The 226,962-nt window shown below is 44.3% G+C and overlaps 2 protein-coding genes across 6 annotated transcripts; one reads left to right on the top strand and one right to left on the bottom strand.

Annotated features, from left to right (window-relative positions):
- The first annotated feature begins 53,357 nt into the window (after positions 1-53,357).
- INTS6 (integrator complex subunit 6) lies at positions 53,358-163,927 on the top strand. Of its 5 annotated transcripts, XR_012900687.1 has the most exons (19): positions 53,358-53,912; positions 54,090-54,167; positions 54,884-55,033; positions 87,015-87,104; positions 102,454-102,637; positions 104,966-105,091; positions 105,703-105,857; positions 122,914-123,066; positions 123,243-123,375; positions 123,932-124,026; positions 124,478-124,588; positions 126,611-126,826; positions 126,937-127,063; positions 131,646-131,788; positions 132,491-132,725; positions 144,249-144,620; positions 150,406-150,499; positions 163,127-163,244; positions 163,330-163,927. XR_012900687.1 is itself a non-coding variant. In XM_075919089.1 (18 exons), the coding sequence occupies exons 1-18, from the start codon at positions 53,802-53,804 to the stop codon at positions 163,421-163,423; spliced, it is 2,667 nt and encodes an 888-aa protein (XP_075775204.1). In that variant the 5' UTR covers positions 53,360-53,801; the 3' UTR covers positions 163,424-163,927. The 5 variants fall into 5 exon arrangements, 4 of the variants coding, with proteins under 4 accessions (XP_075775206.1, XP_075775208.1, XP_075775204.1 ...); XM_075919089.1 differs by lacking the exon at positions 163,127-163,244 and having other exon boundaries at positions 53,360-53,912; XM_075919091.1 differs by lacking the exons at positions 87,015-87,104; positions 163,127-163,244.
- A 1,438-nt stretch (positions 163,928-165,365) lies between these two features.
- On the bottom strand, positions 165,366-213,040 carry SERPINE3 (serpin family E member 3). The gene is made up of 9 exons (XM_075919800.1): positions 212,308-213,040; positions 192,013-192,291; positions 185,745-185,978; positions 183,395-183,592; positions 179,825-180,023; positions 178,859-178,959; positions 172,818-172,904; positions 166,849-166,932; positions 165,366-165,471 (listed from the first exon to the last, which is right to left on the bottom strand). Exons 1-9 carry the CDS (start codon positions 213,038-213,040, stop codon positions 165,428-165,430), a joined length of 1,959 nt encoding a protein of 652 aa, XP_075775915.1. The 3' UTR covers positions 165,366-165,427.
- Positions 213,041-226,962: the final 13,922 nt, after the last annotated feature.

Here is a 226,962-nt window from a genome sequence, read left to right as displayed (position 1 = left end):
GGAGCTCGGGGGTTCTTCTGACACCGCAACCACCAGCGTCACTCACACGAACTAGCTGTTTGTAACGCATAACCCATTAGCAGGAGCTTCAGGGGGCAGCCGGGTGAGTCTGTACAGAAAAAAGCAACCCACGACCTGGTAGCACTTTATAGAGGTTCTCACCGGACTCGTTCAAAATTGTCAGGCCCGTTCCTAATGCCTGGGGCTTGTTGGCAAGTTGGATCTCCCGTTAAAAGGCTAATTCCTCTGAAAATTGCACAAAAAAGAAAAGTGTTTCCCCAGTTAGGGTCTGAGCATCAAAGTAGGTCAGGAAGATAATAAGGCAAGAAGAGAGGATAAATAGGAGAGGAGAAAGCTGCAGAACCCAAATTCTGCCCATACACAGTTGCAAAAATATTGGTAACAATATGCAATAATGGCAAAAGAATGATAAAGTGTTACTGTTCTCCAACCACAAACAAAGAACTTTCTGAATAAATGATCTTGAAGATTATACACAGCAGCCTACTGAGTTTGGAAGCTGCTGAAGAGGCCTTTTAATTTTATACGGCGTCTCACATCAATTAGGATCAAAAGTTATCGCCCGTAACAACAGCTGGGGTTGTCTAATATTTCTCATAGTTTGTCAGGATTGGTTTCCCAATGCAGGAAAGCACTTATGCACATACTTTAAGAATGTACTTTAGCACTCTTTATGAATAGTGATGCATTCCTAAAGTGGGGCCTGGGTTGTCTGGTTTAAACTGGGCCTACATTTTACATGAGTAAAAGAAATCTTGAGACCTTTTACCTTTGGCATCGTTTTTCCTCAAAGCTGACAAACTGTAGCTTGTTGTAGCAACCAATAGGGAAACTAGATAGACATGTCCCTTTTCTTCAGAGAGGTGCCAAAGGTAAAAGATGTTACTCTTTTCTAGTGCTATTAGCTAATTTAACAGGTATGAGATGCTTGCTGAGATATTTTTTGTGCAAATCTGCAAGTGTTTGTAGAGTAATATGCACTTCTGTAAGGAACAGGGAGGACAAAGACTAGAGGGAGATATTTCCAGGGACTCTGTGTTTGTATTAATTTTTCCTTTCTTATTTTATGCTTGAAAGTGTAAGTTTGAAATAATGATTAGCAGATTTAAAAAAAAATTGGTTTGATAGCTCTCTAAACTGTCAGTCCATATTAAATGGACATTTATATTAAAATTATTTGTGTATTATTACTTTTCTGCATCACACAAACTTGTCTTAGCCACAGTTCTTTACTACCAAAGTGTTTTTCAGACTTAAGACACAACTGTGGCTGTAAATCTGTGTAACATATCAGAGCAGAACAGTCAATGGGCCATCCTGGTTGCACAAATCGCACCCATGCAGAGGTGGTCCACCTGACATTTGGGCAGTGCTGCACCAGTGCTGGCTGGTCCCCAGCAAGCTGCCAACTGTGCTGCCGGGCGTACTTTTCTGACATGGCTAGAGCTTCCACTTCTGAGCTGTCTAATTGCGCAAACCCAAAGGCCCTTGTCTTGCCTCTTCCCTGGGGCCACATCCTTGTGCAATCCCTTCACCAAGGCTCCACCCCAGATCACTCTATCCCTTCTCCCTCTGTCACACTCTCTCTTCCACCTTCACTCACTTTCAATAGGCTGGGACAGGGGTTAGGATGCAGGAGGACATGTGAGGTGCAGGAGAGGATTAGGGGGTCAGCACTTACGTCAGGCAGCTCCCAAAAGTGACTGGCACACTCCTCTCACAATGGTTGCTAGGTAGGGGCTTTCTGTGTGCTGTTGTCCACAGGCACCATTCACGCAACTTCAATTGACCACAATTCCCGGAAGCCTGCCTGAGTTCTGCTGTACTGCCAGGGGCCCCTTTAAATCATCTGGGCCGCTGGGCAGCTGTCCAGCCCCATTGCAGGGCCAGATGTAGGTTCATCCATAGTTACCACCAGACAGCAGTTTCCTTATGACTAGTGTGCCTCTATCTCATAAGCAGAAGGGTGGGGAGAAATATTGGATCTAAATCTGAGCACCACTGGTGGCATATTTGCTTAATATTTCATGTGCATATTCCTAAAAAGCATGTGCACTTGGAAAAAAATGTATGCCTCTCTTTGCAAGCACTGAAACTTCAGTATTCTTTTTGCATCTGATCTCCGAAAGCACAAATGGAGAGAAATGAAACTGTAGTTTTATCCAAGGGTTTTGTTGTTGTTAATGTAAATTATGAAATAGCAGGAAGCCCAGTTAGCATGATATTCTTGGAAGGAACAGAGAGAGAGTGGGAGAGAGAAAGATAGAGAAATAATTTCTTCATTGGTCCTTACTATTCAAAATCCCATGAAAAAATCGTCCATATAGTACAGATTGCCTCTGAAAAATTAATCCTTTTTATCACGTCAGTATAACTTGTGTTAATCAATGAGAGACAAGATGGGAGAGGTAATCAAAGGTTTTCTGATATACTGTCCTGATGTGTGTACTAGGAGATTGGCTCAACTACTTGTAACCATCTTGACCTTAAGGCCACCATTGATTCCCTGAGTTGTGCTGACATCATCAAATATGTGAATCCAGAAACAGTACTGTCATCAACAATCAAGTTAATTTCATTCCTACTAGAGTGAAAAGGAGTAAACAGAATTACATCAAAAAGGAAAGACCACGGAGGGACATTTCTGTTTACTAACTAATACAGCAAAATTTAAAATAAAACTAAGATCTTTGCTGACTAAAATATCCAATCAAAGATATTCCTCATCTGCAATCCTGTTTGGCAATCCAGAGTTATAGCAGAGAGAAATTCCCCACCTACTACTGCTATCATTTTGCTTACAAACTTGCTCTCTGGGTCCATCTTCTGGCTTCTTGAACAATAGAGTGGAGTGAGAATCTGGAGTTTTAAAAGTAGATGTCATCAGCAGGTAATCACAGACTAAGTCAGATGCGTCTACACTGCACCATAGTTCGAAATAAGATACAATTTGCGTATCTTATTTGATCTTATCTCAAAATAGCTTATTTCGTAATTTGTCGCTGTCTACAAAGCACCAGATTTTGAAATAACCCACTGTTCAAAAATGTTCCTTACTCCTTGTGGAATGAGGTTTACAGGGACATTGGAATAGTGAGCCAGTTATATTTCAAAGTAACGGACTTGCTGTGAAGATGTGGGCAGGGCCGACCCAAGCCATTTGTGCGCCCCGGGCCCTGGGAGTGTGGCGCCGCCCCCAGGAGTGCGATTCATGCGTGGCCCCACCCCTGGGCACCTGGCGCATGCGTGGCACCACCCCAGGCGCATGGGGTATGTGCGGTGCCGCCCCCGCCCAGCCCAGCAGCCCCACGTGGCACCCCCTACAATGGGGCGCCCCGAGCGGTAGCCCAGTCAGCCTGTAGCTTGGGCCGGCTCTGGATGCAGGATAGCTATTTTGGGATTCTCCAGTATCCCGAAATAGTGTTGCAGTGTAGACATAGCCTCAGTGTTTCTCAACCAGAGTCACATGTATCTCTCAGGGGTGCAAAGAGGTCTTCCAGGGGCTACATCAACTCATCAAGATATTTGCCTCATTTTACTTCAGGCTACATAAAAAGCACCAGTATAGTCTGTACAAACTAAAATTTCATACAGACAAAACAAGAAAATACGTATTTTTTCAGTAATAGTGTACTGTAACATCTTCTATCTTTATGTCTGATTTTGTAATCAAGTAGTTTCTAGTTAGGTAAAATGTACGCCAAGGGCCGCAACTTAAGTGTGGTTGCATATATGTGCAAGTATATACACAAATATATGCAAATAGCTTATTTCACACTGACGGGCATGAATACAAAGATTAAGGCAAGATTATACAACACGCAGGCCACATTTAAGTCAGTTCTGTTGATATCAATAAAATGCAATATTTATCCAATTTCCACCCATATGGCAGCACTTTTAATGAGCAATGACAGTCCAGGAATTTTACTACTAAAATGCTTATCAACAGAAGGCCATTCTATTGACTACTTTTTTGTTTTGGCCTCACAATTTTAACAAATTAATCAAAAACTACTTCTTATTAAAAATAAAATTGTATACCAGTGTCTTGGGTGTTTAGCTTGAAGCTTCAGATTGTGCATTTCTTGGAGGGATTTTACTGTAAAAAGAAAAGTTTCCAAGCCAGAGCACTCCAACCTGCGGCAGGCGGGAGCTGGGCAAAAAAGGCCGGACACGAGAGGCAAAAAAGGAAATGTGCCCGGGAGCCGCGTCCTGGGTCCGCATGTGGGAGTTGTTGCTCCATGCAGGACGGAGGCAGGGCTACCTGGCCGTGGTGCCGGACGCAAACATGGCCAGTGTGAGCAAGTCAGCACCTCTCAGACTCTGCCCACAAGGCTAAGCAGCTGGCACTTCCCACAATGCCCCAGCACTCCTGGCACCTCCTCCCTGAGGGCTACAAATACCCTGTATCCATCTGTTCCAGCCAGCCCGTTTGCTTGAGTCTGTCAGTGTTCACCCTGCCTGGGAGACGCTTCGTCATTGTGGAGTGTGTTCCCAGTGGAGGCCATGTTTAAAGGATCCCACCCATGAGTTGCATGTTAGGCCCCGCATAAGCCCAAACCACACCGCGGGCTGCAAACAAACGGGCCGCGTGTTAAGTAGCCCGGATGTAGGGTATGCAAGACAAATCAGATTCCCTAAAGGGATACAGTAGATTGGAAAGATTGAGAGCCACTGGCTGCAATGAAAGTTCAAGCGGACAGAAGACAATTAGAGAAATGGCATAAAAAGGTGAAAATGGAGTGGTCTAAGATGGAAGGAGCTGGATGGAGTCCCCAGTCCTTTTGTGATCATTTTAGTTAACTATAGCTGCAGACCTTCTACTTAAATTTGTGGAGGCATCCCTCTCCCACAGAAAATGGTCATTTAAAAAAGTGCTCAACAATGAAGGTTTCTATTAATTACAATAAATATTTAGCATCCTGAGACTAGTCTCTTAACAAATTAGGACTGTTTTATTACTGGTCAGTTTTTGGGTCACAAGCTCATCTGAAGAAGCGGTGTTGCCCATGAAAGCTCATTATACTATATATATTTTGTTAGTTTCTAAGGTACCACAGAGCTACTTGTTTTTAAAGTTACAGACTAACACAACTAACCCACTGAAATTTCTTAACAAGTGCACCTTTAAGCTGTTATGTAATCTGATCCCAGTCCCTCTCATTGTACAAGAAGGTGACTAGTGTGGCAGAGAAATTGTACTTTGCTTGAGTACTTAGTTGACATGAAGCTGGATTTCAATATTTTGTAGCCTCTCCAGCTCAATCACCCATATGTCAAACAACTCTCACTTTAGACCTGGCAAACTTGTCTTACAGGAAACTTATTCATAAAGAGTAACATGTAAGGCATCTACAGAAAAATTCTAACTTGTCAAGACAGAACCATTGTGAGATGTATATAAGGATAATATTTAAGGAATAATGTATTTATATTGAAAGCATACTTTATAAACTTAGAGTAGACATCAGTCTCCAGCAGGTAAGATCATAAGAACAGTCATTCTGGGTCAGACCAATTGCCCATCCAGCCCAATATCCTGTCTTTAACCAGAGCTTCAGGGGGAGTATTCAGTACAGGGCAAACAGTAGAACAGGGAGCAATCCATCTCTGTATTCCCCTCCTGTCTTCCGGCAGTCAGAGGTTTAGCGTAGCCTCAAGCCTAAAGATACATTCCTGATTATTCTGGATAACAGCAATTCATGGAGCTATCCTCCATGGACTTTTTTTTTTTTTTTTTTTTGGTAACCCAGTTACATTTTTGGCCAACGCAATATTTTATGGAATAAATTCCATAGGTTAATTTGTTTTGTGTGAAAAAATACTTCCTCTTGTTTGTATTAAGCCTATTGACTGTTAATTTAATTGGATGTCTCCTAGTTCTTGTATTGCAGTAACACTTGCAACACTTGTATTGTTAGTAACACTTCTGTGTTCATTTTTTCCTCACCACTTACGATTGTATCCTCTCTTATATTTCCCTTTAATTGCCTCTTTTCTAAATTGAACAGCTCTTACCTTTTGTCTCTCCTTATATGGAAGTAATTCCATAATCTTGATCATCTTTGCTGCACTTCTGTGAATTTTTTTCCAGTTCCACTATATCTCGCGTAACTCGGGGACTACCTGTACTCTCTCGTTCCTAGTTTAATATTTATTATGCCTTACATTTTTTGTTTGCTTTATTATAAATGCTTACAAGTGCTGTGTGGCTTACAGGAGAAGTAGTTTAAGGCATAGGCACCAATTCTGTGGAGACACCAGGGCTGGAATACCCAAGATAGGCGAACCAATGGGAGCAGGGAGGAAGGGGGCAATTGCCCAGGGGCCAGGGTGACTAAAATCCCCACCAGGCCCTGTTAAACCTGTGGGGCATGCTGCAGGAATGGATACATGAGTTGAGGTTGGAACCTCCATTTGAGGGAGGCTAGCCCCGCTCCTCTCTTTCCACCTGCACCGTTCCCCCTTGACTGGCACCATGAGACTCTCCCACCCTTGGCCAGAGCCATGACCTCTGAGTCCCCCCTTGCCCTAGCCAGAGGAAACTCCTGGGCTGCTTGCAGGGCCTCCTCCCTGCCTGGAAGAGCCCCAGGCCAACTGTAGCCACGCCTGCCTCCCTTCTGTGAATAGCCGGATTTCACAGAGACATGATTCAAAGGGATTTGGGAATTGGGGTGTGCCTATTGTTAACTTGCAAGGTAAAGGAAGGGCTGGCATAAGCCCAGAACTGTGTGTTTGAGTAGCGAAGGGCTAGCAGTGTCAGGGAGCTGACACCTAACTACCACAAAAAGACTTCCTTTTGCTGGAAGTAAAGGAGTAGCAAAGTGACTCAGTCCTGAGTGACCCAAGAACCATCAGACCATGCTAAACCAAAAGGAATTGTATACACAAAACCATAACAACACAAAAGGAAAAACACTTAGCATCAAGCAAAGCCACAAATGACCATTCAATACCCATCAATTTCAGAAGCCTCTTCTGATCTCTTCAATGTCCCCCAACTACTGCATTTTCACAAACTCAATATAAATCATACATTGTATGGTAGGAAACAAATCTCTGAATCAAACATCACCAACTGAGCAACTGCAAATGTGTGTGGTTGAAATGTCCTCCCATGCACCACACTTGTTTTCTTTAGAGGTGGTAGTCTTGATAAATTTACTGCAATTTTTTAAATAAAATGCTTTTCATTTAAGATGATATCAACACTAATATTTTAAAAATGAAAGTTAATGATTCTTCAAAAAACTAAAGCAAATCAGGGGGAAAAGAATATACCACTGTATATAAAACATGGGCAGGTAAGACCAAACCACTTCATAGTTTATGGAGCACTAACTTGTCTGAACTTGTTTTTAAAAACGGATTTCTAGAAAACAAATTTCATAAGAAAATGCACCCTCACATTCAGCCATTCTTTCCTCTATTTTGTGATTTTTGTTTTGTTTTGCTGGCTTTAGCATTCTAGTAGGGAATAATATTGCTTGATATGTAGCTTTCTAAAAATAAACCTTCACATGCTCTTAATGAGATGTAAGCCTCAGTTTTCACCCATATTCCACTATTTTTTATAAATTTGGAAAATACTAAACTTCTGTAATATATGTAGAAACTGATGCACAGCTGGAGTCTCCTGAGTTATGAATTATGAAAAAATATTTAAAAGGATACTTGTCTTCCATGTCAGCATACAGCACCTCATCTAAAACAAAGACATTAATGTTTAGCTACCATGCAAGTGTTGTTGTCTCTTAGACTGTGAGAACAAAAAAGAGAGATGCTGTGTCAGTGTGTAGGCTGCAAATGAGAAATCCTAGCTCACATATTTTGCTCCATAAGCAGTTCTTGCATGGAATGCAGTCTTATTCCTGTTTTCTCTGTCCTCACTGACATCTTCATATATTTTCTCAAATTTTGGGCCTCTAACCTTGTTTACTTTAGAAATTTTTGTTAGTAATTCCATTATATTTTTAGTGGGTCTCTCCACCAATTATTCTTCTCTGCTCTTTACTCTTGAACTTTTCCAGGCCTGCTATAAAGACATGACAAATGTTGATTTTTTCTTTACATCTTCCTTTTCTATTTGCTCCTGAAGATTAGGATATCATTAATAAGTGCATCAGTGTATCTTCTGTTTGGAAAGCAAAGCAGGGAAATGCATGCAAAATCTACTTGAAAAAATAAATTAATTTCCTGCACACACAGCACTGAGTATATGAAGGTTTTGAAGTGCTAGGCACCTGATCTAACTATAACAATTAAAAACAATATTCCTCCAAGGAGCATCAAAGGACCTTTACACAATGGCTTTTGTCTGCACATTAGATTTCTGTTCTTGAAAATTTTCATTTTTGCTATTACTCATATGGTCCACCAGTGGGAGCTCGTAGTTTGACATGGTCCTGGCAGCCACTGGAGTTTCAACTACCAAGTTATTTAGATTTGCTGTGAGCTGTGTTAAACAAGATTATGATTAAAATACTGGTCTTCATTAATGCTAACACTCCCACTGCTCCTAGCTCACTTGGGGACATGTCTACACTAGGAAATTATTTTGAAATAACTTATCCAACTCCTGAAATAACTATTTTGAAATAAGCATATTCCCCAAAGAAAGCAGGAGTACAGATTTCAAAAATAATCAGCCCATTATTTCAAAATAACAGTCTTGGTAGTGTGGATGCTCCACTAATTATTTTTTTTTTAAAAGTGGGTTATTTTGAAATAACTCCAAGTGTAGACCAGGGCTTGATGAGGTACATCAATGGTAAGAAAAAAGTCTAGTGCAGGCACAACTTACAATCAAAATTTTAGTATGGTTATTGCTAACACAATTGTATCGTAATTTCTGTTACCAGTGTCGACAGGGATTCCTGTCTGCAAATGTTAGCCAAACCACCCTGAAGATTAATGCAAGCGTACAGAAAGCTTTATACCACACAAATACAATTGCCTGTCTACCTGAATGTGTAAGAAAGATGGTAGATCCTCAGTAAGACTAATTTGATCATATAGGAATGTGGCAGGCAATCAATTCCAACTGCTTATGGTTCCTCAATCAGAGTATTGTCCTCTTTTCTGTGGGAAAGGATTCCTTCAAAGAAAGCATGGAAAGGAAGCTTGAGAGTAAAGAGTAAAAGATTTAATATGCATGGGAGGCTTAGGACTTTGTGACACAGATTTATTCTGGATGTCAGAATGATGCTGGATCATCCAATCAAGCTCTTCCACACTTTATTCCCTTGAAGTCTCCTTCTCTTTTAATGATGAGTCAGCATCCCAGTCCCTCAATCAAATGAATCTATAATCAAATGTGAAAGTATCCAAATACCTAGCTAATAGGTAGCAGTGTGACAGTGCCCAGTTAACACAGACTCTCTTAAGCAGCTTAGTCGCCTGCAGTTTAGGTTGTTTGGTGCCAAAACAGCCTCCCTTCTTCAGGCTTGATATAAACATAGGGGAAAGGCAGACATTTCCTATACATAGCCCTGAGTCATAACAGAGACAAAAGGATGCTTTAAAAGGTCCTTTTTGAGCCCAAGCACTGCTCTGAGGTCAAAGCAACTTCCTTGATTGGAAAAGTTTTCCACAGCTGCATGGAGTTAAGCGGTGCAGCAGACTTCAAAGCAGCAAGATGCTTTATGAGAGATTTCTAGCATCTCTCTTGGCTGAAAGGGTGCAGATGTAGGGGCAAGAACCCTTACCATGTAAAACCCCTCCTGGCCTACAAGATGGGAGCAGGAAATGAGTTTTCCATCCACCAATTCTCTCTTCTGTCAGTAGCCACAGAAGAGGGAGAGGGTATGTCTACACAGCAAAGCTATTTCGAAATAACAGCCCTTATTTTGAAATAACTTTCCTAGGGTATGTCTACACTACAGCGCTAATTCGAACTATCTTAGTTCGAATTAGTTAATTTGAACTAAGCTAATTTGAACTAACGCAGCTAGAACTAAAAACTAGTTCGAATTAGCGTTTTGCTAATTCGAACTAGCGCGTCCACATTAAGTGGACCCTGAAGCGGGGTTAAGGATGGCCGGAAGCAGTGCCGGCAGGGCATCAGAGGAGGACTTAGAGCGTGGAGATGCTTTCTCAGGCTAGCCGAGGGCTGTGCTTAAAGGGTCCCGACCCCCACCCCGGACAGACAGTTCTCAGGGGTGCCCCTCTTGAAAAGCAGTCCTGGCTTGGAGTGCCCTGAGTGCCCACACTAGGCACATCACAGCACTCGGCCATCAGACCGGCTGCACTCGCCGCAGGCTGCCATCTGGAGAGAGGGGGCAATTGGGGGGCTGCAGGAGAGCTTCCACCCCCAGAAGCCCGCAGAGCCAGCCCAGTCCTCCCCATCGGGGGCTCGTGCCCCATTCCTCCCTCATCTCCTTCCACTTACCCTTCCCTAGCCCCTCTTCTTGAAGTACAAAATAAAGATAACGTGTCTTCCAAAATGGAATCTGTCTTTATTGAACAAAACTGGGGGAGACTGGGAAAAGGAGATGGGAGAGGGGAAGAGAGAGGCTGGGAGAGGGGAGGGCAACTAAAATGATCAGGGGTTGGGAACAGGTCCCATATGAAGAGAGGCTAAAGAGACTGGGACTTTTAAGCTTAGAAAAGAGGAGACGGAGGGGGGACAGGATAGAGGTCTCTAAAAGCATGAGTGGGGTGGAGAGGGTGCATACAGAAACGTTCTTCATTAGTTCCCATAAAGAAGAACTAGAGGACACCAAAGGAAAGGAATGGGTAGCAGGCTTCAAACTAGTAACAGAAAGTTGTTCTTCACAAAGCAAAGAGTCAACCTGTGGTACTCCTTGCTGCAGGAGGCTGTGAAGGCTAAAACTAGAACAGAGTTTAAAGGGAAGTGAGATCAAGTAATGGAGGCTGGGTCCATGGAGTGGTGTCGCTGCCCAAGGTTTGTGGAAGGCTGGGGAGGGATGGCACAAGACAAATGGCTTGGTCACTGTCTTCGGTCCATCCCCTCCAGGGTCCCTAGGGTTGGCCGCTGTCGGCAGACAGGCTACTGGGCTAGATGGACCTTTGGTCTGACCCAGTACGGCCATTGTAAGCTCAGGGCTCAGGGTCGGGGGTCTCAGTGGACCCCCTTGATTCTCTTGCACACCTGCTCCTCGGAGGCCAGGCTGGCAGCTCTCCTGCCCTAGACAGCCACTTTCCTGTGCCTAGTGCGGAGATCGTGGACAAGGTCCACGATGTCCGCACTAGCCCAGGCGGGTGCCCGCCTCTTGCGGTCCCGGGCAAGCTCCCGGGAGCCGCCAGCCTGGTCCCGGGAAGAGGGGGAGGGCTGGGGGGCAACGCGGGTGGCTCGCTCGATCCGTGCCAGGTGCAGGGTCTGCTGGCTGGGTGCTGGCAGGCTTGCACCTGGCACGGGCACCGTAGCCAGCCCGTGCCCCTTTAAGGGGTCCGGGGCCGGGAGGGGGGCATAGAGTTTCCCTGGTGTTGGCCAGAGTGGCCACCAGGGAAACCTGAGGAGGGCTAGCCTCCCACTCGTTCGAATTAAGGGGCTACACACCCCTTAATTCTAACTAGCTAGTTCGAACTAGGCTTAATCCTTGTGGAATGAGGTTTACCTAGTTCGAACTAAGCGCTCCGTTAGTTCGAATTAAATTCGAACTAACGGAGCGCTAGTGTAGCACCTATGAAAGTTAGTTCGAACTAACTTTGTAGTGTAGACATACCCCTAGTGTCTACACAGCCAAACTGCTATTTCAAAATACATTTCGAATTTGGTATACCTCATTCTATGAGGAATAATGCCAAATTCGAAATGGCTATTTTGAAATAAGTGCTGTGTAGACAATTATTTCGAAATAGGGGGCCTCCAGCCTTCTCGAGGTGGCCACTCCAGCCTCAACCAAGAACACTTCTCTCCCTTCCCCCCATCCCCAGAGCCCGTAAAGAGGTAGACCAGTGGTCCCCAACCTTTAGAGGCTCCCGGGCACCCGGGGGGCGGGGCCACTCACGCGCCGGGCGCCTGGGGGGTGGGGCCGCGCGTTCTGGGGCACGCCAGGGGCGGGGATGCCCTTGCACCCGGCGCCGGCATGTGCCCCAGGACCGGGGCCAGGGCCGCCCTTGCACCTTGTGCCGTGGGCCCGGGGCTGGCGCCGCCGCTGCCCGAGCCACGTGCCTGAGGCTGGCACCAGCGCCGCGCGCCAGCATGTGCCCCGGGGCTAGGGCCGCCTGAGTGCTGCGCACCAGGCACCGGTGCGTGTCGCGCACCTGGGGCCGGCGCCTCCAGTGCGCCGCGCGCTGGGGGCGGGGCCGGCCCAGGTTGTCAGCGGGCGCGCACAAATGCCCCGGTGGGCACCATGGCGCCCGTGGGCACCGTGTTGGGACCACTGAGGTAGACTCTGGCCACAGTGCTTGTGCCAGCTCGAAACCTGCCAGCCCCTGACCAGTGGCCCCAAAACATGAGCTAGCAAGCCACTAGCAGCCAGCCCTCCACCACTCCCCAGGAGCAGTCTGCCAGCTCCCAGGAGCATGCCAGGGCCCAGAGAAGGCGGGCGCCTTCCTGGTCCAGGGTGGAGATCACAGTCCTTATTCAGGTTTGGGGGGGATGCCCCCAACGTCCTTGATCTCTGCACTAGATGGAGGAATGTGGCCATCTATGGCAGGATAGCTGCCAGCCTGGCCACCAAAGGCCACATGTGAACCCAGGAGCAGGTCTGCATGACAATCAAGTTGGTCCGGCTAGACCCTCAAGCCTAAGCCCTGATCTTCTCCTCCCCCTTCTTCCCTTTGTTTCCCCCTTCCAGCTCCTTCCTCCCAGGTTTTCCCCTCCCTTCTCCCATCCTCTCGTCTCCCCTCTCCCACCTCCTTTCCCCAGTCTCACCAGAGTTTCATTCCCCCCCAGTTTTGTTAAATAAAGAGAGTTTGTGTTCATGAAAATACATGTATTTTATTTGACATCAGGAAGGGAAGTTAGGGAGGGGTAAGCGGAAGGATGTGAGGGAGGAATGAGGCATAAGACCCCAGTGGGGCAGACCAGAGAGGCTCTTAGTGCTCCTCAGGGTGGAAGCTCTCCTGCAGGGCCTCCTGGATACTTACAGCCCCCTGATGGACCTCCCCGATGGCAGCCTGCAGAAAGTGCAGCCAGGCTCGCAGCAACGTGTGCAAGAGAAGCACTAGAGTGCCCAGGGGCGGCTCTGGCTCCATGTTGCCGAGTGCTATGGTGTCTCGAGTGAGGGCAACCAGAGCACGCAGAGACAAAATGCTTTTCTGTCCCTCATCGAGGTAGACAAGCAAGCAGGGAAACCTGAGAACTGGCTGTCCAGGGGGGTCCCTTTAAGCACAGACCTCAGAAAGCCTCAGACAGCAGCCTCACACAGTAAGTTCTGACCTGGTGCCCTGCTGGAACTGGTTCCGGCCAACCTTAAATGCAATTCAGAGTCCACTCAGTGTGGACATGCTATTTCGAAATAGCAAAATGTTATTTCGAAATGCATTTTGTGTGTAGTTGCATTATTTTGAAATAAGCTATTTCGAAATAAGATATTTTGAAATAAGACTGTAGAGTAGACATACCCAGAGAGTCCGATCTCCGGAAGTCAATGACAGCTACAAAACTTTGGCTGCAGGTTTTCCCCTCTCAATGTAGAGTGAGGGGGAGAGAAAAAGGGATGGGAAAGGAGAAAAAAATGGTTACCTACTTCTCATAATTGCTGTTCTTTAAGATGTGTTGCTCATGTCCCCCAGGTGTGTGAGCATGCTGTGTTCATGATAGCTGGAAAGATTTTACTCTAGTGGTATTGATCATGTTGGGTTTGGAGCCTTCTGAAGTGGCGCTGCCATGGTGGTACATATAAGACACTGCCAACTCCCCCCACCACTCTCAATTCCTTCTCGTCAGAATAGTCCGATAGAGGGGAGGTACGTGGGATTTGGAATGGACATGAGCAACACAACTTGAAGAATAACATGGGACATGAAGGTATCTATAAGTGCCCATGTCTCTGCCTTACATATGTCCTGTATGGAAATGTTCACAAGGAACGCAGCAGAAGCCGCCTGTTCTCATGAGGCATAAAGGATCTGATGACAAAGGGTTCTGGGTTCGGCTGATCCCCGTCTAGATTACCACGCTGTGCCGACAATCAGCTGATCGGCATAGCGCAGCGGCCATTTTGATGTAAATGAAGTGGCAATTATTTAAATCGCCGGTTCATTTCCCTTTTCCGAGTACACTCATCTACATGGCTCCATCAACGGAGCCATGTAGTCTAGATACACCCTTGCAGAATGTGCCATAAGAGTAGGGGGCGGGTGAGGGGAACCTTCACCAGATTATAGCATGTCCTTATGCAGGCCATGATCCAATGAGAGATACGCTGAGAGAAGATGGGAAATCCTCTCATCCTCTCAGTGAGGACAATAAAGAGCTCTGGTTACTTAAGAAACAGCTTTGTAAGTTCTGTGTATAAAGCAAGTGCACGTCTAACACCCAGGGAATGTAGCATGCACTTCCTACCACTGGCATGTGGTGTAGGGAAGAACACAGGCAAAAATATAGTCTGGTTCACATGAAATTGTGAGATGGCCTTTCATAAGAATGCTGGTTTTGGGTGAAGCTGCACCTCATCTTTATAACATACCATGTACATGGGCTCACAGGTGTGTGCCCAAAGCTCAGAGACCCGCCTAGCTAATGTTATTGACAACGAAAAGGCCATCTTCCATGAAAGGTACAAGAGGGGACAGGTGGCCAAAGGTTTGAACAGTAGGCCCATGAGCTTGGTCAGTACCAAGTTAAGGTCTCACTGAGAGATGAGTTGTCTGAAATGGGTATAAACTTTTCAGCCCTTTCAGAAAGTGACTCACTGTGGGATAGGTGAAAAGAGTTTTTCCTTGGGCCCCACGGTGGAATACAGAAATGGCTGGTAGGTGCACCCCTCTGGATGAGAGAGCAAGGCCTTGTTGCTTCAACTTCAACAGGCAGTTTAGAATCATGGATATGGGTGCCTGCTGGGGTGGAAAGCCTTTCTGCTGGGACCATATAGCAAACCATTTCCACTTTGCCAGGCATACCCTGGTGGACGGTTTCCTGCTACCCATAAGACTCGCACATACTGCGCTTGAACAGAGCAGTTCTAGGGGATTCAACCATGAAGCATTCATGTGGTGAGGTGGAGTGACTCCAGATTAGGGTGATGGTGGTCCTGTGTAATGAGGTTCTCACACAGGGGTAGGCCTATGGAGTGGCTTTGGATAGGCTCAGCAGCTACATGAGCCAATGTTGCCTGGGCCATGTTGGTGCCATCAGGATGATGGAAGCCCTGTCCTGCTTGATCTTCAGAAGAATCCCATGCATGAGGGCAAAGGGTGGGAAGACATACAGCATATTGCCTGTCCATGTCAGAAACGTGTCAGACAGGAAATCAGGGCACTGTGCAAGGGGCATGCAGAAGTTAATCACTTGCAATTGGCTCTTATTGCAAATAGTTCTGTGTGAAGAAATCCTCACCTTTGGAAGACAGAAAAGGCAGAGTCCAGCCTGAGAGCCCATTCATGGCTGGAGACCAAGTGACTGAGACAATTTGCCAGCCTGGGCATACGGAATGGGAGGAATGAGGCTTGTAGGACTATGATGTTTTTGATACAGAGCTCCCATAATGTTAGGGCTTCCTGGCACAGGGGAGAAGAGTGAGCACACTCCTGTTTGTTCACAAAACATCACTATCCTGTTGTCTGTGAGCACGGACACACAAGTGCCTCCCAGGTGGTCCTTGAATGCTTGGCAAACTAGGTGAATCACTCACAACTCCCAAAAATTGATTTACAAGCAGAGCTCTTCACTGGACCAGGGGCCCTGTGTCCACAGGTGGCTGAAATGCACCCCCCCCCCCCATCCAAAGGCAGAAGCATTGGTCATTCATGGATCACAGCTTGGATAAGGGAATCCCCACCACAAACTATGTGCTGTTGTAACCACTACCATAAAATCTCGAGTATAATGAGCACTTTACTTTTTCCCCATTTTTTTTTTAGCATCAAAGACGGGGTGCGCATTATCTATAGGAGGTTTTTAAAAAAAGTTTTAAACTCACCCTCGGCAGGCATGAGCTGGGCCGTGGGGCGGGGGTGGGAAGGCAAGGACCTGGACGGGAAGGGGGCCCCACCCGGTAGGCATGAGCTTGGCGCACAGGCATCTGGGCAGGGCAGGCTCCCCCAGCAGATGCAAGCTCAGTGCGTTGGCAGCTGAGCGGGGGAGGCTCCCCCGGCAGGCGCAAGCTTAGCGCACCGGCAGCTGGGTGGGGAAGGCCCCTCCCCCCTCCAGGCACAAGTTCAGCACATGGGCAGCTGGGCATGCCTTCCCATTCCTTCCCTCCCATTCTCCTGTATAATGGGTATGCATTATACATAGGAGTTCAGATTTTTCATGATTTTAAGAGTCTAAACTCAGGGTACACACTATACATAGGTGCGCATTATACTCGAGATTTTATGGTAGTTCAGCATGTATAGGAAGTGTGGGGGCAGAGCAATTATCCTATCCAACAGATCCCTGCCAGGTTTGTATACTTGTGCCAACTAGGCTTGGAGGGGTCTGAGACAAAGGCAGATGTGCTCGACCACATGTGTGCATGTTGCTATGTGACCCGGTAGCCTCATGGGCTGTCTCTAGACTGACCAGTTTTTCTGGAAAATCAGCCGCTTTTCTGGAAAAACTTGCCAGATGTCTACACTGGCCACTTGAATTTCCGCAAAAGCACTGACTTCCTACTGTAAGAAATCCGTGCTTCTTGCGGAAATACTATGCTGCTCCCGTTCGGGCAAAAGTCCTTTTGCGCAAAACTTTTGCGCAAAAGGGCCAGTGTAGACAGCTGAGATTTGTTTTGTGCAAAAAAGCCCCGATCGCGAAAATAGTGATCAGGGCTTTTTTGCGGAAAAGCGTCCATGCCAGTCTAGACACGCTTTTCCGCAAAAAGTGCTTTTGCATAAAAGTGTCCGTGCCAATCTAGACGCTCTGTTCTGGAAATGCTTTTAACGGAAAACTTTTCCGTTAAAAGCATTTCCAGAAAATCATGCCAGTCTAGACATAGCCATGCTGTTTCTGCCATCGTGGTGGGGAATTGCCTCAGGTTCTTGAATAGTAGGCAAAGGGCCTGGAAGTATGTTTTTGGTAGGGATGCCCTGGTGAGTTGTGAGTCCAGTAGAGCCCCAATGAACTCTATCCTCTGTGTGAGGACCAGTATAGATTTGGGAACATTCAATATAAGACCTAGCCTTTGGAACATGTGCACACCAGGGCCACATGTTTTGCCACCCACATTCACAAAGTGACTTTAAATGAACCAATTGTCCAGCTAGGGGAACACCTGAAGCTGGTGTCTGCAGAAGATTGCTGCCACAACTGACATACATTTTGTTAACACTTACAAAGGCCAAATGGGAGCACTTCAAACTTGTCATGCTAGCCCCTGACTGTAAAGTGAAGGAATCGCTTGTGGAATAGTCTGATGGAAATATGTGTCCTTCTTGTTGAAGGTAGTCTATCAGACCCTCAGATCCAGGGAGGGAATAATGGTGGCTAGTGATACTATGCAGAATTGCATTCTCAACAAACGTACTGAGGTTTCTCTGGTCCATACTGAGGGTTCTCTAGTTCCCCTTTTGCTTTGGGGACTAGAAAATATTTGAAATAGAATCCTATATTCCTGCACTTCTAGGGGACCTGCTATCACCCCTAAAACTAGGCATGATTGCACCTCCTGCAGCAGGAGTTGCTCATGAGAGGGGTCCCCAAAAGGCACAGGGGAGTGTAGTAGGTAGACGATAAGGAACAAAACTGTATAGAACATCCCCCTCGTATGGTGTTTAGGACCCATCAGTCTGATGTAACGTATCTCCAAGCACAGTGGAAGTGGGATAGATGATTCCCCAAAGGAAAAGAAGAATCCAGACTGGGTTCTGGCACAAATCTGGATTCAGGTGCACCTTCAAAAGTTGGGCTTTGGACCCGCAACTGCTTAGTGGGCCTTTGTCCCTGTTCTCAGGATGAGTGTGGTTGGCATATCCTATTGTTTCTCCTTCTCTATCTGCTGGGTTCATTCCATTGTTGTGAAGAGTAGAAAACTGGAGGGAGGCTGAAGGCTTAAATTGCTTTCTCTGTGGGGTTGGGGTATGAATCCCTAGGGATTTTAGCGTTGACCGAGTGTCTTTGAGGCTGTGCAGACACGAATCAGTGTTTTTAGCAAATAGGCCTGCACAGTCAAAGGGCAAAATCTGAATGGCAGCCTGCATTTCAGGGGGTATGCCTGAGACTTGGAAACAGGCACTGTGATGTATGGTGAATGCTGTGGCCCTAGTTCTAACTCTGTCAGCAGAATCCAAGGCAACCTGCAAGGATGTCTTGGACACCATCTTTCCTCCTCCAGAAGAGCTGAGAACTCCATGTGAGTCCTGTAGGAGCAACTCCCAGAATGTAGCCACTGTGCTCCAAAAATTAAATGTGTATCAGCTAAGCACAGCCTGTTGACTGGCCACACGCAACTGCAGCCCCTCCCGCCACATGGCATAAACTTTACAGCCAATTAGATCCGATGTTTTGGCCTCTCACCCTTAGATGCAGGCCTCAGCTGATCTCGGAGTTCCTTGTGGTTTGTCACATCCACAATGAACGTGCCAGGTTGCAGGTGGGTAAAAAGGTGCTCATAGCCCTTTCTTCGGGACAAAATATATCCTTACAGCCCCATTTGTAGTAGGAGGCATGGAGGTTAACATATGCCAAAGCATCCTGGTGTTAGCCTGAATTGTTTTAATAAGAGACAGACCCACTCTAGATGGATCTTCAGCAATGAGAATATCCACCACGGGGACCGACTTCTCCACCACCTCCTCCACCTGAAAGTCTAACTTCTGCCCCACACATGAGGAGATGTTGGTGGGCTTTGGTATCCAGGTTGAACAGCATGATCATGGAGGTGCTTGCCACTGCCTCATCAGGGAATGAAGATGAGGAGGACTCGGTATTGGGACAGCATTCCTCAACGTCCTTATGGAGCAGCTCAGTGCTTGGTTCCACTTGCATAAAGGATTAAGGAAAAATAGTGGTCTGAGATGCAGGCTCAGTATGGGCCACAGTCGAAGCTGGTTCTTCATTTTGGTGTTGCTCTTCTTCATACTCAACATCAGTACTAGGGACGGCATCATGGTGGCTGAAGGAGGGTCTCACGATTCTGACACCACCAACACAGTTCTTGAGCCAGCCCCATGGAACTGGGGGTAGGACCAGGGGGTCCAGCAGGGACAATTCAGTGGATCCTGCTATTGAGAGGGTCAGGAAACTGGTAGTGCCAGTACCTCTTATGGTCTGTGGTGCCTAGAATGGTGCCAAGACCAGGATCATACCAGCTATGAGAGGATGCCAAAGATTTTTCCCTGGAGTCCGAGGAGTACTCTGTGCTGGATCATGGGGGTGCCAAGCCTGATGGTAATGGGGAGCAATACCATGGTGAGGTGGAGTCACGGCGCAGCATTAGGGTATGTCTACACTACAGCGCTAATTCGAACTAACTTAGTTCGAATTAGTTAATTCGAATTCGCACATCCAGACTTAAAAACTAGTTCAAATTAGCGTTTTGCTAATTCGAACTAGCATGTCCACACTGAGTGGACCCTGAACTGAGGTTAAGGATGGCCGGAAGCAGTGCCGGCAGGGCATCAGGTTAGGACTTAGAGCATGGAGCTGCTGTCTCAGGCTAGCCGAGGGCTGCGCTTAAAGGGACCCGACCCCCACCCCAGACAGACAGTTCTCAGAGGTTCCCCGCTTACAAAGCAGTCCATGGCAGGAGCCCACACTCGGCACATCACAGCACTCGGCTATCAGCCTGGCTGCACTTGCCGCAGGCTGCCATCTGGGGGGGGGTCAATCGGGGGGCTGCAGGAGAGCTTCCACCCCGAGGAGCCCACAGAGCCACCCCAGTCCTCACCAGTGGGGGCTCGTACCCCATTCCTCCCTCACCTCCTTCCACTTACTCCTCCCTAGCCCCCCTTCCTGATGTACAAAATAAAGGACACGTGTGTTCAAAAATAGAAACTCTCTTTATTGAACAGAACTCGGGGAAACTGGGAAAAGGAGGTGGGAGAGGGGAAGAGAGAGCGTGGGGGAGGGGAGGGCAACTAAAATGATCAGGGGTCTGGAACAGGTCCCATATGATGAGAGGCTAAAGAGACTGGGACTTTTCAGCTTAGAAAAGAGGAGACGGAGGGGGGATATGATAGAGGTCTATAAAAGCATGAGTGGGGTGGAGAGGGTGCATAAAGAAAAGTTCTTCATTAGTTCCCATAATAGAAGGACTAGAGGACACCAAAGGAAAGGAATGGGTAGCAGGCTTCAAACGAATAACAGAAAGTTCTTCTTCACAAAGCAAATAGTCAATCTGTGGAACTCCTTGCTGCAGGAGGCTGTGAAGGCTAGAACTATAAAAGAGTTTAAAGAGAAATTAGATAAATTCATGGAGGTTGGGTCCATGGAGTGCTATTATTCAGGGGGTAGAAATGGTGTCCCTGGCCTCTGTTTGTGGAAGGCTGGAGATGGATGGCACGAGACAAATGGCTTGGTCATTGTCTTCAGTCCATCCCCTCCAGGGTACCTAGTGTTGGCCACTGTCGGCAGACAGGCTACTGGGCTAGATGGACCTTTGGTCTGACCCAGTACGGCCATTCTAAGCTCAGGGCTCAGGGTCGGGGGTCTCACTAGACCACCCTGATTTTCATGCTCCTGGGTGGCCAGGCTGGCAGCTATCCTGCCCTAGACAGCCACTTTCCTGTGCCTAGTGCAGAGGTTGTGGATGAGGTCCACGATCTCTGCACTAGACCAGGCGGGTGCCCGCCTCTTGCGGACCTGGGCAGGCTCCCGGGAGCTGCCAGCCTGGTCCCGGGAAGAGGCGGAGGGCTGGGTGGCAGCGGGTGGCTGGCTTGTGCCGTGCCAGGTGCAGGGTCTGCTGACTGGGTGCTGGCAGGCTTGCACCTGGCACGGGTACCGTAGCCAGATCGTGCCCCTTTAAGGACTCCAGGGCCCGGAGGGGGGCAGAAGAGTTTCCCTGGTGGTGCCCAGAGTGGCCACCAGGGAAAGCTGGGGAGGGCTAGCCTCCCACTAGTTCGAATTAAGTGGCTACACAGCCCTTAATTCGAACTACTTAATTCGAACTAGGCGTTAGTCCTCATACAATGAGGTTTACCTAGTTCGAATTAAGCGCTCCGCTAGTTCGAATTAAGTTCAAACTCGCGGTTTGCATGTGTAGCGCCTATCAAACATCTGTTAGTTCGAATTAACTTTGTAGTGTAGACATACCCTTACAGACTTGTCCCTAGGTTGAGCCATTGGTGCAACAAACACTGTAGCAAGTAGTGTTGGCATCGGTAGCCCATGAGTCAATGCCTTAACGGTGTCTGGTTGTGCCGGGGACTGTGCTTTTAAGTCTATAGGATCCCTTGTAGCCTCAAATGTGACAGATGTAGAAGGGAGACTGAGGTCTTCCTTCAATTGCTCTTTAGCTCAGGAGACCAGGAAAACCAAGTTCAATGACAGAGACAGAGCAGATGATACCAGGAACTGCAATATAGACTGTGGGTGCCCCTGCACCAGGCACCCCACTGGAGTCCTTTCACAGTGCTCTAGCAGGTGACCAGCCCCTATCCGTCTTTTTCCTCTTCAGTGGCACCGGAGTTTGAGAGTGGTGCTAGACACTTGACCCTACATGGTGAGCAGGGGAGTGGTGCCCATGGGCAGAGTGTTCCTTTGGCACCAAGGTACCATGTATTCAAGCTGGAGCTCTACGCAACATTGGTGCCGAGGCTGACTCCAGCGCTGGTTGAGGTCAGAGCGCTGTTTCCATCAAGAGGAGCTTGAGACAGTGATCCTACTCCTTAGTTAGAGGGCAGCTGCTGCAACAAATAGGGTACTTGTCAGTTTGATGTCCTTCACCTAAACACTTAAGACATTCAGCATGAGGGTCACCCCTGGGCATGTTTGCTGCAGCTCTTCCATGTGAATGCGGCATACTCCGATAAGAGGAATGAAGTTGGGGGGGACCCAGAGCAAATAACTGCTATACAAATATAACTAACTAAAACTAAGATACCGAGATGCCTGTGAAGCAAGAGACCAGAGCTGCTCCAGCAACCATTATGGGGAGTAAAAAGGAACTGAGAGAGGGGGTTGGCAATGTTTTATATGCACCAACATGGTGGTGCCACTCCAGGGGGCTCCCTGGTCAACCTGACAGATACCGCGAAGGTAAAAGCTTTCCAGCAACCATGCGCGTGGTGCAGGCATATACCTGTTGGAATGCACATGAGCAATCACTTGAAGAAGAATGAAAACTACTACATGGGAAGGGGTTGAAAGGGATATTTCTTGCATGCTGTGAGGCCCACATCCAAGAGTGGAGAGGAGTGATTGGAGCAGCTCCATCTTCACAAGAAGACGAGACCAGGCCCATGTACCTTCCAGCTTGTGAGTTGAGAGTCTCAACTCTAGCTTTTAAATTAATCTTTTCTTTCATCCAAATTCTTTTTTATTTGCTCCAGATTTTTTCACTCGTCTCCTTTCTTCTTTTGCCAGGAAAAAAAAAAACACATATACAAAACATGAGGACCAATGCCTGGTTTCCATGCTTATAAGACAATACATCTGGGGAGTGGGAGGACGTGGATGAGTCTGACTACATATAATCACCCTGAGGGAAACTTTTATGCCCATTGCACTTTTGCATCTTGGTAAGTGGACACATACCACAATAAGTCTAATTTATTATAGAAGAAGAGATAAAAATTCCCAGACCATCTATTTAGGAGCAAGAAACCCAAGGTCATTAACTATCCAGACATCTATTGGATAACAGTAACAAATACTATTTGCTAAACATGTATCATTAAATGGTTCTTAAGTTATGCAGAGAACAATTTCACAAATCCAGAAAACAAAATTCAAACAGATAAATTGGCAGTAAAGAGGAACTGACCACAACATGAGAGTTATATGAAAGTTTAGTACGAGTGACAATGGACTACCTGAATGCTATATGCAAACAGACTTGAATACTTTATTACAGCAGACTTTTCTATATTAATATTAGAAATACTGTGGTTATATTAAATGGACACAAGCAAAAACTATACTTTTAATGGCAAGTACTATAAAATACACTAATATAAGTGTGATATACTTCAATAAGCAATTGTTGGGAAATTAAGAAACCATGAGCAGATGCAGCAATGGAAAGAATATGACCAAATGTGGAAAAGGCCCTGTGCATTCAAAAGAACAAATAGTTTTAGCCCAAGAGACTATAGTTCTTCTACAAAGAAAAACAAATGAACCTATGGAACATCCCAACTCTGATTGCTTGTAAATTGTTATACTTGCTTGGCAGAAGGATGTGACTAAGTCCTACCTCTGTTGTACTGGGTCTTGATTAGGCTGAATGGTTGTCACTTGACTCTGATGTGACAGCTGAGAGCGGAACACAGTTCATTCTTTGAATACAGTAATTCTTCATTTAACACATGCCTGCTTAACACGATTTCACGATAGCACGATTTTTTTTAGGGAACATTTTTTGAATTACATGACCGTCCCTGGAATAACACGATTTCCCCAGCCAGCCGTTCGCCGGCGGCTGTGTGGGGCTTCCCCTGCCTCCCTGCAAAGCGGCAGAGGGATCGTTGCTCGCTGCGCCGTTCCCTGGTGACCTCCCCTTGCCAGACGCAGTGCAGGTCCTGGCAGACCCATCACAGGGGCATACTCCCAACCATAATGTTTTGTTCAGTTATGGACATTTTGGAGTTAGGAACAATCTGCATTCTGAAGGTGTTTGTAACTCTGAGGTTCTACTTTGTATTTTACATAGTTGAGAGTGAAATGGGTTTAACAGCTGAAGGCCTGATTCTGCCATCTTCATGATGAGTAGTACCTTATTCAAGGAGTAGTTTCTTTTTGCATTAATGTTAAAAGTATTCCTCACATGTAGTATGCCAATATCAGACCCTAAAAATACAAAATATGAATTTAGCTTAAAGTAGGGAAGGAGCAGAAAAATCGAATGGAAATTATTTCATTAATCACAGAATACATTTATGAAATATACAGAACCAAAAATGGAAAAGTATATATTTGCAATGTTTATTAGCCAGGACATGGATTGTGGGATGTGCTAATTTGCTCTCCTGAACTTTAAATTTTGGATTTATGCTTGGAAAGTAACCATGTGTTGCCTTTGAGAGAATGGTTTATGAACAGGTAAAGATCAGAACCAGTTCTGTAACAATCAAGCCTCTCCAACTGCAGCATCATGAAATTAAAAGCAGTTTCTAACAACTGAAGAACTCATGGCTAAATAAATGTCAGGCCATTATTATGTATAGGTATACAGTAATAAGAAAACATTCTGACATAGGATAGTTAGAAAGTAGTAGTGTATTCCAGCAGATTGGACTTTGTAGTTTCTACTAAAGCTGAATGGAAAATGAATTTTCTTGACTCATGAAAAATTGAGATTTTGTTCCAAATTGTCCCAAAGTTAAAATTTTTAAAAATTCTGTGAAATAAAATTCCTATTTGTTTTGGTAAACTGAAACATTTCATTTTGTTTCATTCCTTTACTTTTAATATTTTAAGGATATATTTTTTTAAAGTCAAATTGTTTTAAACTGAAATATTTCATTCAAAAAACTAAAAATTTGACATTTTCAAAATTTAATTTTTGTAATTACTTCACCTCCCTGGGAAGTGCTTGCTTTTCTTAGATGAATCTCTGATAGCTGTAATCAGATTATGCTCCAAATTGGCTGTGACTGAAACAAATGTCCCTAAACCAGTTGGCGGACTACTTAGTTCTGCAAGCCAGTATTTGGCATCCATGTTAATGGCATGTGTCTTTGGTTCCACAAGAGGGTTGTTATGCTAGGAAATGTGTGAGAAGGTCTACCAATCCAGGAAGGACATGATTTCCTGAGCTACTGAAACTGCAATGTAGACAGGAAAGAATGCTTGCAAGAAAAGACGCTAGAAACTTCCGAAGCAGAAACAGATGATATTGCACAGGTCAGCAGATCTTTGCAAGAAACTAGCATGTCATAGAACAGGGCAACTCAACACATGTTTGTTTGCGGCCCATGGGTGGGAGCCAAAACAAAAGAGTAGTCAATATAATGGTCTTCTGTTGACAGGAGTTTTAGTAGTTAAATTCCTAGACTGTCATTGCTCATTAAAAGTGCTGTCATATGGGTGGAAATCAGATAGGGTATGTCTACACTACAGCGCTAATTCGAACTAACTTAGTTGGAATTAGTTAATTCGAAATAAGCTAATTCGAACTAGCGCATCCAGACTTAAAAACTAGTTCGAATTACCGTTTTGCTAATTCAAACTAGCATGTCCACACAGAGTGGACCCTGAACCAGGGTTAAGGATGGCCGGAAGCAGTGCCGGCAGGGCATCAGATGAGGACTTAGAGCGTGGAGCTTCTGTCTCAGGCTAGCCAAGGGCTGTGCTTAAAAGGTCCCGACCCCCACCCTGGACAGACAGTTCTCAGGGGGTTCCCCGCTTGCAAAGCAGTCCTGGCTTGGAGTGCCCTGAGTGCCCACACTCGGCACATCACAGCACTCGGCCATCAGCCCGGCTGCACTTGCCACAGGCTGCCATCTGGGGAGAGGAGTCAATTGGGGGGCTGCAGGAGAGTTTCCACCCTGAGGAGCCCGCAGAGCCACCCCAGTCCTCACCACTGGGGGCTCGTACCCCATTCCTCCCTCACCTCCTTCCACTTACCCCTCCCTACCCCCCCTTCCTGATGTACAAAATAAAGGACACGTGTGTTCAAAAATAGAAACTCTCTTTATTGAACAAAACTTGGGGAGACTGGGAAAAGGAGGTGGGAGAGGGGAAGAGACAGGGTGGGAGAAGGGAGGGCAACTAAAATGATCAGGGGTTTGAAACAGGACCCATATGAAGAGAGGCTAAAGAGACTGGGACTTTTCAGCTTAGAAAAGAGGAGACTGAGGGGGGATAGGATAGAGGTCTATAAAAGCATGAGTGGGGTGGAGAGGGTGCATAAAGAAAAGTTCTTCATTAGTTCCCATAATAGAAGGACTAGAGGACACCAAAGGAAAGGAATGGGTAGCAGGCTTCAAACAAATAACAGAAAGTTCATCTTCACAAAGCAAATAGTCAACCTGTGGAACTCCTTGCTGCAGGAGGCTGTGAAGGCTACAACTAGAACAGAGTTTACAGAGAAGTGAGATAAAGTCATGGAGGTTGGGTCCCTGGAGTGGTATTAGCCAGGGGGTAGGAATGGTGTCCCTGGCCTCTGTTTGTGGAAGGCTGGAGAGGGATGGCACGAGACAAACGGCTTGGTCATTGTCCTCCGTCCATCCCCTCCAGGATCCCTAGTGTTGGCCGCTGTCGCCAGACAGGCCACTGGGCTAGATGGACCTTTGGTCTGACCCAGTATGGCCATTCTAAGCTCAGGGCTCAGGGTCGGGGGTCTCAGTGGACCACCTGGATTTTCATGCAGATCTGCTCCTGGGTGGCCAGGCTGGCAGTTATCCTGCTTTAGACGGCCACTTTCCTGTGCCTAGTGCGGAAGTCGTGGACGAGGCCCACGATGTCTGCACTAGACCAGGCGGGCGCCCGTCTCTTGTGGTCCTGGGCAGGCTCCCGGGAGCTGCCAGCCTGGTCCCGGGAAGAGGGGGTGGGCTGGGTGGCAACGGGTGGTTGGCTCGAGCCGTGCCAGGTGCAGGGTCTGCTGGCTGGGTGCTGGCAGGCTTGCACCTGGCACGGGCACCGTAGCCAGCCCGTGCCCCTTTAAGGGCTCCGGGGCCGGGAGGGGGGCAATAGAGTTTCCCTGGTGTTGGCCAGAGTGGCCACCAGGGAAAGCTGGGGAGGGCTAGCCTCCCACTAGTTCTAATTAAGTGGCTACACAGCCCTTAATTCGAACTAGCTAGTTCGAACTAGGCTTAGTCCTCGTGGAATGAGGTTTACCTAGTTCGAACTAAGCGCTCCGTTAGTTTGAATTAAGTTCGAACTAGCGGAGCGCTAGTGTAGCGCCTATCAAAGTTAATTCGAACTAACGGCTGTTAGTCTGAATTAACTTTGTAGTGTAGACATACCCATAAATATTGCATTTTGTTAATATCAGCAGAACTGACTTAAATGGGGCCTGTGTGTTGTGTAGTCTTGCCTTAATCTTTGTATTCATGCCCATCAGTGTGAAAGAAGCTATTTGCATATATGTATAAAATCACACTTAAGTTGCAGCCCTCGGTATGTGCTGTGAGTATCATTGTGGTTCCCAGGGCTTCCAAAGTTGAATAGCCCTGCCATAGAAGTTTCTCTTGGGAAAGATATAATTGGCTTCCCCACACCCCTGATGATTGTTAAAACCATGTTGCTGGAGAAATGTTACACATTTCCTAGCATAACAACCCTATTGTGGAACCAAATACACATACTATTAACATGGATGCCAGATATTGGCTTGCAGAATGTGACATGCCTGAATAGTTATGTTGCATAGAAAGAAATGTACACATGTTCTCTTCTCTTTCTGGAGCAGCTATCAGGATCACTATCATGTCAGTGAATACACTGGGTAAAACAGAAAGGCAAAATGGTAGTACTCTGAACTGACGGCAGTTTGCACTAAAGCAGAAAAAGAAGGGTTTTCTATAGGAAGACAGAATTCAGATTTGGAGATATTTCTCACAGGTCTATGGAGTTACCCAAAGATATGGCCAACAGAATAGTCTTCAGAGATTTTATCATGAAGAGTGATTGTCTCACTGGATTCCTTCAGCAGCTCAGGTCTAGAATACTATGTCCTCCAGAGCTTTTGGAGATTAGGTAGAAAGCAGAGGAAGATTACCAGATGCTATTCCTCATTTGGGACCGGCTCTGTTTCCCTAAACAGAACCCCAACAGGGTATCTATAGACTCCTCCACCTCCTTTTCTGGGAGGTCCAAGTTCACAGTCACCTGTTTCAAAAAGTCTCAGTGTGCTCTATTGTCAGCCTGTGGGATCACTGGAGGAGGAGGTGCCACTATGGCCTAATCTGGTGCTGAGGATGAAGAGGTCTGGGTGGATTGTTCCATCTCAGGCAGTGGAGGCTGATCCTTTCTGTCTCCCTCACTGTTGGAATGCCTGGCCTAAAAGACTCCAGTGCTGGAGGAGTGGCTAGCAGATGACCCCAACTGAGCCTTGGCCACTCCAATCACTGAGCATGTAACTTATGGCTGCATGGGAAAATGCCACAGAGTCCAGGTGCACCATTGCAAAAGTGTTGGCTACAAGGCCATCTGTGGTGCCAAAGTGGGCAGTACAGGGTGCAGTGCCAATGACTGTGCCAGTGGGTAGAAGGAGTATTCTGAAGGGTGCTGGCTGATCTAACACTGGCCAAGGCCATGGATGGAGAGACTGGGTACTGTGGCCTCTCAGGTGCCAGGAGCTGCCAATTGAGGGCAACTTCGGAAACCATGGAGAGCATCCATGGCAGTGGGCTGAGAACCAACAACAGTCTTTAGACCTACTCCGAGGCAATGGGGACTGGCAGCAGGGAGACTATAACCAGTGCTGGGAGAAGGATTAGGACTTGGACACCCTGCGCTTGCGTCCTGAATAACGCAATGCCAGTAGGTAGTAGCAGTGTGGGGAATGGTGCTGTCCATATAGGGATACATTTAGGGATCTGCATGCTGTCCCTATGGGAGCTTGAGTATGGTGAGCGACTGGCTCTAACGTGCCTTGGCTGATGGAAGGGAGCGTGCATGCCTCCAGAGGTCTATGCCCATTCTTTGGTGACGCTTGGACTACAGTGTCCGACCCCCGTCTCTTTCTCACAAACCATGCAGGGCTGTGGTGGACTCTTCTAACTGACCTTGCAGGAGAGCAGAAATGCTGTGTACTTGGTGACTGAGGCACTAAAGGGAAGTTACTCACTTTGGTGCAGTAATGACACTTCTTAGAGATGTGTGTCCCTGTGGGTGCCCCACTGTAGGTGTCGGGCTCATCCCAGCACCGCAGGTTGGAGAGTTGTAAGCAGTAGTCTGCCGGACCACTCGTGCGCATCTTGAATCTTGTGTCTTTCGTGCCATTTCTAATCACACATGGTCCAGCTCCCGCCAATTCCTCCTAACCGCCAAATATCTGAAAGACAGAAGAACTCTGAAGCGGGGTGGAGGGTGGGTCGTGGAGCACCCATGGGGACACACATCTCAAAAAAGTGTCGTTACTGCACCAAAGTGAGTAACTTCCCTTTCTTCTTTGAGCTGTGTCCCGTCCCCATGGGTGCTCCACTATAGGTGACTTCACAGCAGTACCCCGATGTAAGGAGGCGGGATTCAGAGTTAGGATATACCAGCGGTAGAAAGTACCACTGAGGCCACTGCTGAGTCATGGATGTGAATGTTAGATAGGGCATAATGCTTTGCGAAAGAGTAGCCAGAGAACCACATGGCTGCATGGCAGATGTCTGCAAGGGAAACTCCCTTTAAAAAATCTGTAGTAGAGTGAGCTCTGATGTTGTGAGGGAGACGTCTGCCCTGTAGAGAATAGCAACACCTTATGCAATCGACTGATCTTCAATATGCATTGTACTAAGATCAGCTGGCCCTTGGAACGATCAGCTGTGGAGAGAAACAGGCATTGAGATGACCAGAAAGGTCACGTCCTGTCAATATAGAACCCCAAAGTCTGGCAAACGTCTAATGTGTGAAACCGGGCACGCTCATGAGTGGAGTGTGGTTTAGGAAAATTTTTTGGAAGAACTATCGGTTCATTTATGTGGAATTCTGAGTTTATCTTAGGTAAAAAGGTGGGCTGGGGGCAGAGAATGACCCCCTGTTATGTGAACATCGTGTAGAGTGGTGCTGCCAAGAGGGCTGCCAGTTCGCTCACTCTGCAGGCTGAAGTTATCGCTAACAGTAGTATTGTCTTCATAGGGTTGGCAAGTTGCATGTGGCCAAAGACTCAAAGGGAGATTTCATCAGTGCGTCCAAAATCAGTTCTAAGTCCCATGGTTTGGGAGGTTGTCTGCGATGTGGAAACAGGATTGTTGAGCCCTTCATGAATCTTTTAGTAATTGGATGGGCAAAGATTGAGTACCTGTCGATGGGAGGTTGAAAAGCTGTGATCGCGGCTAGATGGACCTTAATTGAAGAGAGCGCAAGACCCGTGCTCTTGAGATGAAGTGCGTAGTCTAGGATCTGGTGTAATGGGATGGATACTGGGTCTAGGTTGCTGTTAGAGCACCATGAATGGAAACAACGCCACTTCTGAAGATAAGTTGACCTAGTCGAAGAGCGCCTGCTATATATGAGAATATGCTTTACCTCCTAGGAACAGAACATCTCCGCTTATTGGAACCAACTAGGAACCATGCTGTGGGGTGGAGGCAGTTGGGCTGAGGGTGTATCAAGGCTCCCTGGTTCTGAGTGAGTAGATTGAACTGGTTGGGAAGGTGAAATGGGGGGTATAGGGATAGTTGAAACAGGTACGCGAGTCACAGTTGTCGTGGCCAGAATGGTGCTACCAGTATTACCGTGGCCTTGTCCCTGGCTACTTTCTCCAGAACTCTGGGAAGTACAGGAGTTGGAGGAAAAGTGTACAGGAGGTGCTGGTTCCAATTGATTAGGAGGGCATCTCCTAGGGACGACGGTCCTATTCCTGCTCTGGAGCAATACTGTCTGCACTTCGCATTGAGATATGTAGCAAAAAGGTCTATAATAGGGGGGTTCCGCATCATTTGAATATGAGTCATATTATGTTGTGATGTAGCTCCTACTCATGTTGCTCCACGAAGTGCCTGCTGAGGGAATCCGCTCTAATATTTTCCCTTCCTGGGAGATACTTGGCTGTTACTAGAATGTTGTGGTGTATGCACCAGTTCCACAGCCGGATTGCTTCTGAGCATACGGAGTGGGATCGTGCTCCCCCGTCTGTTTATATAGAATGCCACAGTGGTGTTGTCAGTGAGTATTCGTACCGTGTGTCCCTTGATCAAGGTATAGAAGTGTTTGCAGGCATTGAGCACTGCTCTGAGTTCTAGTAAATGGATGTGTTGGAGAGTTTCTACTGCGGACCATTTTCCCTGGGTGTGGTGGTTCCCTAGGTGTGAGCCCCATCCTGATAGGGATGTGTCTGTCGTGATTTCTAGGGTGGGCTGAGGTCTGTGGGAACCCCCACTAATGTTGCTGGGAATCGTCCGCCATTTGAGTGATCATACGATGTTGCGTGGTATGGACACCATCTTGTGTATGTCGTGCTTGCCAGGTATGTATACTGTGGCTATCCAGTGTTGTAGCCAGCATAGATGTAGTCTGGTGTGGGGAACTACGTATGTGGTAGCTGCCATGTGTCCCATCAGTTGTAAACATGTAAGGAGGGATGCTCTGGGTGTCATGGAAAGGACCTGTATGAGGTCTTGGATGGTCTGGAACCTGGCACAGGGCGAGTAAGCCCTGGCAGTGGCTGAGTCTAGGTGTGCACCTATAAACTCTAGAGACTGCTATGGTGTGATTGCTCATTATGAGTCCTAGAGTTTAAAATATGTCTGTGGTTATATTGATGGCCCACAGGGCATCGTCAAAGGAAGATACTTTGATGAGGCAATCGTCGAAGTAGGGAAATATCATTATTCCTCTGCTTCTGAGGTATGCTGCCACGACAGCGAGCGTCTTTGAGAAGACTCTTGGTGCCAAGGAAAGGCTGAACGGGAGGGGCCTTTGTATTGGAAATGATTGGCGCCTACTACAAACCGAAGGAAGTTCCTGTGCGCAGGGTGAATTGTTATATGGAAGTAGGCATCCTTCAAGTCGAGGGATGCAAACCAATCCCCTTTTTTGAGTGCTGCGATGATAGCAGCCAGTGTCACCATCTTGAATTTTTGCTTTCGAACGTAATGGTTGAGCCTTTGTAGATCCAAGATCGGCCTCCATCCATCTGACTTTTTGTGGGTCAGAAAATACCGAGAGTAAAACCCCTGCCCTTGAACTGTTCTGGTACTCTCTACCATGTCTATGGTAAAGAGGTGGAAGACCTCTTGTTGTAGGAGGGTCTTGTGACAGGGGTCCCTGAAGAGGGACGGGGATGGGGTGAGGAAGCGAATTGAAGGGAGTGATGTAACCTTTTGCTACCAATACCAAGACCCATCTGTCAGTGGTGATAGAGGCCTATTGATGACTGAATGGCCTCAAGCGATGGTGAAAAGTTTCGCCCGTGGTGTATTGATGGGTGAGTATGGGGATGGTATACAGGCCCTCAACAATTGTGTCAAACCTGCTGGCAGTTGTTCAGCTGATTGGAAGATCTAGTGTTTGTGGGCGTTGCCTCTGGGAGCGTTGCCTGGGACGTTGCTGCTCTTGTTGCCTGTATTGTGGTGCACTGTATTGGAAAGGCCTCTGGCTGTGGTAAGGCATGTAGCGCTTCCGGCAGTACGGGGGCGTATACATGCCTAATGTCCTTAAGGTGGTTCTGGTATATTTTCCAGAATGCAACACCTGGTCTGTCTTGTCTGCAAAGAGGCTTTTCCCGTTGAAGGGTAAATCCTCGACTTTTGGATGGAGTTCTTTAGGTATTGCTGCTAGTTGTAGCCATGATGCTCGACACATTACGATTAAGGTGGCAGTGGCCCGAGATGCGTGTCTGCGATATCGAGCACAATCTGAAGCACTGTTTTAGAGGCAGTGTAGCCCTCTTGCACCTCTGCTTTAAGTATCTGACACTTAGTGTCCGGCAGATGTTCTAAAAGAGGCACCAGCTTTGAATAATTGTCAAAATTATGATTTGTCAATAAGGCAGAGTAGTTGGCCATGTGGAGTGCTAATGTGGCCAATGAATATACCTTGCATCCAATTAGATCTAAACATTTATTGTCCCTGCCTGCGATTGTGTTCTTGTATTGGGGTGCCTTGGCCCTCTGTTGAGCAGCATGTGACAGATGTCACATGCTACAGATAGCTTAGAAAAAAATGATTTATAAGAAATATTACTAGAAATACATACATGTATATATATATTATGACAAAGTGGCCAATATGGGTTCTGTGCTTTTCCTGGCAAGAGAGCGGGGGCTAAGACATCACCCCTGTCCCCTGCTCTTGGGGACTCACTAGTGGCCCAAGAAGGTGGCAGAGAACAGAAACAGAGAAGGGGTCTTGGTTTGCTCTTCACTCTGAGCCCCACCTCTGCTCATCCCCTCTGGATTTCTTACCCTCTTCCTCCTTGGGTAGGATTACCCCTAGTCCTTGATGCTGGTGGAAGGAGTCTCCCTGCTCCAGTTATCTGGTCTTTCAATTCTTAGTAACACACCTCTAAACTCCAGCCCTCCTTCCTCACTCCACCCTGTCTACCTGAAGTGTAGTGATAGAAATGTAGCCGTGTTAGTCTGGTGTAGCTGAAACAAAATACAGGACTATGTAGCACTTTAAAGACTAACAAGATGGTTTATTAGATGATGAGCTTTCGTGGGCCAGACCCACTTCCTCAGATCAAATAATAATTATTAATTAATTATTTGATCTGAGGAAGTGGGTCTGGCCCACAAAAGCTCATCATCTAATAAACCATCTTGTTAGTCTTTAAAGTGCTACATAGTCCTGTATTTTGTTTTACCTGAAGTGTGTGTGTGGAGGGTGGAGGGGGTTTAAGTTCCTGGCAGGGCCTCAATTGGCTACTGGTGCTCCAATTAACCTGTAGTAACCTTCCCTAGTCTGCAGGGAATCATGCCTTAATTAGCCTAAGGTATCTCTTTCTCCCTTCTACCACTCTCCCACTGCTCCCTGGCCCTGCTGTACCACAGCATAGATATATACACAAACAGAGAGAGAGAGAGAAAGAGTCCACATAGGAGCAAGGCTCTGAAGAGCTAGAATAACTACCAAAAGTGTGTAAATTGGGATTACTGTATTTAGAGTGGTCTAAAAGAATATACTGTAGTTAGGAGGAGCTGGATAAAATGAAGCAAAGGAAAATGTAAGCATAATCCACTCCACTGTGAGAATTATGGAAATTTCATCTTTTGTTATTAATTAACCAAAATCCTGAAAAATATTCTATATGGAAAAGGAAAGAAACAAAATCAACTTGCCTTATTTCCATCTCTAATTGCTTTGGTCTATGTAGTCTCTTTCGTAGCAGAACTTCTATTCAAGATGGTAATAGATCACAAAATTGTAATGAGAACATACTGCAATTTCATAACAGGATCTATCAAATAAGAGAAACGGGATTGATTGTAAAGTAAAATTTATTCAACAACAAACCAGATACCAAAAATACCATTTTCAAGTTAACATAGTAAAAAAGACTGTAGAGAATCAGTGTACAAAGATAACTTTATTTCAAAAATGTATCTCTAGATTTGGTAGGTGGTTATTTTTTTGTTGTTTTTTTTAAATTGTCATACCTCTTTTTAAATTTCCATAACTCCCACAATGGAGTGGATTCTATATTATGCTTCCATTTTCCTTTGCTTCATTCCTCTGTTTAACCACAATCAAACACCACATTTCAGAAAACAAATTACATAGCTTCAGATACTATAGCTGCTGCTCTATTTCCCAGACAAATGTTGTGATTAAGACTTCTTTCCTCCCTGGCTGTTATGTGAAAGAGTCACAGAAACAACTAGGGAAAATAGCTCACGATATAGTGATAATGGTGATCCTCATTATATGCAAAATGTTGTCAAAAATATAAAGTTAACAAACAGAAAAATAAACCTGAATTTCTTTTTCTAGTTTTTCCAGGTATAAAGTAAGTGTTACTTGTCATAATATGTGCGACATTCTCTAGGTACAAGGAGGACTGTTGAGCAGCTATGTCCCCTTATTCTTTAATCAAGGGTATCTTTTACACTTTCAAAGCCTCCCCTCCCTGGTTCTCCTCATATACAGACGTTAACATGTAATTTGCTCCCAGCTACACAGTATTGAGTTCTACTAGTTATCCACTCATGAATTGCTTCCTGGGCAACATCAGCAAATTTTTAATTCAGCCTTGTTCCCCAGAAATGTGTATCTGAATTGCTCAGTACCCTTCTGAACAATACAACCTCATAGAAAGTCTGTCATTTCATCAAAGGAAAATGTCTATGCACCAGCCTTGTTATCTCAAGGTGAAGTTTCCAAATATTTCAATCCAAGCACACACTGGTATAGATAAAATAATAAAACAAATGTATTATGTACAGAAAGTAAAAGTTTAAGTGATTACAAATAATAAGGCATAAATGTAAAAATTAGTTACAAAGAAAATAAAAGATGAACATGCAAGGTAATACCTAAGGGTACGTCTACACTACAGCGCTAATTCGAACTAACTTTGTTCGAATTAGTTAATTCGAACTAAGCTAAGTCGAATTAACGCGTCTAGAACTAAAAACTAGTTCGAATTAGCGTTTTGCTAATTCGAACTAGCAAGTCCACATTGAGTGGACCCTGAACAGGGCTTAAGGATGGCCGGAAGCAGTGCCGGCAGGGCATCAGATGAGGACTTAGAGCGTGGAGCTGCTGTCTCAGGCTACCCCTTAAAAATCAACATTAGCATACAAACAATAAGCAAAATTGAGCACTTTTATGTAACTATGAATCAGACTCTCTGACTTTAGAGATATATAAGTATTGTCTTAACATAGAAACAATATATTTATCTTTTAGAGCTACAGTTATAATGTCTTACTATAGAAATACTGTATTTACCTGAATGTAGATACAATCATCTTTCCCTTTGGGTAGTGTAAATGTCCACAATATTTTCTGCAATCAGCTTTGCAGTTAAATCAGCTTCTATGTGTAATCCTTAATCCTTCTTCTCCCATGATTAAACACAATGGCTGCGTCTAGACTGGCAAGTTTTTCTGCAAAAGCAGCGGCTTTTGTGGAAAAACTTGCCAGTTGTCTACACTGGCCGCTTGAATTTCCGCAATAACACTGACGATCTCATGTAAGATTGTTAGTGTTCTTGCGGAAATACTATGCTGCTCCCGTTCGGGCAAAAGCCCTCTTGTGCAAATGCTTTTGTGCAAGAGGCCAGCGTAGAATACACGGTATTGTTTTGTGCAAAAAAGCCCTGATCGCGAAAATGACGATCGGGGCTTTCTTGCGCAAAACTGCATCTAGATTGGCATGGTCACTTTTCCACAAAAAGTGCTTTTACAGAAAAGCGTCCGTGCCAATCTAGATGCTCTTTTCTGCAAATGCTTTTAACAGAAAAACTTTTCTGTTAAAAGCATTTGCGGAAAATTATGCCAGTCTAGATGTAGCCAACCAGTTTCTAATCTGTCCCAATGTGGCCATCCTGGCTGGCAATGTGAAAGCTAACTGAGTGAGTTTGTAATCATTTTGGGTATGTCTACACTACAAAGTTAATTCGAACTAATGGACGTTAGTTTGAATTAACTTTGATAGGCGCTACACTAGCGCTCCGCTAGTTCGAACTTAATTCGAACTAGCGGAGCGCTTAGTTCGAACTAGGTAAACCTCATTGTACGAGGACTAAGCCTAGTTCAAACTTACTAGTTCGAATTAAGGGCTGTGTAGCCACTTAATTCGAACTAGTGGGAGGCTAGCCCTCCCCAGCTTTCCCTGGTGGCCACTCTGGCCAACACCAGGGAAACTCCCCTCCCGGCCCCGGACTTCTTAAAAGGGGCACAGGCTGGCTACGATGCCCGTGCCAGGTGCAAGCCTGCCAGCACCCAGCCAGCAGACCCTGCACCTGGCACGGCTCGAGCCAGCCACCTGATGCCCCCCAACCCTCCCCCTCTTTCCGGGACCAGGCTGGCGGCTCCCGTGAGCTTGCCCAGGACCGCAAGAGGCAGGCACCCGCCTGGTCCAGTGCAGACATCGTGGACCTCATCCACGAACTCCGCACTAGGCACAGGAAAGCAGCCGTCTAGGGCAGGTGAGCTGCCAGGCTGGCCACCCAGGAGCAGGTTTGCATGAAAATCAAGGTGGTCCACTGAGACCCCCGACCCTGAGCCCTGAGCTTAGAATGGCCGTACTGGGTCAGATCAAAGGTCCATCTAGCCCAGTAGCCTGTCTGCCGACAGCGGCCAACCCTAGGGACTCTGGAGGGGATGGACCAAAGACAGTGACCAAGCCATTTGTCTCGTGCCATCCATCTCCAGCCTTCCACAAACTTCGGGCAGGGACACCACTCCTACCCCCTGGCTAATACCACTCCAGGGACCCAACCTCCATGAATTGGTCTCACTTCTCTTTAACCTCTGTTCTAGTTCTAGCCTTCACAGCTTCCTGCAGCAAGAAGTTCCACAGGCTGACTATTTGCTTTGTGAAGAACTTTCTGTTATTCGTTTGAAGCCTGCTACCCATTCCTTTCCTTCGGTGTCCTCTAGTCCTTCTATTATGGGAACTAATGAAGAACTTTTCTGTATGCACCCTCTCCACCCCACTCATGCTTTTATAGACCTCTATCATATTCCCCCTCCATCTCCTCTTTTCTAAGCTGAAAAGTCCCAGTCACTTTAGCCACTCTTCATATGGGACCTGTTCCCAACCCCTCATCATTATAGTCGCCCTCCCGTCTTCCACCCTCTCTCTTCCCCTCTCCCACCTCCTTTTCCCAGTCTCTCCCAGTTTTGTTCAATAAAGAGAGATTCTATTTTTGACCACACGTGTCCTTTATTTTGTACATCAGGAAGGGGGGATAGGGAAGGGTAAGTGGAAGGAGGTGAGGGAGAAATGGGGTATGAGCCCCCGATGGGGAGGACTGGGCTGGCTCTGTGGGCTTCTGGGGGTGGAAGCTCTCCTGCAGCCCCCCAATTGTCCCCTCTCCCGAGATGGCAGCCTGCGGCAAGTGCAGCCAGTTTGATGGCCGAGTGCTGTGATGTGTCCAGTGTGGGTACTCCGGGCAATCCAAGCCAGGACTGCTTTGCAAGTGGGACAGCCCTGAGAACTGTCTGTCTGGGGTGGGGGTCGGGTCCCTTTAAGCACAGCCCTCGGCTAGCCTGAGACAGCAGCTCCACGCTCTAAGTCCTCATCTGATGCCCTGCCGGCACTGCTTCCGGCCATCCTTAACCCCAGTTCAGGGTCCACTCTGTGTGGACATGCTAGTTCGAATTAGCAAAATGCTAATTTGAACTAGTTTTTTAGTCTGGATGCGTTAGTTCGAATTAGCGCTGTAGTGTAGACATACCCTTTGGTACATAATCAGAGATGTTTATAAATTATAGGAGATTGCCAAGCTTTTAGAATGGGAAGGGACCTTGAAAGGTCATCAAGTCCAGTCCCCTACCTTCACAACAGGACCAAGTACCATCCCTGACAAATTTTTGCCCCCAATGGCCTCTGCAAGGATTGAACTCACAACACTGGGCCAATAGTCAAACCACAATAATAGGCCAATAGTCAAACCACTGAGCTATCCCTCCCCTTTTGTTTTTGAAGTCTTTGTAAGGTAACAGAAGATTCCATGCTGATAAAAATGTCCATTTCTCCAACTGTAAGGTGAGTATTTATGTTGAGTAGGTCTGCATATTTATACAAGAGTGGATGAATGCAATTTTTGTCACACCACAAGGGTGAGTCACATGCTTCAGCAATTTCCATCAATTCGTTTGAGAGTCATCTCTCTAACTCTGCTGTTAGGCCATCCAAAACATGAAGATCCAACAGCTTATGCCACCTGTCCTGGTTTTTTTTTTCTTTTTCAGATGCAGTTACAGTCTTGGGTATTTCACATACATTTTTGCCACTTTTACACACTCTCTTTGACCCAAAGTTATTGGGACAATGGCGTCTATAAGAGATGTCAAGGGTTTTACTACTTTTTTTTTCTTTTTGGTGAGTGAAAAGCGTGTCTTCATCTGGCACTGCAATATTATGGTCTTAACAGAATTCTGTACAGTCTTTCCAGATTTCATTCCAGCCTTCTTCACTTCTGTGTTTCTCACAGTATACTTTTATTTTCTCTATGAGAAAGCTTTTGAAAGTGTGGTTTTGATGCCTTGAAGTCCTTTGTGAGCAACATGAACAACTTTCATAAAATGTTGCAAGATAATCAAGCATGTAGTGAATGAAATGTCCAAAGCGTATCACTGGGCTGCACAATATCTTACTGCCTGAGACCCAAAGCTGTCTGCATGTCAAGAAACATGTGATGATTAGTGAGCTCTGCAAAGATCAAATACCGTTTCTCATGTATAGTCAGGAAACCCACATCACAACAAATTACAGCATTCCATGAGGATGAGGATGAATTTGTGTGCCATGCAATATATATATATTTATATACACACTGTAAACAGAGGGTCTATTTTCACTGAACAAAGCAATGTGTCCTGACATCATAGAAATACGTACCACCCTAATATTTCACAACTATTGGCACATTTTGCAAGCCACATGTCTTCAAAGCTGTTTTTATGTCAGTATAAATGCCATTTGCATTTCAAGAAGACAAGCAATTGATGAAACTCACAAACCTTTCTTTATCTCTAGGTTTTCTGAATGTCTCATATGAATTGAAAGTTGCTGTGTTTTAAATGATCTAGCCTCATCTACAGTTACAGAAAAAAAAAGTCTTTTTCACTGCCTATACAATTTCTTTGCAAATCGGAACTGCACGCATTTGTAATATTTTGTTTTGAAATTCGGGGCTTGTTAAAAAACTTGCCTGCATTTTCTTCAAAGTATGGTCATACTTTCAAAAAAAATCATAATAATGGAAGTTTCCTTTCAATTTAGATTTGTTTCCCTCATTGTGCCTTTGAAATGGTAAACTAAGTTTTGAAAATAATTTGTCAATGTCACAAATGTTAATAAGGTAATTCCAATTTCTCTCAGTGGTACTTTTATGACTTGCTGAAATCTTCACTGCTACCAATCCACTTTATTTTCTATGTTTAAAGCATAGTCACTTTTCAATACATTTCACATGAACCTAGAGAACAGTGTACTTACACAATTTTTCAGAGAGTCTCATCTAATCCTGCACTCCATTTTTTATAAATGTGCCATCCAGATAGACTGTTTCAGAGTGGAAGTGATGGTGGGCAAAGCAGAATACAGTATCTTGTTGAACAGAATGAAATTTGTGGTAATGGACACCTAGAAAAGAAGGGTTGTGTTTTCCAAACATTCTCCATGAACAATCAAGCAGATGTGGTTGATTAGTCCAGCTGCTTTCTTCTCCAAGGTCTGTAGGAACAGTTACACTTCTCATATAATCATCAGCTTTATCTGTGCTGAGAGAACCTGTACTCACTACACCAAAAAATTCAAGATCCTTTTGTTCTACCTGCAATGATAAGATGTCCAGACCCAAGGCAGGCAGTGACAGGGCCTGGTCTGAAGGCACTATAAAATTCTTCAGCAAATCAGCTACCAAAAGTTCAACAGTCACAAAAAACTTCAGAATGTCCATTTTAGCCTGTCTCGGTTTTAGGTAAGTCCATTGAATTATTTTATTACAGTTAAAACTTTAAATGGTTAATTTCAACATTTTATGTTAGTGTTCACTGCACTATTAGATTCAACTCTCGCTCAAAAGTGATTGTTCCTTTTGTGATCCATGATTGTTGTTTGCCTTATATAAAAACATCATGGTTTGTGGCTATGTGGTGCGGTGTGCTATTTGACACAGAAAGCACTTAACAGAAAATTCAATGTATCAGCAGTGCCTTTTACATGCAACTTTTTTCCCTCCCCAAACTCCAGCTATGCTTCAGCCGGTTGTATGCGTGCCTCATTTATACATCTGTCTTTCTTTTATTGCCTGTTAGTTCTTCCTAAACTTCAGAGCACAGGCAATGCTGTATTTATTGTAAGAGAAAACAATGTTCACAGAAGAACTGTTACCAACCAAAGAAACCTCTCTCCTTTTTTTTTTTTTTTTGGCTACAAATACATAAAATCAGATGAAACTCTATTCAAAATTCACAAGAAGAGAAAACCAGGAAAATCCCATTGGGAGTAGGTGACCCATTATTAATAGCTCCTTTCCCTAATCAGGCAATGATTGGTGGGAGACCTCTTCATTGTTCTTCCCTAATGGTCAAATGCTTGGAAGAGATTCATCTACCTTTGGACACTCCTTCACCCTCCAGAGTTCATCCAGCTGAGTTCCAAGTAGTGCTTGGGGATGCAGAACAGGAGTGCCAAGGTTGGGGAGGGAGATCTGGCTGCACTCTCCTTCCACCACACACTGACGGGACTCTGCTGCAATGGGTAGATCCCATGCACACCACTGTGAAGGAGTGAATGCCTCTGGCAGATTCTAGAGTGCTGCACTAAAAGCTTCCACAGCTACCTCCGACCTTCCCCTTTTCTCTGCAAACATTGCCCTCCTCCCCACACACACCTGCCCCAGCAAAGTGACTGCAGCCCCAGTACAGAAAAAGTGCTCTGTGCCCAGCATGAGTGTCCTGTTGCCTACCATGGGACTAGTGTACAGTTGGGGGGCAATAGGAATTGTCCCTGCATGCCTGTCTTCCCTGCCTATGCCATTCCCCCTTTCGACTACTATCATCACTAAAATATCAGTTTTCTGTTCCTCCATAATAGATCTTTGGACAGGAAGATTTATAGATATCATTGATGCTGGTGCTAGACCTTGGCATTTTTATATCTATAAAGTGCTACCAGACCATTTGTTGGGTGTTTTTTTTTTTTTTTTGCTCAGACATCTGTTTAGTACAGACTGTATTGCTTGTTTTTTAAGACTTAAGTTGATTGCTTTGCATTTAAATTTTAAAAGAATGTATCAAAAAGCATTAATACCTAGTATAAGCAAAATATTACTATTTCTGACCCTAGAAAGGGTCTAATGGGGTAAATCAAGAGACAGCAGTATTACCTGACAGACTTGTAGGTGTGAGAGAAGGGGCCAGCTAGCTGACTTCAGTGATATTAGCACTCAGTGCTAGCATCACAACTAGGAATGTGAACAGGTAAGTGGTTAACTGGTTACCCAGTAAGTATCACCCTTAATTGGTGATGTTTACTGGGTACCCATTAACTGGTACCTGTGCGCAACCCCCCAGGTGGTTGCTCCAGCCCCACAGCGGGGCTGGGAGAAGATGATGGCTGCCCTGTGTGCAGCAGGGTTTCGAGCTGCAGCCCCACACATGGGAGGGGGCCGGGAACAGAAGCCACCCTCCCCGTGGGCTGGACCACCAGCTTCTGCTGCCAGCTTCCCTGAATGAGGGGCAAGTGGTAGCAGGATCCCACTTAATCAGTAAACTCAGTTAACTGATTAACCAGGATTTTACATCCCTAGTCACAACAAGCACATATGTGTATATATCAGGGCTGGGCAAAATACGGCCTGGGGGCTGGTTCCAGCCCGCCAAGCCACAGGATCCGGCCCGCAGACCGCCTTGCAGGGACCCTCGGGCACACACAGCTGCCGCGTTCAACACAGACCTGCATTTTTCTGTTCTGCAGGGAGGAGGAGGCTTTGTGCAATCTCCCCACCCCTAGCCCAATCCTCAGCTCCTATTGGCCAGAAACAACCAGCCAATAAGAACTGACCTAAGCCAATCTCTCAGTTCTTATTGGCTGGAAACAGCTAGCCAATCAGAGCTGAGAGATTGGCCAGCGAGACTGGGGCAGCCAAGTTGAGAGCCACGTGGAGGGAGCAGCATGTATTTTCAAGCTGGCTGGGGCTTCTGGCCAGGAGACAATTAGGTAAACTCCTCACATCCAGTGCCTGCCTCTGGCACCCCAACCCCTCCTGCACCCCAACTCCCTTCCCCAGATCACCATCCAAACCTTTTGCACCCTCCTGCCCCAGGTGACAACTCCTTCCCAGATCCTGTACCGCCTCCTACACCCCTCCCCCAGTCCAGAATCCTCTCCTGCACTCTCACCCCCTCCGTGACCCTACACCCCAATCCCCTGACCCATGTCACAACCCCCTCCTCCACCCAAAGACCTTCTGAGATCTCACATCATCTCCTGCACCCCAGTCCCTTACCCTGTGTGACCTTCTGCACCCAACCTCCACCCTAGACCTTGCACCCGCCTCCACAGAAAAGTGTGGCCCTTGACCACTTACCAAAACGTTGGAGTAGCACCCCTCAAACAAATTATTGCCCATCCCTGGTATATATGATTCTTCAAGTATTAATTCATATAGGTTGCATTGTAGATGCACATGTATCCCACCTACATGACTGGGTTTTCTTGGCTAGCAGCATGTGTTGGGATAATTCATGTGGCCTCCATGACCTTGCCCTCACCTTGTCATGAATAAAAGGCGGAATGGGAAAATGCTTCTCAGTTCTGCTTCTCACCTGTGACAATCACACAGAATTGAATCCACATAGCTCATAGCTCTCACTTGTTACATTTAGGAATAGCATTAGGTAACTCTTAGCATTAATTTTAAAATTAATATTTTATACTGTTTTTCTTGGCTTACTGGCAATAAAATAAAATCATAGATAACATTAGAAATTCCAAGACCCTCAGTACTGGCCACTAGCCCCAGCTTCCAGGTTCCCATTCTGTCCACTGATCCTGCTGTCGGCCCTGGCCACTGGGTTCCACTGCCAGCCCGGTTGGACTTCTGGCCACTGGACCCCTTGGCTTGGGCCAGGAACAGAACCCAGTGGCTAGGAGTGGGGGGCCAGCTGGGAGCAGAGTGACAGAGAGGCCGGCATCCATGGAGCTAGTGTCTGGGAGCCTGGCTGGGGCAAGGAACAGAGCTTGGCCAGCAGCTGGCATGGAGGGAGGGAGGGGAAAGCTGGTGGCTGGGAGTAGGGCTTGGGTCAGCATCTGGGAAGAGAACCTTGGGAGCTGGTGGCTAGAAGGAGAGCCTGTATGGGAGGTTGGCAGCCCCCTGGGAGAACTTGGAGGCTGGCTGCAGAGAGCCTAGCATTGACCTCCCCTGGTCCAGCAAAGTCCCTCATTTAGGACCAGTCAGGTCCTGAGTGTGCTGAACCAATGAGATCCAACTGTATACATGACTTAAATTCTGCCTTTTATTTAAGACAGCAATGCTGCTGGAATAATGGATATTCTAAATGCCCTTTTTTGGACTTAGAGAAGGTCATATTCTTGATAAATACTCCATCTGTAGATTGCTCCCCAAAAAGATGCAGAAAGCCTAGATGCTCAAAGTTATTTTTACTATAATGGTCTATGAAGTGTTTGTCTGACTTGGAGAACTATGAGTTGAAGTGTGTCTCATTTGTTCACAAACTATATATTTGGCCAGTCCTCTGGTAACCAGAGTTATCTCTTCTACTCAAATTTCCATGGCTACCAAAAGGCCCCACATTTTGTGCAGAGGTAGTGATTGTGTAGCATAGACCTCAATGGGTCACTCAGTTGCTTCGTCTGTCCATGGGAAAGGACAGCACTAATCACCTTTCTTAGCACTAAGAAGAAATTGAAGAATCATCATACCTCTAACTTGATCACAGTTCTTCCTCCCAAGCCTGACATGCATTGCAGTTCTGCTCTTCCCATGATGCATGCTCTTTGACACCAGCAATGTCCCATCTGAGCTTGGTTACCACTGCCAACCTTTCTACATTGCCATTATTGTTATTACTCATAGACTCATAGACCTTAAGGTCAGAAGGGACCATTATGATCATCTAGTCTGACCCCCTGCACAGTTAAATTACCATTTATCCATCTATTACATATAGGGACGTAAAATCCCATTTATTAATTAACCCATTAAATTGGGTGAGAAGGGGGGGCCACTCTAGTCCAGCTTAAACAGGGGTTGCTCTGGCTGTGCTGGAGTGCTGCCTGCAGTGAGCTGAGATGGGCGTGTTGCCGATGAGTTCTGCTATGGCTGGACTGGCACACTTCCCATCCCTGGTGGGCCTTGTGGAGCTAGATCAGCCCCCTGGCCACAGTGAGTACAAACTCCTCTGGCCCCCACCAGTTAACCATTAACATCTCTAATTACAGACATTTTGGCATCACAACTCGAAATGAGAACTTTATCCAGACTGATCTCTATAGTATCAATATTTCCATTATTGTCTTCCCTGTTACCAACTCCTTTGATACTAGCAATCTCAGCTCCCAAAATATTTAAAACATCTTGGCTGTGTCTACATTGGCAAGATTTTGCGCAAATACTCTTAACGCAAGAGTTTTTGCGTTAAAATATTTGTGCAAAAGAGCATCTACACTGGCATGTGCCTTTGCACGAGATGTGCTTTTGTGCAAAAGCATCTGTGCCAGTGTAGACGCTCTCTTGTGCAAGAAAGCTCTGAAGGCCATTTTAGCCATCGGGCTTTCTTGCGCAAGAAATTAACATTGCCTGTTTACACTGGCCTCTTGCGCAAGAACAGTTGCGCAAGAGGGCTTATCCCTGAGCGGGAGTGTCAGAGTATTTGCACAAGAAGCATCGATCTACATTAGAACGTCAGTGTTCTTGCGCAAGTACTCGTGGCCAGTGTAGACAGGTGGCAAGTTTTTGCGCAAAAGCAACTGCTTTTGCGCAAAATCTTGCCAATGTAGACACAGCACTTGGGTACATCTACACAGCACCCTAAACTTGAAATAAGATACACAATTTGTGCTATTTCAAAATAGGTTATTTTGAAATTTGGTGCATCTACACAGTGCCAAATTTTGAAATAATGTGCCATTTTGAGCCCTCCTCTAACCCTTGTGCAACAAGATTTACCGGGATGCCAAAATAGTGCGCCTTTTATTTCGAAATAACAGGTGGCTTGTGTAAACCCAGTGTAGTTATTTCGGGATACATCTGATGTCCTGAAATAGCTGTGCAGTGTAGACATAACTCTACAGATTTAACTAATCATTGGAATCAGAATCTTCTACTGTACCCCACTAGACCCTACTTCCCTCTCAGAGCTGAAATAGAACCCAGGTCTCTTACACTCTCTCTCTCCACAGAGATAGTAATGAAATAAGAATATACATTAAAATGTTAAGCCTAATTGGTGTCCTTTAAGTGACTTGCCTCGTCAGAATATGTTAGTATTAGAGCTGAGTGGGTCTAATAATTATTTTTCTTTCTTTTACATAGGAATTAGATACAGTGCTCCTGTCAGCTGATTGCTAAGTTATCTGCCAAAAAATTAGAGCTTCCAAGTGCCTTAGTAGCTCCTGGGAAGAGATGGTGTGTGTGTGTGTGGGAGGCTGGACAGGGTCATTCTTTCCTCTCCAATTTGCTGCTTGGCTTGTACTGAGCATGTTCAGTAACACTGATGAAGTCACTGTTCTCAGTTGGTCCCTCCTATGCTTTCACTTTGCTCCCTCCCCCCCATATCATGGCATGCACAGGTCACCCCCGCCCAATCTGAAATAGCACCCCTACAAAGAAGGTTCCAAAGTGAGATTTCTAAAGATAGCTATAGCCTTGGGCTCCAGTGTTTAAGAATTGAAATGTCTTTCAAAATCTAAGAGGGATAAAATGTGGAGCATGCTTATGAAAAGCAACACTCCATAAGCTACAGAGCCTGAACCACCAAAAAAAGAAAATCACCCTTCTCCTGGTGGCATCTGACTCATACGATGAAAATGAAAACGCATCATTCCACATTGCTTTGGATCCTTTTTAAGCCAAAGTGGTCATCAGCATGGATGCATGTCCTCTGGAATGCTGGACAAAGCATAAAAGATATGAATCTTTAGTGCATCTGTCCCATAAATATCTTGCAATGCCAGCTACAATAGTGGCATGCAAATGCCTGTTCTCACTTTTAGGTGACATTGTAATCAAGAAGCAGGCAGAATTATCTCTTGCAAATGTAAACACATTTATTTGTCTGAGCGTGGGTGTGATGTCCCTGCACTGAGCAGGAGGGGTTAAACCAGCCCTGAGGGTTGAGAAGGCCACACCCCCTGGGCCTTACTGGGCATGCTGGAACTGTACTGCTATAAAAGGGAGCAGCTCAGCTCATTTGGGACTAGGAGCTGGATGGAAAGGACGTGCCTTGCCAGCTCCAGGCAAACCACAGAGAACACCCAAATGCTGAGGTGCTACTACTCAGGCGGGAGGTCAGATGTGTCTAGAGACCTCACAGGTTCCAGATGCAAGCAGAAGCAGACTGGTCCCAGATGGAGGAGAGCTGAAGATCCATCGGTGAGCTACAACACCTGGGCTGTGTCTAGACTGGCAAGTTTTTCCGCAAAATCATCTGCTTTTGCGGAAAAACTTGCCAGCTGTCTACATTGGCTGCTTGAATTTCCTCAAAAGCACTGACGATCTCATGTAAGATTGTCAGTGCTTTTGCGGAAATACTATGCTGCTCCTGTTCGGGCAAAAGTCTTTTCCCGAAAAACTTTTGTGCAAAAGGGCCAGTGTAGACAGCAGAGATTTGTTTTCCGCAAAAAAGCCCCGATCGCAAAAATGGCGATTGGGGCTTTTTTGCAGAAAAGTGCGTCTAGATTGGCCATGAACGCTTTTCCACAAAAAGTGCTTTTGTGGAAAAGCGTCTTGCCAATCTAGACTCACTTTTCCGAAAATGCTTTTAACGGAAAACTTTTCCGTTAAAAGCATTTCCGGAAAATCATGCCAGTGTAGATGTAGCCCTGAAGCAGGAAGCAGCCCAGGGATGGTGACAGCTACAGGGTGATTGAGCTGGTGCCAGAGACTTAATGTATTGTGATTGGAGCCTTTCTCCACTGAATCAGTGACTACAGAAAAGTAATCGAGAGGTAGCTATGTTAGTCTGATCTTGATAAAACAAAGGCAAAAAAATTATGTAGCACTTTAAAGACTAACAAGATAATTTAAGCCACTAACAGGGCCTTGGGCTGGGGTCCAGTGGAGTGGGAGGACTGGACTCTCCTGCTGGGGGATGTAAACCTTCCCCTTATCTACTGTTCCTTAATAGACACTGACCATTGGGTCACATTAGGACTACTGAACTGGGCTGTCCTGCCAATAGGGGCAAGTTAGTCTCTTGACCAATTGGGCCACCCTGCCCTGGATACTAGGGGGAGGGAGTAGACAGACTTTGGTAGGTGAGATTAAAGTCACTGAGGGTATGTCTACACTACCACCCTAGTTCGAACTAGGGTGGTTAATGTAGTCAACCGAAGTTGCAAATGAAGCCCGGGATTTAAATATCCCGGGCTTCATTTGCATCTTGCCGGGGGCCACCATTTTTAAATCCCCGGTAGTTCGGACTCCGTGCCCGCAGCTACACGCAGCACGGAGTAGGTAGTTCGAATTAGGCTTTCTAATTCGAACTACCGTTACTCCTCGTCGAACTACCTACTCCGTGCCGCGTGTAGCCACAGGCACGGAGTCCGAACTACCGGGGATTTAAAAATGGCGGTGCCCGGCAAGATGCAAATGAAGCCCGGGATATTTAAATCCCAGGCTTCATTTGCAACTTTGGTTGACTACATTAACCACCCTAGTTCGAACTAGGGTGGTAGTGTAGACATACCTTGGCTGAGGAACAAAGGTGGAGAATATGAGCATGACAGGTGTGAAGTGGGCACCCTCACCGCACCCTGAATGGGGTCTCTACCAAAACTACATGACACAGGGTTTGCCAAACTTTTTTGGTCATGGAGCCCCATGAGGTCATGAAAATTTGGTGGAACCCTTAAAATACCATGATTTTTAATTCAATCGGTACCCAAATAGACATAGTTTTGAAATTCTATTTTTATTTCTTAAATTTTATACATTGTTTACTTGTCAAGAAAACTATCAGAACATTAGTAACAAAATAACAGGATCATTGTAACTGGAGATACAATTTTTTCATATTTGAATGGGGAGTGTGTTTGGGTTTTTTCTTTGCAAATCTGTTTAATATCTGGAATTATACTGGAAAGTTGGATTCTTGTATTAGGTGCAGCATTGAGTCTGTTCCTGTCTTTTGTTTTTGTTGCAGCATATTACAATCCAGTTTCATTCAAATATATTGTAGCAAATGGAAGGCATTCACAAACTGCATATTTCGCAACGTCTGGGTACTCTTGAACAGGTTATTCAAAAAAATTAATTAGTGGAAGTTTGTTGAAATTTTGAGCTGGTAATCAGAAGTCATATCTATAAAACTCTCATAATCTTGAACCCATAAACCAACTGTGTTGGCTGTTATTAAAAATGGATTTCTCACCTAAGAATTGTTGTTGTTGTTTATAGAAGGAAAGTATTCTGAGAGAAGTGCAAGTCACACATGTGCTGTACAAAGTCACTGCAAATATCTTTATTGAAAGTAGAGTTGATACACTGAACAACTTTTTCACTGAAGGAAAGCAGTCAATGTTCTTTTCTTCTACAGCAAAATGCAGGACAATGTAGCACTTTAAAGACTAACAAGATGGTTTATTAGATGATGAGCTTTCGTGGGCCAGACCCACTTCCTCAGATCAAATAATGGAAGAAAGTAATTCCAGTTTCTGCAATAGCGACAAAATTTTATCTTTTATGGTGAAAATGTTCACATATCTTCCTTGCAGCGACAGATTAACTTCATTCATCTTGGTGAATGTATCTGCAAAGTACAGCAGCTAGGAGTAATTTGTCAGACAATCAGACAGTCAGCGTTTGTGTTCTACAAAGTAAACTAATACTTTGTGATGAAACTCAGAAAGTCTAACAAGCACTTTCCCTTGTGATAGCCACTTCACTTCTGTATGTTGAAGGAAAACTATGTGCTGCCCGCTTCTCTGCACAGAATTCAGAATAATTTGGATTGTAGTGGTCGAGTTTGTATATAATAATTTGCACTGTCTTTTCCAGAACATTTTAAAGAGGTACAAACATATTCTAATGGCAAGAACTTGTCGGTGAAGGACATAGTGACTGCTGGTGCTTAATTCGCGATACAACTCTGGCTGTGTCCCCAACTATTGCCCTGGTGCTGCCACTACACACATCAACACACTTTTCCCAACTAATTTCATTTCTTGTAATAAAGTTAATACAATAAAATATTTCTTCACCAGCCATATTTTTCTGCAAGGATTCACATATTTGCAAGTCCTTTACAGTGGTTTTATCAAACATATAGGCTGTGTCTAGATTGGCCAGTTTTTCCGCAAAATCAGCTGCTTTTGCGGAAAAACTTTCCAGCTGTCTACACTGGCCGCTTGAATTTCCGCAAGAACACTGACTATCTCATGTAAGATTGTCAGTGTTCTTGCGGAAATACTATGCTGCTCCCGTTTGGGCAAATCATTTGCGCAAGAGGGCCAGTGTAGACAGCACAGTACTGTTTTGCGCAAAAAAGCCCCTATAGCTAAAATGGCCATCGGGGCTCTATTGTGCAAAAGCGCATCTAGATTGGCACGGACGCTTTTCCGCAAAAAGTTCGTTTGCGGAAAAGCGTTCGTGCCAATCTAGACGCTCTTTTCCTAAAATGCTTTTAACGGAAAAACGTTTCCGGAAAATCATGCCAGTCTAGACGTAGCCCTGAAGTTTTAAACTGTTTTATTTTTGAGTGCAGAGTTTTTTGTACATCCTATTTTATTAGTTAGGAAGGGTAATTAATATGTGCAGACCAAGGTTCGGGTCTTAAAATTTTGTTTTGTATTATCCATTTGTTTCCATCACACTCTCGTTGCTAATAGAATCTCTATATTCTCTTAAATATACTTTTCTTTTAATGTAAGTGCTCACAAGTTCTGTGTGATTTTACAGCAATAGTGATTTAAGATAAAACTAGAAAACTGGGGTACATGGTTGCTTTGGAGCAGAGGATCTGAGCGGCTAATGTCAGAGGCCAGGTAACAGGGAAAATGATTCATAGGTATATTAATGGAGGAGGTGCTAGGTCTTGGATGGAGGCTGGCTGCAGAAAGGAGCTTGGAATAGGGGACTAAGGAGTAGGAGAGGGTGTGGGGTCTGAGAGGAAGACTAACTGTTAATAAGGTTGGGTGAAAGAGGGGATTATTACGCTGAGCAGGGGATTTTTGTGTAGAGTCCAGGAGTGCATATGGGAACAAGAAAGGATTCTGACCTGGAGGAGGGGGCTGGAGAGTCTAGGAGGAGATTGTGACCTGGGGCACAGTTGCAAAGGTTTGAGTTGTGTCCTAGATCAGGAGGGAGTTGTGACCTAAGGCAGGAAATTGGGATGCAGGTCTTGGAGGGGGCACTGGTGCAGGAGTGGTGGTACAGAGGGTTTTGGTTGTGACCTGGGACAGGTTGGAGGAGTGGGAGTAGGTGAAGTCAGGTGTAGGCTCTGGCCAGTAGATCCTTACCTTAGATAGCCAGCAGCCCAGCCGGACCCTGAGGCAGGCTTCATGCCTGCCACAGCCCGTACTGGCACAGACAAGAGGGCTACGTCTACACTGGCCCCTTTTCCGGAAGGGGCATGTAAATTTCATGAGTCGTAGTAGGGAAATGCGCGGGGGATTTAAATATCCCCCGCGGCATTTAAATAAAAATGTCCGCCGCTTTTTTCCGGCTTTTAAAAAAGCCGGAAAAGAGCGTCTACACTGGCCCCGATCCTCCGGAAAAAGTGCCCTTTTCCGGAGGCTCTTATTCCTACTTTGAAGTAGGAATAAGAGATCCTCCGGAATAGGGCTTTATTCCGGAGGATTGGGCCAGTCGAGACGCTTTTTTCCGGCTTTTCCCCAAGCCGGAAAAAAGCGGCGGACATCTTTATTTAAATCCCGCGGGGGATATTTAAATCCCCCGCGGATTTCCCTATTCTGAAGTTGAAAATTAGCATGCCCCTTTCGGAAAAGGGGCCCGTGTAGACGTAGCCATACTGCTTGCTACTGCCTGGTCAGTAGGAGCCGGATGCAGCCCATAGGGGACGGAGTCTGCCGGAGCTCACACATAGCAGCCAGCTTGCATAAGGCACCATGAAATATGAGGCAATTTGGTACCTCAAATGTCATGGTGCTCCATGTCTGTGGTTATGTGTCTTGCATATGGGTAGAGAAAGCCCAGGTCCAGACAAACTGTAAAACATAATCTGTGCCTAATTTATAATTAGGATGTTTCTGCTTGTGCAATATTCACACAATTGTTCATACATTAAAAACCTAACGAAACACATTGGTCTGTAAATAATCAATCTTCTGGTGTGCACAGTAGTGTAACTCACCATCAAGTGAAAGGGAGTGTCACAACTTTGTTTCTGTTGCCTCTGATCTTGTGGCCCTATTGCCTGGCTTGGCCACCTTGACGTCTTTAAACTAAAGAGAGGCAAAATCTTACTAGTTCTTGAAGTTCTTTGAGTGGGTCTTGAGTGATTTGTGAGGTGGAAGTCTTGTTTTTATTCGACAAGTTAGTGTCACATTTCAGATCCAAGTAGGGGAGCTGGAACTATTTTATAGTGGAGGTGCTGAAAGCAGAAACCATGCATTTGGTTACTATTACTTTAAGGGGGCGGGGGAAGAGTGCAGTACCCTCAGTTCCCCAGGATCCAACTAGAAGAAAAGTGCAGTACTTTTAAGGTCAAAACCACAGCACTCCAGGCATGCAAGGCTGTCTCAATGTGAGACCATCCGAACTCGTAGACTCCCCCGCTGAAGAGAAAGACAGTAGCGCCCCAGCCACTAAAATACGGGCCCCGCCGTCCTCACACAAGGCATCCGTCCTGATTATCCCCCTCCGCTTCTCTCCCAAAGACAAGCTGCAACGCCCCACGCCTAGCAATTGCCTCTCCCTCGCCGGAGAGGGGGGGAGGGGGAGTCGCCCCGCAAAGCCCCCGCCCTTGACCCACTCTCCTCCTGACGTGGAGCGCCACGCACCCCGCCTCCCGTGAGCCCCTGCAGACCCGGGCTGCGAGCGGGCGGGCGGGCAGGCGGCCTGGCCCCCACTGCAGCTCCCCCGAGGGCCCGCCGCCCGCTCCCTGTTCCGCCTCCCCCCTGTTCCCGCCCCTGCCGGGGACCGCCCGGAGCCCAGCGAGGCCGGCCCGCAGCCCCAGGGAGTCGCCGGGCGCCTGCGTTACGGAAGAGGAGCGGCGCGCAGGCAGCAGCAGGCGCCGCCCCGTGACTCACTCGCGGAGGGACCGAGCTGCTAGGCCAGCGCGCAGGAGACTCCTCGCCGGGGGAGCCCGCCCCCGCGTCCCCTCAGGCCCTGCCGCCTCCCGGGCCCGCTCCCCTCCCCCACCCCAGCGATAAGCGGCTCCCGCTACACCCCCGCCGCCCCGCTCGGGCCTCATCCCCGTAGCCGCTCCCGCGGCCGGGCCTCCGGCCCCCTCGCGGGCAGCTTCACAGGCCTGTCCGACGGCCGAATTACCTCACTAGCAACGCCCGCGCCCCTCCCCCACCCCGTCTCCCTCAGCGTTTTCCGATGGATCCCTTCCTCCCTTCCCAGAACGGGGCAGCTGGGGGCGACTATGTCATTGCAGCAGCACCCCCACCCGGTCGGAGCAGCAACGCGCATGCGCGCAGCTGGAACGCGTGCTCGTCAACCGCCTTCCCTTCAGTGGCTGGATCCGCCTCGTTCCCCTTTTCCCCGTGATTTAAATATGCTAATGAAGGGTCGTCGGGAGTCCAATGGCGGGGCAGGGAGGCCGTCACGTGGCCCGTGGACGTGCCTTTAGGGGGCGGCTCCCGACCTGCCCAGGCTGCCTTAAAAGCGGGCTGCGAGCGAGGAAGCGCCTCAGTCAGAGAGAGAAAGTGTCGGGGTGGGTGGGTCGCGGCTGCTCCGCCTGAAACTTCTGAGTAACATCAACAGGGGGGCCGGCGGCGGCAGCAGCAGCAGTGCAGCCCCCGTCCGCCTTTTCCTTATAAACCAGCCTGTGCAGGGTCCTCACACAAAGGCGAACGGGGCGCGGGGAGGCGTCTCTCCCCGTGCAGCGCACTCATAGCCCCCACTGCCCGCCCGCCCCCTCGTGTCTGACCCCCGCCCCTGTCCATGTAGCCGCCGGCCCCGCTGCTGCTTCGCACTATGCCCATCTTACTCTTCCTGATAGACACGTCCGCCTCCATGAACCAGCGCACCCATCTGGGCACCACCTATCTGGACATAGCCAAAGGCGCTGTAGAGACTTTTATGAAGGTACCGGCTCTGCCTGCGAGAGGCGGCGGCGAGAGAGGGGGTGGGTTGAGGTGGGGGGGGGGAGGTCGCCCTGCTGCCCGGGGTTGGGGGGTGCGGACCTGCGGAGGCCGGGCGGGGGCTCGCATGCGGGGCGCTGCTGCTGGCTCCCTCGGGTAACCCTGCGCTTTGTGCCCGCAGCTCCGCGCCCGGGACCCCGCCAGCAGAGGAGACAGGTACATGCTGGTCACTTTCGAGGAGCCTCCCCACGCGATCAAGGTAACCCCCGCGAATCGCCCTCCTCCCCCGGGCCGTCCGCCCGCCTCTCCCCTCCCCCGCGCTCCCGGCGGCGCGGCGCAGCGCAGCTCGCCCCGCACAGGCACACACAGGCTCTGGCAGCGGCGGCGGCGCTGACATCAACATGGCCGACATTTTTCCTGTGCGGTGTGCGAGCAGCAATGGACTGTGGGGGATATTGATTCAAGTTAGGAGAAGTGACAGCAACTCTAAGGCGAGTTCGGCGGCGAGGAGCGGTACCTGCTTAGGGCCGGGCAGCCTAGGCTGGGCGCTTCGCCCTTGTTGTGCGTGGAGACCCGGAGCCTCCACATGACACATCAGAAGGGAACCTGCTGTAGGTCATTGACCGGCCCCGGCCGCTGCCGTGGACCAGGCTCTGGTTATTTCAGTGATCCTCAATAAGTTATAACTTATAGGCTCACTCTTTGCACCTCAAACCGTGAAACCAAGCACCGATATTCTCCTGCGAGGGGGACGGCTGCGAGCTGGGGGGTGTGTGTGAGAGATGGTATATGAAGTCTTTAGAACAGAAGGGGTTCTTAGTTAAGGCTCTAAGATGAGTTGATAGTTTGTGGGGGTATTTTTTAACTTCATACATGAAAGAGAGGAAGAAACCATTTTTGTAATCTGTAACAGAAGGCTCTCCATGTATACTGCTATCATCTGAAAGATAAGCATTCTTGCCTTTCTCTTTGCAGGCTGGCTGGAAAGAAAACCATGCAACCTTTATGAATGAATTGAAAAACCTTCAAGCTGAGGGACTTACGACTCTTGGCCAGTCTCTAAGGACAGCTTTTGATTTATTAAACTTAAATAGATTAGTAACTGGCATAGACAACTATGGGCAGGTAGGTTGAATATGAATAGGTGTAAACACTTTTTTAAAAAACACTTTCAGAGACCACACATGATTAGTTGACCAAAATAATAGCCTCTGTGAAATATGAAGAGTAAAACATAACGGAAACTATTTTACAAATAAACAGTGCTGAGACAATTGGGAAACCCATAACTAGGATGTAGTTTTGCACCCAGTTTTAATTCATTTTTTATTTCATATCTGTTTAAAACTTCTTGAGTTTTTTAAAACACAAACACAAGCATTGATTTACATTTTTTTTCAGTTCACACGTGTACATTTTTGGTATATTATGTTCAAGATAATGAAACCTTATATTTCAGCACATTACCCAATCGCATGCAGTGGTCATAAATATATTTTCTCTTACGTGTAACATAGGTGGTACCCAATCAGTTGGGGGGACTTTGGGGGTTTAGCTTCTCGCTGAAGTACACTTATTGTTAGCCACTGTGGGGACCTAGCTATTAGGTTAACTGGAACAGAGGTTTAATCAAGTATTGGTTTATTAATTAATTAGACCACTGCTTCTGTCTTTGCATATTCCTGTATCATTCAATCTCTTTCCCTCATATTAAAGCCCTGAAAAGCTCTGGCTTCGCTGACAACTTGTACTGGAGCTGCCATCCTTCTGGCTCAGAAGGATTTGAACAGGACTTCTTTTGGAGCATGTCAACATTATATTTAATCAACAGTGTGGGTCACTGTAAAACAATAAGGCACTTACTTGCATTCTTCCTTGGGTTGAATATATATTTGGAAACACTCTCAGTTGCTCCTGGCCTGAAGAGTAAGAGACTTGGAATATGAATCCAGCTCGAGTTTTGCATAGTAGTGGAGAGCATTGCTAATGGGTACACATATTAAATGTATATTTTGCACTTACTTGCCCTATTAGCCTCACATTTCCCCTTTTTATTTTCTCCTGTGATGTAATGCCCTCTGAGAGGAAGAAAGGCTGCTGCTGTTTGTTTAAAAAATAAGTTGCTTCAACCAAATGCTCTGAGACTGAGCATATATCTGTGTTGCCATGTTCTGTTTGTGTAGGAGGAAAATTCTTATTTCCCATGTTTCACTATGTTGCACTGCCAAGTCACCCTAAACATGTTTTTAAATGCAATCTTGGTGACAAAATTTTGAAATATACTAATTTCACACGTAAAGCTAATCTTTTTAGTCTGTTTCCATGCATGGCCCTCTTATACACACACATGTATTCACCTGTTTTTCTGCTTTCCTTCGTTCCTGTTTGACTTAGGTCAGCCTTACAAAGTTTTCATGAAAACTTACCATCACAGATTCAAAAAAATCCAAACCCATAATCCATCCTTTGCCTTAGCTATTGATAATGAATACAGCAGTGATATTCACTCATAAAACATCACATGCCATGGGTGAGTCCGCTTTTAAATTCAAGTGGGCAATTGAGTTGATGCCCTGGCTTCCCCTGGCTGGTTATGCTATGAAGAATGAATACTTTTCATTGACTTTCGAGCATCTGCATTGTTTTCATTTGTGCCTGGTTTCTCTAGTCCTTAGATCTTTGATTCCAGGTCTCTTTCTAACCTCAGAAACACCCTTACTCTTTTAGATATGTTAACTTTTAAACAAGGTTTATCAGGTACTTCAAACTGTTCCACATGTAGAATTGACAAAGGAGAATGGCTTATGGTATGTGCAGGTATTCACTCACATGATTAAACAATCTTTTCTTAACTTTTTTCAGTGTCTTTTACAAAAATAGGTGACTGTGTTAAATAGATTTGTTCTGCTAGGTCCTATGCTGCTGTAGTTCCCATTCAGGCATCCCTAATCAGGATAGAACTTTTTCATAAATTAAGCTAACATTTTGTATTACATAAATGCGCTGGAATCCACTTCGTGGACTGAACTGGTCCTTCAAGTTCACATTGGCCTATACACAGTATATATTGCCATCCTGTCAACTGACATCAACAATGTGAAGATCCACTGTAAAACAGCACTTCTGAAAATAAACATTAAAATGTACATGTTGCAAAGCATGTGGAAATAATTCAGGAAGATAAAATGGGTAAGAATATTCAATTGCTGTAGAAATATTGGAGATAGTAGAATACTTTTACTCATCTAATTTTTTTGAACTGAAGGCTTAGGGGAAAAAAACCCTTATACTGATGAGACCGCCTGAATATCTCAACCAGTCTAGTTCAGCTATCTAAAATAGAGTAGCTAGAGCTCTTCTTTCCTGGATTGAGAAGACAGAACAATTTATAAATAAATAATATCTAATAGGTATTAGATAAGATATAACATGCAACATAAATATAAACATTTTAATAAAGTATTTTTGGGGCAATTATATCAGGCTGTCTCTTCTCTCAAGTTATGTATCTGCCTCTTCCCCTTCCATTGGATTGGCAAGCTTCTAAAATACTTGATTGGATTCCTTTTGTTTCTAGTACTTGAGTTGTAGAACAAATTTGTTCTTATTAAGTTCGAAACATGTCTTATGAGCTTTTGTAAGATTAAACCTGGTTAAGCCATCCAACTTCTGAATTGTATATCTAAATGGCTAGGCCAATCATTATATTTGACACTTTTTGAAGTTGGCCAGAGTTTACCATGAGCAGGCTTCCTGGGTCAGACTGATAGCTGAACGTTTGTTCTGACATTAAATTTGAGGAAAACTTCTGATGTAAATTTCTTTGCATCACCTCTGCTTGAGCCTTAATACAAATATCCCAGTTTATTATTTGTATATTGCATTGATACTAACTCAGAAACAGATAATAGCAATGTTTGAGTTACCACTTGCATAGACATGTCATGGTAACATAATTTCACAGTCAGGTCTGAAAGGGGCTCTTAACCTAATTTTTAAAAATTAAGTTGGAAAAAAATTTCTAGTTTCTAATAGAAGAGTTTTTAAACATGTTTCCTGAGTTTATAAACCCCCTTCAAAGTGTTTTGACAAAGGTTTTTCTGCTCCCTTGTTTTTGAAGGTTTTTCTCAACACAGAAGAAACTGTCCTACTAAATGGGAACAGTGGATCTGCCTAGAGGAAAAACATTTTTCCTAATGGTAGTTATAACATAAGCGTTTAATTGTACCTACTGCAGCTGAGTTTTCAGACAGAAATGGGATTTTTTTTATATTGGCTGTGTCCCTTTCATTTGTGTAACACTTTACACTTGATGTTAAACTGTATATTATCTTTCCTTGGCTCTAGCAAAGTTCACAAAGTGCAATAGTTTGACTTATTTCACTGTGTGTGTGGCTTCCCAGATGAACCTCAGAGGTTTTTGAAAGAGTCTTTAACATTACCACTAAAAGGTACTGGTCCTGTACACCTTACTGTGGATCTTCATTAGTTAAGCTTTACTAACAAAAGACAGACCAAATAAAGATGTGTAGAATAGAGAATCTGACGAAGTGGGTCTTTGCCCACGAAAGCTTATGCTCCTACACTTCAGTTAGTCTATAAGGTGCCACAGGACTCCTCGCCGCTTTTGTAGAATAGAGAAGCCATGTAAATACATTGACTTTATACATTTACTGAATATTACATCACCTTTGTAACTTTGCAAGCCTAGCTTGCACTTACTTCATTTACTTGTTTTATAATGTTTTCTCTTAGATGGGCTTCTCTATCCATTGTCTACACTAGGTTGAATTGCTAGAACTCTCACTAGCAGACTTTCAGGTAGAGCTGGGAAAAAGCCATTTTTGATTAGTTTGCAATTTAAAAATTCAATAGAATTTTGTGTAGCGTTGAACAAAATATTTTGACAAAATTGAAACTTATTTCAGCTTGACTATTTTTAAATGTTTTAATATTTTTATTTGTTGAGAATTTTTAAATAGAAAGTGGTTTCAAGCCAGAAAATCAAAATGTTTTATTCTGAAAATGTTGAAACAAAATGTTTTGAATCTCTTGGATTTTTTCCTACCCCCTCTTAAACAATATGGTAAAATGACAATTTTTCAAAATTTTAGTATCCCTGAACCTATTTGCTGAAAAAAGTTTTGGCTAGTTGTAATTTTGAGCATTTACAAATATCTGGGTAAGAAACTTTGAGGCAGAAAATAACTTAAAATCAAATTGGACTCTAAACTACATGAAGGCTACCTTAAGCCATTTTGGAATAAGCCAAAGGCTATAAAGAGATTAACCATCCTATCCATTGAGGGGGTTTATGTATATAATGGGATTTTTTTTTTAGAAAATAACCCAATTGTCCAAATTTTATCCAATTTGCAATCTTTTTTCAAGTAGCCTCATTTTGGCTTCTTCACTACTTGAGTTTTACTTAGTTTTTCCTTAAAGCTATTTGTAGATTCAAGAGAAATTTTTAATTTATTCTGATCACTGGAATATTTACACAATCTGCAGAGGATCAGTATTTTTTAAATTAAATATATGAACTATTACTAATTTGTAGCACATTTACATTGTGTAAGAGAGGCAAGGCATCTTATTTATGCTTGTGAAAAGACTTATTTTATCCAATTTTATTGAACTAGTAATACATTTCAATCTATGGATCTTCACCTGTGTCAGAGTAACATAAATTAATAAAAATATTGGGTAATTGAGCTTGAACCTCGGTCATTTTGATTAAACGGGTGACCTATTTATATAATGCCACCTTATCTAAACATCTTTTGAGTGATGTGTTGTAAAGAGTGCCTCACTGTACCGTGTCATCTTAAATTGCATGTGTTATATTTTACACTAGTTGTCATCTTAGTTTGTGATGACTTTGAATAGTAATTTAAATAGTTGGGTTTACCTTAGAAAATTTGTATTAGTAGCTTTTTGACAAGGAAAAGTGAGTTTTGGCCAGATGTTTTAAAGTTACGAGCCTGTTTGAAGATATGGAACGTATTTCTGGCTTGTGCATCATGTGACCTGGAGCTCATGATTTTGGGCATGGGCAGAGAATGTAGTGATCTTGTTTGCAATCCCTTCCTTATTAAAAAAAAATCTAAATCTTTTAAGTATAAATCTCGTGGCATTCAAAGGTGAAAAATAGTGCATTGTAATGACCTGTGCTTTGACAGGTACATCCAGATTTGCAGCCTGAGTTTAGATTAACGTTCTCTGCCATGTCAGACTTGTACTGTTGCAGTGGCATTTTCTTTTTTTATTGCTTTTTGATGATGATAGAAGTTTGTACTGCCCTAGAGAAACTGCATTTTCTTTTTCTCTCCTGTCCCCCACTTAAAAAATTCTACTCAAAGCAATTCTGGACACAGTCCAGAGAGAATTTCATCCATAAAGAGGCAGGAGCACTACAGTTTTAGGGCCTGAAAGTTGCAAAAATAAGGGGGTTAATAGAATTAGAGCAGGCTACAAAATATATAATGTAAATTCATCATAAGTTTCCCATCTGTAACTGATTCTAGGTGTCCGCTCAAGAAATTCATGTAGAGGGCTTAGGCGAGTTGGAATTTTTGCCTTTCATACTTCATTGGATGTTATCACCAAGTTTGAGTATTTTGCCTTCCAATTATATGTTTTTGGGATAAGGCGTTACATTCTCTGATCTCTAGTTATGCCATCCTCTCCACTGCTTTCCTAGAATAGTTTAGATTTCTGGATATCTCTCTTGTTCCACAGTATCAGTTAAGAAACCATGCTTAATTTCAGATCTTTAGTTGGAGCTTGGGCCTTCCTCAGTGACCTCTTTGCTATGGAATGAATGAATGTCTAGTGGTCTTTACATTTTGAGACATGTTCACATCTTTAAAATCCCTTGCCTTATTTATCTAGCTTGGGTAGCTTAATGTATTTTTAAATGATGTTCTGAAAAGAAAGACTCATCTTGGTTAACAAGGTTACATGAAGTCTATCTTAATTTCACAGATATAAAACTTTCTTGTCCTATTCCATTAGTAGAAAGTAGGTGTCTTCTATTTGAGATATTTCCTGATATTAAAATACCAACAAAGCTTTGCTCATTTTGATTTTCAGGTATTCAAGTATATTCTTTTAATCAGAGGGAAAGCGTATTTTGGGATGGACAACTGAATTCCCTAATATTTATGTCTTTGACTCAAGTGCTGCTAGTTTTGCCTTTCACTAACCCGTTTTCAAGATGACATAGCTAATTGCCATCAGAAAGGCAGAAATAGGCTGTAGGAAAGGGGGTGGAAAGAAAAATAGTGTTTTTTTGGATTAAGCCTTGACTGGTAAGACTGCAATTCAGCGCTTACTTATACTCTCGTTTAATGAAATATTTTCTGAGCAGGCGTCAGGTAAGTAACAGTAACTTGCATAAAAGCAGTCAAGGGAGATGCTGAAAACAATTAATATACTTCAACTAAGTGATATGAATATATCCTGCTCAGTATTGTGCTTTCCCTTTCCTTGGGAGCTCAGAGTAGCTGCTACTATCAAACTTCAGATCTTTCCTGTCCTCGGTCACTGCTACCTCTTGTGAAACTTTGTGATTCCAAAGATTCTGTTAAAGATGCATCACTGAAAATTATTTTTGAATACTAGTGGTTAAGAGAGGTGCAATCTCTCTCATTTCACACAGTATTCCTATCTCTGAACAAATTTTCTTTACAGGAGCATGTTTCCAATTCAAGCTGTTGCCTCTTAGCCTTATGTTATCTGGGCACATTTTCAGTTGTTTACAGCCATTGTTCTGTTTATTCTGCAATCTTGAGAGCATGTTCAGTATGCTTGGTTATTTTAATAACTGGGTGATCCCCGTATCAAGCTGTACATTCTATATGCATTGACACGAGAGTGATAGTTAATGTTAGTTCTCCAAAGGGGGTAGGTCAATCTTCCTCTAATTTTAAGTATCTTAATTTTTCTTGAAAGGGTTAAACTCAAGGTGACTTTTCTAAATGCAAATCTTTCCTATATCTCAACAGATCTCTTATTTTAAATGTAACGTAACCCATGGTTATTCCATTATTTTTGGTCACGTGTTTTTTCTCTGTGGTATTTTCGAAGAATACATTCATATTAGTAGTCTTAACTTCATACAATCTTATTATAGCTATGCAAGTCTTTTTCCTCTGCTATAGCCCACCTCATTTGAAAAGTGTGTAGTCTTAGATTCCTCACTGTCAAAATATGTTATTGAAATTAGACTGGGAAATGTTTAATGAAATCTGTACTCTGACTTTGGTTCCTGACTCTACTGGGCTCTTTAGTAATCTATCGTACAGCTATTTCTCTCCTTAGCTATGCATATATTCCTCATTACTGTAATATCAGAGCATCTCACAATCTTTGATATCTTTATCCTCACAGCATGCTGTGGGATAGTTTGTTGTATAATCCCTGTTTTACAGATGGGGAACTAAGGCACAGAAAGAAAGTGATTTGCTCAAGGTCACACAAGAAGAATGTGGTGGTGCAGGGACTTTAACTCAGGTGTCTCAAGTACTGGATTAGTGTCTTAAATTGAATTATTACAAATAAATGGGAAGTCATTAATATTTAATTGCCGAGATATTAATATCAACAAGAAAAACTTGAGTCCTTATGTTTCAGAGCAAGGCAATACTTAATTGTTTATAAAAGAAAAACAATATGTAATGAGACTCTGGTGCAATCCATGTTACAAGCCATGACTATTCTAGCTACAATGGCTGTCCTAAAATGTTTGTCAAGCATGGATTTATCTGAGTTATGCTTGACAAACACCTTTTGACCATGGTGACAGCTAGCACAGTTACATGGTGTTCAGTATCTACAGGCTTTTTAAATAGCTGTGCTACCAGAAAGCGTGGCATATATTCTATTCCACTAAGTACTATGGTTTCCAAATATATCTGCGTTCCAAAAACATACAAGTCTGGTTGAAAATAAGTTTGGTTGTAACTAACAACTCAAACATAGTTGTTACGTGCCCTGTTGTTCAGACTTTACATTTTCATCTGATTCATAATATTTGCATTTTCTGGGCATAAAATAATTGCTTATACATGTTAAGGTTTTTTTCCTGTGTCCATCCCAGTCATCTCCAATTTACAGTATTTCACAATTGCCTTGATCTTTTATGGGGTTTCCTTTCTTTGTGGTATTAATTATTGGCTGCCACTAGAGGTAGCATGCAAATATAATATGTTTGGTGTGGTAACTCCTGTGGAGAGATCATCTTGAGGTGCCGATACATTGTGAACAATTGTTCCTTCTAGTAAAAGATCTATGTGGAACGCAGCTAGAACACCAACAGTTGAGTGATTCTACATGACTGACTACTATTTTCATGTAAATCATAATTTGCTGTTTAAATGACTTAGGGCACTAAATAAGAACATCTTCCTCATCTCTGCTTTTTAATGTGTTTGGAGTAGACCTAAAAGCATTTGGGTAATGAGTATATCATGTATAGCTCAGGTTCCAGATGGAAAACCTGGAAGACATTTGCTCAAAATCAGCCTTATGGTGGAGAACATCACCTCCTAAGACACTGTGGCTGATGTTACATTATTATACTTGGTTTGTCTACAGTGAATGATAATGTTCTGTAGCTACACTGTAATAGTATATTAGTGGTACAAAATTGAATATAATTGCAAAACGTAGACAATATCAAACGTGCAGAATTATGACAGCAATGGGTTTTTTATATTCTTTAAAAAATCTACCTACGTATAAAGTCATAAAATACATTAATTTCGAAGATGGGTCTTTGTAGCCACTCATGCATCCTTATTTCCTTTTCTAGTCCAATGCCTGGCCAAATGCTTCTGCTGTTGCCAGAGTGATTAGTTGGAAACAAGTCATACTTGCTCATAGTGTTGAGCAAGGATGTAATGCTTTGCATCTTACTTGATCCTCCACTTAAGCATGTCAAAGTGCCTTACAAACATTAAGAAATTGAACTCATAATATTCTGGCTTGGGGTTGCACAGGAGTCTTTGATTCAGCTGCAAATACAATCTTGATTTCTTAATTCCCAGTCCTGTGCTTAATCACTAGGCAATTTTTTAATCTTAGAAAATCAAATTTCTTCATGGACTTTACAAATATGGTTGGCTTTATCATATTGTATTTAGCTCCACATCATGCCACCACTTATTTTGAGTGGCACTGTTTAGCAATACTTTTGTTGGTCTCATTTTTATTTATTCAGTGTTGTATCCGTGACCTTAGTCAACTCCTTTGTGAGTCTTCCAAAAAACCCAAACAAACGTCAAATGGAATCTGTGTTTTATGTTCACCTAGATGAAAGGAGTGAGATCCAATTTTTATTAATGCACATTTTAAAGGGCATTGTTAAGATCTGAATATAGATAATTTTGCTCACAAAATCCTCCGTTTCATATTACTTTTTAAAAATATACTTAAGTATGGAAAGAATTATCAATCCAGTAAAATAAAAAGGCTGCAGTAATTTAGGATTTGATTTAAAGCCCAGTGAAGTCAGTTGTTTTTGGAATTGGCTCAAGCTCTCTACAGATGTATTTAGAACACATGACTAAAATCATCTTTGGATCTAAATTCCTTAGGATAGATTTTAAAAGTAAAGGTGCTAATATTTTTGCAGGAAGGGAAGATAAGTAAAAATACCTCTTACTACCCTTTTTCTAAACAGTTTAAGCCCAAAATTTATGTACAAACATTTTTGCTTTTTGGTATAAAAGAATAAAAATATAATTAGTTAGAAATATATTTAGATTCTAAATAACTTTTAAGTATATTCACTAGGCCCTCAAGAGGAGGTAGGGAATCACAATTTCAAAGTGATTATACCAGCATACGTGGGAGAGCTTCTTTATTAATCTGTAACAAGCTGTGCATACTTTTTTTTGCATTTTAATAAACAAGATTCAATACGACAGATAAGTTTTAAACCTAATACAAAAGTGCCATTTTTACAGTATATTCACTCACACATTGTTACTGTTGTTTTCACAAAAATTAAGCAAATTAGATATGGTCTCAGTAGCTCTCTAATATTTTCAGTGAAATTGACATTCTTGATTTCTAGTTGGCAAGCTTAATAACTTTTTATAGTGCAACCCAGTGTTGAACATCCTGGCAATAGTTTGGTGAGAATTCTGGATTTCAAGCAAAAGTGATACAAAATGAGTACAGCAGAACTGTTTGATAATTCTTATTTCTTGATCTTCACTAGGTGTAATGAGCTCAATGCTCTTGTAGTTACTTGACAGTGAATTGCAATATGACATTTGGCAACCTTTTAAAAGGTATTTAAGCATCGTCTAGAATTTTCAGAAACATCTCGGTGTCTAAAATCCATTGAAATGAATTTTAAGCATCTCAGTGCTTTTGAAAATCCCACCAGATGCTTAAATACCTTTTAAAAATTGATCCAATTATCACAGATTGCTCAGGATTCATGGATTTTATTCTCAGTTTATCAAGGAAGTAGTCTAACTTACAGCACTTTAAAGTTTACTGTCCAAAAAGTTCAAATAATTTATATAATCCCCTTTTAGAATTCTCTTCAATTAGTTCTTACATAATTTCTCTCTCGTGATCTGTTCTGATTTCTTATGTGGAAAGGAGATTTGTTTAAAAGTTTGTACTAAATGAATGCAAGGCCTATTGTCTTTTAGTGAGATGTGCTTCCATTTTGATTCAGATTTCTCTGTCTATACGTGCATGTTAACATGCTCTTAACATACTCTGAAATATGTTCTCCCATTTATATTAAATCTTCTGTGCGTGGTTCTTGGTTTGTGTTTGAGCAAAACTCATCAATATTGTTTGAGTTATTAGATGATAAACATTTTTCCAGTTTATGTAAAACAAAACAACCATCTTTCAAAGCATTTCTAAAGAGGCTAAAGTTTCATAATTGGTAGCTAAACAGTTTTAATAAGCATTACCTTCTTCTCTGAACTTGTGAGCTCAAAGTTTCTAAAGTTATGAATTTTTGAAAATGTGGCAACAAGCACCTCTGTTAAATGTAGTTGCACAGTTCAAGATAGATGTAATGTGCAGGTCATTGTATGATGATTTAGTTTTTAGAAATTTACAAAATTAGGCAAAGCTAGAAAATGTGGCAAAGCTAGAAAAATGTAAGCTTAAAAATGGCCTGCAGAAGGATTTTTGAAAACTGGCTTTGGGACCATTTTGCTGTTTTATAGAACATCAAAAATGTCTGAAACTTTTGGATATTTATTATGGAAGATTTCCCTGGTGTTGCGGTAACCGTGGGTTAATCAGAAGAAAAGTCTGCTAAGGTCTTACAAACCTTGATAGTGTCTCTCTAATTCTCATTTAATTTGGATAATTAATGATTACCTGTTCTGTTCGTTGCCTCTGAAGCATATTGGACTATGTGGACCTTTGGTCTGACCAAGTATGGCTATTAGGTTCTTATGTAATAAGTTTGAGACTATTAAAGTACTGTGTCAGAAGGATCAAAATGTTGAGCTATAAACATCTTACAGTGGTGGGGTGCTGTTTGTCACTTGCCAGTTTTCCTCAGACCTGGTAGTGGGAGGAAGAGAAGGCAAGAACTCTTTTTATAAGATGCTGTTCGATTTTTAAAGCATTTTAGAGTTTCTCTTTGAAAAATTGTCAAAAGTTTTATGTAGTGAATAGAGCAACCTTTTCATGAAGCTGTCTGTTTCAAAGCATAAAAACTAGGAGAATAAATGCTGCTACTGTAATTGAATGAAGTATTTCAGTTATGAGTCTGAATTCGTTATGACCGGGGATTATTAGAAGTCTCATGCATATATGCTTGGCTATGTAGTGCCCCTTGGGGACTCTTTCATGTCATGTCACTTTTCACTTATATATTTAATTGATCTAGCACTTAATTGTCCAAAGATTCTCAGTTACACTATAGAATGTCTATGCAGATTGCATATATGTAGATCATTTAATCTACTACTGAACTGCAGCTAACTGTAGGAAGTAAGTTGGCAGCTTTCGGAAGCACCCAGTAATTCTCTACAGAAGTAAGCAAAATGTACTGTATGCCATTGACATAAGTGGGGAAATATTTAGGTAGCTGCACTGTGTAATTAGCCTAAAGAACATTTGGTGAGTTCATTAAGGGTGTGTCTAGACTACAGAGTTTTGTCCACAAAAGTGGACTTTTGTCGACAAAACTATACCTGCGTCTACACTACCGCTGAGTTCTGTCGACCTAACGTCAACAGAACTCAGCAGTTTTGTCGACGCTGGTAAACCTCATTTTACGAGGCATAATGCCTTTTGTCAACAGAGTTCTGTCGACAGAAGGTGTTATTGCATCTAGGGTTGTGTCTAGTCTACAGGGTTTTGTTTACAAAGCAGCATGCTTTGTCGACAGAACTGAATGTAATCTAGACGCTCTTTGTCGACAGAAGCTTTGTCGACAGTATCTGTCGACAAAAGCCTGTAGTATAGACGTACCCTAAGACTAATGCTCCTACAGTACTGTATTTCTGAATGGCTGTCTCGTGATCTAGTGGATTGAACAGGGGGCATAGAACTCAGGAGATCAGCGTTCTATTCCTGATTGCTACTGAATCATTCTGACTTTGGAAAAGACATTTAATCTTTTTATTTCAATTAATGGATTGCTTAAAGAATGCATTAATAGATCTCATATGTGCTTTGAGCTCTGTGGAATAAAACTGCTGTATACATGCAAAATGTGCCCTTGATTAATTAAGTTCCTTATATAGGATGGTCAGTACTGGGGATTATTTATTAGCTTGTGCTCCCTCTGCTGTCTAGCTATGCAATTACAAAGCAAAATTAAATGTTCACTGCTATTGTATTGATATATTTTAAATTAGGCTACAGAAGTTTTTAGAGATATTGTCCCCTAATTAACTAATTATACTTTGAAATCATGAGTTTTGTTATGGGGTCAATACTGTAATAGAAAGCTTGTCTCACTTAATTTACTATATTTATAGTAATGTTTGATTTTAATAAGAGTACTGTAACTTGACTGATGTACAAAATATAAAAGTACTCTTTAACATCTCTGTGTTAGGGGTATAAATGGTTAACCAGTTAACTGGTAAGGGCTGGAGCAGCTCCCCACTGACACCGGCAGGGGGCTGCTACAGCCCCACAGGGCCCACTGTAGACAGGGGCAGCTCTGGCTGGCTGACTGGAGCAGCCTCTGTCTGTGGTGGGCCTAGCCTAGGCAGGGGCTGCTCCAGCTGGCCGGCCAGAGAAGCTCCTTTCCATGGCAGGCCCATCCCTCCTACCTGTCGCAGGTTACACGTTGGCTCCCTGGGAGCAGGCTGCAGAGCCCGCCGTGAAGCTTCCCTGGGAGCAAGGGCCAACAGCACCTGAGAATGCTTCACTGCGGGCTCTTCAGTATAAAGCTTTAATCTTTATTGATCTTTAATCTTCATATTGCAGGGCCTGTTGTGTGTGTAGTGTATCACTGCTAAGATTTTTAGTGGTTACTCAGTTACATTTTTAAATGACTTATGTCCCTACTCTGTATGTTTTTCTGTTAAATTTCTGAAACTAATAGATGATGATCATGTAAGATTAATCTGATCCAAGAAATGAAAGGCATAAACATTTTATTTATTTATTTATTTAAATATTTTTACTCCACTCTCATAAAACCTGCTAAAAATGTAAGATGTATTTTTTTGTAAGACAGTTGGTGTATCAAAATAGTCACTGCTTATTGTGCTATATTGACAATAACTTTTGGTGACTTTTGGTCACTTAGTTGCTTTCTTGAACCCTTGACCTCTGGATCCAGAGGCGGGTACCTTGTCCACTGGGCCACTATGGGGGAACCCCCCAACCTCCTCACAATCTGGGCCCCCCCTTATCCTTCCTTTGTTCCAAGAGTGCCTGGTCCATCCATCACCAAGCTGGCTTGATCCCGCCCCTCTCCACTCACCCAGGCAGTGGCTGGACAGCCAACACAGACTGCCCCAGAGTTGACTTGGGCATATCAACAGCACTTTTGTTGCCTATTTTTGTCAGTGTTCTTTTGCTACTTTCTCCCTTGTGTTGGCTCTGAGCCCGACCCTCTTTCTTTACTATATTTTCACATGTTATTTCACACATTTTTCACCCCTTCCTCACTGCTGCAGTCTTATGCTTTCTACTCAATTTTTTGGTTGCAGTTATACTTTTTCTTTCTCTAACTACTCAAATTGTACTCGGTTGTACAGAACCTTCTGATACCACCATTCAGTTCCTCTTTCTATCAGAGACCTACACTAAAACATTTTGCTGCATCAAAAACGGTAGCGGACAATAGCTCCTTGTTTTACTGAGAATTATTACAGCTTTGAACTTTATTTCACACTGCTTTGCTCTATTAAGTGTCATGTTACGGTGCCATCTTCGTCTTCAATCCTTTTGTTTCTTACTTGACACCTTGAAGATTGTGCAAGTTGTTTGGAACAGGGAGCTGTTCCCTTTATGTGTCTGTGTGATGCCTAGCACAAAAGATTCCTGACCTTTGATGTATTCCTAAATAGTACTGTGATATACCTGTGTGTCTTGTCATTCCTGCTAAAAGGAAAATTCCAGACTAGTTGGGGAAGCTAACAATATTCCTTCAGGTATTGGCTAACAGTAGGCAATGAGAGAAAAGCAAATATTAATGATTGACTTCCTTATTATATACCACAAATTATAGGGACAGTTGAAATGGTAGTCTGTAGACCACTAATTTGTAGCTAATCTGGCCATCTGGGAGGTATATTTTGGGAACCCTAGTTAGCTCAGGAAACTTGTGACAAAACAGCAGGCCGAAGGTGAACCTCCAACAAAGTCAGACGCTAACAACCTGATAGGCACCTACGTGACCTTGGATTGGAGCTGTTGTATGTGGAAATGGAGGGCATCCAGAGCAATCAAGTTGTTCTGATGACTACAAGATTTCTGTTGCACAGACTGATAAACTTATCAGAAATAAGATTGGGGCATTTTCTGATCTTGGAAGAGTGTCCTTTCCATCCATTAGTCTTTGAGTTTACTTTTAATAGACTAGTTTCTTTTTTGATGTAATCAGAATCCTCAGGTTAAAATCTGGCTCCTATAGCTTTAGGCATCTTGCATAGATACTTGTGGCTTCCTGATGGATTTGGCAGTGGAATTTAGATACTTCGTGCTTGGATTCCTAGACACTGAGAACTCTAATAATCTTGCAAGATGGAATATGAAAGGTGTCTTTTTTTACTTCATAAAGTCTTGCCCTTCCCTCAGAATCTATATAGGTGCATCTAGGTCTGCTTTCCTCAATCTCTAAACTTACTTGCACATAATGCTGAAATACTTTGTTACATTGTAAAGTTACTATATTCTCAGACATGCATCTGCTGAAGTGGGTCTTTTCCCACGAAAGCTTACGCTCCAATAAATCTGTTACTCTATAAGGTGCCACAGAACTTCTTATTGTTTATGCAGATTCAGACTAACACGGCTACCCCTCTGATTTCTATCAATACCTTTACTGATACTGTTTGTTTTCAGGGGGTTTGCTTTCAGGGTTCCTTTAAAAAAGTGTCATGTTGACCGAAGTGGTGCTAGATGGAGCTTCTTGGGTTGGCTAGAGGGAATTTCTTAATAGTTGTGCGAAGAGGTCCAGACCCAGCTTGATCAAGGAACCTAGGGATCAGTGGACTACATACCCCAATTTGGTAAAGTGGTAACTAACATCACGATTTAATTGCTTCATGAACTGGGACAAGAACATGACACTTTAACTACTCAATTTTGTGTTATGTGTTGGGATACTGTATTGAAAGTAATTAAGATACTAACTTTTTACTGTTTTTCTGGTACTTTCATTTTAAGAATTTGAGTGTATTCTCTATTAGTCTACAGGTTTCAAGTTTGCCTTGCTATTTATGCAAACTTGTGAACTAATGGAACAATGACCTTTTCTCTCTAGAGCACTTGATGGTGCAGATGAGTGAAGGGGAGAAACTTAGACTTCTACCACTTACTGTATAATAACTGCTAAATGAATAGAATGCATCATTCTGCCATCAGATGTTTCTTCGTTACTCCTTGGGTGTTGTCCTGTTCCAAACTAGAGGGCTCTAGAGTAGAAAGAAAATTATTTTAAAGAGGTTGTGACAAGGTAAGAATTCTAGTAGCTACTGAGCATTAGAAGGAATTGAATTGAAAAATGCCGGTTGACCAATTAGTTGTCTATTTGACACAATCAATTGAAATCCTTACAGGAGCTAGTTACCACCCTGAATTCATGAACTAAAATAATCAATAATGTACCATATATAAGGAACTTGTCTGTGAGGAATCCTATTTAGATAAGAACTAAGTAACTGTTCACTGCAGGCTGAGTAGGATTTTGCTGTTTATTGCCTCTCGCCAGCCTTATGTACAGCATTAACTACAGGCAGTCCCTGAGTTACGTAGATCCAACTTACGGCCCCCCAGCAGACCAGAGAGACGCGGAGCAAAGTCCCGCTGCCCGCGTCCTCCACGTCAAGAAAAGCCGCTCCGCGTCTCCCTGGTCTGCTGGGGGGGGTCCAACCTGGCAGCACCCCAGCTGCTCTACCCCAGGTGTCCCCAAGTCAGCTGCTGCTGAAACTGATCAGCGGCTGATTCCAGGAAGCCCGGGGCAAAGCAGCTCTGCCTCAGGCTTCCTGTAGTCAGCCACTGGTCAGTTTCAGCAGCGGCTGAATCGGGGACACCTGGGGTACAATATGTACCAGTTCCGACTTACATACAAATTCAACTTAAGAACAAACCTACAGTCCCTATCTTGTACGTAACCCGGGGACTGCCTGTATAACAAATGAGTTGTTTAAGGCTCTAGAGCAGAGGTGGAGAACCTAAAGCCTGGGGGTCAGATGCGGCCCTTGGGTTGTCAGCATCTGGCTCCCAAGGCTTAGGGCCTCCCCCAGCATTGGCAAGCCCGTTCCGGCACTCCAGCCCCCCGGCCATCTCCCTGCAGCCCCTGGACCCTGGGGCTACGTCTACACTGTGAGATCTTTTGGCAAAAAAAATGCTAGTGCGGGACTTATTTGCATGAGTTGCAATCTCATTAGCATATTTTCTGCCGTTTCCTTTTGCGCAAGGGATTTTTGTGCAAAAAGAAGCAGTGTGGATGGTTTGGGGTTTTTTTGCGCAAAACCCCTATGCCTTTCCCGTGAGAGGAATAAGGATCTTGTGCAAAACTGGGTTTTTGCACAAAAAAAACACACGTTCACACTACTTCTTTTTGTGCAAAAAGAAACAGCCGAAAATATGCTAATGAGATTGTGACTCAAGCGAATGAGTCCTGCATTAGCATATTTTTTGCCGGAAGATCTTACAGTGTAGATGAAGCCTGACTGGCTTTGGTGTCAGTGGCCCACGACCCAAAAAAGGTTCCCCACCCTGCTCTAGAGAGATGATATGCATATTCACCATCAGTGATCATAAGTATATATTAAATCTCTTAAGTCTGTTAAAGGTTTTGGTATTTTTGGGATACAAAAAAATGTATGTGTGACTTTAATACATAACTGGACAAAGGTCAATGATAAAATGAATTTGAATGATAGCTTTGAAATTGGAAAGAAAGATTTTTAGAAAGTTAAAATTCTACCAAGACATCCATGGAATAAATAGCTTGATATATAGCCTTCTATTTACATGAAAAAGCACTGAACTAAAAAGTTGCTAACTTCTGATAACTTAAATATATATAGTTTCAGAGCAGTAGCCAAGTTAGTCTGTAACAGGAAAAACTTAAAAAACAACAAATGGTCTAGTAGCACCTTAAAGACTAATAGTTACAAGAGTCTGATAAGAACCATTAGTTTGCACTTGGAAAGGAAGATGACCAGCACCAGATTCTACACAGACATCAAGAACCATTAGCACCTTCACAATTTGGTTGGTTGATAATGTGCGAGCCATCCGATTCATACCATTTGCTTGAGAATTAAACTTGTAAATGAAGTTAAGTTCCAATGCTCTGTGTATTTGGTTTTTGGAACTGATCTGAAACAAAACAGCGACTTGGAGATCTATTAATGAGTGTCCAGGAAGATTAAAGTGTTCTCCAACTGGTTTTTGTGTGTTGCCTTTTTGGATATCAGATTTGTGTCCATCAGTTCTTTCCCGTAGAGATTGTCTAGTTTGGCCAATATTCGTTGCAGGAGAGCTTTGCTGGCATTTGATGGTATAGATCACAGTGGATGTGCAATTAAATGAGCCTTTGATTTGGTGGCTGATGTCATTGGGTCCAGTGATGAAATTGTTGGTATAGATGTGTGGGCAGAGTTGGCACTGGGGCTGATTTCAGGGGTGGGTTCCTGGATGATTATGATGGATGTGTTTTGCATGGTTACTGGAAATAATTTGTTTGAGGCTAGGAGGTTGTCTGTAAGCAAGAATTGGCTTTTCCCCCAAGGCCTCTGAGAGGGGGTCATTTTCTAGGATAGGTTGTAGATTGTTGATAATACGTTGGAGGAGTTTAAGTTGAGGACTGTAGGTGATAAGTGAAACTCTGTTGTTTTCTCTTCTGGGCCTGTCTTGAAGTAGTTCATGTCTGGGTACTTTTTTCACTCTGTTGATCTGTTTTTTCACTTCATCGGGTGGGTATTTCAGTTATAAGAATGCTATATGTAGATCCTGTAAGTGTTTGTCTCTGTCTGAGGGATTGGAGCAAATTTGGTTGTATCTTAGGGCTTGGCTGTATACAGTAGATTGGGAAATGTGTCTGGAATCGAAACTAGAGGCACGAAGGTAAGTGTAGTGGTTGTGATAGGTTTCCGGTATGGGGTGGTGGACATTTGTCCATTGTTTAGTAGTACTGTAGTGTCAAGGAAGTGGATTTCTTGTGTGGACTGATCCAGGCTGAGGTTGATGGTGGGGTGGAAGGTGTTGAAATCCCTGTGAAATTCTTCAAGAGTTCCTTTCCCATGGGTCCATATGATGAAGATGTTACCGAGGTAGCATAAGTAGAGTAAGGATTTTAGGGGCAAGAGCTGAGGAAACGTTCAAGGTCAGCCATAAAGACGTTGGCATAAAGATGGTGCCATGCGGGTGCCCATGGCTGTGCTGCTGACTTGAAGATACAAATTGTCTCCAAATTGGAAGTAGTTGTGGGTGAGGACAAAGTCACAGAGCTCTGTAACCAGGTATGCAGTGCTGCCATCGGGGATGGTGTTCCTGATAGCCTGTAATCCATCATCATATGGAATATTGGTGTATAGAGCTGCTACATCCAGGGTGGCCAGGAATGGACGCACATCCAATATCCGAAAAGGCAACACAAAAAACAATTAGAGAACACTTTAATCTTCCTGGATGCTCATTAATGGATCTCTAAGTCGCTGTTTTGTTTCAGACCAATTCCACAAGCCAAATACACAAAGAAGGATTAGAACTTAAGTTAATTCACAAATTTAATTCTCATGCAAATAGTATGAATCGGATGGCTTGCACATTATTAACCAACCAAATCGTGAAGGTGCTAATGGTTCTTGATGTCTGTGTAGAGTCTGTTGTTGATCATCTTCCTTTCCAAGTGCAAAGTAATGGTTCTTATCAGCCTCTTGTAACTGTTTAGTCTTTAAGGTGCTACTAGACCATTTGTTGTTTTTTAAGTCTTTCCTGTTACAGACTAATTCAGCTATCCCTCTATCCCTCTGAAGCTTATCTACTCTCTGTCTCTTTTTCCTCCCTCCCCCCCGACTTATTTATTCTTGAATCTGGACTATCAACAATCCAGTCATCTGAAGAAGTGGGTTGTGCCCATGAAAGCTCATACTACCATCTATGTGTTTTGTTAGTCTTTAAGGTGCTACTAAACTGTTGTTTTTTATGTTTTATATATTTTTATATATTTTCTGTAGTAACTGATCTAAAGTTGCTTGTTCTGCCTACCTTCTTACAGATGAACTGAAGAGTAATGAGTAGTAAATCAGGATTTTCTGTTTTCAAGAGTTGATGACATCTTTAATTTCTGAAAAATAGAGACATTTCAGTATAAAGACACTTTGAGCAGAAATCTTTTCAGTATTTACTCATTGTAATATATAACTGTTCCTTAAGGAAGAGTGTTATAGTCATTCATGATATTATAAGATGCTGCATGAGGTACATGGATAGGGGTCCTGAACTCAGCTCATCTGTAGCCTTGTTCTGTGATTTCCTAGACAACTGAAGTGCAGCTGTTCGATTATTCTGTTATCTTATTACTACCAAAACATGTGGGCTACGTCTAGACTGGCATGATTTTCCACAAATGCTTTTAACGGAAAAATTTTCCGCTAAAAGCATTTGCAGAAAAGAGCGTCTAGATTGGCACTGACACTTTTCAGCAAAAGCACTTTGCAGAAAAGCATCTGTGCCAATCTAGATGTGCTTTTCCGCAAAAAAGCCCCAATCGCCATTTTCGCCATCGGGGCTTTTTTGCACAAAACAAATCTGAGCTGTTTACACTGGCCCTTTTGCGCATAAGGTTTGCGCAAAAGGGACTTTCGCCCGAATGGGAGCAGCATAGTATTTCCGCAAGAAGCACTGATTTTAGTCAGTAGGAAGTCAGTGTTCTTGCGGAAATTCAAGCGGCCAGTGTAGACAGCTGGCAAGTTTTTCCGCAAAAGCAGCTGATTTTCCAGAAAAACTGGCCAGTCTAGACGCAGCCATCCAGTATCTGAATTATAGAGCATCAGTTAAGCCTTGCAGGATTGTGTCTGGGTGGACTGGGTCTGGAGGCCCACCTCCTGGAGGCCTCATTGCCCTACCCCATCTTACTTTAATGTAGAGTAGCAACAAGTTCTATAGGTAGTCTAGAGAGGCTGTTCTGCAGCATATCAGAGAGGCTACTGGAGTGACCAATAAGGAGCCAGAAGGGCCAGATAATAGACAAGTAGCAGAGCAAAGTCTTCGGTTGCTGTGTGTAACTCGAGCAGGAAGGACTGGGTGCCTGGCTGGCTAGATGAACAGCAGGACCCATCAGCTCATCAGGTATAAGTGAGCCAGGGAAGGCTGCCAGGGATTATGTGCTTGACTGGCTGAAGAGCAGCAAGACCATTGAAATGTCAGTGTGGGCAGACTGAACCCAGGGGACTGAGACTAGAACTTAGTGATACCGGACATAGGTAGTGGGATGAGCCCTGCACATCTGTTTGCAGAATGAGCCTGAAAAGGGCACCTGCTGAGGGTACCAAGATGGGTCCTGGCTGGGTGATGTAAGAAGGCAGTGCCTCTGGGAAGAAGACTTTAAGGGCTATTTCAGTGGATTGAAAGATTGTTGTAACCAAGGTGGTCTCCTGGGATAGAGTAGTCATGCTAACTATGCTTGTATGCCTAGAATTTGCAGGGTGTGCTCGATTGAATCATGGCTGTGCTTTGATTGGTTGCATAGAGAGTGCATAATTCTCACAATGTTATATGTAGTCATCACGCACCTCACTTCATGTGCCTTTGCTTTAAGTGAGTGTCACTTTAGTCATACCGGTAAGAGAAAAACTGCAAGAAATCAGTGGAATATGGTAATCCGGTGCACAGGCGGCAGTAAACAAAATATCTCATGGGCCACACAGAGAACCCCAATGGGCCATATGTCAGAAGGTTTCCTACCACTGTCTGAGTAGAAACAAACTTTTGTAATAGTGTAATACATTGAATGAGGATTCATTCAAGGTTGCTGATCTGGAAGAATTTTCTTTCCATTGTTTAAAGTCACGAAAAAAACTCTGACCGTTCCCTTTCTTATTAATGCATTTTATTATACTGATTAGGTAAAGATATTTTTGTCCCTTTGCTGTATATATTGACATTATTCGTGCATCAGATGGAGTACAAATGTTTTTTACTAGTGATTGAGCTCCTTCTGTATTTATGAAATCTGACTTAAATGCATTGCAATATTGTTAGCTTTCAGTTGTTGCTTCACAGTTGCAATAATCTACTTTTTGACGGAATAACATACCACAACTGTTCCTTACAGCTTAGACAAGACTGGATGATCTTGGCAAACTAATAAAAACACATGGGATGCATAATCCTAGAGATGGGGGTTCCACAGCTACCACCCCCAAAAGAAAAAGATGGGTGGTGGTGGTCGGGGACTCCCTCCTAAGAGGGATGGAGTCATTCATCTGCCGTCCATACTGGAATCTCGAGAAGTGTGCTGCTTACTAGAAGCTCAAATTCAGGATGTGACCAAGTCTTCCAAAACTGATCAAACCTTTGGATTGCTATCCCTTCCTGCTTCTCTGTGTAGGAACTAATGATACAGCCAAGAATGACCTTGCGTGGGTCACTACAGATTATGTAGCTCTGGGAAAAAGGATCAAGGAATTTTAAGCGCAAGTGGTGTTCTCGTTCATCGTCCCTGTTGAAGGAAAAGGTCCAGATAGGGATTGTGGAATCATGGAAATAAATGCATTGTATGTAAGAGAGCAGTATGGTTGCTCAAAGCTCCAGTATTTAGAGGGAGAAAAGCCTGTTGAGTCTATGGGTTAAGTTTAGAGGTGGAAGCAACAGGGGTGATGATGTGGTTGGTGTCTGCTGTAGACCATCAGATTGGGTGGATGAGGTAGACAAAGCTTTCTTCAGACAACTAAGAGAAGCTTCCAGATCACAGGCCCTGGTTCTCATGGGGGCCTTCACTCTGACATCTGTTGGGAGAACAATACAGCAGTACACAGATGATCCAGGAAGTTTTTTGAGAATGTTGGGGATAACTTTTTGGTACAAGTGCTGAAGGAACCGACCAGGGGCTATGTGCAACTTGATCTGCTGCTCACAAACAGGGAGGAACTAGTAGGGGAAGCAGATGTGGGTGGTAACCTGGGAAACAGTGATTTCGGAATCCTGACAAAAGGAAGAAAATAGAGTAGCAAAATACACACCCCGGACTTCAGAAAAGCAGACTTTGACTCCCTCAGAGAGCTGATGGGCAGGATTCCCTGGTATGCTAACATGAAGGAGAAGAGAGTCCAGGAGAGGTGGCAGTATTTTAAAGAAGTCTTATTAAAGGCACAAGAAGAAACTATCCTGATGCACAGCAAGAAAGCAAATATAGTAGGTGACCAGATTGGCTTACCGGGAAAATCCTTGGTGAGCTTAAATACAAAACGGAAGGTTATAAGAAGTGGAAACTTGGATAGATAAGTAGGGAGGAGTATAAATATGTTGCTCGAGAATGCAGGGGAGTTATCAAGAAGGCGAAAGTACAGTTGGAATTGCAGCTAGCAAGGGATGTGTAGGCTAACAAGAAAGGTTTCTATAGGCATGTTAGCAATAAGAGGGTGTGGGGCCTTCCTGGATGAGGGAGGTAACGTAGTGACAGATGTGGGAAAAGCTGAAGAACTCAAAGCTTTCTTTGCCTCTGTCTTCACAGACAAGGGCAACTCCCAGACTGCTGCACTAGGCAATGCAGTATGGGAAGGAGGTGGGTAGCTCTTGGTGGAGAAAGAATAGGTTAAGAACTATTTAGAAAATCTAGACGTACACAAATCCATGGGTCCAGATTTAATACATCCGAGGGTACTGAGAGAGTTGGCAAATGTCATTGCGGAGCCTTTGGCCATTATCTTTGAAAACTCATGGGAAAAGGGATGCAGATTAGAGACTTTGGAATAGCAAAATCCGCGGGGGATTTAAATATCCCCCGCGGTATTTGCATTAACATGGCTGCCGCTTTTTTCCGGCTTGGGGATAAGCTGGAGAAAAGCGCCAGTCTAGACGTGATTCTCCGGAAAATAAAAAGTAGGAATAAGAGATCCTCCGGAGAATCACGTCTAGACTGGCGCTTTTCTCTGGCTTATCCCCAAGCCGGAAAAAAGCGGCAGCCATGTTAATGCAAATACCGTGGGGGATAGTTAAATCCCCCGCGGATTTTGCTATTTCAAAGTGTCTAATCTGCATCCCTTTTCCGGAAAAGGGGTGCAGGGTAGACACAGCCACGGAGATCAGGAGAGATTCCAGATGATTGGAAAAAGGTAAATGTAGTGCCCATCTTTAAAAAAGGGAAGGAGGACAATCCAGGGAACTACAGACCAGTCAGCCTTACCTCAGTCCCTGGAAAAATCATGGAGGGGATCCTCAGGGAATCCATTTTGAAGCACTTGGAAGAGGGGAAAGTGATCAGGAATAGTCAACCTGGATTCACTAAGGGCAAGTTATACCTGACCAATCTGATCAGCTTCTATGATGAGGTAACTGACTCTGTGGATATGGGAAAGTGGGTATATGAGATATACCTTGACTTTAGCAAAGTTTTGATACGGTCTCCCACAATATTCTTGCCAGAAAGTTAAGGAAGTATGGATTGGATAAATGGACTGTAAGATGGATAGAAAGCTGGTTAGACTGTCGGGCCCAACGGGTTAGACATAAATGGTCTTTTATTCTGGTCTGATACTACAAATCTTAGGGGTTTATCTCTATTATATTTAAACACTTTTCAGGTAAACTAAATCTGCACGGTGAGGTCCAGAGTAGTGTCATTGAATCTTTTGTTTGTCTGTCTTAAAACATACTTTTATTTATATACTGGTTATAGTGGAAATGATTTAACAATGAGGAGGTTCTTTGGGTGATGTCCCTGTTGGTGCTTCATGTAAGATGACAGGTCATCCTTGGAGCCGCAGAGTCGGAGCTTTTTCCTTAGCAGTTAGCTGTCAGGCCATGTGTACACAGCTGGTGTCTGACGCTGCTGGAAGTTGGATGTTTTGCATGCGGCTCAACTCCCTCCCATCAGTTTCTTTTCTACTGCCCTTGATCCTGGACGGAGCTGTCCTGCTGCTTGAGACTTTTGTCCCCTCATCGGAGCTTTCACTTTCTTTTACTAAATTTTCAATCTCCCTCAGTTACAATTCCTTCTGCTACACTCTTGCAATGCCATTAAAAAAAACAAAAACAAAGAACAGGACAAGCTGGTTCGACAGCTCCGCTTTCCTTTAGCTGGTTGCACTCTTTATAAAAAAAAGAAAAAGAAAAGAGAAGAAACAAACAAGCTATCTGAGAAGACACAAAACAGCAAGCTTTACCACAAATGGCTGTTGATTCAAATAAGAAACTCCCCTCCCCACACACCTCAGCCCTCAACCACAAGCATTAACTGTCTCTGCTATGCTGGGTTCTCAGGGCTTTAAAAAGTGCCACAGCTGCAATGATCCAATGCCAGCCTCTAATGGCCATAGCAGCTGCATAAGGTTTCTGGAGGAGTTGCACACACCTCAGAAGTGCGATCATTGCTGCAGTTTGACCGCCAGAGTGAGAGGGGATCGGGAGCTCAGACTCCGCATGATCTTCCTTGAAAAGGCTATGCAGCTGACAGGTCCACAATCAACGATTCTGTAGACCCCCGCAAAGCAGAGACCTGCCTCTTCAACTCCACAGAGGCATCACAAAAGGAGTGTCTCGCCAACCAGATTGCTGCTGCTTGATCCATCCCTCAGAGGGAGCAGGGGAGATGTGCCAGGCATTTTCGGCACCGCGATGCCGAAAACATCAAGCGCCGCTATGGAGGCACCTAAACACAATATGGCACCTGTGCACGCCTGCTCTGTAGCAGAGAGAGTGCTCCAACAAACCCCAGTGCCGAAACGAGTGCTTTAGTGCCCAGCACTGGTGAAGGACGTGGAACCGGCTTCAAAATGGCCCTGCAAATCCCTGGCATTACCTCCCAGCGTGCCAGTTTCCCTGATGCCTCCCCACGCGGAGGCTACTGACAACATGTAGCCATCCCAGGCTGACTGCAATGATTCACTCAAAACCAAGAAAGACTTGCTTACAACTGGAAGTGAAGAGAGGCACCCCTCCCTACTCCAATCAAAGGAACAATCGCTGGTGCCCTTTTTACCGTGCTCATCTCCAAAGTATAGGAGGTCCTCCCTGATTGCAGGGGCACCCTGAGGTAACTGAACAGAATTGGAGGAGCATGTACTCGTCCCAGCACTCATCTCCCACCATGCCCCGCCAGTACTATCATTACAGGGAATGCTGATATCAACCTGAGTGGCAACCAAACTGGCACTACCCACCTCCACATTACCCGTCCCACTGGGCACCCTGGGACTACTGGGGACCACCTAGACATCAACCCGTTGGCCCAGTGCGTTTGCCAAAAAGGCTTCCATCAGCCTCACTACCTCACACTCTAATGACCATGCCAGAGACAGAGGAGAAGGGCCAGCTCTCAGACGATCAGGATGACATTCAACTAACACAAGATAATTCATTCTCCACCCGAGGAGGCTATAGTACCTGAGGACGCATATACAACCGACGATTTGAAACAATTTTAAGACCTCTTTAAAAGAGTAGTCACTACCCAGGAAGTAAAGCTTCAAGAGGTGAAGGAGAAACAACATTGCCTCCTAAAGAACATTCATTCTTCGTCCCAGGGTAGGATTGTGCTGCCCATAGACGAGGCTATCATGGAGGTGTCTGACATCTGGTGGATGCCTGCAAGAATCTGCAAGAAGGTGGACAAGAAGTATTTTGTTCCTTCTAAAGAATTACTTACTTTTCTCCCACCCTCAGCCAAACTCGCTGGTAGTAGATGCAGCAAACCAACCGTCAAAAGTTCCTCAATTTAAATCAAACAGTGGGGACAAAACACAAAAAACTAGAGCAATTTGGAAAAGGGTGTTCTCCTCGGCTACCTTATAACTCAGAATAGCAAACTACTCTGCCCTTCTAGCCAATCATGACTTCAACTACTCTAAATTAGCTGAGCTTATGGAATACCTGCCAGAATCCCAGAGGTCCATCCTCAGAGCAGTCATCTGTGAAGGGCACACCATCACCCACACCGGGGTGTTCTTGGCAATTGATGAGGCTGACACGGCAGCAAGGGCAACCGCTACAACAGTGGTCATGAGGAGGGCTACAAGCTGCAGGGGACTCCAAACCGAAGTGAAGGACCTTCCCTTTGATAAACATGAGCTCTTTGCAGCCAACACTGACAAGTTTTTAAACGGCAGAAAACTCACGTATCACTCTGCACACGTTAGGCGTGTACACCCGATCATAGAGATGGAAGCGCTATACCCTCTACAATAGCAAGAGGGATGCATATTACAACCATCCTCAGAATAGACCATATGAATACAACCGTTCCAGACAGTGCAGCCATAGGAAGTGCCCACTACACCTACACACCTCTGGTATCTAGCCTTCTAAACAGCAAATTTGAAATGTTGGTCGAGCGTCTGCCCGACCTCCCTGATTATCCAGTACAACAAAATCATAGACTTCTATTCCACCACAGGCTACGTCCCTTTTTCCATAGTTGAGATGCAATAGCATCTGACCATTGGGTTATGGAAATCATCTGTATAGGATACACAATCCCGTTCACTTTTCTTCCCCCAAACCTCATCCTTTTCCAGCCCCTCTCAAGAGATACCTCTCAAGCAAGAGATAGATTGGCTCATCCAGCTGGAAGCTATGAAGGAGGTGCCCGAGCTATACACAGGGAGAGGGTTTTATTCAACTTACTTCCTAACCCAGTAATGCAGAGGGGGCTGGAGACCAATTCTAGACTTCAACAAACTAAACAGGTTCCTGCAAAAACAGTGCTTCAAGATGGTCATATTATCTTCAATCATTCCGGCACTGGAGAAAAGGGATTGGTTTGCAGCACTAGACATACAAGATGCATATTTCCATATCATGATACATCCTGCCCACAGACGCTCCCTAAGATTCACTGTGGGAGATGATCATTTCCAGTACAAGGTCCTCCCCTTCGGCCTATCCTCCACTACACGGTTTTTTTTTTGAAGGTCCTAGCAGTCATTGCTGCCTGTCTTCAACATCAAGGGGTCGTGATATTCCCATACCTGGACTGCCTAATAAAGGGTCGCACGAGAACGGAATCAGCAGAAATAGTATTAAAGACCAAACGATTCTTCAACTCCTTAGGGTTCCTCATAAACGAGCAGAAGTCAACCTTCAATCCTATGCAGGACTTATAGTTCATCGGGGCCTGGCTTGACTCCATATCAGCTAGAGTGTATCTACTGCAGCAAAGATTCGATATGCTACGCGGCCTAGTTGCCACTCTACTGGCAAACCCATCTACAACTGTCCATACTTGCCTCCAGCTGATGGGCCAAATGGCGGCCACTACTTATGTGGTTCAGTATGCACGCCTACACTTCTGTGCCTTCCAGTGTTGGCTGGCATTGGTTTTTATACCATCGCAACATCCGTTGCGCAAGCCTACGACTATGCCCGAGCGGGATTGGGCAGGGGACCCAGGGGAGGTGCCTTCCTAATCCCATGGGATGAACCGATCCACTATTCCTTCCCTCCAGTACCATTGGTGCCCAGAATCCTGCGCAAGATCCACTCGCAGCTCGAATCATTCTAGTAGCCTCATCTTGGTCCAGACAGATCTGGTTTCCCATACCTTCAACACGTGTCTGTCGAGACACCATATCCTTTCCCCCACCGGCGTGATCTCCTCTTCCAGAATGCAGGCAAATTACTTCACTTCCATCCTCAGACCCTTCATTTCCATGCATGGCTTCTGTCTGGCTTTGTGGCATCAAATCAGGCTGCTCTGATCATGTGAAAATTGTCCTCCCTCATAGAAGGAGACAATCTACTAGAACAACTTACCTGCAAAAATGGAAGTGCTTCTTATCCTGGTGTCTTCAGATGCCTGTTGATCCCAGCAAAGCCTCACTCCAGATGGTCCTGGACTACTTACACGGCTTGAAGAGTGACACCTATCTACTTCCATTAAAGTACACCTCTCAGCCATTATGTCCTTTCATGACTGCACTGTTGGGTCATCGCTGTTTGCGCATCCAGTGACTAGAAGATTTCTCAAAGTAGTCCAAAACCTCTACCCTCCTTTTAGGGCCCCACTGCCATCATGGGACCTAAACCTGGTTCTCGAGTCCCTTCTAACACCTCCTTTCTAACCTATGGCCCTCCTCCTCCTCCTCCTCACGATGAAGGTATTTTTTCTAGTGGCTATCACCTCCCGAAGGAGTGTCAGTGAGATAGGATCCCTAATGCTGGGCCCACCATACACCGTATTGCTAAAGACAAAGTGACTCGGAGTCCACATCCTGCTTTTTGGCTCAAAGTCAGTATCAGTTTTCACATCAATGCGCCTGTAGTACTACCTATATTTTTTCCAAGGCCACATGTATCTTCCAGACATGCTATGCTCCATACTCTGGATGTCAGAAGGGCTTTGGCTTTTTATATTGACAGAACTCAGGCGTCACGCAAGTCCCCACGTCTGTTCGTCTCTGTTCCAAACTACTCTAGGGGCAACCCAATTTCCACACAGCACATTTCCAAACTGATATCTGCTTGCTTACTCCAGTGTGCAACAAACCACTGATGACGCCATCAAGAGTACAGTCCACCTGTGCTACAGCAACATCCAAGGCACACCCAACATCCTCAGTGGTGTGCCTCTCAAAGACATTTACTGGGCAGCTATCTAGTCATCCGACCACACTTTCTCTAAGCATTACGCCATCATGCCTCAGCTGGTAGCAAACACAGCAGTGGCTACAGCAGTTCTATTTGCCATTATTAAGCAGTGACTCTAAGTCCCACTGGCTATAGTGAGTACTGCTATGTAGTCCCTTTACATGGAGCACTCATGGGGCTTCACCTGAAGAAGAAAAGGAAGCTACTCACCCTGTGCACTAACGACTGTTTTGCGAGGTGTCTCCCCCGTGGGTGCCTATACCTGCCTCCAGCTAGTCCCAACCCATTTAGGGCTTTATAAGTCATAACCAAGTCCTGGAAACCCCTCTACTCTGAGTTTGATGGCTCTGTGGTAGGTGAGGAACTGAGGGGAGGGAGTTGGGCTGGGCCCGAAACATCTAGCCACCGGCAGCGCGAGACGCTAGCTGTGCACGCACAGCTCAACTGCTAACTGCTATGGAAAAAGCTCTGACTCTGCGGCTCCGAGGATAACTTGTCACCATATGTGGGGCACCCACCTTGAGGAACACACACCTCAAAGAACAGTTGTTACTGCACAGGGTGAGTAACTTCCTTGTCTTGCAACATGCTCTGAGTGGTCAAATTATGGAAATGTCTAATATCTGGAACCTGACTGCACAACAAAACCCTTGGGCTGAGTGCCCTTCTGTCACTTTGATCTGAGCTTTGGACAAAATAGTTTACAAAAGAGTATAACTGTTTTGATGGCTTTTAAATGTCTGAGCTGCACTGAACAGTTAACTCAACATAGCTACATTTATCAAGGGTGTGAAAAATCCAGATTTTTTTTGTCAACCTATCCAGTCACTACATTGTGTCTTCACTTAAAATGCTACATTTTAAATGTAGGCAATAGCCAAAGATTTTTCAAATCTGTCAGTGGAAGCAGACTGGAAGCCATTGGGACAGAAGAGAGAACAGAGTGGTATGTTCCTGGTGCTCGGTCACAGGATTGCATCTTCAAACCTAGATACAGACAATTATAGTAACCCACTCTGAATTGGTACATCCATGACTCTAGCTTGATCCTCCTATTGTGGTCCTGGCAGGCTCATGGTCCAGGAGTGTCAGTGGCAATATAGGTCTCATTGTTAAGACTTCATGATGAACAGGACCATAAGACCTTGAAGCCACTTGGACAGACAGGGTCATAAAATGTCTTGTAATTTTGGATGCTATATCTTAAATGCTACTGTTGTAGAAAGCATGTCAAGTGTTCATAAACATTGAATAGTTATTTATTCTATTTATTTATTTATTTAAAATATTTTTACCCTGCCTCTCTATTTAAAATATTTAAGGCGGCTTACAAAGTTTAAATAAAATACAATAAATAATGTATAGACACTAAAATACGAGACCCCAAATGTGCGGGGGGACGGACACAAAACCTGCTAAAACACCTCAAAAGGAGGGACACATACACCAATAAAAGAACGGGTAAAAAGGGTGGCCTTGGCCTGGCACTGAAACAGTGCCAATGTTGGCACTAGGCGAGTGTCCTGGGGGAGAGAATTCCATAGCTAGGGGTGAAGGGAGAGAAGGCCCTGCTTCACATAGATGTCAACCTTGTCTCCATAACTGAAGGAATACAGAGCCAAGCCTACCCAGCTGACCTCAATCCCCGGGCAAGTTTGTATAGGAGGAGACAGTCCTTCAAATACCCTAGTCCCAACCCATTTAGGGCTTTATAAGTCATAACCAAGTCCTGGAAACATATCAGAAGCCAGTGCAGCTGCCAGAGCACCGGCATAATGTGCTTCATATAACGAGTATTAGTTAAAACTTGAGCAGCCACATTCTAGATCAGTTGAAGCTTCTGAAGACTTTTCAAAGGCAATCCCACAAAGAGCGCATTGCAATAATCCAATCAGGATGTGACAAGAGAATGGATTGCTATAGTCAAGTTAATGAAACAATGTGTTGGGTATGCATGCATGAGAGAGAGAGAAAATGCCTCGAGTTGAAATGTGACCCAAATAACTGGGTACCACCCACTTCTAAGTATCCCTCTTGTTTCTAGCATATTAATTTTCAACCCGTAGGTTATGAAGATGTTTTCTTGAGGTCATACTATAGTTTGAACATCTTAATTTTTGATCAGTAGTGGAGGAGGGAACTACAGGTTCTTCTGGTTATGAAGATAATGTTCTGCTTGTTAACAGCTGCACCATTTGGATATTTGCAATTAAAGAAATTCTCAAAAAGACTTAACAGTCCTTTGTTACTTTAACATTTATCATGAAGTCCTTAGTCAATAAATGTAGATGCCTGTTTTAGGTATATGTATAGAACTTTGCGTAGATACAAAATTTTGTATCCGCATCTGAATTGACAAAAATGAGCTGCAGATATCCACATCTGCAGATGCGGATATCCATGCAGGACCCTATATATGTGGCATATGTATTGGTTTCAGGATTACAGATGTAAAAGGTTGATGAATCTATTCATAGTGTAAAATATTGCCATGGAACAAACCATCTATCTAGGGCCCCAATCCAGCACCCACTGAAGTCAATGGGAATATTTCCATTGATTTCGTTGAGTGGTGTATTGAGCCTTTGGTGCACCACACTATGTTGAAGCAAGAAGCTTAAAAAATTGAATGTAGCATTTCTAATGGGAATTCACTTTTTTTTAGGGAAGAAACCCATTTTTTCTGGAGCCAGCAATAATTATAACAGTTACTGATGGGAGTAAATTAACTACCACAAGTGGGATACAGGATGAGGTAAGGTCTGATCCGTTTCTTATCTTTATTGTACCAGACTCTTATATAGAAGGTTTATAGGTTAGAATTGCCAGTTATTTTGCACATACGGGATGAACTTAAATGTTTCCTTGTATTTTATAGTTTGCGTTAGAAATGGTTTGAAAGCCTTTCCAGCACTAAAAACTTAAAAGTATTATTAAAAAGTATCTTTAAATAGGTTTAAAGAGTTTCTAAAATACTCAGTTTGACAATTTTATAGTCTGATTTAAAACACTGGCAGAGACATGCTTTGATGGATTCCCCTCCCCCGTTCTTTATTAAACTGGATTTATGGACACAAATATTTATAACTCAGAGATGGTTGGGACAAATTACCTTATGTAACCTATTAGTCTGGGTCTGTGTGTTTTGTTTGGTGTATGTATCATTCCTGTGTGTAAAGTTAGATATATGGAGTATGAAATACTTTATGGCCCTCAGGGTTTGGTCAACTCTAAACAACTATTTTGTCCTTTAAATAATAGGAGTGGTTGGTCAAAGGTAGTCACGTGGCCTTGCTAACTGGTAGGGACTGGCCAAGTAACTTCCTGTGTCAGAGTGTAATGTAGAAACAGAATTCCTGCCCAAAGGTAGAATCTGTAAAACAGTGGGAAGCTAGCACTTCCTTGTTCTTTGGCTGGCATGACACACCCAGGAAGATAACTAAAGACCCCAGGGAAAAGGAGGATTCCCTGGTTTGGAGGCTTAGCTGGAATAAGAACTATTTTTAGGGTGAATTTGTTATGTTTGTTCTGAGGTTTTAGTTTTAGAATTAGCAAAGCATTTTCTGTTACTTTAAATTTGTAACCTACTTTCCTCTGCCTGTTCTCACTTATAACCACTTAAATCCTACTACTTTACTTAATAAATAACTTTTATTTACTATCAAGCTCACTATAAATAATTGTTACCTGGGAGAGCAATCAGTGTGTACATCCTCCTTTCATTGTTAATGGGGGCTTACCTAAATAATTCATTTGGGGTTCTGATCCCATTTGGGGAGTGGTATCCAAAGAAGTTGGGCCCAAAACTGAATTTTCCTTGGACCTGAAGAGATTCAGTGTCTGTATTGCTCCTTGGGGTAGGGACAGTGATCTCAGCTCTATACCTCGGCTGGGAGAGACCAGGGAGCTGTCCCAGCAGGACAGGGTAAGTGAGAAGCCCCAGAGAGCAAGAAGGCCAGTGTCAGTGGCTTTGTCAGCACTCCAGGAAGCACCCCCACAGGGTCTTTTGTGACCTCACTCCATCACACATGCATCACCAATTCAGTTCATGGTAATTGGGGAATTCAACATAATTGTCAAATGAGTGTCCATGGCTTTTTAAAGGGCTTATCCGAATAAATGTATTGTACTCAAGCATATACATCTTGATAAAGTATAAGCATGCATAATTCATGTATAGACTTGATTTAATATATTGATCTTTCAAGGATGGGATCCATAAACCAGGAAGCAGGTTGGACACATGAAGTATGAGAGAAGAGATTACTTTTGGATTTTATAGCTATCTGTTTAGAATTACTGTTTGGAATCTTAAATATCCCTTAACAGTCCAATTAAACACAGAGGTGGGCTAAAGAGGGGTTAATTTCAAATTAAATTCATATGTATATCTTAGCATATTTAAGATCAGAAATACTGGGGCTATGCTCTCAGTAAAATTTGCACGTCTCCATAGCTAAAATTCTTGAGGCATTAAGCTGTTTAATTACCAGATGGTACAAGTCTCCTTGCTTGTGAAGTTGAAACTGTTCCTAACTACCTTGGTGAGGAGCTGTTTACTGATTCTGTGATTCTGGTTTGGTTTCTTCTGTGAACAGGTTTTGCAAGAGAAGGAAATACTGATACTGGCTGGTCCCTCTTTTCAGAAGAGACGGTTAATATCTGAACCCCTTTCATTGTTGCTTGTTTTCCTTTTTTTCTTCATTTTTTTTTGCTTGAAACAGATTCTCAAACATTTTTGTATGGTATATCACATTTTAATAAAGAGATTTCCTTTACAGATCACTCCTCCAAATTGAAATTGTGCAGACTTTCTCCTGTTTTTCTGGTATTACATTCATGTGGCAATTAGAGAAAAAGTGAAATATATTTTTAGCCTTTTTTTAATGTACTTAAGTTGGTAATGAGCACAGTAGGAGAAGGAACAAGGTTGCTTAATGTGATAAGCCAGTTTTCCGTGCATGACCAGCAAGTAGTCCATGAATCAGTTTGAGAATTTCTATTTGTTTTTAGTTTACTTTTTTGTGACCTTGGACTATCCCCCTGGCTCTCCCCACCCCCCTTTTTGAGTGATAAGTAATGAGGTAGTTTAGTACTGCTCCACATGTTCTCACATAACTTTCCTCCCAGGGAAACACTGATATTGTTGATTCCTGCATTGGCAATTATTCTGATGCATCTGATTGTGGAGTTGGCTTCAGGATTCGCAACCTGTCAAATACCTCTTATTCCTGACTTTCTATAATGCAATCAGTGCAGATGTTTTTAAAATTTTTAAAAGCCTATAGTGTGGCTATCGTGTAGGCAGATCATTTTTTATAATTGAGCAGTCTACTTCAATGCAAATACGATTAGCTTGTCTAAATATTAGACTAACGTTATACAGTCTGCAGATGTCTATTTTTCTACCATCCTCTGAGTGACGGCAGTACCCCAGCCTAGTTGTTACTAAGGCATCATGAATTTTTAAGGCCTGACTCTGGACAGCCACAGTCAATTTTCAGGAAAGCCATCTGTGACCCTGTGGATTTACCAAACTGCCACCTAGTATCCAACCTTTGTTCTCCAAGTAAATTAACCAGATAGTTCTTGCAAGTGGTTTTCAATTACTCCTATATGTTACAGATATCTTGGACCTTTCCCAGTTAGGTTTCATGCTGGGATGTGGAACAGGAACTGTATGCAAATGGGCTACCACTTTTTGTCCATTGATGAAGGAAAGACAATTTCTCATATTACTAGATCCTTATGCAACATTTGTTACTATTATCAACAGAATACTATGTCAGTTTTGAAATTTTAGGGCTTACTGGGGAAATGGCGCTAGATGAGTTCCTTCCCTTAGAAATGTGCTCAGAGTGGTGATAACTAACTTTTCACAGACCTCTCTTCCCTCAGTGCGCACACTATAATTTGTCCAATCCTGTTCTTGGTCTAATGGAAGCCTCAAGGGATGACACTGCACTGTGTTTCTTATGGTTAAACAAATCTTCTAGCTATACCAGTCCAGAAGATTCTGGATCATGCAGCACAAATGTGCCTATTTTTTGTCGTGCCTGCCTTCTAATATGATTTGCCAATTGGCATTTTGTATTTGTTATTCTCATTATAAGAAAGCAGGAATGGATACTACATATAAAACAGTAACGAATTGGATGCATGGTTTTGGTGCTCTATAACTAGGGTCCTACCAATTTCACAGCTGTGAAAAAAATGGAATAAGCCCTTCCCTGTGAAATCTGATGTTCCCTTGTTCCTAGGAGTGTACCATTAAAGGAGGCTTCATAGTTCTGATTGGGCAGTGGATGGACAGGGCTTGTCCCCTGCAAACTGCTCTGGCTGTGGGAGTGGTGGACCAGACCAGATCCACTTCGTGGTGCCTGAGATTGAGTGGCAGCCTGAGGTTCCTGCAGCTGATTGTGGGGCAGAGGGTGTAGCACTTGCTGCTGCTGTGCAGAGAGAGCTAAGTATTGTCCCTTCTAAGCCAGTCAGGACTAGCAGTGAGGAGCCCCTAGCTGGAGTGTTCCCTGCAGCACAGGGGGAGATAAGACCCACATGTACCTCTTGGAGCCTCCTGTGGTTGTTGCCTTCAGAGCACAGCTCAGAAGGCTACACAGAAGTGAGGGTGACAATCCCATGACCTCCCTACAACAGGTTTTGTGCCCCCCCCCCATCTTTTTGGGTCAGGACCCCCAGGTTACAATACCATGACATTTTAGGTTTAAACAGTTTACAAGCATGAAATTTACTAATTTTCAAATTGTATGTCTGTGAAATGGGCCATAGTAGATTGTGAATTTGGTAGGGCCCTACCTATGACTGATTTCAAGGGATGGGTTTTATTTGGGAAAATGTTCACTCTGGCCACTTGCAGCAGCAAAAGCAGATTGAAAGGGCAAGCATCACTTTAGCTATTGAAAGCATTTGCTTTTTTTCTTCTTTTATAAAACGTGAAGCAGAGGGTTATCTATCTATTCCATGCTTTCAAAGCTCCTGTGTAACTGCGTAACTCAGACCGTTTGTCCAGATCATTTTGAATTATGATCCTATTCTCTAAAGCTGTTGCAACCCTTCTCAGTTTGGTATCATCTGCAAACTTAATAAGCGTACTTTTTATGACAATATCTAAATCATTGATGTTATTGAACAGAATTAGTTCCAAAACTCACCGCTGCAGAACCCCACTTGTTATGCTCTTCCAGCATGATTGTGAACCATTAATAACTACTTTCATGATTGTGAACCATTAATAACTACAGTTATCCAGCCAGTTGTGCGCCCACCTTATAGTAGTCCTATCTAAGTTGTATTTGCCTGGTATATTGATAAGAAGATCACGTGAGACCGGATCACACCTTACTAAAGTCTAAGTATACCATGTCCACTGCTTCTCCCTCATCCACAAGACTTGTTATACTATCAAAGAAAGCTATCAGATTGGTTTGGCATGATTTGTTCTTTACAGATCCGTGCTGGTTGTTATCTATCACCTTATTTTCTTTCAGATGTTTGCAGATGAATTCCTTAATTACTTGTTCCATTATCTTTCCTGGCACAGAAGTTAAACTGACTGGTCTGTAGTTTCCTGGTTTGTTCTTATTTCCTTTTTGATGGATGGGCACTATATTTGCCCTTTTCCAGTCTTCTGGAATCTCTCCTGACTTCCATGATTTTTCAAAGATGATTACTAAAGGCTCAGATAACTCCTCTATCAGCCCCTTGAGTATTCTAGGATGCATTTAATCAGGTCCTGGTGACTTGCAGACAGCTAACTTTTCTAAGTAATGTTTAACTTTTTAAATTTTATCTTCTAAATCTACCCTATTTCCACTAGCATTCACTATGTTAGGCATTCCTTCATCATCAGACTTCTTGTTGAAGACCGAAACAAAGAAGTCCTTAAGCAACTCTGCCATTTCCAAGTTTCCTGTTGTTTCTCCCTCTTCACTGAGAAATGGGAGTACCCTGTCCTTGGTCTTTTTCTTGCTTCTAATATATTTGTAGAATGTCTTCTTGTTACCCGTTATGACTTAGCTAATTAGAGCTCATTTTGTGCCGTTGCCTTTCTAATCTTGCCCCTGCATACCTGTATGGTTTGCTTATATTCATCCTTTGTAATTTGCCCTAGTTTCCACTTTTTATATGGCTCTTTTTTGATTTTTAGATCATGCAAGATCTCCTGGTTAAGCCAATACTTTTGTCATACTTTTTATCTTTCTTGCACAGCAGAATAGTTGGCTTTTAGGCCCTTAATAATGTCCCTTTGGAAAACTGCCAACTCTCGCCAGTTGTTTTTGCTCTTAGTCTTGCTTCCCATGGGACCTTACCTACCAGCTCTCTGAGTTTAATAAAATTTGCCTTCCTGAAATCCATTGTCTCTATTTTGCTGTTTTCCCTCCTACCATTCCTTAGAATCATGAACTCTATGATTTCATGATCACTTTCAACCCAAGCAAATTCTCAAACAGTTCCTCCCTATTTGTTAAAATCAAATCTAAACCGCTTCCCCCCAGTAGCTTTCTCAACCTTCTGAAATAAAATGTCTCCAATGCAGTCCAAGAACTTACTGGATAATCTGTGCTCCGCTGTGTTAGTTTCCCAACATACATCTATATAGCTCAAGTCCCCCATCACCACCAAATTCTGTGCTTTGGATGATTTTGTTATGTATGGCCCATTCGTCTTGAGAGACGGTGGTAAGCAGCGGCAGTGACACTCTGAGTTTTGCCTGGATCTGCAACTTCTTTCATGGCTTATGCATCCAATATTGGATTTGCACAGTCGATTACAATAGCTACATGCCAGTCTACTTCCATTTCCATGAGTCTGAAAATGTTTCCTTCTGAGACGGAGTTCTTTTGCATGACTTGCACAGGTCCTATCGAAAAATGATGTGCCCTGTTGTAATAATTGTCACCAGGTGTTGTGATCTGATGACGTAAATTCCCAAGAGTTTGGATTGATGTTAACTTTTTCATAGTGTTTTTACATATTTCCTTGAATCTTAACTTTGGCTTTCCTCTTGTCCTTGTTCCACTTGTTAGTTCACCAAAGAGGATTTCTTTGGGAAGGTGTTTATCACTCATTCTCCTCACGTGGCCAAGCCACCGGATTCTTCTGTTGTTAAGGATCGTTATGAGACTGGGTATGCCAGCTCTTGATAGGACATCTACATTTGAAACTTTGTCTTACCACTTAATATTCACAATTCTGCAAAGGTGGAAACTGTTCAATTTTTTTCTCTTGGCACGAGTAGGTAGTCCAGGTCTCAGATCCATAAAGCAAAACACTTAATACGCACGCTTGGTATATCAGCATCTTTGTTTTCAATAATGATTTAGTTAGTTGTTTTAAAAAAGCCTCATCTACCTTTTCTGCCTGGGTAGGTGGTCTACTATAGTAGAATCCTAGCATGACATTACCCTTGTTTTTTACCCCTTTTAACCTAACCCAGAGACCCTCAACAAGTCTGTCTCCTACATCCATCTCCACCTCAGTCCAAGTTTATACATGTTTAATATATAAGGCAACCACCTCCTCCCTGTTTTCCCCGCTTATCTTTCATGTGTAAGCTGTACTCTTTTATACCAATATTTCAATCATGTGTGTTATCCCTCCAAGTCTCTGTGATACCAACTATGTTACAGTCACATTTGTTTATTAACACTTCAAGTTCTTCCTGCTTATTACCCATTCTCCTTGCATTTGTATACAGGCAGTCCCCGGGTTACGTAGAAGATAGGGACTGTAGGTTTGTTCTTAAGTTGAATGTGTAGGTAAGTCGGAACTGGCGTCCAGATTCAGCCGCTGCTGAAACTGATCAGTTTCAACAGTGGCTGAATCTGGACGCCAGTTCTGACTTATACAGATTCAACTTAAGAACCCCAGGCATCCCCAAGTCAGCTGCTGCTGAAACTGATCAGCGGCTGATTCCAGGAAGCCCGGGGCAGGTGCTTCCTGTAGTCAGCCACTGGTCAGTTTCAGCAGCGGCTGACTTGGGGACGCCTGGGGCAGAGCAGCTGGGGTGCTGCTGGGTTGGTCCAGTAGCGCCGCCTCTCCTCGGTGCTACTGGACCGACCCGGCAGCACCCCAGCTGCTCTGCCCCAGGTGTCCTGATTCAGCTGCTGCTGAAACTGATCAGCAGTGGCTGAATCAGGACTCCTGGGGCAGAGCAGCTGGGGTGCTGCCGGGTCGGTCCAGTAGCGCCAAGGAGCGGTGCTGCGGGACCAACCGGCAGCCCCCCACCTGCTCTACCACAGGCCCGGGGCTTTGCTCCACGTCTCCCTGGTCTGCTGGGGGGGGGGGCACTAGCTGCGCGGCCCCCCCCCAGCAGACCAGGGACACGGGGAGCAAAGCCGCAGCGGTGGCGGGGTGCCGCGCCTCTGAGACTTTGCTCCGGCAAAGCCTCAGAGGCGCGGGACCCCTCCGCCTCCCCGGCTTTGCTCCAGTTGTCCCTGGTCTGCTGGAGACGGTCCCCAGCAGACCAGGGGCACCCGGAGCAGCTTTTCTTGCCCCGGAGCTCGCAGGCAGCAGGGCTGCTGCGCTCTGGGCAGTCCTGCTGCCTGCGAGCTCCAGGGCGAGAGAGCCCCGTTCGTAAGTGCGGATCCGACATAAGTCAGAGCCGCGTAACTCGGGGACTGCCTGTATAGGCATCTAAGATACTGATTTGATTTTGCCTCCCAGGTCTCTCCATGTTCTTCACCTACCTGTGGGCTTTGGTCACCTGCCCCCGTCGAGCCTAGTTTAAATGAAGTTTAGCAATACCAAAATGAGATCCACTCTGACAGTTGAGAAGTGAGTGGAAAAAGCCCTGTGGAAGCTTGAAATGCCAGACAGCTATCAGTCAGTTGGGAATCAATTTAGAGTGGGTAAATCATGGAGGCAGAGTAGTGGGGGGTAGGAATGCTATGATCCAAGTAGCCAAGGCAATCAATACCCTTCTGCTAGAAAGGGTAGCGACTCTGGGAAATGTTCAGAGCATAGTGGATGGCTTTGCTGTGATGGAGTTCCCTAACTATTGTGGGGCGATAGATGGAGTGCACATGTCCATCTTGGCATCCAACCACCTTCCCAAAGAGTACGTAAGCTGCAAGGGGTATTTCTCTGTTGTGTTGTAGGTGAACCACAAGAGTTGTTTCACTGACATCAGTATGGGATGGTTGGGAAAGGTGCATGATGCATGCATCTTTAGGAACTAAAACTGCAAGATGGAACTTTCTTTCCAGACCAGAAAATTAACATCAGGCTGTTGAAATGTCAATAGAGTTAGCCTTGGAGACCCAGCCTATCCCTTCTGTGGCTCATAGTCATACATAGGCAGCCTGGACTGCAGTAAAGAGCAGTTTAACTACAGACTGAGCAAGTTCAGAATGGTGATAGAATGTACTTTTGGATATGTAAAGGATGTGTGTTGCAGTTTATTGACTACGTTAGACTTCAGCGAAAATAATGTTCTCATTGTTGTGGCAGCCTGCTTTGTGCTCCATAATATCTGTGAAAGTAAGAGGGGAAATTTTATGACAGGATGGATAGCTAAGGCTCAGCCCTTAGTAATTATGAATAGTCTGACACCAGGGCAATAAGGAGAACACATTCAGGGGTATTGCAAATCAGAGAGGCTTTGAAAAACAGGTTTGTGAATGACCAGTGATATGATAGTCACGCATGTTGCTCTTAATGAGGTGCCCCCTGCATTAAGTGTGCTTACCTCTGCCCTCCATGCAACACAAGCAATAAAGGAACTGTTTTTGAGAAATCATGCTTTTTTATTTAGGGAAAACAAAGAAGCATGGACAGAAAAGGAGTTTAGGGTGGGAGTTACCGGTGGGGGCGGGGAGAAGAGAAAGTGGCATATTACGATCCCCCAATTCAGTAATCACATAGGTGTGAGAATGACATCCTTTTGTTCCAGAATACAACCCTGAGGGGTTGAAACTGAGGCTACCAATGACTCACCTTCTTCCCCTCCCCACCAGCATTCTAGGGCTCCTGGGAGAGGAGGCTATAGAACTTGGTGAGGAGGGAATGTGGGTCAACATGGGCCAGAGGGGTTGTCTGTGATCTGGCTGTCCTGTGAGTTTACCACATGTCACCAGCTCTGACATGACCCTCAAGATGTTTTCTTGTGTTTTTACTTCACATGCTCTGCATGCTTTTCTGTCCTCACGTTCCACTTCTCCTGCAGCAACGTTTTCCTCCAGTCACTTAATTTGCTTAATTGTGCCATTGAATATGCCGTCCCTGCTACATTTTTGTCTTCAGATCTGTGATAGCCAAAAAATGGGAATAGCTGGACCTGGGGAAGTGCGCATTAGGCTTGCAGTTGCATTCCCTGTAATGTAAATGAAAGGCAGATTTTACAGGAGTTATATTGTGGAACACAGAACCTAATATCTTAGCATAAAGAAAGATCTGTCCAAGACAATAGGCATGTGTTATATACAAGGCCAGTTATGCTTTAAGCACTCACTGTGCATCAGGTACACCAAAGATCTTAAGGAAGCAGATGGACTCAGTTTGGTGGGAGGCATGGTAAGGGACAGGTTGGGGGTCACTCTTTTGCTTCCACTTTGAAAGCATGTGTGACACAGTTCTTGCAAATAGCAGCTCCCATAGCTAGGCAAGTGCCTATGTTTGCAAACTGGGACCATGGTGGTGTGTTACCAGGGCAGGGACTCAAACAATGCTTTGTTGGGGATGAGCAAATAGGTGTACTGCTGTGGTATCAGTAACATATCTTCCTCCACTTCATCCAGGTTGCCATGAACATTATCAGTCTTCTCTAGTCACACAAAGTGATAGGGAGCAAATGTTGAGTGAATGTGGCCAGAAACCTGGACTTTGTGCTGCAGTGATGCCAGACCACTTACTGCTGGTTTGTTGTGGAAAGGTATCCTTCTGGGGAGGAAGGCATAAGACTGGCCTTCCCAGAAACCTTGAGAGCGCTTTATGGAGATGTGCAAGTAGGATTCCCACTCCATCTCTAGGCACATTAATGAATAGTTCTGGGGAGCCCTCGCTGTATAGGCAGGGTGGCTGCCACAGATCGCACCCAATCACCTTAACCCACATGTAGCATGATTGAAAAGGTGAACTCACAAGAAGTGCCCTCCCTGCTGTCAAAGCCCAGCAGTGAGATGTCTTGGAAGGAGAGGATTGTCTCCAATAGGTCCTGGCTGTCAGTGAGATGGGATGTTCTCGCTTGCTGACCATTCTCCTCCTTCTCTACTTCCTCATCCACACTGTCCACTGTACTGCTGCCTGAGGCGTCCAGAGGAGTGTCTTGGGAGAAATCCATGGACTGGCTTAGGAAGTTGGTTGCATCTCCCCCCGAATCTCATGCAGCTGCTCATAGAAGTAGTGTGTTTGTCACACTGACTCAGACCATCTGTTTGCTTCCTTTGTCTTCAGGTACTTTTGTCTGAGCTCCTTTAATTTCACATGGCACTGCTGGGTGTCCCTGATGTATCCTTTCTCCACCATGCCCTTTGTGAAGTTAGGAGCTTCAGGGGATAGCCGAGTTAGTCTGTTACAGAAAAAAACAACAAATGGTCTGGTAGCACTTCATAGACTAAGAAACCACGTAAATGGTATCATGAGCTTTCGTGGGCACAGCCCACTTCTTCAGATGACTGGAGTTATGCTATCCCCTACTCATAACTCTGGTCATCTGAAGAAGTGGGCTGTGCCCACGAAAGCTCATGATACCATCTACATGTTTTGTTAGTCTATGAAGTGCTACCAGACCATTTGTTGTTGTTTTTTTTGTGTGAAGTTGGCATAGATATAAACATTTCTTTTGCTGTTTATATTTCTGTATGGACTGATTTCTCACCTCACAGAATGAGGTGCAGGGTCTCCTGCATGCTCTATGCTGGAATTAGTTTTCAACCCTGGGCATTCATGGTCAAATGTGCTGCCTGCTTTGAGATCTGCTTGCCATGCTGGCCTCTCAAGAAATGAAATTCATATTTTCCCAGGTCTTTTCCAATGTTCTTGGAGAGCAGCAGAGTTGAAAGTCCTTGCCAGAGCAGTCAAAGCGGAGCACTGTGGGACTCTTCCCAGATGCCAAAAATGTCGACTTTCACAGTGCTGCATCTGCAGTACTCTAAAGCAGACCTTGCTAGCTTAAATTTATCATAACTCCTTATGAAAAGCTGGAATACTGATATCGATGTAATCTTTAAAGTCATTGGAAGAAGATTGGTGGCGTATACTTATTGTTGAGAAAATTGACCTAATGCAGTTAAGTTTGACCTAATTTCCTAATGTAGATCAGGCCTGGGGCAGCACTCTCCTTTTTGTGTTAATTAGCCATCAGGCTTACTGATTGTAGACTAACTTTAGAAGTTCTGCAATGTGTCTTACTGCTGTTTCAATAAGTACTACATTGGATGTCCAGAATGATTGCACCTGGAAAGTTCTTTGAGCAGTGTCCTTGTTTGTCCTGGTGCTGCTTTTTGGAGAACTTCAGTAGCAGTGTCCATTGGGCCCCCATACATGTTGTCTCTCCTTAAGCTGCACCACAAGGCTATCGTGTGTGTGTGTGTGTGTGTGTGTGTGTGTGTGTGTTAGTTAACCTTTCTCAATTCCTCCTCAGCCACCCTGGCTAGAGATGGAGCAGTCCATTAAGACTATCATCTTAATTTTACTTACCTATAATTACTCTCTGAGTTATAATTCTTGTTGTTTTCCCCTTTCTTTCTCTATCCTTAAAAAAAAAAACAAAAAAAAAAAACCTTTATTTTTTTCTTCCCACCTTTTCTCCCCCATCCGGGGTCCTTTTCAGCAGCAGGCTATGCTTAATTTGCCAAGATTCAAAAAGTCCCTCACTTGTAAATAAGCAATCTTGATCGCAGATAGATCCTCTCAGCATTCAGTACCTTGACCAAGACCTCATATAACAAAAGCATGATCTTTGCTAATCACACTGGCCAAGATCCCACAAAGACTGTGCCAGAAGAATATTTTCGTAGTGGCAGCTCTCCAACCCTGATCATCTGATAGACACACGTCTTCCACATCTAAGGGCTGTGGATCAAAGAAGTAGGCTGTGGACTCCTCTCTCAGATCTTCTAAGAAAGCAGAATGCCTCTTTAGTGAGTCCCAAGATAATGAGCAAGATGGTTATTTCTTATGGCTATCTTCAGCACTGAGGCTATGTCAGTTCAGAAACCAACAATAACCAGTGTTGCTGAAAGGCACACAGACCTCATGGGCATGGGCGCTGGTTCATTGGCAGGTGTAAATGGCTTGATCAGGACAGTAGCAACCAGTGTTGACAAGATACCTGTCCCCCAGACACTGACATTGATGCCAAGATGATGGATACAGACTGAACTCTGACATTCAAGAGACCTCAGCATGCTAGATGCACTGGAATCCCTTCTTCTTGGTACTGAGCCTCTTCCAAGCACAGGAAATATCTCCACTGCTATGCCATGTTCCTCTGTTGTCTAGCAAAGGTTCAGACAGCAAGCCTGAGACAGTAGTGTTTTAATATTCTTCTCATCCTTCATGTAGTTTTCATTACCAAAGGAGCTCAAGGACACACCCACAGATGACTGCTCCACCGCCCTTCAGGAATGGCCACCCATGGGTACCACCACTGGGCTCTGTGCTGCTGCCACCCCAATGGCCTTATTGGGATCATTGGGTGGTGCACTGCCAGCACACCTCTAGAGCTCTGAGCTTCACCAAGAACCCTTGAGGGCATGCTCCCTTGGCCACACCATCCAGAGGTTCAGAAACATCTTGTTATTTAGATGAACTGGAAACAGGTAACAAGGAGAAAGTGATTCTGAAGACCATCTCCTCTCAATATGAAGCAGTCATGCCTTCTTCACCATCTTTGGCAGTCATCTTGCATCTTTTTCAGCAACTGACAAAGAAGATGGCAGACATTCTTCAGATTGCATTAGAAGAAGCTGAAGATACTCACCAACTGCTTAATATCCTCCTTTTTTGAGCCTCCTCAAAGATTACCATCCTGATTAATGAGGCCATTTTAGACCTGGCAAAGGCTGTGTGCCAAACCCCATCATCGGGGCCCTTACCTGCAAGCATGCAGACAAAAAAGGCTATGCTCCTACTATGGAATCTCTTATTCTCTCACCCATCACTCAGCTCCATTGTTGTGGGCTTTCTCAACTCTCCTGGTCAAGAACACTAGTCTAGGAGCTTATTCCTATGACAAAGGTTGGAAATGATTTGATATGTTTTGTAGAAAAGTATACTGTTGAGCCACTCTACTGTTTCTTAGCACCAACTCCTAGAACCTCATGACAAAATATGATTATATAAATTACTCAAAGCTGAATTACTACAGGGTATCCCTGATATGCATCCAATATATGTTACAAAAAAGTGGCCATATAGTGAAAGGATGTAAAGTGCATATCCCCCCCCCTCACTCCCCCCCCCCCCCCCCCCCGCGGCTGACTCACGTTTGCAGAAATTGGTCCTCTTTTTTTTGCACGATGGGAGGGCAGGGAATGGGAGGACTTAAAATGGAACAGTTCCCGCAAGTGTCAATGACCCTAGTGTAGAACCAACAGACACCCTCTTATTAAGAGAACCAGAACCAGAAGTACATCATAACTCATTCAAGGCCATTAACCAGGAGAGCCAGCTAGTGGCAAAGACATCACTACAATCTGCCCTTGAAGTGGCTGCCTGTCGTCCTGCTCTACTGCTGAGGTAATGCAATGAGCATTATGACATTTGTAAGGATTCCCTAAAGAGAAGCAATCCATGGTTGAGGACCTTCCCTTTTGAGGGTATGAAGCTCTTTGCTGAGGAGATTGACATCTCCCATTATATCCTAAAGAATTCCAGGGCTTCTACTCCAGTCACTGGGTGTCTATACACTGGGACAAAAAAGACAATTTAGCCTCCAATCCCAGCATAGACCACATGTCTCAAAATTAAATTCAGCTCCACTGTTAGCTGTAAATAAATGGAAATTCCCTAAATTCAAACCATCTGGCCCACAATCTTCATCCCTAGTCCTCTATATTTACACCCCACTTTTGATGGACAGTTTGAGGCACCATTACACCACTCCCCGACTGACACAGCCGACCATTGTTTCACATCCATTTGGCTGTTGATTGGCAGTGTTCTGAAGTGTCTGGGAAGGCACATAAGACTTGATGGGACCTAGTGATTGTTTGAACTGGATACTGCATTCAGTTTATCTCCCTTCTTCCTTCATAACACCCTTTCTCATTCCTCTTCAAGGACCTTTCTCACAAGAGTTACTATATGACATAAGATAGATCACTTCCTCCAGCTAGGAGCCATAGAACCAGTACCTCAACATCTACAAGACAAGGGGTTCTACTCTTGTTATTTCCTACTACCCTAAAGGAAAAAAGGTTGAAGAGCCATAAAAGGCTTCAGACATTTCCACAAGTTTGTCAGATGGAAAAATTAAAGATGGTCATGTCTTTGCAAGCATTACAGCATTGGAATAGGGAGACTGGTTTTCAGCCTTCAGCCTGCAGGACGACTATTCAAGTAAGCTGCTGTGGAAGCTGGAGAGCCTGGACCAAAGACTATCATGGGATCTAGATTTTGATAATGATAGCACTGAAATGTTTCTTGTGCAGGATTATCATTCCCACCAATATTCTGGTCTGCCACTTCAGTAGTTTTGTTCAGTGGTTTTCATTTATCTTCAAAATGAATACAGAGAAACACTTTCTGAAATGAGTCTGGATCCTTACATTGCTCACCAAAAACAAATTTGATTTTAGTACATTTTAGGCAAAGGAGAGTGTAATGCAGTTCTGTTTGTAGGAACTCTCAATAAAACAAGGTTAAAGAACGTAAAAGTAAATGTACATTTTTAGAAGGTATTCCCTATTTTGGTTTTTGGCTCTTAAGTTTGCTTTTTCTGTTGCTGTGAAATGAGTTTGTTCAATGCTGACCAAGTTATAGATTCCATATTAAATATAAAATATCTGATCTTTGTTATATTGTAAGCTTTTCTGGGTTACGTATCTTTGTGGTTGAATTGTACAATAAATTGTAGCCATATAGATACTTGACTTTTTGAATTCTCTATTTTGTGAAAAAAAAAAAAATATTTTTCTTTTCAGCTTCATTTACCTCTCAATTCTCCTTTACCTGGAAGTGAATTGACTAAGGAACCTTTCCGCTGGGATCAGAGACTATTTGCTTTAGTTCTGCGTTTGCCTGGCATCACAACTCCAGAATCAGAGCAGATAGCAGGCGTGCCAGTTGATGACTCAGCAATTACACCTATGTGTGAAGTCACAGGAGGTGAGTGCCTTAGCTCACTTCACAAAGTAGATCTTATGGAAAAGTGATCTAGCATATAGCTCACTTTGTATAAGAGTGTATTTGAAATTTTCTGACTCCTTTGTTTAATCTCTTTAAAACTCTAGACACACTACGGGTATATATTACAGCTCTGTTAGGACATATAAGTAGTAAAATTTCACATGAATTCATTTGAATTATCTTGAAAGGATGCGCATTTGCTTTCTTCGGCAGCTTTTCACAGAGGATGAAATATGTTTTTTATTTTAGGCACTCATCCAGAAGTCTTAAAAATTATGAAATCTGTTCCATAGTGAGAGAGCATTCAGTTTGCTGGCAGAGAACATGTCAGCATTTAAAGGCCATGGAATGTGTTTTCTTTTGAGAGCTTTTAAATATTTCTTAAATGAAGAATATTTTTTGAGAAAGGTCTGCACTTGCCCTTTTCTTCCATTGCCCTTTATGTATGTTTGTAATCTTTCATGGTTATCTGTCTCATTTAGATTGTAAACTTCTCTGGTACAGGTGAGAAGTTATGTCGTGTCTGTAGAGTGCCATAAACACTTTGTATCAGAAACACAATCCATGTAGCAGTAATTGAGGTGATGGAAGAGGGGAAAAAGGAAAAATTTAAAAGTGAAAGAAACTTCAAACAGATATGATCTCCAGCCACACTCCTCAGAATGTAAAGTAGATACTTCAGCCACTGGATTAAACAATGGTTAACATCCATGGGAATTTAAAAGGTGTTGAAGGAATTTAAAAGGGGGAAGGGATAGCTCAGTGGATTGATCATTGGCCTGCTAAACCCAAGCTTGTGAGTTCAGCCCTTCAGGGGGCCATTTAGGGTTCTGAGGCAAATCTGTCAGGGATGGTACTTGGTCCTGCTGTGAGGGCAGGGGACTGGACTCAATGACCTCTCAAGGTCCCGTTCAGTTCTATGAGATGGTATATCTCCATATATTATATTATTATATTGAAGTCTGCCACAAGGGGGAGCTCAGATTCCAAGAATGTGATAGATTGCAAACTATCAAAAAAAATCTGAAAATGTAAAAGGCTACAAAGTTAAAACACAGTATGTATATGTATATTAGTTGTTACCAAGATACATGAAGAAATTCATTAATGAAGTCATTTAATAGGCTGTCTTCATTCGACCAAATTACATATGTTCTCTTTGTAACTTGTTTATCTATTTCTCCGTAAATAGATCAGCAAAAATCATAAGTCAGCCTTTCCAGCTTCTCAGTGAGTAAGAATTAAAAGGCTAAATTTGAACAGCTTGGATGAGAGATGAGTAAGAGGGGACAGAAGTCTAAAAATAATTCCTAAGCATAATCTCCAAAATGGCAGAGAAAATACATAGTGATGCATAGATATATCTAAGAGTAATAAAATGAAATTATGGATGAAAGAACTCTTTTACAGATGTCTTAGACTGTGAATGTTTACTAAGGGAAGTTCTGGACATCCTCTTGGGAAAAAGACACTTAAAATATAGTACAAGAGGCAATCTTGCATTGATATGGACTATATAATCTTATAAGTCTTTTCCTATTGCTATTGTGTATGCACAATATGTATGTACGATTTTATATTCTGTTACCATGTTTTAGTTGCACTATATATTTTAAAGGGATTCAATGAAGTACTTAATTGTATTAAAGGCAATATCTCAGATTCCCCATCAGTACATAAGAAAAGTACTTTTTTGGTTTTGTGATATTAGATATAAAGATCATAACAGGGCATTATGTGACATTTGGATCATTTTCTTACATTGACAAATACAATCCTTACTTACATTGACAAAAGTAATCTATGAATTACATCTAGTCTATACACATACAACTTGTTACTTTAAATAGTTGTGTTGGCTGTTGATACTTTTTTGATTTTTCTGATTTATAACATGGTTGGTTTTATTATAGTTACCAATAAGCTATTTGCTAATAATAATCCATTAACATGATAGCCGAAGTGCTACACTATTTCTTTATAATATAGAATAATAATATAGCTGCAGTGCCTCACCTCAAAACACTTTATATGGTAGATGTTGATATATGGTGTTATCTGTTACTGCTTTATAAACAAAAATACCTGCTTGTACAGCCAGTGCAATTTTGAGAATGTAATAAACATGCAGCATACTGTGTCAGTTTTAGAAAACTTGTTACATGGAGAAAGGATGTTTAGATATCTTAAATCAAATGCATTTTAACTAGACTTCTATGAAATGGATTATCCTGAAGATATTTCATAAGGTGAAGGGAGAAATACGAAGTTGTAGATTTGCACGTGAGACTTTTTCTTTAATCCTAGGTCGCTCATATTGTGTGCATTCTTCAAGAATGTTGAATCAGTGTCTTGAGTCTTTGGTTCAAAAAGTGCAAAGTGGAGTAGTAATAAACTTTGAAAAATCTGGACCAGATCCTTCACCAATTGAAGGTATTTGAAAATATCTACATACTTTTGTATCCCATTAGATTTGCACGTGGTCTTCAAATTTAACAGTCGCCAGAAGTGTACATAGTTTAATTTGGAAGAAGCACTATTGTTCCTTTTCTAATGTAGTAATATAGCCACCTTCTTGAATGGTTTAAATTTCTGTAATTTTACTCCTTTTTGTTCTAAATATGAATAACTTGCCTAGTTCTTTTAGAACATGTTCATGGAAAATACTAGCTTTTTCTAACCCTGAAATGCATGTTAAAAGCTCATTAGTGTCATTCATATTAGATTAATATATGTTCAGTCTTTCTGCACCAGAAAAATATGAGTTCTGAAAGCACATCAGATAATAGAAGAACTGGGTTTTTTTCAGATTCTCTTTCAGTAAACATTTAAGTGTTACTCAACTCTAAATTAATTAGCATTCCTGCAGGAAAAAGCTAAAAATAAGCTAGAAACTGGTATCTACTATTATGGTTGTTTCTAATCTACTTTTAAGGATATCCCTCTTAAGTGTATAAAAATTCTTGCATATTTCATAGAATGTTTAAATAATTTGTAATACTATATAAAACAGAGTTAAGGAAGTAATTTTGTTTTTTGTATAGATGGACAGATGGACGTAGCTAGGTCTTTTGGACCCCAACCTTGGCACAGCTGTCACAAACTTATCTATGTCAGACCAAACCCTAAAACTGGAGTTCCCATAGGTCACTGGCCTGTTCCAGAATCCTTTTGGCCAGATCAAAATTCTCCGACACTGGTAAGTACTTGAAGTGAGGTAGAAGCAAGGCAAAAACTATAACTGCGTCCTATTCATGCGTTTTAAATCTTGGACTACCTTGTTCAAGTATAAGCATTGTAAAGGAAATTCAGACTAAAGTGTGAAAGGAAATGCAGCAGACAGATGTTTCAACTGCTGTGAATAATATACTGAGTGGCAATTAACATACTGTGTTCATTGTGGAATAATTGCGTGAGAGACATCTGTTTCTTTAAGAAACAGACTGCCTATAAGACTTTTATTACCGACATCTAAGCACAAAGCCATGAACGTAAACATCTTACTTAAATTTATCTCTTTCAAACGAAGTATTTTCCCCAAGGACGTAATTTAGAATGCAAATGAAGATTCTAGAACTGATGCTGGTTTCTCTCTTTATCTTGTAAACTATCACATGTAACCATCCAAAAGACAATCTATTGCTGGGTAGGAAGTGGGGAAGGACTTCTTTGTAAATATCTCCACAATTGGCAGACGGTAAAGCTAGTGATGACAGTATTTTAGTGCAGGAGTGGGAGAGTTGCCCCCTGTCTCCTGTTCAGTGTAGCAGTGCTTCTTCCACAAATAATAGAAACTACTTCTTCAAGTGGTTACTCATGTGCATTTAAATTAGGTGTGCACGCACCGCGTGCATGGTTCCCGGAGCACTTTTTCCCGAGCGGTACCCGTCGGGCTGGCAGGTCACCCCCTTCTTCTCATGGAGGCAGCTTTTCAACTGGCGCTGACTGGCCACTCCACAGTGAGCAGTGTGCCGTTGTCGATGCAGGACACCACACCCCGTGCATGGACTTTGGTACCAAGAGCTCTGCACCATTCTTACTTCCCGGAACCAAAGAAAATAAGGCTTCCTGCAGTAGGTCTCTGAGCCGGAACTCTAGGTCGGGCCTACTCCGCCGCTACGCCTCGCCACGCCAGGCATCTCCAAGTGCTGCTGTGCGGAGGAAGCGAGCAGGGAGACCATCCAGTCCGGGTCAGCTACCCTCGCATCGTCCCTTGATGCTGGAGACTTTTGAGGCGGCGCAGGACTTGATTAGCCTCACTACCTCCCCTTCGTCGTCTGTTGAAGCGGAGAGGTGGAGGTGGTCTTAGTCAGGAGCCATGTTGGCACCAGTTGGATCGGTCGGCACCGGTCATGTATGCAGAGGGACCGTCCTCTGTGGGACCAGTACCACTTGCCTCTGTTGTTGCCGGACTCGGCACAGGCTGCCAGGCCTCACCCAGTGCTCGGCTGGACTCGACTTCCCTCAGTGCTGGGACCTCTCCCGGAGCTGGTCTTGGCAGTGTTGTATTACTCAGGCCATGTGGCACCGTCAGCGGCACCGTCAGCAGTACCAGCACCAGGCCTCTTGCAGTCATCGGCACCGTCCTCTTCGGCACCGCTGCAAGTTTCGGCACCTATTCTAGTACCGGCATCGGCCCCCAGGGGCCGATGCCAGTACCACCATTGCCGACGCCGCTGATCCCTTCCACGGCAGCCACCATGGCTCCGGTGCCATCAGTTCTGCTCATCATGGTGGCACCGGTAGGAGCGCTATCTCTGGGGCAGTTGGACTCTGCAGTTCCACACCCGCAACTGGCACCGACCTCGGCACCACAGTCCACGTGCACCGTGTCGGCACCACAGTTGGGCCTGAAACCTGTCTTTCCGGTACCGGCTCTGGTATGACCTCACCGCACGCACGCGGGCAAGCCGGAATCCATGGCCAGGTTGGCTCCCTCCCCCGGTGGTAATGGGTACTCGTTGTTGGCACCACACTAGCCTGAGTCTGATTATTCGTCAGATTCGGATGTGGGCTCTTTCAGATCGGGATCCTCGAGGGCTTTGTCAGAGCATAGATCCCGTTCCTGGCACCGGTGTGATCGTTCGCATGTACAACAGACTTGGGCACCTCAGCCGCACTGGCCTTTCTGGACGCCATGGGCATACCATCAGTGGCAAGGGCCTGTGCCCTCGTCCACAGTGTCCAGTGTCTCCGGGCATCAAGCGCCCCCCTTGGCGTCCCTGTCGCGACCCCCTCCCTCGCCTTAGAGGACTGCAACCATAGATGCTGCTGCAGACCCGCAGGCTTCGGTTCTGGAGCCACTTCCGCACACGGTGGTGCTTTCCCAACTGGCGGCTCAACTGGGCCCTACGCTGGACCCGGCGCCATTCAGGAGGAGTTGTCGTCGTCTCCTGATGAGGCCTTAGCGGATCCCGCACCGGCGATGCCGACCATGGATGCTCGGTCACATCAGGATTTGCCCCGGCGTCTGGCTTCCAACCTGGGTGTCCCAGTGGAACCAGTAGTAGAGGACATGTTTCCAATAAGAGACATCCTGTCTGACGATGCGCCCTCCTGTTTGGCTTTGCCACTTAACTGTGGCTAAGATCACAAACGCCCTGTGGCAGACCCTGGCTTCCTTAACCCCTATCTTAAAGGGAGTTGAGAGGTGCTATTATATCCCAGTCGGGACACGAGCACCTGTATTCCCAGCCTGTCCCGGGGTCCTTGGTCATCCAAGCCATGGCTCAGGAGGAGAGGCTTCCACAGCCAGGGCTGTCCCCGAAGGCTAGGGAGCCCAAATGCCTAGATTTAATGGGGTGTAAGCTATATGTCACCGGTGGGGTGCAACTCCACATCGCTAGCCAGCAGGCAATGCTGAGTCGATACGCCTATAACACATGGGAGGCGATGGATAAGTTCAAAGATAAACTCCCCGCCGAGGAGTGTCAAGAATTTGGGGCAATGACCACAGAGGGCAGAACCAACACCCACATGGCTCTTCAGGCTTCCCTTGATGCTGTTGACTCTGCAGCGCACACCATGGCATTGGGTGTAATTATGCTCCGTGGTTCCTGGCTGCAGGTGTCTGGAATACCTCCTGATGTCCAGACTACTATACAGGACCTGTCTTTTGACAGCAAAGCGTTGTTCTCTGAGCATACTAACTTGATGCTCAAAGACTCGAGGTCGACTCTCCGGTCCTTGGGGATTCACACGCCGGCTCCTCAGCGACATCAGCTTTCCTACAGACAAGGGAGAATGTAGTCCCAGGTCCCCTGTGGGGATTACTGGAGACACCGTCCTCGCACTCCTAGTGGGGGTGCAGGGGCGGCCATGGCCCCGTCTTCGTCCAGAGCTTGTGGTTGCCGCCCGAGAGGGGACAACCCCCATGGGGTTGGACAGGGCCCCTCTCAACAGTCCAAGCACCCGTTTTGACGGTCCTCTAGAGCGTTACGCACCAGTTTCCCTCCCCGGCCCCCTGTTTGGGGCCAAGTTATCCCACTTTGCCCATGCCTGGGAGCCCACGAATGGTCCCTCGAGGATTCGCCCCTTCATAAGGTCTTCCACAGGTGGGGTTGTCCCCTAGTAGACCTGTTTGCCTCGGCACACAACACCAAGTGCTAGGGTTACTGCTCCCTGTTGGGGCTGGGGGACCACTCCAGGGGAGATGCCAAGACCATGCCGTGGCTGGCGGGCATCCTCTATGCATTCCCACCGTTTCCCCTAATTCCCAGGGTTCTGACCAGGGTCAAGACCTTCAGGTCCACGGTCATCCTGATAGCCCCTTGGTGGCCCAGGCAGTTCTGGTTCCCTATCCTGGTGGAACTGCTCAGTGAGGAGCCTATAACACTCCCACCGGTTCGGGATCTCCTGACCCAGCCTCGGGACGGGGGGCTCATGCTTCACCCGAATCTCAGCTCTTTCCACCTGATGGCCTGGTTTATCCGTGGCTGACGCAACCAGAAAGGGAATGTTCCCAGGAGGTGCAGATGGTGCTCCTAGGTAGCAGGAAGCCATCCACTAGGCTATCCTATGCAGCCAAGTGGCGGCGGTTCTCGTCTTGGGCGTCCATAAGGGGGTGCACCTGTCCTGTCCATTCTGGACTACCTCTTCGAACTCAGGTCCGGTGGGCTCTCTACCTCTTCTATCAAAGTCCATGTGGCATCACTCTCCGCCTTCCATGTTGGATTGTCAGGAGTGTCTCTGTTCTCTGATCCTGTGGCCAGGTTCCTTAAGGGTTTGGATAAGTTGTACAACTTGATTAAACACCCTCTTCCCGCTTGGGACCTTAACCTCGTGTTTTCTAGACTTGTCGCCCCCCTTTGAGCCGCTGATCACATGCTCTTTGAAGCACTCTCTCTATGAAGGTTGCATTCATTGTAGCCATTATATCGGCTCGCAGGGTCTCCGAGCTGAGGGCGCTAACTATCAACCCGCCCTACCTAGTGTTCTCGAAGAATAATGTGAGGCTCTGCCTTCACCCGGCTTTTTTCCTCAAGGTGGTGTCACCTTTCCATCTGTCCCAAGAAATTTACCTCCCAGTTTTCTTTCCGAAGCCCCATGCCTCTCCTAGGGAGCAAGTGTTCCACTCCCTAGATGATAGATGGGTGTTAGCCTTCTATGTCGATAGAATGAAACCCTTTTATAAGTCCACAGAACTGCTTGTTGCTTTTGCGGACAGAATGAAAGGGCTCTGTATCTCGAACCAGAGGTTGTCCAATTGGGTCACGGGGTGTATCAGGGAGTGTTATGTCTTGGCCGGGAAGGTCCCGGGTTACAGCACATTCCACCAGGCACAGGCGTCCTCTGTAGCCTTTGGGGCACAGGTTCCAATTACCAAAATCTGCAGGGCGGCCACATGGTTGTCAGTGCATACCTTTACAGCACACTATGCTGACACAGCAGGTCAGGGAAGATGCAGGGTTGGGCTTTGCGATCTTCAGCTCCGTGTTGTAAATGTGTTTATTTCTCTGTACCACATTGCACTTTTTTTTCTACAGTTCTCTGTGTTCTGTTACTTGAATAAATATGTCTGGGTTGTTCAACTTTCGTGGACTTCTCTTTCTGGGTGCTCCGACCCCTCCTCCATGAAGTGGGATTAGCTTGGAAGTCATCTCGAAGAAGAAAAGAACGGTTACTTACCTGTAACTGTTGTTCTTCGAGATGTGTTGCTCATGTCCATTCGATTCCCCACCTACCTCCCCTTCGTCAGAGTCTCCAGCAAGAAGAAACTGAGGAGGGGGAGCACCGGCAGGGGGTACTTAAGCTCCGCTATAGCGGCGCCACTCCAGAGGGCAACCTGCCGGCCCGACGGGTACCGCTGGGTAAAAAACGCTCCGGGAACCGTGCACGCATTGTGTGTGCACCTAATTTGAATGGACATGAACAACACATCTCGAATAACAGCAGTTACGGTAAGTAACCCTCTTTTTTCCTCATACTATAAAAAGTCTTCATTGGCAATACATTAGCTTTTTTATGCTCTTACTTAATTAAAAATAAAAGGATGTACCTGTGCCAACTTCTATTTGTAGCATAGAACACTCAACTTTGCTTGAAAATATTAGTTATACTGATGTAAAGTTTGTTCTGTTACCTACTTTATAAGAGGCTCTTCACTTATAGTCTTTGCGTCCCACATCTGATTTATAAAGTTAATACACTTATTGTGTTCTATGCATTTGGCTTGCAGAGAACATGAAGTGCTTCCACTGAGTATAGAAAATTGAAGATTAGTGTGGTGTGTATGTGTGACGGGGTGGAGCAACCCCGCCACTCGAGCGAGGCAGATGGGGCCGCTGCGGAGCCGGCAAGCAGCGCGGCAGGCCCGAGCGGGAGCGGAGGGACACGTCATCACGCGGCGCCGGGGCGCGCCGGTGATGACGTCGGGAGAGCAACGCCAGGGACGGCAAGGGGAGGGGGGATAAAAGGAGCCGGGGAGGCCAGGGGAAAAGGGGCGGAACCGGCGGGGCCAGCGGACCCGACTGGGCAGGAGCCAGCGGCGGCGGGGCAGGAGCCAGCGGACCCGACTGGGCAGGAGCCAGCGGCGGCGGGGCAGGAGCCAGCGGCGGCGGAGCAGGAGCCAGCGGCGGCGGAGCAGGAGCCAACGGCAGCGGGGGTGAGACCTGCGGCAGCCAAGCCAGCCGGAGGAGGGGGCCCGAGCGAGGGAGGAACAAGCCACGGGAGCCAGGCAAGGAGGCAGCCAAGGCAGCGGGGAGCCCGCAGGGACAGGCGGGTACCCGGAGCAGTGAGGGTCGGCGGAGTGGAGCAAGACCTAGGGCGGGCTGTGTAACCCGAGAGCAGGGGCGTTTTGGGGTACCGGCCCCCCCTGCTACCACTGAGAGGGCACCTCTCAGTGTCAGGGCCCTGGGTTGGGGTCCGGAGAGAGGGCGGGCCCGGACCCCCCACTCCGCCCGGTGACCCAGAGTCAAGTGGTATCCTGAGCGCGGCCTAGGGGCAACAGGAGGGGCGGCGGCCCGGACAGGCGGCCTCGTGACACGTGGTGGAGAATGTGGGCAGTGGCGGCCCTGTAGCGGAGGGCACAGGAGGAGAGGGGCCTCGTTTTTCTTTCGGTCTTGGTCCCTTCCCCCTCTTCCATTTCCATTGCCACCCCGAATAGGTTGAGGCACCATGGATGGGGACAAAGTCGTGGAGTGGCTGGTGGATAGCCAGCGTCAATTACAGAATCAACAGACAGAGGCATTGCGGCAACTGACAGCCGAATTTAGGGAGCAGCAGAAACAGCTAGTTCGGGAGCTGAGGGATGGGACAAGGCCGGCGGGACCCACCGACGAGGGGGAGGAGGACATGACGGGCCCAGTACGACTACCCATCAGGCTCGCCAAATTGGGGGAGGAGGACGATACCGAAGCGTTCCTAGTGACGTTCGAGCGGGTGGCCATAGCAGCCCGTTGGCCCCAGGAGCACTGGGCTACGATACTCGCCCCCTACCTATCCGGCCCGGCGCAGCTCGCCTACCGAAGCTTATCGGACCGCGACGCGTTGTGCTATTACAAGGTCAAGGAGGCGATCCTCGACCAGATGGGCATTTCCCCAGAGACGTACAGGCAGCGGTTTCGAGCAGCAAAGTACGGAGCGGGGGAGCGCCCCCGAGCGGTCGCCCAGCGGATCCGGGAAGCCGGGCTGCGGTGGCTGGAGCCATCTAATAAGACAGCAGCCCAGGTGGCGGACCTGGTGGTACTTGAGCAGTACTTGCAGGTGCTCCCCGCGGAGGGCCAGTAATGGGTACGCCGACACCTGCCCGGGACTATGGAAGAAGCCGTGACGCTCATGGAGCACTTCATGGCGGCCGAGGCACCAGTAGGACACGGCAAGATAGGGTCCGTGACCAACCCGGCGGGTCGGGGAGACCCCAGCCCCAGAGGGAAGGAAGGGCGGGGCAACACAGGGCCCAGGGCCAGAAGCCCCCCAACCCGAGGGCCGGAACGGCGATTAGCCCCAGTGTGGCGCGGGGCCGAGCACCGCGAGAGAGTGGAAGCACGGACCGGGGCCGAAAGGGGCACGGAAGAAGCATCGGGCCCCCAAGTAAAACCGACGTGCTTCCAGTGCGGCCAGGAGGGCCACTTCCGCCGGGAATGCCCCATGATGGACTGCACGTTCGGACAGCCCAAACCCCAGAGAGGGCCGCGATCGGAGGTAAGCCGGGCCCGTATAACAGGGCAGGTACGCCTAAATGGGGAGGCAGTGGAGGCCGTACTGGACTCGGGGTGCGGGCAGACGCTAGTGCGGCGAGACGCGCTAGGGAAAGGGGTGCGCACCCGAACCCCGGTGTGGATTAAATGCGTGCATGGGGACACTAGGTCGTACCCCACGACCTGGGTGAAGATACACGACGGGCAACAGGGCGGGGATCTGCGAGTAGCAATAACACCCCGGCTACCCTGCCCCGTGTTACTGGGCAGAGACTGGCCCGGACTGCGGCGGCTCCTGGGGGAATGGGACCCCCGCGACCAGGGAGGCACGCACGAGGCATGGGCCACCCAGGAGGAGGACGCGGGGCCGCTGCCCCCGCAGGAACCGGGGAGGGGAGAGTCATTGGCAGCCCTAGAGATCGATAAGGGCGACTTTCTAGTCCTGCAGCGGGAAGACCCGACGCTACAGCACGCATGGGAGAACGCACTGAGCACCCCGGGGGAGGGCGAAGAGGCCGAGCAGAGGCCCGGGCAAGGCCCATATTTCAAGATCCAGGGGGATCGGCTGTATCGGGTCCCGGGGCTAGGAGATGGGGCAACCCAATTGGTCGTGCCGAAGGCGTATCGGTGGCGGGTGATGGAGATGGCCCATAACAATCATTGGGCAGGGCACCTGGGGACCGAGAAAACGCAGCAACGGGTGCTCCAGAGGTTTTATTGGCCAGGGGTGTACCAGAACATTAAGGATTTCTGCCGGTCGTGCCCGCAATGCCAACGGACCTCTGGGGCCCGGGTACCCCGAGCCGCCCTAGTGCCCATGCCGCTGGTATCGGAACCCTTTGAGCGAATAGGCATGGACCTGATAGGACCCCTGGAGCGCACCCGGAGGGGGCATCAGTACATTTTGGTTGTAGTTGACTACGCGACGCGTTATCCGGAGGCCGTGCCCCTACGCAAGACCACTGCAGCCGCGATAGCCGACGAGCTCGTAAAGATGTTCGCCCGTGTTGGACTCCCAAAGGAGATTTTGACCGACCAGGGCACGAATCTGGTGTCGCGGCTAATGAAGGAGCTATGCAACTGGCTGCAGGTGAAGAAGATCCGCACCGCGGCCTACCACCCCCAGACGGACGGCCTCGTCGAGCGATTTAACCAAACTTTGAAGGCGATGCTACGGCGATTGGTGGAGGATGATCCACACGATTGGGACAAGCTGCTACCGCCCCTGCTCTTCGCGGTACGGGAGGTACCACAGTCATCGGTGGGGTTCTCGCCGTTTGAACTATTGTACGGCCGGCGGCCGCAGGGTATACTAGACTTAGTGCGGGAAGGGTGGGAGGAGCAGACGTCCTCCGCACTGGGGGCCGTCCAATACGTAATTAAGCTACGGGACCGTATGAGGACCATAGGGAGGTGGGCACGGGAAAACCTGGAGAAAGCTCAAGAAACCCAAGCCCGCCACTACGATAGGGGGACACGGCCGAGGACCCTCAGTCCGGGTGACCCGGTCTTGGTGCTGCTGCCAACAGGGGAGTCCAAGCTGTTGGCCAAGTGGCAAGGGCCGTACCGGGTCATTAAAAAGATTGGAGAGGTAGACTATGAAGTCCAAGTGGGGGGTAGGCACCGTCAAAGCCAGGTGTACCACATTAACCTATTAAAACGGTGGGTACCACGGGAAGAGCCCCTAGCAGAGGCCTTGAGTACAGAGATCGAGTTTGGGCCCTGGGGCGAGGAAGAGGTCACCTGGGCAGCTAGCCCTGTGGGGAAGGAGCTAAATCAGGTTCAGCAGGGCCAACTACGGGCAGTGTTGCAACGGGCGGCGGCCAGCCTAACGAGCCGACCTGGGAGAACGAGCCTAGTACAACACGAAATCACCACGGAGCCGGGAAAAAAGGTTCGAGACCCAGTGCGCCCCATCCCCCGGAAGTTGTGGGACACAGTCCAAAGGGAACTGCAGGACATGACACGGTGGGGAGTAGTGGAGAAATCGCGGAGTGAGTGGCGGAGCCCCATCGTGCTAGTGCCAAAAAAAGACGGAGCGACACGTTTCTGCATTGACTTCCGTAAGCTGAACGCCGTGTCTAAGTTTGACGCGTACCCCATGCCCAGAGTAGACGAGCTGCTGGAACGGTTGGGGCAGGCAGAGTATTTGTCGACAATCGACCTCACAAAGGGGTATTGGCAAATACCCTTAGCACCGGCAGCCCGAGAGAAGACAGCGTTCGCTACCCCGTTTGGGCTTTTCCAATTCGTCACCATGCCATTCGGGCTGCACGGCGCGGCAGCTACATTCCAGCGGATGATGGACGAGATATTAGAAGACCACCGCGAATACGCCACGGCATATATAGACGACATTGTCGTCTTTAGTAGGACCTGGGAGGACCATCTGCAACAGCTGGAAGCTGTCCTGCGGGCGCTCCAACGAGCAGGACTCACGGCAAACCCCAAGAAGTGCCAATTCGGAAACAGGGAAGTATCGTACCTGGGATACACGGTGGGGAGGGGGCGGTTAAAACCACTGCTGGACAAGGTACAAGCCATTAGAGACTACCCTCGGCCCCACACCAAGCGACAAGTCCGCCAGTTTTTAGGCCTCGCGGGGTATTACCGGCGGTTTATAAACCACTTTGCCTCACTGGCGGCCCCGCTAACAGACCTTACAAAGAAAGATCGCCCTCAAAGGGTGGTGTGGACGCCCCAAGGGGTGCGGGCCTTTGAGGCGCTCCGCCAGTGCCTGATGTCAGGGCCAGTGTTACGGCCACCTGATTTCGAAAAACCGTTCATATTACAAACCGATGCCTCCGAAGTGGGGCTCGGAGCGGTTCTCGCGCAGGAGGAAGAGGGCACGGAGTACCCCGTAGCCTACCTGAGCCGCAAGCTGTTCCCTAGGGAAAAAAACTACGCAGTGATTGAAAAGGAAGCGTTAGCCGTCAAATGGGCCATAGACTCTCTGCGCTATTTCCTTACAGGCAATGCCTTCACGCTGGTGACAGACCACGAACCCCTGAAGTGGATGCAGACCATGAAGGACAATAACGCGCGGATAATGCGGTGGTATTTAAGTTTACAACCTTTTCGTTTCGAAGTCAAACACAGACCCGGCAAGGACAATGAGAATGCAGACTGCCTCTCACGGTTGCCGGGTGACGAGCAACCGGGGGGTGTAGGAACTTTGCAAAGGGGGGAGGTGTGTGACGGGGTGGAGCAACCCCGCCACTCGAGCGAGGCAGATGGGGCCGCCACGGAGCCGGCAAGCAGCGCGGCAGGCCCGAGCGGGGGCGGAGGGACACGTCATCACGCGGCGCCGGGGCGCGCCGGTGATGACGTCGGGAGAGCAACGCCAGGGACGGCAAGGGGAGGGGGGATAAAAGGAGCCGGGGAGGCCAGGGGAAAAGGGGCGGAACCGGCGGGGCCAGCGGACCCGACTGGGCAGGAGCCAGCGGCGGCGGGGCAGGAGCCAACGGCAGCGGGGGTGAGACCTGCGGCAGCCAAGCCAGCCGGAGGAGGGGGCCCGAGCGAGGGAGGAACAAGCCACGGGAGCCAGGCAAGGAGGCAGCCAAGGCAGCGGGGAGCCCGCAGGGACAGGCGGGTACCCGGAGCAGTGAGGGTCGGCGGAGTGGAGCAAGACCCAGGGCGGGCTGTGTAACCCGAGAGCAGGGGCGTTTTGGGGTACCGGCCCCCCCTGCTACCACTGAGAGGGCACCTCTCAGTGTCAGGGCCCTGGGTTGGGGTCCGGAGAGAGGGCGGGCCCGGACCCCCCACTCCGCCCGGTGACCCAGAGTCAAGTGGTATCCTGAGCGCGGCCTAGGGGCAACAGGAGGGGCGGCGGCCCGGACAGGCGGCCTCGTGACAGTATGGAAGTATTTTATTCTTAAATTTAGTTTTTATTTAGTTTGTAATATATTTTCTCATTGTTCCAAGTTCACTTAAAGACATAGTCTTCTGAGTTGCATAGCAGCCCAGCCTATTCTGAAGAAAAATTAATCTCCTGCAGATGTTACAAAACAAAATCCAAATATTGTGTACTTTGGTATTATGGAGCTATTCAGTAGAATATCCATTCCCACAAATGAATTCCCTGTGCTCCACAATAAAGCATACCCAGGATTTGCCTGCCTTTGTTCATTTACCCGTGTATGGGTTTAACAGAGTTTGGTGAATTACTGTTCTAGGTCCATGGTTCCCACATTTTCTAGTTCTGTGGCTCCCTTACAGATATTTTAAAACTTGGTGTCTCCCTTAGCCAAGTGAACTTTTAAAATTACTTACTTTGGACAATAGAGTTTGGATGTTTTTGTGACTTGATATAATTAAATTTTTGGTACTTCAATAATCTCATCTAATCTGAGTTTTAAAAACTAATTTTAGAATATGGATTGCTTGGCATGTTTGGTCACAACCTAATGTTTTTTTCTCAGAGGGGTAGCCATGTTAGTCTGTATCTAAAATAAACCACCACCACCCAGTGAGGAGTCCTGTGGCACCTTAAAGATTAACAGATTTATAAGGGCCTAAGATTTCGTCATCCAACTTCATCAGATGAAGTGAAGTGGAAGTTACAGAAGTAGGAGTATATAAGAGGGAAATTGCTTGTGTTAATGAATCTAATCAAGTCAGGGTGGAATGTTGTGAATAACCCACTGTGGAAGGCAGCAGGGAGAAGGGGTGCAGGCAGCTCCACTTGAAAGCCTGCCCCCACTTGTAAAAGTGTATCTGCTAAATATCTAGTAGTTCTTCCTCGAGTGGTGTCCCTGTAGGTGCTCCACTCAGGTCTCTGTATGTCCTTGCATTGCTGATCATAGATTTTTGCCTAGCAGTGCCTCCTGCACCATGAATGCACAGTCACCACCTCATGCTGTTTTCGTCTGTTAGGTGTATGCATGGCATGAGCCTTCCTCAGCTCCTTTTCTACTATCCTCGGCAGATGATGGAGTTGCAGCAGTGCTCTCCTTTCTGACAGGAAATAGTAAAATAGTCTAGAAGCTTCAGGGTATAGCCGAGTTAGTTTGTACAGGGTAAACTTAAAGAACAACAAATAACTAACAAAACATGTATATGGTATCATGAACTTTCACGGGCACATCCTAAACTCAAAATTCCAGTCATCTGAAGAAGTGGGCTGTACCCACAAAAGCTCGTGATACCATCTACATGTTTTGTTAGTCTGTAAAGTGCTACCAGACCATTTGTTGTTTTTAAAATAGTTTAGTTCATTTTAACAGTTGTTCATAGTTTGTCAGTTTTTACTTAGTTTTACCTAGTGTTCTGTTACAAAAAAACTCAACAAAACCTGCTTCACCAGGTTTTTCCTTTTTGCCTTCCTACTCAGCTTTTTTCCCCCAATTTTTGAACCTTCACATTCCTTCAACATGCCAGGCTCTCCTGGTTTAAGAAATGTGATTGTCAGGACTCAGTGCTGGTTTCTGACAGACATGCCTCTTGTATAAAATGCTTAGGCAAAAGCCATGCAGCGCGGAAGTATCCGCATTGTCAGAACATGACAGCTAGAGTGAGGAAAGACCATGAAATGAGGTTGAAGAATCTTCTCTGGGAGAGATCCTTCCAACCACCGGGGGATAAGTGCCCAAACACACAGACACGCTCAGTGCCCCGCGAGAGGGCTAGCTCATCACCCCAAGAGGCACTTCAGTGCTTCATGCTTCCTCGGCATGATCACTGCCGGCCATGTCCTGGTCTGCTCGTTCCTCGGTGCTGTTAATTTCTGGCACCGTGGAGAAACGTAAACTGACCTCAGCAAAGAGAGCTGAGTTGCAACTGAAACAGTGAGCTGCCACCCCCTGATGCAATGACCAGCACCAACAAAGCCTGGCGCACACGCTGCCACTGCCGGCACCCAAAAACAACCTGGCACCAACTGAACAAGCCAGTTCCCGGCAGGTGGAGTTAAAGTGAGCTCTGGCACTGGAGCATAAAAAAGTGGTGAGCAAAACGCAGCACGTATAAAAAGACTCGCAACCAGACGCACTATCTCCATCGGTGTAGAGAGTAGCTTCACCATGCTCTCCTACAATACCTCACACTAGCTCGCAAAGGCAAATGGCAGAAATACTTTCTTACTCTCCCATATCAGCTTCACTGCAAACTGCACATGGCTTTGATCAGGGAAGTAGATTTTTGTCACAGCACTCATCCCCAACAGGATCATTGCCTTCCTGGTGCTCCACTCAGCTCCAACCTTTCCAACAACCCCCACAACTTCCATGTTTTACCAACAATGGGCCCTTATTACTACAGACAAATGGGTTCTCGAGATCATCAAATTGGGCTACACAATCTTTTTTATGACTATACCCTCTACCCAACCTCCTTCCCTGTCCCTCTTCAGGGATGCCTCTCATGAGCCCCTGTTACAAGCAGAGTTGCAAAAACTACTCATCCTACGGGCTATAGAGTCAGTTCCCACAGAGTTTCAAGGAACAGGGTTCTATTCCAATTATTTTCTAACTGCAATTATTTTAAAACAGGTGGTTGGAGGCCAATTTTAGATCAGGATAGTGACTATGGAGACTATTATACCTGCATTGGACCAAATGGGAGTGGTTCTCAGCCCTCGATCTTCAAGACATGTACTTCCATATAACCATACATTCTACCCATAGAAGATGTCTCCAATTTGTGGTAGGACAAGAGCATTACCAAAAATGAGTCCTTCCCTTTGGTCTGTCCACGTCCCCTTGAGTTTTTTCCAAGATCTTAGCCACAGTTACGGCCTTTCTCAGGAGGCAGGGCATCATTATTTTTCCCTTCCTTGACGACTGCCTAATCAAGGGGCCCACACATCAACAAACAATAACTAAAATAAACACTACCAGAGAGTACTTCTCCCACCTAGGCCTCCTCGTAAATATCCGAAAATGTACCCTGCAATCTAGTCAAATGATAGAATTCATTGGGAATGGGAAGTCTTCTAGATGCAGACACAGCCAGAGCCTACCTCCCACTGCAACTGTTCCAAACGCTATGCAATCTTATCAGGACAGTCAAACATACCTTCATTACTACAGCACTCACATGTCTCCAAATCTAGGGAAACATGGCAGCAACAATCTTCGTTGTTTTATTTGTGAGCTTGCACATGTTGCCTTCAGTATGTTAGCATCTATGTTCCCAACCGACACAGCCTCACAAAGCTCCATACATTCCCAATGGTAATATTACAATCTCTTGACTGGTGGACCTCTACAAACAACCTAGTAGCTGGCATATACCTTTCCATCACCCAGACCCATCAGTAATGGTCATCACTCCTGGGATGGGACCTACTGCAACACAAGAACAGTACAGGGCAGTTAGTCTCATCCCAAGCTGCACATCCATATCAATATCCTGGAACTCAGAGCCATCCGCAAAGCATGTGCTCACTTCCTCCCTCTCCTAAAGGGCAGAACCATTTGTGTCCTCATCAATGACACAATCTCTGTTTTATATCAACAAACGGGGGATGCCTGATCATGCTCACTCTGTGAAGAGGCAATCAGATTTTGGAACTGGTGCTGCAAGAACCAGATAACCCCAACTGCCGCTTACATGCCAGGCTTACAAAATACCACAGCTAACAAATTGAGCAGATACTTCTCCGAACAACACAAGTGGGAACTTGGTCTTAATATTCTCCCAATTTTCTGACAATTTGGGTCCTCACTTGTACATCTGTTTGCGACAGCAATCAACCCCACATGTCACTGATTCTGCTCTGAAGCAGGTCAGGGCAAGAGGTCGGAGGGAGACTCTTTCACCATCTGCTGGACTGCTCCCCTACTCTATGCTTTCCCACCAATTCCTTTACTCTCCAGAGTAATCAACAAGATCCGCTCAGACTGGGCCGCAGTAATTCTGATAGCTCCCTACTGGCCAAGACAACCTTGGTTCCCTGACCTACAACACCTGTCAGTAGCTCAACTGATTGCTCATCCTATGAGTCCCCACTTACTTAACCAACACCGGGGCAAGACTCACCTGAACACCAAAACCCTGAAACTTACAGCATGGCTTCTCTGTGGTTCCAAAATGAAGAACATACCTGCTTAGGGAGAGTTAAGCACATCCTACTGAATAGTTGACGCTCCTCCGCAAGATACACGTACCAAAACCAATGGAAATGTTTTCAGCAGTGGTGTAGAGTTCATCAATTACAACAGATGACCGCTCCCGTACCCACCGTACTGTAGTACTTGATGGATCTTAGTGACGCAGGCCTTTCCATCAACTCGATTCAAGTCCATCTCTCTGCTATCATGGCCTTCCATGAACTAGTTGATGATCTCTCACTCTTTGCACACCCCATGACGAAGCGTTTCTTAACAGGCTTGTGGAAAACGCGTCCAAATTTACACCCGCCTGTACCTCCTTGGGATCTAAACTTTGTACTTGATACATTCACTAGGCCACCCTTTGAACCACTAGGCACTACCACAGTGGAGTACCGATCCACAAAAGTGACTTTCCTAGTGGCAATAACATCTGGCGACAAGTGGGTTAAATTGCAGCTCTCATGGCTCTCCCTCTGTATTCTACCTTTACTAAAGATAGGGTCATGCTCAGACCTTATCCCAGGTTTCTCACTAAAGCTAATATCTTCTGTTACACTTCATGTGTCCTGAATAAGGATATCTTGACTCCAGAAACTTAAGATAAGTTTGTTACATCTCTGCTAAGAGCCTGCATTAAGAACTTTATGAATTTGTTTGATTGTTCTGAGAGGACCGAGATGACTCCTTCATTGGGGTATGAAGTAGGGATGTTAAACATGTATTTGTTTAAATGTGTAAGAAGTTACCCTGTGCAGTAATGATGGTTCTTCGAGATGTGTGTTCCTGTGGGTTCTCCACTCAGGTCTTGGTGCATCCTCATGCTGCTGATTGGAGATTTTTGCTTAGCAGTGACCATCGGGGGCTCTTGTGCATTTCAAAGCCATGGTGTCTGTGGTTAGCTGGGGAGTCCCCAGCTGATCCCGGGCTCCATGGCGCTGCCCCTTTGAAATGCCACCTCAGCATTTCAAAATGGCAGCTCCATGTGGCCTGGGGTCATCTGGGGACTCCCCAGTTAATCCCAGACTCCACATGGCATTTCAGTGGAACCCGGGATTAGTTGGGGACTCCCCAGCTGACCCTGGTTTCTGCACAGCATTTCCCCAGAACTCGGGCTGACCCCGGGTTCTGAATCAGTGATATGACTTCTTTGTTGTTTATACTCCCCAATTTTTGTTTTATCAGCAAACTTTATCAGTAATGATTTATATTCTTCCCAGCCATAAAGATGTTGAATGGAGTAGGATAATCTACTCCATTTGTAAATCATTGTCCTTGCCTGACCCCTTGAGTTAGCAGTTAAAATACTTGGCTTTTACTTTCTAAATATACTTACACTCTAAATTAAGATTTGCTGCCTATCTAAACCTAACAACTGTTCGTTCAGGTTTCACTAAGATAAAATACTTAAACAATCCATATTTCTTTATTTCAGACACATACTAACAGATAGTTAAGGGACAATTTTTCAAAATGCTTTTATATTGTTTTGGAGTAAGAATTAAAATGAATAGATCTGTATTTGTTTGTGCAGACCCACACTTAACAGCTGAATGTTTCTGTTTAGCCACCTCGCACATCTCATCCTATAGTGAAGTATTCCTGCACTGACTGTGAACCAATGGTCATTGACAAATTACCTTTTGATAAATATGAGTTAGAACCTTCACCGCTGACCCAGTTCATTCTGGAAAGGAAATCTCCTCAGACCTGCTGGCAGGCAAGTTGAATATGTGCTAACTGAAGGACATTTATTTGAGAAACAGTATTTTGTTAATAACTTGGTCTGAAATTCTGATTGTGTGTTGATTTATTGTAAACTACCTAACATCATACCTTTTATTTATAACTCACACTTTAATAATACATGAACGACATAAACTCTTCTTATTGCAGGTGTATGTGAGCAATAGTGCAAAATATAGTGAACTTGGCCATCCTTTTGGTTACTTGAAAGCTAGTACAGCACTGAATTGTGTGAACCTATTTGTGATGCCTTACAATTATCCAGTCCTCCTTCCTCTCTTAGGTAAATATAGCTTTCTCAGATTTTTCTGATGTGGTAGGCAGATGGGGAAATTGCTTCAGCTTAGTTAGTTTTTTGTGTTATTTATGCTACTGTTAATAATCATAAGCCTATACAAATCCAAAACATTAAGAGTATAATATTCCTATTGAAAAGAGAAAAAAAATTTGGTGTCTACTATATTCATGATTCACTTATAAAAAATTACTACCATTCCTCAGTCTGTGTATAAGCCTGTTGACTTTTAAAAATGAGTATTCAGATAGTATTACTCATCCTTCAATATGCTGCTGTTGCTGCTTTTATTCCCTCTGCTGCTGCTGCTTTTCCTACTCCTGTGGCTCTGATGAGTTAGATTTTATAAATAACACCTTACAAGATTCTGTTTTCCTTGCACACCTCATGAACTGTATCCCATAGTGATTAGCTTTGATTAAGCCTCAGTGCAGCATGCCACATCTTTAGAAGAAATGCTCTTAGAAAATGTGTGGGGAATGATGCCTTATATTTAGAAATGTACTTCTCATCTAACTTTATCTCTATTCGTATAACTTCTTAGACGACTTATTCAAAGTACACAAGGCAAAGCCAACCTTAAAATGGCGGCAGTCATTTGAAAGCTATTTGAAGACAATGCCTCCTTACTATCTAGGGGTAAGATGATTTATTTTATGCGTGTTTCAGAATTTCTGTTGTATCCTACAACCTGTGGTGGATGTGAAATTGCATCTTCAGTTATTAGCTTGTTCTGTTCACGGTCTTCTTTTGGGTTTATTTGATAAAGAATTTTCTGAACATAAAAATAAAAGGTTAATGTGTACAATCTAGGATTTCATATTTATGACATCATGTATGCCCCTGGAAGAATAATGTTCTTAAAATTTCCATTAATGCATTGACTTTTTCCTTTGACCTTAATGTAATAAAAACTTGATCAGATATGGCTACTATTTGAATTATACATTCACCAACATTTGTCTTCATGGGTTACAAATTCACTTTGAAATGAACACAAGTCATAGCGTACTTTAAACTCTTGCTACCAACTTGAGGATACAAATATACAATGTTATAAATATATAAATGCATATATTATTTGTTTCAGCCTTTGAAGAAAGCTGTGAGAATGATGGGCGCACCTAACCTTATAGCAGACAGTGTGGAATATGGACTTAGTTACAGTGTAATTTCATACCTCAAAAAGTTGAGTCAACAGGTAATGTTAATGCAAAAGAACAGTTAAAAAAAAAACTAAAATTGGAAAACATTGATATGCTAATGTCAGACTAACTTGAAAATATCAGAGGGGTAGCCGTGTTAGTCTGTAAATGCTATAAAACTTAAAAAAACAATGAATGGTCCTGCAGCACCTTAGAGACTAACAAAAAATGTAGATAGTGTTCTGAGTTTTCGTGGGCACAACCTACTTCAGGTCATCTGAAGGAGGTGGGTTGTGCCCACAAAAACTCATGATACTATCTACATTTTTTGTTAGTCTCTAAGGTGCTGCAGGACAATTTAAGTTTTTTGAAAATATCATTGAACCATATTGGTCCTTAACTTGAGGGTCTGTCCCCCTTTACTATATCTGAATTCCTATATGTGATTTCTGTTGGTACATTTTTCATTTCTGAATTAAGTTAAAAACTCTGTTTATAGACTAAACTGCAAAATATGTATACTGAAATATGGCTGGTTGGATAACTCAAAGTATATAGTATGTAAGCAGCATTTTCATATCTGCCAACTTTAATATATTTGTAGTTTAAAAGGCAATCCTTTCTGCTCTGAGTGTTAAAAAATCACATTACGCCTTGAATGAGATCAGGGATTTGAGCCTATATGTATTTGGACAAAATACAGCTTTTTTCATTTTTGGCCCATAATTTGTGAAGTGCTTCAGGATCCATGAAAAATGAAAGGTACTAGCTAAATATAAAACATAGTAAACAATGTCTTTAATCCACTTTGAAATGCTTCTTATAAATGGGGAAACTGGCACAGAAGGAACAAGGTTACACAGTAAGCCACTGGCAATGGTAGGGACTCTCCTGCTCTAGCAGCTAAAAAAACTATATATTTCCCATTATCAGTTACTGTTTATGTTCACAAACTTTTTTGGATAATGACAAATAGAATAGGTTGGACACAAAAAGATACAGAAATGCAAGCATTAATTACTTTGTATGTTAAAATTTCTTTAAGTTTAGAAACCTATAATATAGATCTTATTTTTAAGCTCCTAGACAAATCTAATGGAAATCTGTGATGAGTCTTACCAAATTGTGTGGTCATCTTGAACAAAAATCTGCAGAATATATCAATCTCTAGATTTATACGACTTTGGCTCAAAATACCTAAAATACATTGTTGTGTACAGTATGTTATAGCTATGGTATAGTGATCATTCTTAAAATATCTTTCATTTTGAAGTATTGTACCAGTTTGAGATTTATGTTCTGAAAATGGGAAATAACATTTAGATGTAAAGTATGGAAGGAACTTATGTGAAACCTCTGAATAAAGATTGTATGGCAGTTAGAAGTTCTCAAATGGCTTCTGGTTCATTGTTCAACTATATTCTGCCAAACTACTAGTGTTACCTTTCATAGCACATTTGATTTGGGGACATACTGAGCAGGTAAAAAATTACTGGCTATGGAGGACTGACTGCCAAATGGAGGAAGAATCAAAAGATTGCTGTTCCTTTATTTTGTTGAAGTTGAACTGTCTCTTCCTTGCTTTAATCTCACATTCTTTTGTATCTTTTGCCTTTTTTTTAAAAATAAATTGATATCATCGTATGAGTCCATAATAAATACCGCTAAATGAGATGTTACCTTCTGAGAATTCGCATAAAACTTCAGCTGTTTTCACAAAGTAAAATCCATGAGCACATGCAGAAATTGTGGCACATTTTTCCAATAATCTTAATCATGGCATTTTTCTGAAAATAAAAGCATTGCATGCATATTGGTGCTTAGATACTATAATAATGGGCACCCTAGAAATACATGGAAGAGCTAGACACAAAAACTGTTTACCATATTCTAATGATTTAGAATTGTAGTAGTACCTTCAGCAAACCACCGTAACACTCATACACATTATATTCTTGAATAGTATATTAATACATTGCCGAGTCTTCTAGGTAAGAATTAGAAATGAATTTAATATTCTGACTAATCCTTTTAAGAGTATATTGTCAATTTTATTTATTTATTTATTTCAAATTAAGGCCAAAATAGAGTCCGATAGAGTCATTGGCTCTGTAGGCAAAAAGGTAGCGCAAGAGACTGGAATTAAGGTCAGAAGCAGATCACACAACCTGTCTATGGCACATAGGAACGATTTTCAACAACTGCTACAGGGGATTACTGGGGAAATTCCTCATAGACTTCTAGACTTCAATATGAAGGAGTATGCTGGGTTCCAAATAGCTTTGCTGAATAAGGTAAGCACCATTATGTGTAATGTTGTTATTTTCAATACACTTCCATTGAAGTATTAGATGTTTTTTCATGTCGTATTAATCAAAACATTATTATATTGCTGCTACTGTAGGAATTGAAACCTCAAACCTTTAGAAATGCTTATGACATACCCAGAAGGAATCTTTTGGATCACTTAACAAGAATGAGGTCTAATCTTCTGAAGAGAACTCGCAAGTTTCTCAAAGGACAAGATGAAGGTAAGATTATTGGTTTGCTTGCATATCTTAAAGTGTGTAATATTAGCATAATTTTGTGTAGTTTGCTGAATGGAGTAAAGTTGATAGTTCTTCAATAGGTGCTTATTTGGAAGGTTTTCTTTCTGAAATAAACTTATTCTAAGACTTGTGCTGTTGCTCACAATCTCCAGTGGTTTTTCTTGTTTTTTTCACCACATGTTTATTGTAAGTTAGGCATGTTCTAGTGACTTATGGGAGAAAAAGCTTATGTCTTCCATCTAATTTCTTTATCCTTGTCTTAAGAACAGTTTTGTATTGTTCTGCTTTTGAACTTGTTTGTTTTTATTTCACTTTTTTCCAACTTTCTGGGTATATCAGAGGACAAATATCTTCTGGACAGTCCTGGACACTGAAGTTCTCTGTCCATATAATAGGTATATAATAGGCATTGGTAGAGCAAGTTACCCCACCCATCCTGCCAACTTGCCTTATGCTTGCCCTGAAAGGAGCACCTCTGAGTGAGAAGGTAGTTGTTTCCCTGCTAATTCAGTCCTTTTCTGTCTGTGGTGACTTACAGCAGGCAGTACAATGACTTACCATAGAATAATAGGACTGGAAGGGACCTCGAGAGGTCATCGAGTCCAGCCCCCCGCCCTCAAGGCAGGACCAAGCTCCGTCTACACCATCCCTGACAGATGTCTATCTAACCTGTTCTTAAATATCTCCAGAGAGGGAGATTCCCCCACCTCCCTTGGCAATTTATTCCAATATTTGACCACCCTGACAGTTAGGAATTTTTTCCTAATGTCTAATCTAAACCTCCCCTGCTGCACTTTAAGCCCATTACTCCTTGTCCTGTCCTCAGTAACCAAGAGGAACAAATTTTCTCCTTCCTCGTTGTGACACCCTTTTAGATATTTGAAAACCGCTATCATGTCCCCCCTTAATCTTCTTTTTTCCAAACTAAACAAGCCCAGTTCATGAAGCCTGGCTTCATAGGTCATGTTCTCTAAACCTTTAATCATTCTTGTTGCTCTTCTCTGTACCCTTTCCAATTTCTCCACATCCTTCTTGAAATGTGGCGCCCAGAACTGGACACAGTACTCCAGCTGAGGCCTAACTAGTGCAGAGTAGAGCGGCAGAATGACTTCACGAGTTTTGCTTACAACACACCTGTTGATACAACCTAGAATCATATTTGCTTTTTTTGCAACAGCATCACACTGTTGACTCATATTCAACTTGTGGTCCACTAGGACCCCTAGATCCCTTTCCGCCATGCTCCTTCCTAGACAGTCGCTTCCCATCTTGTATGTATGGAACTGATTGTTCCTTCCTAAGTGGAGCACTTTGCATTTCTCTTTATTAAACCTCATCCTGTTTACCTCTGACCATTTCTCTAACTTGCTAAGGTCATTTTGAATTATGTCCCTATCCTCCAAAGAAGTTGCAACTCCACCCAGTTTGGTATCATCTGCAAACTTAATAAGCGTACTCTCTATCCCAATATCTACATCATTGATGAGATATTGAACAGTACGGGTCCCAAAACAGACCCTTGTGGAACTCCACTTGTTATCCCTTTCCAGCAAGATTTAGCACCATTAACAACAACTCTCTGACTACGGTTATCCAGCCAATTAGGCACCCACCTTATCGTGGCCCTATCTAAGTTATATTTGCCTAGTTTATCAATAAGAATATCATGCGAGACCGTATCAAATGCCTTACTAAAGTCTAGGTATATGACATCCACCGCTTCTCCCTTATCCACAAGGCTCGTTATCCTATCAAAGAAAGCTATCAGATTAGTTTGGCATGACTTGTTCTTCACAAACCCATGCTGGCTATTCCCTATCACTTTATTACCTTCCAAGTGTTTGCATATGATTTCCTTAATTACCTGCTCCATTATCTTCCCTGGGACAGTCGTTAAACTGACCGGTCTGTAGTTTCCTGGGTTGTTCTTATTCCCCTTTTTATAGATGGGCACAATATTTGCCCTTTTCCAGTCTTCTGGAATCTCCCCTGTCTGCCATGATTTTTCAAAGATCATAGCTAAAGGCTCAGATACCTCCTCTATCAGTTCCTTGAGTATCCTGGGATGCATTTCCTCAGGACCTGGTGACTTGCTGACATCTAACTTTCCTAAGTGATTTTTAACTTGTTCTTTGTGTATCCTATCTTCTAATCTTACCCTTTCTCTGCTTGTATTCACTACGTTAGGCACACCTCCAGACTTCTCGGTGAAGACCGAAACAAAGAAGTCAATGAGCATCTCCGCCATTTCCAAGTTTCCTGTTACTGCTTCTCCCTCCTCACTAAGCAGTGGGACTACCCTGTCCGTGGTCTTCCTCTTGCTTTTAATGTATTTAAAAGGTCTTCTTGTTTCCCTTTATGCCTGTAGCTAGTTTGATCTCATTTTGTGCCTTTGCCTTTCTAATCTTGCCCCGCATTCCTGTGTTGCTTGCCTATATTCATCCTTTGTTATTTGTCCTAGTTTCCATTTTTTATATGACTCCTTTTTTATTTTGAGATCATGCAAGATCTCCTTGTTAAGCCAAGCTGGTCTGTTGCCATATTTTCTATCTTTCCTACACAGCGGAATTGTTTGCTTTTGGGCCCTTAACAACGTTCCTTTGAAATACTTCCAACTCTCCTCAGTTGTTTTTCCCTTCAGTCTTGCTTCCCATGGGACCTTACCTACAAGTTCTCTGAGCTTATCAAAATCTGCCTCCCTGAAATCCATTACCTCAGTTGTGCTGGTCTCCCTTCTACCTTTCCTTAAGATCATGAACTCTATTATTTCATGATCACTGTCCCCTATACTGTCTTCCACTTTCAAGTTTTCAACTAGTTCCTCCCTATTTGTTAAAACCAATCCAGAACAGCTTCTCCTCTGGTAGCTTTTTCAACCTTCTGAAACAAAGTTGTCTCCAATGCAGTCCAGAAACTTATTGGATAGCCTGTGCCCCGCTGTGTTAGTTTCCCAACATATGTCTGGATAGTTGAAGTCCCCCATCACCACCAAATCTTGGGCTTTGGATAGTTTTGTTAATTGTTTAAAAAAGGCCTCATCCACCTCTTCCACCTGGCTAGGTGGCCTGTAGTAGACTCCTAGACTTATGCTAGCTATAAATGATAGTATTAGAGCTCAAGAGAAGTACTCTGTTTCAGAATACTCTGCAGTTAGTGTTTCATTACACTGTGGCACCTGATGAGAAGAAGATAATAATGAAATAAAAATAGACAGAAAAGAGAAAACCAGACTTCTAACAACATTTCAAGATTGCAAATATTTGTTGGCCACTACCATCCAATGACTATTAAAAAACGTGTGGGCAGTTTCTGGAGAGCTGTCTGTATTACAACTGGCATGAATTCTAGGCTAATCTGCTACCCAACCTGTTTCCTTGCTGAGCAAAGGATTTGAGTGAAATGTGTCATGTTGTGAGGTGAGGTGAAAAACACATTAAAAACCTGAATCACAAGGCTCTTAAAAATGCTCTTGAAACTTGTACAATACTACAGGAATTTTGCAGCATGCTGACAATATTAGTAAGGACATTTATCAAGTTATTGGTGTTCAACTTCTGATGAAGTCTTCATATTTTTGGCAGGTGGGAAGGAACTTCTTTACATAATCAAAGTTCAGAGTAGGGTGTTGAAGTGGAATATTATTACACAGTTGTCTGCATCAGTGTAACAGTAACCTCAGTACATTTTACAATTAGTGTAGGGATGTTAGCAACTAGTCGACTCAACTAATCGCTTTCCCCCCCCTTGCTGTCTGTCAGAGAGAGGCAGCAAGGGGAGGGGAGGAGAAATAGGAGCTGGCTTAAAAGCTGGTTCCCTCTAGCACCATCTCTGTGGTGGGGAAGGGCAGGGGCATAGCGGGGAACTGGTGGCACTTCTGCCTTTGAAAAGTAGCAAGAGCAGGGCTCTTGCTACATTTCAAAAGAAGAAGCGCTGCAGAGAGCCTGGGGCAAGCTAGGGACTCAAAACAGTTTCAAAAGCAGAGAGCGCCGGGTCAGCAGGGCCCGTGCTCCCTGTGGCATTTCCACCTTTGAAATGTAGTAAGAGCCGGCAGGGCTTTTGCTACATTTCAAAGGTGGAGGCGCTCTTATCTACTAATCGAATAGTCAGTGCGAATTACATCGACTGTTTGATTAATTGATAAATCTAAATTTAACATCCTTAAATTAGTGTTTTCAGATAGTTGCCATTCCTTTCCATCCCATACTGTCCAAAAAGAATTGTGTATTATATTGGAAAAACAAAAACTGTACTCAGAAGACTATCACTCAATTCTACAGTGAGATGATGACAATAGACATTCTACATACGTTGATTTCTTCAACACCAAGGGAAGCCTTCCACAGTTTGTGAAGTAGTAGATTACATATTTTAACTATTTTGTTGACAAGGAGGAAGATAGGTTTTGAGCATTATCTCTGTATACTTTTCTGTTGACACATCTGGATGAAAAAGATGGAATAATATGAAAACTGGATATGTGAAAGGCATCCAGAATTAAATACTGATGAAATGAATAGTGTCATACTATTTCTACAGTCATAAAAATTATCTTCAATTCTAATAGATCAAGTTCACAGTGTACCAATAGCACAAATGGGAAATTATCAGGAGTTCCTAAAACAGATACCATCCCCCCTTCGAGAGCTAGACCCTGATCAACCCCGAAGGCTACATACATTTGGTAATCCATTTAAATTGGACAAGAAGGTAATTTCTCTTCCGTACTCTTTTTGTGTTAAATTAGTGCTATGGCATGTGTATGTATTGCTAATTATAAGCTTATCCAACTGCTTAAGAAATATAGGGACCTTCTTTTCCAAATTTTCTCAACCCTTTTTTAGATCCCTGTATTTTCATGGAGGGACAGACTTTTAATTAGAAGTCATTTATAAAGTTTCTGACTTTTTAATATGCTAAATTCATATGTTGTGAGATTGCCATCACTCTATTCTTTTTTATTCCACTCCCATTTATTAAATCCTTCCTTAGCAAAAAGCTTGCATTAACTTGATGGCTTCTCTAGTTTTCTACTTCACAAATCCAGGTCTTTGACTTGACTTGAGCGAATTACCAATATAGTTGAATGTATAACTGATTAAAAAATTACATTGTGTGTAACTCTAGTTTAAAGGTTACATTTTACCTACACAATTTTATAACAGTGGTCACCATTCTTTCTTTGCATATTGTTTATAGAGTGGTCTTCAACACATTAGTTCCCCAGAGTAAATAATTTGACTTTTTTAAACTTGACATCTAAGAAACCAAGTCAAGGTGGCTTATTTTACCTGATTGGATTGTCTAATACCTGACAGTGTCAGGAAATGGTTGGATGTGTGATGTTTTTTGTTAAACTTGCTGTGCAAAATAACACAGATTTAAGGAAGCTTTTTTATATATTTGTTACAGGGAATGATGATAGATGAAGCAGATGAATTTGTATCAGGGCCCCAAAATAAACACAAACGACCTGGAGAGCCTAATATGCAAGGGATTCCTAAAAGACGTCGGTGTATGTCACCTCTTCTAAGAGGCAGGCCACAGACTCCTCCTGTTGTGAATAATCATATTGGAGGAAAAGGGCCACCTATACCTATTACGCAAGCACAACCAGATCTTGTGAAACCTATTCCTATTCACAAAAGTAAGTTTAACTCTATTTCAGTTAATTTTTTGTCTTGCCTTCATTTAGTTCTTCAGTTAATTCACTTTACTATTTTATACAAAAGGATATTTTAGTTGTTCTGCAAAAAGTACTCAAAAGAGTAAGCATGCTGTAGATTTCTCAAATTTGAGCATTTGAATAGCGTGTTCCAAACGGTATGTAAATGTGCAGCCTTAAGTATTCAAATTAATTTGCATATTGGCATCTCACAGGCAAGAAATGTTTGCCATTATTTTTCATTTTAAAGCGATATAAAGATTTCTGAAATTTAACTATCTGCCATTGAAACACCACTTTCTAAAACTACATTGTTCTGTATAAGGGAAAGTTTTCTATGATATAGACAAAGGTATTTGTCCAATGCCTTTTAGTTATTTCACATGTATGCATTTTTCAGATTTAATGATACACAAATTGACTGTAACGATATAGTAAGTAAAATAAATGTCAGTGAAGTTTGTAGTAACTATGTTCCTGGCAAATGTGAGGGGGCAGAATATGGAGGGTTTCATATTTATAGACTTGTCATGTTTGTTGTTTGCCTACCTGCACTCTTTATATTGAGTTCCTTTAAATTTTCCTCCATAAATCACTCTTTTGAGCCCCTGATTATTTCTCTTGCTCTTGTCTTCCTCAGCATTTTAGTAATAAGAAAATGGACGTATTAGTATAACATTTCAGGTTTATTTGCACCAGAGGCAAGTTAGAGGGTTTTTACCTTTCTTTTCTGTGATGTGGTATTCCAGTATAGGTGAAGAGTTTAAGAAAGGAGTTTGATATTTCAGCCATTAAATTCAACTCCATCCTTTCTTACAAGTAGGCCTACTCTCCCTTCCCACCCTCCCCCAACAATATAGAAAGCATTTTAACTCATTTTCTTTGGTGCTTATTATTTTTTACACTTAACTAACTTAATATTCTTCTTCGAGTAGTGTCCCCGTGGATGCTCCACTGTAGGTGAAGGGTCGCCCTGAGCCTCAGATCGGAGCTTTCTATAGCAGTTTCCCCTGTTGAGCCACGCATGCCCAGGAGGCGTCTCGAGCCCTTCCCGCCTCCTGTGGAGCGTGACTCAACCCCCTCCCTTTCAGTTCCTCTTTAACCGCCCTCGCCAACGGACGGAGCAAACAGGAGCTCCCTGTCAGACTCTCTGACTACCTTTCTCTCCCTAGTTTAGTCATAGTTCTTTCCCCTGATATCCCAAGTTACTTTTCCTTGTTTCTTCAAAAAAAAAAAAACAAAAAAACCTAGTAATAAGGAAAATACACTTACCTAAACCCCCCCTCAGGGGGCTTGAACCGTCTTAAACCGGGACTCTCACAGCTGTTCAACACAGGAAAGAAAGAAGAGACTTAAAAAAAAAAAAAACCAACACGGACACTGACGACAATAACAGTAACAGTCAAATAAATACATAGAACAAGCTCAAAGAGGAGAGAACCGGCCATGTCCGCCTCCTCAGGCTTTAAAAAATGCGACCAATGCCGGGACCCTATGCCGGTTTCAGATGGACATTCAAAGTGCATTCGCTGTTTGGGGGAATTTCACTCTCCCCACAGCTGCACTCATTGCAATTCACTCACGGCGAGAGCCAGGAAGGACCGAGAGCTCCGCCTGAGAATGATCTTATTTGAAAAGGCTTTACAGCCCGCTGGGGAACAGGCGGCAACACGACAAGAGCCTCCCCCACCCTCCAGGAGCGAGCCGAGGGGCAGACCCTCACCATCCCGCTCCTTACTAGCCTCTTCCTCTCCAAAACATGGAGGAGAGGCACACCAGAGCGGGAGGACCCCTGCCACGAAGGCTTCGGGGCGATCCACTCCGCACCGGCGTCGGGGCGCGCTACGGCTGAGCGGCCCCGGGAGCGCTCCAAACAGCTGGCACGGCAAGAAAAGCCGGCGCTGAAGCAAACCGCGGTGCCGCTTCAAACGGCGGCACCGCTTTCAACCCCGACGCTGCCTCAAGCTTCGGCGGCGCCGAAAGCTGCAGCACAGCTTAAAGCTACGGTGCCGACTAAAGCCACGGCACCGCAGCAGAGCGAGTCACAGCCTCCCAAGCGCCCGGCACCACCTTCAGCTAAACAGCGTGATGCTGCACTAACGCTGCCAGCGCAAACAGACAGGCAGCCAGATGACACTGCTATGGAGCAGCCTCAGCAGGAAACTCACTCACACAGCAGCTTTTATGATCAGTGCCTGCCTTCCACATCTTACTCACCTGGGAAGTCCCCATCAGGGCTACCCCTTCCCAGGTCTACACCACTCTTATCCGGCCAAGACGCTCCTCTTCCTGAGGATGACCACCACACGTCTTATTCCTCGAGGCACGCATCACCTAGGCAGTCTTGCTTTCATCATTACAGGGCTCCACCACAACAGAACCAATGGCACCCATACTGGCCTTACCCACCCCCACCTTATCCACAATGGGGACCCTGGGAACACTGGGAGCCATGTGGACAAAGCTCCCCAACTCACTCCACTCCATCCTGGAGAAGCTTATCTCTGCCGCAGTCCCTACCTCCAGTAATTCTTTCGGATGAGGAGGTGGACCGAATCTTGACAATGAATCAGACAGTCATTCAATAAATGTTACACATTCTGATGCTCCCGATACACAATCAGATGAAGCCGTAGTTCCATCAGATTCTGCACCAATTGATGACCTAAAACAGTTCCAGGATCTATTCAAGAGGGTAGCAACAAGCCAGAATGTTTCCCTGCAAGAGGTCCAGAAGAAACAGTACCAATTGCTAAAAAATCTCCATCCTACATTACATAGCAAGATTGCTCTGCCTATAGACGAGGCAATAATGGAGACCTCGGAAGACCTCTGGAAACACCTGCATCCATTCAACCAACTAATAAAAGAATTGATAGGAAGTACTTTGTCCCATCAAAAGACAACGACTTTCTCTTCACACACCCACAACGTAACTCGTTAGTCGTAGACTCAGCACAACAACGTGCAAAGCTCCCACAATACAAGTTGGGCAACGCAGACAAGGACCACAAAAAGTTGGACTCCTTTGGCAAGAAGGTATTCTCCTCTTCCACCCTACAACTCAGAATATCGAACTACTCCGCTCTTTTAGCAAATCATGACTTTGACAATTACTCGAAACTGGGAGAACTGGTGCCACATCTCCCCGAGTCTAAAAGATCCATCTTGAAAACAATAGTTCATGAGGGCCATATGATCGCCCGCACTGCTCTCCAAACCGCAATGGATGTTGCTGACACCGCAGCCCGAATTACAGCTACAGCGGTGGTCATGCGTAGAGCTTCTTGGCTCCAGTCGTCAGGAGTTCCCTGCGATCTCCAGCCTAAAGTAGAAGATCTGCCATTCGACAAGCAAAAGCTATTTGCAGCTACTACGGACGAAATACTCCATAACAGCAAAAATTCCAAGTCCACACTTCGCACGTTGGGCATGTACATGCAGCCCTATAGACGTGGATGATACACCCCATATAACTCATACAACCGATACCAATATGGGCAATACAATAGACCACAGAGGCCCTATGAAGACACTAGACCAAGGCAACGAGGTCCCAGAAGGCGCCACAACCAGGCCCGCCCACCAACTACCCAACCATCTAAACAGCAAATTTGAAGATTTGGTCGAGGGCCTGCAACACCCTTCTTACAATCTACCACGACTCCAACATGGCCATCTGTTCACCCACCGTTTGCGGCCATTCCTTCCTCAATGGGAATCCATAACATCGGACCGCTGGGTTTTAGAGATCATTCGAGTGGGCTACACCATCCCATTTACCTCTATCCCCCGTACCGTTCCCCCTATCCCGTCCCTCTTCAGGGACCACTCTCACGAGACCCTTCTGAAACAAGAAATCGATCGACGACTCCTCATCGGAGCAGTAGAAAGGGTACCCCGAGAGTTCCACGGGAGAGGGTTTTACTCGAACTATTTCTTAACCGAAAAACGAACAGGGGGTTGGAGACCTATATTGGACCTCCGCAAACTGAACAAGTTTCTCAAGAAACAGCATTTCAAGATGGTCACTCTCTCCACAATCATTCCTGCGCTAGATCAAGGGGACTGGTTTGCAGCCCTCGACCTCCAAGATGCCTATTTCCATGTAACCATCCACCCCTCCCACAGACGTTACCTACGCTTCATGTTGGGACCAGACCACTTCCAGTACAGGGTTCTTCCCTTCGGCCTCTCATCAGCCCCGAGGGTATTTTCCAAGCTACTGGCGGTCGTGACGGCGTAGCTCAGACGACAAAATGTCATCATATTTCCCTACCTAGACGACTGCCTTCTAAAGGGATCCTCGTACGCCGAAACAGCCTCTATGATACAGACGACCACGACCCTCCTCAGTCGTCTAGGCCTTCTAATCAACCAAGACAAGTCAACTCTGCACCCGGTTCAAGACATAGAGTTCATTGGCGCACGCCTGGACTCAGTGACAGCCCGGGCATACCTACCTCGGCAACGTTTTGCAACTATGCAAGAAATTATAAACGGGATGCTTACAGTTCCTACCACCACGGTACTTACATGCCTCCGACTAATGGGGCACATGGCTTCCACCACCTACGTAGTCCACCATGCTCGTCTGCACTTTCGATGTTTTCAACTCTGGATGGCAACCGTATATATCCCATCACGACACCCTCGAAACAAAACGGTTACTATCCCACCAGACGTGCTGGCATCCTTACAATGGTGGACAGTGCCAAACAATCTTCTGACGGGGGTTCCATTCCAACAAACCGAACCCACTATCCAAATCACCACAGATGCTTCCATGCTCGGCTGGGGGGCACATATGGACGGTCACAAAGCTCAAGGCAGGTGGTCCCCAAACGAGACACGCTTACATATCAATCTCCTCGAATTGAGGGCAGTAAGGAATGCCTGTGCACACTTTGCCTCCGACATCGCCAAACACACAGTCCGCATCCTAACGGACATCTGCACGATGTTCTACATAAACAGACAGGGTGGAGCCCGCTCCCGCTCTTTATGCGCGGAGGCTATTCGCCTGTGGAACTCGTGCATCCGCAACCAAGTCACCCTTATAGCATCCTACCTGCCCGGAGTGAACAACATCAAAGCGGACTCACTCAGCCGAAACTTCACCTTGAACCACAAATGGGAGTTACATGCAGAGGTGACGAACTCAATTTTCCACCAGTGGGGATGGCCATCGATAGACCTCTTTGCTTCTACCCAGAACACCAAACGTCCCCAATTCTGCTCATGTGCGGGACTTGGCAAACACTCTCTGGGGGATGCCTTCCTGATCAATTGGACAGCCTCCCTACACCACGCCTTTCCTCCCATACCGCTCATCCCAAGAGTCCTGCGCAAGATCCTGAGAGACAAAGCCCTAGTCATCCTGATTGCGCCATCATGGCCTCGCCAAACCTGGTACCCATACCTTCACAGGCTAGCGGTCCAGCCTCCCTACCCGCTACCGTACCGGATAGACCTACTATCTCAGGACGACGGCAAGATATTGCATCCACAACTCAATACCCTGCATCTTCAAGCTTGGCTTCTCTCTGGTTCTCAGAGGTAGAAGATCGCTGCTCCCAGCGAGTAAAAGACATCCTCCTCCAGAGTAGGAGACAGTCTACTCGGAAAACTTACCAACAGAAATGGGCACGTTTCTGTCACTGGTGTCAGCGAGTCAAAGTGGAGCCCCGTGCCTCACCATTAGATACCATTCTAGACTACATTCTGGACCTTAAAGCATCAGGACTCTCTATCTCCTCCCTAAGAGTACACCTCTCTGCAATAGCAGCATTTCATACACCAGTAGATGGATTCTCCATTTTTAGCCATCCTATTACAAAAAGATTCCTCAAGGGACTCCAGAATGTGTACCCACCACATAGGGCTCCACCCCCTTTGTGGGACCTAAATCTTGTTTTGAACTGCCTTACCAGACCTCCCTTTGAGCCACTGGCAACAGTGCCACTTCCTTTCCTTTTTATGAAGGTCTGTTTCCTCTTAGCCATCACCTCCGTCAGGAGGGTGAGCGAACTCGGAGCATTAATGTCAGAACCTCCTTACACAATTTTCACAAAGGATAGGGTCATACTTAGACCCCACCCCACGTTTTTGCCAAAGGTCGGCACAGAATTCCATATTAACGGACCGATCGTGTTACCTACCTTTTCCCCAAAACCGCACTCTTCGCAGACAGACGCCAGCCTGCACACTCTGGACATCCGGAGGGCTCTGGCCTTCTTCCTAGAAAGAACGAAACCATTCCGTAAATCTGAAAGACTTTTTATCTCCATTGCTGAACGATCCAAAGGCACACCAATATCATCTCAACGAATCTCAAAGTGGATATCGACATGCATAATTAAGTGCCACTCTCTGGGCAATAGACCGCTGATATGCCCACCACGAGCGCACTCTACTCGAGCCACGGCTGCTTCCACAGCCTTTCTGGGCAATGTCCCCTTAAGAGACATTTACCGGGCAGCGACATGGTCCTCAGATCATACCTTTGCTAAACATTACGCCATTCTTCCACAACTTAAGAGTGACTCAGCAGTTGCCACGGCAGTGCTCTCCACCACTGCCAAACATTGACTCCGGCTCCCTCCAACCATATACTGGATACTGCTTTGTAGTCACCTACAGTGGAGCACCCACGGGGACACTACTTGAAGAAGAAAAGGAAGTTACTCACTTTGTGCAGTAACGAGTGTTCTTCGAGATGTGTGTCCCCGTGGGTGCTCCACGACCCTCCCTAACTCCCCTCTGCTCGGAGTCGAAATTACTCGGGCGGAGACGAGGAACTGAAAGGGAGGGGGTTGAATCACGCTCCTCAGGAGGCGGGAAGGGCTCGAGACGCCTCCTGGGCATGCGTGGCTCAACAGGGGAAACTGCTATAGAAAGCTCCGATCTGAGGCTCAGGGCGATCCTTCACCTACAGTGGAGCACCCACGGGGACACACATCTCGAAGAACACTCGTTACTGCACAAGGTGAGTAACTCCCTTTTCTAGTTTGGTTTGGTTCTGTCATTTGGCTTCATACAGCGAACAGACCCTTCTGAAATCAGTTGGTTAATCTTTGTATTGACTGTAAGAGGCATTGTAGCTTGTTTTAATGATGGTGTTTCTGAGAATCCCCAGTTGCTTTGCACCATGGTAGATTTTAAACCTTCCATCTTGTGTTATTTACTAGGCTTCCTTTTTTAATTACAAATTTTGTATTCAGGTGATGGTTGCATTCTCTTATTTTTGGCTCATTATCTTTCCCCTTGTAACACAGTAATTTATTAATTCAGTAAGACCACACTTATAATTAGATACCACTATAAGGCATTCAAGTAGAGTGACATTCAAGAGTAATAGTGCCTGATTTTAGCTGGATTTCATCCTCACTTCTTGCAGGTGTAATTTTGTGCTTGCAACTAAATGTCATATTAAAGCTTACTGTTTAGATGATGATATATATGATAGATTACAGACTTAAATTAGGTATGCAGTTAATCTAGTAAGATTTATTTTTGCAACTCTGAGCAGAAAAATAACATTCTTTTTTGAGTGTTTGCTCATGGCCATTTACTGTAGGTGTGCGCGCTTACCACATGCACTGGTGCCAGAAGACTTTCCCTCAGCAGTATCTGTAGGGGACTGATTCCAATGCCCTGTAAGTGGAGCATGCATGCTGCGCTATATAGGGCGTTGTCGAACCCCCTGCTCCCTCATTTCGTTCTTACTACCAGTGACACTACTTGGAACTGCATACTCCAACTTGGGCTGTAATCTTTAGTTTAAGATCTGCTATTCAATCGTTAAAAAAGTGGTCGTGTAGCTCCTTAGAGACTAACAAAAATATATAGTGGATTGTGCCCACAAAAGCTCATGATATAAGGTGCTACAGGACCACTCATTGTTTTTTTGCAATTAGACTAACATGGTTACCCCTCTGTGACACTCATTTGTAAATAGTTTCCCTCTAGTTGTTTAAATACTTGTAAATAGTTGCAGATAGGGACCTAGCCCAGGGGTGAGGTGCGGGTTGGGCATGTCCCACTCCCCTAGCTTTAAAGCTTGTGATATGTGCCGCAAGCCTTTGCCAGTTAGCAAGACACATGCTGATTGCCTTCACTGTTGTGGGGAAGCCCATATTTCGGAAAAGTGTCGATCTGCAGATTGTTTCATTCTCAGACAATAAAAGATAGGGTCATCTGGCTAAAAGCTCTACTCATGGAGTCCACTCTTACTCTCTAGCACCAGCGCTTGGACTTGGCACCGAGCGCCAATACCTTAGTGTGGTTCGCTTCGTCTATGGCATAAATCCAGCACCAGTCATCTTCCATGGTTCCAGCCAAGAAGTCCAAAAGGTCAACCAAAGACAAGTCTCCCACTCTGTGAAAAGAGAAGGTGAAGAAAGGGGAGCATGGTGGTGACCACGTGCCCGACACATCTTTGGCACAGACCGAGCAGAACAGCTGTTCCCTGTTGCCCGCCCCAATCGTCCAGGTCCCTTTTACTCTGGAGGCTTTTCAGGCAATGCAGGATATTATCACTGTCCCTGTGCTGCTGACTCAAGCACAGCTCAGCCCCCAAAATAGAGGGATTTTGCTCCTTGATCACTAAGCACCTGATGCTCTTGCGCTCCCCAAGTGGATCGGAGAGCTCCTCATAGCACTGCATGGTCACTTCATCTGAAGCATCACCGGAGTCTAGGCATAAACCTATGAAGGCTATGGCAGCCAAGGCACGCTGGAGCTAGTCACTCCCTGCATGTGAGTCATTCTAGGATGGATCCCTGCAAGCTCAGCACCACTTCCTATGCTGCAGTTATTGACTGGCACAGAACTATTTGAATCAAGACTACAGGTCCTGCTCGACTTCCCAGCACTAGGCACCAATTTCTCAGTGCCCAATCGCAGCCACAACAGAGCAGGTCTCAAGACTGCCCTTGAGCAGCTGACACTGATCTAGCTAGTCTCCATGTTCTTTAAGGTCTGTGTTGTCTTGCAACTCTCGGTACTGAACAGAAAAAACCACGGGCTCCATGTTGTGAACCTTGGGCGCAGTCTGCTCTGTCAGCACTGCATTAGAATTAGTTTCCCTACCTCTGTCTCAATCATTGTCACTGTACCACCTCAGGCCAGTTACTCCTCAAGTGGAAGAAGAGGTGGGGGTGCTCAGCCCCCAGCAGCAGAGGAAGAGCAGTTGGTCTGAGCCACCGCATCCGCAGATGAGGCTATTGTGGCACATCCCTTGCCCCCTTCAGTGGTACCTTCAAGATGATAAAACCCACAAGGATGACTTAAAGAGGGTGGCTGCTAACCTGGAACTCCAGGCAGAGGAAATGGAGGAGGCCTCTAACTCCCTATTTGGAGTCCTTTGATAGATGCTTGCCAGGGTAGTCCTACTGCTGCATGATGGAGTGGCCAAGATTGACAGAGTTCTGTGGTAAACTCTTTCTTCCCTTCTCCTCATTTAAAAAAGGAGGGGAAGGAAATATTTTATCCCCACAAAAGGCCATGAGTCTATTCCAAATTTCCACAAGCCCCTGAAGAGGAGGTGAGGGAGCCTCAACACCTAGGGCAGCACTGCAAGTGGCTTCTGATGTGGTGGACTCAGCAGCACATTGCGTAGCATCTACAATTTCTATGTGAAGGGTGGTACGGTGGTCCCTCTTAGTAGGGTAATCTCCAGAAGCCCAGCATTCCAACCAGGACCTTCCCTTTGACAGGGCTGCCCTATTTTGCAGAACAAACGAACGAGAAATTCAGACACCAGCAGTGCCCTCAGAAAAACTATTTTGGGGGCTTATCTAGATTTTATTTTACTTTAGCATTCCGGAGCACCTCATATTCCTTTCTTTCTCTCACCCTCCAAAAAGCCTTTCTTTTTTCCTTGCTCACTTCTAGAGTTATTGGAAGACCTCTTGGTCATGCCTGGTTCCTCAGGCTTTAAAAGGTGTTTAACCTGTAGACTGTCCATTTCAGTCTCTGACACACTCAGGGTATGTCTACACTACAAAGTTAGTTCGAACTAACGGACGTTAGTTCGAACTAACTTTAATAGGTGCTACACTAGTGCTCCGCTAGTTCGAATTTGAATCGAACTAGCGGAGCGCTTAGTTCGAACTAGGTAAACCTCATTTTACGAGGATTAAGCCTAGTTCGAACTAGCTAGTTCGAATTAAGGGGTGTGTAGCCCCTTAATTCGAACTAGTGGGAGGCTAGCCCTCCCCAGGTTTCCCTGGTGGCCACTCTGGCCAACACCAGGGAAACTCTATGCCCCCCTCCCGGCCCCGGACCCCTTAAAGGGGCACGGGCTGGCTACGGTGCCTGTGCCAGGTGCAAGCCTGCCAGCACCCAGCCAGCAGACCCTGCACCTGGCACGGCACAGAGCCACCCATCCGATGTCCCCCAGCCTACCCCCTCTTCCCGGGACCAGGCTGGCGGCTCCCGGGAGCTTGCCCTGGACTGCAAGAGGCGGGCACCTTCCTGGGCTAGTGCGGACATCGTGGACCTCGTCCACGATCTCCGCACTAGGCACAGGAAAGTGGCTGTCTTTCTTTCTCTCTCTCTCTCTCTCCCCGCTGCTTTGGAGTTTCTTGTTGATCCTCTGCAGCAGGAAAGGAACTGAGGGGTTGGTTGGTTGAGCATGTGGGATAGCCACTTGTAACGGCATTTTCCAGCTGCCCTGCATGTTCAGACTACCATAAATCTCTGAGCAGAGGCACTCAGATACCTAAAGTGGAGCACGCACAGGGACAACCATCTCAAAGAACCCAGTACTGCACACGTGAGTAACTGCCTTTTTGTGAGAATTGACTCTAGGACAAATTACAATTGAATAACTAGATATAGTCAGACGTACTGGGATATGCCTTCTAATAAAGTTTAGGCCCTTTCCCAGTACAAAAAGTTTGTTGCCCCTCTTGTCTTTTAATACAACAAATAAAGTAAAGGAAAAAGGCTGGTATATCCTGTTAGGTGGGTCTCACTGATATTGATATATTAGTGAATAGAATCTCTTTAATCTGCATCATTTCAAAATATTGCAACACATACGCTTGTACTTGGTGAGCTTCACTCTGTTGAACAGTGAACTTTATTCCTTTAATGAGGAGCCTGTGTGTTGCATAGGTCTTTGAGCCATCCCTTCTGAACTAAAACTAATGTTATCAGTTAATCCTAATGGGATGAGGTAAGTAATTCCTCACAGAAACACTTTTTATCTTCTGTTCATTTGACTTCTGGCTTTGTTGTTAGTCCATATAGGTCTTCCCTTTTTCTCGTGATGAATGCCTCCGTGTATTGCTAGATCGCCATCAATACACATTCCAGGTGTTCTGTACCAATATCGTGTTGTGATGCCCCGATGTTGCAGAAATATCTTACCTTCTCCTAAACCTAGCTGCTGAACATGTTCACACAAGACAAGATACTTGTACCAAATCATAGATAATTTTGATTGTTTCTAATACATGTTTGCCAGTTTGTCTCTTCATAGTTTTTATTTTTCAGCTTCAGAAGCCAATAACGAGATTGCAGCGGATGATGTGATTGAGAATCATGTTGCAGACCCACTTTCATCAGATGTTTTTCCAAATGCTATGGATTCTGAATTTTCAGTGTTGTCTTCTCCATTCAGTCCATTGGACCGACCTACAACTCATTCAGAGGATTTAGGCCATGAACATTTAGGAACTAATAACCTTAATGTTGATGAATTTATGCAAAATCATGAGTCGTGTGGTGAAGAGCAAAGTGCTCAAGAAAACTTGGCAGCATCTTCGCCAAACAAAGGGAAAAAAGTGATGCTTTCCAGAAGTGAGAGAGAGGTTAATATAGAACTAAAAGCACAAATTATGAAGGAGATTAGAAAGCCAGGAAGAAGTAAGTATAAGAAATCTAAACCACTATCTTTATATCCAGATTATTGGAGATGTAACTAGACTCAGTTGAAATATTTAAACTAGATCATTTTATTTTGAAAGATACTAAATCATGAAAGAAATAGAGAGATCTGTGATTAATAGCAGAGGTAAAAATAAAAGAGAAACACAATGTGTACTAGGAGAATTTACAAGGAAATCCTTTCAATGCAAAGTTTATAAGGACTCTTTAGAAAATTTGAAAATATATTTTTTCATGCTTTCCTAAGTGGGTGTGTGGAATAGGACTTATAGCCCTCTGTGTTTATATTCGTCACCATACAAGTGTCAGAGTTTGTGCTTACCTTCTTTGACAGTATCCTGGGTTTAGTACGTTTGGGTTTTAATATTAAAGTTGACAAATAACAATTAATTTTTCTTTGAGTGATGGTCCTTGTGTATGTTCCTTATGTGTAATAAGCATGTACACCATGAGCTTGAGTCTGGAATTTTTACGAGCATTATCCATTGGCTTGCATGTGTGCCATAGCTCTCCTTGTGCTTAGAAGGATCTGATGGTGAAGGCTCAGGATAAAGAGCTTCTGATGCTTCCTTCCATTTCTAGAGCTGATGCGATACCCGTAACAATAAGACCCCAGAGGAACCCAACTGCCACAGTGATGACGGAAGCTACAATTTTGACAGCTCTGCCAATGGATTCTTTTTGTACTTTGGGGTGATCAGAGACCTATGATGCCCTTACTTATCTCATCCATCCCTATTATTGATTCCATCTCCATTGTGGGATGTTGATAGAGGAAAAGCCTAACCTGTTGAGGCACAGCTATTGGAATGGTTCAGCATAAGAAAAGGGATTGGGCTTTTTCCTTGGATGAGTCTGTGCAGCAGTAAATGGAGGACCAGAATACAGCAGGCAAAGAAATAGGTGATATCCTATGCTACAGAAAGGGGGACAGTCCTCTGCCAGTTGATCCATCTTACTGTGAGGACTCTGGGATCCCTATCCTGGACACTCAAGATTGGTGCAGGCATCCTGTTTGCCATCACCTGGACACCCGCAACTGGCTGTTTTGGACGATTTGGAATGGGAGAGTGAGGAGGATCAGATATTTGTGAGGTTCTTGGAGCAGTCTTGTCATCTTCACTGGATGAGGCAATTTCTTTGTTTTCTCTGTATCTGCCAGATGACTTGAAATAATATCAAGACTTCATGTCCAGGGTGGCTGCAGAGCTATAGATTCAGATTGAGGAAGTTCAGGAGTTTGTGTATTTTTTTTAAAAATTCTGCAGCCTTATAGTCCCTGATTAGTGGCCACCATCATAAATGAAGTCATCATGGACTCAGCAGAGCTAGTTTGGCATGTTGCTGCTTCTTGTACTCACACCCTTAACAGGGCTGAGAAACACTACTTTGTTCCATCTAAGGGTAAGTTTTTGTTCTCTCATCCACCACTGAATTCTTTGGTGATTTAGGCAGCTACAGAGCAGCCCAAGCAACAGCCTCCAAAGACTACTCCTTCTGAAAGGAGATACAAGTGATTCAACCTTCTAGGGAGAATGGTTTCTTCTACATCATCCATTTCAGTGTCTCAAATGATCAGGCCTTCTTAGCCAAACATTATTTTTACTATAATTTTTTGGAATTTAAGGACAAGCTCCTTGAAGAGGGCCTAATTCCAGGCCTTAGTGAATGAGGGCAGATTGGTGGCCAAAGCTTCCCTCCAAGCTGCATTGTGTGCAGCAAATATTGCATCTAAGGGAATAGTTTACAGCTGTATTATGGAAAAAGTCTTGTCGGGTTATATTCCTCTGATGTTCCTAGAGAGGTGCAGAGTACCTTCCAAGATCTGCCCTTCAGTACTATCCACTTGTTTCACAAAAAGGCAGATGAGTCTTTTCATTCCCTCAGACTCAAGCACAATACTTTACTTGCTGAGCATTTATTCTCCTGCCCCTAAGAGAAAACACCATTGACATGGGTATGGGGCAAGGCTGCCACCTCAGTTGTTTTACCACCAACATCCTCAGGGACCACCACACAAGAGACTGAAGTTTATAGACCCAGGATCCTAGTCTCTATAGTACACACCATCACTTTTATGCTGTAATACCCTACTGAAGAGTTTCTTTTGAGAGAATCCATATGCCTTTATTGATGCTGCTTCGTTCACCTCCTCTGATATTCAGAGGCTGCCTTATCCAAATTTTCCAAAAAACTGGAAGCCCTAACTACAGACAAATGGGTATTAAAGACTATTCAGGGTGGTCGTCTGTTAATTTTTCTTGTACCTCCTACCCAGGCACCTTTCCCAGATTTTTTCAAGGACCAGTTTCACAAGGAGATTCTGTAATAGCAGGTGAACTTCCTTGTCCTCAAGGGGAGCCATAGAAAGGGTTGCACTGCAGCCTTAAGGGACGGGATTCTATTCCCCTTACTTCTTGATCCCTAAGAAGGTTGAAGGATGGAAGCTAGTTCTCAATCTGAGACAACTGAACAGGTTCATGTAAAAACTAAAATTCCACATATCTTAGGCATCTGTAATTCCTTTGTTAGAAGAGGATACATGGGTCATATCTCTCAATACGAGATATTTTCACAGACATCTACCCACCCACCTACAGGAGATTCCTGTTTAGTTAAGAACATGACTAATTCAGAGTCTTCTCCTTTCTGTTCATTTTCTCTGAAGCATCTGGCATTGGCTGCTATTGGAAGACAGGATAGTGGGCTGGATGGAGCATTGATCTGATCCAATATGATCGTTCATGAGTTTTCTATCAAACACAGGATATCAGTCAGCACTTGCCTTGTCCCCTTCTGTACACTTGACACTGTTTGCCAGGCTTCAGCTTTACTGCCTCTGGGACTGGCTTCTGTATACAATCAGAGAAGGGCAACACGAGAATTCTGCCCAAAGTTTTAGACTCTTCCATCGGGTGGACAACACTAGAGAACATTCAGGTGAGGATTCCTTTCCTCAGTAGGACTCCTAAGGCAGCCATTATGGATGCTTCTTTCTTGAGATGGGGTGCTCCTATGGGCCATCATGTGGCAGAAGACAGGTGGACCCTGCAAAAATTCAAAATATGTGTTACTTATGACCACTCCAGATGATCCATCAAGTCTGATGCTTTACTCCCACTCATCCAGTCTAGACAAACAGTTTTTGACAATGTGACAACAGTATTATATAAACATGAACAAAGGGAATGAGATCTGTGTCTGTACCGAGAGGTAGTCATCCTTTCTGAGGGTACATCTAGACTACATGCCTCTGGCGACAGAGACATGTAGATTAGGCTACCCGGCATAGGAAAATGAAGCGGCGATTTAAATAATCGCCACTCCATTTACATTTAAATGGCTGCCGCACTGAGCCGATGAGCTGTTTGTCAGCTCAGAGCGGTAGTCTGGACACTCCGTAGTCGACATCAAAGGCATTTGTCAATCTCCCAGGTAAACCTCATCCCAGGAGGCATCAGTCATAGCATAACACTGTCAGCAGCATATTAACCAGGCATGCAAAACTCTTTAGCAGACTGCCTGAAAAGACATTTTTTCCAGAAATCACAAAAAAGGCGATTCATAGCTTGGTTCTTGATGATAACTTTGCCCAATAACTGGCCTGGGATTTTTTTACCTCACAGGACAACAGGAAGCTTGCTCAGTACTGTTTCAGAGCAGTGCTGGCTACGGGCTTGATGGGACATGCTTTGTAAATACCATGAAAGGCTCATTTGAGGTATGCTTTCCGTCCTATCCAACTGATACCACAAGTTTTACAGAAGATTCACTCATCCTATCATAACTAAATTTCTGAAGGGAACTCTCAGATACAAACTTCACCAATGATTGAAAGTAACTCAGGGGACCCCAATTTTGTTTTATTGTCATTCACTAACCTTCCCTCTTTTTTGAGCCTCTTGTCACATGCACTGTAGCCTAGCTGTCCATGAAGTTGGTCTTTCTAATAGCCATCAGCTAGAAGAATCAGTGAACTGGGAGCACATGTATCTGCTACAAACTTTATTTTTTAAAAAAGGTATCATTTCAACTCTGCTCTAGATTTATTCCTGAAGTAATTTCCAAGTTTACACAATCTGGGTAATCTAATTAAAATTGCTTGCCTTAGATAAAGTGAGAGAATAGGGATGTAAATGGTTAACTCTGCATTTGTCAAACTGTGGGTCCCGACCCCATGGAGGGTTGCGAGCAACTTAGAGGGGGGTTGCAGAATCATGAAGTTTGAGAACACTTGGGTCAACCAGTTAATCAGTAAGCCTCATCCTCAGGGTTTGACAAACCGTGGTGAAATCTACTCACCAGCCCTGCACTGTGCATGCGCCAGACCCGTGTGCTCATGCGCGCACTGCCGGTGAACGGGGCGACCGGCTGAAATCTACTCACCACTGGCGAGTAGATTCACTGATTTGTCGAGCCCTGCTCATCCTTAATGAGCTCCCTGTCCTCCCCAAACAGGATGCTGCTCTAGCCCTGTGAGGTCTGCCAGAGCAGCTTCTGTCCGAGGCAGGTTCAGCTCCCCAGCCACAGGTTACACGCTGGGTCCCCATTTCTGGGGAGCTAGCTAGCTACAGAGCTCTGCTCCTGGGGAGACTTCTCTGCAATATAGAGTTTATTTAAACTTTTTACTGTAGAGCCTGCAGCCCATGTAACTGCTATTAATTTTGGTGGTCATACAGTTATATTTTTAAACAAATTTTTACATCCCTTAAGAGTTGCATTCTGTACACATCTAAAGGGTATTATCTTATCAAAGAAAAAAAAGGATATTGGAAAAATACCTAAACTATTTTTCCATTGCAGAGCATTCAAGGGATCAAGTTATATTGGTCCAGAGACTTTCAAAATAGATCTTGGCTTGTTTGCATTACCCTTTTATCAGTCAACTTATAGTCTCCTTTGAAGGAGAGGTTGTCAGGGCTCATTCCGTAGCAGGGTTTCTGGAACAGTTTATATAGTGGGGTTGTATAAGAGCCATTGACCTTGTGTATAATGAAAACCACTTCAAGCCTGGGGGTGCAGCATCACCCCTAGTTCCAGTACCTATGTCCACTAGAGGGCAAGCTACGCTGTCTACATCACATACCCCTCCTAGAGATTCCTAGGACAGCTACTTGGTGCTCTTTGCATATCTTAATGAGATATTAAGTTCTGGTCCAGTTGTTATCTGCAGCAACAGCTGTGAAGACAGTAGTACTACAGTCGGCTGGTGCTGCTGCATTCTTGCATCTAACCACTGTCTGACTACTGCTTGTTAAGCACCCACATGTGGAATATATACATAGAGACTATCACTCAAAAAAGAAATGGAGGTTGCTTACCTGTAATGGGAGTTATTTGAGATGTGTGGTCCCTTTTCGTATTCACTACCCATCCTCAGTCACCTCTTCAGTGGATTGTTTGAATTGTAATAAGAATGGGAAAATGGAGAGGTGTCTGCCTGCACCACTTCTTATGCTCTCTATTCAGAGCGGAAGGAGAGCTGTGGTACATGTGCTGGACAAAGGACACTGCTTGCAAAAAAATTCTGAACTCAGGAACCCTACATGTGGTGTGCGGACAGGGATCATACATTTCAAAGAACCTCCAGTTACAGGTAAGTAAGCTATGTGTATACTTGCCTACTTAATACAAACACAGTACCCTTAGTTAACCTGTACAAAAACCGGGATGTAGCTTGGAATTATGCTCATAAAACAGGGTGTTGCAGCAGACATATTTTGGTTTCACCTAATAATAAACTTTTTTTGCTTTATTTTTTAAGAATATGAAAGAATCTTCTTTTTGCTGAAGCATGTACAAGGCAGTTTACAAACACGACTAATATTTTTACAAAATGTTATTAAAGAAGCCTCAAGGTATGTAGTTATTATAAATCTTGTCAAATTCTACCAATGTATTGTATGTAAATAGAGGTGTGTGTATGTACCTAGTATATATGTTGCATTGAGACCCACATATTTGTTACCAGCATTCATGTTACTACTCAAATGTTTCAAAGTACAGGCAAAAAGCCCTAAGGAAATCTCTTCTGTTCTAGTTCATTCTGATCTATTGGTTCTTTGGGGTGGGGGGGAGTTTAAGCCTTTATACTTGCACAAACTCAGCTCTTTGCCACCATTTTTCAATTTAATATCTTGGAAATGACTGAAGGTGTTAGAAACAGGAAGTAGATAAATCCATATAAATCTAGCAAGCTAGGGTGTGATTGTCCAGGGCACTAGCTTTCTGCATACTAACTTGACATGTGGACCTGTCTAGCATACACTAAAACTTCTGTAGTGTGCTTATGTAACCCACACATCTAGTGTGGTTACTGAGCAATGCAAGGGGTACCTAGACCACAGCAACAGTTAAGATCAAGAGACCTCTGCAGTAGCACCTGGGAGCCAGCTGGCTTTTAGCTCAGAGGGTAGAGGCTCCTATACTTCACTTCAGAGATCCCAGGTTCAAATCTACCTGGTGGCAATTACACTTTGACTTACTGCTGTTTGAAAAAATTCCATAGTATACAGTATCAATCAGCTAGTTACTGTGCAGCAACCTGGTGCATTGAATATTTATACCCTGGCTTGTTGAGCAGTAAGTCTGTGTAGATAAGCCTTAAATGGAGAAGAATGGTGCAAAATGGAGGAGAATCAGTCCTATTCCTCAGTGTGGAGTATTGTACTACTTAAGGACAAATTTGAGTGTGCTTCCCATCTCAAAGGCCTATGTATAAACACAGACAAGGAAATAGCCCAAATACTTCCTTGACAAATGGTATTTTCCGACATACAGCCTACCCCAAATATTGATGGAATGAGACTCAGTCTTCATTCATTAACTTATCTGCTATCCACAACTAACGCTCTGTAAAACTTTCTGTGAATGATGTACCCAAATACTTGTTCACTAATACCTAACCTGTACTTTTAAACTTGCAAATCTAAATCTGGGAAAGTGCTGATTATGTACTATATGTATCATGTGACTTGTTAGGTGAAACTTTTAATTTTAGATCATACAAGCATGACACCGAGATGCACAGAAACTGACTCAATCTGCGTACTATGTAAATGTTTTTAAACATAAGCTTCAATAAAGATTTAAAGCTGTTCTTAACAGTGGTTCTCACCCAGCAGGTTACATTAAGTTGTTTAGATATTTGCCTAGTTTTACAACAGGCTATGTAAGAAGCTGCAGCAAAGTCAGTAAAAACTAAAACTTCATACAGACAGTTACTTGTTTTACTGCTCTATATGCTATACATTGAAATGTAAGGACAATATTTATATTCCAGTTAACTTACTTTATGATTATATGGTAAAAGTGAGAGAGTAATTTTTCCATAAGTGTGCTATAACATTTCTGTAGTTTTTTAATGTCTGATTATATAAGCAAGTAGTTTTTAAGTAAGGTATAACTTGGTGGTACATAAGACAAATCAGACTCCTGGAAGAAGGATACAGTCATCTGTTTGGAAAGGTTGAGAGCCACTGTATCATAAGATTGTGGGTCAAATTATTTGATGATGTAAATCAACATAAACCCATTGACAACAGTGGAGCTGTACCATCTTATAGTAGATGTGTTAGATATAATGTAATTGAATATTCATATAACAGCATGAAATCTTAGCAGTTACACAACTATTGGATAGTCCTTGGAGGCGGGGCTGGCAGCCAGTGTGCTCCTGGCCCCGCTTCCAAGGAACCCCTGATACAAAGGCAGCAGCGCAGGGTGACAGGTGGAAGCCAATGGGGGAGGGGAGCCAGTTTAAAAAACAGCTCCCCACACAGACCAGGTGGCAGCAGCCCCTGTCCACAAGAGGTCCTTGCTCCCCACGGACAGAGGCTTCTGCCACAGAGCAGCCTCTGTCCCGAGGGAGTTCGGACCTCCCGCGTACAGGGCCTACTGCCACAGAGCAGCCTTTCTCCGCAGCAGGCCCACGCTCCTGTGGGCACAGGCTGTTCCATGGGCTGCAGAGCAACTTCTGTCGGCAGGGAGGAAGGCAGGTCCACGGGAACTGATATTTATCGGTTAATTGTGTAGTCATCTGCACGCTGGCATGCTATCTTATTCTTGCTCAGGATCTGAGCTTATATACTTTGAGATCTTGCTCCAGAAAGATGTCCTTTTACTCCTCATGTTGACTTTGTCCAGAAGAAGCTAAATCCACATTTCCTTAGTCAGAGGTTAGAGAGCTTTGTTGAGTAGTGAGCAAAATCTTGATCCTTGTGTGTATTGTAGATAGGATGTAGATACACTCCTCCCAATTTCCAATAACCATGGAAATAGTTCAAGGAACACAACTCCTCTAGCCTCCAATGCTTTGCTGTGCCATCTGTCTTGAATCCCCTTTCAGAGGTGTGCTCCAGCTCATAAGGTGTATGGAGGCCTATGCATGGTGTTTGCGTCCTCACTTCCCCAATACAATGAACTTATGCCAATTCTGTGGGTGTTAGATTTCTTGCAGGCATTAGTTTATAGAATCATAGAGGTGAAGAGACCCCAGGAGGTCATCAGGTCCAGCCCCCTGCCCAAAGCAGAACCAACCTTAACTAAATCATCCCAGCCAGGACTTAGTCAAGCTGGGACTTAAAAACCTTTAGGAGTGGAGATTCCACCTCCTCCCTAGGTAACCCATTCCAGTGCTTCACTACCCTCCTACTGAAATAGTTTTTCCTAATATCCAACCTAAACCTCCACCACTGCAACTTGAGGCCATCTGTCACTATGGAGAACAGTCGCTCTCCATCCTCTTTGGAACCTTCCTTGAGGTAGTTAAAGGCTGCTATCAAATCTCCCCCTTACTCTTCTCTTTTGCAGACTAAATAAGCCCAAATCCCTCAGCCTCTCCTTGTAGGTCATGGTCTCCAGCCCCCTAATCATTTTGGTTGTCCTCCGCTACACCCTCACCAATGTATCCGCATCCTATCTGTAATGAGGGCCCTAGAATTGGATGCAAAACTCCAGATATAGCCTCACCAGTGCCAAATAAAGGGGAATAATCACTTCTCTAGATCTGCTGGCAATGCTCCTTCTAATGCACCCTAATATGCCATTAGCCTTTTTGGCTACAAGGGCACCCTGTGGACTCACATCCAGCTTTTCCTCTACTGTAATCCCCAGGTCCTTTTTGGCTGAACTCCTGCTTAGCCAGTCAGTCACCAGCCTGTAACAATGCTTGGATTCTTTCGTCCCAAGTTCAGGACTCTGCACTTGTCCTTATTGAACCTCATCAGATTTCTTTTGGCCCAATCCTCCAGTTTGTCTAGGTCTCTCTGGACCCTATCCCTACCCTCCATTGTATCTACCTGTGCCCCTAGCTTAGTGTCATCCGCAAACTTGTTGAGGGTGCAATCCATCCCTTCATCCAGGTAATTAATAAAGATGTTGAAGAAAACCGGCACTAGAACTGATCCTTGGGGCACTTGAAATCGACCGCCAACCAGATGTCAAGCTATTGATCACTACCTTTTGAGTCCGACAATCTAGCCGGCTTTCTATCCATCTTACAGTCCATACTTCCTGAACTTGCTGGCAAGAATTATGTGGGAGACCATATCAAAAGCTTTGCTAAAGTCAGTGCTGAAGTGGGTCTGAAACTCCCAGATGAAGGAAGCAGTGCTTCAGCGACGCTCCCCTTCCTCCTTGCATGAACCAGGGGATTTTTACGATGCTGTAGAGGAAGTCTCATAAACCTTAGACCTCTGGACCTCAAAAAGGCAAAAGTAGATACTACCTTTGCAAGATGGCATTTGGTATTAAATAAGTGGAATGAAAATCAGGGTTAGACCCCTGCCCCTTTTCCTTCTTGCCCTGAAGGAGTATGTTTGAGGGTTTTCTCTTCTTGTAGATGATTTCTCAATGCTCATATTAAGCACTCTAAGCCTTCCCCAAGCATGTAGAATAGGTTGTTACTGCTGTACCATGTGAAGTCCTCCCTCAGGCTGCAGTGTAATGGAAATTGTAACTGTTTCACTTTCAGCCCAGGGCTCCTTGATCCCCCAGGAAAAGGGGCTCGGATTTCAGGTATCAGCAGAATGGGAGTTGTGACTTCTGCTCTTCAGACAGAAACGAGCTCTGAGTCTGAAAGGCAGGAATGGGTCTCTTTCTACCACTCCCGTTTCAGAGGCTGGCTCCACATTAAACTCTAATTAAGGAGCATTGCAGGCTGACTGACCAGACCAGACACACCATGAAACTATAAATGAGAAATCTCCTCCAATGTTCAAAACAACTCCTGATTTACTGTTAAAGCTGTGAATGGTACTGGATCACTTCTTGGGTGCTAGCCAGACTGGAGGAACAGGCACAGGCAGGCAACCTTTCAGACTTGTAGGGATGTTTAGCAGGTTAATTACACAATCAAATTAAGTTATTTTTACCAATAGCCTTCCTCTGAGCAGTCCTCAGGCCAAGATGAACAGTATGTTATCTGCCCCGTAAATAGCATGCGCAAATACCACCTGTGTGCCATCAAGCACCTTCTCCCCCCCAAAAATGCAGGACTTTGCAGGTCAGGATGCCAGTGGCTTGCAAATGTTAAACTAAAATATATAAAAACATTTTTAAACAGTTTTTTATAGAAGACCTCCACTAGTTAGATGGTCTTGCTTTCAGAAGGGTTCTTGCTTCTAAAAGACACTGAACAACCCCTCAGCAATATCTGTTCAGACCAACAATTTTTCATAATATTTTAGTAAGGGAAGCCTTGTTGGTGTCATGGAAGTGCTACATGTTCTAGGTGTGACCTTGCTTGGAATGAAACATCTCTAGTTTTGTCCTGATGTGATGGGGAAGGCTAGGCCTAGAAGCCCCCAGCTGGAGGCCTTGTGGTACTGCCACACCCTGCCCCAGAAAACAGCAATCGAGAGTGGCTGTGTGAGGGAACAGCCAATCAGGACCTAGCAGCCTAGCATAAGAAGAGCTGCCTGGCCAGAGGGTGTTTAGCTCCTTGCTAGAGCTAGAGGAAAGCAGATCTGCTCTAGGTTAGCTGCTAGACTTTACTGGGACAAAACCCTGAAGGGTAAAGAATGTGCTGCAGCCATGGGGAAATGGACCAAGAAATTATTGCAGAAATGCAGTTATTTAAAATGATGTTGCAGACATCTGCTATGTACAGGGTTCCGTGGCCAGGACCCAGAGTAGAGGGCAGGCCCGCTCAGGGAATTGGCCAGGACAGTGAGGCATTTCAGGGGGAGCTGATCCAGCTGAAAAGCTGGGGGACAAAAAGGCCAGGAGAGGGTGAAGACTTTGCCTCCAGGGAAAGAGGTCTGGGGCATCACTCTATTGCAGAGCAGACACTACAGAGGGTACTGAGGCTATGTCTACACAGCAGTGTTATTTCTAAATAATGTTGAGATGGAGGACTTCTTACTCCGACTCCTGTAACCCTCATTTCATGAGGAGTAAGGGAAGTTCAAGGGAGAGTGTTCTTGGACAGCACTAAAAGTTGAGCTACTTGGACTTCAGCTATGCAGTCAATTTAGCTGAGTTGCGTATCTTAATTCGACCTTGTCCCATAGCATAGACATACCCTGAGAGAGGCCCCTGTTGGGATTGTACTCCTGTAGGGATTTGCTTTGGGTTTATTTCACATACAGATTGCATATGACTTGGATGGAGGGCTGAGTCACCAAAGAGCTACCACAGAGTGGAGGCACATGCAATCGGGGGCACTCACAAGCAGTGAGTGCACCCTATTACACTTGATCAAACCTCTGATACGACATTGTGTGAAGACCAGTGGCTTCTCATAGTAGCTACAAGGAAACTGTGGCAAACCATCAGTCATCCTAAACCAGTGGTCTCCAACCTTTTTAAGCATGAGATCACTTTTTGAATTTAAGTGCAATCCAGGATCTACTTCAGACTTAAACAACCTTGCCCTGCCAACTCCCTATCCCTTCTCTGAGGCTCCGCCCCACTCACTCCATCCCTCCTTCCTCCACCATCCTCACTCATTTTTATCAGCCTGGGGGCAGAGGGTTAGAGTTCAGGGACGGGATGCAGGCACTGCTCATGGGCTAAAGGATTCAGAGTGTGGGAAGAGTTCTGAGCTGAGCCTGGGGTAGGGAGTTGAGGTGCAGGAGGGGTTCAGGACTGGGGCTGGGTTTGTAATGCGGGTTCCAGCTGGGCACCACTTACCCCAGGTGGCTTCTGGGTGGTGGTGCAGGGGGCTAAGGCAGGCTCACCCCTACCCTGGCCCTGCACCACTCCCAAAAGCAGCCAGCAAACTCTCCATCTTTGCCCCCATCTGCTCTGTGGAGATGGGGTACAGGGTGGGGGAAGGTCACCCTGACATTAGCGCACACTGTCCTTTTCTTCATCTGCCCTGCGCAACAAGCAGGAGGCTCCCTGGGCTGGGGGGGGGGGAGGAGGCATCTCCAACATAGAGGGCAGGAGCAGCACAGCAGTGCTGAGAGGTGCAGATGAAGTGCTTGCACTGGAGCCTCCCAGTCAAATCTGTCAGGGTCACCTGTCAAAGATTCCAGGATCTAGCAGTAGATCCTGATCTACTGGTTTGGTGACCACTATCCTAAACAGATACAGGTGAGAAGCTGTTCAGAGAAATTAGTAGCTGAGAATGCAGAGAAATGTCAACCCTCATTTCAGTGCCAGCATAGCAATACATTTGTTGCTATACAGGAATGGACTCTTTCTCCAGCAGAGCAAAAATTCTGAAGCACAAACTTCTAAGGATAAATTGATAGAATATCCTCCAAGCTAATAAAATCCTCAGTATGACAAAGAGAGCATTTGTGTATGAGAATTTGAAATTCCTATACAAGACTCTTCCTTCTGATCCACTGCCTGCATCCAGTCTTAGTCACAGATAGGCACAGGTTGCAGATTATCAACCTAATCAACATCAGTGTGCTGGCTGTGGGGGGAAAAAGAGACATTCATAATTGAGCAGCTGCTGGAAACAGTACTCATCAGTTCAAAATCAAGAGCAGATTTTCAACCCAGTGCAGAGAATTGCTTACCTAATGGTCACAATTTTAACCTCATAATAAAAATTGGCAAAGTTAAAAACTTCATTGTGTCAGTGACTTCCTGGTAGTGGTCATCCATAGCTAGTTGTGCCCAAAAGCTAGGGTTTCTGATTCAGTGCATTGGCTTCATCCCATTTAGTAGGTTATTCAGAATGTGCCTGCAGAATTTCCTTTAAAGGACAAGGAACTGCATACCTGATACAATGCAAAGTTAAGTGTCATTCTCAGCTCACATCTGAATGTCCCTTTTTGAGCAGGTAAGTACATACGTGCTGAAAGCAAATCCAATTTTTATACTAGACCCTTGGAAGCAAATTTATCAGGTAGGGAAGCATAGTTGAAAGACACATTTTTAAAGAGTTTAGAGCAGTGGTCCCCAACGCGGTGCCCGCGGGCACCATAGCACCTGCCGGGCCATTTCTGTGCGCCCGCCAAGTGATTGGGGCCGGCCCCGCCCCGGGCTCTTGGCACAGGGGCAGCGCCAGCCCCGGGCATGTAGCACATGGGCAGCCCCGGGCGCTCAGAGCATGGGCTGTGCCAGCCCTGGGAGCGCAGTGTATGGGCGGCCCTGCCCCTGGGCACACTTCACAGGAGCAGCGCTGGCCCCAGGCACGCGGCGTATGAGTGGCTCCGCTCATGGGTGCCCAGCGCAAGAGTGGCCCCGCTCGTGGGTGCCCAGCGCAAGAGTGGCCCCGCTCGTGGGTGCCCAGCAGCCCCAAAAGGTTGGGAACCACTGGTTTAGAGTATACATCCTTTTAACTCCCTTAGCTTTATCAGTGGTGTGTCCAAGCCAACACCTGCCCTGAATGTTGGCATGTGACAGAGGCCAGTACCATGTCAGAAGAAGGTACAAGAAAATGTAGCGGCCAATTTATTTTCGTCACTGGAAAAGTTGTTGCTTCACAGAGATTGGTTCATAATTGAAGTAAAAGTGCTTACTTCCAAAACCAGGAAGTAATTGGAGGACAAAGCTTCTCCAGGACAGTGGAAATAATGTTCTGGACAGAAAAGAATCTGCTACCTCTCAGAACAGTTAACATAAAGGCAACAGACAGGAGGAAAAGGGAGAATTGAAGTCCCCCTTCTCTGCTAGCCCAAAAGGCACCTTGGACTTGCAAGTACCAAGGATCCCTCACTGTACAGCTAGTAAGAACTGGGCCTCTTGAAGCACAAGACTCCTTTGTCTGAGCTAAGAACATCTACAGTTAACTACTTGACTATTGGAAATGAAATGTAGTTTAATATAGATTCTTCATTAGTTTCTGATACATTTTGGTATCCAGACAGAAATCAAAAAGGAAATTTCAGTGATAGATCTGGTCAAACTTTGGTTTCTGGTGCAAGAGGAAACAAAGCTCTGGGACAGGGATTGCTTCTTTGTTTGCACTGGGCCCAGCACAATGTTGCCTTTCTTTTATACAAGAACCCCATCATGGTTGATATGAGAAAAAGGTTGTTATTAAAGCTCCAGACACCTTTGTGTTTAAGGGAAGTTCCTTCTTCTTTAGTCTCAGAGATGTAGTTCTAAGATTGTTTTGTTCTAACCTTTATTCCTCCTTTGGAAGATTGTGGCATACAGGTAATTCTGATGAATCTCAAGAATACACAAGCCACTTGAACCCTGTTCATCTCACTGTATTCAGAATGCTAAGGCCTTAGGGCCTCTCAGTTGCTGCAAGCAAGGTATTAAAATCCTGCACCAATTGGCATGCTAGACATCTGGAAAGCTATTCACAGAAGTCACTCGGTACATTTGGAGGAAAAAGTGTTTTGAGTCTCATCTGAAGATTAGCAGAATTGATTCCCATCTTTGCAAAGGCATCATTTGGTAGGGAGGTATTACTGGATGCTTCCTTGCTTTAGAGGGGGTTTGACTTCCCCTTCCTGTCTATTAGTCTCATGTAATACTTAAAACTTTGATTATGCTTCTTTCCATGCTTCTGTGATTCACTGTTCCCTGCTTCCCATTAGCAATTACAAGAACTGCCACTCTAGGTCAGACATGGGATGTAAAAGATTAACCAGTTAACTACTTACCCAGTAAGCATTTGGCTTACCAGAATGCTTACCAGATAACTGGACGGCCAATGCTGGCAGGCATGAGCAGCCCTGGCTGAGTCTAGCTGGCCATGTGGGGGGCAGTAAGTAGGGCCACACCCGTGTTGGGCCAGCAAGTGGTGCCATAGGCTCTCCAACTCATCCCGGGTGGGTAGCTGGGACGGCTGAGCAAGACCCTGGCCAAAGGTTAACTGGTTAAATATTTTAATTTTAGTCATCTTACAAGTTAATTGTGTAAATAGTTATTTACATCCCTGGTCAGACTACAGTAAACTTCTGATAATCCGGCACCTTTAGGACCCAGGGGGTGCCGGATTATCAGATATGCCGGACTAGCAGAAGGGGGGGCTATGAGGGGTCTGGGGTGGGGTGGGGGGATGCTACCCCAGACCCCCTCATAGCTCTCCCTTCTGATAGTCCGGCTCTGCCCCAGGAGTCCCCGATTCAGCCGCTGCTGGTCAGTTTCAGCAGCGGCTGAATCGGGGACGCCTGCAGCAGAGCAGCTGGAGTGCTGCCGGGTTGGTCCGGTAGCGCCGACCCTTGGCACCGCGAGACCAACCCATCAGCACCCCAGCTGCTCTTGGGGACGCCTGGGGCAGAGCAGCTGGGGTGCTGACGGGTTGGTCCCGCAGCGCCGCTCCTCGGCGCTACTGGACCAACCCTGCAGCACCCCAGCTGCTCTGCCCCAGATGTCCCCAAGTCAGCCGCTGCAGAAACTGATCAGCGGCTGACTCCCGAAAGCCAGAGGCAGAGCTGCTCTGCCCCGGGCTTCCTGGAGTCAGCCCTGGTCAGTTTCAGCAGCGGCTGAATCAGGACGCCTGGGGCAGAGCAGCTGGAAGGCTGCTGGGTTGGTCCCACAGTGCCGAGGAGCGGTGCTACAGGACCAACCCAGCAGCACCCCAGCTGCTCTGCCCCAGGTGTCCCCAAGTCAGCTGCTGCTGAAACTTATCAGCGGTTGACTCCAGAAAGCCAGAGGCAGAGCTGCTCTGCCCCGGGCTTCCTGGAGTCAGCCCTGGTCAGTTTCAGCAGCGGCTGAATCGGGACGCCTGGGACAGAGCAGCTGGGGCGCTGCTGGGTTGGTCTGGTAGCGCCAAACCTCCGCGCTGCGGGGACCAACCCAGCAGCACCCCAGCTGCTCTGTCCCAGGTGTACCCAAGTCAGCTGCTGCTGAAACTGACCAGCGGCTGATTCCAGGAAGCTGGGGCAGAGCAGCTCTGTCTCGGGCTTCCTGGAGTCAGCCGCTGGTCAATTTCAGCAGCGGCTGAATCCGGGACAGCTGGGGTTCTGCTGGGTTGGTCCCGCAGCCCCAAGGGGCAGCGCTACTGGACCTACCCAGCAGCACTCCAGCTGTTCTGCCCCCTGCTTCCCGGATTCAGCGCTGGTCAGTTTTAGCAGCGGCTGAATCGGGGAAGCTGGGGGCAGAGCAGCTCCAATGGTCCGGCTGCCCGGAGCACTTCCGGGTTCCTGATGGTGCCGGACCATCAGGAGTGCCAGACCGTCAGATGCCGGACCATCGGAGTTTTACTGTATTTGTCTGTTTAGCCCAGTATCCTGTCTTCTGACAGTGATCAACGCCAGATGCCTCACAAGAAATGAACAGAACAAGTAATGATCAAGTGATCCATCTCATGTTACTCATTCCCAGCTTCTGGCAGCCAGAGGCTAGAGACACTTCAGCACATGATTTTGTGACCCTGTTAGTCTTGGCCGTCACATCTCTGGTCAAAGAGCTCTCCAGACGGTGTTGTGTGAAGAAATGCTTCCTTTTGTTTTAAACTTACTGCCTATTCATTTCATTTGGTGATCCTAGTTCTTGTTATGAGGAGGAGTATTGCCTCTCCTCTTGTGGGTTCCAGAACCAACTGCTCCAAGAAGTAGTTATTTAAGGAATCAATAAGCTTTATCTCTGCATCCCATCCTGAGGTGACGCGTCCATTCAATATGAATATATTTGAAATCCCCTCATTATTGAGGAGTTTAATTTTATAGCCTCTCTAATCTTCCTTCGCATTTCAGTCACTATCATTATCCTGGTCAGGGTTCAGTAATATATCCCTACAGCTTTATTCATATTATTAAAGCATGGAATTACTATCCATAAAGATTCTGTGGAACAGTTTGATTCATTTAAGATTTTACTTCATTTGACAATATGCTTTCTTTCGCATATTTTGCCACTCCCCCACCAGTATGACCTGTTCTGTCCTTCCGATGTATTTTATACCTGGTATTACTATGTCCCATTGATTATCCTTATTCCACCAAGTTTCTGTGATGCCTATTATATCAATATCCTCATTCAATACGAGGCACTCTTGTTCACCCATCTTATTATTTAGACTTCTAGCCTTACTATATAAGCACTTTAAAAATTTGTCCCTATTTAGCTGTCTGTTATTACTTGATGTGATTGAATTAGGCTTTTTTCATTTGACTGTTTCTCATCTGATTTTACATATCTTATCTTCCAGCCTCTCTTCTTTACTAGGTCGTAGCGAATCTCTATTAATAGACCTCTCCCAAGGGGTGTCTCTGATCCATGTATTCCTCTGCATCTGTCAGTTTTCCCCCAGCCTTTTTTGTAAAATACTGCTTTACTGCCTTTACATTTTAAGTGCCAGCAATCTGGTTCCATTTTGGTTTAGGTGAAGTCCATTCTTCCTGTATAGGCACCTCTTTTCCAAAAGTTTCCCTAGTTCCTAATAATTGTAAACCCCTCTTCCTTGCACCATTATCTCATTCACACATTGAGACCTTGCAGTTCTGCCTCTCTACCTGGCCCTCCATATAGAACTGGAAGCTTTTCAGAGAACTCTACCATTGAGGTCATGGTTTTCAATCATTTTCCTAGAAGCCTAAATTTGGCCTCCAGGACCTCTCTCCTATCCTTCCCTATGTCATTGGTACCTACAGGTACTACGACCACACTCCCAGTACTGTGGGAGACCACACTCCCAGCGCTGTGGGAGAACTCTCTCCCAACGGCAGTGCTTTAAACTTGGAAGTGTTGACCAAGCCTTAGAACATGCACCAAGCACACAAGTTTTTAGACCAAGGTGAGGAGTTGAGAATAGACATGCTTTGTTGCTTGGTCTGTATCACAAACTCACAGCTCTGTCCCTGAGAAGGGGGATGGAAATGGCAGATCCTTTTCAGTACAGTTCTGTCCTTCGTTGGTCACATGCCCTATTTCCCATGCATTCTACAGCATCTGATAAGGCAGCATGGAAATGTGTGTATTATAGCTGTATTTGGTAATTGCTCAGAGTGTAGCTTTAAAATCGCATTGGCATATATGTTAATTCTGTATTCTCTAGTTTTTAAGTTTTGAGTTTGTTTTTCTGGCTTCAATTTTCTGGAAAGGCATGCCAGAAAACACTGAGAAACGCTGAGTAATGTTGACTCTGTTAATTAAACTTCTGTCCGTGAATATATACACAGAGAAAAGAGTCGGAAGAAATAATTGTGCTATGGCGCTAACTTGCCAGAACTTCTACAGACAACAGTACATATACAGTGAACCTTTGATGTATGCAGTGGACACTGAAAAGTTTTCAGAGTTAAGTCTGGTTTTGAAATGTCCATTTCTTTAACTGTGAGTTTAACATTAACAACATTATTTGTATACTTTCTTTTCCATTCAGGTTTAAAAAACGAATGCTGATAGAACAGCTTGAGAGTTTTCTGGAAGAAATCCACCGCAGATCCAACCAAGTCAACCATGTCAACAGCAGCTAAGAGATGTTTTTCCCATAGAAAAGCCACAGTAGGGCACTGCTGTATTTACCTGCATTCATTTTTGACATGCACTCTTGGCTCAAGTCCCTTATCTGAAAAGACTAAAAGCTGCTCTCTAGTATGATGGAAAAAGTGTCCATAAATCTTTTTCTTAATTTCTCTTATTTTTGTAATGTGAAAAATATCACTAAAACATTTTATTTAACAAAATAAAAATAGAGAATTTCTTGCTTGTCATTGACTTAAGTGTCACTTGCCCTCAGGTTCTATTTTCTTAACCCAACCTTTAAAATTATCATCTCTGTTAAGGTTGAACTTTGCCAAAAAAAAAAAAAAAAAAAAAAGTTGCTTTGTAATTTTCAAAAAAGCACATACATTAAACAAGGTAATGTTTTGTATATACAGTTATTTTGGATATATTATTGTAAGTTGTACAAATGTATTTTGAAAAATATTTAAGAAAAGCACTTTTGTTATTCCACCAATAAAAAACTTCTATTTTAATCTTTGGTGGTTAGGAATGAGTACAGTTTTCATTGAAGTGGCTCATTTTTCTCTCCCTCTCCCCCTTTCTTCCTCCTTTTAGATCTACACAGTTTTATTGTCAGTATTTAGGAATCAGCTACAATGGTAAGCCTCATGGAAAATGCTGACTCTTCAGTTCTCACAATTAAATAGAAATTATGAAAAGCTGCATTTTGATTGACTACATAGTTATGGCAATAAGTTGACATTCTAAGTCTGTTTACTGAACAGCATCACAAATCTCATGTATGTACACCAGAGAAATGCAAAATTTAATTTTTCTTTGAGGTTTAGCAATCTTTCAAATTACCTCCACCACATCCTTTGCTCCTTAATGAGGTTTGTTGTGGGAAGGGAATTTTTGTAATGTAAGGTCTGAATTGGAAATACAGGTTGAACCTCTCTAGTCTGGCAACATCCGTGGTCCAGCATGATTTTAGTTAGCTGGATGCATGTCCACTTATCAAGAGTATGGTAGTTTCCCACAGTCCCATAAAATTCATTTACAGCCACCAGTCCTGGTTCTCAGTGTTCCATGGTGTTTATCTCTAATTTATCCCTAAATGTCTTCTATGAGCCCAATAAGCAGTGGGAGTATTGATAGTGCTGCTAGATAATACTGACCTACCATTTGTTTGGCAAATTCTCTGTTTCAGCACCAGTCATGTCCTCAGGGTGCCAAACTGCCCAAGTGTTCAACCTGTAGTGCATGTGGTGTTACTGATTCAGCTCGTAAGGTGAGTAGAGATACTCACTGTGTATACTGCAAGTGAAGGTGTGAGTGTAGCATGGGTATACCCACTAGTAATGTTAGCTTTAATTTAGCTAGACTGGGTGACAATGGTAGTGTGGGACATAGTGGCTCAGGTTAGCAACCAAAGTACATATTCATTCTCCAGTGGGCTTGTAGACTGGTGTCCTGGCACCAATTCCTTAACAGCCTGTCTCTCAACTGGATTGTTTCTTTTGGCAACATTTCAGGCTGTCTCTTTACCTCGTTACTTCAATGTAATAATGTAACTGGTTCTGGAACTTAATTCAGTTTCTAATTTTTTGTTCAAAACCTTGATTTCAGGAGCAAGAAATAAACCACTACTTGCAAAATAGAAGATAATGTAAAGTTTTGTGGTGGATTGATATTGCCTCCTCTCAGCTGAATCAGTCTTGTGAGCATAGAGTACAAATACCTGCTATACATCCTGTTGGTTGTAGTCAGTCTCCTGTTACCTCATGATGCCAACCGTTTTTTTAAAAGAGTAAATAATACTTATACAGCTACAAAATAAAAGTGCGCTACACAAAATGCAAATGTGATACATTTTATTTACAAGGATATTTAGTGATACATTCATCTGCTCTTCTTTGTGGATTTTTGAAAAATAATTGTAAATATCCAGTTTTTAATAAATATGCATAGTGTGCCTCAATTGCACTGAAGGAAAGATGACCACAGGAGTAACGGTAGAGTGCATTGGACACTTATTCTGAGGGATTTGTAACTCTTCCTATAAAGAGCACTGACCCTGTGAGTTAAAATAAACATTTAATTAAAATTGCATACTCAAACACTTATTTCCTATACATGGAATTGTGTCCCTAATTTGTACATGCAACAGGTAGATTAGCTGTTAGAAAGTCATGTAAGTTCAAATACAGTTTTGGGGGATGCAGTTGCAGTAACTCTGCTGCATTTTTAGGAGCCTGTGAAACCAGGTAAGGAGCAGGTTAACTTATTAATTCTGCACATTAGATTCAGCTAATTGTTAAAGGGTTGGTATCAAAGCTTTCTATTCTGGTATGACTAAATCCTTGCTAAAAAGAAAATGGCTTTGAACTTGACAAAGTGGTAATGGGACAGATTATTTCCTGTATGTTTGTACTGGAGCTACATCAAAGATGAATTTGGCTCATTAGAGTCACTAATTCACCTATGCTTTAAATCACTTCAATTGAAATGGGATATTTTATCAGCTGCTTTTCTCTCTAGAGAGAAATGTTCCAAAGTGGAATTTCAGAGAGTAAAGTGGTGTATCGTGATTGGGACTGGGTTATATTTTCCTTAGTATTTGGAAAATGCCTAGCACATTTCAGAATATAAATGAGGGGCAAGATCCTGGGCTTTTGTTCTGTAATGACACCTATTAACTTGCAGGTGATAGGAGTTTGGCGCTTGCTTCCCCCCAAAAAATGGTTAAGAAGCCATACATTTAAAAGTGTTTTTAATAGCTTGATTTACTCTTATCCTTGCCTAGAGAAGACAGACTTCTACTGAAGGCAGTTGCACATTTTATTACTTTTTTCATAAAAAGAAAAGGAAAAAATGTTTGTGCTATGACTGTTTCTGATTAGAGTGCTGTTTCATGTTTTCTTTATTGCTGAAGTATGCTTGATTTCTCTACATTTGTATTTTACAGTCCCAATTTCTGTCCTATTTAGTGCAGAGTTGAGTATAGTAAGTTTTAATTTATAGGTTCAGTTTGCTTATCAAAACCACTTTTAATACTTACAAGTGTCAGTGACAGCACTGCTGCATAACTTTCTAAATGAGATGCTTAAATTTGTGCATAGGGACAGGACAGGGTAGAAAAAACTGGCACTACCCTACATGTGCTGTGCCTTTCCGTTCTTTGGAATAATGTGCATTACTCCTCAGGGCCATCAGAGTGTTTTTGAGCACAAAACTGATGCTAAAAACAACTTTTACTGAATTCCCATGATTTTGTCAATTTTTCTGCTTCAGTTTTTTGTAGTTGAAAATTTATTCTGCGAGATTATATTTTATGATAGTTGAAATGGAAATTGGTCATTTTAGTGAGCAACTCCTTAATTATTAGAGATAAGATTTTTTTTTTTCCTCTTGAGTGACTCCTGCTTATGCTGAATAAATGAATTATGCCTACCTGTATTGGAGTGCCTCAGGAAAAATATAAAAGGTCGGTCTACTTTGAAAATAGGAGTTCGAGATCTTTTTAATAGCACCATAGCTGCCATGCAAGAGAGAGAAAATGTGTCAGTTTTAATTATCCCTTCTTTTTCTATAGAGTATTGCCATAAAACTGTTATTTACTACCCTAACCATCAAATTATTCATCTCTAATTACTGTGATAAAAATCAAGGTAATGTTTCATTTACTTAACAGAGAAAAATTTCCCCAGATGAATGAACAAGTAAAAATTTTCAAGGATGAATTACACAGGGAAAGCAGTGCTGTCTACTCACTGAGTAATTATGCCTACTTGCCTTTTTGTTTTAAGACTCAGCACTACTATTTTTTTCATTGATAGTACTAACACCTGGTCAAGATCCTACTGCACTACTTGCCCTGTTCGTAAGCAACTATACATAGAGACAGCCCTTCCAGTATGTAGACAAATGACACATTAACTCCTTTTTGCAGAGGGGAAACAGAGGCACAGAGAGATTAAGTGATCTGCCCAAGATCATGCTGGAGGCTTATGGCACACCCATGGATTGAACCCAACTTTCCCATCTCCAGTGCAGTGCCTTAATCAGAAGACTACTTCATCCCTGCAATTATTTTCTTACATATATATAAAAACTTTCATTTTTAAAGTTACAAAAATTAAAATCCTATTTAAATATAATTGCCCAATATTCATTTCTGTATACACTAATTAAAAATTAAGTTTTTAGCATAAAAACATTTGTCTAAAACAATTTTAATCCAAGATGTATATTAAAAATACTTAGCAAACGTAGTTTGATTAGAATGATTTCCGTCTGTCTTCTACGATCTAATTATTTCCAAATTTTTCTTTGCAATAAAATGCATGACTAGATTTTCCAGGTTTTTAAGTAACCGTGCAGCTATATACAGATTAAAACCAGCCATAATTGCTGTGGCAATGGAGTACAGAAGGAAGGGAAAAGAACACCTGGGTGACTAGAGAGAAAGTTAATACGGTAGAAGACTGCCATCAATGGTATAGATGCTATCAAACCGACCATAATTGGGGCAGAAAGCGAGTAGTGGAAAGCAAATGGCACTAGTGTGAATTTGTGCAGTGCTGTTTACAAATATTCTGATACTGAGCCTCTTGTTCTCTTTTCCAGCGTCCCTATTTGAAAAATCAAATGCACAACTACAAAATGGGAATAACTTATGGGTAGGCGATAGTACTGCTGAAAAGGATCTGGGGATTAGAATGCATAAAGTGGACAAGAGTCAGCAATGTGATGCAGCTGCAAAAAAGGCTAAAATTGTTCTGTGGTGTTTTAGGAGTGTTTGTATGTAAGACATGAGAAGTAATTGGCAGTGGTGAGGCCTCAGCTGAAGTACTATGTTCCATTCTAGGTTTAGAAAATGTGACTTATGAAGCCATTTTTTAAAAAAGGTAATTTTTAGTCTTGAGAGAACTCAGGGGACCTGATAATTTTTCAGGTATGTTAAGGGCTCTTAAGAGGACAATGATCAATTGTTCTCCCATGTTTACTGAAAGTTAGAAAAAAATAATGGTCTTAATTGCACCAAGAGAGTTTTAGATTAGATATTAAAAATTACTTTCTAACGTAAAGGGTAATTAAAATCTGGAATAGGCTTGCAAAGGAGGTTTTGGACTTGCTACCTTTGTAGGTTTTAAAACGAGGCTGGACAGATGGACATCAGAGATGGTACAGTTGTACTTGGCTGTGCCACAGTGCAAGGGGTTTGATTTGATGACTTCTTAGGGCTGGAAGAACCTCAAGGATGTTAAAAAGTGGGTAACTGACTAATTTTGTACTCAATACAATTTGTAGTAAGTACATGATTAGTCAATAAGCTGTAGCTTTGCAGTTTAAATGTAGTAGGAGCCGAGTGTGCAGGCAGCCCAGCTCCTACTATATTTAAACTGCAGAGCTACAGCGGGGATAGAATCATAGAACCATAGAACTGGAAGAGACCTCAGAAGGTCATCAAGTCTAGCCCCCTGCTCTAGGCAGGACCAATCCCAACTAAATCAACCTGGCCAGGGCTTTGTCAAGCCGAGACTTAAGAGGACTGGGACCGAGTGTGAGCTGGGACGCAGCAGCCCTAGCTCACTTGGGGTCCCAGACCACTGCAGCTCTGCTTTTTAAATGTAGTAAAAAGCTTCCCCATCTCCCTGCTGCCTCTGATACAGAGGAAGCAAGGGTGGGGAGCGAGTAGTGACTTGACTACTAGATAAGCCTAAGCTTAACGGGTAGTTGACTACTTGAATAGTCGCTTATATCCCTAACCAGCCCTTCAATTCTATGATTCTATGAAGAGTCTCTTCTGATTTTTTTCAGCCCCTCTTGAACATACTCTGTTTCTGAAAAAGCAGTTCTTTTCAATGGCCTGTTCCTGCTGAAATTATTGGGACTTCTATCATTGACTTCAGTGGGACAAGGACCATGTGCTGTCTGTTGATTGCAGTTAATATTTAGTCTTTGATATGTAAACATTTGAAGTTCTATCTTCTCTAAAGGATTTGATTGGAAATATTACAGGTATGTTAATACATCAGTAAGGTTGAGAATTTAAGTCAAGAAACGCAATCTTTGTCTCCACATACATAACTTACTATATTTTTACTATATCCCCATCAGTATCCAGCCCAGACAAGAAAAGATAATCTCACCAGCCGACTTAATTTAGTGATGAATCCTGATCACCTGTTTCATGCGGCATGTCATGTACAGGCAGTCCCTGAGTTACGCGGATCCGACTTATGTCGGATCTTCAGTTACGAACGGGGCCTGTCTCCCTGGTCTCCAGCAGACCAGGGAGAGGAAGCAAAGCGGCGGAGCACGCGGGCAGTGGACAGCCCAGACGCGTCTGGGCTGTCCCGCTGCCCCCGTGCTCCGCGGCTTTGCTCCGGACGCCTGTGGTACAGCAGCTGGGGCGCTGCCGGTTGATCCCGTAGCGCCACTCTGGGCGCTACTGGACCAACCCGGCAGCACCCCAGCTGCTCTGCCCCAGGCGTCCTGATTCAGCCACTGCTGGTCAGTTTCAGCAGCGGCTGAATCAGGACGCCTGGGGCAGAGCAGCTTGGGTGCTGCTGGGTTGGTCCAGTAGCACCAAGGAGTGGTGGCGCTACTGGACCAACCCAGCAGCACCCCAGCTGCTCTGCCCCAGGCGTCCCCAAGTCAGCCGCTGCTGAAACTGACCAGTGGCTGACTACAGGAAGCCCCTGCCCCGGACTTCCTGGAATCAGCCGCTGATCAGTTTCAGCAGCAGCTGACTTGGGGATGCCTGAGGTTCTTAAGTTGAATCTGTATGTAAATCAGAACTGGTGTCCAGATTCAGCCGCTGTTGAAACTGATCAGTTTCAGCAGCGGCTGAATCTGGACGCCAGTTCCGACTTACCTACAGATTCAACTTAAGAACAAACCTACAGTCCCTATCTTGTACGTAACCCGGGGACTGCCTGTATACACTAAGCATACATGCATATCTTACCATATATTCTAGATCTACATCTAGAATATAGATATAGATTCTATATCTTACTATATACTCTAGAAATGTCTGTGTCTAAAGTTGTTCTTTCCCCCGGGGTAACTTGCATACTGAACCCCTCAGCCCTACCCCAGAACAATTATTTAAATTAAAAACAAAAAACTTATTTCAGTTAAGAATCCAAGCATTGCCAGGTAAATCTTCTAGTGCTATATAAAGCATAGTCAGTTGTATAAATAACCAGCACTAATTGCTTTGACCACTATCATCTAGATAATGCTACCTCAGCTGTATTGAGTCAGACTTTTAAGTCTGGTTGAGCAACACATAGCACTAGAAACAAGGAGAATAGACTTGACAAGTATATCTTAAGCCCCTTTGAGGTTCCCTCATTTCCATAGCAGCTGGGGCCCAAATTAGACCCTACCCAAGATATAGCATCTTCAGAATATTTCAGCCCGCATTAAAAGGCTGTAGCATGTCCCAGGGATGTTACCAGCTCAGCTCGTGTGGTAGGATAGCCAGGAACAGGTGGTATAGAGATGGATGTGCCACCTCTATGCCACCTGGATATTTCTATACAAAGGGGCTGTGTCTACACTGGGCCACTTATTCCGGAAAATCAGCCGCTTTTCCGGAATAAGCTGCGAGCTGTCTACACTGGCCCTTGAATTTCTGGAAAAGCAACAATGCTCTACTGTACAAAATCAGCCGCTATTCTGGAAAAACTATTCTTCTTCCGCTCGGGCATAAGTCCTTATTCTGGAACACTGTTCCAGAAAAGGGCCAGTGTAGACAGCCCAGTAGTCTTTTCCGGAAAAAAGCCCCGATCGCGAAAATGGCAATAGGGGCTCTTTTCTGGAAAAGCGCGTCTACATTGGCCACAGACACTTTTCCGGAAAAAGGGCTTTTCCGAAAAAGCAGCCTGCCAATATAGATGCTCCTTTTCCGGAAAAACTGAAAACGGAATAGTATTCCGTTTTAAGCAGTTCCGGAAATTCATGCCAGTGTAGACACAGCCAAGGAGAATCCCTAGATACAATAGTAGGGCTCTTGTAACACAAAGGGGACGGAGAAGAGATTGACAACAATTAACAATTTTTTACTCCTGTTTTTTGCTTTTGTTTTAATTCTCAACATTCAAATAATGTGGGGTTTTCTATTTACATGTCAATGCTTTTGAGGGTGGTGGAGGGTTAAAGAAGGAAGTATGAAAAAGCCATTAATTTAAACTATGCTGGAAGGTGGTATTTTGGGTACAAAACATTTTCCTTTTAATGTGAAATTCCATCTGTCCCAGAAACTGGTGCACATGGGGAATGCAATTCCAGAACATTCACAAAGATGAAACTTCTAATCCTTAACTACTGTAGCGTGTTCCTCACAACCCTGGTTCTTTAAACCAAACATGAAAGATCAGTTGCCCAGGACATCATCTCAGAAAAATTTGGGGAGGGGGCGATGTGTCAGCAGATAGAACATTTTACATGATTATATTATATCCTGTAATGTCAGAGGGAGAAAGGCATTACAAGTGGAACACATAATGGAACATACAGCACTATAAAATGTGGAGGTGGTAAAAGCCCTCCTTGCCCCATAGTAAATAATGCCTATTTCAATTGCCTTCAGTGGTGTTACTTGAACATTAATAGAAGGCTTGAACAAAAAATAAAAAATGGTTTTGAGTGCTAGTAGTTTTTCAGTGCTGAATAATAATAGGTGGTTGGGTTTTTTCTCTCACTTATCTGTGTTATTCTGAGACCAAACATGAAACAGAAAATGTTTTAAGAAAGTTATAAGCAACTGAAAATAGGAGGTAGAATGGAAATAATTTCTTAAATTTGGCCCTGATTCTTCAAAGCATATAGAGGTATGTTTACTTAGGAGTTAAGGAGACTCAGTTAAGCACATTATTGATAGGGATGGATTTAAGCATGTATATAAATTCCTTGTTGAAGCAGAGCTTTAAATTATAGCATTTGTTACTGCTATAAGAGGACTCAGACACAAAACATTACTGAAGCATAAACGTCTCGTCTCGGAGCAGCCATGTTAGTCTGTAACTAAAAAAATGTAAACAAAGGCTCTGCAGCACCTTAGAGACTTAACAAAAATATATAAATAGTATCATGAGCTTTCATGGGCACAATCCACTTCTTCCGATGACAAATATGAAGCATGAAGCAAGGGGCACAACGTTTGAAAAATAAAGCAGAAAAAGAAGGGAGAGGGGAAGAAAAAAGAAAGGAAAAAAACCTGTCAACTGAAGTGTCCTCGCTAAATGCGGCTAATAGAGTAGGCTGTAAAGTGCCTGATACTTATCCTTTGATGTCATATGGTTGTTGAATATAATGGCCCACCCAGTTCATATTATGGCCTGAACAAAGACTGCTTCAGGACCATCGTTTTTAAGTTTTTTACTGAAGTTTGTATGTCTGATTTACCTGTAGTTCCTGAGGCTTTTGTGCCGCCTTCTGTCACTTCAATCTTTGCTTTATGAATAGCTTCTGAAATGTAAAGATTGCCTTGCTCTAACAAAACAACCAAAAGTAAGTATTAATAGTTATTACTTATTTATTGTAAAATCAACACAACCTTGTTTTAAAAAAAATTGAGATACTTCTGTCTTGGCTTTTCTCTTATATTGCTGCTCATTTCCATGTTACAGTATTTGAATTCATTCTGAAATCCTGTAGTTACCAGACATTTCATCCAGGGTAAGTAAGACAGTTTTTCAGTTACTAAATTCAAAGATTAATTTAGACCAGTTAATTCAACCGGTCACCTAGGTCTGATAGCATGTATTGGCTATTAAATAGAGAACAGATAATGCATTTTGCTAACTGTCAGGGTGGTTAACCACTGGAATAAATCGCCTAGGCTATGGAAACTCCATCACTGGAGGTATTTAAGACCAGGTTCAATGGACATCTATCAGGGATGATCTACCGTGCTTGGTCCTGCTGTGAAGGAAGGGGACTGGACTCAATGACCTCTCGAGGTCCCTTCCAGTTCTAGGATTCCAAGATTCTTTGATTTTATCTTAACCAAAAATGATGTATGTAAATAAAAATAATTTTCAAAGATAATTTCTGAATAATTATCAAAATAAGCATATCTCTGTTACTGTCAAAGCCTTTTAACCTGTGTATTCCTTTGGTGACTTCTTAGGACATTCTTAAGTTACAGAATAACCAAAATTCGAATTTTTAATACACTTTTAACTAGCACGATGTTTGCTATGGTATCAGTTTATGGAGTTACTAATTGCAGGTGTTGTTCCTAATGCTATGAGACAAACAGCAGTACACATCATAATACTTCTAACAAATTGCACTTATTTCTGCTGTTCTCTACAAATGCTCATTGTAAACCACTGCAAGCCCTCCTTTTATCAAATTTAAGATTAACCTTTATCAAATTTAAGATTAATCATTGTAAACGATTCCCAAAATGGTATTAACTCTTTTGATTGAATTATTTTGTAAAATAAGTCCAATTTTTATGGAATGATTAATTTTCCAAATATTTTACCCAATCTACATAGTAGATACAAGTTTCCTTTTGTGACAGAGGTCTTCCACTGATCTTTCCTCGATGTTAAAATAAATTTTCTTCAAAAAGATGGGGGTGAGAAATTTTCACGCATGATAAGATTTGGTTTTACTCTGCTTGTCTGTTCATAATTTAAATGTGTTGTAGGGAGGTGATTGGGAGGAGTGAGCATGGGCCTTGGCATTGTAAGAGTGTGATTTCTAATCCTGACTCTGTCACTGTGGCATTGGGCAAGTCAAGTTGTGGGTCTGGGTCTCAGTCTTCCCTTCTGTACAGTGAGGATATTATGCCTTACCTCACAAAGGGGTTTTGAGGGTTAATCATTTAATATTATTTTGCTACACAAACAGGTCATTTGAGAGGCAGTGATTGGGAAGAACAGGGCACATAAGGTAACATCTGACTTCTGTTCCCTTGCGTACCATTGGCTTGCTGTGTGACCTTGGACAAGTCACTTGCCTTTTTTCTCATGTCTCCATTTTCTCCATATGTGGCAATATTCTCCCAGGTTTTTGAGGCATGGTTTGAAGTTCTTATGTAAAACACTACTAAATTTTCTACAGTCAAACCTCAAAGTTACAGACACCTTGGAAAAGAGGTGGTTTGTAACTCTGAAATGTGTGTAACTCTAAAGAAAACGTGGTGGTTTTCCCAAAAGTTTACAACTGAACATTGACTTAATATAGCTCTAAAACTTTACTTTGCAGAAGAAAAATGCTGCTTTTCCTTAATTTTTTAGTAGTTTGCATTTAACACATTACTGTCCTATACTTGCTCTTTTTTTGGTCTCTGCAGCTGTCTGATTACATACTTCCGGTTCCAAACAAGGGGCATGGTTGACTGGTCGGTTCGTAACTCTGGCGTTCAGAACTTATTAGATTCTACTGTATTTATTACTGTTTGAATAATATTATTCATATTGAAACACATTTTCTTAACTCAGTTCCAGATTAATGAGGTGAAGGTATATGGTGAGAATAGAAAATCTAATGGTTCCTTCTGGGTTTACAGTCTATGAATGTTATTAAAGGTGAATTGATCCATAGTGTTTTTCAGCAACCTCAGTGGTCTTGTAAACGCTGAATAGCTGGAAGCCTGTATCTCCACAGACAGCTCACTGATTGGACAATTCTAAACTGCTGTAAAAACCTGAAAGTGAAATAGCTATAAAAAAATTAAATAACTATGTAACTTGTGTAGATCAAGTAACACATGACTAGAGCACTGCACAGATACAAAACTAGTATCTGCATCTGCAAAAATGATCCACAGATATCCACAGATGCAGATACCTGGAGTTATAAAATGGATATCTGCAAATTACCTGGTTCTAAATCCAAAATTGGTATCCGCATCAGTATTAGCAAAAATGAGGTGCAGCTATCTGCATCCACAGATACGTATATATGTGAATTTGCAGGACTTTACACATGACCATAGGGCAGAAGTTCCCCATAAACTTTTAGGTCAAGTTAGGGCTATGCTGCAGTTTATAATGAGCACATCAAAATTGATTCAAAACCCAACATAACCAAAATATATCACAGCTCTATAACAATTCAGAGAACATCTGCAGGAAAATTTAAATGTTCCAATTTGCTTACCTTATGGAGTACTAATTGCTAGTAAGAACAGCATCAGAAGGCTAGCAAAAATAGAAGATTGATTTCTGTTCTTCTGTCTAGCTATGATTTGCTGAGAGACCCTGAATAAATCACTTCACTTAACCTTTCTTGTATCAATCACATCAGTAACTTTTTGACAGCTAGAATTAGTTGAAAGATTCAACCAACCCTTTAATGTCTGGTCACCTATTTTAAGAATTTTGTTTAAAAGGATTACTGGGCCCAGTCTGGCCTGTCAGTGTATAAATCTAGAGTAACTCCAGAGATGTGTAATGAATAGAGATTTTAGATCTGAATCTGGCCCCTATTTTCTGAATAATCATTTTGCATATGTGTAACACAATTGGAATGAGGCTTACTGTCTTCGTGGAGAGGCACTGCACTGAATCTTATAAACATGGAACAAAGTTTAAGGGATAAGAGAGCACAGTCTTTGCTTCCTTCTTGTTCTTCATCTTTCACCATATAGACAACACTTGGGTAAAAATTCAGAGAGGAATCATCCAGACACTCCAGCTGGCAGGGGTAGGAACAGCCATTGAAGGGACTTTTGGACATTCACCAAACTTATGGGTTTGACTTGACTTTCTGAGCCCAGTGCTCATTGGCTGCTTGCTCTAACCCTCCTTCTACCCCTCTCTCACCTGCCTCTCTTACTCTTTTCTCCCAGGTTCCCTTCATCCACCTTCCCTTCAGAGTCCCCCTCTCCCTTCACTTTTCTTTCCACTTAGTTTATCCCTTTCTAGTTAATCTCTTCCCCCATACCACCACCAAAAAACAGTGGAACTAAGTGCCATTTGCCACATTTGCATTGTTCACTTTGTGTATTCTATCTGGTCCCCCGCATTGTGTCTGTATTGTCCATTTAGACTGTAAGGTCCTCAGAGCATGGACACAGCTACTCAGTGTTCATACAGCATCTACCACAATAAAGCCCTATCCTTGGTTGGTCCTTAGGCACTACAGCCACTCTCCAAGTTATGAGCAAGTTACGGACCAACACTTGGTCCGTAACTTGAACTGTTCGTAACTCGGACCCCATTGAGTTTCACGCGATCGCGCTGTTCGTAACTCGGGGACCGCCTTTACAACCGCTCCATGAGAGCTTTGGTCGTAAGTGCAAACGGTCGTAACTCGACCATTCACAACTCGGGGAGCGGCTGTACTGTAATAAATGCGATTGATTAATACTGAATTAAATGTTGAATTCTATTGGTAAGTGACCAACCAGTAATTTGATTGTCCCTTCACTAATTCTAGTAATAAATAAGATTTCTTGGTATGAAGGGCAACTATCGAGTGCGTTGGGAACAATAAATTAATGCTTGGTCAACTAAGCAATTCAAAGAAACTCCCGCAAAAACATGTTGAGCAGGAAGAATCATTGGTAAAACAAAATAGAATTCTGATTCCTGGTCTACAGCAGACCTGGAAGGCTGGTTTAAGGTATGCATCTCCAGCTACTTAAATACTATAGCTGGAGACAACATACCTTAAGCCGAGCTTGGCACCATCTTCACAGTTGGAGGTTGATGGGAGCAAACTAGACCCTCTAAATCAAACACCAGAAGATTGATCTTCAGCATGACAAGTGAAGACATGGCCTCAAACTGACACTTAGAACTATCCTCAGCAGTCTTTTTGTAAAACTCCAACTGTAACTCCCACGTTCAATATTTATTATGGGTAAAACTCTGCTTGTCATCTTTGTGCCTGAGCTTGCAGGTCGACTCAGTATTATGCCAGAGAGGCAGAGGAGCAAAGGGGATAAAGGGATGACCCCATTAAATAATAGGTAAAATCTGAGGAAAAAGAGCCACTTGTGCTTTTTGATTAAGAAAAATTTAATGGGTGTAAGTCCTAAACAATACAGACACAGCTTCCTGGTATGCTTTGATCCATTGTAGTTCATTTTCTTTAAGCACTTATGTATATAGCTGTTTGTTTATAATGTGAACTATCAGTGAACTTTATCCAGCACAATAACACCTCATTTCTAATTAAGCATCCTATGCAATTCATGATCACATCATAACGTATTCAAATGTAAGGGGAGTAAAATGCAAATCTGTGTCCTGAGCTTTGGCCCATGGAAGTTACTTTTCTGATCAGGAGCCTTCTCTAAAGCCATTCCAACTGTACCAGCAAATCCTGTGGCCATGCCTCCATGTAATGACAATTGCACACTGACCAGAAGCATGTTAGAAATGCTATAAAATTTCCATTTAAGACTTCAAATGCAGGTGCCCAAATTAAGAATTGTATACCTACCTGCAAGTGATACATGTTAAAGCACATAAACCTTTATGGAGTCCTTTAATATTAAATCAGGATAAAGTTTTCCAGTGAGTAGAAAAACATCCTTTTGAGACACAGGTCGCCAGTTTTTATCTTAGCATATGGTTGTGGGGTATTGTGCTTGTGGACTGGGTGGTGGTATGCTGATTGTTGGATTTGTAGCAGTGCAGAAAGGAGATTACAGGCACCTGTGAGTGACCTCAGGACTCAGAATAAAGAGGTCTGTTGTTACACTGGTGTCACTGACTGTGGAATGACTATTTGCTTGAGCTTTGTCTATACTACAGAGGTTTTTTTGGAAAAAAACACTTCAAGCCTGTTTTTGTGCAAGAGAATCGAAAGAACAGAGGGGTTTTTGCACAATTGGTATTCCTCTTTCTGCGAGGAAGAAGCCTTTTTGCAAAAGAGCTCTTTCTCAAAAAAGCATGTGTAGACAGCGAAGAAGGGATTTTTGCACAAAAAGGGGAAAGAGAAGAAAGCACAGGTGTCCTGGTGGCCATTCTGTGCATACCAATCAGTGCTTACTTTTAAGAGAGCGTCCATGCAGTCTGGACACTCTCTTTCACAAAAGCACATCGCTTTTTCAATGTGCTTTTGCAGTGTGGACACTCTCTTGTGCAAGAAGTTTTTGTGGAAGATCTCTTCCGACAAAAACTTTTTGTACAAAAAGCCTGCAGTCTAGACGTAGCCTTGATCTGCAGCAATCCTTGCAGACTTCACCCTGCACCCTAGCAAACACATTCTAGCAATGTTCAGCCTCGCTGGTTTTCATCTCTCACAATCTTTCCCTACCACTGGATTTTGCTTAATACAAAATGCAGTAGTTTGAAAGAAATTTCAATTCTACAGTAGAGAATAGAATCTGGATTCTGTTTTAAATTTTCATTGTGCCAGAAGTATCATTCATGCAGAAGGATCTGCCTTTTTGAATGTCAGCTTACATCATATTAATGTCTACAACAATCTATACATGGAGTGATCATTTCCTATATAAGGAATGTTCTTACCTGAAATACCTTTAAAATCTGCCTTAGCTGGATCAAACATATCTGTAATTCCCAGGACAGGTAAAACCATTTTTAAGTCGAAGTGACTTTGAATTCTGAACCTAAAATTAACACAGTAGATTCTATTTAAATATATACGTGAACTTGGCATTTGCCCCCATTTGTGCTTGCTTTTTTAAAAATTGTAATCAATTTGGTTTAAGATAGAAACACATCTGCAAAACATTCGCTAGGAAAAAGAACATCGATGCACAAAACATTTTTCAGTGTTTCATTGGCATGGGGAATGTATTTCTGGAGGTATGTAATAAAGCTTTTCTGTACTTATTGATGTGCTAAGTACATCTAGGAAATACCCTCCTCTTTTTGCACCCACATGGTACATCCTGGCATTCTATTTATTCGAGAAATGCTGTTGAGTCGTGCAAATTCTGGCAAAAATGAAGGACTGGAGTGATAGACAGTGTGAACTTGCACTGTATACAGAAGAAATGCAGTGATTGGTGATAGTTGTTGGAGCTCCATTAAATATTTCTAATATTAAATACACATAGTAAAATGCTTTTAAATATTAAGACAACTTTTTTAAAAAGTATATAATAAAATGAAGCAAGAATGGGTACAAATAATTTTCTTCCGTCTAATTTTTCCCCTCAAACTTTTAAAATATTATTAGGAGTTGTAGAATCAAATTTGATATTTTTAAAGTAATGGCTTAATTATAGCATATAAGATGCATACATTATTAGAAATGCCCTATCCCACTTCTCCTAGCCAAAGATGGAGAGAGGGTACTCTGCTTTGCTGATGAAGTAATCAGGAGAATAAACTTGAAAGTGTCCTACTAAAAGGACCAATGTCCTATACATTGATTATGTTCACAATAAAGTATACAGCACAACTCTAACAGTAACAGATACAGCTACAAAGGATGGCCATGTCCTGAAGAAGTATAGAATCACTTACCTAGGTAGAAAAATATCCATCTTCATTCTCTTTAAGCTGTTGACCCAAAGAGTGATGATTTTAGCTGAGAGGTGTGACTCAATCTGGGACAGAGATGTCGTCCTGTCACTAGGAAGCACCACAAACATGCTGACAGTCTCACCCAGATAAGGCAACTCGACTACACTGAACTGCTCCAGCGACAGAGTGTGGAACTGACCTACAAGTTGGAAAACATAATCCTTGGCATTACTAAAGGGAAACAACAACACTGAAGAACTAGATCATTCAAGGCACTAGTACAAGGATACAGAGCTTTTCACCACTGAGTGACTGACTTGAATACAGACCAAGTTGTTAATTAAGGTCACTGGCTCACATGAACTGAATTAATTGTCTCAATCCACTACCGAGCAGGCAAGTGTCTAAATCACACATTTGCTAACATAAATAGCAATAACTGACCACCTCTGTGGCTGTCTCCATGGCCAATCCAATGAAGCATGGTGAATTAGTTTGTCTTCTCACCCTAATACTACTCCCTTTGGGTCAGGGTTGAGGAACATTGGTGAGTGTGGATGAGCGGGTGAATTTACAATGTGATTGATCTTGCTACAGCTCTTTTTAAATAAACAGATGACTTAGTTTTCCAGCTCCTTCAATGTAGCATCTTTCAGCAGAACTACACTTACTAGTGAAAAAATGAAAAGAAAAAACAGCTCCCATTTGACTAATTGAGAAGTACTTTGCCCAATGCTCTCATCCTTACACCAAATCAATAGCACAAGTTAAGTTGCTTTGAAGAAGCATGCAGTTTTATTGAACTACAAAGCATTTGGAACCTGTCAGACAAAAATCATGAAACCCGTACTGCAAAAAGGATACAACTTAATGGGCCTTCAAATGAACAGGGTACAGTATCCATTAATTCAAGTGTCAATAATAACCAGTTGTTGACTGTCACATACGTGCATGTAAAACTATTTTGCAGTGCAATATCACAGCCCTGCTAAACTCCTTTTCAGGAGCCAGTGTTCCAATGGAATAATGGCATGTCAAAGAACAATTCCTGCAACGGTCAGCACCGAGAAGGCAGTAAGTATAGATTGCAGTAAAGTGGTTTATGTGCACTATATGGAATAGCAAACCTCAGGCATAGAATACCCTTTACTAAATTATAGCAGCTGATGCTTTAGGAGTAGAGGGTTGTTGGGTTTTTTTTAACTTTATAATTAGTTCTATTTGCAGTCTCACAAATACTGATGTGTAACCATAATGTCTGCAGAAGTAATTGTCTGCATATCATACAAAATGTCAGTAAGGTTCAATTGGTAGTGCTCATTAGTTCTGAAAAGCATTGGGATATAGATTTCTACCCAGTATATCCTTTGCAATACAGGCAGTCCCCGAGTTACGCGGATCCAACTTATGTCGGATCCGCAGTTACGAACGGGGCTTTTCTCGCCCCGGAGGACGGGAGCGGCGGAACGCCCAGATGCACCCGGTCCGCCGCCCCCGTCCTCTGGGGTGAGAAAAGCTGCTCCCCGTCTCCCTGGTCTGCAGGGAGACGGGGAGCAAAGCCTTGGAGCACACCCTCAGCGGGACAGCCCGGGTGCGCTTGAGCTATCCCCCTGCAGGCGTGCTCCGTGGCTTTGCTCCCCGTCTCCTGACCAGCAGACCAGGGAGACGGGGAGCAAAGCCGCAGAGCACGCCCGCAGGGGGACAGCTCAAGCGCACCCGAGCTGTCCCGCTGTGGGCGTGCTCCAAGGCTTTGCTCCCCGTCTCCCTGGTCTGACCAGCAGACCAGGGAGATGGGGAGCAAAGCCTCGGAGCACGCCAGCAGTGGGATAGCTGCGGCGCACCTGGACTGTCCCGCTGCCCGTGTGCTCTGCGGCTTTGCTCCGCGTCTCCCAGGTCAGCAGACCAGGGAGATGGAGCAAAGCCGTGGAGGACTTGGGCGGTCCCGCCACCCCCGTCTCCCTGGTCTGCTGGGGGAGGGAGGTGCAGCTAGTTTCCCCCCCCCCCCCCCCCAGCAGACCAGGCTTTTCTCGCCTACCCCTGGGGTAGAGCAGCTGGGGGCTGCTGGGTTGGTCCCGCAGCGCTGCTCCGGACCAACCCGACAGCACCCCAGCTGCTCTGCCCCAGGCGTCCTGATTCAGCCACTGCTGGTCGGTTTCAGCAGCGGCTGAATCAGGACGCCTGGGGCAGAGCAGCTGGGGTGCTGCTGGGTTGCACCAGTAGCGCCAAGGAGCCCCGCTACTGGAGCAACCCAGCAGCACCCCAGCTGCTCTGCCCCAGGCGTCCCCAAGTCAGCCGCTGCTGAAACTGACCAGCGGCTGTCTACAGGAAGCCGGAGGCAGAGTTGCTCTGTCCCAGGCTTCCTGGAATCAGCCGCTGATCAGTTTCAGCAGCAGCTGACTTGGGGACGCCTGGGTTTCTTAAGTTGAATCTGTATGTAAGTCAGAACTGGCGTCCAGATTCAGCCGCGGTTGAAACTGATCAGTTTCAGCAGCGGCTGACGCCAGTTCCGACTTATATACAGATTCAACTTAAGAACAAACCTACAGTCCCTATCTTGTACGTAACCCGGGGACTGCCTGTATAGCGTGAGAGAGAGGGTGCTAACATATTAATGACACTTTTTTGTCGATGAGATGTTAAAATATCAACTCCTTCTTTCTGTCATCCTCAAATGGCTCTCCAGGTAAAGATTCTTTTCAGATTGAGAATCTGAATCTTTTCAGACTGAGAAGGGAAAAATCCCTGGGTTCTGTTCAACATTCCATCTCGCAGTGATAGTCTAATCCTGCTCCCACTGAAGTCAGCAGGTGGTTTGCCATTTATTTTAACAAGAGTGGAACTGAGACCAAAAAAGTTCAGATGTTCAAGCCTATGCCTGTGCCACTGCAGGGCACTATTGGCTCCTGTTTTTGCCTTCAGTCATCATTAAACTATAACCTCTATTTCAGGAGAAGTTGAGACAGGAACATCACACCCCCAGGCTGTGTCTACATTGGCAAGATTTTGCACAAAAGCGGCCACCTGTCTACGCTGGCCGTGAGTTCTTGCGCAAGAACACTGAAGTTCTAATGTAAGAAATCAGTGCTTCTTGCACAAGAACTATGATGCTCCCGCTCAGGAACAAGCCCTCTTGCACAAGAGGCCAGTGTAGACAGGCAATATGGATTTCTTGCACAAGAAAGCCCTATGGCTAAAATGGCCATCGGAGCTTTCTTGCGCAAGAGTGAGTCTACACTGGCACAAATGCTTTTGCGCAAAAGCACATCTCTTGCGCAAAAGCACATGCCAGGGTTGACGCTCTTGCGCAAATACTTTAACGCAAAAACTCTTGCGTTAAAAGTGTTTGCGCAAAATCTTGCCAATGTAGACGTAGCCCCAGGTTTTATATATCAGAGCAAAGGTTTGGTTCTGAGCTATTACATTTTTTTCTTGGTGGTTTCCCAAAGCTCTTTCCTCCATGTTTGTGCAGTATCTAGCACATTGCAGGCAGTTCTGGAAGTAAAAGAATTTAAAATGTATGTAGTTTATAATATTGTTTTATATGTCAAAAGTGGCATGAAAAGTAGTTACCATAATTGACTTCAGCTGTGTGGTACATTGTAGGCACTCTCAGGGTGATGCCCTCTGCAGTGGTAAAAGGCAAGGACTGTGTGTCTGTGAAGGAGAATTTCTTTTGCCATATGCTTTTGAAGTACATGGTGCTCACCACAGCCATCTGGTTAAATGGTGAACTGACTGTGTCCAAATATATGCAGTCTGCTTCTCCACCTGTGCAAGAAAAAGATGAATTATCTTTCTTTCTCTCTCTCTCTGTCACACATGCATGCACTCGCACACATACTGCAGAGCTAATCCTGCATCTTCTTTTTTTAAAGTGGAATTACAGGGCAAATTATTAAATTATTGTTTCAAACTTTTCTGAATCCTTTTGTTCTGACGTGCTTACACAAGTGGCTAAATCACAGAGATGAGCAGCATTCTGTTTGTAACAATGGGGATGAGGGTGATGCTGACATCAGTGTCATATTTTTGTTCATAGCTGAGCTCTGGAAATTAACGTATCCTCTTACTTTGTCTTGGTATTCGCTACATTCAACATCAGTTATAGTCATACATATTTTTAGAGACACCAAGACAGGTGGATCACTGACATAGCAAATTCTTTCTTACTTAACATGTTTCATAGTTAAAGCAGTGTTGCTATCTTTACTTTCTGTGGTAGCAAGTTTATTTAAAGTAAACCTTCTGGTCTACTTAGAAAAAGATGAGATATAATTGCCACATTTGAGGCCAGGATGTAATTTTCCCTCAGATCAGACTAGAAGAGATTTTTTTTTTAAACCTTCCTCTACAGTGTGAGGTATGGGTCACTTGTTGGTTTGAACTAGAATGAATGCTGGATTCTCTGCAACTTGAAATCTTGTGTCAAGTTTTGAAGATTTCACTAACTAAGCCAGAGATCATGGGCCTATTACAGGAGTGGTGGGGGAGATTCCATGTCCTGCAATGAGCAGGAGGTCAAACTAGATGGTCATGATAGTCCCTTCCAACCTTAAAACCCCTAAAAATAGTAAATGTTCAGTCTTAAATGACTGCAGAACTGCTTCTAGCATTAATTTAATAAGTGTGGCTAAATCTATGTGAAATGAGTTGAATATGAAATTATGCTGAGACTTTGATAGTATCAATGATTAAAAAACAGGCCTTGGGTTTGATGGTTGTGTCCTCTTTGCCATGAAATAAGGGCTCTGATCTGAAGTTTTCTAGCTGATCATGCCATTTTATTCACATCCCTGCCAGGAAAGCCATTGGCAGTTCAAAAGATATAGAATAACTATCAAAAGTGTGAGCTGACATTGTCCATGTTTGCTGGAGCAATCATTTTCTATCACAAAATCCTATTATAGTTCTCTTGACGAAGATAGAAGAGACTTCTCAAAACCAATCTCAGTGTGCATGTTTAAAATCACATTTGTTACCTACTAATCAAATTGAAGGCCAAATTAATCTCTAGTATATATAATTTATGTAAAATCAATGGCACAAACCAGTGGTCCAGTGATTCTAATGACTTCCAATCTTAGTGAAAAATTGACTGTATTTAGTTTATCTTCCTGGTCATGTAAAGGAATAAAGTTAGCTAATTTCATTTTCTATTTTCACTGTACAAACAAATGGGTCAATACTGCGAACATCTACTTACTGAGTTTACTGCAAGTATCTTTTGCAGTGAGTACTAGAAGAATTTAGCTCTAGCTAATTATTCTTAAAACATCCCTGCAAGGTTGATGGTATTATCCCCATTTTACAAAACCAGGGACTAAGGCAAAGTGATTAAGGGCTTGATTCTGTAATCCTTTATTTACATACCTATACTTAATGCAGTCTTGCCTAAAGTTAGTATCAGTAGTGCTTATAGCACAGTTGTTCCTTGTTCCTACCCTTGAGTTTAAGACTATGACTCTCTGTATAGAACATAGTACAGGTTTCACCTCTCTAATCTGGAATCCTCAGGACCTGACCAGTTCCGAACGAGAGTATTTTCTGGACCACAGGAGGTCAATATTGTCTAGCAGCATTACCAACACTTCCGCTGCTTACTGAGTTAGAGGATATTTAGAGGTAAATTAGAGCCAAATAACAGCACAGAACACTGAGAGCCAGGACTGGTGGCTGTAAACAAACTTTATGGGATCGCAGGAAACTCGGCCACACTTGTGAAAAGTGGACATCCAGCTAACTAAAATAATTTTGGATGACAGATGTTTCTGGACAAGAGAATTCTGGATTAGAGAGGTTCAACCTGTACTACACGTTTATTATACTTAGTTCAATGCTATAGTGCTAACCGCTACTACCTGCACATTTTTTTTATTACAGCTGTGTCCCACCTCATCATCTGTACTACTTGTTGTTTTACCTTCAGTGTTATTAGTCACCCATTCATTTATCTGTGCGATAGTCCTGTTAGGCTCACTGAAGTTGGTTTTCTGCAGGCTGCTGTTTGCCCAGAGTGCAGTATGGTCCATGAAATCGGGAGACAGATCAACTCCAGCTTGCACAAATAGAGCACATGCCAACTGAACCATGAGGCCTTGACTAGAGTTAGTCACTTCTTCATATCCGGTACGCAAGAAGTCCTGCACTCTAGGATCTGCCAGACGGGAGAAAAATCAGTGCTATAATTCTCATGTTGAACCCAAGAATAGCAAAAATAAAGTGTTAACGATAATTCATTACTGAGCAAATTGCCAGTGCTTAGCAAATAACAATGGTCCATTTCTACCTACGTGATTGCAACAGCACTTAACATTATAGTGTTCCAATGCTGATTGGGTCCTTTGGATGCTACAACAATATAAAGTAATTCATAATTCAAGTATGTAACGCTATTAGAGAGGCCGAGGCTATTTCCTGGGAATACACTGAAGTGCATTGTATGTGCAGAGAGTAAAACACAGATAACATTAATAGAACAAAGATCCATCAATGTGAGCTGCTTTCTCACTGCAATCACAGGAAAAAGGACTATCTGGACACGATCCCTTAATTCTAATGGCTGAACCCTGCTCCCTGGTCCAGAGGAAAGTGACAAAGCTTAAGGGGTCCTTTCCAGTATGCCTGGAGGAAAAAGTCAGTTCTAACATTAAATTTTCCGATTTAATTCCAGTCTGTACATGTGAGCAAGAATCACTGTAGCTATAGATCTAATCTATGTATACCTGTTGGAACCATGGTTGTATAAATAACTGCACATATTTTTCAAAGGTAGTTGGAGAGAATTCAAAACACTGAAAGTCAGAGAAAAAAGCCTCTTTTGATATATAACCCAAGCTCTCTAGTGTTACTGCTTGCAGTTGTATGACAAGTACTGCTTTTCCGGATGGAGTCCCCCACCCTGAAAGCACAGCCTATAGTCTTTGCTGGTAGTTTACATTTAGCTTTATGAAAACTTGTAGGCTACGTCTACACTGGCATGATTTTCCAAAAATGCTTTTAACGGAAAAGTTTTCCGTTAAAAGCATTTTCGGAAAAGCGCATCTAGATTGGCAGGATGCTTTTCCGCAAAAGCACTTTTTGCGGAAAAGCGTTCGTGGCCAATCTAGACGCGGTTTTCCGCAAAAAAGCCCTGATCGCCATTTTCGCGATTGGGGCTTTTTTGCGGAAAACAGTGCTGTACTGTCTACACTGGCCCTTTTCCGCAAAAGTCTTTCGGAAAAAGACTTTTGCCCGAACAGGAGCAGCATAGTATTTCTGGAAAAGCACTGACAATCTTACATGAGATTGTCAGTGCTTTTCCGGAAATTCAAGCGGCCAGTGTAGACAGCTGGCAAGTTTTTCCGGGAAAAGCTGCTGATTTTCCAGAAAAACTTGCCAGTCTAGACACAGCCGTATTGTTTGCTTGTGCCCCGCTTACCAAGCAAGCCGGAGTGCTTGTTCTCCCCCAATTTTGGGGTCATCTGTAAACTTTACCGATGAGGACTTTTTCTTCCACGTCATTGATAAAATACTAAATAGTGTAGGGCCAAGAACCAATCTCTGTGGTGGTTCCCTCTGGTATCACATCTGCTCAGAGATGATTCCCTATTTACAGTTGCATTTAGCAGTTAGCCAGGTTATAATCCATTTAAAATATGCATTGTTAATTTTATAGTATTATAGTCTTTTAATCAAAATGCCATGTAGTAGTACAATGTCAAATGCCTAACAGAATTCTTATTAAATCAACATTATTATCTTTATCAGCCAAATTTGCAAACTCCTAAAAATATCAGATTAATTTGACAGACTGTTTTCCATAACTCCCTTCTCATTGGCATTAATTATATTACCCTCCTTTCATTCTTCATTCAAGTCCCATAGCAGCTGCTCCATTATCTTGCCAGGATGCATGTTCATGGTGAGTTCAAGCAGACTGTTGCAGTCTAGAAAGAACTCTGCCTTGCAGTGTTAGACTAAAATGGACACCATTTAGTTGCTGGGCCAAAAGTGAAAGGTTAACACCATCCTGGGTAGGAGTACTTGCAGTTTTAGGTTCTCTTGCATTTATAATCAAACATTCTAGCAGTAGCTTCCCTGAAAGTTACCAGCTATTTCTTTGTCATAATTTTCTTAGACACAAGCCTTTATGCTCTCACTCCAGTCCTCAGGTTTTGTAAGGAACTGACTTAAACCTTTCCTACTACAAGAGGCCTTTCCCCCATCCTGGCACTTGAACTTAGTTGTAATGACATTGGTGGGTCCACCTAAAAGCCTCCTTAGAACATCTTTCTGTCAAAATGGCATTTTTCAAAGACATTGCCTCTGTTAGGAGAGTTAGCAAGCCCAGTACCTTGATGGTCTTCACTCTACACAGAAGAATCTACAGAAAAGGTCATTTTGAGACCTTGCCTCAGCTTTATGACTGAGGTGTTCTCAGATTTTCATTTGTTGCAGCATATTTCTTTCCTCAATGTCTTCCCTAGACAGAAGGAAGAACTACAGTCACTCAGGGGAATCCTGTTTATACTTGGCTGCAAAAAAAGAGATCTGTGCTGCTATTTGGACTATTCCCTGGGGGGGACTACTCTCACTGGGAAATCAAACAGCTTATTTGTTGCCTATGGGGAGAGGTGTAAGGGGGAACCTATTAGTAACAAGCTCTTTCCCACTGGATTAAGAGATATATTGAGTACTCTGCTAAGGCCATAGTTGCCCCTAGCTTTTCTGAGCTGGGTTTTTATTGTAGAGATTTACAAAGCAGCCATGTGGAGCGAGCACTATTTGTTAGACTTGGCATCACGTGGCAATGCTTGGTTTGGTAAAGCGGTGCTGCAGCCCACTTGTGCCTTGAACTCAACCATCTCATCTGATGGTAGTATCATCTGCTAAACTCACATGAGTGGGAATATATAGAAGCTCACAAAGAGTAAGTAGAGGTTCTTTCTTGTTAATAACCACTATTCTTTAACAGTTGTCTCTGTGCATTCGCTCTACCCACTCACCCTAGCCTTTCCTCAGTGTTCTTGGTATTTCAGGACTCTGTAGGCTAGGGAGAAGGAATTAAGGTTGTCGGGGGGAGATTTGCACTTCCTTGTATAGATCGAGTATATGATGTCCTTCTAACAGGAAGGTGATACTGCGCCACCAGTGAATGTGGCTCTATTGGACAGTTATGAAGCTTGACATTAGATACCAGAAATGTGAAGGCACAGAGAAACAACAGTTACCAATAAGTAACCATTTTCTACATTCTTGGGGGCAGGGTTGGTTGACATAAGCTTTTTGAGATCTTAAATACAGTAATGCTTTGCATCTAAATTAATTCAAAAGCACCATATAAGAACTATGTGTTAGCAGTAGCATTAATACACAATCCATTTAGCTTTGTTTTATCTGCAAGATTAATGGAGGTGGAGACTGGAAAATTCTAGAGCTTCTTCTGGAATTTTTCCCTAAATCATTTTATTGAGGAGGCAAAAGACACATGCATGATACCCTTAAATCTCCTGGATTTTGGGACTCTGCACGGTCATTAAAGCAGGTCTTTGCCTCTGCTTTAGCTCTAGGACCTCCTGCTCTCTCCTCAAATGGAGAAACTGTGCAAGAGCTTCTTCTGCCAGCAACTATCCAGAATCCCTTCTAAGAGGGGGAGGATGTGCACAGCAATGTGAAGGGGGCCTTTGGCTGCCCTGGTTTCACTGTGGAGCTAAGGAAGGGAGATAATTGTGTTCAACCTTCTCCTGCCCCATAAAGCAGTCCCATGACACTGTGGAATGTCTTCTGTAGAGTCAGGAGTATTGGGGAATAGTGTTGTGGAAGTGGTGATGCCCAGGCTACCCAGTAGGAAGAAAAGGAGAGATCCTGGGAGACAACCTCCCCCATGCACTTAACACACACAATCATCTTGCATAAACCTAATATATACTTAGCACTGTCATATCAAAATTTGACTTTGTAAAATTAACTTAAGCAAAATCTCAATATAGGGTCTGAAACCACTAGAGACGTAAACTGTTCACTAATTGTGAATAAAACAGGTTTCTGGTTTTTTACATGCATTAATATCCACCAAAGTGTTTGCAACTTAGACACTGCACCATTTTGGTGGTGCGAGAGAACCTGGGACAGAGATTGGATTGAATGCCTACAGATAAAAATGAACTAGCTTCTTTAGCACTTTTCAGAGGAGGAGAAATCCAAACAGGAAACAAACAGCATAAGTGGGGAAAAGCAAAGTGAATTTTAAAAAATATTCTGTTTTAATAATCAACGGTGTTGTTTATTCTCATACCATTGCACTTTAGCAGTGCCTACAGATCAAATGAAAATAAGGACACCATTATGCTAGCCATTACTACAAACACATGACAAACCCTGGCTCAAAGATCTTCACTCTAATTGCACAAGACAAAGGATGGAAGGAGAAACACAAGCATAGACACATGAAGTCACTTGGCTCACACCACAAGTTAGTAGCAGAATCAGGAATAGAACCTAATTCTATTGTTTGCCAAACCAATGCCCTATGAACAGGAACATTCTGACTCAGAACTTTTTAAATATATGAGGACAGATTCCAAACTGGCCAGTATATACCACCTGAGAATCCAGTCCATGATTTTTAACCTATTGGTGTCCTTTTAATAACCTGCACAAAGATTAATGCAGCATAGTGTTAAAACTTAGCTCTATTAATCTTTAAGGGGAAAATATTAAACTCCTTGAACAGATGTCATTAAGATTCAGATGTTTTTTAGGTGTAAAGTGCCTTTCTCATGTGTTTTGCATTAGTATGCTAGTATTTGGCAAGCATACTTTGAGGATGTAAGAATTCAAAGATGATAAAATCAGAAACAGATGTTATATGAGATGCTGTATCCCCAGCTTGTAACTTCAGTAATACCAACAATCTTAGCTAACTAAAATTTTGAATTTTTACTTGTTGGCCTGTTCAAAACTCCTTTCAATTTTTTTTTATATTTGTTATTCAGACAGACAAATCTTTATGGTATTTTGCTCAAACAAATGGGGCTAGAAGAGATACTAGGGAAGCTGCAGAACATTAAAAGAGGTCATTAATGCCAGGGAAAGCTGATTCTTCCTAAAGAGTGAACTTGTATTGGATACTGATGGCTATCACTATAGTTTTTGCCAGATTGGTACATTTTTGTTCCATGTCCTGCATTATAGTTAAAGGCAGAACTACAAAAATGTTATCACCAAAATATATTAAGTATGTGAGTTAGTTTTATTCACCTCAGAGAAAATTTTCATTTGATCTGCTTCTCCTGGGTTAAAGACAAACATGGCATTTGGGTCTTTCTTTCTTTCTTTCTTTCTTTCTTTCTTTCTTTCTTTCTTTCTTTCTTTCTTTCTTTCTTTCTTTCTTTCTTTCTTTCTTTCTTTCTTTCTTTCTTTCTTTCTTTCTTTCTTTCTTTCTTTCTTTCTTTCTTTCTTTCTTTCACTGTTGCTAATACCTTCAGTAGGATATTTGTGCTATACGTATTGTGTGAGAGGCAGAGAAAATATGTAGTACATATAACTTTTATCTGTATATAATAGCTAGACTGAATGGGACTGGTTATTTTTGAATGCCAATTCTTGACTAAAAGGCAATAACTAAGTAAGGTTACAGAACACTACACAGCAATCTCTATAAATTTTAACTTTTGCCTTGTGTGATGAAAATAAATGTCATGCTTAAGAAGACTGATGTCAGTTCTAAAGCTTGCACAGTATGTATAAGCTACAAATTTTAAAGATGAGACAGCCATCTGTTTTCTATAACCAGTGTGCAGATCATGAAAAATAGCTATTGATATATTGTGTCAGGTGTAGGATTAATCTTTGGTTAAAATGGAAAGAATATCCTGAGAGTCCAACATTAGTTTAGCTGGAGTTATATGTTCCTTCCAGATCTTCATTTTTTAATGTATTTGTTTTAAAGTACAATAGAGTGAGAACTACTCAGAAAGGATAAGAAAGAATAAGCATACATGTACATCAACTGGTTAGACCATTCCTACAATTCAATAAAATATTAACAAACCTAATGCATTATGAGCTGTTGTAGACCTTATTAATTAGAAAGTTTAGTTTGAGTATGTGCAGTTGCTTTCTCCTTAGACAGGGAAGCTGATATGTGAATGTATGATATAATGCAAAGCAGTTATTACTAACAAATACTTTGTCAAATTGCATATTACCATGGATGTTGTATCCAAGAGCATCTTCCAACTGTGTAAAAGTGTTCCCTTGAGCTCCAAACTGCAGTAGCCTCAAAGAAATGGACACACTTGCTGGTGCAACTATCAAGTTAGTTCTGTTCTCTGGTTCTGCTAATTGCTGGTAGAGATTGATGTCAAACTCAGTTTTCAACTCCTTTAGCTCATCATAGAAATCACAGGTTCCATTGTTTAAGAAGCAGGAGTACAGAATGAGCATAGTAAAGACAAAGGGCAACATGAAGGAACTCTCTGGAGTATCTCCAACAGACAATTACACCTGTAATTAACAATGCGAATATTCAGAAAATTATAGAGACAGATGACATGTGAACTGTTGTTCTACATGCTCATTAAGCTGAAACTTATCAGGAAAATAAATAGTGGTAAAACTTACCAAGGCATAGTCCAGTCATTGTCACACACAAAGAAAATATCTTAGGACTCTGACATGCTTTCACCAGCTAAAAATGTCCAGTCTGCCTCAAGACAGCAACCAGTATAGCTACTTTTATCTGATGGTTGACCATTAAAATACACATGGCCAAGACATGCACACACACAAAAATATTCAGACTTCATGAACTGGTGTAAAAAGCAGCTGTCCAGCAATTAATTACCCATTCAATTCTAATTTTAATTTCTTAATAAATATTAAGCAACATTTAACACAAGTGCCCCAGGCGCTGCATCCATAGGCTGCTATATCTATAGTTAGGTACCTACACACAAGAGATCAGTTTTTAGAGATGCTGCACATTCAAGGATCCCTCTGACTTCCATTGGGAGTGGTGGGTACGGAGCACTAGGTTTGAGAATTTTGGTCTTAGTGTGCAAAAATCTGTAGCTAAGGCATCCCTCCTCACTATCATCATACAATACCTCCGCTGCCAACTCAGCAAATAGGCTCGAATTTGCAAAAGACCTGTGTAATTATGACTTACCGCTTTGTTTTTTTATGGGGGGAAATTGTTTTGAATCAAGGTCGAGGTAGCATGAGGCTAAGCTATTTAGAATGTTTCTTAAAAACAATAAATAATCGATCCTCCAAACTGCTGCCATGAGACAATTTTCTCCACATCATTTTAGAGTCTGAATATTTTATGCAAATATGTATTTTTTAAAAAACTACTCCAATCATTTTCAATTTAGGATTTCACACAAATCTCTTTCTGTGCCCTTTGCTCTAGAGAGCACCTCTAACTTCTTATGTTTACTCACAGTTTGTTGTATATAATTGCCTTGCTGTGTCCTGGGCGTCTGAGCTGGAGCTCAGTATGTACTCTGTCCCCTTCTTTAATATGTGGTGGAGTAAGGTCTAAGTCATGAGACTGCATTTAAAGGGATAGTCAGTGATCGCAGTCTCTGTCGGCGATGTCTGTACCACTCTGTCCAAATTCCTGTAGGCTACAGGCTCTAGATAGAGCCAGGCAAAGAGGCATGTCACCGACCAGCAAATCCAAGGCAAAGAACAAAAAGGTACATATGGAGATACAGTCAGCCACTTCCTTTCAAGGAACTTGTGACCTGCTTGTGCTAAGCAAGGCATCTCCTATCTTTTGTCTTTCCTCCCCCTTTTTATGAATTCCATTGATTCCTCTGTCACATAAGGAAGGAGACATGGTTCTTTGTGTACCAGGCACACAGTTATTTTTTCACTTTGAAACAATATTCAGAATGCAATTCAAGGTCTTTGTTCTCCATGATATTTTTAACATCATTCCAAAATGTTAAGGGTTTCATTTACTTTTTATTTTTGGGAAGAACAACAAAATTAAAGAAGAAATTAAACTAACTTTGAATTAACCAGAAGTACAATACCCACCAATAACCATTTAAATACAATTTTAAGCTTTTTTAGCTTTCCAAGTATGACACGGTCCAGATACAGGTCACATCATTCATGGAGAGAAATTAGAGACATATTACCTAGGACAAGCAGGCTTCAGTCCATAATTTGTAGAAAGAAAAAGAAAAGTTATTCAGGCCAACAAATGAATTGTAAATTACACATCACTGAAACATAAAGTTCCCTTCTACCTGTGAACAAAAAACCACTAAATCTACAGGAAAAAATTTATGAAGATCAAAATTCTGAGCACAGCAGCTATATGAATGCAATATTTAGATGCATATTATTACATTAAGCTGTACTTGTTCTCTTTTTGTCAGGTAAGTGAAGGGTAAATTGAACTAGTCCCCAAACAGGAAACCAGAATAAGGCTGGTCTACACTAAAAAATTACATTGGTTTTGACACATTTCTCAGGAGTATGAAAAATCCACATCTCTAACAGACTAGTTAAATTGACCTAAGCCCAGGTGTAGACAGTGTTAGGCAGATGGAAGAATTCTTTTGCTTAGGTGGATTACCTACAGCAATGAGCTGCAGCTGTAGTGTTTTAAGTGTAGACATAGCCTGCATCTTTCCTTGCCTGTCTTTTTGTTGTTGTTAAAATTAAGGTCTATTTAGTGCGGGGGGAGGGGAGAAAGTGCTGGTTTGACAGTTTGAAGTGCTCAGTTTCATGGCAGAACAATAAAGAAGGGCAAGAGGATGAGCATTCATAGTCATTTAAGCTCCAGGGTTTCTAAGCATTTAAGGACGTGTCTAATTCTAAACATGTGAGGAGTTGTCCCATTGAGTGCAATGATATTATTCGCAGGCTTAAGATTAAGCACAGGGTTAAGCACTTTGCTGAATGAGAGCCTTAATTCTAGGCCTTCTGGCTACTGTACGGCTTGGATTTGGATTGGTTACTTAGGGGTATGTCTACATGGGAATAACCTATGACTGGCCTGAGTCAGCTGACTTGGGCCCAGACTCCAGTGCTGAAAAGCTGCTATGTAGACATTTGGGCTTGACTGGAGCCCAAGCTCTGGGATCGGGAGAAGATGGAGGGCCCCAGAGCTCAGGCTCCAAGCCTAAATATCTATATAGTAATGTCTAGGGCCTCAGCCCAAGTCCTGTGAGTAGCAGTGCAAGTAGGCCGCTATAGTCCAGTGCGCTGTACCAGCAAGATGCTTCTAGCCAGTCCAGCCTACCATGGAGACACGGTACCATTCCCACCCCCTCCACACAGCTGCCTCTTCTCTGGCTCGGTTTCTATGAAGCCCCACAGGCTAGCAGGGCTCGGGGAGGGGAGAGGAAAGGAGGAGAGCTGGGAGCAATACAGCAGCTGGAGGAGCTGTCAATGTTCTGCTCCCCACTCTGCTGCCTGCCCTTCCCAGCAGGGAAAGGAGGACAAGCTCCAGCCCCATCCTCCAGCAAGGCGGCTGCTGTATGGAGGAGAGGCAGCTCCATGGAGGGGCAGGGATTGGGGCTGGGGCTTCTGCTGCTTTCCCTGCAGCACTGCCAGCATCTCCTCTGGCTATTGTACTGCTCCCCCAGCCATCTCCCCCAGGTAACGTGGGATGGGGAGGCGGGGGAAGAGTGTGTGGGGGCAGAGTCAAATGGAGGATCACATGAAGCAATCATGTGCCCCTCCCTGCCTTAGCTGGTGTCTCTCCTTCCCCATCCCTCCCCTTCCTCCTCATGTATGTAAGAAATGTATGTCACCTGCACCGCTTCCTGTGGGCCTGAGTCAGCTGACCTGGGACCAGCAACAGCTGTGCTGTGGGGCTTTTTTCCCTGATGGGTTAAAGGCTGTACAGTGCATCCATGCCCTATCCTAGCGGACTCTTTCCTAAAGGCAGGTAAAGGCTTAGGGAACAGGGTAAGGGGTCATAAATGCTAAATGTTTTATTTCACTTATAAAATATTAACAACCTTTTTGTGCCCATTTCATTCAGTCAATGTATCACTAAGCACTGATAAGCACAGTATAATATTTACCACCATCTGCTCTAGCGACACGAATTCCCACATTGAATATCATTCAGAATTGACCGAAAAACAGTCTATACGCAGCAGAGAAGAGAGATCCTGCCAAATTCTGATGTAAACTTTCTCAAGTCTAAACCCACTGAACACATTGCTGCTATCATTAAATACACTGCATGCTCCCCCCTCCTCCTCCCTTCCGGATGGGAATCACAAAAAAATGTAGCTGGCCCCACCTTGTGGACTGTGCCTCTGCAATACCAAATTGCAGAGGACCATTCTTAAAATACAGTTACAGAAAGCAATGAACACCTTAGCCCTGCAGCCTAAGCCCCATGAGTTGGAGTCAGCTGATGTTTATTCCAGTGCAGACATACCCTGAAAGGCTAAAGCTCAGGACTTTACCTCAGGCTCAGCTTGGACTGGGAGCAATGAGTAAGGAGCAATCAAAGAAAGGCATTAAATGCCATCAACTGGGGAATGCTGAAATACACCGGGCCCTTAGATATTCATTTATGCCTTTGCAAAATTGGTGTCAAATGCTACTCTTCTGATTTGGCATTGTTTTACATCCTCATTGCACAAGGGCAGATAGCTATGCAAGGTGTGTGGCAGTGGAGAGTTAGGCCCCCGCAATTAAGATAAAACAGACTACAAGGTCTCTGGAAAATAACGGAAGAGAAAAACATACTGGCTGATGTAGTTTGCATGGGGTGTTCATACATCTGAGATTTTCTATAGCCGTATATTAGTAATGGGAAAATGGAGAGTCAACCAAACTGAAGAACTCAGGCTTCCAGGAAAATACAGTGGGCATCAAGAAAATTAAGCCAGTCATAGTAATTATGGAAAATAAAATGAGCTTTTATAAATGTAACAGGGAAAAAAAGTATGTTTATTAGTGATTAAGGAGGAAGATGAAATGAGACAACTCAAAAATACAAGAAAAATACAGTGAAGAACTTAGGCAATTAGGATAGAGCCTATAAACTATGACAGAGGAGCAAGTAGAGGAATACTAGGGAAATAGGAACATAAGAGATCAATTGATCTGCATGTGCATCTGAAGATATTAAGGAAATTAGCTGAAAAGCAGAAAATAAGGGAAAAAAATAACACTGAATATGAGATAGAAATGTAGCCATGTTAGTCTGGTGTAGCTGAAACAAAAAACAGGACTATGTAGCACTTTAAAGACTAACAAAATGGTTTATTAGGTGGGTCTGGCCCACAAAAGCTCATCACCTAATAAACTATCTTGTTAGTCTTTAAAGTGCTACATAGTCCTGTACTGAATATGAGGAAATACTTGCTGATGCTGCGATACATTAGATTGTGGAATAGTCTTCCAAAGGAAGTTATGGAGGCCCCAGTATTTGGAACTCTTAGGATTACCCTGGAGAAAACCTAGGAAGCAGGCTGGAACAAGCCTGCATTGTTGCAGGGTTAGTCTGTGGCACTCCTCTCTCCACTAGCACCAGCCAGAGAAGAAATCTGGGGAATTTGTGTAATAGGAAAAAACCTGAAATGACAACACTGAGTATAGGGAACCAACCGGGGGCCATACACAGCTTGACCTGCTGCTTACAAACAGGGAAGAATTACTAGGGCATGTAGTTGTAGGTTGCCACCTGGGAAGCAGTGAGCATGAGGTGGTTGATTTCAGGATCCTGACCAAGGGAAGAAAGAAGGACAGCAAAATATGGACCTTGGACTTCAGAAAAGCAGACTTTGACTGCCTCAGAGAACTGATGGACAGGATTCCCCTGGGATGCTAACATGAGGGGGAAAGAGTTTCAGGAGAGCTGGCTGTATTTTAAAGAAGCCTTAATAGAGGCACAGGAATAAACCATCCTGATGTGCAGTAAGAAAAGCAAATATGGTAGGCGACCAGATTGGCTTACCGGGTAAATCCTTGGTGAGCTTAAGCACAAAAAGGACGCTTACAAGAAATGGAAACTTGGACAGATGACTAGGGAGGAGTATAAATAATATTGCTCAAGCACGCAGGGGTGTATCAGGAAGGCCAAAGTGCAATTGGAATTGCAGCTAGCAAGAGTTGTGAAGGGTAACAAGAATGGTTTCTACAGGCATGTTAGCAATAAGAGGCTGGTCAGGGAAGGAGTGGGACCCTTACTGGATGAGGGAGATAACCTAGCAACAGATGATGTGGGAAAAGCTGAAGCTCTCAATGCTTTCTTTGCCTCTGTCTTCACAGACAAAGTCAGCTCCCAGACTACTGCACTAGGCAACACAGTATGGAAAGGAGGTGGGCAGCCCTGGGTGGAGAAAGAACAGGTTAAGAATTGTTTAGAAAAGCTACACATACACAAAACCATGGGGATGGATTGAATGCATCTCAGGGTGATGAGAGAGTTGGCTGATGTGATTGCGGAGTCTTTGGCCATTATCTTTGAAAACTCATGGCAATTGTGGGAGGGCCCATATGATTGGAAAAAGGCAAATGTAGTGACCATCTTTTAAAAGGGAAGAAGGACAATCCAGGGAACTACAGACCAGTCAGCCTCACCTCAGTCCCCAAAAAAACCAGGGAAGGGATCCTCAAGGAATCCATTTTGAATCACTTGGAAGAGAGGAAAGTGATCAGGTATAGTCAACATGGATTCACTAAGGATAAGTTATGCCTGACCAACCTAATTGCCTTCTTGGTCCTGCTTTGGGCAGGGGGCTGGACTCAATGACCTCCTGAAGTCTCTTCCAACCCTAGGATTCTGTGATTCTAGGGAAGAGTCAGACAAAAACTGCTGATGGGAGGCTCAAGGGATTGATAACAGGCTACAGAATCTTTCCCCAGTTGGTCATCAGTTTTTCTCCATTGTTTTACTGTCAAATAACAATTCAATGTCCTGTCAGGACACCTTTGTGGACAGAGACACACCACAAAACCCATTACAACTGGCATTAATTGACACCCTTCCTGGCAGCGTCACAAAGTCGGTGGAGAGCTGTCCAAGAGCAGATGGAATACAGAGACCAAGTGGACTGGCAGCTGAGACAAGGCTGGTGTAGGAACGGGAAAGGCGTATAGTGAGCTCAGAGAAGAAAAGCCTTATTTAGAGCTGCTGTTCTCCATGTTTTCCTCTCCCACACCTTCTCTAGGCCAGATTCTGTTCTCATTTCTATCAGTGTAAATCCAAAGTACCTCCACTCATTTCAGATATAGTTCAGAGTTACATCAGATTTAATACCTGCTTTACATTAATGGAAGTGAGAGTAGAATATGGCCCAGGGGAGACTTGGAAGAGAAGAAGCTGAAAACAATGTTTTGCTCTTCAGAGATTTCTGTTGTTCCCTGTCCTTGACCAGAGCATATCTCCACTGTCATTTCCCTCTGTTTTAGGACAAGTTTGTGAACCGCGGAGTTACATCATCACGACCAAGAACAGGCATTGACCTGTCTGACTCTCCCTTCCCCCCCAAGAGTCAAACTGAGTCAAAAATAGTTTTCTGTCCCCTACAACTATCGGAGTATTCAGTAGCAACAAAAACTCTTGGGCTAGAAGCTGCTAGATAATCATATTGATGATTAGAGAAGCGTGCCACATGGTGTTAAGATCCTGGCTTTGATACTTCTTGGTCTTGTGCGTTTGATCAATGTCTCTGGTGTACAGAACAACATCTTGTGATAAATAAGATTGATGACTGCCTGGTTCATTTAAGTGAAACTAATCTCCCTACATTTTTCTACTTAAGTGATATGAACATTGAATTTCCTTGGGCACAACTGTCCTCTGAATAAGATCCAGAAATTGGCCAAACCTTAAAATGACCGCAAGTTTTTATGAACTCTGTAATAGGCAGAAATCAAAAAGAGGCAAAACAAACCACCAGTGTGGGAAGACATTTTCTAGTTGGTCAGACTTCTCTGAATTTAAAAATGTCTAGATCTAGGGGAGAGTGAAGCTTCAATATGTCCTTATTTTAAGTGAATTAGTTGTTCTATCCTTGCCTGAGAGGTGAAGATGGCATAGTGGTCTCTGCTGGGAAGGAAGAGTAAATGTGACTTAGAGAAAGATCATTTCAGCTTTTCATTCCTCCTAAACATGTAAGTTCACTTTTATAGATTGTAGGGCCAGAAGGGACCACTGTGATTATCTATTCTGACCTACGTAGCACTGACTACAGAACTTTCCCAAAACAATTCTGAGAACGTATCTTTCAAGAAAACATTCAATCTTGATTTTAAAATTGTCAGTGATGGAAAACTCCACCACTACAGTTGATAAATTGTTCCAATGCTCATGTACTCTCGCTGTTAAAAATTAACACTTTATTCATAGTCTGAATTGTTCTAGCTTCAACTTCCAGCTAATGGGTTATGTTACAACTTTGTCTGATAGATCAAAAAATATTTGTTCCCCATGTAGATACTCATAGACTGTAATGTAACCCTTTCTTTGTTATGACAAATAGATTGAGCTCCTTGAATCAGTCACACAGCCCTTGGGGACAAGTTTGAAGCTAGATTCAATCTTTGCTTCTCCATTCTTATTCACTGCTCATGAGTCCTGCTCCCACTGAAGTCAATGGCAAAATGTTCGCTGTTTTCAGTGGGAACAGAAAAGGTTCTTTGATGGGTCAGCTGACACTTCATGGAAAAGCTCTGAATAATGGTCTATTTAATTACAGTCCTACTGGTGTCATATTTTCTGCAGTTTAGAGGAGAGTGTGGGCAAGATTCTTCCTTTTTCTTTTATTACTAGGTCAGTTTACGTCAAAGCAGGGTCTTTATTCTTTGGGAGCTGATCTGTTCCTGCAGCTTAGACCCCATTTGAAGTCATAATCCTTTGTTGGTGACATCATAGTCATTGCCACAGTGACCAAAGTGATGTCACAAAAAGAAGATTACGACTTTAAATACAGAATAAGCCTCAAGAGCAGACGAACTCCTAAGGAACCAATATCCTGTTATTATATAAATGTCCTTATTATATAATTTTACAAGAAGAAAAAAATATGAAAAGATACACAATACAACAGTATTGGCAGAGATGTTTCTAAATGTTCAAGGTTTCCAATGAGAATCAGAGTTTAATTCAGAGTTTTCTTATATCTAAAATCCTATAGAGTTTTTCAAAGTTTTATATTACTACATAGCTTGTTTCTTCAATTGAAAAATCTCTTCAAATTATTGTTATATTTTAAATGAAAAGAAAAATAGAAGTTTTTACAATACTTAGTTTTCTATATCCATTAAAGCATGGGTTCGCAAACTGGGAGTGTGCAGAAATTCCAGGGGGAGTGCAAGGTGACCCAGCCCTCCCCCTCCCCATCAAGTTTTGCTGCCCTGGTCAGTTCCTTTTTTTCCTCAAGTTTTGCTGCTATTTGGGCACGGGAGGGGAACATGAGGGTTTTTCAAAAATCAAAAAGGGGGCGTGATGCCAAAAAGTTTGGGAACCACTGATACCTATCAACACATAAGTAAAACATACCTTTATCATTAGGGACTTGTTGCAGAATTTGCACATGTGTGTGTATAAAACTATTCTCTAAAAGGAAACATGCAAACAAGAAACTATCATTGTAGGTTTTTATGAGCTTGGCTACATAGTGACCTAAATCTTCATTTTTTTTAAAAACAAAGTTATGTATATAGAAAGAAAAATACCATTCTGCAGGCAGTATCAGAGACTGTATATATTAAGCTATTTGGTTTTTACATTTTTTTATTTGTATGGTAACTAGGAATGATCAGAATGGAAAATTAGAACAAGAATAGCCTAGATGAAGCTACTCAGTAAGGTATTCATTGCAATCAAACTAGAATAATGTAGACTTCACACATTGATATATAATTTAACAAGCTCAGAATAATTTCAGAATCTTCACCAACATCATTCTTTGCATATGTCCCCAATATACCGGATGATGTCAAAGCACAGTTATCCATAGTTAAAACATTATTATAAGTTTCTACTTGGGAATTTTAAAACTCTTGTTTCTTGTTTTGTCATGATAAGATTAATTTAAAAAAACATTTTTACACCAATGCTTCTAACCACATAGTCTGCATCTCCAGTAGCTTTTCCCATTATGCAAGTAGACATTTAAGGTACTTAATACTTTCTAACCCCTAGTGCCCTATTTACACAGAGACAGGCAGTCAGCATGGATTAATCTGATCCTAATTAACCTCAAACTCTTCTGATATTTGGTCATTGCACAGTAGCGTGCTGCCAGGTACACAGAGGTAAACTGAGCTGGATTATCTGCCAGTGCATGTGCTTCATGGAGGGAGGTCTAACACTTGGTATTGTGAATGAGTTATGTACAGAGATGGTTTTAAATTGAGAGCATGGAAACGGCAGTGCAAAATTGGAGCCACAATGAAACAGGAAACAAATGATTGTCAGGCCTCTGCCTAAAGGTCCTTTATCTATCTAGGTTAGATTTTTATGTGAGGCATCTATCACCGTGGCAACTAAATGCAGCACCAAATCAAGAGCACAAAAGCCCAGAGAAAGAGGCATTTTTTTCCTGTTTCTCAGGGGTAGAGGAATGTGACTGTGTGGGTAAAAAATTTCCTTTCCTTTCATCTTCTTTAAGTGGACATGTGTGAGAGATGTTGCGATTAGAAAAAGTTTGGCTTTTGTCTAATCTTATCTGCGAAGTAGTTCCACGGTTCTTGGCCCAAGAACACTCTGTTCCCAGTGCCTGGTCATTGGAACCTGGGTCTATCCATTTGCTTTGACCCTTCAACAGGAAATGTGAATGACAGCTTTCATAAAATGGGATATATGTATACACAAATACAATTCATAGATACTAGGTGCATTAAACATGGCATATTAGCTCTGTGGCCAAGGAACTCTTCATGGCAATAGTAGGGACAGATCTCAGATTTCCAGTTCCCAGGCATTGAACTAAAGGAGAATCTTTTCAACATGAAACGTCAGAACTCTTTCAGCCTCTGATAGTCAAGTTCTCCATATGTCGCTGCTCAGCACCATCCGCAGTGTCAAACCCACAGGTTTAAAGGAGAACTTCCCTGCTGTGTGAGCAACACAAGATTTATGAACCGCTATTGAGCAGTTCTAACTCCAGATAGGAGATGGCAGTGTTGTGTGTGTGCATGTGTGTGCACATATGTACATTATTGCATTAGTATAGATATTTCTCTAAGAAAACAGAAGACTGTGCTGAACTGGTGGGGTTTTTTTTATTTTTATTTTCCCCATATATCTTAAAGCCTATAAACCAAAAGGAAATAAAAAAAGAAAGTTACGTATGAAAAGACACCGTATTGGAGAGAAAGTGCCAAGCTATAAAAGCCACACAATGCTGAGCTCTCTTAGGCTACATCTAGATTGCAGGCTTCTTTCGGAAGAAGCTTTTCTGGAAGAGTCCACACTGCCAAAGCACATCAAAAAAGTGATCTGCTTTTTCGAAAGATAGTGTCCACGTTCATTGGATGCTATCTTGCATTTAAATTGTGATAACTACGGGCGGAGTGGCCACCAGGGCACCTGTGCTTTTTCCTCTTTCTTCTTCTTTCAAAATAACTCCCTCTTCCCCATCCACACACGGCTTTTTCTGAAAGAGCTCTTTCGCAAAAAGGCTTCTTCCTTGTACAAAGAAGTTTACCAATGCTGGAAAACCTCTGTTTTTTCAATTTTTTTTGTAAGAAAGTGATTGCAGTATGGACGTAAATGAAGTTTTGTCAGAAAAGCAGCCATTTTTCAAAAACAATTCTGTAGTGTAGACATAGCCTCAGGGTCTGTCTACCTTAGGAGCTACAGTTGTCTCTTCTGACTCCAGGAGACTTACCTCAGCTAGCTTTGATTGAGTTAACATGCCAAAATAGAAGTATAGCCATAGCAGTACAAGCAGTGGGAGGGGCAGCTGCCTCAAGTACATATCTCAGCACTTGGTGGCTGGCCCCTCCCACCGTTTGCACTGCTGTAACCATACTGCTATTTTTAGCGGACTAGCTCAATCAGAGATCTCTTCCGGAAAAGCTTCTTCCAAAAGAGGCCTGCAGTCTAAATGTGTGAGGATGAGTCCACTGGAGCTGGAAATTACACCTTGTAGCTCAAATGTAGATATACCCTTAGAGAGCAACAGCCTAAGCAAAGAAATGAACATGCCTTCTGGGAGGAAATGAGAAGTAGAAAAGAAAATATGAATGAAACGCAAGATGGAGAAAAGCATCCAGGCTGCAACATTCCAGTGGAGTGGACCAGAAGAGCTGGTGTACCTGTACTCCAGGAAATCAAATTGTTTGCAGTCTCTCCAGAGACCACAAATCCTTATCCCCGAGCATGGCAGAATCCTCTTGCTCTTCTCTCATATATCTGTGTCCCACCTTAGGACCAATGGACATGGGTTTTCTGTGCTCCTTGGGTTGATGGCAGGTGTTAGTCCTTAGTTTGCTGATCCCTGAGCTAAAATGGACTCTCGGTGCATGGTGCCTTCCACCTACTGGTTGCCTGAATATATTAATGCAACTCATATGAACAAATAGCAGCAACCCAGGCTCTGGTGCAGCCTCTGCTGGAATACTGTGTTCAGCTCTGGTGAACACAACTGAAGAAGGATGTTGATAACTGGGAGAGGTTCAGAGAAGAGCCATGAGAATTGTTAAAGGATTAGAAAACGTACCTGAGAATGAGGATTTAAGGAGCTCAACCTGTTTAACTTAAAAAAAGAGACGAATTAAGGTGTCACTTGATCACAGTCTATAAACACAGGGAAAATATTTGAATACGGGGGTCTTCAAACAAGCAGACCAAGGTACAATACAATCAAATGGTTGGAAGTTGAAACTAGACAAATTTAGACTGGAAATAATATGTAAATGTGTAACAATGAGGGCGATTAACCCTTACCACCATTTGACAAGGATTGTGGTGGATTCTCCATTACTGGCAATTTTTAAACAAAGCTTGGATGTTTTTCTAAATGTTCTGTTGTAGTTCAAACAGAAATTAACTGAAGGAAGCCCTCTGGCCTGTGTTACACAGGAGGTCAGACCCGATGAATGCAATGCTCCCTTCTGCCCTTGGAATCTCTGAATCTATAGACCTGAAGAAACATTATATTGTGCTAAAAGACTGTGGACCTGAGGTATGAACAAGGCGAACTTAGCAATGATCAGACTCTCCTTCAGATAGCCCTCTGATATTTGAATACAGTCCAAGTCCTGCAAAAAGTATACACGAAAATGATAGAATCCCAAAGTGTGTTCGCAGTGCCTAGATCAGTGGTGGGCAACCCGCTGCCACCTGTTTGCGGCATTCCAGCTCTGGGAGGAGGGGAGAGAGCAGGGACAGAGCACAAGGGGCTTAAATTGCAGCAAGGGGGATGAGGTTGTAAGAAAAACTTCCTGTCAGGATGGTTAACCTCTGGCATAAATTGCACAGGGAAGTTGCAGAGCTGCATTACTGGAGATTTTTAAGAGCTGGTTAGACAAACACCTGTCAAGGATGGTCTAGATCAGTGTTTCTCAAACTGTGTTTCGTGGAGCCTTCTGGGGGCTGTGTGAGGTTGACAAACTGGAAATATCAATAGGTACAACACATACAATCAGTGGACCTCTGGGGCCCTGCATAAATTTTTGTGCACGTAAAGGGCTCCAGAGCCCAAAAAGTTTGAGAACCACTGGTCTAGATGCTGCTTGGCCCTGCCATGAGTGCAGAGGACTGGACTTGACAACTCCTCAAGGTTCATTCCAGTTCTATGATTCCATGATTCTATTAACTTCTTAATTGCACAAAACCAAACAACCAGGCCCTGCCCCTTTCCTTGCCCACTTTCCCAAGCCCTAGCCCATGCCCCATCCCTTCTCCAAGGCTCTGCCCCCACTCGCTTCATTCCCCCTCCCTCTGTCACCTGCTCTTCCGCACCCTCACTCACTTTCACCATGCCACGGCAGGGGATGGTGGTTTGGGGAGAGGGGCTGTGGACTCTGGGGTGAGGCAAGGCAAGAGGGGTTTAGGATGTAAGAGGGGGTTCCAGATTGGGCCTGGGGAGTTTGGAGTGCAGGGTAGGTGGTGTTGGCTCTGGGGTGGGGCTGAGAAGGTTTGGGATGCAGAGGGACTTTGGGGTGGAGGGTATTTGGGCTTTGATTGGGGGAATGGGCTCTGTAGTGTGGTCAGGTATAAGAGGTTTTGGCTGCGGGGGGGTGGGGGGGTGGGGATTCTGGTGGTACTTAATGGCAGTCTCCAACTAGGGTCTCCCAGGAAGCAGCTGTTTGGTCCCTACAGACCCTAGTTGGAGAGGTCAGGGAGGTTCCATGTGCAGGCATTCCTGCAGGCATTGCCCTTCACAGCTACCATTGGTTGCGGTTCCTGGCCAATGAAAGCTATGGCGCTAACACTCAGGGAAGGACCAGCATGCAGTACTTCCCAATGCCTAGTGTCTACTTCCAGGAGCAGCATGGTGTGAAGGAAGGTAGGGAGCCTGCCGTAGCCCAGGCCCCTGCTGCACTGCTAACCAGACTTTTAATGCTCCTGTCAGTGGTGCTGACTTGAGCCAGGATTCCTTTTTGACCTGGCATTCTGGTCGAAAACCTGGCAACCCTATCACCATTAATTCTTCAGTCCTCAGGCAGTTATCTGCTGCAGTTAATCTCCAGAAAGAGCTAAATGTTTTCAGGAAAATTTCCAGGTTTTTTCCTTCCTTCCTCCTCCCCTCAATTTACTTCCTATGTACCATTTCCTCTGTTTGTTAGTCTCACCCTTCTCATTTTTGTGGACCCAGAAAAATCTATCACCACTTTAAAAAATTCACATATCCCTCCTGTTTGAGGATATCAGGGTTGAGCAAACATTCCCCAGTGCCGACATTCTGCATGGGCACACCAAAGAATAGGCGCTTCCCCAGTTCTGAGCATCTCCATTTCTCTCTCCAGAAAGGAGGTGGGGGAGCTGCAGAGGAGTTTTGCCTGGTTTCTGGTTTCAAAACTAAAGATTCATGTGGCTTTAATATAATGTTGGAAGCACCAAGGGAAAACAACGTTGTGTTTAAAACCCCAGATTATGTTTTATGATAATTTGTAAATCTGCCTTTTTGCCTTTAAAGCTTCACTTAACCTCTGCTGAGGACTCCATGTTTGTTAGCTTACAAGATCACAGACCCTCTCAACAGCAGAGGTCTTATTGGGATAAACACAGATGATATTTCTGCATTTTTACAATTTCTCTCCCTCATTTTTTATTTCCATATCATGTTTTCCCTCAGAATATGGTTCATGCCATCTCAAGGGGCTGTGTAGTTGTGTTTGTGTATGTAGTTATTTATTTTGGCATTTTACCACCATTTTAATTTTTCTGTCTCTTTATGAGGATCCAAAATAACCTTTTTATTTTCCTCTGGTGGCTAATCTGTGCCTCTGCAGCACAACAGAACTGCCCTCCCCAGATTCCCTTTGCTTCTTTGCAGAAAAAGGTTTCTGTGGGGAAACAAAGACAAGCTGTTCATTCAACTCTCCTGGCAGCTCAGATGCTCTGTTCGGGCAGCAGGGAGAGAAGAAAATCACTTGGGAGAGGTGGGGTGGAGGGAGGAGGATGGAGACGGACTATCTCCTCCGCTTCCCTACATAGAGTAGCCAGGGCTGGGTCAGCTCAACCTCTGGAATCTTCCCTTGGCTGCTGGAAGCTCCGCACTATGGAGCAAGCATGGGACTTGGTGGGACGTGGGGTTGGGAGTTCTGAGACAAGGGAAGCAGCTCTCTGTACAGTGACTCCTTTTTCCACCTCTGCACCTGGAACACACCCACCTAACCTCCCTGAATCAAGAGACCCCTAGATTCATAAACTCCCACCCATCAAACTCACTCCCATGAGTCTCACTCCTGCATCAGGAGCCTCCCATACTCAGACCCCCACCACACTGAGCCCCAGCCAGCTGTATCCTGACCCTCCCCAGCAAGCCTCTCACCCCCACTCCTTCCCCTACACACTGAACCCTGACCACCTTCATCTGGACTCCCCTGCAGAGTCCCATTCCCCTAGCATCCAGAACCCTGCACCAAACCTCTGTGCATCCAGATCTCCCTCTCCCCATAACCCCCAATGACATGGCACCACACAGAACCCTGGTACTTTTGGGCCAAAAACTTAAACATTGTAAAATTCTGCAACATTCTGCATATTTTATTTGTCAAGTTACCACGGAAACACAATAATATAAAATCACACCATTTTCAGTTATTTTGGTAATTTATTTCAAAATACTTGTCAGCAAATAATTGAAAGTGGTACAATTATATTGTTTTATTTTGACAAACAAATTCTGCAGAATTTCAAAATGTAGCTCACATAGTTTTTAATTTTTGACATACATTTTTTAATTTGTTGGAGCTGAATTCCTTCAGGAATATCATGTGTATTTTTAGCTTGTGAACCAGCATATTAAAACTTTAATCCTATGCATCTCTTAACTCCCGCGGGAAAATGAAAAGATTGTGGCATTTCATAAGGTTGTGTAGGAGTACAGGACAAGTTGGAGTTTTGTGGCTCACAGTGGAGACTTAAAAGGGGACTTAGGGACCTAAGATGACCTAAGATGAAGCCTGTGGCGAGTAGATTACAACCCGGAAGGGCTGGCGCAGAGCGATCTGCGCATGCGCAGAACCACGCAAAACCACACGGCTGGCGAGCAGGACTCGCTGCAGCTTGGCAAGCCCTGTCAATGAGGATATGTCTACACTGCAGAATTTTTCCGGAAAACGGTTTTTTTTCTGGAAAAATGACATGTCCACACTGCAATTGCAATAACGGAGGGGTTTTTCCGACAGCGGTAAACCTCTTTCTACAAGAAAGAAGCCTTTTACCGAAAGAGCTCTTTTGGAAAAAGGCGTGTGTGGACGGGAAAAGGTTTTTTTTTTTTTTTTTCCGAAAAAAGAGGCCTCCAAGAAAAAGCACAGGTGTCCTGGTGGCGACTCTGTCCATAGTAATCACAACTTAAATGCGAGAGCGTGTTCAATCACTGTGGATTCTATCTTTCAAACAAGCAGATCGCTTTTTCGATGCGCTTTTGCTGTGTGAACACTCTCTTTCAGAAGCTTTTCCAGAAGAGCTGTTCCGGAAAAGCTTCTTCCAAAAGAAGCCTGCAGTCTAGACATAGCCTGAGAGATATAGGGTCTTTTGCAGCAAAGTTAAAACCACAAAGCATTAGTGTAGAGCAATGGTCACCAACCTGTAGATCGGGATCTACTGGTAGATCTTGGAGCCTCTGACAGGTGATCCTGACAGGTTTGGTTAGGAAGCTATGAAGTGCTGGCACTTCAGTTGCCCCTCTAGCCACTGTCATGCTGCTCCTTCCCTCTGCCTTGGAGCTGCCCCCCTTGGAGCCTCCTGCTTGCTCTGCTAGGTGTTGGAGAGAGAAGAGGGGGTGTACTGAGGTCAGGGTGTCCCTCCTCACCCCACTTTTGTACCCTATCTCGATACAGAGAGAAGCGGATGGAGGGAGCTTGGCAATGCAAATCTCTGCAACTCTCACACTGTGGCTTTGTCTACACTACAAGTTTTTGCGGCAGAAGATATGCAAACGAGGGACTCATTAGCATGAGTTGCAACCTCATTAGCATATTTTCTGCCATTTCTTTTTGCACAAGGGGTTTTTTGCAGAAAAAGAAGCAGTGTAGCCGCTTCCATTTTGCACAAACCCCCTTTTGCGCAAGATCCTTATGCCTGTCCCGGAAAGATCTTGCGCAAAACGGGGTGTGTGTGCAAAACGGAAATGGCCACACTGCTTCTTTTTGTGCAAAAATCCCTTGCACAAAAAGAAACATCAGAAAACATGCTAATGCATATTTTCTGCTGCAAAACTCACAATGTAGACATAGCCTTTGTGTGTCTGTCATTCTCTCTCACACACTGTCCTTCACTCTCATCTCCCAACCCAACACATATGTGGGTTGTTGTTACTTCTTTGACTGCTTTCAAAGTGTGTTATTTTGGGGTTTTGACTGGTCTGTGCATGTCATGATATTCATTTCTCTCTTTTGCTTAAATGTAATTCTTGGAGCCTCCGTCGGTCAGTTGACCATGGATGACGTATCCTAGTTCTCGTCTTGGTTCGTGTCGAATTGTCTGGGACAGCGTCGGGGACAGCGTCGTTGGTGGCTGAAAAGGCCAATCTGGGACAGGCATTCTTTGCCGCAGAAGTCGCAGCTATAGGTGGTTCCCTGGCTGTTGTTGTTGCGTAACTTCCTGCGGGCTCGCTTTTCTTCTGATGCACGCATCATGTTCGTTTCGCCTGACTTGAGCTGTGTGGTCAGGGTGCCCCTCCACTTTGGGTGGTCTGCTGCGAGGTCTTCCCAGGACTGCGTGTTTATGTCGATGGCTTTCATGTCCCTCTTCACGACATCTTTAAATCGCAGGTTCGGGCGCCCTGTGGTTCTCTTCCCAGATGCCAGTTCCCCGTAGAGGATGTCCTTTGGGATCCTCCCATCCTCCATGCGGCGTACATGGCCAAGCCAACGCAGGCGACGTTGTCGGAGCATGGTGTACATGCTGGGGAGGCCGGCTCGAGTCAGAACTTCGAAGTTGGAGACTTTGTCTTGCCAGGTAATACCCAGGATGCGGCGCAGACCTTGTAGATGGAAGGCGTTCAGTCTCCGCTCTTGTCTCGCGTATGTAGTCCATGTCTCGCTCCCGTACAGCAGGGTGCTGATGACGCAGGCGTTGTACACTGCCATCTTTGTTGCGGTTGTCAGCCTGGGGTTGGTCCACACTCGGGTTGTCAGGCGGGCTAAAGTAGAGGCTGCCTTCCCGATCCTCTTGTCGAGCTCAGCGTCAAGGGAGAGATTATCGGTGATGGTGGAGCCCAAGTACGTGAACTGGTGGACGACGTCAAGCTGGTAGTCGTCTACTGTGATGGCTGGTGGAGTGACAGTGTCCTGGCTTAGGACGTTTGTTTTTTTCAAACTGATAGTCAGCCCAAAGTCTTTGCAGGCCATGGAAAAACGGCTCATCAGCGACTGTAGTTCTTCCTGGGTGTGTGTGACGACTGCTGCGTCGTCGGCAAATATCATGTCCCTGATCAGCGTCTCGCGTATCTTCGTCTTGGCTTTGAGGCGAGAGAGATTGAATAGCTTGCCGTCCGATCTGGTGCGGAGGTAGATTCCTTCCGTTGCTGAGCCGAAGGCATGCTTGAGGAGCAGGGCAAAGAAGATCCCAAACAATGTGGGGGCAAGAACGCAGCCTTGCTTGACGCCGCTGCTGATGCTGAAAGGCTCGGAGCAACTGCCGTTAAACTGCACTGTTCCCTTCATGTCTGTGTGGAAGGATTCAATCAAACTCTGCAGTTTTGGTGGGCAGCCGATCTTGTGAAGGATTTTGAAGAGTCCGTCTCTGCTGACCAGGTCAAAGGCTTTGGTGAGATCAATGAAGGAGACGTACAGGGGCATCTGCTGTTCTCTACACTTCTCCTGGAGTTGTCGTAGGGAGAAAATCATGTCTACGGTTGACCGTTCTGCGTGGAAACCACACTGTGACTCCGGGTAGACACGTTCAGCCAGCTTCTGCAGTCGGGTCAAGATGACCTTAGCAAATACTTTGCCTACGATGCTAAGAAGGGAGATGCCTCTGTAGTTGTTGCAATCACTTCTCTCGCCCTTATTCTTGTAGAGGGTGACGATCTTAGCATCCCGCATATCCTGCGGTACGGCTCCTTCTTTCCAGCACTGACAGAGCACTTTGTGAAGAGGGTGCAGTAGGGAACACTTGCACCGTTTCAGCAGGTCTGGAGGAATCCCGTCGCTGCCGGGGGCTTTTCTTGAGGCCAGTTTATCAACAGCCTTGCTGAGCTCTTCTACTGTTGGCTCTGCATCAAGTTCTTCCATTATTGGCAGGCATTCAATGGCATCTAATGCTGCGGAGGTCACCGTATTCCGTCTGGAGTAGAGGTCAGAGTAGTGTTCCACCCATCTCCCCAACTGTTGTTGCTTGTCGGAGATTATTTCTCCAGTAGATGACTTGAGGGGTGCTGTTTTGCTCTTGGTAGGGCCCAGCGCTTTCTTGATGCCGTCGTACATGCCTCTTGTGTTCCCTGATATGGCTGCTTTCTGGATGTCGTTGCTGAGCTGCTGCCAATATTCGTTCGCACAGTGTCTGGCAACCTGTTGAGCCTTGCTCCTAGTAGCCCTGAGAATTTGTAGGTTCCTCTGGCTTGGTGACCGCTTGTATTCTGCCAGGGCGGCGCGCTTGGCTTCTATGACTGGAATCATCACAGAGGACTTTGCTTCAAACCAGTCGTGCGTCTTTGTGGTCCTCTTTCCAAAGGTTGCCAGGGCAGTGCAGTGCATTATGTTCCGCAGTGTTTCCCACTTTTCCATGGCAGAGTCTCCTGTCTGTGTGGCGTCAAGTTCCTTCTCAAGCGCTTCTGCGAATTTCTGCGTCAGGTCAGGCTGCGACATCTTGCTGACGTCGATGCGAGGATTTCCTTGTTTCCTTGAACGATAAAACCTCTTCGGGTTCAGCCTGATCTTGCAGCACACTAAGGAGTGGTCTGTGTCGCAGTCAGCGCTATGATAAGAGCGTACGTGCAGGACGCAATTGATAGCTGAGCGGCGAACTAGTATAAGGTCCAACTGGTGCCAGTGTTTCGAGCGCGGATGTCGCCAGGAGACCTTATGCTGGGGCTTGGTCTGAAAGTATGAGTTGGTGATGCACAGGTTGTAGAAAGCGCAGAGCTCGAGCAGGCGTTGGCCGTTCTCGTTCATTTTGCCGACGCCAAATTTTCCGAGGCACGAAGGCCATGAGTCATTGTCCGCACCTACTCTGGCATTGAAGTCACCCAGAAGGATGAGTTGTTCCTTGTCGGGGATGCTGTTGATGACAGATGTTAGGTTCTCATAGAACCGGTCTTTAGTTTCCAATGTTGGGTTCAGAGTTGGGGCGTATACGCTGACGAGGGTGATAGGGCCCGTGGTGGTGTTGAGACGAAGGGTGAGGAGTCGTTCTGAGCCATTACTGCCTGGTTCTACCATACTCAGTAGGCTATTTTTCACCGCGAAAGCTACGCCATGCTGTCTGGGCTCGTCTGGGGCCTTTCCCTGCCAGTAGAAGGTGTAGTCTTTTTCTTTCAGAATGCCTGAGTCTGCCAGTCGTGTTTCCTGTAGGGCGGCGATGTCTACGTTCAGCCTCAGAAGTTCGTTGTTGATGACTGCTGTCTTTCGTAGGTCGTCAATGTCCCATACGTCTTCGGAGAGGCCCGTCAACATTGTTTTGACTGGTCTGTGCATGTCATGATATTCATTTCTCTCTTTTGCTTAAATGTAATTCTTGGAGCAGTGAGTTCTAAAATGCCTAACCTGTTGTGGGTGGAGTAATTATCCCTGTGGGAATTGCTGCTCCTGGACATGGCTGACATGTCCCTGCAGCCCCTGAGAAAGGCAGAGCAGGGGGTCTCCACAGGCTGTCCTTGACTGCAGACACCAGTTCTGAACAACCCCATTGATAAATAATGGGGAACTGTGGCCAATAGAAGCTGTGGGCTGAGTGCCTGTAGATGAGGTGGAACACACAGCGCCATGGAGCCATTGCTGTACATGCCAGCTGCTTTCAGGAGTGGTGCAGGGCTAGGGCAGGAGTAAGCCTGCCTTAACTCTACTGCTCCACCACCTGGAAGCCATCTCAAATGGTGCCCAGCCAGAGCCTGCTTCCTGAACTCATCCCAGCCCTGAACTCCTCCTACCCCCAACCTCCTGTCCCAGACATGAGTCCCCCTGCACCCAAACTCCTTCCCAGAGCTTGCACCCTGAAACTCCTCCTGGACCCCAATCCCACATCCTGGGCTAAGCCCTGAGCCCCTCCCACACTCCAAACTCCTTAGCCCCAGACCAGAACCTGCGCCCAAGTTCCCTACACCAGCCTGGTGAGAGTGAGTGAGGATGGGAGAAGAAGGAGAATGGAGTGAGCAGGGTGAGGCATCGGAGAAGGGGTGAAGCAGGGACAGGGCCTCAGAGAAGGGGCGGGAAGGAAACGGGACCAGGGTATTTGGGTTTGAGGTAGATCTTACATTGAGGTAGATCTTACATTGCACTTACATTGAAAAAGTGATCTTGCGGTTAAAAAGGTTGGAGATAACTGGTGTAGATGCTGCTGTTCAACATATTGCCAAAACAGGCCTCCCCCATGATTGCTGGGCTCACTGGTTTGAACTCGCCTGTCCTGCAGGCATGTGCCCCTCCCCTTTGCAAGTTCCCTGAAGTTCTGGCAGCTCCGTGTGGCTTTGCTCTGGTAGCAAAGAATGAACATGGAACGCTACTGTCACCCGTACTCCAAATGCAGAGGCAGGCATGCAGTGGTGAATGCGGGTGTGCCTGTGAGAGAGACTGCTGTGCTAAGCAGCCAGGGAGAGAGGGACGGGCTGATGTCTGCAGTGTCTCCCACCCCAGGCCTATGAACTGGTTGCTCAGATGGCTGTCCAAACTTAGAGACAGCATGCCAACACATTCACCTCCCCAGCACACACACTGTCTCTGTCTCTCCTCCTCCCACTCCCCGAGCCATGCTTTCGCCCCTTTCCTCCCTTCCTCCCCGTCCCACCTACAGTCAGTGGGAAAGCATGTGGCAATCTAGTAGGAGTCCCAAGGAATGATTGGCCTGAAAAACCTGCATCATGTGATGTTGTACTACCCCACGAGGCACTGAAAATCCTTCCCAAAGTTCACTGTGGCCAGCTGCACTGTGAGATAGATCCCCACAATCCACTGCTTTCTGTGTCAATCCAAGAGCTGCTCATGTGGATGCACTCTGCTGACATAAAGAGCAAAATTCCCTATCAAACCAAAGCTCAATAAACTCCCTTACCACAGAGGGTATGTCTACACTGCCACCCTAGTTCGAACTAGGGTGGCCAACGTAGGCATTCGAAGTTGCAAATGAAGCCTGGGATTTAAATATCCCGGGCTTCATTTGCATCTTGCCGGGCGCCACCATTTTTAAATCCCCGTTAGTGCGGACTCCGTGCCCGTGGCTACACACGGCACGGAGTAGGTAGTTCGAATTAGGCTCTCTAATTCGAACTACCGTTACTCTTCGTGGAAGCAGGTGTACCGGTAGTTTGAATTAGAGAGCCTAATTAGAGAGCCTAATTCGAACTACCTACTCCATGCCACGTGTAGCCGCGGGCACGGAGTCTGCACTAACGGGGATTTAGCCACCCTAGTTCGAACTAGGGTGGCAGTAGACATACCCTTACATTTTCTAAATAAAGTTACCCTGATTTTGCTGCTTTCTTGGATTCTTTTTTCTTTGATTCTTATCTGTCAGCTCAGTGACAATGAGGAATGCTGATGAACATAAGATACTGACTGCAGAAATGAGGGTGTCGAGACAGCAGAAAATAAAAAATGAAGTTATAAAAATATGACTAGGACAAGAACATAAGAACGGCTATACTGGGTCAGACCAAAGGTCCATCTAACCCAGTATCCTGTCTTCTGACAGTGGCCAATGCCATATGCCACAGAGGGAGTGAACACAACAGGTAATCATCACATGATCCTTCTTCTGTCATCCATTTCCAGACAAACAGAAGCCAGAGACACCTTTCCTACCCATCCTGGCTAATAGCAATTGATGGACCTAACCTCCATGAATCTATCTAGCTCTTTTTTGAACCCTGTTGAAGTCCTGGTCTTCACAACCTCCTCTGGCAAGGTGTTCTACAGGTTGACTGTGTGCTGCATGAAGACAAACTTCCTTCTGTTTGTTTTTAACCTGCTACCTATTAATTTCATTTGGTGACCTCTAGTTCTTATATTATGGGAACAAGTAAATAACTTTTCCTTATTCAATTTTTCCACACCAGTCATGATTGTATAGACTGCTATCATATCCCCCCCTAGTCTTCACTTTTCTAAGATGAAAACTCCAAAACTTTTTAATCTCTCCTCATATGGGACCCGTTCCAAACCCCTAATCATTTTTGTTACCCTTCTCTGAACCTTTTCCAATGCCAATGTACCTTTTTTTAGATGAGGCGACCACATCTGTATGCAGTATTCAAGATGAGGGCATACCATGGTTTTATATAGAGGCAAAAAGATATTCTCTGTCTTATTCTTTATCTATTTTTTTACTGATTCCTAACACTGTTTGCCTTTTTGACTGCTGCTGCACATTGAGTGGATGTTTTCAGAGCACTATCCACAAGGACTCCAAGATCTCTCTCTTGAATACTTGAAACTAAATTAGTCCCCATCATATTGCATGTATAAGAAATAATGCTGTTACAGAAGATTTAAAAAGACCCACCCACTTGGAGTGAGCAGTGGTCTTTTCCTCTGAATCTCTACTATAGTAACCTCTACTATAGTAACCTTACTATACACTATTCTTGACATGTGTCCAAGCCATCCTAATTGTCTTTTAAAATCTCCTATAAGAGCATTATTTCTTGCCCTATTTTTGTCACTTCATTTTTAAAGTTTCTTCTGTCTTGATACCCTTGGCCACTTCATTTCTGTAGTCAATATCTTATGTTCGTCAGCTTTCCTTATACTCTGATATTACCGCTCATACAGCAATATCAGTAGAAATCCAGCAGCAACTTGTTTGAGTCTCTTTTTATATCAGCCTCACAATTCCCATGCTTCAGTCCTCCAGGCTATGTCTGGACTGCACGCCTTTTTCGACAGTATCTTTCGAAAAAGCCTCTGTCGAAAAAGAGCATCTAGATTACATTATGTGGCTCAAAAAATCTGTTGAAAAAAGAAGGCACCCGGAAGTGCTTCTGGCAGAGCAGGGGGCAGCCTTTATTTCCAGGTGCTGCTGCATGCCCTTTGCAGAGACCTGTGCTTAAAGTGATCCCCCTGGACAGCCGTTGCTCTACTCCTGCTTCTGGCTTGCCTACCTCCTAGAGGGACAGCAAAGCTGCTGCAGTTCTTGCTCTGGTTGCCCTGCTTCCTCAGACACCATAGCAGTTTATTTGCAGGGTTTTTTTCCTGCTTTTCACTGTTTTTTTGGCCATGGAGCCTGAGCTGCCCCTGGGCAGGCAATGGCCTCACACTGCCATACAGCAGCTTCTGCTGCATCTGCATGACTCTGTCATGAATCTCCTGCCCCATATGAACCCCGACCACACCAAGGAGACCCTCCTCTGGGATGCAGGAGCTCTGTCCTTGCCTTCAAACTTTTTTGGGGACAGGTAGATCTGGAGGCACGAGACGAGTTTGGACTGGTGGGACCAGCTCAACATGCAGCTCTGGGACGATGAACACTGGCTATGCAACTTCTGGATGAGGAAGGCCACATTCCTGGAGCTGTGTGTCTGGCTCACCCCTGCTCTGCAACATGAGGACACCCACCTGAGGCACGCTATCCCCCTGCAGATGCGGGTCGCAATTGCCCTGTGGAAGCTGGCCATCCCCGACAGCTACCGCTCCGTGGGACACCACTTTAGCGTGAGGAGGTCTACTGTCAGGGCCGTCTTGATGGAGGTAAGTCACTTTCAGGGGACAGGCCCTGTTGAGTGGGGGGGGGGGGTTTAGAAAGGGGGATGGCCAGGCAAGGGCAAGAGGGAGTGAGGGATGGAGTGGCACTCGGAGGCCGCTCCTCGGCCACCCCTGCACTGATGTGGGAGAGGGGTGGGTTGCGGAGGGGGAGGGTTCTCCTCCCAAGCGCTTAGGTAACCTGTCTAACTCCCTGGTTTCTGTCTATTTGTCTTGTGCTGCAGGTGGTGAGGGCCATCAATGCGGAGCTGCTGAAGAGGCTCGTCCGTCTCAGGGACCTGGATAACATCATTGCCGGTTTTGTCACCCTAGGCTTCCCGAACTGCGGAGGAGCCCTTGATGGGACACACATCGCAATCCGCGCACCGCCCCATCGAGCAGCCCAGTTTATAAACAGGAAGGGCTACTATTCCATGGTGCTGCAGGCCCTCGTCGACCACCAGGGACACTTTATGGACATTTGTGTCAGGTGGTCGGGGCGAGCACATGATGCCCACATATTCTGTAACTCTTACCTGTACCGCAGGTTGCGGGCAGGAACATTTTTCCCCCAGTGGCACCTCACGCTCAGGGACGTGCAAACGCGGGTGTGCATAGTGGCCAACGCGGCCTACCCCCTGATACCATGGTTCATGAAGCCCTACACCAGCCATCTGGATGTGAGCAAGGAGCTTTTCAACATGCATCTTAGCCAGGCTCGCATCCAGGTGGAATGCCCCTTCGCCCGGCTGAAAGGGAGGTTCCATTGCCTCTTCACATATCTGGAGATGGGCGAACGCATGTGAGGAGGCAATGGAACCTCCCCTTTCAGAAAGGGGAGGCCTTCCTGTTGGGGTGGGGAACAGGTGCTGATGGTGAGGAGAGGCAATTTCAGCAGTCCCAGATGGCTGCCATCCGCCAGGCTCACCAGGCTAGTGTCCAAACCTGGGAGGCCCTGAGGGAGAGATTCTCACAAGGAGCCCACTGACTCTCGCAGGGTCTCCTCCATGGGGGGTTTGGCCTGGCCCACCCCTACCTTTCCCTCCACAACCTTCACTCTCTTCCCATCAAGAAGACATAGACCCGGATTTCTTTGTAGACAGAATTTTTTTTTATTAGAAACACTAGGGCTGTGTCTAGACTGGTAAGTTTTTCAAAAGCAGCTGCTTTTGTGGAAAAACTTGCCAGCTGTCTACACTGGCTGCTTGAATTTCTGCAAGAACACTGACTTCCTACTGTCTGAAATCAGTGCTTCTTGCGGAAATACTATGCTGCTCCCGTTCGGGCAAAAGTCCTTTTGCACAAAGCTTTTGCGCAAAAGGGCCAGTGTAGACAGCTCAGATTTGTTTTGCACAAAAAAGCCCCGATTGCGAAAATGGCGATCGGGGCTTTTTTGCGGAAAAGCATCCGTGCCAATCTAAACACTCTTTTCCACAAATGCTTTTAACGGAAAACTTTTCCGTTAAAAGCATTTGCGGAAAATCATGCCAGTCAAGACGTAGCCAAGCAGTACAGAACAGGTGCGAACTGTGTATAAAACACCTTTCTCTTCTTACTGTTCAACTGTTTATAAACAAAGTAAATCTGTCAGTCAAAAATAAAGATTTTGTTACATAACAGAAATGTCCTTTAACTGGGGTAGTAGGGGACTGAAAACCTGGAGGGGGAGGGCAGCTCAAGTAGGCCGCTGCTTCCCTGATTGTAGGGTCCTGCTACCTTCCTGCGTCCTGGCATCGCCACGGCCTTGGGATCGGGTGGAGCGAGAGCCAGTCCTGGCCTGGGCGGAGGGGAGGGGGCAGCAGCTGTTGGGCCTGTGAGGGCTCGGGAGCAGGAGGGGCTAGAGGGGCTGGAGGAGCTGGGCGGGAAGGGGGGTTGGGGAAGCAGGGGGAGCAGGGGCCTGGTGTGCAGGAGGAGCGGTGCCCGTGACAGAGGCAGGCAAGCCGAGGACCTCCCGCATTGTGGCACAGATGGCAGTGCACTGCTGGATCAGCTCAGCCAGCAGCCTGGTGCACCACTCGGCCTCTGCCTCCGTCCTCTGCTGGAGGGTCCTGTTCAGGTCCTGCAGGGCCACTACGTGCTCCCTCAGCAGATCCGTGTAGACCTGCCAGTACCTGCGGGTGCCACAGGTCCAGGATGGTGGTGGGGCAGGTGTGGTGCTCCCCTGTTGGGTAGAGGGTCCGGCTGTGGAGGAAAAGAGGAGGAGACAATCAATGTCTGGTGCACCCCCACTGTCCCCAAGGGCATGCTGTGGCTGTCAGGGGCTCTCCTTTGGACAGGAGACTCAGGAGTGTTACACGTAACAGCATGTGTGAGTTGGGCAGCGGCCGGAAAGCCTCACAGGGGCCCCAGTGTGGCAATGGGACTAGATGGCCCCCACCACTGCCAACCCACCCGTGTGTGGTGACCCCTCAAAGCACTCACCTGATGTTCCCTCTCCAATGTCCACGGATGCCTGGGAGGCCTCTGGGGTCTGGAGGACCAGCTCCTGGGAGAGGGACCCTGCTGCCTCTTCTTCCGCTTCCTCCTAGTGCAGCTCTCCCTCCTCTCCTACCTCGTCTTCCTCCCTCAGGAGGGGTTGGTCCATGATGTGGTGGGGTTACCCGGACTCCACCACATGCAGTGGAGTCTGGGCTTCCCCATCACCCAGGATCTGCTCCAACTCCTGGCAGTAAGGGCAGCTCTCTGGGGCTCTCTGCAGGTTTTTTATTTCTGGCCCTGACCAGGCTGGTGCCCGCCTTTTGGCATCCCTGGGTGGGTCCTCCTCTCTGTGCCGAGAAGGGCCAGGGGGGCCTTGAGGCTGGGACATGGCTAGCATGGCTGGCACAGGTGCTCTGGCTAGCTGCCGGACAGCAAGGCTTGTCTGGGTGCCTGTGCCTTTAAGAGGCTGTGGCCAGGAACCTCAGAGGTGCTCTACATGTAAAGGCTAAACTGTCCACCAGGGCTTCTTCTTGGAGGCCTTTTTTTTCTACAGAACTGGCTCCCTGCGTCCACACACACCTTTTTTGACAGATCTCTGTCGAAAAAGGCATTCTTCCTTGTAAAATGAGGTTTACCGCTGTTGATTTACTGTTGACAGAACGCAGCGGTAGTCTAGAGGCAGGTATAGTTTTTTCAAAAAAAGGCCACTTTTTTTGAAAAAACCCTGTAGTCTAGACACACCCCCACTGTGCACACATTTTCTTACTTATTTTGGTTTTTTGGCCCTGTTTTTGCTCTTCTGTTTGATGTAGTTTTTATCTTCTCCGTATTGATCTTCAGTCCAAATTTTCTGCTTTTCTGGTCGACCTTGTCAGTTAGTCTCTATACCTCCTCCTCGGTCCATTTTAAGAGGTTAGTATTGTCTGCACATCTGAAGTTATTCACTGTCCTCCCATGGAACATGATAACTCCTCATTTCATCTCTTGGTGCTACAGCCATCGCTGCTTCCAATGCCAAGTTAAACAAATCCGGAGATAGCATGCATCCTTGTCTCATGCCAATACTCTTCCTTAACTTTCTGCCAGCTTCTTGTCGACTCACTCTGACTGCATTCATCCATTTCCTTTTGATGTTTTCTGTGTGGAATACATTCTCAAGACTTGCCATAAACCTTTCTGACAAATGCTAATCAAGCCAAATGCTCTTTAACCCTGTTTGAAGACTATAAAGTTGTTGCAACAGGCTTGGGGCTGGTCTATGTACTTCCCTGATAGCTGATCTATTATACTTTGTCTTAGCCTAAATCCAGCCTGTACTTCTGCAAGCACCACTTCCATGTTCCTCTTCATTCTGCCCTCACTGTCTTGGTGAATGCTTTTCCTAGCATACTTAGGCCACGTCTCCACTTACAGGCGATTGATCTCCTGGGATTTGATTTAGCAGTCTAGTAAAGACCTGTTAAACCAAACACTGAGGGCGTCCCCTATCAGCGCTGGTGCTTCTTGTAGTGAGGAGTAACAGAAGTTGACCAGAGCATTTCTTCCATCCACCTCCCGCAATGGGGCCACCCCAGAAAGTCAGTGCAAGATACATCGACTCCAGCTACACAATTCATGTCGCCAGCATAGAGCTGGCTGTGTTGATTCTGTTATAGTTCTTAAATTCACACGTATCTCCTTTCTTACGGGTTGGTACTATTATTATTTTACCCCATTCACTTGGCACTTGCTCTTGCTTGTAAATCTTGTTGTATAGCATTTGCACTGCCTTTACTATGTGTTTCTCGCTTGTTTGCAAGAGCCCCGAGGTTTTATTGTCATTTCCTGGTGCCTTTTCCTTTTCAGACTTTCAGATCTTTACCTCTTCTAAAATTCTGACATCTGCTCTCCCTCATTTGTACTGCGAAGCTTCTCCAGGACCATTTCACCTACCGTGTTCTGCATGTCATAAAGCTCTTCAAAATATTTTTTTTCATCATCACTTGTTTGTCAGGGCTTATCTTTCACTACCAGCACTTCCAATGCAGTTCTCTAATCTTGCAATACAACCCCTGGGTTGCATTTTTCTTTGCATAGTTGTCTACTTATTTACATTTGTCATTTATGCAGTGGTTTTTTTCTCTTTTTGCTTTCTGCTTTATCTTCCTGGTCATACTGTTGTAATCAGTTCTTAGACTTTCACCTTCTTTTTTATTTTCCTTCAAGTTCTTAGGCTTGTCACTCAAATGCAGCACTTCATCTGTTACCCACCTCGATTTTCTTGATTTGGAATATAGCCCAAAACTTGTTCAGTTACTCTTGTAATGCAATTTTTTACACTCACTATTCCATGTCTCATCAATCTTTGGTTCTTTCTCTAGACACCCAATATTTTTCTTTGTATTCTTTCCTGGTATCTGGCTCTTTCCAGTTGTCCACATAATAAATCTTGGTTTCAATACTTTTATTCAGTTCTTTCCAGGCTCAAGCTCACTGATGACAACAGTAATTTATTATCTAATCTGTTGCTAGACCTCAAATGATCTGCTTGACAACACACTTGATTTCCATCTGCAATTCACAAGAACAAAATCTGCCATCTTCATTTGCCCGTTGGATCAGAGGTGAATTATTGCACAGGTCCATGGGGCCCATTCCCCTGAGGTCTAGCCAATTTGGGGGCCCTTGCTGGAGTGCTGAAACTCTGGTATGCTTCCGCAGCCCCTCCTCTTCTGCCTGGAGCCTTGCTACTTGGCCAGGCAGAAGCTGGAGCCTGGCAGTACTAGGGCAAACCTCTCTCCTCTCCCTCCTACCACATGGAGCTAGCCTGAGTCCCTCTCCACCTGCCTTGCTGCTCCCTTCCTGAGACTCTTTTTGGAAAAACTGGGCATTTGTCCCACTTGCTCTTGACAAATCATGATCATCACATGGCAGGGTGCTGAGATGCTCAAGAGCAGCCCCAGGTCTCTGCCCCCCAGGATGCACTGGCCAGGGCAGATGGAGAGTCCAGAGCTCTTTGGGCAGCTCTTACCACAGCCCTGGTTTTTGGTTAAAAGCCAAAAGAGCATGACTGCCTGGCCTTTGACTTTAGCAACAGTATGACTCTGTCCTGGTGTTCCCCATTTCTTGTTCCAAATGGATACACATACACGGCCAGTTCCAAATGGGATTTTTGCATGCCACAAGCCACTCACGACAGAAAAGATCTTCAGCATGGATTTATTTCTAATATAAGGAAAATGTTGATCTTGCCGGAGAAGATTCTCTTGGGATTGAGCTACAATAGTTAGGTAATTTGTTGTTTACAGAGTACAGGATACAATGATTCCCTCTGTTCATTCCCAACTCCTCATGCAGTTCTCTAAAAGGGACATTCCCTGCCCTTGCAACACATTACAATTCCTCTTGTGCACAGACTTATTCTGTCAGGTTACACAAACCTACCATTTGCTGCTCTTGAGTGGTCTCAAAGACTCTAAAGTCTCCTGCTTGCTTTCTTATTTACCGTGCCTCTTGTATGCCATTCCTCAGGCCATAACACACCATGGTTAGTTTTAAGCAGAACACATTACTGGCATTGCTGAGGTATTAGGTGTCATGGTGATAGACAAAGATGTGTATACTTGATATGTGCCCCTGCTTAAAACCCGGTGGTAGATCTGGCCCTCTGTGTTTCTCCTGGTAAAGTATTTCCTCTCATTGTGCTTATTGTGTTTTCAGCATGTATTGTATCCATTTCATTAGAACTTCAGCTTCAGTTTGATTTCCAATTTTAATATTTCTGTCTGCCTCTGCTTTTTGCATTCTGTCTGACTGCAATGAGCGCGGGAAACTAAAATTTATATCTGGGTTCCCGCTGAAAGAGAATAAGACAGCCAGCGAACAATAAACTATTTTAAACAGCATAGTGTGTAGATTTTGATGCAATCTACCTCTTACCGATTGATGTGAATTTTGTGCTATGATAAATTGCAGAGTTATTGAGCTGCCAAGACTCTTATTTTGTAATTGCAAAAATTGTGGCATTTGTGACACCCTGCCAGCCTTATGCGTTGTACACAGTGCTCTGTTAACAGGAGATAAGCAGTTAAATCCGAAGGCATAGCTTTGAAAATTTATCTCACTTAAAATAATATTGTACACATATTATAGTAATGTAATACTTTAGCAAGATAAATAATTTTAAATGTGATTGTATAAGATTATAAATCAGATCAAGTTTGTTTGAAAACCAATCTGATTGGTCTGTCAATGGGTTTGGTAGTTAAAGGATGGTCAATGAAACATAACGACAGTATGTGCACGTGTCTCCAAATCTGCCAGCAAAGCATAATGAAATACAGAACTAACGCAGCATCAGGACAGATAGATCTGTTTTGTAAATAGTGAAATGCTTTCCACTGATCTTGTGAGAGAAAATCACCTCACAGCACTTATTGTGAACAGGAAGAGTACTAGACTTTCAAAGGGGAAAATGATGATACTAAGGAAAGGTAGCACTTTGTCTTCATTCCAGAGCAGGTCTATCAAAAGAATCTACGAGTGGATATTTTGGAGGGATGTCACTTTTTTTTCTGTTACAGCTTCACATTATATTGCCACTTGTTATATTTTTTTTAAATAACCACAAGATGGCACCAGCAGCTTTCCCAGACCATATTCAGTGGCTTCCTGCTTAACATCTATAAGGCAACGTTAGGTGGTAAGTCCAGTCTGCAGAAACCCCTGTCATCCCAGAACAGTAAAGAAACATTCTACAGACTGAGATACCTGAACTCTATTTCCTAACCTACAGTAAGACTGGGTATTTGCCTAGAGCAGTGGTTCTTAAACTATGTTCTGCAGAACACTCGTGTCCGTGAACAACTCGCAGGTGTGCCGTGACCTCTTCTTTGTTTTTGTCTTTTTTTGTCTGACAACAATTTTTTAAAGAAAATGTTCATAGGTGTTCCGCATAAAAATTTTTATTTTTGGTGTTCTGTGGTCTCAAAAAGTTTAAGAAACACTGGCTTAGAGGACACTACGACTCTACTGAGCTATCCATCAGTTCTAGCAGATTGTTTTGCTTTAGCAAAGCTATTGCTTTCTAATTGTACTCAGTGTTAATAATGGTCAGTAATTTTCATTTATGACAACTTGATTAGATTTTAAATGCCTCCATTGAGCAAGACATTTTGTATTTCGTGCATATATATTTGGGAGAAATTTAATTTAAATGGACAATTAGCTCTTGCTTGAGTCATATATGATTCAAGAGTCTCAGAAGGAAGGGGCCAGTATAAGGTGGGAATCATCTAGGACGCCAGCTGTTCTCTCTGTGGCCTGATTTGCAAAGCGACAAGTGTATGGACAGCATGCAATGGAGGTGAGGCTAAGTCTCCCCAAACCTTGCTTGGCTGGGCAGTGGGGAGGGAGAATGGGATCTGTGGCGCTCAGAAAAAAACCCTCCCTTCCTAATGGTCCCCGAGTTGGAGGAGCTGTGGCTCCCTGCTGTGGCCCTGAACAGCAAGGTGGTTCAGACCTTTTCTGGTCTTGGATCTGCAGCGGCGCAGGGGAGAAGTGAGTTTGGGAGCGAAGGCATCAGAGGAAGAGGAATGAGGGTGGGGCCACAGGGGAAGGGGCAGAATGGCAGTGCCACAAGTGGTGCTATGGATGGAAGGAAGCAGAATAGCTCTGGGTCTGGAGCTCAAGCCAGGGCAGAGCAGCTGAGCAGCTGTCTAGGCTGAGGCAGAGAGCTTGACTCTAGCTGGTGCCAAGTTTTAAACCCTCCCTCTTGTGGCCCCAACTGGGATTTCAGCCTCCCCTTCCCTGGCCCTGGCTGGGGCGATGTGGGGGAGGGCTGAGCTGTGCCAGAGCTGTTCCTCTCTGTGCCAGAGTGTGGGTATGTGTGTTAGAGCGCAGCGAGTAGGGGCAAGGCCTAGAATGGAGAAGAGGCCAGGCAGGAGGTTAGCATCCCAAGAGGAAGCTTTACCTGCCACCCATGGATAAGTGTATATTTCAGATCACAGGCTGATGTGTAAAAGCAAATACCTCGCCACATTGTGCTCATGAAGGGTGCTGCTTTCTAGGTGTCTCTTTGTCCATCCTTTCCTGGCAGGCATGTTACAAGAGCATGAGCAAGAGAATTGTACAAGAGCAGTACAGCATACTATATCCATTGCCGAGGCAACATACACTGAGTGGTCAGTTTATTCCAGTAATTTCTATCTCCGGCACATGGCAGACATGCCACATGCAGTGACCTAATCTCACAAAGGTAGTAACATGGTGTAAATAATATTCTAGACAATCTTATACACACCTACATGCACGGAATCTTTTCATATTAGAGCAAGTGCAGGCATTTAAAAGGCTGTACACATTCTGTGAAACCACCAAAATTATGGCCCATTCCTCAGAAACTCATGAACCTTGTCACATTATAAACACCCATGCAGGCAAATCCACCTTAACTGGAAGGGCATGGAATAGAAAACCCACTTGAATCTGATCCTGCTCCCATTTAAGCCAATGGCAAAACTCCCACTGGCTACAATGGAAGCTGTATCAAGCTCTTAGTCACCATAACCTCTCACTAACTGCAGCCATTAGCACTCTGATATGAAGGCCACTCCTCCAGACTGCCAGCACATACCTCTATGTCCCTGATGAACTGTGTAAAAACAGAAAGAAAAAAAACTGAGCCTGCAGGAGGAAAGGATCTGATACAAGGAATTCTTGCGAGCCTATGCCCTTGAGAGAAGCAAAGAAATCCCATCTTTCATCGAATCATAGAAAACTAGGATTTGAAGAGAAGTCCTCTAGACCAAACCGCTGCCCAAAGCAGGACCAACCCCAACTAAATCATCCTATCAAGGGCTTTGTCACGCCTGGCCTTAAAAACCTCTAAGGATGGCGCTAGCACCTCCTCCCTAGGTAATCCATTCCAATGCTTCACTTGTGAGGTAGTTTTTCCTAATATCCAACCTAAACCTTCCTGATTGCAACTTGAAACCACTGCTTCTTGTTCTGACATCTGCCACCATTGAGAAGAGCCTTTCTCCATCCTCTTTGGCACCCCTCTCCCCCTCTCAGATAGTTGAAGGCTGTGAGCAAATCCCCCGCCCCTCATTTTTCTCTTCTGCAGACTAAATAAACCCAGTTCTCTCAGCCTCATCTCATAAATTGTGTGCTCCAGCCCCCCAATAATTTTTGTTGCCCTCTGCTGGCTTCTGATTTGTCTACATCCTCTCTGTAGTGGGGGTAGGGGAGGGAGACTGGATGCAATACTCCAGATGTGGCATCACCAGTGCTGAATAGAGGGGAATAAT

Source organism: Pelodiscus sinensis, chromosome 1 (genome assembly GCF_049634645.1).
Source record: "Pelodiscus sinensis isolate JC-2024 chromosome 1, ASM4963464v1, whole genome shotgun sequence".
Lineage (NCBI taxonomy): Eukaryota > Metazoa > Chordata > Testudines > Trionychidae > Pelodiscus > Pelodiscus sinensis.
This window is presented reverse-complemented; position numbering and strand designations above follow the sequence as displayed.

What these genes read in the sequence shown, in the direction of transcription:
- INTS6 (XM_075919089.1), top strand. Translation starts at nt 53,802, where the DNA reads ATGCCCATCTTACTCTTCCTGATAGACACGTCCGCCTCCATGAACCAG. An exon ending in GCATAGACAACTATGGGCAG is followed by an intron (nt 55,034 to 87,014) that starts GTAGGTTGAATA and finishes ACTTTTTTTTAG; the next exon opens with GGAAGAAACCCATTTTTTCT. An exon ending in ACCTATTCCTATTCACAAAA is followed by an intron (nt 132,726 to 144,248) that starts GTAAGTTTAACT and finishes TTTATTTTTCAG; the next exon opens with CTTCAGAAGCCAATAACGAG.
- SERPINE3 (XM_075919800.1), bottom strand. Translation starts at nt 213,040, where the DNA reads ATGTTGACGGGCCTCTCCGAAGACGTATGGGACATTGACGACCTACGA. An exon ending in GGTGACTAATAACACTGAAG is followed by an intron (nt 183,593 to 185,744) that starts GTAAAACAACAA and finishes TTTCTTGCACAG; the next exon opens with GTGGAGAAGCAGACTGCATA. An exon ending in ATGGATATTTTTCTACCTAG is followed by an intron (nt 178,960 to 179,824) that starts GTAAGTGATTCT and finishes TGTTAATTTTAG; the next exon opens with GTTCAGAATTCAAAGTCACT.